At 50.2% G+C, this 230,434-nt stretch overlaps 1 protein-coding gene and 2 long non-coding RNA genes across 18 annotated transcripts; 2 read left to right on the forward strand and 1 right to left on the reverse strand.

Moving 5' to 3' along the window:
- Positions 1–18,042: 18,042 nt before the first annotated feature.
- Positions 18,043–21,027, forward strand: LOC115636538. Its single transcript, XR_003996991.1, has 3 exons — positions 18,043–18,072; positions 19,141–19,147; positions 20,909–21,027. It is a non-coding gene; the product is annotated as an uncharacterized LOC115636538 (long non-coding RNA).
- A 2,803-nt stretch (positions 21,028–23,830) lies between these two features.
- TSPOAP1 (TSPO associated protein 1) lies at positions 23,831–204,984 on the reverse strand. 15 transcript variants are annotated; one of them, XM_030536445.1, is made up of 32 exons: positions 203,977–204,984; positions 183,930–184,037; positions 179,975–180,103; positions 172,854–173,030; positions 155,049–155,318; positions 122,678–122,785; positions 120,563–120,646; positions 116,864–116,953; positions 114,353–114,475; positions 113,273–113,377; positions 112,670–112,720; positions 103,750–103,770; positions 98,015–98,216; positions 88,196–88,434; positions 80,185–80,294; positions 79,144–79,253; positions 73,736–74,548; positions 72,803–72,954; positions 66,702–67,286; positions 64,452–64,772; positions 63,951–64,142; positions 53,320–54,477; positions 52,546–52,672; positions 52,215–52,339; positions 51,831–51,999; positions 49,578–49,649; positions 49,058–49,096; positions 44,084–44,187; positions 43,278–43,349; positions 40,795–40,923; positions 36,911–36,972; positions 24,705–24,790 (listed from the first exon to the last, which is right to left on the reverse strand). In XM_030536445.1, exons 1-31 carry the CDS (start codon positions 204,343–204,345, stop codon positions 36,946–36,948), a joined length of 6,381 nt encoding a protein of 2,126 aa, XP_030392305.1. In that variant the 5' UTR covers positions 204,346–204,984; the 3' UTR covers positions 24,705–24,790; positions 36,911–36,945. The 15 variants fall into 15 exon arrangements, with proteins under 15 accessions (XP_030392303.1, XP_030392296.1, XP_030392297.1 ...); XM_030536443.1 differs by lacking the exon at positions 36,911–36,972 and having other exon boundaries at positions 23,831–24,790; positions 73,736–74,458; XM_030536436.1 differs by lacking the exon at positions 36,911–36,972 and having other exon boundaries at positions 23,831–24,790; positions 63,951–64,139.
- LOC115636404 lies at positions 54,573–77,323 on the forward strand. 2 transcript variants are annotated; one of them, XR_003996913.1, is made up of 3 exons: positions 54,573–54,659; positions 61,632–61,762; positions 75,737–77,323. It is a non-coding gene; the product is annotated as an uncharacterized LOC115636404 (long non-coding RNA). The 2 variants fall into 2 exon arrangements; XR_003996914.1 differs by lacking the exon at positions 54,573–54,659 and having other exon boundaries at positions 60,432–61,762; positions 75,737–75,899; positions 77,236–77,323.
- Positions 204,985–230,434: the final 25,450 nt, after the last annotated feature.

The following is a 230,434-nucleotide window of genomic DNA, read 5'->3' on the forward strand; positions in this document are numbered from 1 at the left end:
CATTGCACCAAACTATAACCCTGTTTATGATGGAAACCATTTCAAGACAGAGGCTGCAGCAGCACCCCCGGCACAGTAAAAGGTGGGGGTTTGGCTAGCAAGTTGTAAATAACACACACAAACTCTAGGTTAGCTCTACTAATAACTCTAGAAAGTGCTAAGATGGCCAAATAAAGGGCAAATTGCCGGTCTACACTAGAGTGTGCGAATACTTTTCTTAGCGTGTGCTCGCTAATCAGACTTCTTGGACATTTTTCATCAGTGATTTTTCAGGGACAAATAGTGTTTTAGTTGAAATCGAAATATCTAGAAAAACATCCTGATTTTGATAAAATTTCCTTTTGGAAAACAAAACAAAGTGAAGCATTTCAACATTTGCAGAATGGAATCTTTCAATTTTTTATTTAAAAATGAAATTCATTATTTTGCATATAAAAATGTTAACATTTTAAAAGGTCAAAGTTGAAACAAAAGATTTCAAATGACCTAAATCAAAAAAAATTCAGAATTTTCTTTCATGGGAAATATTGTGTGCACTCCTGCCTCCCTCAGTTGGGAGTAGAACCCAGGAGTTACTGCTTTAACCTACTAGATTCTGCACCCTGCGAGGCACTGAGAATAGTACCCAGGCATCCTGACTCCCAGCCCCACATCTCTCCCCAGACAGAAGACTGTACAACTTTTTAAAAGATCATTTCTGATTGGTCTATAACTTATGGGCTTGATGCAGAAATGATGGGTGAGGCTCTTTGGCCTGTGTTATTCACAAGGCCAGACTAGATGATCCTAATGGTCCTTTCTGTCCTTAAAAGCTGTGAATCTCTTAATCACTAGGTCCCACCTTCCCCCACCACTGAGAATAGAACACAGCTGTTCTGGTTTACAGTCTCACTGCTCTAACTCACTAGATTACATTCATTAGTCCAAGAAACTCTTGAGGATTGACACAGAAGATATAGAACTGGATTTGGATATACAAGACTAGTTCAAATTAGGCTGTTTCACAAATCATACTCGGGATCCATAGGGTCAACAGAGAAACATTCCCTATGAAGAGCTCTTGGAGAAAGAGTGCTATGATGACAAGGGGCAACTCCTGGGTAAAGCTGGCCTGCAGTGGGGGAAGGAACGGGAAAGAACATCCTATAGCAGTGCGAGGAGTTCTGAGATAGACTGGAAAGAGGAAATCTCTGCAGCAGTAGTCGGCTCAGTAGCGGATACTAGGCCAAGGTCTGCTCCACTCAATTCATGACATTTTAACCCCTGAGAAGCCTGAGGGAACTAATAAGCCAATAGTACTAAGACAGACAAAAGGATGGATGTGTGTCTACTGTGAACAGCAAGATCCTTTAGTACAAGACTGTGAGAACTTACCTAACCCCAATTTAGTGCACCAACAGCAAAGCTGCCTGCTGGAGGATTTGTGTGACGAGGACAGCCAGCAAAGCAATCATGTAGATGCACAGAGTACAAACTGAATCTCAGGAGGACAATCCTGGAGAAGAATCAGCATACCACAAGAGTTTCAAACACCAAGACCATAGCTTGGAAGGACAAATGCTCAAGATTCTATTCCCATTGATTGGAAAGTTTTGCAGTGACAAAACAGGCATATAGGACATGTGATTCACTTCCTGGAGTCTGGCCCTAGGCCCAGTCAGGGTGAGGAGGAGGAGAAGGAGAAATATAAGACCTGTCTATACGTACAAGAAAGGCCAAAGTTTTTTGTGTCCAATGAGATTTTGTACAGAAAGATTCAGAAAAGGGAAGATTTAGGATAGCTAGTGATTCCCTACACTCATTGAGACAGCATTATAAAGAATCCATGAGAAGATACGCACCACATGGGAATAGAAGAAACACTAGAGTTGGCTAGAGGTCAGTTTTATTGACCTTAAATGACCCAAGCCATAGAAAAGAAATGTCTGCAATCAGAACTCAATCCTCAGTCAGAGGAATTTGACCCAAACAAGAGGAGTCAACTTCATGAAGATCAACTGGAAGGGACACAAACCAGGGAAACCTCCCACCACAGTATCTGTAGAGAGTACTGCAGAAATACCTATTGGATCTCGCAGAACATGGAAAGATAGAAGCCAACCAGTCCAATCTGGGGACCATCCAAGGGCTGGAAAGTAAGGAACACTAGACTTTGGTTTGCTGACAGGGCAAGCGTTTGGGAAAGAATCAAGATGCTGCCGTTCTTTTTAAGCGAGGAAGGTGACACTTATTATGAAGACTGAGACCTCATCTCAGAAAGAAGATCAGAGAGCACCAGGTTTGCTCTGTGTGTGCTAAGGGGAAAAGGCTATGTTGAAAGCTTGTGTTTAAATATATGCAACAGCACCAAAGTGGGGAGGCTGTATAAGGGCTAGATTTACTACCAAATAGCTTGTATTTAAAAATTATTCAGAAGTATTCCAGATACTATTTGCAGGGTGTTTGCATGTGTGCAGTGTTAGTCCATAAGACATTGCACTGGACTTTCTTTCTGAAGTTGCCTGGAAATTGTTAACACTTCTGTTCAGGGTTTTATATCAAACAGCCCTGAGGTTTCACTCTGTGTAATCCTTTCTGAAAAGCCTGTGCTTCGGCAAAGAGCTCAGCTGCGGAGGTGCAAGAAAGAGGAGTATGTAACCAAGTTATACATTCTAGTGGTGCAGAAACTCTTATCCTGTAATGTGTCATCTTCAGCTATCACCTCCCCTCTCCTTTCTCCTGTGTGATGTCACTCCAGAGCCCCTGATGTTTCCCAGGCGATTGTAGTAAACAAGTCCCTGGAGGTTCTGCTATGCCATGTGAGTAATGGCTTCCTCAGCCCCAGGCCAGTTCAGTTACTCACCTCAGAGCCAAGGTACTGAATGGAAAATACAGGGGATGGGGTGTGGGAGGGACCCGGTCATTCCTGGAGCTGACTAAGAAGAGGGCATGGTAGAATAACACACAGGCCAGATGGTTCTCCCACTCTGAATGGAGGTGGACCATGCCCTTGTTCAAGTCAGCCAAGACCTTCTCTGCCTCCAGACCCACCCCCCATCCTACATCCCTTCTGCTGTCTCTCTGCCTTTCACCCCCATCCTCCATCCCCATCACTGCTCCTCCACTCCCTTTGCTGCTCTATGTTGGTCTCCTTTCCATAGAACACTGCCTGTTCCCTCGTTCTCCTCCCTGGTACTCTCACCTTGATGTTTTGGTTCACGTGTGCAGGCAATGGAGGGAACCCAGCAGCGCCTGCCTCAGCCAGCACCTCCAAGCCCAAAGGAGGAAGAGGAGGGAGCAGCCAACAAGAATTCCTGCTTCCCCCACCTCCCATCTTCAACCAGACAGCTCTGCCAAGCCACAACCCAGGGCTCATCTACAGCCTGATGGATGCCACAGTGTCCTTGCCCTCGGTGCTGGTCCATACCCTGCCGGGGTCCTTCCCAGACATCTATGATGGAGACACCAAGAAGTGGGAGGAGCATTTCCACAGCATCCAGAGGGCATACAAGGAATTTGGCAAGGATGATGACTTCGCCATTCGGGTGCTGACCGAGGACTTCACCCTGCCATTCCCATTCACCTGGCCAGCTAAAGGTGAGGCATCCTTGCAGCCATCCTGTGACCCCACCGACTGCTCTGGCTTTGACTTCTTCCTGCACCCAGGCAAACCCGTGCCTCGGATCTTGCAGCCGCTGCACGCCACCACCCAGGCCTTCTTCAAGAAGAGACGTTTGGAGCAGCTGGCCCTCAGCTATGCCAGCCAGGCTTCCCAGGGGCCACCTGCAAAAGCAGCCACTCCCCCGATGCGGACAGATGTTGTGATGATCACCAGCCTGCCACATGTGAGCACCTCCGCCATTCCTGGAGAACCCACCTTCCTCCTAAAGGATGGCAAAAGCCTGAGAAACATCCAGCCTGCCCCTGTGGCAGTCTCCAATCCTGCCCAACCGCAGCTAGAAAATCCTGAATTCCTTACCCCAACCATATCCCCTTTAAACCTTCAGTGATGCTCCAGATGTGTATGAACCCAAACACGGCCCATCTGAAATACTCCAGATGTTTATGACCCTCCACACATCCGGTGTGAACACTCAATAATGTTTCCACTGTTTATGAACTCCAGTGCTGCCCGTCTTAATGTTCCAGATGTTTATGAACTCCAGCGCTGACCGTAACATACACTGATGCGCTAGATGTTTTTGAAGCCCAGTGCTGCTCACCTGGCCACTCGGGGTATGTCTACAATGCAAAAAAACAACCCCATGGCATCGAGTCGCAGAGCTAAGGTAACGTTTGGGGTCATGTTGCTGGGCTAAAAATAGCAGTGTAGACATTCGCACCCAGGATGGAGCCCAAGCTCTGAGGCCCTCTCCCCTTGCTGGGTTTCCAGCCTGGCATGGAATGTCTACACTGCTATTTTCAGCCTTGTAGTGTGAGCTCCACAAGCCCAAGTCAGTTGACACAAGCTCTGAGAGTCGCTGCTGCAATGTAGACATGCCCTCAGTGATGATCCAGATGTTCGTTGCCTAGCTGGGATCGGTATGTTACAGCCTGGGTTGAAAGTTTAATAAAAATCAGCCTATCTGCTGAAGGGGGACCCTACCAGCCTACCCTGTACAAGGAGAGAGCATCCTGGGGAGAAGGTTAGTAAAATGGAATCAACTTGGACTCATCTTTGGTCTTAGAAGCTGTTTCTGCCGATTGGGCTCAGCAGACAGAACCATAGATCCTCTTCCACACCACAGCCAGGTCTCTTGCCATGGGACGTCAGAGACAAGTTGTGGGAGGCTCCGCCCCGTTACCAGCGGGACAGGTGTCAACACAACTCAGCTGCCCTTTTCACAGGCACCTTCAGCAGCATGGTCAGGGATTAAAATAGGCCCAGGAGACAGAAGCTGCTGTATCCAGATGAAGGCTGGTCAAAAACTTACCATCAAAAATGGTATGTCCCAATCCCAAAATATTTCCATTCTCAAATGCCACCAGGGTGCCTCATGGGAACTGTAGTTTGGGTGACTCATGCTTTTGGGCTATGTCCTGGTCAGACTGCCATGATACACCATGGTCATACAACTGCCATGATGAACGGCCTCCCCTTGCTAAGCAAGGAGCTGGCAGTCCATCGTGTCCAGATGGGGAGCCTGGTCCACTCAGCAGAGTATGAGGCACCATTTCAGAATGGAAATACTGTGGGGAGGGAGTTCCCAAAAAACTCCAAATTTAACCCCATTTTCCAGCTCTAATCCAGACTCTTCTTACTCTCCAACTGGCAGGTCCAGCCCCTCTCGGCCCCCTGCAAATCCATATGATGGGTGTGTCTGTGGGGAGCTGAGCTCTGAGTCATAAGGGGGGTGAAGATGAATGCGCCACACAATTCCTAAGGTCTGCCCCCCCCAGCACTGCCGAACCCCACCGTGACACTTCCCGGGGGTACCCAGGGCTGGACGGCACCCTGCTACCCTCTGCTGTTACCGTGAGACAGCTGCCTGTGCTAGCCGGGGCCACCTCCCCAACTCCACCAGCCACAGGTGACACAAGCAGTCAGACCTCAGCCTGGGCCGACCCCAAGGTCCCTCTGCAGGTTAGCGATAGGCGCACTCCAGCTCCCAAGCCTGCCAAGCATCTTCAGCATGGAGCCCCTGGGGCACCAGATACTCACTGTGTTTTCTCTCAAGGAACAGCACCGCCCACCTTGCCAGTTACGCCTCAGATCCCCACTCTCCTGAAACAGCCCTTACAGCGGCTTAGTGAGACAGCAAGCAAACGCTGAATTAACAAAGAGTAGATTTCAAAGAATAGCAAGTAGGAGTAACTGGAAACCAAATGTTACACGTAAAATAAAATCACAGCACATATCCTGGGGCCTAGACAACTAACCAAATACTGACGGTTGCTCCCCCAAGGATTCTCGAAGCAATTTCCGGCCTGCTTGGCTGTGACCTTCTGTTCATAGGCAAACACACAGCTTGCTTCCTAGGAGAAGGATCCGGCCTGTTTCTTTGCAACCCCAGATATCTCAAAACAGCCGTTTGATCTTTGTTCCTAAACTGTGTGCTCCTTCTTGTCGATTTCACGGTCTCTTGTCAATTTCACAATCTTGATTAGCTGGTGGCTGTGTAAAAAAAATAAACATACACTCTGAGATCACAGTACACAATAATCAGACAGGGAGAGAAGCACCTGCTGCCTCCTGCCTGAACAAAGCCTGTGACCTGCCTTTCACTTCAAACGCTTTAAGACATAATTTCCAGTATAAATATGTCAGTTCTTAAACATGATCCTATGTACATTTCACAAAGACGATGATGACTCCTAGCTCTCAGCAGATACCTTATCTGCCATCCTTTGGTGAATTGCTCTGCATATACTTGACCTAGGGGATCCCTGTAAAACTCTCCCCCTCTCATCCCTGTGTCTTCTGCCAGGTGGCACAAAGAGGTTTCTGTGTCACATGTCACACAAGACTTTGGGAAGTCCTGGGCCAAATATCATCCAGTGGGACCTGAGTTCTGTGACCCTAGTGCTCCCGTGACTCCTCCACCAACATGCTTCTGCTTCTCCCTCAGCAGCCGCCTCTCCCTGAGCTATCCCAATGAATCCCTTCATGTTCCTTTCTACAACTCTTATGGCAGAGTGGCACGGGAAAGTTACCGTTAATGGGGCAAGAAACAAAGCAGCTCTTCTGAGGAACTGCAGCAGCAGATTGCCCAGTATCTCCACGAGAATTCCCAGAGATCTCTGAGGGAGATTCCCATGAAGTGAGGGGGTCAATCAACAGCCTGTTCCACCACTCAGACTAGGCATGTGGTAGGAGACAAACCTGCTTTCTGCAACCCTCCTGCCCCCAACAACTCGCTTCAGCAATTCCCAAAATCAGATTCACTTACCAGGAGCCTCCTCTCCTCTTTGTGCTTCGCCAAGATCTGATTGTTGTCAGGGCCGGCTTTAGGAAGTGCGGGACCCAATTCGAACATTTTCGGCAGGGCCCTGGCAGGGATGACTTAAAAAAAACGTTAAAAAAACCTTTCATTTCTTAGCAACCATTTCTTAGTTCCCTATAAAAAGTTCTGATTTAAGGGATGTGCCACAGTATGTATTTTTTGTACCAATAGGGTTACCATACGGCTGTATTTTCCCAGATGGTAATTTAAGAACCAAAAAGCCTGACATGTCCGGGAAAATAGGGATGTATGTTAACCCTACCTAAAGTTCTTTTTTAAAAAGATGGGCCTGAATTAGAAATGAGCTCCGTTTCACATGTGTGGGTCCCCACCATTCCCTGGGGGTGTGGTGTGCAAATGTGTGGGTCCCAGCTGCTCCCTGCCCCCCACATTGAAGCAGGTGTGCAGGGTTACTGCCCTGGGAACTGCAGGACACCTGTTGACACGGGGCTGGCTGTTGGCAGGGTGGGGGTATGGGGCTGGTGTGGGCAGGGGTGCAGCAGGGGCTGGCTGTGGGCAGAGGGTGCGGGTACAGGGGGTACAGCCCACCCTGTACGGTGCCCCCTCCTCCTCCCTCCCCCACTGCGGTAGCAGCAGGAGCAGCAGCCCGGAGCTCGGGGGCTATTTAAAGGACCGGGACAGCAGAGGCAGCTGGAGCCCCCTGCTACCCCAGGGCTCTGGGACTATTTAAAGGGCCCGGGGCGTCCCTGCTTCTACTGCCCTGTCACTTTAAATAGCTGCAGGAGCCCTGAGGAAGTGGCGGGGCTCCAGTGGCTATTTAAAGGGCTGGGGCAGTAGAAGCAAGGGAAGCCCTAGACTTTTTACATAGCCCCCAGAGCCCTGCAGCCCTACCCCAGGGCTCCAGCAGTGGGGATCTGGCGGCAATTTAAAGGCCTGGGGCTCCAGTCCCTGCTGGGAGCCCCAGGCTCTTTAAATTGTCCCCTGGGGAAGCCAGACCACCCTGGTACAGCGCACCGGCTCTTGCCTGTATGCCGTACCAGGGCTTGGCACGGGGCCCAATTCAGGGGAATTGGTGGAATTGGCCTGAAGCTGGCCCTGGCTGTATTGATACGGAGTTGGCTGTCTCCACCCCAAAGCATTCAAGTGTTAAATCCTCGCTTTACTGCCATGAGAGTAGGCAGGTCGGTGTGGTCCAGCGTTGTTGTTTGAGGTGACAGCGGCTCCCAGTGACTGGGCCAATGCTAAAAAGAAAAGACAATTAAAGACTTGAAGTGTGAAGTGATTGTAATAATTCCCCTTATTGCCCTTCCCTTCGCCTGTATAAAGTCTTTGAAATGGTAAGTGCTGGGTGATGCTCTCTGGCCCAGTGAGAGGGCCTAACTGGTGTCTTCTGGCCTGAAAAGGATGAATCCATGACAATTCCTTGCTGGCCAGACTTCTGGAAGGTACCAGATGCCCTTGTTGGGAATGGGAGGAGGTCAGGTTTGGCTGGTGGCTTTTGGATAGTTGTTGCTGGACGCCGACTCTGTTATATTTCGAGACCGAACAAGATGAACTCCACACAGGAAGAAGGGAGGCATCCTAATGATCAGGCACTGCAGCTCCTCTGGCTCAGTCTCCCACTTGTTCACAGCACACAGCGTATTAGCCACTGCAGCAGACGGCAGTTAGACAACAGCTCCTAGCCTGGAACTGCATTCAAGCCGTGTGGGGCCTTTGAAGAGCGCGTCAGTGTCCCCATGGCCCTGCAGCCCCTGTGCTGCATTCCTGCCCCTGCTTGGATAGGGCCACCCGACAGGAGCTGGCTGGCGAGCTGGGGTCTCTTAACATACTGGATCGCTGCCCCCTGCTTCTGGAGAGATGGGGACCTCAGCCCTCTCTGACCCAGGCTGTGGTCTCTGTATGTGTGTGGGGAGGGCTGCAGGCCACTGCCCCCACACAGCTAAGATGGGGGTGGCAACAGTAACATCACAGATGAGTCCCCACTCAGGGAGGTGTCACAGGGGCAGGAATGGGGCAGAGGTGACAAATTTCCCTCCATCTTCCTTTCCGGTGTGCAGAACAAATGTCTTCCTGAGCTCACGCTGCACACCTGTGAGTGCAGCCGCCTCCTCGTCCCACTCCCAGCCTCCTTTCAGCTCCCACTCCGTTCATTGCCCCGCCTCCTTCTTCACCCCTGTCATGACAATGGTGTGACGGGTTCCTCTGGGTGCCAGCTGGACCTGGGATACCACTGAGCCTCTGATCCACCCTCCTGGGCTCCCTCACACACTGTTCTGCTGTGACAAGCCCCTGAGTTCTCCAAGCTTCTCTTTCGATCAGCACACACACAGGTAGGGACACGCCCGGGGACACACCCAGCACACACACAAATAGGGACACGCCTGGGGACGCACCCAGCACACACACAGGTAGGGACATTCCCGGGGACACACCCAGCACACACACAGATAGGGACACGCCCAGGGACACACCCAGCACACACACAGGTAGGGACACTCTCAGCACACACACAGGCAGGGAAATGCCCAGGGACACACCCAGCACACACACAGGTAGGGACACACCCGGGGACACACCCAGCACACACACAGGCAGGGACATGCCCGGGGACACACTCAGCACACACACCGCTACGGACATTCCCGGGGACACACCCAGCACACACACAGGTAGGAACACACCCAGGGACACACCCAGCACACACACAGATAGGGACACACCCAGGGACAGACCCAGCACACACACAGGCAGGGACATGCCTGGGGACACACCCAGCACACACACAGGCAGGGACACGAGCAGGGACACACTCAGCACACACACAGATAGGGACATGCCTAGGGACACCCAGCACACACACAGGTGGGGAAACGCCCAGGGACACACCCAGAACACACACAGGTAGGGACACACCCAGCACACACACAGGTGGGGACACGCCCGGGGACACACCCAGAACACACGCAGGTAGGGACATGCCTGTGGACACACCCAGCACACACACAGGTAGGGACACACCCAGCTGGTGTAACATGCACACAAGCTTTCTGACCAGCCCCTGCATGTCTGTTATTGATGACCAGGGAGGCTGATGTGTTCTCCAACTGGTTTTTTAATCTTATCATTCCACCAGGATTTCAACAATTTACACCCCACCATCAACCTCAGCCTGGACCAGTCCACACAAGAGATCCACTTCCTGGACACTACAGTGCAGAAATGTGATGGTCACATAAACACCACCCTATACAGGAAACCTACTGACCGCTGTACTTACCTATATGCCTCCAGGTTCCATCCAGACCACACCACACAATCCATTGTCTACAGCCAAGCTCTAAAATACAACCACATTTGCTGCAATCCCTCTGACAGAGACAAACACCTACAGGATCTCCATCAAGCATTCTTACAACTACAATACCCACCTGGGGAAGTGAAGAAACAGAGCCAGAAGGGTACCGAGAAGTCACCTACTACAGGACAGGACCAGCAGAGAAAGTAACAGAACGCCACTAGCTGTTACCTTCAGCCCCCAAGTTAAGCCGACTTAAGTTACATTGGCGATCATAAACCACTGTAATTGCATCATAGAAGATTAGGATTGGAAGGGACCTCAGGAGGTCATCTAGTCCAACTCCCTGCTCAGACAGGACCAATTCCCAAGTAAATCATCCCAACCAGGGCTGTGTCAAACCAGGCCTTAAAAACTGCTAAGGAAGGAGATTCCACCACCTCCATAGGTAACCCATTCCAATGCTTCACTACCCACCTAGTGAAATAGTGTTTCCTGATATCCAACCTAGACCTCCCTCACTGCTACTTGAGACCATTGCTCCTTGTTCTGTCATCTGCTACCACGGAGAACAGCCTAGATCCATCCTCTTTGGAACCCCCTTCAGGTAGTTGAAGGCTGCTGTCAAATCCCCCCTCACTCTTCTCTTTTGCAGACTAAATAAGCCCAGTTCCCTCAGGCTCTCCTTGTAAGTCATGGGCCCCAGCCCTCTGATAATTTCCGATGCCCTCTGCTGGACTCTCTCCAATTTGCCCACATCCTTTCTGTAGTAGGGGCCCCAAAACTGGACTCAGTACTCCAGATGTGGCCACACCAGTGCTGAATAGAGGGGAATGATCACTTCCCTCAATCTGCTAGCAATGCTCCTACTAATACATCCCAATATGCTGTTAGCCTTCTTGGCAACAAGGGAACACTGCTGACTCATATCCAGCTTCTCATCCACTGTAATCCCCAGGTCCTTTTCTGCAGAACTGCCACTTAACCAGTCGGTCCCCAGACTGTAGCACTGCATGGGATTCTTCTGTCCTAAGTGCAGGACTCTGCACTTGTCCTTGTTGAACCTCATCAGGTTTCTTTTGGCCAAATCCTCCAATTTGTCTAGGTCACTCTGTATCCTATCCCTACTCTCCAGTGTATCTACCTCTCCTCCCAGCTTAGTGTCCTCTGCAAACTTGCTGAGGATGCAATTCATCTCATTATCCAGATCATTAATGAAGATGTTGAACAAAACCATCCCCAGAACCAACCCTTGGGGCACTCCACTTGATAATGGCTGCCAGCTAGACATTGAGCCATTGATCACTACCCACTGAGCCCGACCATCTAGCCAGCTTTCTATCCACCTTATAGTCCATTCATCCAGCCCATACTTTTTTAACTTGCTGGCAAGAATACTGTGGGAGACCATATCAAAAGCTTTGCTAAAGTCAAGGAATAACACGTCCATTGCTTTCCCCTCATCCACAGAGCCAGTTATCTCATCATAGAAGGCAATTAGGTTAGTCAGGCATGACTTGCCCTTGGTGAATCCATGCTGACTGTTCCTGATCACTTTCCTCTCCTCTAAGTGCTTCAGAATTGATTGCTTGATGACCTGCCCCATGATTTTTCCATGGACTGGGGTGAGGCTGACTGGCCTGTAGTTCCCCAGATTCTCCTTCCTCCCTTTTTTAGAGATGGGCACTGCATTAGCCTTTTTCCAATCATCATTGCTTGTTCATGCAATGCTCTGTGTGTCAGCAGAGTACATCTGTACTGTTTGTCTATAAGGTGCCACAGGATTCTTTGCTGCTTTTACAGATCCAGACTAACACGGCTACCCTCTGATACTTGACATCTATGCTTGGTGCTCTAGCACCAACAGAGACAGCATTGCACCATGGGAAGCTCTCCCACTGTGCAAATTGCCCCCTTCTCCCACTATAAGATCTAGGAATAGATCACAGAGCATCCTAGGGTGGGATCACCACCCTCATGATACAATGTTCTCCATCCCATAATTCCAAGGGCTTCTGACTGTGTTCCATGACATTTTTCAACTGCCTCTGTAAACTTTGCACCTGCCATCTCTGCCTAAAAGCATGAATCCTGTGCTGCTCTCCAGTCTTGTGATGATCATTATGAACACATCGTGGCTGATCCTGCAGTATTTCACGAGCTGCAAATCTGAACAGGAATCCATGCTGCCTACCATGCTGTGTGCCATGGAAAGAAACAATTCAAGTTTGACGTTGGCATTCATGGAGCCGCTGCACAGAGTGGACTGTCACTGCTGGGTTCTGAAAATAAGCGCTGAGTGATGAGATTGGATTCTGATGCAGGTCTGGGATGGTGAGCAATGGCTGCAGAACTTTCAGATGGGCAAAGCCACCTTCCTTGAACTGTGTGCAGACCTTCCCCTGCCACGCAGCACAAAACGAGAACTGCCCTTACAGTGGAAAAGTGAGTGGCGATCGCTGTGTAGAAGCTGGCAACTCCAGACTACCGGTGAGTTCAAATCAGTTTGGAGCTGGGAAGTCCACTGTGGGGGTTGCAGTGATGCAAGTGTGCAGGGCCATTAATTGTCTCCTGCTACAAAGGACTGTGACTCTGGCAATGTGTGGAAAATAGTGGCTGGCTTTGTGGCTATGCGATTCCCTGACTGAAGTGGGGTGATAGCTGAACACATATTCCAATTTTGGCCCCAGACCATCTTGCAACAGAGTATATCAACAGAAAAGGTTACCTCTCTATGGTAGCTGATGGCTCACCAGGGTCATTTCACTGATGTTAGTGCAGGGTGGTCATGGAAGATGCATACATCTTCAGGACACTGGCCTGTATAGAAAGCTATGTAGGGACTTTTTTTCCAGACCAAAAGCTTCCAACGGGGGATTTGGAAATGTCCATAGTGATCCTGGGAGACCCAGCCTACCCCTTACTGCACCTCTTCCCCCCCCACATATTGAAGCCAGACACTAGAAACCTTGACAGCAGGCAGGAGTGCTTCAACAACAGGCTCAGCAGGTACAGAATGACCATAGAATGTGCATTGGGCAGATTAAAAGCACGCTGGTGCTGCCTTTTTTGGTGGGTTAGACCTAAATGAGTAAAATATTCCCATAGTCACAGCAGCCTGCTATGCTCTGCATAACATTTGTCAAGCCAAAGGGGAAAAGATTTCCCAGAGGCGGAGCATTGAGGTGGATCACCTGGCAGCTGCTTTTGAGCAGCCAGACACTGCCGCTGTTAGAGGGGCTCAACAGGGGGCTATTTGAATCAGGGAGGCTTTGAAACAGAACTTTGACAATGAGCTCCAGTAATGAGTCTTTCTATAATGAATTGAGCCAGGCACTGTTTCCTTGCCACCTTGAATGACCCCTACAATGATTCCTGCCTGAGCGTTAATTGTAGTCTGCAAATGTGGTGATTGCCTTTGTGTTTGAATTTCTGTTGCAACCACTGTGTGTAGGTCACAAATAAAGAATCACTGTTTTTGTGCGACTCAGTTTTTATTAAACAGTAATACACAGATTAACACGTCTTACCAGAGACATGACAGTGAGCAGCACTTGCTGATGTGAGGTTCTCACAGGTGTATGTAAATCTAGCTGTCATTATGGAAAATATCCCTGGGGAGGAGTGCAAGGGGGACTGCAATGAGCCAGGAACACAAGATGAATGTGTCTGGGGAGCTTGGGGAAGGTAAGGAAGGCAATTCTGTATGAGCCGCAAGGGTGGGAGGGAGGTGTCGAACATGCATGTGTTTTGCCTGCAGCACAGTCAGGGACCTCAGCATCTCCGTTTGGTCCTCCATGAGCTTTATTATCCACTCCTGATCATGTCTTCTCTCCCAGCCCTGTCTCCTTTCCTAGCTATCCATTTGTAGTCTCTAATTTATTGTCTCTCTCCACACTCTGTGCTCGCTATTGGCCTGATCCGATAATTGCAGCAATTCCCAAAACATGTCCTCCTTACTCCTTGTTCACCTCCTTTTCTGATGGAGGTGCTCCGCCGGTGTGTAGGAGCTGGCCCCCAAGGGCACATCTGCAGAAGCAAAAGGAACAATACAAAGAGTCAGTATTGCGTGTGCACTCACAGTGAATCATAAAAGTTACATACACCTCTTTCTCACTTTCCCTTGTCAAGCACGCAGCACAGCCAGAGCACTAAACATAATGAGTTCAGCCTGGTGCTGAAGGAGTGGTGCAGGATGAGACAGGGTCTGGGTGGTTTCAGAAGAGGATCAGCACAAATGCCTGGGGACACTATTCTGAACACTGGTACCATTTTTCACAGGCAGGGGTGATCGAAGCAGAAAGCACACTACAGAGGGTAACCGAAGATTCAAGGGTGCATCTCCTGCAAGCGTGTGGCTTCAGACCAGGTCCCTATGCTGCTCACTTGTGTGCTGATGTAGTTCCTTCAGATGTAATTGCTGATTGGCAGGGCAAAGTTTCTTACAATGGAGGAAGAAACAAAGCAGTTCTTCCAAGGAACCTTCAGCAGAGGATTGCAGAGTATCTGCAGGAAAGTTTCCCAGAGATCTCTGTGAAGAATTCCTGCGAGACCTTGGTGTGCATTAACAAACTTTTCCACAGGGCCCCCACTGCGTAGCTGCTCAGGGGAAAGCGAAGCAGATGCCAATAGTACTTAGTGTTGTTAATTTCAATCCCTTCTCCTATGTGCACCATGTAACAAAATAAAGGACACCTCTATCTCATGTAACTGTGCATTACAGAAGAAAAATGAATACTTACCGGAGCTCCCTCTCCTGCTTCAGGTATGCCAGACCTGAATTGCTGGGATTGGCTAGACCCCTCCAGAGTCAAAAAGAGGTCCTGGATTGCCACATCACCAGATGAGCCTGTCACCTGTCCCATATCATCCTCCAACTCAACCTCCTTGTCTACCACTTCATCCTCCGAGTTGACTCTGCTGGTCACTGTCTCCAGTCCCCCCGAAGTATCCATGGGGCTCTTGGCAGTGGAGGTGGGGTCACTGCTGAGGATGATGTGAAGCTCCTTGTAGAAGTGGCATGTTTTTAGCACTGTATCAGAGCAACAGTTAGCCTCCCTTGCCTTCGGGTACACCTGCCTCAGCTCCTTTCTCTTAGTATGGCACCGCTGCATGTCCCTTCTCATCCATGCCATGAGCAATCTGCTCGTAGATGTCAAAGTTCCTACAGCTGGATTGGAGCTACAACTGCACAGCCTCCTCTCCCCACAAACGCAACAGAACCAGCAACTTGTGTACTCCATGTGGGAGCCCATTTGCATGGTCAGCTGGGAAGATGCAATGTGGAGTTGGCTATGCCAAGCAAACAGGAAGTGGAATTTCCAAAATTCCCAGGGCTTTAAAGGAAGAGAGGTGCATGCCTCTGAACCTGGATGCAGGGCAGCGGAGTAGAAACTGCTTGCCAGAGCAGTCATGATGGGCATTGTGGGACACCTCCTGGAGGCTTAGGGCAACATAAACAAACGCAGAGTCTACAGTGACGAGTCACTCTAACTTCATTGCAAAAAGCTCTATGCCATGCATTGAGATGGTTTTATTATGTTGATGTAGCAGGCGAGCTAAATCAGCAGGAGGAACTTTGCAGTGTGTACACCTGCACTGGTTTGTCAACAAAACCTGACTTTTGTCGACAAAACTGTGTAGATAAGGCCTTAGAGGGGACTGTAAGAGTGATCCAGTCTAACCCCCTGACAGAGTGCAAAATTTGTGTCATTAATGATTTAGAAGTATATATAAAATCACTGCTGATAAAATTTGTGGATAACATAAAGATTGTAAAAGTGACAAATAAGAATGAAGACAGGGCAGTCATATAGAGGGACCTGAAACCCTTGGTAATCTGGGCCCATTCAAACAATGTGCTTTCAATACAGAAAAATGCAAGGCCAGGCATCTAGGAACAAGGAGTGCAGGCCAGACATACACAATGGTCTGGGGTCCCTAAACCTCTAAATGCCAGAAGCTGGGAGTGGACAACAAGGAATGATCACTCAAAATTGCCCTGTTCTGTTCATTCTCTCTGAAACATGTGGCACTGGCCCCTGTCAGGATACTGGGCTAGATGGACCATTAGGCTAACCAAGTATGGCCAGTCTTGTGAGCGTATCCTGGAAAGCAGTGACTCTAAAGGTTTTATGGGTTATAGTGGGGAACTCAACATGAACACCCAATGCGATTCTGTGGCAGAAATGGCTAATGTGATCCTTGGATGCATAAAGAGGGGAATAGTGAGTAGGAGCAGAGAGGTGTTTTCACCTTCATATATAGCACTGGAAAGACTGACACGGGAACACTGTGCCTAGTTCTGGTATCCACTTTTTTAAAAGGTTGTTGAAAAATTGGAGAGGGTGCAGAAAAGAACTACAAATATGACATGAGAGCTGGAGAAAATGCCTTGCAGTGAGAAAGGTGAAGGGCTTACTTTGTTTAGCAAAAAGACTAAGAGGTGACTTGATTACAGTTGCTTCACAGGGAGAAAATCCCCAGCATGAAAGGGTGCTTTAGCCCAGTGGAGAAAGTCAGAACAAAAACCAATGGCTGAAACAAGACAAATTCAAATGAGAAATTAGGCCCAAATTTTAACGGTGAGGCTGATTAACTACTGGAAGCAACTGGCAAGGGAAGTGGTGGATTCTCCATCTCTGGGTGTCTTTAAATCTCAGCTGGCCACGTTTCTGGAAGACACTTTAGCCAAACAAAGCTATTGGGCTCAAGTTTGAGGTTAACTGGGTGAAAGTTAATGGTGTGTGCTATACAGGATGTCAGAGTAGATGATCTTATGGTACCTTCTGGCCTTAACCTCTATGGATAAGATGACACGTGAGGGCGTGAGGTACCGGAGAGGAAGAACTTCCCTTGTGGTGGGAAGGTACCGGACTGGGCTGCCAGGAGAATGGGTTGTCAGGGGGCTTGTTTCTGGTTTGGTGATGACATCGTGTGTCTCTCCAACCCTCCCATACTGGCAGAGATGGGGACACCTTCTAAATTCCCTCTAAGCTGTGCAGCCCGGCAGCAGCCCAGCAGGCTATCAAGTGCCACACACTTCAGGTGTCTCTTCCCCCACTGCTACACTGCTCCTGCCCTCAATCCCTGGCCAGCTGCTCCCAGGAGCCTCCTGCTTGCTGTTCAAAGCTGGGGGAAAAGGGGTCACTGATGTTAGGGTGTTCCCCTCCCCCAACTCTTGTATCCAATCTCCACAGAGTGTGCGGGGAACACACGACAGGGCTCAGGATGGAGGGAACTTGCTGGCAGCTGTTGCTGTGTCTCAAGAAGCAGGGAACGGGCTTCAGACCGCTGAGTGCTGATCTACTTAAAAGGGCAGCGTACTTAAAGGGGCAGCATGCGTTAAGAAGTGGGGTTCTATTCATCTTGTTATGTTGTATGTGAGCCTATGTGAGTCTTACTGGTTTGCATGAATGTTGTTTGCGCCTCAGTTTCCCTGTGTATTACACCAGAGGCGGGAATAGGGATGTGTGACTTTTGCTGAGACACTCAGGGGCAGGTGAGGCTGCTCCAGATGCCTGCAGGGATGCTATGACAGTGCCCTTCATAACCTGAGACTCAGGAGGGGGATGTGACCAGGCCGGGAAGCGAGACAAAGACCAGGAGGAAAAGCAATGAGGGTGTCTGAGCTTGGGTTGCTGGAAGCTGGGTAGTCTGCTGTGGGGGACTGGAAGTGGGGGGAGTCCAGGGCGTCTGGCCCAGGGCTCCCCCAAGATAGAGTTGGCTGAAAGTCACAGATTTCTGTTCTACACTCCTTTCCTGTTGACTAATAAACCTTCCACTTTACACTGGCTGAGAGTCACGTCTGACTGCAGAGTTGGGGTGCAGGGCCCTCTGGCTTCCCCAGAAGCCATGCACGGGCGGACTCACCGCAGGAAGCGCACGGTGGTCAGACCCAGGAAGGTGGAAGCTGCGTAAGCTTCCTGCCCTGGAGACAGTGCGCTCAGAGAGAGGAGGCTCCCCCCAGAGTCCTGACTGGCCTCATACGGAGTAGTTCCAGAGCATCGCCCCAGTAACTCCATGACAACTGAGGTAGCAGTAGGATAATCTGCACCCCATGGACGGAGCATCCTGCAGTAAGTGACTGAGGAGCAGTAGAACGAAAGGGGATTAGCGAGAGATGAGCATGCTGAAGGCTCCAAGAGGTGCAGTTCCAGGAGGCAGAGGAGCCAGGGGCGGCTCTAGGGATTTTGCTGCCCCAAGCACGGCAGGCAGGCAGGCTGCCAAAGCAGTGGGACCAGCGGACCCTCCGCAGGCAAGCCACCGAAGGCAGCCTGCCTGCTGCCCTCACGGCAACTGGCAGAGCGCCCCCAGTGGCTTGCCACCCCAAGCACGTGCTTGGCGTGCTGGGGCCTGGAGCCACCCCTGGGAGGAGCCTACAGCTTAACCCCGAGAGTGGACCCCCGAGAAGAGCTGTCTCACTGAAGGGTTTCCTCCAGAGATCGTGGGAAGCTGAGAAAGCACAGGCCTGTGAGTCCCTGACAACTTGGGAACAGTGTGGAGATGGCCTATAACCGTCTCCTTAAGAAGGACATTGTAGAGCTGTGCAGAGGGAGAGGGCTGCTCACTGGGAAGTTCACCAAGGCACAGCCAATTGCTCAGTTGGAGGAGAATGATTGCTCTAAGGTGCCAGTTCCTGACCCAGGTGGGGGCACAAGAGAGGTTGGGAGCAGCCGGGCATTCATGAAATCAGTGTCCCTGACCAGCCGGAGGTCTCCACTGGGTTCCCCACCAGTGGATCTGAGATGGCTGGAACTGGAGCGGAGAATGAAGGAGTCAGAGGACCATAGGAGACAGGGAAGGCAGGAGGCAGAACAGCAGGAGAGACAGGGGCAGCATGAACTGGCGATGGCTGAGCTGAGAGGCAGAAGGACCCATCCAGAGGTGAGTGGGGATGGACCCTGGGGTGCCAATTCCACAGGGAACCTAGATACTAAATTGCTGCCACAGGTTAAGGAGGGGGGTGATATAGGTGCCTGTCTCGCGGCCTTCAGGAGGGCCGGCAATTGGAACCAGGTTGGTCCTGCAGAAAGACTCCGGTGTCTAGCCCCCTTCCTGGACCCCAAGGCCATAGAGCTGTTTAGCCAGATGGGCAGGGTGGCAGACTGGCTCTCACTCCTGGTCCCTCCCAACATGTATGTCTGCATGGTGTCTCCTGGGCTCAGGACCCTTGGACCCCCAGTGGGAGCAGAAGGTGGTGGTCAGTGGGGAGACCTGCCTGGGGTGGCGAGACCCTGGGACAGAGACAACTGTTGTCAGTCCCTGGGTGGTGCAGCCGTAGATGCTGAGGGGCTGTGGGACCTGGGTGAAGGTCCCACGTATGAAGCCCCTCTCCCTGCCTATGGCCCAGATCCCTGTGCAGACACAGGACAGGTCTGGCTGGCTGGTAGTTGGGGTTCTCCAAGATATCGGCTGGGAGACCCTGACGGGGGGTGACCGTGTCTCTTTTGGACAGGATTCAGGCCCCGCTCCTGTAATGGCCGAGGATTTGAATTTGAATCCAGGGAACCAATCGACTGAGACTGAAGGAGTCAGTGTAAATGCAAATGAGCCGGCTGGCGGGGGGAGGGGCTGCAGGGCTCAGGATACCTGCCCGTCTGCAACCAGAGCCCTGGGGCTGAGTGGGAGGGACAGATGCTCTCCGCCCCCCTGCACACCGGGGAGGGGACTCATGCTGGCTCTGATGCTGTGACCAAAGGAGCAAGCTCCCTGCCTGGCCCCACTGGGCCAGCAGGGGAGAAGCTGAGCCTAGGGGAATCAGAGACTCCAGCTGAGTGTGGGCAGACACAGCCGGGGGGGACAGCTGCCAACCAGGGCTGCCTTGTCCAGCGGTGCAAGAGGCCTCAGGAAAGGGGGAAGCAGATAAAAGGGTGCTGCTGGTGAAAGAGACACCTGGTCAGAGGGTGGCCAAGGCCCAGAGGGTGGGCTCTTCACCAGGAGAGCATGACTCCCTGCGCTCCTGTCTGGAGGGCTGTGACCGTAGGCAGTGAGAAACGGTTTCACTCCCCTCTCCAGCTGCTGAATTCAAAACTGAGCTGCAGGAAGATCCCTCCTTAGAGAAGCTGAGGGACCTGGCTGGCCTCAATGTGGCACAGACCATCGGGGAAGGCTGCAGGGACAGATTCCTGCGGGAGAAGAGATTCCTGTACCAGGAATGGGCTTCCTCAGGGGAAGTGGAACCATGGGGGAGCTGGGGGCAGTTGGTGGTCCCCCAGAAGTACCACCGCAGCTACTGTACCTGGCCCACGATGTCCCTCTCGCAGGGCATCAGGGAATCCGACGCAACACGCAGAGGCTGCTACAGAACTTTTATTGACCTGGGGTCTTCACTACAGTCCAACAGTACTGCCGATCCTGTGATCCCTGCCAGAGGGTAGGGAAGGCCCGGGACAAGGGAAAGCAGCCTTGAGACACCTGCCTGTCATAGAGGAGCCTTTTCAGAAGGTCCCCTGGAGGTCCTTAACAGACCAGGGGTCCAATTTCTTGTCAACCCTGCTCCAGCATTTGTGGGACAAGTGTGAGGTCCAGCACACTTGAGCCTCGGCATATCGCCCTCAGTCTAACGGGCTGGTGGAGAGGTTTAATGGGACTCTGAAGATGATGCTGAAGACTTTCATGGACCAGCATCTGCAGGACAGGGACAAGTATTTACCCCACCTGCTGGTCGCGTACAGGGAAGTGCCCCAGGAATCCATGGGGTTCTCTCCTTTGCAGTTGAAAGGAGATGCTGAATGCTCCGAGGTCAGACCCAGGAAAGTCGAAGCTGTGTAAGCATCTTGCCCTGGAAACAGTGCGCTCAGAGAAAGGAGGCTCCCCCAGAATCCTGACTGGCCTCATACGGAGTAGTTCCAGAGCATTGCCCCGGTAACTCTGCGACGTACACACACACAATGTGTCTCTGTCATACACACACACTGTCTGTCACACACACAGTCTCTCTCTCTCACACACACACACACTTTCACACTCACCTCCCAACACATACTTATATTATTATTATTGTTGTTAGTTGATATTTCTTTCAAAAGTGTGTTGTTTTAGTTTTTTGACTGGTCGATGCATTTCACAATTTTTATTTCTCTTGTACACTTAAATGTAATACTTTGAGTAGTGAGTTCTAAAATGCCTAACCTGTCCTGCTGGAGTGATTATCCCTATGGTAACTTTTAAAAAATATATTATATCTAGGTTTGTTTCTACTGGTGGTGCAGATCCAAATATTACCTCAATATGATGCACATAACAAAATTCATTCCGCACATGGATGAAAAAAAATTATAGAGAGAGAGAGAGAGAGAGAGAGAGAGAGAGAGAGAGAGAGAGAGAACGAACACTGGACACCCCCTGCCCCTACTTACAAGTCCCTGAATCCAGTGCAGACTCAAGGCATCTAGTTCATTCCTGAGTGAGCGAGCGAGTCAGTAGAAATGCAGCCCAGGGGCTCTGACTCTGAGTGAAGGTGTCCAGGGTGTGTTTTCAGATTCCATCATCTATTTGCCTGTGTCCCTCATAGCTAAGAAGGGTCCAAGTCCTCATGCTTTTTCCACAGACCTTTTAAGAGAAAGAACGACGATCCTTTCTGCCCATTCCACTACAAATCTTGCTCAGGTCCCTCCTTCTTCATCCTGATCACTGCAAGTCCCCTAACATCCACACTGCCCTGCTCCAGTTCCACCCCAAGTGCTGATGCGGACACCACCATCCTTGCCTCTTATCCTGACCTTGTCTCCTCCTTTTCAGAATTTGCCTCCCTTCCCCCCCACAGCACTGACTTTAAGCTTTGCACCCAACCCCACACCCCACCTCCCACCGCTCTACAAAAGTGCCATGTAACTGCCCCATATCGGGCCCTTATTTCTTGTCACTTCACACCCTACCCTCCAATCCATGATGCCAACCTTAGGTCCCCCGTCACCTGTGTTCACACAAACATCTTCATGCTTTCTCCACACTGACCCTATGCATGGAATGCCCGTCCCACAGCTGAACCACGAGTCCACCATCCCCTCCTCATTCAACTCCCTCCTGGAGACTCACTTCTGCTGTGACACAGACATGAACTCAGACAGCTCAGACAGCCATTAGCCAAGAAAACTAAAGAACTCCGCCCCCCCTTTCATGCCATCCCCCTGTCCATGCTGAGTGCTTCTGATTGTCATTCTCCCACCCTACCTATTGTTGTTTTAGCCGACTGCAGCATCACGTCCATCTCAGCATATCCTCTCCTCAGGGCAGGGCTAGTTGGTCTGATTTCACACTTTCTCTGAGCACCCCATTGTCTCTTGTTTGGAAGGGGAAGGCGGGGGGGGGGTTGGGCGGAAAAAATAAGCAGCAGTGAATTTACCCTTTTTTGTAGAAAAAGTGTATTTTTGTGAAAATAGATTTTATTATAATAAATTTTGATTTTAAATACAAACATACTGTATCACCAACACCCATGGCTGTGGCCTGAGTATCATTCAAATACCAAACGTAACTGCTTTGCTCAAAACAAATACCCACCTGAAACATGCAAAGGAATGAACGCTGCCATTAAAGGATAGACCTGTGTATTACAAAACTCTCCTTGGCTATAGAAAGAGATCCATTCTCAATGTCTCTTATGAAAATAGCTGCAAACTTGCTGGCGGGGTTTTGCTCCCAGCTCCACTCTCCAGACACACACACAGCCAGGATCGCACAAACATCCAAATGATCCAGTCAAAAGTTAAATAAGCAGACAGGTCAAATAAGGCGGGATCCCTGGCTGACTGCAATGACCATGCACCAACCAAACGCCAGGAATGTTAGTACAGCAGACTCCTGCTAACCCTGCCAGCAGCCCCGTGGAGATGCAAAGCTATTTAATGTATCCCCTGTGCAAAACGCTTTGGGGCACTGACTCCAGGGCTGTTGGAACCGGGGGGGTTGGAGGGACTAGTGCCCTCCCACTGGAAACACTGTGGTGGTGCCACCCCGTGTAAACTTGTGCATGCCAGGGGGCGGGGGAGGCAGAGGTGAGAGTGGGACCCAGAGGGGCAGGAATGGGCCTGGAAGCCAGCAGATGCCCCCAGTACCCTCCATCCCAGCCTGGAGATGGCTGACCTGCCCCTTCCTTGCCAAGTCTCAGTACCATCCCTTACTCCCTTTCCTATCACTCTGTCCCCCCCCAATTTTCCAGAAGCTTCTGCCCTCCCCCCAGTCTACTCCTTCCTTCTTGGTGAACTGTCGCAGTGCAGCACGGCTGAGATAGACAGGATGCTCCTAGGCACAGCTGCATATTTACAGGTTTACAGTACAAATGTCTAACTCATCAGCCCAGAGGCAGCAAAAGGGATCGACAGGGAGAGAATCAAGCGCAAACACATTTCAGGGAGCGGAGGAGTTGCCAACAGCCTAATCTGAACGGAAGAGAGAAATGCCAGGGCACACTAGTCAATGGTGTCTCAGTCTTACAGCAAAGGAGTGCTGCCGACGGGGTCGGGCCTCAGCGGGAAGAGCCGGTTAGCAAAATTACAGCCAGAATATCGTCTTTGAAATTCAAATATTTACAAGGAGTTGGTGCTGTTCACAGCTGGTTGGATCTGGGCACATTACTGCAAAGTATCTGCACCCCAGTTCCCAGGCCTCTTTCCGAGGTACCTGCACCTCAGTTCCCAGGCCCCTTTCCGAGGTACCTGCACCCCACTCCCAGGCCCCTTTCTGAGGTACCTGCATCCCAACTCCCAGGCCCCTTTCCGGGGTACCTGCACCCCAGCTCTCAGGCCCCTTTCTGAGGTACCTGCACCCGACTCCCAGGCCCCTTTCCGGGATACCTGCGCCCCAGCTCTCAGGCCCCTTTCGGAGGTACCTGCACCCGACTCCCAGGCCCCTTTCCGGGGTACCTGTGCCCCAGCTCTCAGGCCCCTTTCGGAGGTACCTGCACCCCACTCCCAGGCCCCTTTCCGAGGTACCTGCACCCCAACTCCCAGGCCCCTTTCCGAGGTACCTGCGCCCGACTCCCAGGCCCCTTTCTGAGGTACCTGCGCCCCAGCTCTCAGGCCCCTTTCTGAGGTACCTGCACCCCACTCCCAGGCCCCTTTCCGAGGTACCTGCACCCCACTCCCAGGCCCCTTTCTGAGGTACCTGCGCCCCAGCTCCCAGGCCCCTTTCAGCACTGCCCCCGCTGCAGCAGCACTACCTCTGCCCAGACACGCGTTATACTGAGCGTGCAGTCCCACAGCAGCAGGACTCTATGTGATGATGAGGTGAAGGAGGCCTAAGGTTGGAGCCATTTCAAGTCTTCAATAATCAAAGTTCACCTTCCCTTCTTCCAATACTCTGCGGTGGTCAGTTTGCTGCAGAGGACTTGTCCGAAATCTCCCTGTCTGGGCTCCGCAGAGAGGCCTACGGAGAGCAGCAACATCCTTTTCTAGTTCTTCTTACTGGGCCCTAGTTTCTTTAAGAGCTTTTTCCCCTTGCAGAAGAAGCTTCTTTTCTTTTTACTCTGAGTGGACAGGTCACTTGATTCAAGAGTCTCTAGTGATGCCTGGTCTGGACTTGGGTCACAGATGAGAGTGCAGGAAGGTGGCACTTCAGGAATGTTAGGACAGGGGTCCTTCTGTTCAGCAGGCCCATCCAAATTCATCTAGACAGGAAAAGAGTGAACAAAAGAGTGAGAAGAGTTTAGACTCGAGCAGTGACACCATTGCCACAGAAAGGCCGTACGATGAGAGAAAACCCTGACAGCCCATGTCCAGAGCTGGTCATCTCTTCCGGCAAAGACCACCTCCCCAGCAAATTCAGCCAGCCCATTTCAAGTGGCTTTAAAATGTTCCCCAGCACCGACCAAGACCATGCATGGGATCAGGTTTTGCACAGCCCTTGGTAAATTCTGGGCTACACAATGAGAGAAGGCCACAGGCTCCGAAGTGTTGGAGACAATGCAGCCATCTGCCTTTGGGTGACAGGAACAGAGGGTTGTGGGTGGCACCCTAAAGATACCACAGTAGGCTGCTTGAGGGGGTCAGCCTGTGGGCTACCCACTAAATATTCAGGCCACAGGGTGTGCCACTAAGCCTCTCCTCAAACTGGGGAGCCCAGGGCCTGATGGGGAGGGATGTATGTGGGCCTGTGCAGGGACAAATTGCTTGGCCAAGCATGTGCGATAGCTAGAACGCTCCCATAACAGCAGCTGCTGGGCCAAACCTGAGCTCTGAGCCTTTTCAGGGTCCCTCAGCACCAATCCCAGCTCAACCATGGCCAATAGTAACTATGGGAAGCAGCGAATGACCTGATGGGCAGGGAGGAGTTAATCATGGACCTGGACATAGAGGGGAACCTTGGAGCAAGTGACCATAAAGCAACTGAATTTCCAGCAGCAAGGAAGAAGCAATCAGCCAGCAATCACAAAGAGGCGCTCGACTTCATCCAAGCAAATAGTGTGTGTAGCACACAGCACAATGGGGCTCAGCCTTCTGGGCATTACTGCAATGTACAGCATCATAGCAAACATTGGGGGCAATCCTGGCTCCTGGAGCCTTTCCCTAAGAAAGAGTAAGGCCCTTCACAGGCCAAGATTCCCCTCCCTTCAAGCAGGAAACGCCAGTCCTTCATGCAAAGTCAAATTATGGAGGTAACATTTCAAAAGACTTCCATGTCTTGGCAGCCGGTGTCTCTGTCAGTCATGGACTCCAAAACCCGGACGGGTTTTTGACAATGGGATATAGGCTCCTAAGTCACTCTGCTCTAGGATCACAAAAGTACGAAGTCCCAGATTTAGGCTCCAGTCTGATTTGCAAAACTCCCGTTGACCCTGTATGTGCCTAAACTCACTTGGCGACTCTGTTTCTGAAGTAAAACGTTCCCTCAGTGCCTAGATTTCTGCTCTCAGCATACACGCTGCTGCCTTCCACTCGGTATTCGGCTGCCTAAATTACATGCAGAACTCGGCGTGTGCTTAGAGGGGGCCTAGCAGATCAGCCCCTCATGGGAGTTCACACAAACCAGTGGGATGGGGAAAGGGGAGGCCCCCACAGATATTAGCCTAGTGGTTCAGGTACTCATCTGGGCTGCGGAAAACCTCCAGTTCAGGGCCTCACCCTCCACCTGATGAGGAGGGATTTGAATCAGAATCTGCTACCTCTCACACTAGTGCTCTAACCACTGGGCTCTGGGACACTCTGATGGGGGGAAGGGTGGCCTCCCACCCTCTCGTTGAAATGGTTTCACTCTGGCTCTATAATTAAAGAGCAACTGGAGCAGTGGAAGTGGACCCTGGTCTCCCACATCCTGAAGGCGCGCACTAATCACAAGGCTAGAGTCAGTCTCATGCGTGTGCCTGCTCTCTCTCGCCCCAAGGATTCTAATGATTGAATTCACAGTGGAGCAGCTTCAGCAGAAGTGGCTGTGGGGCCCCCACATCAGAATATCCCAAAGTTTAGAGTTCGATCACTCCCCTCAGTGGTAACAAAGCCCAGTTTAAATCCCTTCTCCTTCTCAGGAGCTCTCCCAAATCCCAGGGGAGTAGCTGAATCACTGGGCTAAACATTATGAGAGGTCGTCCTTTCCCTGCCCCCACCAAGCTTCCTGCAAAAATCACCTTAGGTGCTTAACTCCCAAGTGGGGTCCCAGCTGAGAATCACTAGCAGAGACAGGTGCCTGTCTCCAGGAGAGGGAAGGGCACCGCACACACTTCTCTCACTGCATCTCCCAATGGCTAGCGTAGGCAGTTCCCTGCCTAGCATGCTGCCTTCTGTGAAGCGCGATCTGAGTATGTCCACACAGCAGCACAAGCCTAGCGGCAATGGGACTTGAGTTAGCAGACCTGGGTTTGAGACCCCAGAGCTCAAGTGGCTACGCTGATTGCCAACCCTAGGTCTTTAACCTGGAGGTGAAATCGGGGCTCTGGCATCCACACTGCAACATGCAGATCTGAGACCATCCAGCAGCATCCGACTTTCTAGCACCCGCCCAAAATGTGGCCGCTCTGGATCTTTGTTGATGGCACCCTGTGGGAAAACTTGACTGTCTACCCTGCATGTTCCAGGAAGTTGGAACCACTTACCAGCACATTCTGCCCAACTGTCATTTTCGTCTGTGCAGTCCCAGCAACATGGATGTGCTGTTTGAAGAACTTTTCTCATTTGCACTTTCACTCTAGTTTCAAGAAACATGCACAGCTTCGGTGAGACACTGGCGGATATTTCAGTGGTGTTTTCTGACCCACTGAAGGCACCGGACAGAGTTAATGATGGAGGAGGAGGAGGAGGACACAGACATGGAAGTCTCAAACTAGCTGCTGCTGCTTATAACATTCAGTACATCCACTGATATCTCTTGTATAGACTGGCACTTCTGGAGCAGGGCCACAAGGACAGACTGGTGGGATCAAATTGTCTTGCAGACCTGGGACAACCAGCAGTGGGTCCAGAACTTCTGCATGAAGGAAGCTACTTTTCTAGTGTTCGTTGAGCAGCTTGCCCCGGCTCTCCAGTGTGAAGACACATACATAAGGGCGACCATGGTGGTCCAGAAGTAGGTTGCTGGAAGCTGGTTACCCCAGACTGCTACAGGTCCATTGCAAACCCATTTGGGGTAGGAAAGTCGACTGTGGGTAAAGTGGTGGTGGAGGTCTCTGAGGCACTCAGATGTGTGGTTTACCACTAGGTGGCGGGCAGTAAAGATGTTCCTGACATAGCTGCTGCCTTTGAGAGAATGTGGTTTCCAAACTGTGCTGGGGCTGCTGATGGGACTTGTGTGCTCATAGTTTGGCGTCTTTCAAGGAGCTCATGAGTACATGAACCGCAGAGGTTCTACTCCACGGTTCTACAGGCCTGGGTGGACCACAGAGGGCAAGTTATGAGTGTCTCCACAGGCTGCACCAGGAAAGATCATGATGCCAGCGTGTTTTGCTGATTGGGAGTCCACATTCATGGACAGGCTGGGACACTATTCCCACCAAATGACATTGTCATGAAGGAAGTTGCTGTCCCCACCGGTACTCCGGGGGATCCCGTGTACCCACTTTTGCCTTGGCTTATGAATTCACACTCTGATCTTTGTGAAGCCAAAGGGGAGCCATTTCCCCTGAATGGGCCCAGGACAGCGAGGGGCTGCTGAATCAGGATGCTCATCCACAAAGTGCAGCTCTCACAGCTGGAGCTGGATGTACTGGTGTCATAAACAGATAGCTAAGGGTTAATGTCTCTTTCACCTGAAGCACCTGACCAGAGGACCAATCAGGAAACCGGATTTTTTCAACTCTGGATGGAGGGAAGTTTGTGTCTGAGTCTTTGTTTTCTGTCTGCCTGCTTTCTCTGAGCTTTGGAGAAGTATTTCTGCTTTCCACTCTTCTGTTTCCAAGTTGTGAGTACCAAAGAGTTTGTTTCTTTTGTATTTACATGAATATAGTGCTGGAGTGCTTTGATTTGTATTCTTTTTGAATAAGGCTGTTTATTCAATATTCTTTTAAGTAATGGACCCTGTATTTGTCACCTTAATGCAGAGAGACTATTTGTATGTATTTTTCTTTCTTTCTTATATAAAGCTTTCTTTTAAGACCTGTTGAAGTTTTCTTTACTGGGAAACTTCAGGGAAGTTGAGTCTGTACTCACCAGGGAATTGGTGGGAGGAAGGAGTCAAAGGGAGATCTGTGTGTGTTGGATTTGTTCGCCTGACTTTGCATACCCTCTGGGTTGGGGGGGGGGGGAGATTGACTCGGTGATTCTGGTTTCCAGGAATGGGAATGGAGAGGGGGAGTCACTCTGTTTGGATTCGCAGAGCTTGTGTCTGTGTATCTCTCCAGGAGCACCTGGAGGGGGGGGAAGGGGAAAAGGAATATTTCCCTTTGTTGTGAGACTCAAGGGATTTGGGTTTTGGGGTCCCCAGGGAAGGTTTTTCAGGGGGACCAGAGTGCCCCAAAACACACTAATTTTTTGGGTGGTGGCAGCAGTACCAACTCCAAGCTGGTAACTAATTTTGGAGGTTTTCATGCTAACCCCCATATTTTGGACGCTAAGGTCCAAATCTGGGACTAAAGTTATGACAACTGGGCACCAGAAGGCAGGGATGCTTTGTGCTCCCACACCGTGGGCTTGCCTGGCCCAAAGGAAGAGGGGGAGTGTGTGTGTGTGTGTGTGTGTGTGTGTGTGTGTGAGAGAGAGAGAGAGATTCATTTCTTGTGGACGGTTTCAGAGCTGTGGGGGCTGACTGCCATGCAATGTACTTATGAATGACCTCACTAAATAGCAAATGGGAGTAGGGGTGGGGGGTTGATGTAAGGCAGCGTTCTTCAAAGTTCGGGTCATCACCCAGTACTGGGTCGCAGCATGTCAGGCACTGTGTTGCTCTGGTCAGCACCGCTGACTGGGATGTTAAAAGTCCCGTTGGCGGTGCTGCCCAGCTATGGCAGGCTAGTGCCGACCTGTTCTGACATTGCGCTGCGTCCCGGAAGCAGACGGCAGGTCCAGCTCCTAGGCAGGGGGGCCACGGGGTTCCGCATGCTACCCCTGCCCCAAGCACCAGCTCCACACTCCCTTTGGCCGGGAACTGGCCAATGGGATCTGGGGGGGGGGGCGGCGGTGCCTGTGGGTGAGAGCTGCGCCGAGCCACTTCCACGCCTCTGCCTAGGAGCTGGACCTGCTGCTGGACGCTTCAGGTGCAGTGCAGTCCACGGTGCCAGGACAGGCAGGAAGCCTGCTGACTGGGGGCTGCTGGAGGTAAGTCCATGCTCCAACCCCATGCCTTGATCCCCTACCCCAGCCCTGAGCCCCCCACAAACCCTGAGCCTCTTCCTGTACCCCAAACCCCTCATCCCTAGCCCCACCTCAGAGCCTGCACCCCCAGTCAAGAGCCCTGGCCCCCTCATGCACCCCAACCCCCTTCCCCATCCCACAGCCCCCTCTCACACCCTGAACCCCTCATTCTCAGCCCCACCCCACAGCCTTCACCTCACCTCAACTCTCTGATCCAGCCCTGAGCCCCTCCCACACCCCAAACCCCTCATCCCCACCTCCGTTGGGTCGTGGGCATCAACAATTTTCTTCAACTGGGTCCCCAGAAAAAAAGTTTGAAAACCACTGATGTAAGGTGACTGATGCAGCTAACTGTACTGACAACGAATGTTTGGCAATTGTCCCTGATCATGTGTTACCTTTATGATGTGAAATACACACGGTGTGATGTGATGCAGTGATAGCAATAAACTTTCTTAATAAAAAACTTTACTTATAAACATGGCCCAGCTGCCATTAGCACATCAAAACACCAGCAACAACAAAACCTTTACAAAAGAGAACAAAGTGCATGAACAAATGCAAATGGTGAAACCACGTTCAGGACAGAAACCCATGACCATTGCATATCCCCTGGCTCTCCATACCCCTTCCCTTCCTTCCACAAGTGCTGCACACTTGAATCCTAGAATCTCAGGGGTGGAAGGGACCACAGGAGGTATCTAGTTCCATCCCCTGCTCAAAGCAGGACCAATCCCCAGACAGATTTTTACCCCATCCCCTAAATGGCCCCCTCAAGGATTGAACTTACAACCCGGGGTTTAGCAGGCCAATGCTCAAACCACTGAGCTCTCCCTCCCCCCAGCTTGGCGTGGGGGAGGACTGGGAGAGGCATCCACAGGCAATATGGAGGGCTGCATGTGCCACAGTTGCCCTGGCCTGCCGCTCACTGGGCCCAATTGCATGGGCCACCCAGCCATGGTGTTGTCCAAGCTGTTTCTGGACTGCTGCACGGGAACCGCCGAGGGGACTCAGGCCTTGGTGTGGGGAATGAAGCAGGAGCCTGTTAGAACTTTTTGAGTGGCTGCTGTTGCTTTCTGCTGAGCTCTGTCCTCCTCCCTTAGCTGCTGTTTATGGTCCAGGAACTACAAAGAAAGTGCCCACTCCTAAGCTGCAAACCAGTCCTCAAAGGCAGCCTGAGCCTTTCCCCTTGCCTCTCGCCACACCTTTCTTCTAGCCGCAAGTTCTTCTGCCCTTGGTGCTGGACCTGCTTGTGGGCCCTGTCCAGAACTTCAGCCATCGGTTCATCACGGAAACACTCCCTCTTGCAACGGTCTGTGGAGGTACGTTGGTCCAGGCTTCTGCTGCACTGTGGGCGAGCTGTGGAGGTGCTGCAGCCAGCAGGGGGCGAGGGGCCTGGCAGAGGACCAGACACTGAGGGTTTTCTGCTCACATGCAGGAGCACAGGAAGAATCCATGTGGAATTTCGGAACATAAAATGTTACTTTTCCAAACTGAACTTCAGTATATTACGAGAGGGATGCTACAGACCACAGAGGCTCCCTGAACACAGCCTGGTTAATCGCCGCAAAGATGTCCAGAGACAATGACAAGTTAAAAATTACAGCTGCTTTTTTCCCCCCTTAAAATTGCAGAACAACCTGAGTTAGCGGGGGAGGTCGGTGGCCATGCACTGCACAAGGTTTTCCTGTCATTTCCGGCATTCTGCATTTTGGAGGACGGAACAGTTCTTGTGGTGCCTGATTGGCAAAGAGAGGTGTTACTCCAAGCTGCCAATGGGAATCCTGCAGTGTGTGCCACTGACGGATTTAAATGTGCAGTGACTGAACAGCACATCTGCGAGTGCAGTGGGCTGGTCAGCTACTGAGGTGGCCTGGGAAAATACAACCTTCTCTATGACTACCTGCTTCATGAGGGAATCAACAGGATGCTGCATTAGCTTCCACACAGCTTAGCCTGTTATGGCTCCATGCAAGCACACAGAACACCATGGCCATCCCCGTCCCTGGAGAAAACTTCAAATCCCAGTTGTATTTGGGACAAATGATTTCAGCACCCATGGACTGCATGGACTCCCTCAAGCTGAAATGGACTAGATTTGTAAATGGAATACGTTTCCACACTCCTCCCCTTCGCGATTTTCAAGTGGCTCATTACACCCGAGTGGTTCCAGAGCAGCGTGCTTACAGGGGTAGCAACGTAAGGTTATTATTTTCTACAAACAGGAAAGCACTAGCAAAACCGTGCACCTTTCCAGTAGAAACTCACTTTTCAAGGTATTTTTTATTGTCTGCACTGTGTGGTTACCATTTTTAATTCCACATGGCAGGGCAGGGCGAGGGTTGCTGGGGACACCAAGGTGCTGACATTCAGTCTGCCATTAGCGGATACACGCTGATAGCCAGGGCTAGCGATAACTCTTGCATTAGTTCATAGAACAGAAATCCCTCCCATTCCTATGTTAATAGACATTAACATGGAGCCAAAAACTTACCAGGCTCCAGGACAGCTTCTGCCTTTTCTGCTTCAGTTGCAGGTGCCACGATGGTTCCTTCTGTGGCATCAAAAAGCTCCTCTGAGTACAGCCCAGGTTATATTGCAGCTGCTTTTGCTCCAAAGCCACCTCTGGGGCCAGTGTCAGCTTCGGTGGCCTCACTTGCTGCCTGCCACTGGCTGCCATCAGCTCCCAGGCTGGCTCCATGCCACGTGCAGTGCCCAGCACCCAGTTAAATGCCTCATAAAATGATGTCAGCGAGATGCCCATGGTGCTGTTCTGGTCCCTGGTTTCCCTGTACTCAGTCCTGAGCTGTGTAGTCTGCTCCCTGCCCTGGTCACTAGCCAGTAAATTTGCCAGCTTCTTCACTATTTGCCGCCATGCAGGGTCATTCCTGGTACATCTCCTAAATCCACTGCTTTGCTGGCCCCACAGCAGAGATATCCCAAATCTAGCAATGCTCCCAAAAGCAGCGTGCTCTGCAAAGGACTGCTTCTGGTCAGTGCCCATTTCAAACGCAGAAGGCTCTCTGAAGGTATATTTGGAGCGTGGCGGTCAGAATAAAATGGAAAGGTTAAATTCTGATTTCCTGAGCTGCTGTAATACAACAAGGGGGAGTTGCTTCCATTTCCCTGGAGTCAACTAGTAATTCTTGGGAGAGAGAAAACAAAGGAAGTTGGCCTGTGGGATTATGGAATACTCTTGGCAGACTCCCAGAACCCAAGTCTGGGGTGGCTGCATCTACACTGCAGAATGATGGGGCTTGAACCCTAGGTCCTAGCTTGACTCAAGTTTGAACCCTCCACCCTCTCAGGGTCCTAGGATCCTGGGTCTGAGCCTGAGTCCAAGACATTTGTGTCTAGATGGAGGGGGGGCTGGGGCTCAACTCTGAGTCCAAGCCCGGGGTTATGCTGCAGTGTAGACATACCCTAAGGCAGTGGTTCTCAATCTTTCCAGACTACTGTACCCCTTGTCTTGTGTACCCCAAGTTTCACCTCACTTAAAACCTACTTGCTTACAAAATCATGAAGCTTTCCAGCTCAGCCATGACCTTAGCCACCCTGGGCTGCTAATACATTGTGGACCCTAGCACAACAAAACAGTCTTTGCCCTCCTCTGCCCTTTCTATGGCTCCTGAATGGGTATTGAACATTAACACCGACTTGTCAGGTCTGAGAATCATCCTTCCAACTTCCAATTGTACTTACTACAGAATAATCACCCAAAGAGTAGCTGCAGGCAGGGGCAGAGAGGTGGGTCAGGAAAGCTTAACTACTCAGGACAGCCCCAAGTCTGAGTTTAGGTTCCATAGGAGTCAATGGGAGTTAAGCACAGGCACAAGTGGTTTCATGAACTGGGGTCTGGAAGTGTCTAGCTAACAGAATCATAGGCCATGTCTACATCTAAAATTTTGCAGCGCTGGTTGTTACAGCTGTATTAGTACAGCTGTATAGGGCCAGCGCTGCAGAGTGGCCACACTTACAGCAACCAGCGCTGCAAGTGGTGTTAGATGTGGCCACACTGCAGCGCAGTTGGGCGGCTTCAAGGGGGGTTCCAGGAACGCGAGAGCAAACCGGGAAAGGAGACCAGCTTCGCCGCTGTTTGCTCTCGCGTTCCCGGAGCCACCCAGCAAACCGCAGGGAAGGAGACCTGCTTGCTCGGGGTTCCGGGAACGCGAGAGCAAACCGGGAAAGGAGACCAGCTTCGCCGCGGTTTGCTCTCGCGTTCCCGGAGCCACCCAGCAAACCGCAGGGAAGGAGACCTGCTTGCTCGGGGTTCCGGGAACGCGAGAGCAAACCGGGAAAGGAGACCAGCTTCGCCGCGGTTTGCTCTCGCGTTCCCGGAGCCACCCAGCAAACCGCAGGGAAGGAGACCTGCTTGCTCGGGGTTCCGGGAACGAGAGAGCAAACCGGGAAAGGAGACCAGCTTTGCCGCGGTTTGCTCTCGCGTTCCCGGAGCCACCCTGCAAACCGCAGGGAAGGAGACCTGCTTGCTCGGGGTTCCGGGAACGAGAGAGCAAACCGGGAAAGGAGACCAGCTTGATTACCAGAGGCTTCCTCCTTCCACGGAGGTCAAGAAAAGCGCTGGTAAGTGTCTACATTGGATTACCAGCGCTGGATCACCAGCGCTGGATCCTCTACACCCGAGACAAAACGGGAGTATGGCCAGCGCTGCAAACAGGGAGTTGCAGCGCTGGTGATGCCCTGCAGATGTGTACACGTTCAAAGTTGCAGCGCTGTAACTCCCTCACCAGCGCTGCAACTTTCTGATGTAGACAAGCCCATAGACTCTCAGGGTTGGAAGGGATCTCAAGAGGTATCTAGTTTCCAACTCCCTGCTCAAAGCAGGACCAATCCCCAACTAAATCATCCTGCTCTGCCTGGGAAGAGTATGAGTCAGTGATCTAAGACAGCATGATGTTCTGCCTAGGGAGCGGTATTAGCAAAGAGCACAGAGGCTGTCTCTGGAGACAAGCAGAAGAAATGCAACTAGAAGGCTGTGTGAGTATAATGCTGTTGTCTAGTATCACTTGGGGACTTGGGCATGGGAATACTTTGCTACCAGGAGCTTGTTACAAAAAAAAGCCTCAGCTGCTGCATAAAAGCAGAAATGGAGGCTCATATGGCTGGCAGTCTGGAGCCTGTTTCCTGTGTCGAAATAACAGACTTAGCATCCCTGCATCACCCTACGGCTGAACTGCTCCGTGCCATTAACACAGTTAACAGGAAAAGCAGGTTGTCCGTGGTCTCTTCTTCTTTAGAGTTAAATTCACCTCTAGTTCATTCATTTCTAAGAAGAACAAATTATAAGGTGAGCTGAAACACAACTTCTAGGGAGTCAGATCTCCTGAACATCTTGTGGGGTGGGGTGTGTTATATGGAAAGAAGCCATTGTTTAGGAGAGGGTGTGACAAAAGTGGAATCAGTATTCTTGAGAAAGAGCTAAATGAACCTTTTAGAGAAATCTGGTTTGGTACTGATGCAAAATGCATATCTGCTCCCAAATCCAATGAGTTAACAGCAAGCACAGTGACTATAACATTGCTTTCCAGCATCCAAGATAACCAGGGGCTTGTTGCTGTTCACGGATTTCACAGATTTTAAGGCCACAAGGGACCATTACATTAATGTAGTGTGACCTCCTGCATAACACAAGCCAGAGAACATCTCCCTGTCAAGCCCAACACGTTTGGCTGAGCTACAGCATATTTTTTAGAAAAACAGTCAGTCTTCATGTAAAGACTCCAAATGATGGGCAATCCACCACATCCCTGGGTAACTTGACCTAATTGTTCACTGCTCTCAATGTAAACAATTGGCATCTTATTCCCAACCTGAATTTCTCTAACCTCAGCTTCCAACCATTAGATCTTGTTCTGCTCTTGGTGAAGTGCATCCAGCCAAGTGGGTATTAACCCACGAAAGCTCATGCTCCAAAATGTCTGTTAGTTTATAAGGTGCCACAGGATTCTTTGCTGCTTGTTCTGCCCTTGTCCATTAAATTATAAAATAAAGACCTTATACTGCTGGAACTCTTCTCGCCATACAGGGCTGATAGACAATTCGTTATGACAACAGTATTATTGTACTATATTTGAATAAATCAATTCAAATATCAAAACTCCATCAGTTAGGACATGACTAACTGTCCTTGTGGTCACACATCCTTCTGATTGCCATCTCTGGTGAATCTCTCTCTCACACACACAATTACATAGAGGCAGTGCACTCAACTGGTACGTAACAAATGGAAATTCAGTTCTGGATATTTCTCCAAGAAAAGAAAAGAAAAGAAAAATTACTCTGGAAAGATCTTGATAAACAGTGTTAGTGTTGAAAAAACGAACAATCATGTTAGTCTTTTCTCTTCTCTGTTACTCATGAGTCTTTTCTGAAATGATAAATCAAATGTTAAAAATCAAAAACACAATAAAGCTGCTCCCCCTGCACCCTTCAAATGGTGGAGCGCAGGAAGTCACTCCCCATAGCTGCTTGGATGCAATCCTTTCTGTGAGTGCTGTCAAACAGAACAATTATCCACCTGGGTTAATTTTAGGGACTAGCACCACTCTATTTAGTCAATTTGCTAGTCTTTGGATTGTTTACGGGAGCCCCAGGGAACATAGTGAGGAGGCATAGGAGAAAACTGAGCAAAGGAAAATGCAGGCTGAATATGGGAAACTATTGCATGCAGGCTGAGGTAGGAGCCCCATCACACGGGACAGCTACACCCAGTCTAGATAAAGCACCATAAACTACTGTGCAGAGAAGAACCTTGCCCTAGCTGGGGTCTGCATGAAGGACAAAGCAGGCCCCTTCTATTCCTTATTTCTAAGAAACCAGCATCATACCACAGTCCCCAAAACCACCAGATAATTGTTCCAAACAACTGTACTTCACAGCACGGCTTCTCTTTGGTAATGAGCCTCATGCAGCCAGCCCCTCTGCAGCAGGGGAAGGAGAGAAGTCTGGCTGCAGGGCAGGCAAAGGATTAAGGAGACCTTCTCCCATACACTTACATGGTTGCTCTCTCTCTATGTATCATTCTTATCTATCACTGGACTCTTCTTTTCCTCATTCTCTGAAGAATATAACCGCCAGGGTTGCATAATATGGGCAGAAATAAATAGATGAAATCAATTAGAATGGAATACTTTCTAAAGGTGCTTTACAAACCTCAGTCTTTGACAGAATCTGCATATTACTGATGCAAAGTACACCCATAAGAGCAATTCCTTGATAACAACAACTAATCATTGACATTACCATGGGATTTTCACTGTCGCATCCAATTTTCACCTGCTCAGGACTTCTCAGGGAGTTTGCCTTTGAGGATGAGTTTTCAGTGCTTAGCCTTCGTCCAGAAGTGACATTTGTTTGAAAGTTTAAGCAAAATCCCTTCATCTCTTTCAGTTATTGGACAGTTAAAAATATCGCCCATGTCTGCAGAATTGTATGAATTGTTTAGTCACCAATGATCCACATAACTCAGCCTCCATCCTCCTTCCTTTGTCTGGAAATTATCCTCACTGAGGGGCTGGGACTCTGCTTGGTGTGGGGGGAGGAGGGGGAGTTTAATCCAGAAAGTTATAAGCAATTGGAAAATCACTTCTGAATGAGCTCCTGCTAAGATCTGAGTAGGGCCAGCTTTTTTGTGACCTCACGTTGTCCAGTGACCCTGCCCAAGAGGGCAGAACGGCTCAGAGGCTGCAGTTAGGCAATCTGGCAGGAGGAATCTCATCCCCCATCTTCCAAAAGAGTCCAATCATGCTTTCTCGCTGCAGCTACCTCTCTATTGCTTTTTCAGCTCTGCTGACCCAGTTTTGCAGGAAACGGTCCCCAGCTGAATCAAGGTGGCAGGAAATGTGAGAACTTCACTCTCCCCAGCAACCAATCCCTCTCCCTGGTCAGGTCCAGCCTCAGCAAATAGGCTGTGTTTAAAGCCATGTCAGCTAACACTCTTTAACCAAGACGAGAGTAGGCCTGTAAAAATATGCTAGCTGGTTATGGTCAATCCTGTTCCCCCAGATGTAGTTTGGTTGATGTCAATGACTCTATATTGATTCACAACGGGTGAGGATTGAGCCCTATACCATGGCGGGGGAGGGGGGCAAGGGGCTTGGGGAGGCTATACTATGTAATAGGAGTAAGAATGCAGCTCAAGGGTCCTGGAATGAGGCTTTATTACTATATTTCTTCTGCTAATTTAGGAGTGTGTGTAAAGACTTCACTTCCAGGAGCCTCCCAGTAGTGCCCTTTCAATCCGATACCACGCTGTTTTGCAACGGACACAACCGTCAGGACACACAAATTCTGAGTTTAGTGAGAGGTGGGCACTCTGCAGAGACAATGCTAAGGGAACGCTAGGGTAGTGAGACAAACCCTGTCGCCTAACACTTCACAGCCATCAACTGCTTCTCAAAGGACAAAGCAGAGTCTGTTACTATTAATCTATCAGAGCCTCCAGCCAGACTCATGCCAAGTGTCCTCTTTCCATTGGTGAGCTTTCTAATTAGCTCCTCCTCCACTGCGGTCTCTACCATGCAAATGAAGATGAGGTCACAGCTATCTGCCTGTGACATCACTCAATGTGGCAGGCAGCCATAAGCAGCTTCAGGATTCAAGTTCTCAACCACCAAGAGTCAAACTTTTGTTATACAGGGCCTCTGTATTCATCCATGTCTCCCTCTGGTTCCTTTCATTGGAAGAGCCTGGGGCAATTCAAGTGCATTCATTAAGGTCATTCAGTTGTACCTATCTAGGCACTTATGCCATGATCAGAATTTATACCCACACCGGGGAAGCTGAGGCAAGTATAGAATTCAGTGTCCTATTTCTGGTTCCCCTCTGTAATCACTCACTCAAGCTATACAATGTGTGACAAAGATTCAAATGAGAAACACCCGGAGAACATAAACTCTTCGGGATAGGGATCATGTCTTTGTATATTTATACACAGTTCTTAGCACATGGTGCCCTGACCTTGAAACGGGTCATACTCAATGTTCATGTCAATAACCACAGCAGGGAACTGGGAAGGATGTTGGGGTAACTTTCTCAGGAATGTATGGAGCTTGATATGAAAGTGAGCTGACCTCAGCCCCTGAGGGGAACAAAGGTAAAGACTGGTCCATTTGGGAGGAATGTATATCAGGGAGGAACTGGAACGGGTAGATGTGGGAGGCATGTCCGTGTACAGCAGGCAGCCTATTATCAGTTAAATTCAATCCCTAACAATTGATTCCCCAAAATACAGCCTCCATCTACCCCAGCTTTGGAATCACATGCCAAGCCACATAGATCCAGAGCCATTAAAACAGCTGGATCTTAATTGGGATTAGTCTGCCTTGATGCACGTGAACATCTGTTTAAGAGAGCTATGCAGAGCCCTCTACTCTAATCTGTGTCCATTCACACAATGGGGAATGCAAAGACTAAGGAAAGTTGTACTGTGAATTTAAACTGATACTGTTAACTAGCGGGGCCCCCTTGTGGGCACCCTTCTTCCAGTGTCAGAGCAGGAATTTTCACTTTATCTTTTGTCACTTTGGAAGTGGTTTAAACTAAACTGAAAAAGCCACTCTTACTCTGGAATAAGAGTGTCCAAAGGGGAGTGGTATGAGTGTAAATACAGCTCTCTAACTATACCTGTAAAATTAAACTGTTACAACTGATAAAAGTTTCCCAAGCAGACAAGCCCTTCAAATCAGGGTCAAAGGAATCTGAACATCCATGACTGGCAGCTCAGGTTAGCCAGCTTTGGGCTGGCTTTAGAAGATGGGGCAATTAGCCTAACTGTATTTGACTGGTCTGCAAAGCAGGCACAGCACCTTCCCTGTATGAGGAGGAAATCAAGGCACTGGAGCAGACAGACATTACAGAACAAGAAGTCATTGGAAATGAGGGAGATGGTGCAGTAGGTGGGGAGGGAGGCTTGTGGAGACTCTAGTGTGGTTGAAGGCAAAGGCCAACGAGCACGGGGTGGCTGAGCGTGAGGGAGAGGGATGGAGGCGGTCAGGAGCTGGGAGGGCTGGTGCAGGACTAACAGGAGGCAGGAAAGCCAGGAAGGTTTTAGTTCGGGTGACACTAATAGTTCCAGCTTCTTTTAAGAGGCAGAAAATCTTAGGAACTTGGGCAGTCAGGGATATGTGCCTGTTCCCAGACTTAGGCTTGGTGCCAGACTAGGCCTGTGGCTAATGCACAGCTCTGACATCTCTGGGACTTAGTGAGTGGGGAGCTACAGAGGTAATTTCCCAAGGTAGCTGACGGAACCGAGATCCATTTGAGAATTAGGGCCCAACTAAGTGTGGCCTTCCCCTGGCAACCACTGTGGCTGGAGGCACTGCGAGGGGGTAAGGAAGCACAGAATAGGGTCCGCTTTGGGGAGAGCAGCTGGCTGTGCCAGGAAGCCGAGGAGGGAGTGGCTGACCCCAGGAAGCAGGAGAGGGAGTGGCTGACCTAGGATTTTCTGGCTGTGAGTTTCCTGGGTTTGAGAGGTGCTCTCAGAGCCTTGCATCCTTTTCACAGAGGTGCATGTGGGGATGTCCCAGTGGGTTTTCAGGTGTGTCACACTCACCATCGTGCAGCAGTGAGGGAGCAAGTCCTCAAAGCATTGTCTTGCCTAGAGGCTTCTCCCATCCTTTAACAAGTGGCTCTAATAATTCCCTCCAAACCCTTGAGCTGCTCTTGTGTGATAAAACCCACTAGGCAAAGTGCAGTGATCTGAGTGGCTGCAGGAGATGGAGTGGGTTGCACTCATGCCCTCCACTCCACACCTCTGCTCACTGTGGAGTTTTGTATCTCTCCCATTTCTCAACTACTGGACGTCTTTTTATATGGAGATGGTAACAACAGTTTCTGTCCCAAGAGTCCTCTGCATTGATCAGCTGCCATGTCACCTTACCTGACTCTCGGCATTCACTGCACACGTGTCTTGGTTTTCCAAATGAAGCCCGTCAGCCATTCCTCCATCCAGAGAGACAGCTTCCAGGAAGTTAGATGGGACAAGGCCTCTCTGTCTGTTTAACTCCCCCTGCAAGGTCAGAGGAGCAGTTCTTAGATACACCACTAAGAAAGGCTGATTTGAGAAATGAAGCAGAAACCCCACTGCACAGGGCTGGGCAGATTGCAGCCTGTAGCTAAACCTGGCTACAGTCATTAGCCTTGCTCCCACAGGCTAAAAGGATCAAGCCTGGGTTCTGCTCCTGGCTCTGGCCTGCTGGGTGACCTTAGGCAAGTCATGTCCCCTCCTGGTGCCTCAGTTTCCCCATCTCTATATTGAGGATAATGGTCCTGACCTGCATTGTAGAGTGCTTTGAGAGCTAAACTCTGGGGCTGGGACTGTCTCTTTGTTCATCAAGTGCCAGCACAATGGGCTCCTGGGAATACAAAGGTTGGGGATGATGAAAAGCACTATGTAGGAGCTGAGGATTCCTATCATTAGTATTGTGCTGGGGGTGGCGTAGGCAGATCTCATAGAATATCAGGGTTGGAAGGGACCTCAGGAGGTCATCTAGTCCAACCCCCTGCTCAAAGCAGGACCAACCCTCAGACAGTTGTTTGCTTTTTTTTTTTTTTTTTTTAAAACCGCAGTTCCCTAAGTGGCCCCCTAAGGATTGAACTTACAACCCTGGGTTTAGCAGGCCACTGCTCAAACCACTGAGCTATCCCCCCCATACCAACACCTGTTCCACTCTCACTACAAGAGCAGGAGCAAAGTAAAGGGACAAACAATGGAGCCAGATGGATAGACAGACACTGATCACCATAAACCTACAGAGCACATTGATACCTGGACGAACAGCAACTGACTTTGGAGAAACAAAGGGAAATGATTTGCCTGTTCTGGTGACTTTCTTAATCCTTCTGATTCTATTTGGCATTGGGGGTTTAACTACAGCTTCTCTGAACAACAACAGGTACAAAGATACTTTATCCAACAGGATCCCAGGAATGCAGAGCCATAGTAAATGGAGTGCAGAACTAAACTTGAAAACAGAGTCTTGTACGCAAGATGGGGATCTTGGCACAACACTGTGTAACATAAATATCCAATTCCTTGCAAACACCCTGGAAGATTCCTGGACACCTGTAATAGCCCTGGGAGAGAATTAACTGAAATGTGACTTTTATACTGGGACTTTCTTTTCTCACCAGCCAGAGAGTTTGCGTTTAGTGGAAAATGTCTGTGACATACTGTTGCTACAGTGAAACTCTGACAACATCAGGAGTGTCTGGTCATCCCCAAGTTCCTGTGTAAATGATATCATAGGCCAGTACACGGTTGTCACGTTGTATGCTTAGCTGAAATGAATGGGTTTGGTTTTGTAACAAGAACAGACTGGTAACACCTAGAGCTGTTTGAATCATAGAATATCAGGGTTGGAAGGGACCTCAGGAGGTATCTAGTCCAACCCCCTGCTCAGAGCAGGACCAACCCCAACTAAATCATCCCAGGAGGGCTTTGTCAAGCCTGCACTACCCGGATAGCTGAGCTGCTCCATGTCTGGTGGGGTGCTGGTTTGACACACTGTGTTTCTCCTCTCCCCAGAGCAGCACCTCATGGGCGGCCACCGCGCCATCTCCCCCACACTGCCAGCTCAGCTTTCTCAACTGCAGGAGCCATCTCTGTCACAGAGAGGGAGCTTAGCTTCCAGGGAACATTCAGTTCTCAGGCTCCCAGTTCAGACCACCCCTCTATGCCATTAGTGCAAAGGGGTTTCTTTGGGACGTCCCCTATCTGGGAACCGGATTGAAAGAACCAATTCATTTCACATAAGCCACTATGGAGCCTGTGGACATCACCAGCTTTCAGTCACTGCCAACCTAACTGGATCTGAACCAGGCCCCTGGGCCTCTCCTGAGCCCTCCAGGCTCCCAACAAACATATCACTTGTGATTAAACCAGGCCATGGTACGTATAAAGGAAACAAGGAACGGAGAGTGAAACAGAAATAGCCGTAACAAAATGACACTTCTTTAATTGCAACTCAGCCTGCAGCAGATGTGGGGTGCTTGCTGAGCACTGCTCATGTGCACAGTACACAGATTCCAGTTTGGCAATAGCTGTATTAGGGTTATGCCAAAAAAGAAACTAGGAGAACAAAAGGGGGGGAGGGCGCTCCCCTCCACCGGGGACTGGAGGGAGAGGGAGAGGGAGAGGGAGAGAGAGAGAATGACTTAAAGGTAAAATGCAAAAAATATACCCCAGCGGGAATGTGTCGAACTGGGATTATGTAAGAAACCAAAGGCTGGAATTCACTGTGTTTGGGACAGTCCCTGCTGACAACCCTCCATTTTGTTTCCCAGTCTCTCCTATTCTGACAGTCGATGGGGAGGAGCCCTTCAGGCTGCACGTCTCTCCGACTCTCTGGACGCAGTACTTACGTAATAGAATCCATCATCGTCCATGGACCCGAACACTGTGATAACGTCTCCAGCAGTAAATGTCAGCTCAGCCTAAAAGGAGGCACAGTAAGGACGTGGTGAGGAGAGCCCAGCTCTGGGAAGGAAATGGTTAGACACAAACAATGCTCCTGTGACCTGCCTTTCCCAAGCTTCTGAACCTCTTTACCATTTTCATTTCTATCTTAGAAATTATCTGGGAGAGAAAATATTCCGAGGCTTTGGGATTTGGGTCCTGACTCCCAAGGCCATTGTGACGGGCTTGGGAGAGTCAGACTCCCAGTGAGGGAAGGAGGATCTGTCTGGATGTGAAGATAAAAGGAAACACCAGAAACAGGTCAGCCTCCTGTCCAGAGATGTCTAAGCACAAGGAACTGTCATGAACGGAGCAACATGAACATTGGCTCACATATAAACAGTGAGGTGGCCTCTGTGTTTTTGGGCCCAATGCCTGGGAATGCTCTAGCAAAAGCGTTGGCTACCAATAGCTGTGTTTTACAGGGCCTGATTCCACACTGCAGCTGCAGTCAAAACTGAACTGAATAGATTGAACTGGGGTCTCACACTCCAATCACAGTAGGGGAAGTCCGCACAGTCAAGCATCAGACCTCGCTCTGTGGATAAAGGGAAGACTTCTGTCTCCAAGGCTATTATTCCCAGATGTTCACAAGCACTCAGAAAGAGGATGATGCAGGTCAGGCCAAAGGGATCTAGCATAAGAAGGTAAACCAGAGGGAGAGAGAGAAAGCGAAGTAAGCCTCAGGCAGGAAGCGACTGGTGCTGGTTACCTCCACATCCACATTTGGAGAGCTCTCCCTAGGGTTGTAGTCAAAAGCAGCCACCATGGTCCTAGGTGTGATCAGATCAGCCCCACGGTCCTGCCAGCTGGACCCTGTGGGACAGAAACAAAACAGACATTCCTGAGACTGAAAATCTAGGATGAAACCCCAGATTGGAACAGTTTCTCTGCTACCCCTAGAGCAGATGCAAGCACTAGGTCTCAATAGGTATCTTAAATGGGGGAAGGACATTTGTAGGGTCCAGATGGGTGGCTGGAAAGGCAACTCAGCTGAACCTGGTGAGAAGGTGCCACCTCTTCTCTCACCTCCCCCACTTCCTCATATATCCAGTATTCCCTCACCAGCTCTCTCTGTCTGTCTCCCGACCTGTCTGTATCTCTCTTCCCCACTGACCTGCTGGTGCTCACACGAATCACCCAGGCCAGCACCTGCCACTTGCAGCCAGACTGGGGAGTTGGGGAACCATAAAGCCATTTGGCTGGTGCACAGCTCCTGTTCTGCTAATGGCAGAGCACTGGGGAAAGCAGGAATCAATGAGATGAAGTTGCATGGTAGGGGGATGAGGAGGCGGCGAAGGCCCACAGAGCCTGCTGGGGAATGCACTGATCCCTCAGCCATGTCCTTCTATGATCAAAGGATTGCTGCCTTCCTTGGCTTACACAGCAAATGTGGGGCCCAGTTCACATTTGCCAAACATGCTGCCACGTACAGCCACTCAGGCTGCAATGCGTAAAAAGGGACACGAGCTAACTGTGACCCCTCCTTCCAATTCCTGCTCCTCATCTCCAAAGGGACCTGGCTGAACCAGGCCAGTCAGCTCTTTCAAACATAGACCAACTGCCCCAGTTATCATGACAGTGCATAGCTAATGGCTGAAGCAGTCCTGTGAAAGGACCTCTCTCAGTTGGGTCTAACTGACACCTTTCTCCCCCTTCTGGGATGACATTTTCCAGGGCAAGTCTCTACTCTAAGACATTTCTTTTTGCTGAAAGTTTGAGCCAGAGCAGTTCAGCCCCTCCTGGGAAGAGAGGCAGTAGCAAGGTCCAGCCCCAACTGAGAGAGCCCAGGAACTGAGTTCCTGGTTTGAGGCAGAGAGTTGAAATGTGGCCCCCTTGGCAGGCTGGAAAATGACCTTTCAGAGTCCCACTGAAATCCCATTTGGGTTGGGCCACGTCAGCACGGCACACAGTACCATCTGCGAATTGCTCGTTGACGTGCAATGGAGCAGTGACAGAGAGACACAGTCAGGGGGTAACTGGCTCCAGAACGTGCCTCCCTGACAGAGCTCCAAGCTCTGCTTAAGCCTGTCAGTGTGTAAAAGCAGAACTCGGAAGTCCAGGAGGTGCCAACTGTCCAGTCTCTAGCTGTTGGCTGCTGCGCTGTCCCCAGATCCTCATGGATCTACGCCTTCCACTATACATGTTTAACACTGGCCAGGGCTGTGGTAAGGGAGAGAAGTGGGGGGAGGTGTGGGGAGAGCAGTGTCCTAGGGAGAGGCAGCAGCTCATTCAGGAAAGTGCACACGGAATGCAAGAGGGCTCTGGGGGCATCTCCTAGCCCCTTACCAAGTGTTCAACTTCCTTCCAGCACATGCTCTTGACAGAGAGATTTTAAAATTAACTTTAGATTTTGCAAAGCATCTACGATGGTTTGTACCTACGCACTAAGACAAAAGTTAAACCAAATATTGCTAATGGCCAGACAAGATGGCCACAAAAGATCATTCATCTATAGAGAGAACTCACATGACTCCTGTCTAGCAGAAATAACAATCAAACAGCTACAATACTACATCAGAGGAAGGGATAGCTCAGTGGTTTGAGCACTGGCCTGCTAAACCCAGGGTTGTGAGTTCAATCCTTTTGGGGCAAAAATCTGTCTGGGGATTGGTCCTGTTTTGAGCAGGGGGTTGGACTAGATGACCTCCTGAGGTCCCTTCCAACCCTGGTATTCTATGATTCTATACATAGAATATTTCATCTTGTGGTATATATCACCCAGCTCAGGTTTTGCAGACTGTGGGTGAAGTCAATGGTTGTATTGCCGTAGACCTCCAATGGGACCAGGAATTCACCCCACAAGAGGAGTGAGTTTCACAGATGGAAGCTCTTCACTAAGAATACCGAAGTAAGACTTCATCTCTGGGGCCAGACAACAAGAGCATTCCCACTAAAAGTTATGTTGCAATCAGGTGGAGAGGGTGATTTGGTCTAGAGGTTAGTCTGGTCCTAAGCCCCTTTAGGGCTCTGTGGATAAGCGAATACCTTGCATTATACCTGGAAGTGCATGGGAAGCTAGTGCAGACCTTGGTGGCTGGTGTTACGTGCTCACATTTGCTTGTCCCGCTAAACAAATGGATGACCACATTCTGCGTTAGCAGAAGCTTCCGAGTGGTCATCTAGAGCAAATCAAAGTAAAATATATTTCAGCACTCCAGCCTGTAATAGAGAGAGCGAGCCTGAAGCATGGGCCTGGTGCAAGACCTGGGGCCTGAACCAAAGTCAGCAAAAGTTATGCTCTGAGCTACAGTCAGGCCCTGTTAAAAGATGCATGCCTGCAAGTCAGTGACTAGCACACAAACTCGGCACCGGTACTGCTAGTATTGATTAAACACACTGAATATGCAAACACACTGCAGCCAGCCAGTGCAAGAACACGACAAAAGTGATGAATAGTGATCTTTTGTCTAAAACATTAGAGTAAAGACAAGTGGGGAATAGGGATGTTTTGTCTGAAACATCAAGAGGAAAGTACAAGGAGAGGTAACAAACATATCATGATATGTAAGTTGTTTATCCAAGTCTATCCCTCACTTTAACCCTTCGTCTGGCCTAGGGGTCACTGGTAAGTCCCCCCCCGACTGAGCTGGTCCATTAGCACAGGCATACGTGTTAAGCGTATCCGTAACCACTGAGCTGGGGCATTAGCACCGCGCTTCGTCGGCAAAAACCAGACCGAGCGCCTTTGCTATTAACTGGGTCGGGTCATTGGGCAGTTCAGTCGGAGCCTGGTACAGCACGCAGAGAGAACACACACACACACAGCCAACAACTGACAACACTGGTGACCCTGACCACTGATCTGGTAAGTAAGTGAGTTGCCCTCTGTAGGAATTGTGATCTAACAGCGCAGAAAACTATGAGTTAGGGAGCAATGGTGCTGACAGAGGCATGTCTGATAGCGGGTTCACAAGAGAAGCGGCTGCAGCCTGTGGCCCAGCCGAACATGGCAAAGGACACTGCAAACACCTATTTTTACCTAGGTGCCCAGGCCCAGCAATGGCTCCAATATGATCTCAATAGCTTGGCCCATAAAGGCCAATGAGAAGCATACCTCCGTCCCCACCCTTCCTCCAGATGTTCCCCCATTCAGCAGCATTTCCCCTGCCTTATTTAAACTGAGCTGAACACATCCAGCTTTCACCAAAGATCTTAGCTTGGCCACTAACTGGGAAAACATGGAGCCTGCTGCTTCCAGTATGAAGAAAAATAAATGGAAATCAGGGCCGGAGGGGTAAGGAATTCAAGCAATCTGATTCTATTCCACTCTCTGCAGCAGATCTCTTGTGTGACCCTGGGCCTCTTCTCTGTGGGCACTTTGTAAAACCAGGATCACACCGCCTGACCTCACAGGGTGTAGTGCCACCCGACATCACACTTGGCACCCATCCATCTCAAAGTATTTTCCAAGGATGGGTAAGTATCATTGTCACCATTGTGCCTTTGGTTCCCCATCTGTAGAGAGGATGAGACTTACCCAAGGCCACCACCCAGCAGGTCTGTGGCAAGCTCAGGAATGGAACCTAGTTCTGTTGACTCCTGGTTCCATGCTCAATCCACTAAACCACTGCTTGTTTCAACCTTGCCCCTCTAAATGGAAACCACTAACTAACCTGCTCCCAGCACAGCCAAAACCTCCTTCAGGGAAGCCAGATCAAATGCTGCAGGTCCACCAACTCTTGCCTAGGGTGACCAGACAGCAAATGTGAAAAATCGGGACAGAGGGTGGGGGGGTAATAGGAGACTATATAAGAAAAAGACCCAAAACCCAGGACTCTCTCTATAAAATCAGGACATCTAGTCACACTCTACTCCTGCCCAACATGCGTCCCTGGAATCAGAGAGACTGTCATGGAACTAAGCAATCAGCCCAGTAAGTCATTGGAACTTCCCTCACAGCAAGATGCCCTTCACTTTCTCTAGCTGTGGCACTGTCAGCCCCTGGGGTCTATCACAAGGGGGTCCTGATCTCCGACTAGGCACCATGTCATACAAATAAATCATCACCAGATGAGTCAGACATCCTACTACTACTCAGGACAGCCACACTGGCCACCCAAAACAACCCCAAGGTCCCCCAGCCACTTCCAGATTCCCACTGTGTATCTGAAGGTCCAACAGCCATCATCCAACTACTATCCAAACAGGAGTGAGACCCTACACACACTGTAACCCCTCTGGCGTCACAACATGCTTTCCAAATGTCATAGGGTGACCATCTCTCCTGCTGCAAGAGCCATTTCTCAAACCTCACCCCTTTGTCCTCATTCCTGTCATCCCTTCGGACCATGCACACCTCCATGACAAGCAGCCCGAGTCCGACTCTTCTCTAGTGAGCCCTAGAAGCCTGCCATTCCCTATGCTCACCTCACCCACCATCCATGTCCCCAGTATCTGCCCTCGGCATACACCGCTCACTGCATAAACAGCCTGTTCCTTCTTGCCACAGCTTAGCTAGGATCTGGGTGAGACTGAACACTCCAAAACCACAAGCTGGTAGCAGGACTCTTCTTACTGGGGTCACGCTGACAAGGTTCCACATAGGGAAGAGAGATCCCTGCTCACATGGGATCTTACGAGGAAATCATGCAGCTGCTCCCTGAGATGTGTTGCTGAAAAGCATCTGTCTACTTTTATGGGCCCTTTCCCTGTAGTATCCAAGCATGGAAGGAGCAATTCTCACCTGGATGAAGCTTGTAGTTTTCCTGTTTCTCCAGCTCTGCTGTGGAAGAAAAGATTAATGAGTCTGTAATTCAGCTTTCAACAATGACAAAAACGGACACCTGACAAACAACAACAAAACGTTCCTCATGAACCGCAAAGACCAAGCCAAGGCTCAACACACACACACACACACACACACACACACACACACACACACACACACACACACACCACCACAAGCAGATCGTACATCCTGTCCATGCAGCTCAAAGTCTAGGACAGTAGCAGTGACACTGGAACATCACTGGAGACAGAGGACAAGCTCCAGAGACATAAAGAGCTATCTGCCCTGGAGAACATTTAACACCCAGGGTCCCAGCATGGAGTGATTACAAATGGTGCCAAACTGGAAGGAAAGGGTGTTCTGTCCACTTGCTGCCAGTCTGACCATTTGGAGATCCTGAAAGCAGGTAGTCAAAACTCAACCCAGTTTGCAACCCAAATGCCAAAATCAAACGCAAGCAGCAGGCGTGACAGACCTTTCTTGGCACGTCTGGGTTTCGGAGGAGGGACGGTGAGGCGGCGTGGAGGTGGAGCAAATGTACCATTTCCTTAATAAAATCCAAGAAAAAACGCAAATAGACAAAAGAACAGTAAGACAGCGAATGAAAGTGAAAAGCTTCTTGGAGAGTGAGCAAGCAACACAGCAGCATGAAGAAACTTCCACTGGGAAGCAGACTCTGCAATTTAAATACTATATACACAGGGACTCACATACTGTACAACCCACACACAGATACATATGCTCATCAAGAATGCAACAGAGCATGTCCTGCCTGTCCATCCCTCCCTGCCTGTGACTGCACATCACCTTTCAGGAATATCAGAGAAACAGTAAAACCAAACCCTAACAAGCAAATTTAAGGCTGCGCTTCTCAAACAAGTCACCCACATTAACCCTGCCCTTGTAGAAACACAGTTCCCTTATTCCTATTCTGCAGGCAGATGAATGAAAAAGATCAGGATGGGAGACTGGGAGAGAAGAGGAGATTTCAGAGGCTGGCAGGGGAGGAGATCAGGGTCTTTCTCTCCCTTCTCCTGAGGCTCTGCAGGGAGGAAGATCCCCAGTGAGCCAGGGGAGGAGGCGGTTCACCAGCCAGGCCCTCATGTGAGGCTCTCAAGGGGAAATTCTCTTTTGTGCTGACAAGGTTCCCTACTGACGGGGTGATGCTCTGAGCTCAATCTCTGCAGAGAAGAGGAACAGATGGTTTTGGTAAGTGCGAGCATCAGGCTCCTGCAGTCCCTATGCTCTCAACCAATGATCCACAGTGATTCAAATTTAAGAACTAGTAACTTTTGAAATTACATGTTAGCCTTCGTCATTGGACACTGGATCTCAGCCTGGGGAGACAGGGAAACATGCTTCCTCTCTCGCCTCATCTCCACTGTCAACTACAACATGGCAAAAGCACTGGGCAGACAGAGTCTGGTTAACTGCTCTGTCATTTGGGTGTGAAGTTGGGAGCCCTTTGTGCACGCCACTCCATATTTGGTAGGAAAGTTCTATCCCAGCCTTAGATCAAATCTTCCAGTGCTGCCGTCCACCCATGGCACTCAGAATATCTGGGATTCACTTGGAGCAGCCAGGGTGTCCGGAGAGCCTGCAAGACATGCCAGTGCTTAGATGGCAATATTCTCCCTGGAACTCTGGCTGCTGGCAGGCGCCATGCCCACAATTCCCACCCAGGTTCAGCTGAGATCTTGCAGTTCACTAAGGCCCCTGGTGGCTGTGATAATAAAGAGGGATTCTTGTCCTTCTCAGGCTCAGCTTCATGCATGTGAGACGCAGGAGGCAGAAGGACATCTGCTGTGCATAGAGCACTAAGGCCCCATGCTTCAGACACTCGCTGGCATGGACCAGAAGCCCAAGTGCCACCACCGTTTGGCTTCTCTAGGGCCATGTATGTGTACTTCACACTCAGTTACAATCTATGCAACAAGGTCGAGTCAAAGCAGCGTGGTTAATTGTAAAACTCAGCTCTTTCTCTCTCTTCCCCTCAGTCTCTCCCTCCCATCAGGCTCCCTCCTCTCAGAGTTCCCTCATCACTATTCTCCTCTGAGCCCTGGCTTTCTTCCTCACCTCCACCCACCCATCTCCTCCTCCTCCTTCCCTGTCTACACACTATGCTCTCCTAAAAGTAGTGCCTCCCCTGCCCAAGGGCTGGTCAGCTGCAGACCATAAGGCGCCCACGATGGGCTGAAGCTGAGGCACTGCTCTGCTCCCTCCTGCTGCTCCCTGCCATGTTCTTCTCATGTACTTCAACAAGGAGCAGATCCTACTTCAACTCCTCACTGCAGAGCAGCTGGCCCAGGAAAAGGAACTCCAGGGTTAGCTCTCACAAAGCACACACGTCATTCAAACCGATCCGGAGACAGCATTCTCCCTACGTGCCACTCCCTTGCATGTCCACACTCAACGCCGCACATGGGAGGCGGCTTGGAACAATGCTGCAGTTTGGAAGGGCAGGTTTTGAACTGAGATACTACAGCAGTCAGAGCCTCAGGCCAGGACACTCAGCTCACGTGCAGAGCCCTTGCTGCTCGTTACTGCAACAGCAGGGGTTCTGGGGGCTGATGCTCCTGAGGGTGGCCACAAGAACCCCCTTGGCAGGTGCAGTTGGCATGCAGCTGCAGTGCAATGCATGACAGCAGTGCTGAGCTTCCTGAATGGCAGGAAAGAAACGCATTGTCCACATGCAGAAATCGAGCAGCATGGGAGAGAGGTACAATACCTATGCTTTCCACCGATGTGGCAGCAGGAATGTAACCTTGCTTTAACAGCTCCTTCCTCACTTCCTCACTCTCCACCTGAACTTCGGACACCATGTTACAAGGGATGTAGCCTGCCCTTCCTGCACATTCACCTCTGTAAAACCCATCAGCATCTTTGTTGCCACACACCTAGAAGAGGAGAAACAGCATCTGCATCAGTTCACATTAGGGAGCGTGAGCCACGTAATGAAAGCAGGGATGCTCTGCAGGCAAAGCAGTTTAAGGAAGGTAACGACAGCCTGTTCAACTGAATTCTGCATCCAAACGTCCCAGCCATCTGTGGCTGGGATGTGGCAGCTTAGCAGCAACACAGAAGAGAAGACCTCATGTAGCACTGCTCTTACCTTCAGAATCTGCCCCTCCTTAAATGGGAGCTCTTCTTCAGCCGCATCAGGGTTAGGTGACATAGAAATGGGGTCATAGTCAAAAAGGGCCACAAATATCCTCACTGAGTTGTCTGAATCTGTGCCTGCAAGCAAGGGAAATGAGGTTAGCACTGCATTCTAGGGAGGTCATACCTCCAAATCTCCATGTTTTCAGGATAGAAGTTACTGGCTTCTCTTTCAACATTTCACAACAGATTTCTCTCGCTCCATCCCTCCGTCTGTCTCTCTCTCCCTGTGCTATGCTCCGTTTCCGATGGAAAACAGTCTCAAGGAACGCTGACAAGCTCACCTGAACCGGAGATGGAAGATTTCAAGATTCGGTTTCTTCTCAAGGTCTTGTTCCCTTTTCGGGTTGGAGTCTGCCAAGCTGGTGAGCCAAGTAACTCCTGTAACCTCAGATCTTCATTATCAGAAGCCTGCAACAGAAACCACTGGAGAGTTACTAATGGCTGTGCTTTGAACTCTGAATTAGCATGGACCCAGATCCACCCCTCACCAGCGACACTAAGCACACCACAAAAAGCAATGCATTCAAATGCAATATTCCTCTTTTGGGACGCTCCAGAGATGAGAATTACGTGGCACTGTGGAAAACTGAAGCAAGTCAACAAGGACAGGTGCTTTTCTTGGAGGCCAGTAACAGCTCCATTGTGGTTGAGAGGAGGTGTGGAAGGACACATCAAGGAAAAGCAGAAATGATCACAGATCATCATGAATTTACTAGGAATTTTCACTAAGGTCCCAAGGTCTTTGAACTTGGGCAGCATCTTGGCCTAGGGAGGAGGACCCAGTTGAGAAAAGGAATACTGCACGCATGATTCTTAGCAGCAGAGCAATGATTCTTCTCTGACTTTCCACAGTACAAGCATAAGCAGAGAATACAAGAAAAGCCTCAGAGCAGCACAGATCTACAAGCTCTAAAAGCTCTCCCAGACATACCGCTGGAGAGTCCGTTTCTGTACAGCACTAGACAAAGCAGCACACAGGCAGGCTGGGGACACGGGGCAGGGGAGGAAACTATTATCAATACAAGCTGCTTCAAAACCAGAAGAGGAAATGTCACCCAGACCCTTGCGTGCAACGCAGCACCATGTATCCCCTTCCAAGGGCGCTCCGGCATCCTCCTCCAGCCAGCTGGACTATCCTCTTGTTCCCAGCCTTGCTCCTCTGAGCTGCCTTCACTCCTCAGTGCCTCCTTCTCTGGGCAATGTAACTGTGGGTGGTGGCCTGGAGACCCAGCCCACTTCATTCCCTCCTCTTCCCCAAACTCTTGCTTAGTCAGCAGGGTTCTCTCATCAGAGTGGGCACACTCAGACTGACTGGAGCAATCACTCCACCCTTCACAGCCAGTCTGGGACCCTTCCACACTGCCATCTGGCCATTCACTGCTCCCGGGGCTGGAAGGGAAGGTCAGATCCTGATCTTCCTCAGAGTCATATTCAATATTGATCTCGAGGTTCCTTGTGTTGAAGCAGTGGGCTGTCAATGCAGCCGGCTCTGCTAGGTCTGAAGGCATTAAATTTCTGTGGGATTTTCTAAAGGTGCCTGGTTTTGCAGGACCACAGATTTCTGACCCATCCTTGCCACTAGCACTGCTTACGACATTCAGGTTCTCCCTGAGGCTATGGGCTCTGTACAAGCTGCCTCCTGCCAGGCTGCAGGTGTTCAGCAGGCGACTACAATGCTCTTTGACATCACTTCGTTTCTTCCTGCTCACCTCAAGCAGATCATGGGCCCTTTCTTGAGAATTAGCTCCTTTCTTTCTGCCCCACTGGGGGCTTGTGCCTGCAGTGGGCTTCATTCTACTCTCCTGGTAACTCCAGTTACAGCTACCCCTCTTCTGAGTCCAGCTCAGCTCCAGATAGGCAGGATTCTCATAGTCAGAGTCTTCTCTGGTCTTCTGAAGGATAAGAGCCTCTTGGGGAGCCTGCATGGGAAGATTTTGGTAGGTGTCATTACCACCTGTGTTTGGAAATGCCCGAGGGGCACTTATGGGATGGGATATCCCCTTCCTTTCTGCATGGTATGGATCTCTCTCCAGGGAGCAGTGTGGGGATTCTCTCTTCTCCAAATGTACACACTTTTCTTCCTCCTCCTCTTCATCCTCTTCCTCTGTCACTTCGGGAATGCTAAATAACTTCTTGCTGCAGTTCTGCTGATGTGAGAGCTCCAGAAGCCTCTCCAGAATTTCCTCTTCGCTATCGGTGTCGCAAGGCTCCAGCTGCAGCCCAGCCCCCAAGACAAGGCACAAAGGGGATAAGCAGAGAGAAAGAGGAAATAAACATTAACAAAGAAAGAAGGCTACTGATGCCTCCTCACAGTGTTTGAAACAGGACAATCCAATGTCAGGACGAGGACAGCACACCGTGACGGAGAGCAATTGCAGTCTGCAGAGAAGCACAGGTAGGAAGCAATGGAGGAGATGGCTCTTCGGGCTAAAGAAAACAATTAGACAACCTAGTGATGCAATGAGACAGCAAGAAAGGCCACTGGGTGGGACGGTCTTCCCCTGCCAAATCTGCACAAATGTGTCTGCGTCTGCAGCACCTTCGACTGCATCCTCTGGATGCCACAGAGGCACTCAGCTACATGAGGAAACTGGCTGGGCTGGGGTCAGGCATGCTTTCTCCAGGGCCATCCTGTGTACACAGGAATCAGCAATTCACTCCATCCATAGGGACAATGCTCCTCATATGCTGGCCCCTGCCTCCTCCTCACCAGCTTTCCTACATCCTTCTCCCTGCAGAGGAGCAGAAGGAAGGAATCCCTGTGCAACCAGAGCAACTGAGGGCAGGGGCTGTTCCTCTGAGAAGCCTGTTGCCTCTGTCACTCACAATGGTCCTATAGCAGCTGATTTGTACATGCAGCCTGCCTGCAAGCCTCACAACACTCCCTTAGCCAGAAGAGGCAATCACTTTCCTTACATCAGGGCTGCCCAGAGGAGAGCAAGTGGGGCAATTTGCCCCAGGCCCAGCGGCGGTCCGGGTCTTCGGCTGGCATTTCGGTGGCGGGGGGGGGGTGCCTTCAGTGCTGCCAAAGACGTGGAACGACTGAAGGGCCCCCCGTCGCCAAAATGCCCCGTGAGTCCTGGCCCACCGGTCGTCCGAGTCTTCGGCAGCATTTTGGCAGCGGGGGGCCCTTCAGTTGCTCCAGGTCTTTGGCAGCATTTCGGCAGCAGGGGGTCCTTCAGTGCTGCAAAAGATGCGGAGCAACTGAAGGCCCCCCCGCTGCCGAAGACCTGGACCGCCGCTGGGTGAGTACAAGCGCCGCAGCGCCCCTGCTTTGCCCCAGGCCCCCTGAATCCTCTGGGAGGCCCTGCCTTACATTAAACTGAAATGGATACACTTGGTCCTACAGAGCTGTGTTCCATTCAGACATGTATTCAAAGACATTCACATTGAACTGGTTATGCAAATGGTTGGTGAAATGTTGCATTGCTTGTAATAAAGCTGGGTTTTAACCATGGATGCTAAGGGTGGGTTATGTCTTGCCTTTTACTATTTCAGTAACAAGAAAAAATTTTCACTGGTATTAGGGGTTCATTTGCAAATAGTTTATAACGGACTACTCAACAATTAACACATTCTATAAGCATGATCTAGATATGAGCACTCTGTGCTATAGATATTATACAGACCACAAAAGAAGGTGTTCTAGATGGATCTAAACAACCTACGGACCAGGTGGACTCCATAACAACTGATCAACCATTTATCAAAACAGGAAATGCACCGTCACCCAGCCCCAGAAACTGGTTCTCCTTACGTGGCTCCCAGTGGGCTGGTTCTGTCATGGCTCAGATGACAGTGGTTCCTTGTAGGAGCTATAGCTTGACCCCAGCTGGCAGGAATGGCTGCGTGTTAGGAGAAGTCCAGCAGCCACAAGCCACAGGTGGCTGATTAGCTAATGAGAGAGAAAGTGCCTGTGCTTCCCCCAGCAAGCTCAATGTGATCAATGTGCTGTGCAGCGGCCTGGGCTGTCTGTTGATCATCAGCAAAAGGGCCATGCCTTTTATGCCACAATGTGTGATTGCTGCCTCACTGCCCCTTGGCTGAGTCTCAGCTTCTCTCTGTTGTTAGAGTAACTCAAGCCTTCAGCCAAATGAGAAACTCCCCCCCTCTGGCATAAATAAAAATCCCCAAACAAAACTGAAGTCCCCAGTCCATCCCCTTGGTGCAAATACCTTCCCCATCTGATTTCAGCAGGACCTTTATTTCTCAGCTCTTGGCGTATCTGTATACTACCTCCAGGCAGCACCACAGATTCATAGAGCTGAAGGCCAGAAGGACCTACGATAACTTCCTGCACATCACAGGCCATTAACGTTCACCCAGTTACCTCTGTATTTGCCCAGTAACTTGTGTTTGACTAAGTCTTCCAGGAAGGCATCCTGCCTAGGTCTGAAGACATTAACAGATGAAGAATCCACTACTTCCCTTGGGAGTTTGTGCCAATGATTAATCACGCTCATGGCTAGAAATCTGTTTCAGCTTCCAGACATTGGTTCTTGTTCTGTCTTTCTCCACTGGATTAAAGAGCCCTTTCACACCTGGAAGGAATGGATACACTGTGACTCAGGGTACATCTACACTACCAGACGGATTGGCGGATAGTGATCGATTGGAGATTGATTTTGTCTTGTCTACACTAGACACGATAAAATCGATCCCCAATCGCTCTGCCGTCGACTCCAGAACTCCACCAAGGCAAGAGGTGGAAGCGGAGTCGACAGGGGAGCGGCAGCGGTCGACTCACTGCCGTTCTCACAGCCAGGTAAATCAACCTAAAATATGCTGACTTTGACTACACTATTCGCCTAGCTGAAGCTGCGTAGCTGAAGGTGAAGACACCTCCCCCAGTGTAGACCAGGGCTCTGTCACCTCTCAGTCTTCTTTGGGATAAACTCAACTCTTTACGTCTCTCATTGTAAGGCATTTTTGCCAGCCCTCAACTTATTTTTTGTGGTTCTTTTCCACACCTCTCCAATTTCTCAACATCCTTTTTAAAAGGTGGACATCAGGACTGCACACACTATTCCAGTATTGTCTCAGCAGTGCCATATACAGCAGTAAAATACCCCCCTGCTCCTGCTCCCTATTTCTCTGTTTATACATCTGTGGGTCCCATCAGCCCGTTTTCCCACAGCACTGCACTGGGAGCTCATGCTGAGTTGCTTCTCCACTATGAGCCCTATATCCTTCTCAGTTTCACTGCTTTCCAGGATACAATCCCTCATCTGTACATCTGGCCCACATTCCTTCTTCCTACATGTATGGCCTTGCATTTGGCTGTATTAAAACGCATTCTGTTTGAAAGAACCCAGTTTCCCAAGCAATCCAGACCGCTGTGACTGTCCTGTCCTAATCGTTATTAATCACTGCACCAATCTTTGTGTCATCTACAAATGTTATCAGCAGTGACTTAAATTTACTTCCAGATCATTGAGGAAAATGCTGAACAGCATCAGGCCTAGTATTGGTTGCTTCAGGATCCAACTAGAAATATGCCCATTTGATAATGATTTCCCATTGACAACTATTCTTTGAGATTTGTCATTTAGCCAGTTCTTAGTCCCTTCAACATGTGTTCTGTTGCCATTGTATAATGCTACATTTTTAATCAGAATAGTGCTGAATATTAATCAGAACTAAGTCAAACGCCTTACAAAAGTCTAAGTATATTAAATCTATGCCAAGTATCAGAGGGGTAGCTGTGTTAGTCTGGATCTGTAAAAGCAGCAAAGAATCCTGTGGCACCTTAGAGACTAAGATGTTTTGGAGCATGAGCTTTCCTGTGTGAATACCCACTTTGTCAGATGCATGCTGTTACCTTTATCAACCAAACTTGTATTCTCAGCAAAGAATAAAATCAGGTTTGTTTGACATAAGCTATTTTCCATGTTTATTGGTAATAATTTTATTCCTACCCTGAATTTTTTTTTTATTGAGCTCTGTATCAGCTTTGCCATTGTTTTGCCCAAGATTCATGGCAGGTTAACCTGCCTATAGTTCCCACAGTCTCCTTTGAATATTGGCTCAACATTAGCACTCTTCCAGTCTTCTGGATTTTCCCCAGTATTCCAAGATTTATTTAAAATTAACATTAGCAGGTCAAAGATCTCCTCAGCCAACTCTTTTAGGACTCTTGGGTGCACGTTCTCTGGGCTTGCTGATTTTAAAATGTTTATACTGAGTAGGTGTTGTTTAACATTTTCATTAGTTACTAATGGACTGGAAAGTACTTCATCACCATCATGTGATACAATCACATCATCCTGCTTCTTTTTAAAACCAGAACACAAAATGTATTTAACTTCTGCTTTTTCTACATTATTATTGACAATTTGCCATCTCCATATCACAGTGGGTCTATATTATTGCTAGGATTTCTTTTGTTCCCAATATATTTTAAAAACACCTTTTATTGTCAGCCCTGTCAACAATGGAGTTTTCCCTGATGTCTTTAAGATTCCCTTATCAATTTTCTACTCTTCATAACTTCTAATTTATATTGATTACTATCTCTTTCCCCTTTATTTCTATTTGTTATATGTTGCTTTTTTTATTTCTAACTGCTGTCTTCACTTTTCCACTGAACCAGGATGTGCTTTTAGCCAAAGTTGTCATCTTTCATGATTATGGAATCATGGCTTTTTGGCCATCAAATAAACTCTTCTTAAACACTCCCCATTTTCATTCAATTTTTTCTGTCTAAATTTTTCCTCTGAATCAATTTCACTCAATTTCCCTCAGCTTTGGGAAAATAACTCTTCTGAAAGGAGAGAGAGAGAGAGTGTGTATATATAAATATATATAAATATTTAAAAACTGGCTGGGACTGTCCTCTGTTTAAATATTTAATGTAATTCGTTCATGATCAGTGGTTGCTAGGCAACCAGCAATTTTCAGTCCAGTGATTAATTTATCTTTATCAGACATAGTGCATTCCAAAACAGAAGGGGTATTCTGAATCAGAGCAATAAAGAGGTGCAGGAGCAATCTAGAGGCCAAATTATTTTTTATCTCAATCGGCTGGAGGCAAAGTAGAAATCAGTTAAGTGGAGAAAAATCCGAAGTAAATCAGAGTTACTTGTTTTAGCAGGAAGAAGTTACTCACCTTGTGCAGTAATAATGGTTCTTTGGGATGTGTGTCCCTATGGGCACTTCACTGTAGGTGTGTCTGTGCCCCCGTGCTGCTGACTGGAGAATTTCAATAGCAGCGTGTCCTGCCCGCACAGCTCCCCATTTGCCATGAGGTTAGCCAGTGTGTGCGGGAATTCAGTTCCTTCTCTATCACAGAGTTAACCACTGAAACTCCGAAAGAGAGGGGAGGAGGATGGGATGTGGAGCACCCACATGGACACACATCTCAAAGGACCATCGTTACTGCACGAGGTAAATAATTTCTTCTCTGAGTAGTGTCCCTATGGATGCTCCACTGTAGGTGACTCCTGAGCAGTACCCACTGTGACAGACCCAGGCCAGTGGGGTACAGGAGTCTGGTAGAGGGCAAATATACTGGTCACTGGATGAGAAGTTTTCTGTTCCCTGAGTGGCCAGAGCAGGGGCTGCACTAGAGTAATCTGGCACCTGCTAGAACCAATTAAGGCAGACAGGCTGATTAGAACGCCTGCAGCCAATCAAGGCAGGCTAATCAGGGCACCTGGGTTTAAAAAGGAGCTCACTCCAGTCAGGCAGGGAGAAGCCAGAGGAGAGGAAGTGTGTGTGAGGAGCTGGGAGTGAGAGGCACAAGGAGCTGAGAGTGAGAGGCTGTGCTGCTGGAGGACTAAGGAGTACAAGCGTTATCCGACACCAGGAGGAAGGTCCTGTGGTGAGGATAAAGGTGTCTGGAGGCGGCCATGGGGAAGTAGCCCAGGGAGTTGTAGCTGTCATGCAGTGTTACAGGAGGCACTATAGACAGCTGCAATCCACAGGGCCCTGGGCTGGAACCCAGAGTAGAAGGTGGGCCCGGGTTCCCCCTAAACCTCCCAACTCCTGATCAGACATAGGAGGAGCTGACCCAGACTGTGGGGAAGATCACTGAGGTGAGCAAATCTGCCATATAAGTGCAGGACCCACCAAGGTAGAGGAGGAACTTTGTCACACCACCAATGGAGACAAGGACTTCAGAGTCAAGTCTGATATGGATGACAATACTGTCACACCAAGCTTGGCATCTGAAGCCGAATCCCCCAGGATGGCATAGTGCTCTGCAAAGGTATGCACAGATGTCCAGGTAACTGTTCTGCACATTTCTGACATAGGGATACCCTTGGAGAAGGCAATGGGTGAGGAGACCAACCTCAAGGAATGCGTGCATACTGAAGGTGAGGGTGCTAACTTATGCAATTGGTAACAGAGTTTAATACAGTCAGAAACCCACTTTGAGAGCTTCTGAGCTGAGATTGCTGTACCTTTTGACCTATCTGCAATGGAGAAGAAGAGTCTTGGAGATTTTCTAAAAGTCACTGTTCTGTCCAAATAGAAGGCCAAGGCTCTACATACACTTGATGTGAGAAGGACGGTTTCCATGTTATCCTCATGAGGTTTGGGATGAAATGCTGGAAGCTGAGTAAGTTGATTCATATGAAATGCAGAAGTCACTTTAGGAATGAACTCTGGATGTGGTCTGAGTGTCACCTTGTCAAGAAAAACACAGTAAAAGGGGGATGCGCCATCAAAGCTGCTATCTTCCCTATCCTTCTGGCAGAAGTGATGGCAATGAGGAATGCAATCTTCATGGAAAGTTGAGTTAGTGAACAAGTGGCCATGGGTTCAAATAGCGGTCTAGTAAGTCCTTTTAACACTAGATTGAGGTCTCACTGGGGTGTGGGGGACTGGGTTGAGGGAAGAGGTTTGCTATGCCCTTAAAAAAGCTCTTCGTAGTTCAGAGGGAGAAGACTGAGTAGCCTTTTACCTGTTAGTGCAAGTTTGCAATTGCTGCTAGATGAACTGTCAGTGAGCTAATAGAGAGAGACAATTTCTTAAAAGGTCAACAGGTAGTCTAGGACCACCAGTAAAGTGGCTGCAGTAGGGGTGATCCCCTTGGGCTGGCACCTGATCTGGAACCTCTTCCATTTCTGAAGGTAGGTTTGATGAGTAGTGCCCTTTCTAATGTGTAATAGCGCCTCCTGTACCTCCTTGGAGCAAGATGTTTCTATGTGCTGGAACCATGAAGAAGCCACACTTTGAGTTACAGGATCCGCAGATTGGGATGGAGAGTGCATTCATTATTCTGCAACAGCAGACAAGGAGTGATTGGGAGAGTCATCAGTGGACATAATGCCAGCTGCGACAGATAAGGGTACCACGTCTGCCTGGGCCAGGTGGGGGCAATCAGAATCATATTTGCTTTTTTCCTTTTTATTTTCGACAGGACTTTCAGTAATAGAGGGAATGGGGGAAAGACGTAAAGATGTCCTTCTCCCAAGGAATGAGAAGAGCATCTCCCATGGAGTGTCATCCAACCCTTGCCCTGGAGCAGTACCGTGGACATATCTTGTTCTGGTGAGTAGCAAACAAGTCTATTACTGTTGTGTATTCCATGTAGGTAGGAAATTAATATTAGGCCATTTTGGGAGATGGACCAGTTCCATAGTTTTAGTGCTTCTACACACAAGGAATGAGATTTAGCACTTTCCTGTTGGTTTATGTAGAACATGCAGGCCATACTGTCTGTTATGACCTTCATGTGCGCGTCCTTGATCAGTGGGAGGAAGTGGTACCATGGCTGCCCACACCATGGAGGTTGAGGATTGGGTGAGCGATATGCCTGGTGCTCATGGTGAAATTGGGTCCCATATGGTGGGTAAGATGAGTAATGGGAACCCAAGTGCTCTAGCTCACTATCCGACTCCAATGAGGAGAAAGGTGGGGTGTGGCATGGAGATGTCATTGAGTCCAATGCTCTGGGAGAACTTGGCACTGGAACCCCAGTACTGAGTAGAGGTGAATCCGGTACATCGAACACCAAGAGATCTGTTGTGCACTGGAAATCCACCATGTGGATGTTGTTGTTAACGGCGGTTATCAGTGCCAAGAGGTTTGTACTGATGAAGTTGGAGATATGGACCTAGTCATACTGTCTGTCAGTGCACTGGGGTTGGTGCTGGTGCTGATTCCTGCGCCGACATAGCCTTCCCCGGGGTGGATCTTTCATGCCTCCCGCAGTACCGGTATTTCTTTGCCTGTGCCCATTGGGTCTTTGGCAGACTGACTTTCTCTGCTGACTCAGTATCACGCATGCCCTGGGTACCAACTTTAGGCAGCTTCAACACCATCGGTACTGATCACATCGATGGAGCCGGAGACCATTTCTGGCTCGACTGGGACTCGCTACAGGGACTCTCAGACCTTTTCTTAGCAGTCTTGATTAAGTGGCTCCTCTCCTTGGGATCACATAGATCTTCAACATAGAAGGTTGCAATGATAGCTCTCGCCAGGACTCTGGCAGCTGAAGGGCCGACCCCATGAGCCAGAGTTTGATCCTTAACCCTCTGTCTTTCCTGGACCTGGGTTTTAACTGCTGGCACCAACCACACTTTTGTGGAATGTGCTTTTCTCGCAGGCAGTGAACGCACTGTGAGTGTCTGTCCATCACTTGGATGGATTATTTGCAGCTAAGGCACTTCTTGAAGCCTGGATAGCCAGGCACATCCTTGTCCAGGAGGGGAGGAGAACCCTTTCTTCTTTTTTCTTCTTTTTTTTTTTTTGGCATGGCCAACAAAAAACAAACAAAGAAAAAAGCTTCAAGGGAAGCTAAAATTTTGAAAACTAAAGGGAATTAACAATCCATGGACAGCTCTTAGCTCCATCTCTAACCAGGGGTGGTTGAGAAGGAACTGAGGAGGGAATGCCCAGGCACACTGGCTAACCTCATGTTAGGCAGGGAGATGCGTGGGCAGGACTGACTGCTGTTGAAATTCTCCAATCAGCAGCACAGGGGCGCAGACATACCTACAGTGGAGCGCCCTAGGGATACCACTCAAAGAACTATTCCTTAGGCTTACACCATAAATTACTGTCAATGATCACTGCTATCTACTGTGTATTACCTATTATTTCCCAGCTTCGCCTTTGAGAGCTTACCCGTATAATCTCAGGCCACAAGCCTGAAGACCTTAGCTATATGCCCAGCAGAAGTCCAACTGTAATCATGTGCAGATAGTTATTATGTGCATAAGTGTTTGCAGGATTGGAGCTTTAATGGCACCTTCGTATGCATTCTGTATGGGCTCTATACGTATGTGAACACTACAGGTTAGCTGTATTTTTACACACATTTGAGTACTGACTTATTGAACTTTCACTGTTATTTATATATTAGGGGTCAAATCCCATCCCGTGAAGTCTATGGGAGCTTTGCCATTGATTCCAATGGGGACAGGATTTCAGCCTATAGTGTTACCTTTGCAGTACACTTTGTACTGTTCCAGTTGAATAGACCATGTTTGAACTACTTACCCATTTGACTCCAGGGTGTATTTCTCACACCCATCCCTTCCCTTCTACAACAAACGGGTATTCCTGCTAGTGAGAGAGGACACGAGCCTGTAAGACGGAGAGCTCGGAGTGTAGGAGATTAGCAAACAGCTGCTGAGAGCATCTGGGCTCAGTGAGGTGGCCCCTCTTACTCGCTAATGAATGGAATGAGTCCACTCAAACGCACCGGTAAGGTGACATTGCTGGAAGTTACCTTTCCCCCGTTCTCTCCGCTGCAGTAAGCCCTTGGGTCCCACTGCTTCTTTCCCTGCATGTCTGAACATAGGTCCTCCTCCTCCTCCTCCTCCTCCTCCTCCTCCAAAATATCTGACAGGTCAGAGCTGCGGCTGTGCTCAGCAAGCAGATTCAGCTGCCGTTTTCCTGCTTCTGCTATTTTCTCTTCCTGCTATTGAAAAGAAAAACCTCTGATGTATAACTCAGACCTCTGAGCCAGGCTCACCATTTCAGGAAGGTACCAAGCTGCACTTCCCCTTCTGCCTAAGGATAGCAATCCTAAGGATGGCAGGAGACGAGAGCAGAATGGAGACAGAGAACAACTTATGTGGGCAAAAGGAAAAATCATCCAGAGTGTCGTATCTGCGGGGGAAGAACTGGGATCCTATACATTGCACAGGACTCTGCATGATGCACTCGCAGCTCTGGGGTTCAAAACCAATGGCCACTTGGGCAGAAATTCTCCCAGGGTAACACAAACCTCTCTTTTGACTTTGGGCACCATCAGAGAAGAGTCTCCTCGGGAAGTTTCTTTCATCAGTTTCTTTCCAGGGGACACTCTTAGGAATTCCTGAACAGAGCTTCCAGTCCTATCTGAGTCTCTGCAACAGTCCACACCCAGCTCAGCCTGTTGGGTGGAGAGCTGAGGCTCTGGACTCAAGCACTGCTCATCTGCCTTCCTCTCTCTGTCAATGGTTGACTCTTTCAACTGCTCCTCCACCAAGCACACGTGGCAGGTCTCCAGGGGCATCTTCACGTCACTGCTTTCTAGCTCAGGTCCGTTGCTTACAGAGAGCTCCTCCTGAAAAAGAAACTGTTTTGATCAGGGAGATAAAGCTTCATGGTACAGGCTGCATGATTATTTCTCAGTCCCAGGCCCAAGATCACACATTACCTAACTCCGCATCTTTGCGGAACAAGGGTGATGGAGAAATGCTTTTGCAGCCATCAGGGATTGTGAGGAGGGAGACACAGACAACCTTGAGATTTCACTTTGCAGTGATTTTTGCTGCTACTAAAAGCCAGGTCCCCTGTCTATAGCCAGTCATAGTGCAGGCAGGGATTAGGGAGGCTTCCCCTACTCAGCCCTGCCAAGGCACTCTAGTCATACCCAGCTCTGGCAGTGCAATGCACCCTCGTCTTGACTTGCAGCAAAACCTGCTGCTTTAGTCCTGGGCTCCCCACACAACTCTGCCCCTCAACCCTGCTTGCCAGCCCCCATCTCTTTCCCCTCTATTTCAATCCTTTGCACCCTTCAGTGCAAACTACAGACCGCGACTAACACAGTGGTGGATTTGGGGTGTGAAACATCCATTCATGGTTAAGATGAAAGCAATCCCCCTGGATTAAACCCCTTCAGCCCATGTGGCACGTAAGTGCAGGAGCAGAGTTTAATGTGGCGCCTTTCTGCTTTGCATTGGAAACACTCCCTGCTGCAGGTAACGCTGCAGCAAGTTCCTTCCAGCTTTTTGTTACTGAGGTTGGCATTACATGGGAGGTGACCTCACCCACTGCTAGTGACTGACTGCTTCTGTTTTTAAGATGCAGGCTGACAGCAAAGGCAGAAAGCAGACTGGGCTTATGGAAGAGAAGAAACTGGGATCAGTACATAGGCCAATATTTCGATGGGCACCACTGGGCCATCCTGCTAACTACGCTTCTCAGCCTGCACTAATGCCGCAGTCTATCCCAAAGGAAAAGCCTAAAGAGTTGCCCTAAGTGTCAAAGAGACAAAGGTTCTCCTCCACAGTTGTGACTGGCACAACACAGGTTAACAGGCCTCCTCTGCCCCATGCCTGCTGCCTGAATTCCTCAGACCCCCAGCCACCATCCCTCACAGAGTGCTCTGCACCCCTGAATGGCTGATTATCACTCCTTGATAGACCTGTCCCCCCAGGGCCTGTCTACATTACAATCAGAGATGGGACTGCACCATGTGGAGACATATCTGAGCTAGCTCTGACCTAGTTAGCTCAAGTACGAATAGCAATGACAGCACGGTAGCACGGGCGGCAGCGTGGGCTGAACAAGCCTGCCCAGGACTCTAGGCATGTGGACTCAAGTCGCCAGCTGATGCTGCTGCAGCTTCACTCCTACTGTTATTCCATTTAGCTAGACCAAAGCTAGCCTCTGACTACTGTGTAGACAGATTCCCCCAGACCAGTGACTTCAGACTGCTTAGTGCTATGGGAACCCCCACTCCTGATCGGCTACCATCCCTGCAGATATTCTGCTGGCTGCCTGTACAGACTGCCTCTGTACCCTTGCCTGTCCACCCTGCCCAGCACAGCTCCCAACAACCAATCCCGCAGGATGCAGAAGCCTGCACTGATAAGAGATGGCTGGATGGTGAATGCCGTACAAACACCATCATCACCACCTATAAGAATAATGACAATGGTGCCTTTTCCATCATCCACATTTCCTATCTCCTGCCTCCTGGGTGCAGCCCTCTGATCTGCTGGTGCACATGCAGCTGAGCAATGAGGTTCATTTGTCCCCTCCTGTTCTGTGCACACACCAAAGCAGGCAAGACTCTCCTGTTATTCTGCCACCAGCGTGAGGACTACACAGTCTCAAAGACAGTGTGTCACCTGACAAGGAGAAAAAGGGCACTGTGTCATTTCCCTGTACATTCTCTCTGCTCCCCCAACGAGGTCTGTTTCCCTTCCCCTTTTTCAGTGTCTCAGAATTCACGACACTTTTCAGACGAGGATTCCCAGGCACTCACCGTCCCCTGTGCCTGGATGTCTTCACCATGGCCCTTCAATGCTGCTGCCCTCGACGGCTCCGGTTCTTCGCCCACTTCCGCAGGCTGCGGAAGGGAAGTCAGACATTGCTCATCTCTTACAGTGTCTGAAACTGGGGATGATGTGCCCATCACTTGCACCGAGGAAACCCGGGGAGAGGAGAGGTGCAGGTGTGGGAAGATCTTCCCTGGCAGACAATTCACTGAGCTGTCACAGCTGGGAGTGGTGTGGACAGTGAATTTGGCATCCGAACTGTCAGTGGAACACTTCTGTGGAGGGAAGAGCGGAGCTGTGCAGTGTGTAACTGGCATTCGCTTGGGATGAGAGCCCTTGGGTTCCCCACAGATCAGTCTGGAAGGAAGACTGGTAGAAACAACAGCCTGTGATAGTGAGGAATATCTGGAAGCTTTCAGCAACGCTGAGGGGATTTGGGCTGGCACTGAATCAGCGGATTCTCCATACAGAGACATAGTTCTCACAGAGACCTCCCGGCACACCTGGAACATCTGCAGCTGGGACAGCTCCACGAGGACACTGCCAGCAGTTGGAGATGCAACTTCCATCACCTGCAACAGAGAAACAGGAAGAGTCTCTTTTTTGTGCACAGGTAACAGCTTCCAGTAGCGTGTGGAGACATACCTGAGCTAGCTCTGACCTAGTTAGCTCAAATATCGACAGCAATGACACCATGGTAGCCTGGGCAGCAGCGTGGGCTGAAAAGCTCAGACCCTAGGCATGCTCAGACCCTAGGCATGTGGACTCAAGCAGCCAGCTTCCAACCCTACTGTCCTTCTATCACTTTTCAAAGCTCCTGGCAATTGAGCGGTAACAAGAAACTGCAACTGTCCAGCCCTTCTGCAGATGGAGATGAGGCAAGTCACAGCAGACAGAGAAAAGAGAACAAGTCACCCCAGCAAGAATCCAAGTCTCCAACTGACTGCAGCCCCACACAGGACTCCTTGGGCTGCCCCAGGACAAAGGCCCAGTCCCAAAGAAGGGGAGAAGGAGTAGATGGCTGTGGGAAGCCCTTGCTGGCAAAACCAGAATTGGGAAAATGCTCTGTTAAAAGCAGCAACGAGGCCAATGAACCCTCTCCAATTTTAGCACATCCACATGGCATTAGCTGTTAAGATTTTCTCTTTTGCCCAGATTTAGTTACCTTCAATTGCATGAGAAATGTGGATATTTTAAAAGCTAGAACTACAATCTTCCCTCTTCCCAGTCCCTCTCCCATCTGAGTCCTCAGAACCAAGTGCTGACTCTTCTTGTTTCTAATACTGGCATCATTTCCAGCTAAGCCACCTGGCTGCTGCTTCCCTCTCTCCCAAGCTCTGACAGTCTTCCAGGCTCCTTGGCTTTGGCCTAGGGAATGGAAAAGACGCCACTGCAAACAGCATTCTCTCTTTCCTATCCAAACTGTGTTGTGCTGCGCACTTTTCCTGGTTGCTGTGTTTCACCCTAAAGGGGTACAGCTACACTGCACAGACCTACCGCAATGGGACTCAGAGCCTGAGTCAACGGACGTGTGGAGCTCATGCTATGAAGCAGAAAATAGCAGCATAGTCATTCGGGCTCCTGCTGGGCTCTGAAACCCAGTGAGAGGGGAGGGTTTTGGAGCCTGGGCTCCAGCCCAATCCCGAATGTCTACACTGGTAGTTTTAGCCCTGTAGAGTGAACCCTGCAAGCCCCATTCATTAACCAGGGCTCTGAGGCTCGCTGCCACAGGTTTTCTTGCAATGTAAATGTACTTGAGACAGCTGCGTTTCCCACAGGTACAGTATGTTACAGGTCATTTTCAGCTTGTAATGCTCTAAGGGATTCTCTGCAAGCAGACATGCATCTGAGGAAGTGGGTATTCACCCACGAAAGCTCATGCTCCAAAACGTCTGTTAGTCTATAAGGTGCCACAGGATTCTTTGCTGCTTCTGCAAGCAGGTACTGGAGTGTGGAGCGTTCATACCCCACTCTCCTTTCCTGCTCCTAAGGTAGAGGGTGAGTTCCCTCACCAAGGGCTTGAAATATGCATCTGACACCTACTAGCACAAAAACTTTCAAAAGTACCTAAGTGACCTGCGTGCTTGAGGGACAGATTTCGAAAAGGACTTAGGCACCTGAAGATTCAGACAAGTGCCTAATGAGATTTTTAAAAGAGCCTATGTAGGTTCGGTGCCTAACCTGTAACCAATGGGAATTAGGAACCTAATCTGCTTAGATGGTTTGGAAAATTTGCCTATGTGCCAATCTGCATCTTTAGATGCCTAAATAGCTTTGAAAATCTGGCCCTAAATCATTTTTGGAAATGACACTTAGGCTCCTAAATCCATTAAGCTCAATTTTCAAAAGTGGCTTGGGCAATTAAGGCACTTAGAGCCAGATCCACAAAGGGACTTAGACACCTCCCTCTCTCTTTAGGCACATCAGTCCACAATGAGATGCCTCTGACATTCTCAAAACCACAGCTCAGCTGCATCCTACCCCTGTAGGCATCTACGTACCCTCAGCGGCTCCACTTTTGCTGGTCGGCATCAAGACGCCCACGCACTGACGCTGCCCCACAGTTGGTGAGCTCCTTGTACTCCTTGCTCATGCCGATGCCCAAGTAGTGCCAAAGCAGGATTTTCCAGCTAGACATTACCCCACATATGTCACCAGAAGGGTCTAATTGAGCAGGTGTGCTCAGAGCATGGATCAGATCTCACCCATTAGATGACCAGGGATGAGCAGTGCGATAATTTTTCATGGGTGTGTGTCTCCACCTAGCAGTTAGGAATGAGGGGCAACATCTACAGGAGAAGGAGTGAGACCCACCCTGTATAACCAGGGGGTCAGGGCGCGCAACAATGATGTGGAGACCTCAGTTCTAGTCCTTGTTCCAGTGAACAGTTAATTATTGATACAAAGTGGAACAACTTCAACAGGCAAAATCGAGAGCTCCCTGCCCCTGAATACCCAATAGTCCAGTGGATAGGGCTTCCCGAGTGATGTAAGAGCCCTGGATTAAAGTCTCCCCTCCACATCAGGCAGAGCAGCTCTCCCAGACCTCAGGGGACCTGGGCTATAGGCTACCATGCGGTAGGTTTCTCTGGCTTTTCATTAGTATCTCCTGCTAGAGCACGGATGACCTGGCTGAGATGCCTAACTCCAGGAGAGGGTCACTGCTGAGTCCTGAACGGAGAGATGCACCTCTTCCCTGCTCAACAGTCAGGTGCCTAGAGGCCTTATCAGTGCTAGTTAGTGCAGCCTTGCAGGAGCCCTAGACATCATTAGCAGTGTGAACCACCGGCTGTGAACAGAATCGTCAATATTTGGCAGAACAGCGACACACTAAGTGTCAGCTAACCAGGTAAGCACAGTCTTGACCGGAGAAGATGGTACAAGAACACCTAGAGTTCTCAAGTAACTACATAAACACATTTGTAAGAGGTGATACAGGACCACACCGACCCTGCATAAAGATAAGGAGGGGACGACAGATAATGGATGAGGATGTTTTGCTGGAACTAGCAGGTACAAAGAGAAGGGTGGTAACTAACTACATCCAGAGTGTAACTCATCTCTTGTTATGCTGATTGTCCTTTGTGACAGGCATCCATGGGTTAGTGTCCCTGTAGCTCCTATGGGGCATTAGGACCCTGCTTCGCTGATGACAAACCTGGCCAAGCGCCTTCACCACCGAACTGAGCCTGTGGCCTTTCTTGTGGATAACATCGAAGTCTGCTGAATCCGCATGCAGCACTGTCTGCTAGCGCAGCTGAGACAGGCGCTCCAGGAACGGCAGCACTAGCTGCATTAACAACTCTGCAGCACCAGCAACGCTCCGCGGCATGAACAACATGCCTCTGCATTTCACTCCTGGCTAGAGTACTGGCATCTGCGGCTCCCTTCCAGGACCCGTTCTGCCAGGCGCGGTGCAAACTGATACCAAAAAGATGGTTCCTGCTGCAAAGAGCTTACACTCTAGCTCTAATACAAGAGACAGACCCCCGAGAGAGCACAAGAAAATCACATCTGGCAACCTGATTGGCAGGGATCTCACAATAGCAGCTGCCCTATCTGCTGTCAAGGTTTCTTTAGGTGTCACGGCAAAGGAGAGTTTTAAGGGGGGATCTGAAAGATGACGGTCAGGTGGCTTTGTGGACGTTCACAGGAAGCTCCCTCCACAGGTGAAAGGCAGCCTGGGATAAAGCATGAAGATTTATTTGACAACATAATGAGCGAGTGACAGAGGCTGGCGTTATTGGCAGAGCGGAGGTGCGAGCTGACATCTCAGCAGTGTCTGAGTGACAATAGAGAGCATGGAGATAAGACGGGGGAGAATCTGTGAACTGGCTTGAAAGTGAAGCTGAGTCGGTTGTGTTTGACATGATGGAGAATGAAGGGGAACAGTGGAAAGATGCACAGAAAGGGGTGATGTGCTCAAAATGATGAGCTAGTTACATTTTTTTGGCAGTGGAATTTTGGATGATATGTGGAGCAAGCTGGCATTTGTCAAGGCCAGAGAAGAGGAGGGTGCATCCGTCAAGACATGAGATGATGAGACTCAGAATGAGGCCTTCATCTGCGTGGATAGAGAGGAAAGACCAGACTTTAGAGATGTTAGACTGAAGACTTGCAGCATTTAGACAAAGCCCTACCAAGAGAGCCGAGTCAAACATGGCACCCAAGTCATGAGCCTGAGTGACAGGGAAGATGGTGGTGGTGTCCATGGCGATGAAGAAAGATGGGAAGGGGGAAGGTTTTGGGGGGAAAGATGAAGAACTCGGCGTTGGCCTTAATCTGGCATCTGAACATTCACCAGGAGATGCCAGAGGCAGGCCCAGATCTTGGCCTGGACTCAAGGAGTCAGGTCTGAGGCAGAAAGTTCCTCCTGGCTGCTATTTGGCAGTGGCAGGATCTTCAATACTCCGTTCTCTACCAGGTTGTTACAATGCGTTGTGGGCATCTCACTACTCTGTTAACCCCTCCTCTATAGACAACAGTGCTGGCATCCACCATCCAGCTTCAGCAGTGTTACTGAGCATTCTCAGCACGTGTGAGCATGCTCAGTGCAAGCCAAGTGTGATGGTGCAGCTGCCCCCCACTGGCAGAGAAGGCGTTAAAAGCAGCCCTAGGTAGGCTGCACCAGAGCAGCCGATCAGAGAAGGTCTGAAAGTAGCAGCTAGTCAGAACCAAGCAGGCCCATATAAAAAGAGAGCTGCAGGGCAGAGGAAGGCAATTCTCTGCTGGGAGCCCAGGGAGGAAGGACTATGTCTTTGCAGGGATGAGAGAACTGCCAGAACCCTGGACAGAGAGTGCTCCTGGCTGGCTACTAGGGCTTGCAGGCTGAGACCCTGAGGTAAGGGCACAAGAGGGTGCTGGAGACGCATGGGAAGTGGCCTCAGGGCATTGGACTGCAGTTGCCACTGAGGGAAGTGGCTGGACAGAGATTGGACAGAGATTGCAGGTCCCCCAGAAGTGGGGGGAGGACAATGTGTGGCATGGCAGGAGGGCAGTGTTGCTGAAGGGGACACCACGGTCCTTAGAGAGACGTGGGTTCTAGAGCAGGAGTGACAGCAGTGAGGGACCACCAGAAGAGGCCGAACTACTACACAGAGCTAATTCCCAAGACAACCAACAGGAGGCGCCAGAGCAGTGAGCGCACCCCATCACACCAAGCAGCAAATCAGGAGGGGGGACGTGTCCCTCCATGTCTCGTCACCTCTGAATATGTTGTCATGGATGTGTTTGAAAACACCAAATGTGTAACTGGGAATTTTCAGCTAACTAGCTATTCCCTGCATGCGCCATACTGAATGATGTCCGTACAGAATGTCTTTTTGCAGCTGATATTTCAGCTCTAAGCTCTTTGGAGTAGAGACCTTGTCTTCCTTCGTGTTTGCACATCAGGAACATGACAGGGACTCCCTCACTTCTGATGGGGGCAACCGAGCACCATGGCAACAGCAAATTAATTGGCATCATCCATGTGACTTCACTGAACCATATGGGGCCTCTACAATAACATACCCACTCTCCCCTTCAATATCCCCATCCCACATCCCTCTGTACCCCAGTATCCAGCCTGTGACTGCATGTATATTACCTTCTGTCCATCGGCATACACAGCATAGCCAGTAACTCGGACCCCATTCGATGAGCCTTCTGCATCAATGGTGACAGGTAGCCAACTGATAACCAGAATGCCTGCTGAGGGGCCAGGCTCTGCTTGGACATCAAGTGGTGCATCAGGAGTTCCTAGGAGAGAGCAATAAAATTTTCCCTTGTATTTGTCATGAAGGGGCATAATTGCCAAACTAAATCCAAGTAAGCAGTGGAAGGAAGGAAGTGAAGCTCTCTCACCCGAAAGCTCCAAGAGCAGAAATGACTGGAGCGGTTCATCTCCAGACTTGGGGAAAAACAGGGCGAATCAGAGCAGTGAAAATGCAATGCTTTTGCTTTGTTAATTTCCCCATGTGGAAATCAGGCTTTTGCAAATGTAGATGCGGGTGAAGTGAAGTGATTCCTGCAGCACGGTGCGTGTATTTAATGACGATATATGTCACCTCTCCCCCAGGAAGGCACACTACACACTTCAGTGAAGGTGGGCATTTGCTATTTTCACTCAGCAACTTGCAGCAAGAAGAGTTTATCTTGTAAAACTAAAACAAGAAAATGTGAAAACCAAATGACAAACCAGCTTAGGTCTGTCTACACTTGGAGCTGGGGCTCTGACATACATAGGCTAGCTCTCATCAAGCTAGGGTGACAAAAATAGAGAGTAGCGGCATCAGCGTGAGCTGTGGGACGGGCTAGCCACCCTGGGTACGTAGTGCCTCTGATGGGCAGCCACTTGGGGTGGGTAGCCCTCTCACTGCTCCTGCTACATTCTGGGTTTAGCATGGGAACTCAAGGAAAGCTAGTGAGGCTAAGTCTTCTCAAACTGGGAATCACAGCCCCAGCGCCAAGTGTTACTCTTTGGAAATCAGAGAAACCACCTAGTAAAACTGCATTGTTTGTCCCTCTCCGTCCCCAGTACCTGCTAAGGGAGTAGTGAAGTGTATCGCTGCTGACTTCTGCTCACGCCTCTCCTGGGACAACTCCCAGAGCACCCTGGGGGGCTGGGCCTCCACCTTGGCAACGTACTGAGTGCTAGGGCGCAGGCTGTGGAAAGTGTACCAGTAGACACCTGGCTTTGTGGTATCACACTCTTCCTCATTGAGGTACACTGCATGAACGTAGTTGCTGTTGCATGGTAGCCAGGTAACCTCTGCTGAGGTCGCTGTCATGCTTCTGATTTTCAGCAGCGTTGGTGCTATGCAGAAATCTTGCCCTACACAAAAAGTGCACCGCAGCTTATCGGAGCTTCCTTGCTCTGTCACACTTTGCACAGAGATGCGATAGGCTTTCAGCTCCAAGTCCAGCTTCTCGATCACAGCTTTCGTTTGAGAGCCACTCTTCACATTCTGGTATAACTCTGCATCCACATATACATTATAGCTCTGTATGTCTGCACTGCCAACTGGCAAAAGTGGTGGCTCCCAGCCTACAACTATGCCACTGGTGAGCTGTTTGATCACAGTCAGCTTTCTCGGGTAAGGCACTGCTGTGTGAGTGACAGGCTCCTCCTGGTCTTCTGGTCTGCTAGGCAATGGACTGACACTGGCCTCGTCAGCAGAGTGATCACTTCTCTCTCCACTGCTAGTACTTGCACCGACAAAGCTCCTCTCATGGTGCGAGCTCTGGGTGAGATCATTTACCTCTGGAGGCAGAAAGGTCATGAGGTCATCATCTGAAACTCGTTCAACAAAATTGGAGGGGACCAGCCCTCTCCTGCCATCCATTAGCTCCCCTAAATGAGAAACAGGAAACCCGTTATCACCACACCTGCCCTTCAGGCTCCAAACCTGGCAGTGGTAGAGAGAAAAGGGAGCAGCATCCCAGGTCAATCACTATCCCAAAGTAATCAAAAGAGAGAAGCCCTCTCAGGCCCTAGCGAGCACAGCACTCTGCCGGGAAAGGACTGCCCTCCATTTCCTCGCACTTTGTCCCATCTGGTTCTAAATGTCCCACAGGATGGGGTCTCCACTACTTCCCTTGGCGAGTATTTCACAGCCTACGGACTAGGAAGGATTTCTAGATAGTTAGACTAAGCTTCCTTTCCTTTTATTCCATCTAGTCACACTCCTTTTACTACCTTAAATCATCTTCTCCAGCCTTTCCAATCCAATATCTATATCAGTTGGGGCATGGGGAGGAATCTCTGTATAAGAGGATTTGTACAAAAACCCACAGAGTAAAAGAATTCATAGCCTAGGGCAGTGCAGAAGGAGAAAAACAGTTACTAACCTTCCAGTGTAGGTGTGCACACGCCATGTGCACTGTCACCGGAAATTTTTCTTCCCAATGATATCCATCAGGTCATCTCTGGTGCCCCCTTGAGTGACGCCTACATGGTGCAATATATAGGAACCTACCACCTTCTCAGTTCTTTCTTGACAGCAACTCCAACAGAGGGGTAGGACGACGGGTTTGGGAATGGACATGAACAACACTTCTCGAACAACAGTTACAGAAAAGTTAGTAACCGTCTTTTCTTCTTGGAGTGTTTGCTCAAGTCCATTCCAATGTAGGCGATTCCCAAGCAATTGGTCAGGTGTTGGGATCAGAGTTTCACTGACAAGCAGACTAGCACCGCTTGACCAAAGCCTGCATCATCTCTAGCCTGCTGAGTGATGGCGTAGTGTGAGGCAAAATTGTGGATCAGCAGCCAGGTCGCATTCTTTAGATGTCCTGGATTGGGAGGTGTAGGCCTCCTTCTGTAGTTCTAATTCCTCCTGTGGCTATAATCTTGCCTCTACTGTGGAGGATGCTGTGGAGGATAGTGACGGCCCATAGGTTGGGGTGCATAGTGTTTCCGAGCTGGGGCTGGGGTTTTTAAAGTAGCCCTTGAGTGCTTTAGAATATGGAGCTTAGCATCAGTCTGCTCCAAGAAAAGGGAGTTCCGGGTAGGTACTAAATAGTCTGTTGAACTTCATAGGATAGTCCTGAGGACTGAAGCCAGGAGCTCCGCCTCATGACCACTGCTGAGGCCATGAATCAGGTTGCCAAGTCTGCCATGTCCAATGCAGTTTGGAGGGATGCTTTGACCACCACCTTACCCTCCTCTACGAGGGCCAAGAATTTAGTCCTGGAGTCCAAAGGTAACAGTTCCTTAAATTTTGTCATGGCCAACCACACATTAAAATCATAGTGGCCCAAGAGGGCTTGATAATTGGCTATTTTCAGCTGGAGGCCCCGTGTTGAGTATACCTTCCTGCCCAGTAAGTTCAGTTTCATGGCCCCTTTCACCTTGGACAATGGCCCTTATTGCCCCTGTTTCTCCTTTTCATTAGCTGCCAGGACAACCAGCAAGCCCAGTGGAGGGTTAGTATCCTCATATCCCATGGGGGGCACAAAATATTTCCTTTCCATCCACTTAGCTGTGGGGTGGAGGGAAGCAGGAGTCTGCCACAGAGTCTTTACAGGCTGCAAGATGGCATCATTTAAAGGGAGGGCCACCCTTGACAAACCCAAGGGCACTAGTATGTCCATCAGGGCATGGGCTGACTCAAGAGATTTCCTCAGCCTGTATTCCCAAGTTCTGGGTGACACCATGCAGAAGCTCTTGATGAGCCCTATAGTCATCTTGCGTGGGCACCATGGTCATCCCTGCCACTGCCTCATATGGGTAGAAGGACAATGAAGTTTGTACCAGAACCGGGCCTTGTACCTCCTCTGTTGCCCTGTGTCCCGGTGCCAACCTCAGCATGAGGGATCAAACCCCTTTCAGATGGGGAAGGCAGAGGCACTCTCACCTCCAAGCATCCGGAGTGGAAACCTTGGAACAGATGGATCACCCAAGGGTACCAGATTGGCATTTACCATTGTGTCGATGACTACGCTATCAGTATGTGTCCTTGTGCCATAGCTGCCAGGTGTCTATGGTCAGCTTGGTACCTGCTCCTCCAGGAGGTGTACGAGTCTGCCTCCAATTTAGAGCCCAAGGACCCACTCCTGGGTGATCACGGTGGCGTGATGCTGTGATGGGGATTGGTGCCATGATGGAGAGCAGTGCTGCGATAAAGACCAGTGCAGTGAGGGAGAGCTCAATGGATGGTGGTGCCACGCCATCATTGCCGGCTTGCCCTCTACTGGCACCTGCTTCGATGCTGAAGCATCCCATGGTGCTGGAGCTGTCATCAACAGTCCACAACCTGAGGGGGATGGTGGTACTGGGAGAGCAAAGAGGCTCCTGGCCACCTCAAAAGCCTCCAGCGTCAATTGTAAAGCCTAGGCTGTATCCCACTGATGGCTCTGTCTAGGCAGAGAGTCCACCAGTATTAAACTTGGTGGTCCCCTTCCCATGGCCAGAGTCAGTGGTGCTGCATGGTCCATAGGCACCTCAGAGTGACCTGCCACAGGTCGCACTCTTTCTGTGGCCTTATGTCCTGGGGTCAGAGAGAGCTCCTGGTCTGACTTCTTCTGTCTCTTTTTCAGCACTGGCAATGGGGAGCAGTGCCGGGAGGCTGGAGTTGGTGCTGACTTCCTGCACACCAGAGAACCATGGCGGTACTGGGGAGCAGAGTCTTTCATTGGCACCAGGGATGCGGGGTCACCGTACCTCTCTCAGGGAGGCCGGGGCACTTCTGACCGATACCAAGGTACTTGGCTGCCGATTCCACCTGTGGGTCTGAGGAGGGACGAAGTGTTACCTCCATGAGGAGGAATCTAAGTCTATTGTCCCTCTCCTTTTTTGTCCTCGGCTTAAAAGTTCTTACAGATCTGGCACCGATCTTGCACATGGGCCTCTCCCAGGCACTTCAGACAACTATCATGCAGATCAATCCCCAGCATCGGTTTGCGGCACCCCGCACACTGTTTAAAACCCTGAGATTGAGGCATACCCCAGGAGCCCAAGCTGGGCTAGCCCTGCAGGGTGGAGAGCACTTCTGTCGACACTAGGGTACTTGACTACATGCTAACTCATCAAATTCTAACTATTTACAATCTATTTACAGAACAAAAGTCTACTGAGGAGTAGCACCCCCAGAGGTAATAAGAAGGAACCGAGTGGGCAGTGGGGTGGCAGGTTCCTATATACCACACCATCAAGGTGCTGATCCAGGGGGCACATGAGCTGACTCGATGGATACCACTGGGGGGAAAAACTTTCCAGTGATGGTGCACATGGCGCACGCACACCTACAGTGGAATGGACGTGAGCTAGCACTCGACAAAGAACTAACTGAATCACTTATTCCCTTAACATTGAAAAATTCATTCAAATTGGCTTGCATGAATATACTGAAGATATAAATCTGTCTAAAACAAAGGGCAAATGTAAACACCAACATATTGACATGGAGGGGTCTAGCAGGAGCCACAATCATGGCTCACAATGGTAACACCCATTTTTTCATGTTCCGTGTGTGTGTGTGTGTGTGCGTGTGTGCGTGTGTCTTCCTTCTGTATTTTCCACTACATCCATCCAATGAAGTGGGCTGTAGCCCACGAAAGCTTATGCTCAAATAAATTTGTTAGTCTCTAAGGTGCCACAAGTACTCCTGTTCTTTTTACAGATACAGACTGACATCGCTGCTTCTCTGAAAACAATCATCACTGTTAGCATCACTCTTTGGTCTGATCTAGAAGAGGGAGCTCTCAGAACCCTGATGAAACACACACAAATAAGGATAGAGAACCCTTTAAAATGGAAATAAATTTTGTTTTGAGTCGACTGAAAATGTTTTGGTCGACTTGAAATGAATCCAAAACATGAAAAACAATTTCTAGTCAACTCAATTCATTTTTTTTTGAGTTTTCAATTCAATAAAAGAAATTAAATGTTGTCGTGATTCAAATCCAACCAGCTTTTTCTGGATGCTTTGATTCAGCCCCTAGAGCGAAGCTCTGTTCCTGAGTGCATCGAGAATGCCAGACACAACGGGGGTGGGGCTATGTCGTGCAACACCCCAGGGCTGTAACAAGTGTATTGGGAGCTACTGGCCCAGGATAAGTGCAAGGCAACATCTTAAACCCTTGGCACCAGTGGCTGCATCATGGAATTACCAGCTGTCAACTCTTTGAGAGAAAAGTGTGATGCCTACAGCTGAGGAGTCAGAAAGAGTTTGGGTGAAACACTTTCGGTGAAGTCCAGGCTCCAATGAAGCTAATGGCAAAACTCCAATTAACTTCAATGAGGCCAGGATGTCACTCTCTGGTCTTAATTCAACCCTGGTGTAAGGAAATGCATTCCCCATTACGTCACGAGAGCTGCACTTGCTTATGCTGCTCCTCACTTTGACCTTATGATCTTTTGTTTCCTTATAACTGTAAAAATCATTAAGTTCCTCTCTGTTCTTTCATGATGCCACGTTCAGCCACGTCTCATTTCATCAAACCCACCTTCAAAGAAGCCATCCTCGTCCATGTCCCCATAGATGTAAATATACTCTCCAGCAGTCAGTGGGAGCTCTGACTCCGGGTTCTCATTAGGACCATTGAAAGGATTATAGCTGAAACACATGCAACAATCAAATGTACTTTGTACAGCAACTTGCACTGGTCACATTAGATCAGCTCGCTGGTCCACTGAGGCTGGTATCCTGCCTCAGGACATAGCCAGTGCTTCCAAGGAAGACAAAAGCATAGCTGCTTCCTGGATCCTTGGACCCAAACTTTTTGAGTCCATTGGCTACCTCCTGGCCCGGGGCTCAGATCCCGCGGTACACACTGGATCCATTCATGCTGAACAAGTAATTGTCCCAGGCCATTTGCAACTAAGAGTATTTTGTGTCTTTAAAACTGTACTTGCATATCCTTAACAGTAAACGGATAGACAAGCCTGCCCATAACTGCCATGGGTGTCAGAATTAATGTTTCACAATCATTATCAGAGCTGACCAGAAAATGGTGGTTTATTCCATGGAAAATTTTGAATTTTTGCTGAAAAAAACTGAAACTGAAACTTCAGCCAAAACCAGAATATTTTTGGTCAAAAACTGGAAGTTTTAGTTTTCCAGCTACACACTTTTCAGCTTTTAGGTTTACAGGTTTTTGATGAAAATGTGACATTTTCCCCAGAAAGAAGGCACTTTCACAAAAAAATATGCATAACCAAAATCCCAATTTTCATAAACAAAACAGTTTCAAAGGAAAATTTTCAGCCGGCCCTACTGGTTATACAACTTGTGAGTTTGTAACCATTACTTTTGTTTGTATGGATCCTTAGCACTATAGGTATTCCCAAACTGTATCAGAGGCACGCTCCATCTACTCCAGTATCTTGTCTCCAACAGTGGATAGCACTAGATGCTCATAAAAAGGAGCAAAAAACCCCAGAGTGTACCATTATGGATAGCCTGATCCACAGATCAACCCTGGAGCCAAAAATCCCCTCAATTCTTCCTTCCCTTTACACAAAGGCCCTTGTGTGTAGTTCAGTACCTGTAACGAGCTAGGAAGACTTGGAGTTTTGCAGGGCCTTGGCTCTCTGATTCTGGAATCAAAGAGATGCTATCAACATCCAGTTCTTCCATTTCACTTGCAGTGTCCACCTAAGAAACACAAAAATAAGGAGAGGCTACAGCTCTGAATAAAGGAACAGTGGCAGAAAGCTCGTAACAGCAGTGGAGCAACAGAAATCTTATTTTTGAGCTGGTATGTCCAGTCTGATGACACCAGTACTATACTACACACAGAAGCACAGAATGGTTAAATGATCTGTAGGAACTGCTCTGGGGAGCTAGAATTGGTAACAGATGCACATTCTTGGCTTCATGACATAAAAATATACCTAGTAGTCAGGGGACTAAATCAACAGTCCAAGGCAGAGATGAAAGAAGAGGTGACAGAGGACCTCTTGAGAGGTCGGGGGCAAGTTCCTGGCAAGAAGCCTGAAACCTCTGCCATCCCCAGCAGCTGGGAAAGTGCCACCCCTGGATCCTGCTCCATCTTTTGTAGCCACCTCTGTATATTAAGGGTGAAATTCTGGTCCTATTTAAGTGTATAGGAGTTTTGCCACTGTCTTCACCTATTGAGCATCTCATGTCCGCCCACATCTAAAGGCCCCACACCTAGCCTAAGGGGAGGAGCTACTAAAACCAGAGCCCAGATGAGTTCAGGGGACAAATAATGAAAAACAGGGATGAGTGAGGTCATATGGTCAAAATCAGGGAGCCAGAGAGGGACGCGGAGCAGAGAACCCCAAACAGCGCCCATTGCTCCTTGAAGGCATCGAGGGAGCCCTTGGATGCAGCCCAGAGAAACTCTGCCCAGATGCTGATCGAAGGGAGGAGCAGAAACAGACCCCACAGTCACAGAGAACCTCCCCATCCAGCATTCTCCTCCTGGTATGGTGGACAGCCACCTTGGCCAGTGCCAGGAGGAGTTTGATGAGGAGGTCTCACAACTTTGTGAGGCCATAGATAGGGTGTGTATAGATCAGGAAGTGCAGGGAAAGGGGCAGCCAGAACCTGAGGAGAAGGTTCTGGAGGTGCCGGAAAAGGGGCTGCAACCTGGCACACTTGAGGTAGAGGTACACCAGGGTCTCCCTCATGCCACAGAAAGGGCAGGTATCAGGGAGAGAGTGAACCGCGCAAAGTACACGTCCATGCTCACGGCTCCATGAAGAACCTGCCAACCTAATATCCCTGGTAGGCCATGGAACCAAGGTGGAATATAGAGTGGCCCACTCTCGGCCTTTTATACCTGTGCAGCCCCCTGCCTGCTGGAAGGGTGAAGGAGCTCTCTCTTTTCTTCTTCCCTCTTGAGAATCTCCTGGATGTTGCAAGTGGGGCAGGTCCCGCCTGGTCTACCTCCCATGGCCTCCTGGAAGCAGTGAGTGGTGGGGAAGAGTTCTCTACCCCTGCCCAATCTCCATTTCTTCTGTCTGTCTAGGTGTTTATCTCACACCCAGCATCATAGACTCTAGGTCTTCCTCACCCATAAATAACTCCTATGCCTACACCTGGCTTTTGGCGACAAAACAGCAGTAGCAAACATACTGCAAGGTCACTTTTTTCGGGGAAAAAAATGCCTAGATTGGGCGACAAAAAGCTTCACTTCCCTTTACAGTTGACAAACAGCCAGTGTAGACACCACGGTTTTTTAAAACTTTTATTGGCCTCCAGGAAAGTATCCCACAATTCCCACGCTCTGGTCAGTAGTTTGAACTTCGCTGCCCTGAAGCCAACCTACCCCTCACCCTTGCAAGCCCTAGGAATTTTAAATCTCATTTCCTGCTTGCTGACTTCCCAAAGGAGCTTCCCAGGCGAGCACGGCTGCCTATCACACCAAACGCGCTCCTGCTTGGACCACTGCTGAGTTGTCGGATCCGATCAGTATATGGGGAGAGGAGTCTGTTCAGTAACAGCTGCAAGTGACCTGTAGGAATCGGGACACACATGGGTAAATTTCTCGAGGCTTGTGCGAAAAGAGCAGTGCAGAGTAAAGATCAAGGAGACAAGGCAGACGTATCGGAAGGCGTGGGAGGCGAACCATCGCTCTGGTGATGCACCTAAGACCTGCTGCTTCTATAAGGAGCTGAATGCTATCCTTGGTGGTGACCTCCATCGCCGATTGCCCCATGGATACTTCACATGCAGCTGAAAGAGGGGGTAACCTGGAGGCTGAAATTGTGGATGAAGAAGTCGAACTAGAGCTATAAGTAGGGGCATTGCCAGCAGATCGAGGGACGTGATCATCCCCCTCTATCTGACATTGGTGAGTGCTGTGTCCAGTTTTGGGCCCCACACTATAAGAAGGATGTGGAGAAATTGGAAAGAGTCCAGCAGAGGGCAAGAAAAGTGATTAGGGGGCTGGAGCACAAGATTTATGAGGAGAAGTTGAGGGAACTGGGATTGTTTAGTCTGCAGAAGAGAAGAATGAGGGGGGATTTGATAGCTGCTTTCAACTACCTGAAAGGAGGTTCCAAAGAGGATGGATCTAGACTGTTCTCAGTGGCAGATGACAGAACAAGGAGCAATGGTCTCAAGTAGCAGTGAGGGAGGTCTAGGTTGGATATCAGGAAAATCTTTTTCATTAGGAGGGTGGTGAAGCACTGGAATGGGTTCCCTAGGGAGGTGGTGGAATCTCCTTCCTTAGAGGTTTTTAATATCAGGCTTGACGAAGCCGATGACCTCCTGAGGTCCCTTCTAACCCTGATATTCCGTGATTCTAGAAGAGGATGTGGTGCTCTCAGTGGGGTCACCCAGTGGGTCAGGCAGCCAGGAAGTTTCCCCCACTCCAGAAGTGCTCAACAGGGAGCAGGAAGCAGATGAAACTCCAGATAAGTTGCTGTGGCTTGTGTAGGGAATGGAAAAGTGGGAAGCAGGTAGTGTTTTCTGTGAGCTGGACATTGCCCTGTGTAGTTAATCTGCACAGCCAAGCAGGGTGTCAACGGACATCAAGACCTGCAGGGAATCTGCCAGAGAGAGGCTCTGGAAAGTTTCCAAAAGGTACTTGTTAATCCTCTGCTGCAGATTCCAAGGGATTGCAGCCCTGTTAGTTCCCCCATTGTAGGAAACTGTCCCCTGCCATTTAGCAACCACTGAACTGGGACCAAAGCGGAACATAGTTGAGCTGCATATAGACTAGGGTGAAAGCCGCAAGCATTCAGCAGCTGAGCCATGGTTTCTCTGGTCACCCTCAGCAACGAGATGTCAGCCAGCAAGTTGGCCGCCTGTGAAAAAGTGTGGGATAATTTTAGAATGAGTTCCCTGCAAAGCTGCCCTGCAAGCCGTGACCTTTTTATCCGTACACACAACTGCCTTCCCCCACTCTGGAAACTCACCATGATTGGGGTGATCGCGGAGCTGTGTGCCTGCCTAGAGTCTCAGAGAGAAAGTGATTCTACTAGCAAAATGCCCTTTTTACTAAAATGTTTCAATCATTTGTTGGCATGCAACACTCTCTCTTCGTTTCAGCACAGACCTTGAAGAACACTTCACGCACCCCTACGGACCGGTTGCGGCAGATAAGAAAAAAACCTAGGCGCAGCAAAGAAGGCATGTTCCACAAGGTTATACAGCATGATGAGAGACAGACTAGGGAACAGAAAGAGTGCTGGGAAGACGAAAGGCAGGACAGAAAAGAGAATGCTGCTTTTGCTAGGCAAGCAACAGAGCGGATGATAAAAGTTATGGAGGATCAGACAGATGCGCAAGTCATTGATACAGCTGCAGACTGAGCAAATCCGTACTGGAGCGCCACTGCAGCAGATTCACAATTCTTTGCCAACCCCAACCCCCTCTATGCCCACACATTCCTTTTCACCCCACAGCAATCCTGAGTTGCCCCGTCACTCCACCCCCTCTCACAGTTTGCACAATGATAGTTGGAGCTACACACACTTGTGAGATTTTACACTTTTTAACAATAAATAAAGGCAAAGGTATTTAATAGTACAGCATTTTTATTCTATGTTCTACAAAAGCATATAGCAGGGTTTCTCAAACAGGGGTCACCACTTGTGTAGGGGAAGCCCCTGGCGGGATGGGACGGTGTGTTTACCTGCTCCGTCCGCAGGTCCGGCCGATCGCAGCTCTCACTGGCTGTGGATCGCTGCTCTGGGCCAATGGGAGCTGCTGGAAGCAGTGGCCAGTAAGTTCCTCGGTCTGCACCGTTTCTAGCAGCTCCCATTGCCCCAGAGCAGCGATCCGCAGCCAGTGAGAGCTGCGATCGGCCGGACCTGCGAATGGGGCAGGTAAACATACTGGCCTGGCCCGGCCCACGAGGGGCTTTCCCTACACAGGCAACACTGTTTGAGAAGCCCTGGCATATAGCAATCAATTCACTCTCGGGAACAGGCTTCTAAAGCATTGTGTTTCATGGATCTTGAGCCTCAAAATTGTACATGGATGCAACAGGGAAGCAACTCCAAAGCAGACACGTGTTAGTGCCCCTCATTGTCCAAGTGGTTCCTCAAAGCCTCTGTGATTTTAATAGCAGCCCTCTGGGCTCCTCTGACAGCCCTAGCATCTGGCTGTTCAAACTGTGCAGCCAAGTGCTCTGCCTCAGTGTTCCACACCTGAGCAAACATTTCACCCTTCGATTCACAGATTATGCAAAGTGCAGCACGCAGCTATGATGACGGGAATATTATCCTCAGTAAGGTCTAGCCTGTCATTGAGACACCTCCAGCGAGCTTTCAAACGGCCAAAGGCACAGTCCATGACCATGCGGCACCTGCTCAGCCTGTTGTTAAAACGCTCCTTGCTGATGTCCAGGTGCACTGTGTAAGGTTTCATGAGCCAGGGCCGTAAGGGGTAAGTGGGGTATCCCAGGATTACTATGGGCATTTCAACATCCTCCACTGTGATCTTGTGGTCTGGAACAGAAGTCCCGCCTGCAGCTTTCTGTACAGGCCACTGTTCCTGAAGATGCGTGCGTCATGCACCTTTCTAGACCAGCCTGCATTGATGTCTATGAAATGCCCCCAGTGATCTACAAATGCCTGCAACACCATGGAGAAGTATCCCTTCCTGTTGATGTATTCAGAGGCAAGGTGATCTGGTGCGAAAATTGGAATGTGTGTGCCATCAATGGCCTCGACACATTTAGGGAAACCCACCTCTGCAAAGCCATCCACTATGTCATGCACATTTCCCAGAGTCATGGTTCTATGCAGCAGAATGCGATTTATTGCTCTGCATACTTGGAGTAATACAGCCCCAACTGTTGACTTTCCTACTCCAAATTGATTTGTGACTGACCAGTAGCAGTCTGGATTCGCCAGCTTCCACACAGCAATTGCAACACGCTTCTCTACTGGAAGGGCAGCTCTCAATCTGGGGTCCTTGCGAAGCAGGTCAGGGGCCAGCTCAGCACATAGCTCCATGAAGGTTGCTTTACGCATCCTAAAGTTCTGTATCCACTGGTCATCATCCCACACCTGCATGACAATGCGATCTCACCAATCAGTGCTTGTTTCCCTAGCTCAAAAGCAACACTCTACCATATGCAGCTGCTCTGTGAATTCACACAGCACTGACAAGTTGCTGCCATCCATATCACACTCGGGTGCTGGCGATTCATCCTCTGCTAGCTTCGTGAGTAACCGTGCTGCCATGCATGATGTCCTCAAGACAGCCAACAGTGCCTAGGAGAGAAGTGTGAGATCCATCCTCTCTGACTGCAGATGCTGGCGCACACTACAAAAGAATGAGAGTTGGAAAAACAGCGCAAAAGGAAGCCAGAGACCTTTGGTGGGGTGGGACACAAAGCAGTGCATGACGGTACACTTTGCACATCCCAAAATGCGCCGCGCTCCATTTCCGTATTCCCACAACACTAGCAACAGATGGTGTCACCAGGCACTGTGGAATACATATCCACAGTCCATTGCTCTCGCTGTCAACAAAGGTGCCCTGAATGTGGACACGATCTGTCGACAGAGGGAGCAAATGTAGACACACTTTGGCGACTTTGCTTTTATTGATTTTTCCTTGGCAACATGAGTTTCATTAAAAAAACTTGCCAGTGTAGATAAGCCCTTAGACCTCTAAATGCCCGGGGAATGGGGGGCAATCCCCCCAGACAGGGCAGGAAATGTAAACTAAAGTTCTTTTTCTTTTTTTCCCTTTAATCCCAACAGAGTAAAAAGGAAAAACTAACTATTAAAAAGAGAAAAAAAAAAACCAAAACAACTACTACTTATGCTAATGATGCAGATGAGGAAGGGCTGACTGCTTGCTCCTTTTGAGGCCAAAGACAGTTGAGAAGGAACTGGGGTGGGGGGGTTCACCCAAGCAGTGCTAGATAGCATTGGGGCAAAAATCAGTACTTGGTCCTGCAAGTGAAGGCAGGGGGCTGGACTCGATGACCTTTCAAGGTCCCTTCCAGTTCTAGGAGATTGGCATATCTCCAATTTATTTATTTATTTATTTTTTATTGAGGCAGACCACGAGGGAGGGACAGCGCATGTGCAGGCTCAAATGGACACTGCTACCAAAAATCTCTGCTTGGAGGTGAAGGGGCACAGATATACCTTGCGTGGAGCGTCTGACGAAGTGGGTATTCGCCCACGAAAGCTCATGCTCCAGTACATCTGTTAGTCTATAAGGTGCCACAGGACTCTGTTGCTTTTTACAGATCCAGACTAACACGGCTACCCCTCTGATACTTGACACCTAGAGTGGAGCACCCATAGGGATCCTACTTGACAAAGAACTGGGTGTTCACTTGTAACTGCTGCCAATAAATACACTGTTCCCAGCCCTCAGAGAGAAAGCAATGCCCCAGGCACTAGCTGTTAGATGGACTAGCTTGCTGGAGATAACACAGTGTAAGGCAGGGAGCAGTGCAGCCTTAAAACCCCGGTCAGCAGGGAGAGAGACACAGTCTCCTCCCAAGAGAGATGACGGCTGGGAGCCAGAAACCTTAAGTGAGTGCCCTCTGGGGACCATGGAGGGGGAAAGTCAGGTGCAATCACCCTGAAACTGAGATACCGTTCATGCTCAGGGAGTCTGGGTTCCAATCCCAGCTATGACTTTGGGTACATCAGCTGATCTGTTTGTGACTCAGGCACCCTGTCAGTACAATGATATTTGTTCACCTTGTAGGAATGTTGTGAAGCTTAAAGAGGGCTTGAAGTTCAAAGGACTAAGAGAGACAGTCAGCAGGAAGGGTGAGCCTAGAACTCAGGCTCTCCTGGCTCTTAGCCCTGAACCTACTCTGCTAGGCTAAGAGAGTACATCGCAGAGTGGACATAGCATCAGAAAAAGAAAGAGGCACTCTCTTGCCAAACCCAGATTCCCATGAGCTCCCCTAGTGATCTAATGGGAACATTAAATAAGGGACGGGACAGAACTGAGCCCCACAGGAATCCATACACGGGACCTACTGGGCAGAGGGAGCAGCTGCCATCACATCTCTGAGATCTGAGAGGGAGGGGAAAGCAAAGTCAATATAACCTGTCCGCATCTGCCCTCACCAGCTCAGCAGCCCTTCATGATCTCCTGCACCAACAGCTGCTAATAAGTAACAGCGATGTTTGCACCAGTACGTGCCCCTCTTGGCTGTATGCCAAGGACAGCAGGGCATGGGCACATGCCTTAATGCTGCTAAACCACTACTACAAACTGCAGTACTCAGATATTGTGTGGCAATCCAGGGATGTAGTCACAACAGAGACTATCCAGAACTAAATACAAATTGAAAACACTCAGGAAACTTGCTATACATTTCCCAGGGCTTTTCTCAGGTTGTCTGCATTCCCCTCGGACTGCAATGATCTGTACAAATGGCCGTCACGGGGTGTTGCCAAGTGAAGAGGGAGCAAATCCCTTCAACCGTTTTCTGCAAGTTTTCTTTTATTTTTCCATGGGATTCTCTAGTTCCCAGACACAGGTTTAAGAGGTAGCTGCAAGCGGAGAAAGCAGAGCTAGTAAATACACTGATCCCAAGGTGTGCTTATCCCCCCCGGGTAATGACAAGGGTCACCAGAAACAGCACTGACCTCTGGAGTGGGGCAGAAGTTGAGACTGTTCTGCATGGATTCTGATTTCGAAGAGCTTGACTGGGACTCCAGTCTCTTGACTTGCTTCTGAGACGTGGCAGCAGCACCTGAGGCTGGAATTTTGATGACACTAGACATGGGATCAGGGATCTGAGGTAACGATTCCAGCTCTTTACTCCTTTCATCATGAATCTTCTCAGTGCACTGAAGAGCAGGACGTGCAGGGGCAACATCTGGATCTGAAACCAAACACTCCATTTGTTACTCCAAGCAGCAGCAGAGCAGAACAAGAGCTGCTGGGAGCACCAGGGTGCTTGCAGTGCAGACACACTCTGTAGCAGGGATCTACCCAGGGGCTTAGCTTTGAGTTGTGGAAACATGTTCAGCCCTGATTCTCCTTGCACGCACACCAACAGCAGTTACACTGAAGTTACCGGATGGAATTGATATAAGGGAGGGAGGATCAGGCGCTTGACATGCAATACTCAGCCCTGCATGCTGCTGTGGGCCAAATCCTCTGCTTCACTGAGGTCCACTCTGCACAGGAGGTAGGGGAGCTATTAGGGAGCTCATTAGGGCTTGCTGAACCTGTGGGCTTGTCTGCACCAGCCCCACTGTGAATTAACTTACACCACAGGGATGTTAACAGGCCACTTCACCTTGATGGTTCCTTAGAACATGAGCTGACTACTTACGCTAAACAATCTGTTCCACCTTGTGACACTCTCAGACTGAAGAAGGGCTCTGTGTAGCTTGAAAGCGCATCTCTCTCACCAGCAGAAGGTGGTCCAGTAAAAGATATTACCTCACCCACCTTGCCTCTCTAGGGCAGTGGTTCTCAACTCATGGCCCGTGGGCCACTTGCAGCCCAATCAGCACACAGCTGCAGCTCATATGAAACCCTCAGGGCCATACAGGTAGTAAAAACAGTTACTCACCTTCTCATAACTGTTGTTCTTCAAGATGTGTTGCTCACGTCCATTCCAATTAGGTGCGTACGTGCCCACATGCACAATCATCAGAAGGTTTTTCCCCTAACAGCACCTGTCAGGTCGGCTCTGGAGCCCCCTGGAGTGGTGCCTTCATGGCAGTGTATATAGGTCCCTGCCGACATGCCGCCTGTTCAGTTCCTTCTTGCTGGCTACTCCAACAGAGAGGAAGACGGCTGGGTCTTAGAATGGACATAAGCAACACATCTCGAAGAACAACAGTTACGAGAAGATGAGTAACCATTTTTTCTTCTTCGAGGGCTTGCTCATGTCGCTTTCAATTAGCTGACTCCCAAGTCCTAACCAGGAGGTGGGGTCGGAGCTCATGGAATCGCTGACTGAAGCACCACTCTGCTGAATGGAGCATCATCCCTGGCATGCTGGGTAATGGCATAATGAGAGGTGAAAGTGTGAACCGAGGATCGTGTCGCTGCCCTGCAGATCTCCTGGATTGAGACCTGGGCCAGGAACGCTGTCGAGGAGGCCTTCGCTCTAGTTGTATGAGCCATTAGTGCAGGGGCCGGAACTTGTTCTAGACACAGCATGCCTGGATACAGGACATGATCCACAATGAAATTCTCTGTGACAACACTGGAAGGCCTTTCATTCTATCCGCAACTGCCACAAACAACTGGTTCGACTTACAGAATGGCTTTATGCGTTCAATGTAAAAAGCCAGAGCTCTCCGAACGTCCAAGGAGTGTAGTCTTTGTTTCCAGCCATCCGCATGAGGCTTAGGGTAAAAGACCGGTAGAAAAATGTCCTGATTGGCATGAAATTGGGAGACACCTTTGGAAGAAAGGTTGGATGAGGCCTAAGTTGTACCTTGTCCGTATAAAAAATGGTATAAGGAAGATTGGAGGTTAGGGCTTTAAGCTCAGAAAGTCTCCTTGACGACGTAATGGCGACTAGGAAAGCCACCTTCAGTGATAGGAAGAGCAATGAACAAGTTGCTAGGAGTTCAAACGGGGGCACCATTAGCCTGGAAAGGACCACGTTAAGGTCGCACACCAGGACTGGTTGCTTAACCTGCGGGTATAGCCTGTCTAGACCTTTCAGGAAGCAACTGACCATCGGGTTGGCAAAGACTGAACAGCTGGCCGCTCCCAGGTGGAAAGCTGAAACGCTTGCCAAGTGGACCTGGAGAGATGAAATCAAGAGGCCTGCTGTTTTAAGTGTAATAGATAGTCTAAGATAAGTGGCATAGGTGCCTGCATTGGGAGAGCACAACCCTGAGAACATCAAATTGTAACCATTTTCCACTTGGCCTGGTAGGTAGCCCTGGTGGAGGGTTTTCTGCTGCCCAGCAGAAGCTCCCTAATGGGCTCCGAGCACATCAGCTCCATTGGATTTAGCCTGAAGCTTCCAAGTGGTGAGGTGACAAGACTCGAGGTTGGGATGATGAAGACAACTGTGGCCTTGGGTGATCAGATCCGGAAGCAAGGGCAACGAGACTGGAGCGTCCACCGGCAGCTCCAGGAGCATGGTATACCAGTGCTGGCAAGGCCAGGCTGGTGCTACCAGTATGACTGTAGTCTTGTCCCTGAGGATCCTGAGCATAACCTTGTGAATGAGTGAAACTACAGGAACATGTACAACAGATGGTCTGTCCAGGGAGGTGGAATACATCCGTGAGGGAGCCCAGACTGTGATTCCAGAAGGAACAGAACTGGGGACATTTTCTGTTGCTCTCCATGGTGACCAGGTCAATTTGGGGAACCCGCACCTTTGGAAAATGTTGTACACCATGTCCAGGCAGCTGGACTACTTGTGATTGTGGAATGATCTGCTGAGATAGTCTGCTAACTCGTTCTGGGAACCTGGGAGGTAGAATGCTCCCAAGTGAATGGAGTGGGCTATGCAGAAGTCCCAAAGCTTGAAGGCTTCCTGACATAGGGGAGAGGAATGAGCTCCACCCTGCTTGTTTATATAAAACATCACAGTTGTGTTGTCATCTGCGTGCATTTCCCTTGCAAGTGGGCATGGAAAGTCTGTCATGCCAAGAGGACCACTCTCAGTTCCTTGACGTTGATGTGGAGTGAGAGCTCTTTCTGTGACCAGAGACCTTGGGTCTGAAGGTCTCCCAGGTGAGCACCCCATCCCAACGCTGTGCATCTGTCACCAAGGACAGGGAGAGCTAGGGCTTTGGGAAGAGGACTCCTGCACATACCATCGGTAGGTTGAGCCACCAGTGGAAAGACTTAAGAACTGGCACTGGGAGAGTGACCACCTTGTCCAGACTGTTGAGCCCTGGCCGATAGATTTTTCCAGGCCTGGCTGGTGTCAGCCTGAGCCTCAGTCTCGCATGTATGCCACATACGTACGTGCTGCCATGTGGCTGAAGAGTTTCAAGCAGTTCCTTGCTGTGGTGGTGGGGTACCGCTTGAAGTTTTCTATGATGTCTATCATTGTCTGAAACCAAGATTCCAGCAGAGATGCCCTGGCCCTGGCCTGACCTGAGTCCAACACTGCTCCAATAAATGTTATTCTCTGCGGAGGGGATAGAGTTGATTTGCGCTCGTTGAGAAGGAGACCCAACCTGTCAAAGGTGTATCTTACCAGGCTGACCTGACCCTCCACTTGCTCCCTGGAGCAGTCCCTGAGCAGCCAGTCATCGAGGTATGGGAATATCTGCACTTGCCTCAGTCACAGGAAGGCGGCAATGACTGCCATGTATTTAGTAAACACTCGAGGGGCCGCTGACAGACCAAAGGGGAGGACCGTAAATTGGTAATGGTTGTGGTTGACCACAAACCTGAGCTGGAATTATAGCTATGTGGAAGTACACGTCCTTGGGGTCCAGGGCAGCATACCAGTCTCCCAGATCCAGAGACAGAATGTTTGCGTTTAGAGAGACCATGAGGAAGCTCAACTTTTTTATGAATTTATTGAGGACTCGCAGATCGAGGATGGGTCTAAGGCCCCCTTTGGCTTTGGGGATTAGGAAATAATGGGAATAGAACCACTTGCCCCTTGTCCCTCCTGAGGAACCTCCTCCACTGCTCCCGCAACGAGGAGAATTTGGACCTCCTGCATGAGGAGATGCTCATGAGAAGGGTCCCTGAAGAGGGATGGGAGGGAGGAGAGGAGTAGAATTGGAGAAAATATCCCACTTCTACCATGCAAAAGACCCAGTAGTCTGAAGTTATCTGGGACCAAGCATGGTAAAAGTGAGACAGATGATTCAGGAAACAGGGATAAGGATTCAGTGAATAGACTGGTGTGTCACCCTCAGGCGCACCTTCAAAAGGCCTGCTTAGAGAGCCCGATGCCTGCCTTGCCAAGCCCTGGCCTTGGCTGGGTGGAGGATGGGGAGGCCATTCCTAGTCCGCTTCCTTAAGAAGTCCTGCCTAGGCAAGGGAGGGCAGAAGCGCTGCGGGGGCTGAGGTTTAAAATGTTTTTGCCGGGTAGCAGGGGTATGCAGGCCCAACAAATTTAATGTAGCCTGCGAATCTTTTAGTCTGTGAAGCCTGGGGTCTCCGCAAAAAGACCCCTGCCATCAAAAGGCAGGTCCTGAATTGTCTGTTGAACTTCAGGAGGAAGGCCGGTCACTTCGAGCCATGAACTCTTCCTCATGGCTATGTTCGAGAACAAGGTTCGCATAGCCGAGTCTGCAGCGTCCAGTGAGACCTGTAAAGAGGTCTGTGTCACTGCCTTGCTCTCGTCCACTATGGCAGCAAACTCTGCCCTGGATTCAGATGGGACCAACTCCTTAAATTTCAACATGGAGTTCTATGAGTTGAAATGAGATCTACTCAGGAATGCCTGTTAGTTAGCAACCCTGAGCTGGAGCCCTCCGGTTGAGTAAACCTTCCAACCGAAGAAGTCCAGCTTTTTTGAGTCTTTAGACTCTGGGGTCGGCTCTTGCCTCTCTCTCATTCACCGCAGCCCCAACAAGAGAGCAGGGCTGCGGGTCAGTAAATAAGTACTCATATCCCTTAGAGGGGATGAAATACTTCCTCTCCACCTCCTTCACTGAAGGGGCAATGGAGGCAGGGGTTTGCCAGAGAGTTTTTGTAGTGGCCTGAATAGTCTTCAGGAGGTGCAAGGCCATCCTAGACAGCCCCTCCGAGGTTAGGACCCATCATGTCCTCCAATTCAACTACCTCCTCAGTCTCAAGCCCCATACTGTGAGCCACCCTACGCAGTCCTGGTGTGCTCTACTGTCAATGAGAGGAGGCCCAGAGGAGGAAGACCCCGCCACCACTTCATCCAGCGAGGACAACGACGAGGCCAGAGGAGGACCAGGCCCTCCTCGCCCTGTGGACTTGTCCCACTCGGTGCATATTCCTCATCGCTGACAGCAGGCTCAGAGCTGTGGTGAGCCCGCGATCTGGACACAGCTCCGTGCTGTGTCCCGACACTGTTTTGGAGCCCCAAGGGGTGGGATGGTCCGTGTCTGGCAGAGGCACCCAGGCTCCCAACACCACAGAGTGAGAACCCCTGGAGTGCATGCCTTGGGCCTGGTTGTAGGCCCACAGGGTCTAAAATGGCCACTGCACGGGCCCTTGACACTGCACTTACCATGGCACTAGCCTCATGTCCTGCCTATTCCTGCGGTGGTCCAATTGAGTAATAGGACTCCACCTCGGAGTCCAATGTTTGGGATCTTGAGCACGAAGCCCACAGTGGCGCTGAGCAGGACGGTGGCAGAGAGCGGTGCTGTGGGGACGGTACCGGAGAGCAGTGCTGCAGCAGAGGTGCCTGGGACTGGTGCTGCGATGACGATACCGAGGACTGGTGCCAGGGGACAAGTGCCACGGGGACAGTGCTGGAGACCAGTGCTGTGGGGAGCAGTGACATGGGGAGCGATGCCACGGAGATGGTGAGCAGTGCCTCATCATTGCCAGCTTGCCTCTGGATTGTGTCGTGCCCTGCAGCAACGGAGGTCTATCCAAGCTGATGGGGAGCAGCGGAGCCGTCCTGGCAATCAAGTCCCTCACCACCTCAAAAGTGTCTGGGGCGGAAGGGAGCTCTAGCTCATCCACCTGGCACTCTCAGTCAGGATAGTCCAACAGTACCGGACTCGACAGACCCCCTTGTGGGACCAAAGTTGATGGTGCCAGCTCTGTCCAACCCGGCTGCTCTTGGTGCGGGCGAGCAACCTGTCCACCTTCTTGTGCCACTTATGCAGCCCCGGAGAGTGCGAACAATGCCGTGCTGCCTCTACGAGCTTCGGCGCCAGGGAATGTTGGCACCGGTGATCTCTATGGCCAGAATCCTTCCTCGACACTGTTCCTCACATAGAGGCTGGAGTGCTCTGCACGGAAGTGCTTGGTGCTGGATCCTGTTGGCATGGAGCCAGCTGGGGATGAAGAGCTGCTTCCATCAGGATCTACTTCAGCCTGAAGTCCCGTTCTCTTTTAGTTCTCAGGTGGAACCCTTTACAAATCTTGCATTGTTCTGTTTGGTGCACCTCCCTCAGATACTCGGGACAAGAGTTTTGGGGGTCGCCCGTTGACATGGGCTTGACGCAGGTTCCGAACCCCAAAAGGGAGACAAATTAGGGTGGGAGAAGGACTTTCACTCCTAGAAAACAAACCAACTAAACTAACTTACTGTAAAGAATAACTATTTACAGAGCTAAATACAAACACTAGAGGGAGCACTTGCTAAGGCAAGCGACCACAGTTCCAACCACGGTCACTGGTGGTAAGAAAGAACTGAAGAAGTGGCGGGTTGGCAGGGACCTATATTCACTGCCATGAAGGCGCCACCCCAGGGGACTCCTTAGCCAAAATGGTGGGTGCTACTAGAGGGAAAACCTTCTGACAACTGTGCACGTGGCGCACACACACCTAATTGGAATCGACATGAGCAAGCACTCAAAGAAGAACATATATTGTGTGGATGCGACCCAAATAACACATGGAGAGCGGCATATGTGGCCCCCAATGGTAAACAGTGGGAGAGCCACTGCTCTAGGGACTCTGTCAGGCCTAAATAAATCAATGTACAGCAGGGGTGGGCAAACTACGGCCTGTGGGCCACATCCAGCCTGCCAGCCATTTTAATCTGACCCTCGAGCTCTAGCCAGAAAACAGGGACTGGGGCTTGCCCTGCTCCCATGCCTCAGCTAGGGAGCAGGGTCAGAGTCTGCTCCACGCATACGTGCCACAGCTCTGCGCAGCTCCCAGAAACAACAGCATGTCCCCCTCCGGCTCTTATGCGCAGGGGCTGCCAGGGGGCTCCGCATACTGCCCCTGCCCCAAGTGCTGCCCCCACAGCTCCCACTGGCCGGGAACTGCAGGCAGTGGGAGCTGCAGGGGTGGAGCCTGTGGACGGGGCAGGTCTGCCTGGCTGTGCCTCTGCGTAGTAGCGAGGAGGGGGGAGAGAGAGACATGCCGCTGCTCCCGGGAGCTGCACCCTGAACCCCTCCTGTGCCCCAAGCCCCTGCCTGAGCCCTGATCCCCCTCCTGCCCTCCAAGCCCCTCAGTCTCAGCCCAGAGCACCCTCCTACACCCTAAACCCCTCATCCCCACCCTCATCCCAGAGTCCACACACCCAGCCAGAGCCCTCACACCCTCCTGCACCCCAACCCCCCTGCCTCAGCCCTGAGCCCCCTCCCGCACTCCAAACCCCTAAGCCCGAGCCCAGAACCCCCTCCTGCACCCAAGCCCCTCATCCCCAGCCCCACCCCAGAGCCTGCATACCCAGCCAGAACCCACACCCCCTCCAGCACCCCAACCTCCAATTTCATGAGCATTCACGGCCCGTCATTCAATTTCCATACCCAGATGTGGCCCTTGGGCCAAAAAGTTTGCCCATCTCTGATGTACAGCATAGAAGATGTTGCACATACATATCTAATAAGTCTAGTTGACAAATAGGAAAATGTTTGGGAAAATTTTCACACAGAAATCAATCCCTTAAACAAAATTCTGAATTTCAAACATTTTCAAACAGCTTTAAGGGGTGATTGTTGTGAAAATGTTTGCAAACTATTATGGTCTTTATTGAAATATCAAAATTTGGAAAATGCTGATGAGATTTAGTATCTAAGTTTGTAGAAAAACTTATGAGAAAAGGTACGTAACCACGTTATTTTATATATTATATAAACACAGGGGCAGAGCTAAGGTTTTTTGGCAACTTGCTAGTTGGCATTTCTTGACTCCTGAGGTCTTTGCCTCCAACTTCACACTGACTGTGGAATGGTGCTGGAGAGTCCCACGTTTATTGTTTCTCAGTGATTCCAGAAAACTGCTTTCAGGTTCTTCAAGTAAAAAGAGTCCATTTTTAGCCACCAATCCCACAAACTCACCCTGGGCTCTGGAAGCCAAGCTAGTTTTCTTTGCACCAGTAACGCAAGCAAAATTATCAATGACACCAGGATAGTGTTATTGTCTTCTGTTGGTGTGCAAGGGAACTCAGCAGCATTAGCATGAATTTGCCCCCAGGCACAGGGGCAACACAAGGACCTATTCTAAGTAAAGCTGGGCACATTTTTGGCAAATAGTTTATTCGCAGAAAAATGCTGTTTCAGTCAACCCTAAACCAGCTGTGACTTTGTGCAGAGTTTGCTAAACCATTTCCACCCCATCGAAAAATTGAAATGTTTCAGTAATGCTGAAACATTCCAGGCTAAGACTTGCAAGGGGCACCATCACCTCCTCACTCACTCTCAGTGAAATGGTGAAACTGAAACAAAATCTTTCAAATCAGAGCAAACAAAACATTTTGTTAGACCTGACTCAAAATGTTCTTGGACTTTTTCAATTCACTACAAACTCTGAAAAAGTTCATTTTTCATTTGACCCAAAATAAAGCTTTTCTTCAATTTTTTCAGATTGCCAGCAACCAAAGAAGATTTTTTGCCCAGCTCTAATTGATGATGCCTTAAGTGTGATTTACGTGGTGCACAAGTATTGTGAAGATCCTCTGTACAAGGGTGAATTTCATCCCTCACAGAGAGAGTCCACAAGATGCACAGTGGAGGAAATTGCTTTGATGATTGCCTAAAGTGCAAAAATTCACAGATTTTCAAGGCCAGAAAGGCTCATTATGATAATCTAATTTGACCTCCTGCATGACTCCAGCCAGAAAGTGTCACCCAGAGAGCCCACAACTGCTGGTGGAACTAGAGTGTATCCTTGAGAAAGGCACCCAAGCTCAGTTTAAAGCTCCAAGGGATAGAGAATCCATCTCATTCCTTGGTAAGTTGTTTCAGTGGATGAGGACAGCATTTGATCAAGGCTTGCACCTGCAATCCTTACGAAGGGCCCAGATGCTCTCCCTCAATCCTCTTGCATGCTGCCTTGTATTTAAACACAAATATTATGGAGGCATCATTAGTGGCTCCAGAGCTAAGGCTGTGCTGAAATTTGCATTTATAGAATATCAGGGTTGGAAGGGACCTCAGGAGGTCATTTAGTCCAGCCCCCTGCTCAAAGCAGGACCAACCCCAACTAAATCCCCAAATGGCCCCCTCAAGGATTAAACTCACAACCCTTGTTTAGCAGGCCAATGCTCAAACCACTGAGCTCTCCCTCCCTTCCCCATTGTTAGCTATTGTACCCTCCTCCTCCCCAACTAACACCATTTACTGCTGGGCATAGACCTAATTATCTGGGAAATTATTCCAAGCAAATGTTTAGTAGTTCGGGGCTAGGAATTAAAGACGCCTTTTGTAAATATAAAGCGTCTGTGGAATATTTCCCTCCAACAACTGAAGTGTTAAGTATGTGTTGCTCTAAATCAGTCTCAGACATATGCTAGTGGGGTTTTAAAAGGAACTGAAGAGATGAGAGAATTATTCCCATTACTGATCCTAATTGGTTCTATCTGCACTCAAGAAAGCCAACAGACAAAGCACTCATCAGCTTCTCACAGCAGTTACCCTTCTCCCATTGGCGGCACTGGGATTGAGGGATGGAACAGCAGGGCATGAGCGGGAGCTCAGAAGTCACCAATGTTGAGGTCAGAGGGCCAGTCTTCCCTGCCTGTAGCTGGAATCGTTTGAGTTCCTGAGACAGGAGGCTGAACTGTTCGATGTGGCTGCGGCACTGATCCTCCAGATCTCTCACCTGGGCCTGGCAGGGAAGCAAAGCAAAGTGAGGCACAAACACAGGCCTGAACTGAGACAAGGCTCTGAATAGCAGCAGTCTTTGCTGTGTCCTTCCATGTAAGGGAGCTGGGATATTCAGAGGATGAAAGGATGGAGGTGCCCAAATCCCAGAGATGATCAGTAGGGGTGGCAGCTCCCAGGCCATAGGCCCTTTGAAAATCCCAGTCCCAACAGACAACTTTAGGATTGGTCCCACTCTAATCCCAAAATGAGCCATCAGTGGAAAGCTGCTTTGGGCCTGCAATTTCCCCTGCTTACACCCATACAGGAGAAAATGTAGGAGGGGCTAGAAGCGAGTCAAACAAGGCCCTCTGAGATCGGGGAGATGGGAAGGATTTTCACATCAAAGTCATATCTCCAAAACAGATTCCACCAGACTGAGCTAATCTAGGGAGCCTCCCTGGGACATGAGGCCTCCAGCAGCTTACCCACCAAACCACTGGGGACAGGAGCCCTAACATTCCCCTCCTGGGCCAAGTTCAGCCATGAGTAAGAGACTCCAGGGAGCAACAGAGCATCAAGACCCCTGAACTATCCAGGAACCTGCACACGCCCCATTGATGTCCACAACCCACCTCCAGGAATTGTTTTCCATGGGGGACCGTGGATTGCAGCAGAAGTAGGAAAGCAGAGGAGGTGACTCTCCAGAGGGAGATGTGGGGGCTACGAGGATCACTTGAGGGTCACCTGCACTCCCCTGGCTTCTGGCCCCAGAGTGCCCCTCCTTCCTGCGTGCCTGCACCCCAGAGCTGGGCTCTTGTCCCAATAGGTTTAAAAATACACATAATATCTCCAACATAGCCTACTGCAACTCCCCCACCTGACTCCCTCAATGCCTCAAGCCCACACAGCTTCCAGAAATCAACAACCACTCAGCCTTTAACATCCCTTTTAAGCCCACTCCTAACAAACAAACAAAACGTATGAGAGCCTGCCACGAATGTTCTGTCTAAATACTTTTTCAACGGAAGATGTAGTTTCCACAGGAAAAATCTCCGATTTCCCCCAAATTTTTAATTTTTCAGGTCAGTTCAGGTCACTAATCCGGGGCTGCACGAGAGGCAGTGGTGCCTCATGGGAGGAGTTGTAGTTTGGGTGCCTTACATCTATTCTTCTCTATGGACTGTGCTCCCCTGTGGGACTATGTCTCGCATGATTAAGGCTGAAAGCTGCGAGTTTGTCATGGAGGTCATGGAAGTCACAGATTTCACGACTTTCTGTGACCTCTGCAACGCCCGGTGTGCCTGGCTCAGGGATCCCGGCCAAAGGGAGCTGTGAAGCCAGTGCTCTGAGCAGAGGCAGTGTGCAGAGGTAAGCGCCACCCAGAGCCCACCTCACCCCGTCCCGTGCCCCAATCCTCTGCCCACTTCCACACCTGGACTCTGCTGCTGGGGTGGGGGAGGTGGAGTGGAACCAGGTAGGGAGCCTGCCAGCCCCACCAACCCCTCCCTGCCCAGCACCAGCAGGGGTCCCGGGACTAGCACCACGGCTCACCCCCGCTCCAGCACCAGTAGGATCCCGGGCCACACACCACCCTCCCCCCAGCACCCAGGCTGCCCTCCACCAGCATCTGCAGGGCCCCCAGACAGTCCCATCCCTCCCAAGTTTTAGTCACGGGTATTTTTAGTAAAAGTCATGGACAGGCCACGAGTTTTTGTTCACTGCCCGTGACCTGTCTGCGACTAAAACGTAGCCTTACACATGATGCACTGCAGTCTCCACTCTGAACATTTAGTTTAAATCAGAAACATCAAAATGAAAAATTTTGAATCAACATTTTTCAAAGCTTTCTGCTCCGTGAACATTTTTGATATGTCGAGCTTTCGTCACAGTTTGGAATGAAAACGACTGGAATTTTCTGTAGAAAAGAAATTCTGATTTTTGACCAACTCTAAAAACGATACATTTGAATCTCCTGTCCTTTTCCAGATGAGCACAAGACTTTTCCATTCAGTTAACAACTAACAAAATCATCCAAAGCACAGGACTTGGTGGAGATGGGGGACTTCAACTACCCAGACATCTGTTGGGAAAATAACATAGCAGGGCACAGATTATCCAACAAATTCTTGGAATGCACTGGAGACCATTTCAGAAGATGGAGACAGCTACTAGGGGGGAGGCTGTTCTAGATTTAATTTTGAAAAATAGGGAGGAACTGGTTGAGAATTTGAAAGTGGAAGGCAGCTTGGGTGAAAGTGATCATGAAATGATAGAATTCATGATTCTAAGGAACGGTAGGAGGGAAAAGAGCGAAATAAAAACAATGGATTTCAAGAAGGTAGACTTGAGCAAACTCCGGAACATGACAGGCATGATCCCATGGGACGCAAGTCTAAGAGGAAAAACAATTGAAGACAGTTGGCAGTTTTTCAGAGAGACATTATTAAAGGCACAAGAGCAAACTATCTCACTGTGTAGGAAAGATAGGAAGTATGATAAGAGACCACCCTGGCTTAACCAGGAGATCTTCAATGATCTAAAACTCACTGGATGTCTAACATTGTGAATGCCAGTGAAAACGAGGAAGGATCAGAGTCTAAAACAGGGGAAGCACAAGTCAAATATTGCTTAGACAAATTAGATGTCTTCAAATCAGCAGGCCCTGATGAAATGCATCCTAGAACAGTCAAGGAGCTGACTGAGGAGACATCTGAGCCCATTAGCAATTATCTTTGAAAAGTCATGGAAGACAGAAGACATTCCAGAAGACTGTAAAAGGGCAAATATAGTGCCCATCTATAAAAAGGAAAATAAGGATAACCCAGGGAATTACAGTCCAGTCAGCTTAACTTCTGTACCCAGAAAGATAATGAAGGAAATAATTAAGCAATCAGTTTGCAAATACCTAGAAGATAATAAGGTGATAAGTAACAGTCAGCATGGATTTGTCAAGAACAAATCGTGTCAAGTCAACCAAATAGCTTTCTTTGACAGGGTAACAAGCCTTGTGGTTGGGGGGGAAGTAGTAGATGTCATGTATCTTGACTTTAGTAAGGCTTTTGATACTATCTCACATGACCTTCTCATAAACAAACTAGGGAAATACAACCTAGATGGAGCTACTATAAGATGGGTGCAGAACTGGTTGGAAAATCGTTCCCAGAGAGCAGTCATCAGTGGTTCACAGTCATGCTGGAAGGGCATAACGAGTGGGGTCCTGTAGGGATCGGTTCTGTTCAATATCTTCATCAAGGATTTATATAATGGCATAGAGGGTATTTCTAAAGTTTGTGGATGATACCAAGCTGGGAGGGATTACAAATGCTCTGGAGGATAGCATTAAAATTCAAAATGATCTGGACAAACTGGAGAAATGGTCTGAAATAAACAGGATGAAATTCAATAAGGACAAATGCAAAGTACTTCACTTAGGAAGGAACAATCAGCTGCACACATACAAAATGGGAAATGACTACCTAGGAAGGGGAACTGTGGAAAGGGATCAGGGGGTCATAGTGGATCACAAGCTAAATATGAGTCAACAGTGTAACACTGTTGCAAAAAAAGCAAACATCATTCTGGGATGTATTAGCAGGAGTATTGTAAGCAAGACACAAGTAGTAATTCTTCCACTCTACTCCATGCTGATTAGGCCTCAACTGGAGTATTGTGTCCAGTTCTGGGTGCCACATTTCAGGAAAGATGTGGACAGATTGGAGAAAGTCCAGAAAAGAGCAACAAAAATGAATAAAGGTCTAGAAGATATGAGCTATGAGGGAAGACTGAAAAAACTGGGTTTGTTTAGTCTGGAGAAGAGAAGACTGAGGGGGGGACATAATAACAGTTTTCAAGTCCATAAAAGGTTGTTACAAGGAGGAGGGGGGAAAGTTGTTCTTCTTAACCTCCGAGGATAGGACAAGAAGCAATGGGCTTAAATTGCAGCAAGGGAGGTTTAGGTTGGACATTAGGAAAAACTTCCTGTCAGAGTGATTAAGCACTGGAATAAATTGCTTAGGGAGGCTGTGAAATCTCCATCACTAGGGATTTTTAAGAGCAGGTTGGACAAACACCTTTCAGGGATGGTCTAGATAATACTTAGCCCTGCCCTGAGTGCAGAGGACTGAACTAGATGACCTCTCGAGGTCCCTTCCCATCCTATGATTCTATGAACTCCTGACAATGTCTGCATTTTACTTTAGAAGAATTAACCGTCTGCAGCACTTGAGTCCATTCCGTTACTTGCCTCATATCACTGGATCAACAGCTTTCACACTTAATATAGTAAGCATGAGAGACCACCCCTAGGCTATTTAACATTGTTAAGACTAACAAATGACAGCTAGCCAGCTTTGCACTGAGCCAGGTGATCTGATGCCCTGCCCACCTTACGGAAGTTTTTAGATTCTAACAAACCAAAGACTGCTAACTATTCATACCTTTGCCTTTTCCCTGCTCCTCCATGCACAAAGACTGCTGATTCCACCCATTAGCTAACCCCTTACCTGTAACCGTTAAGTTATCCCACCAATTCCCCGTCTCGTCTAGGGCGTGATCTATACTTAAATCTTATGTCTATATAGTTACAGCACTCAGACAGGGAGAGCTGTGCCTGGACCCAAGAGGAGGCAGCCGGGCTCTCAGCGAGGAGCAAGGAGCCAAGACCCCAGGAGGCAGCATGGCTCCCAGCAGGGAGATCAGGTGGCAGCCCAACCCAAGAGCCTGGGTGGCAGCCCAGCTTGGACTGGAGACAAGGTAGCAGCCCATCTGGGGAGCAGAGGGGTGGCTTTCTTGTCAATTTCACAGCTCAAGTGGAGACATGAAATTGACAAGACAGCCAACAGCTGATTTAGGAAATGCAGTGATCACCCTAACTACACCCACATAAGCCCTACATCTCTTGTGGAGGTGGACGGCACTTACATCGGCGGGAGCAAGGCTGTAGTGTAGACACTGACATAGTTAGGTTGACATAAGCTGCCTTATGTCAACCTAACTCTGCATGTAAACCAAGCCAGAGAATCTGAAAAAATAGAAAACCTGGAAGAGTGCACAAAAACTGAAAAAACAACCAACCCATTGTGTAGGATTTTTTTCTGAGAAAGAAAAGGTTTTAACAGGTAAGTGCTCTGCTCTGTCAAAGCAGCAACAGTAGCACCCTTTAAATTATTTTAGATCTACCTTTTAGAGATGACACCCCACACAATAGTCAGAGGGTATGTTTTCACTACCCGCCGTATTGGCGGGTAGCAATCGATTGCTCGGGGATCGATATATCGCGTCTCATCTAGACGCGATATATCGATCCCCGAACGCGCCTATATCGATTCCGTAACTCCACCAACCCCAACAGAGTTGCAGAATCGACAGGGGGAGCCACGGACATCGATCCCACGCCATGAGGATGGTGCGTAATTCGATCTTAGATACTTCGACTTCAGCTACGTTATTGACGTAGCTGAAGTTGCGTATCTAAGATCGATTTTCCCCCGTAGTGTAGACCAGCCCAGAGTTAAGCAGCAGCAGGAGGAAAATGCCATGTTCCATTATCTCAGTACCTGCATGCAATCCAAGTTATTCTGTCAGCAAGGAAAAGAGCAAAAAGAGATTTAAAACCACATATCAGCATTTTCATTAACCAAAAATCAAGACACTGCAAAGCATAACAAAATCCTCAGTTTAGGAAACATTCTTCTCCCAATTAGTACAAAGTAAGTGTTGAGCTCCTCTGATACACCCTTCTCCCCAGCCACTAAAAGAAATTCCACAGATTGAAAGCATGAAGCGGATTGCTGCTACCTCAGAAACACACACACTCTCCAAGGGCCTCCATCAAGGGCCTTTTAATTATGAATCTCAAACCCTTTTCTCCCAACCACACTGGTGGCTGACAATTCCCTGAACTAGCTGCTCTCCTGCATCAGAGCTCCACTCAGTGCTGGAAAGACAGAGGGGTTCAGTGAGCAAGTTACAATGCCCTTATTCCTGGGAGTTGAGCCAGCCCTGACACAACTTAGAGCAGCTACCAGGCTGCTCTAAGGATATGTCTGCACCGCAGGTGAGAGATCTCATTCCTTAGTGGGGCAGACACACAAACACTAGCTCTGCCTGAACTAGCACACTACAAATTGAAGCACGGCCACAGTGGTAGTTGCTTGGGCTGGCCTCCAAGCACGACCCCAACTGAGGTAAGTCCTGAGTAGCAGCTTTACAGATCTCAATAATGGGCACATTCTTAAGGAAGGCCATAGAAAAGGCAATGGACCTTGCAGAATGAGTGGCTGAATATTTTGAGATTCATAACAAAAGTCAATGCAGGCAGATATCCACTTGATAAGCTTCTAGTTAGAGGTTGCAGACCCTTCTGCTCTATCTGCTAGCAAGACGAGCAGCCTGTGGGTCTTTCTGAAGGACTCTGTCCTATTCAGACAGAAGGTATGGACTCTACTGACGTCAAAGGTGTGCAGCAGTGCCTCCTGGTTACCTAGATGTGGTTTGGGGTGAAAGACAGCCAGGTGAATGGGCTGATTGATATGGAACTCGGAAAACACCCTGGATAAGAATTTGGAGTGGGGCCTCAGTGTGACCTCGTCCTTAAAAAATACGGTGAGAGAGGGGCATGCCACCAGGGCCCCCATTTCTCCAACCGATCATGCTGACATGATGGCTATCAGGAATGCCATTTTCACTGTCAAATGGAGCAGTGAGCTGGTAGCCCTGGGTTCAAATCGTGGCCTTGTGAGGCATTTAAGGACCAGATTGAGGTCCCATACTGGAGTAGGATGTTGGACTGGTGGATACAGGTTTCCAATCCTTTGAGGAATCTCGCTGTGGGTGGCAAAGACAGAATAATCCTCTCTTGGGGGATGGAAAGCTGTGACTGCTGCCAGGTGGACTCTCATGCAGCTCATCAATTGTCCCGAGATTCTGAGAGTTAGAAGGTAGTCCAGTATATCCGGAAGCAATGAGGTCATTAGTGAAGCATGCCTGAGGTCACAACAACTGGCAAACCTCATCCATTTCTCTGAGTACATGCTGTGAGTAGCTTGTTTCCTGCTATGTGTCAGTATTCTTTTTACGTCGTCTGAGCAGATTGCCTCTAGTCCTGTTAAGTATCAGAGGGGTAGCCGTGTTCGTCTGGATCTGTAAAAGCAGGAAAGAATCCTGTGGCCCCTTATAGACTAACAGACGTTTTGGAGCATGAGCTTTCGTGGGTGAATACCCACTTCGTCAGATGCATGTAGTGGAAATTTCCAGGGGCAGGTATATATATATATGCAGGCAAGCTAGAGATAATGAGGTAGTTCAATCAGGGAGGATGAGGCTCTGTTCTAGCAGTTGAGGTGTGAAAACCAAGGGAGGAGAAACTGGTTTTGTAATTGGCAAGCCATTCACAGTCTTTGTTTAATCCTGAGCCGATGGTGTCAAATTTGCAGATGCCAACTCTGCCCACATATCTACACCAGCGACACCATCACAGGACCTAACCAGATCAGCCACTCCATCACCGGTTCATTCACCTGCACCTCCACCAATGTAATATACGCCATCATATGCCAGCAATGCCCCTCTGCTATGTACATCGGCCAAACTGGACAGTCGCTACGGAAAAGGATAAATGGACACAAATCAGATATTAGGAATGGCAATATACAAAAACCTGTAGGAGAACACTTCAACCTCCCTGGCCACACTATAGCAGACCTTAAGGTGGCCATCCAGCAGCAAACAAACTTCAGGACCAGATTTCAAAGAGAAACTGCTGAGCTTCAGTTCATCTGCAAATTTGACACCATTAGCTCAGGATTAAACAAAGACTGTGAATGGCTTGCCAACTACAAAACCAGTTTCTCCTCCCTTGGTTTTCACACCTCAACTGCTAGAACAGGGCCTCATCCTCCCTGATTGAACTGACCTCGTTATCTCTAGCTTGCCTGCATATATATATATACACACCTGCCCCTGGAAATTTCCACTACATGCATCTGACGAAGTGAGTATTCACCCACAAAAGCTCATGCTCCAAAACGTCTGTTAGTCTATAAGGTGCCACAGGATTCTTTGCTGCTCTTCTAGTCCTGTTAGCCATCGACAAACCATGCACAGAGACCTAGCACTGCAAGACTGAAGTGAAGAATCTGCCTGCCTTCCTGGGACAGGAGATGAGGAGCAGCAGGGAGAATGATCAGCGAGCAAAATGGTCAGCTGTGTCCGGTAAGGAAACCACGTTTGCCTGAGCCAAGTCGGAACTATTAGGATGACTCTGGCTTTATTTTTCTTTATTTTGAGCATAGCTTTGGCTATTAGGGGAGTCAGCGGGAATGTGCACAGAAGAGCTGATGACCACTGAATGTGAAAAGTATCCCACAAGACCGGGAGAGTCAATCTGTCCCTCAAGCAGAAGTGTGTACATTTCTAGTTTAACTCTGTGGCAAAGGAGTCTACTGGAGGGGTGTCCCCATTGACAAAACACATGGTGCAATTTACGGGGGTCTATTTCCCACTCATGATCTTCGAAGATATGCCTGCTGAATGCATCTGCACTCACATTCTGAACCCCTGAGAGACAGGCTGCTGTGATGACAATCTGGTTGCATATGCACCAATACCAAAGTTTGACAGCCTTGGTGAAGAAGGAGGGGGATCTTGCCCCTCCTTGGCGACTGCTGTAAAATATGCATGATGTATTGTCCATCATGATCTTTGTGTGTTTGCTCTGGGCAGTGGCAGGAAATGAAGACAGGCATATCCGGCCAAAGGGGCGCACTCAGGATTGAAGGTGATTCTGGCTGACAGTGAAACAAAGGAATCGTTTGTGGGATGGGTGGATAGTGATATGGAAATACGCATCTTGAAGGTCAAGGCACAGAGAACCAATCCCCTTGCTCTAGTGACAGAATTACCACTGCAAGTGTTACCATTTTGAATCGTTGTGCCTTCACACAGGTGTTGGTACCAGGAAGTACCTATAATAAACCCCCTTCATTCTGTGCTGCATGGGGACTGGTTCTATAGCTCCCAAGTGTAACAAAGTGTCTCTTTCTTGAAGAAGTAAGCTCTTGTGAGAGGGGTCCCTGAAGAGGGACAGTGAAGGGAGGCTTGATGGAAATGTAGTAAAGTGGATAGTGTGTCCTGTGAAGATGATCACCAAAACCCACTTGTCTGTAGTGATCAACTCCCAAGTCCACATGAAGTGCTGAAGGTGGTCACCAAAGGGAGGAAGGCTGGTGAATCGGTGCAGCTGAAGAGGATGACGATGGTAATTCAAGCCCTCAACCAACCCATCAAAATCACTGCTTGGAGGCGGACAGTTGCAAGCCGGGAGGCTGAGAAGTGGACTGTTTCCTTCTCTGGAATCTCTGCCTCTTCTGGTGCAGTTCATAAGAACTCTGGGAGGATAGGAATTGGGCAGGGTGGGATCTCTGGGTCCTCTGGGACTTGTTGAGCTTTCTCTTGTAGGTGAGTGTGTAAATACCAATATAATGTAAAGTAGCTCTAGAGTCCCTTAGTATTTGCAGAGACCTTTCTGTTCTATCTGCAAACAACTTAGACCCATCAAAAGAAAGGTCCTGTACTGTATTCTGGACCTCTTTTGGGAATCCAAAGAGTTGGAGCCAGGAAGCGACTCACATAACTATCACCGTAGCAATCAAACAGGAAGCAGTATCAGAGGTGACAAGGGAGGCTTGTAGGGCTGTTCTGGCAAGTAGATGGCCCTCCACAATAACTGTCTGGAACTGCTCTCTGGGCTCTGTCAGTAGGTGATTCACAAAATATTCAGCTTGGTATAGTTCATGATTGTACTTTGCCACTAACATCTGTTTCTAAGTTAGAAGGAGGCAGAGGAATAAGATTAAGGGGCACATTTGATAACTGCTTTCAACTACCTGAAAGGGGATTCCAAAAAGGATGGATCTAGACTGTTCTCAGTGGTAGCAGATGACAAAACAAGGAAACAAGCTGAAGTGGGGGAGGTTTAGGTTGGATATTAGGAAAAACTTTTTCACTAGGAGGGTGGTGAAGCACTGGAATGGGTTCCCTAGGGAGGTGGTCGAATCTCCTTCCTTAGAGGTTTTTAAGATCAGGCTTGACAAAGCCCTCGCTGGGATGATTTAGTTGGGGATTGGTCCTGCTTTGAGCAGGGGGGTGGACTAGATGACCTCCAGAGGGCCTTTCCAACCATGATATTCTATGATTCTATGACTTATGAGGAGAGGCTGAGGGAAGTGATCTTATTTAATCTGCAGAAGAGAAGAGTGAGGGGGGATTTGATAGCAGCCTTCAGGTACCTGAAGTGGGGTTCCAAAGACGATGGAGCTCGGCTGTTCTCACTGGTGGCAGATGACAGAACAAGAAGCAATGGTCTGAAGTTGCAGTGGAGGAGGTCTAGGTTGGATATTAGGAAACACTATTTCACTTCGAGGGTGGTAAAGGGTAACAATGAAATCCTTGCTGATCTTAAATACAAAAAAGAAGCTTACAAAAAGTAGAAGATTGGACAAATGACCAGGGAGGAGTATACAAATATTGCTCAGGCATGCAGGAGTGAAATCAGGAAGGCCAAATCACACTTGGAGTTGCAGCTAGCAAGGGATGTTAAGAGTAACAAGAAGGGTTTTTTCAGGTATGTTAGCAACAAGGTGGTGGTCAAGGAAAGTGTGGGCCCCTTACTGAATGAGGGAGGCAAACTAGTAACAGAGGACATGGAAAAAGCTAATGTACTCAATGCTTTCCCGCCCCCCCCCCCCGTCTTCATGAACAAGGTCAGCTCCCAGACTACTGCACTGGGCAGCACAGTATGGGGTGGAGGTGACCAGCCCTCTGTGGAGAAAGAAGTGGTTCAGGGCTATTTAGAAAAGCTGGACGAGCACAAGTCCATGGGGCCAGATGCGCTGCATCTGAGGGTGCTAAAGGAGTTGGTGAATGTGATTGCAGAACCATTGGCCATTATCTTTGAAAACTTGTGATGATCAGGGAAGGTCCCGGAAGACTGGAAAAAGGCTAATGTAGTGCCCATCTTTAAAAAAGGGAAGGCGCAAGATCCAGGGAACTACAGGCAAATCAGCCTCACTTCAGTCCCTGGAAAAATCATGGAGCAGGTCGTCAAGGAATCAATTCTGAAGCACTTAGAGGAGAGGAAAGTGATCAGGAACAGTCAGCATGGATTCACCAAGGGAAAGTCATGCCTGACTAACCTAATTGTCTTCTATTATGAGATAACTGGCTCTGTGGATGAGGGGAAAGCAATGGACGTGTTATTCCTTGACTTTAGCAAAGATTTTGATACGGTCTCCCACAGTATTCTTGCCAGCAAGTTAAAGAAGTATGGGCTGGATGAATGGATTATAAGGCAGATAGAAAGCTGGCTAGATCATCGGGCTCAACAGGTAGTGATCAATGGCTCCATGTCTAGTTGGCAGACAGATGGAGTGCCCCAAGGGTCGGTCCTGGAGCCGGTTTTGTTCTGTATCTTCATTAACGATCTGGAGGATAGCGTGGACTGCACTCTCAGCAAGACTGCAGATGATACTAAATGGGGAAGAGTGGCAGATACGCTGGAAGGTAGGGATAGGATACAGAGGGACCTAGATAAATTAGAGGATTGGGCCAAAAGACATCTGATGAGGTTCAACAAAGACAAGTGCAGAGTCCTGCACTTAGGACAAAAGAATCCCATGCACTGCTACAGACTAGGGACCAACTGGTTAAGTTCTGCAGAAAAGGACCTTGGGATTACAGTGGATGAGAAGCTGGATATGAGTCAGCAGTGTGCCCTTGTTGCCAAGAAGGAAAACAGCGTTTTGGGCTGTATAAGTAGGAGCATTGCCAGCAGATCGAGGGACGTGATCATTCCCCTCTATTCGGCATTGGTGAGGCCTCATCTGGAGTACTGAGTCCAGTTTTGGGCCCCACACTACAAGAAGGATGTGGAAAAATTGGAGAGAGCCCAGAAAAGGGCAACAAAAATGATTACATGCATCCAACAAAGTGGGTATTCACCCACAAAAGCTCATGCTTCAATACGTATGTTAGTCTATAAGGTGCCACAGGACTTTTTGCTGCTTTTACAGATCCAGACTAACACGGCTACCCCTCTGATACTTAAAAATGATTAAGTGGCTGGAACACATGACTTATGAGGAGAGGCTGAGGGAACTTCGATTATTTAGTCTGCAGAAGAGAAGAATGAGGGGGGATTTGATAGCTGCTTTCAATTACCTGAAAGGGGGTTCCAAAAAGGATGGGTCTAGACTGTTCTTAGTGGAACCAGTGGACAGAACGAGGAGTAATGGCCTCAAGTTGCAGATGGGAAGGTTTAGGTTGGATATTAGGAAAAACATTTTCACTAGGAGGGTGGTGAAGCACTGGAATGGGTTACCAAGGGAGGTGGTCAAATCTCCTTCCTTGACAAAGTCCTGGCTGGGATGATTTAGTTGAGGTTGGTACTGCTTTGAGCAGGGAGTTGTACTGGATGACCTCCTGAGGTCCCTTCCAACCCTGATATTCTATGATTCTATGAAGCACTGGAATGAGTTACCTAGGGAGGTGGTGGAATTTCCATCCTTAGAGGTTTTTAAGGTCAGGCTTGACAAAGCCCTGGCTGGGATGATTTAGTTGGGGTTGATCCTGCTTTGAGCAGGCGGTTGGACTGGGTGGCCTCCTAGCGTCTCTTTCAACCCTAATCTTCTGATTCTATGACAAAGGATCACCAACTGTTGGAGCCTCCTGACAGGCATAACCAACATCTTAGGCGAAGAATGAATCTCCCCGTCTTCCTTCAAACATGCAATAGTCTAACCCAAACTAAAGAATGGCACCTTTGAGGTAATGGACCTAGCGAACTATTGCAAATATTAAACCTTTCTTCTCTGATCAAGCTTGTTAAGAAGCTAGCTAAATGCCAGCTTCAAACTCCTCTAGCAGAAGCCATATCCTAGACATGCCACAATCCAGATTCAGGTCAGCAAATGGTAAGGAAACAGACAGCAGCACTGGTGGTCAGTCTCTTGTGTCAATGGAACACTGATGTCCATTCTCAAACCTCTGGACTCTGCAGCATTCAACACAGTCAGCCACAAGATATTTCTGTCCCATCTAAGCAAGGTGGCAGGGGCCAATGAAAGAACTACAATAGTCTGACCACTTCCTGGAGGGAGATGCCCAAGGGTCATTACGTGAACCTGCACCTTTACCCCCAGGCTTCTTGCTTGTGGAGCTCCACAATGATCTATTCAACTCAAAATGCAGCAGCCTGCTGAACTGGTGAGACATCACAAGGTCAAATGCCAGCAAGATGCAGATGAGACATAGACCTAGCTGTCTACCCTTTACAACAAACAACAGTGCCATTGTCACCAAGCAAACCTAGATGTCCCAGAACCAAGATGAAAAAGGGTTAGTTAAAGCTCCTGGTTGGCAGAGGAGAACTCTGTGAAGGGTGCAGCATGGCACAGTCTCCATCAGTCAAAGACACATACCCATACCTGCTCAGCTGACTTCACAGTTTCTTATAGACTCCTCACTGACACCAAGGTCTCATAAGAAATGCATTTTGCCATTTCTGATTGTGTTCCATCACTGGAGAGGAAGAACAGGCTTCAACAGCACACACCTTCATTACCCTTCAACTGCACTGTAAGGAAGCAGCTCACTTGGGCTTGGAAGCTTCAGCACTGAGAAAATTACTACTAATGGAGAGTGCAGCAGCTCATGCCCTGGGCATAAAACCTGACCCTCACTCACTATACTGGATTCCCCTAAATCATCATGCCAAGTTGAAACTGCTGGTCCTTTGTCATTATGCCTCTAAACAGCCTGGGCCCAGGTTATCCAAGAGATCACCTCATGCGTAGGATCAAAACGATGGTCATCACTTCTCTCCACTGGCATAATGAAGTTGGCTGTCACAACCATAAAGCTTGTTTGGGCGGGGGGCAGAGCATTGGGGGGGACTGGCACTTTGGGAGACTGTGGCATTTGTTCCTGCTGGATGAAAGAACTACCTCAAACCTCACCACTTTCCATTCCAAGAGCTAAGCCGCATCTTTGCTGTGTCTCCTGTAATAGCAGCACAGACCACACAACATAAAAACCAACCAACCAAAAACCCACATGCAGAAAGTCATGGAGAAGGGTGCAGACATGACAGTTATGTTGTTTAATGCATCACTGGCAGATGTACAGACACCACAGTGATGGTCATTGTCTGAACCCGAACTGAGTAAACAGTCTTAGGGCAGATTTTCCAAGAGGATCAGCATGCCAGGTGTCAAGCTCTTGAAAATTCTGGCCCTAATGACTACTCAGCCTGACTGACAGATAAGTGCGCACCACACTGCAGTGAGACAGGTCTACCACTTGCAGTGTTTGCTAGGGAACATTCTGACCCAGGAACATCAGCCCACAAAGAAACGAAGTGTTAAAGCTATTAGAGACCAAGTTTGCAAACATCTGCCTGATTTTGCCTTTCCATCTTACCTCCAGTAGCTGCACTGCTCCTTCATGTTCCCTTTTTGCCTCTGCCTGGGCCTGAAGTCAAACAAGAGACAAGAAGTTACTCATCAAACACTCATCAGAAAGCTCACTTCTGCTGTCAGCATCTCAACAGGCAGCAAGATAGATTTAAAAGCCTGAATAGAACAACAGGATCAGAGACATCCTTGATCTATTGACAAAGAGCCTTTGCAGATTAGAATTGTCATGCATGAGAACAGCCCCTTGTAGTGCACAGGTATCAGAGTTGCCCCTGGCACAGACACACTTCCCTGGATTAGTTTATCTGGTAAACTCACACATACCTCCTCCCTGCACAGTCCCATCAAGGAACATAAGAACAGCCATACTGGGTCAGACCAAAGGTCCATCTAGCCCAGTATCCAGTCTAACAACAGTGGCCAATGCCAGGTGCTCCAGAGGGAATGAATCTAACCGGAAATGATCAAGTGATCTCTCTCCTGCCATCCATCTCCACCCTCTGACAAACAGAGGCTAGGGAAACAATGCAGGAGTTCCATCTCTTTCCAGGGGGGATTCAGAAAGTTAAAGTGTCCATTTTCTTATTGTCTCGCACTCGCTACGTACGTGCTGCAACCATCTGACTTCCTCTTGTTTCTCCTGCAGTGCTAGCTGGGCTTCCTTGTGTTCAGCCTCCAGATGCTGCCTTCGCTCAGCCACATCTCTCATATGCTGGAGAAGAAGTCACACACAATTTAGGGGAGGCATTGTCGAAGCGTTGCTTCTCGGAGCTCTACTGAGGGCCTCATCCTCCATGCTTTCCTGATGGCAATTAACAGACCGTGCGTTTCTCACAGACTAATTAAAAAAGGGGGAGGTTACTTTCAGGGGGCGGAGTTCTAGCACATAATGGCCAGATCCTTGGCCTCCCAAAGTGCTTTCCAAGCCACTCTAGCAATATAAATAGGATCCCTAGCGGCCTCATGCAGCTTTACACCACTAGCTTCCCCCTCAGACGCAGAGCGCATGTAGAAGAGTGGTATGCCAGGTACGCTAAGAGGGCAGGCCATCACACACAGCACTCTGGCCAGTCCTCAGCCAGCAAAGCAGTCCCTGTGGGATCACAGCAGCCAGTATAATTTAGAGTCACTCTCGACAGACAAGAGACTTGTCAAAAACCAGATATCTGAAATGAGAACCTTCTTGTAGAAGCCAGAGGAGCCCAGTTTGAGAAACTCCCAAAGTAGGGAAAGCCACCAACAGCGGTACTATACATAGGTGACCCAAACAAATCATGCAAACATACTGCAGGAAATCAACCGCTACCCCTCCAACTTGGCTGCCTTCCAACATATCGCAGCCCAGGTGGGCTGACAGTCTATTGTCTGTGGTGAGCAAGCAGCACCACGGAATCATGGTGCATCAAAAATCTCCAACTGCAATAGGAAATTATAGCAATCACTTCCCTCCCATATTACCCACAGCCAAGGAAACACATTCATAAGTCTCTCTTCTCGCTGTTTATGGCAGACCTTAGACATTGCTCTAACAGACCCTCTTGAAATAGCATTAAATTAACTAGATCACTAGCTTAGACAGACCAAATACTGTAAGAAAGGGGGAACTTCATGTCCTTTCCTGAGCAAACCAATCAAAACAGTGTTCACCATTTCAACAGCCTTTTCAAAGGCTCTGGATCTGACTAACCTTCAGCACCCGCTCTAGATTCTCCAGCTTGGTTTGGAGTCCTTGGCTCTTCTGAAGAGCAGAATCCCGTTCCTTAGTAACTAAAACAACCTGCAACTTCAGGTCGGCATTTTCAGATTCCACCTGTGGAGAGAGGACAGTGTATTAGTACAAACAGCCTCAGGCACACTTTGTATAAATAACAGAGGGCCACCATTTTTCACAGCCTGAACCACATCTTAGACTTAGAGACACCTTTCACTGGCAGGGACATGAACCTATGTCTTTTACTCTGCCGTGGGCAACCATGGCACCACATCTCCTCCCATCCCATTGGCAGTCACGTGAACCCACTCTCCTCCCATTTGTGGTCAAACACAACATTACAAAAATATTTATTTGCATCTTTCTTAATTATGACTAATGGTTAGTCACACAGCCTTCATTTGCTACTGAAGTCATATCCCGTCCCATATGTGGAGCTTTCTGAACATGATTTATGCTGGAAAGACTCTGGAGAGCCAGGCTGTACAACCTGGACACAACAAGAATAAACCCAGAGATTTGCACTTCAGGTTGGACAGAACTGTAACCTGATGTATTGTGTTCTCCTCTACATTCACCATATAAAGTGCTGATGATTAGTCTTTACATCTAATCAGAATGAACTATGACTTGGGTATTATGAGCAACTAAGATCACCAGTGTAAGGCTAATGCTCCCTTTCTGGCAGATGGCTTGTGATGATCTAGGAAGTCTTAACCATGGGGGAAATGACCAGTCTTCAGAGTGAAACTCAGTGCAAAATTTGGCTTTTTGCCTCACTTATGCCAAGAGAAGGAGCTGAGTTAAGAAACCACATCTTTGAGGCATCCTGCCCCCTGTACAAATCCTTTATCAATTCCCACGCACTTATGCACATTTAAAATCTTTCCTTTACTTGTTAGTGTGCGCCTTATGGTTACCTTAATGCCTGCAGCCAACATGATGAATTATCTTCTTTCTTTTTTCCTTGCTGCTCTGTGCATCTGTATGATTTTGATTTTCCTGTTTGTTATGACCACTGTGCACTTATTTACTGGAGGTAATGCCAGAGAGCGCAGTCACGTCTTAAAAAGCCAGTCTCCAAAGTTGGCACCATAATTACCCCACCCTGCACCCTTAGGGAGATTCACACCAGGAGTGCAGCTGGTGTTGCTGCCTCCTGTCCTGCTTCAGGGTTTCCATCAGGCAAAGGCAGCTGTAAATTGTACTTGGGTTTCTTCCCTGCTCCCTGGGGTACACTCTGCCCTCAGCCAGCTTTACCCATTTGAGGGGCACCACTGCCCCCCCCCTTATGCCCCAGCTATGGAGAAACATTTATGGCCACTTTCCTCCACTGTTACCACCCCATGGTGGACTCCACCAGCCCTCTACAAGGCCCCTCATCAAGCACTACAAAAGCAGAAATCACCATGGGGAATCACAGAATCATAAAAAGCTAGGACTGGAAGAGACTTCAAGAGGTCATCAAGTCCAGGCCCCTACGCTGTGGCAGGACCAAGTAAACCTAGACCATCGCTGACAGGTGTTTGTCCAACTTGGCCTTGAAAACTTCCAGTGACAGAGATTCCACAACCTCCCTTGGAAGCCTGTTGCAGAGCTAACTACCCTTACAGTTAGAATGTTTTTCCTATTATTGAACCTAAATCTCTCTTGCTGTAGATTAAGCCCATGACTTCTCATCCTATCTTCAGTACATATGGAGGATAATTGATCACTGTCCTCTTCAGAACAGCCCTTAACGTATTTGAGGACTGTTATCAGGTCCCCCTCTGTCTTCTTTTCTCAAGACCAACTAGGCCCAGTTGTTTTGGTCTGAACCTTTCCTCAGGTCAGGGTTTCTAAACCCTTTAACATTTGTGTTGCTCTGCTCTAGGCTCTCTCCAGTTTGTCCACATTTTTCCTAAAGTATGGTGCCCAGATCGGGACCCAGCATTCCAGCTGAGGCCATGGGCAGCGCGTGCACCCCCTGTTCAGGGAGGCTAGTCCCTTTCCCTGCTCTTCCGCCTGAGGCTATAACCCCCAGATCCTTTCTGCAGTACTATCACCTAACCAGTTATTCCCCTTTTTGTAGTTGTGCATTTGATTTTTTTCCTTCCTAAGTGTAGCACTTTGCACTTGTTTATTGAATTTGATCTTGCTGAAGTCAGACCAATTCTCCAGTTTCCCAAGGTCGCTTAGAACTCTTATCCTGTCCTCCAAAGTGCTAGCAACCCCTTCCAGTCTGGTGTCACTCTCCACTCCATTATCCAAGTCATTAATGAAAATATTACACAGTACCAGAGCCAGAGGACTGGCACCTACGGGACCCCACTAGATACACCCTCCCAGTTTCACAGCCAGCCATTGATAACTACCATTTGAATCTGGGCCACTGCTTTTTCTTAGCCCTCTGACAAGCTCTGCTTGGTAGAGGAGTTTTGCAATGTCGACATAAACATAAAATAAAAGCTAATGCTCCATTGAGGGAACAAGAGTATCCCTGGTTACCTGTCGCGCCCATTCAGCCTTCCCATTCAGTTGAGTGTTCTCCTGAGCCAGTCGTGCATTTTCACCCTGCACCACCTGCAGCTGGATTTCCTGTCCAGAGAGAATGAGCCTGTTACTACACCAAGGTTCTCTGATTAACTGCTTTCCCCAGGCAAGAGGGGACTAGGAGACTGAGCTGCACCTGGCCGATTGCAGGTTATAGTTCTGTGCCTTGATGCCCACTGTTACAGACCTAGGAGATGCAGCTCACATAATTGTGAGTGGTGATATGGGGAGACAAAGATTTTCCCCAGGCCGGGAGATCACCACAGAATTGTGAGTGGTCTCTATAGTAATGGAGGAACTTTACCAAATTTCATTCCCTCCTCCACACAAACACACATTGTGGTAGATGTCAAAAACTCCAGAGAAGGGAAACAGGCGGTTAGTGACCATCAAATATTTCCTGGACAGCCACTCAGCACAAGGCACCTCTGCAGAGAGACTTTCAATCCAATTCCTCTGCAGTCACCAAATATTCTAGGGTCAGCCAGTCCTATCATCACTGGGGGGTCAGGTTCTGACACTCTTACACACACTGAATGAACAGCATCGTATCTCACAAGCAGCTCTGCTGACTTCAGTGACTTGGTGCTATCCAACATGAGTCAGGGGACCAGAATCTTGCCCTAAATGTGTAAATCAATATGTGGGCAAGACATGATCAAATTAGACTCCATGAGGGTAACAGTGGCTCCTGCATCCCTGTTCCTAGAGGGCACTTTTCTTCACATTCCCAGCAATCACACCATTAGCAGTGCAATACACAAGGCTCTGCTGGGAGATGTGTAAGGGGGCAGTTGGCACCTTACTGAAACGTAGTGGCTTTTTGGTTGGCCCCCTCGCAATACCAAGAGAAAGGGGAAGGGCTGAAGAGGAATCAGGATCCAGGGACTGACAGATCCCCAGGGCCAATGGAGAGAGGCCAGCACTCCAAATCAGCCAGACTGTCAGGGTGGTCAAGTGGATAATGGAGCCAAGAGCTCAGGGTCCATGCTCGGCATGAGCTGGGGCTGCCAGGGCAGAGTAAGGCAGAGCCAGGGAGAGCGCAGCAGCCCAGAGCAGGGGGTTGATTTTACATTTTCTTCCAGGTCATCGATAAAATGTTAAACAGCACAGGACCACGAACCAATCCCTGCGGGACCGCGTTAAAAACACACCCATTCAACGATGATTCCCCATTTACAATTACATGTTGAGATCGATCAGTTAACCAGCTTTTAATTCATTTAATGTGTGCAATGTTAATTTTATAGAGACAATGTGGATGAGGGAATATTTTTTAATGGGCCAACTTCTGTTGGTGAGAGAGACAAGCTTTCGAGCTACACAGGGCCCTTCTACAGGTCTGGGAAAGGTCCCGCGAGTGTCACAACTAAATACAAGGAGGAACAGATTGTTTAGCAAACCAGGGCCCACCAACTCAAAGCAAAACCAGACCCTGCCAGAACAACACATGCGAAACCTGCAGACATATCTCCACTGCTACAATAATCAACATCCCCCACAACACACCTTTCATTCCATGGGTCCTACATACATCTATCACAATACAGATGTATTTCATCCAGTGCACTAAATGTCTCAACAACAACTCTGTGGGTGAAACCCACAATCACTATGCTTTTGAATGAATTCACACAGAAAAATGATAAAAGAAAAAACACCCAGTCACCTGTGGGTGAACATGTCACAAAACCATCACTCTATATCTGACCTCTCAGTTCTCATCCTCAAAGGAAAAATGAACAACACCTTCAAAAGATCTTGGGAGCTTAAATTCATAACTTTACTAGACACTAAAAATCACAGACTCAATAAAGATACTGAATTTTATGGCATATTACAACAACCTATAACCCACTAACCCCCTGTTTTGTCCTATGACTGGAGAGATGTGAATGGGCCATTTCACCATGAATGGTCTCATAGAATAGGTGTTAACTACTTATGCTAAACAATCTGTTCCACCTTGCCTTTAGCTGTGATGCTCCAAGTACCCTCTCTAGACCTGAGTAAGAGCTCTGTGCAGCTCGAAAGCTTATCACTTTCACCAGTAGAAGTTGGTCCAATAAAAGGTATTCCCTCACCCACCTTGTCTCTAATATCCTGCAACACACACAGCTACAACAACACTGCGAACAGCCTGTTAACTTTATATTTTTCTAACTTTTTTAATCAAAATGGTACGTGGTTCCAAGACAAATGCCTTACAGATGTCTACGGCCAGGTCTACACAACAGACCTATACTGGTATAACTACATCACTCACGGGTGTGAAAAAATCCACACAGCTGAGCAATGTAGTTATACTGATCTAACCCCCCCATGTAGACAGCGCTATGTTGGTGGGACATCAACATGACTACTGCCTCTCGCTGAGGTGGATTAATTACACCAATGTGAGAAGCTTTCCAGTCGGCGCAGTAGCATCTTCACTAAAGCACTACAGAGGTGCAACTGTACCAGTGTAGCTGTGCCGCTGTATTGCTGTACATGATGTTATGCACATAGGGCTTGTCTTCAACACTTTTACCTTTATCAACCAAAATAGTAATCTCATCAAAAAAGATACCAAATGCATGTAATAAACCCCTCAGTGCTACAGATATTTGTGACCACAAAACCATATCATCTGCACATCATACGACGGACACAGCGTGATTCATGATTTTAGAGGGAAAATACTGATCCCCTTTTAATGCTAACCACATCATAAAAGATAAAAAGAAAAGGGGCTACTAGACACCCCTTTCTAACTGGGATGGAATCACTTAGTCCCCCATCCAGGTTTATTCACTGTTTGTCTGTGAAGAGCTCTTAAAAGAAGAAGTAATTAAGGGTCTATTCCAGCAATCTCCAATTTGCCCCACTGATGGTCCCTAACAATCGATTCAAAGGCTGATTTTAGATCAACAAAAACTGCATACAATTTTCTCCCTTTAGGAGGCACATATCTGTAAATCAAATAAGAATATGTTTGCTACTGTCAACAGGAAGGCCTTTCAATAAATTACTCCAAAACTAACAAAATCGTCTTTTATCAGAGACTGTGGTTGCATAAATGGAGGATCGATGGACAATATACTGAACAGGCTAGCTCTTTTCCCCTATGTGGGTATCTGGGTCTCACAAAATGGTTTGTGGCATACGAATATTCAATGCTCAAACCAGGTCATATTTTTAACCAATATGGCCTTCTTCCTTGACTCTGGCTTTTTAGGCTTCTCTTAAAGAATTCTTAAACAAGTCAAATCATCATTCAAATTCTTCTGATTACATTTTTCCTTCCAGCTGATTTTTAAGGCTGGAAGGGACCTTTAATATCTTCTAACCTGACCCCCCGCATAACACAGGGGGAATTTCACCCAACAGTCCTTCAAGTGGAAGGAAATATTTTTCCCTACTACATATATTAATATTAATTTAATGCAGAAGAATCTACACATTTGGCCTACAATCAGCTGAAACACTACATGAACTAATCTTTGGACTCTAAGGGTTGGAACCCAGAACTTGTGATTTTGTTGAAATGAGAAATGAGAGCTGGAAAAGAAATTACTTTAGCTAAACGAGGAAAAAATGACATATATAAGAACGCAGCAATCTAACCATTCATCTAACATCAAACTCACAGCTGTAGAGAGAGACAATGCTTACCAATTCTTTGCATCTTTTGTGCTTTTTCCTCACTTCATGTTCAAGGTTTTCACATTTTTTACGCTTTTTCCTGAGCTCAAATTCCTACACAAAAAAAGCAAAGAAAGCTATGAAGAAACATTGGACCACACAGAGACCAGCATCCCAGATGTCTCATGGTGCATATGAAATGCAAAATAGCTTCCCCGATCTACCAACACACAAGCTTTTACTCTGCCACATGAAAATCTCTTTGTGAAAATTATTTGAAAAAAGTTAATGACAGTTCTTAAGAAGACAACAAGAAATGCGCAAACAAAACTCAGTAAGCCAACCAGCTATTTTTACAGGCCCCTTTCCTCCTCCCACCTTTTCAGTTCTGGACACAGCTCTCTTCCCACATGCATCATGCTGATGACAAGCAGTACATGGCATGACATCCAGCACAAGTGGGGAACAAGTACAAAACACAGAGCTACAGGCTAGCGTTATGCAGAAGGGTCAGCCTGAGCTGCAAAGAATGTGTTACCTCAGCTATTTGTTGTATTTCTTAGGTAACCAACGTGATCTGTACACTTATTACTTATAATCACTTAAAATCTCTCTTTCTATAGTTAACAAATCTGTTTTACATTTTACCTAACAGTGCTTTTGGCTGAAGTGCTTGGGAAATCTGCTCAGGGTGCAAGGGCTGGTGCACGACCACTTTCCTTTGCAGAAGTGGCAGTGTCATAAACAGATAAGTAAGAGTTAATAGAACAGAAGTACTTCATATCTCTTTTGCCTGTAAAGGGTTAACAAGAACAGTCAGCCTGGCTGTCACCTGACCAGAGGACCAATCAGGGGACAGGATACTTTCAAATCTTGAGGGAGGGAAGTTTGTGTGTGTGCTGTTAGTTTTTGGTTGTTGTTCTCTCTGGGTTCTGAGAGTGACCAAACATGCAACCGGGTTTCTCTCCAATCTCTCTGATCCAGGCTCTTGTATGTCCAGAATAGTAAGTGCTGGCTTGATAAGGCGAGTTAGGCTTGTGTTTGTTTTCTTTATTTGCAAATGTGTATTTGGCTGGAAGGAGTTCAAATGTGTATTTGGCTGAAAGGATTTTAATTTGTACTTGTATACTTAGACTGGGAGGGTATTCCCAGTGTTTATAGCTGTAAGACCCTGTAACATATTCCATTTAAAATTTACAAAGATAATTTTTTACTGTTTTTTTTTCCTTTCTTTAATTAAAAGCTTTTCTTGTTTAAGAACCTGATTGTTTTTTCATTCTGGTGAGACCCCAGGGAACTGGGTCTGGATCCACCAGGGAATTGGTGGGGAGAAAGGAGGGAAGGGGGAGAGAAAGGTTAATTTTCTCTCTGTGTTAGGATTACTTTCTCTCTCAGGAAGAGTCTGCAGGAGGGAGAGAAGGAGGGGGGAAGGTGAATTTTCCTCTCTGTTTTAAGATTCAAGGAGTTTGAATCACAGTAATTTTCCAGGGTAACCCAGGGAGGGGAAGTCTGGGAGAGGCAACGGTGAGGGAAAGAGTTTACTTTCCTTGTGTTAAGATCCAGAGGGTCTGGGTCTTGGGGGTCCCCGGCAAGGTTTTGGGGGGACCAGAGTGTACCAGGCACTGGAATTCCTGGTTGGTGGCAGCGCTACAGGTTCTAAGCTGGTAATTGAGCTTAGAGGAATTCATGCTGGTACCCCATCTTTTGGACGCTAAGGTTCAGAGTGGGGAGTTATACCATGACAGGCAGACTGGGTAATAAACTTACACTGTGGATGTCTGTGTAAGTGCAGTACCTGCCAGAGGTTTGTAGTTTGTCACAGCATCACAGAGTGAGAAGGAGCCCAGATTGGTGGGACAGAGGGCTCAGCAGTACCCCAGTTCCAGGTTGCAGCCCAGGAAACCCGTCACACCTTGACTACCTGTTTTGCAGCTGGTTCTTGGCACAGGCCAGTTCCCCACACCTCACTCTGAGACCAGCAAGCACCTGGGAGACTTTATCCCAAATCCCACATATGAAATCAGAGATGTAAAAACTGAAACAGTTGTAGCATTTCATCCCAAGAAAGCCTGACTTTCACTCTGAGGGAGAAAGGCCCAGAGTTGGAGTCCCCTTCTGAGCCTGTGTAAAGGGACGGCAACTCACCAATTGCTGTGTTTGCTGACTGCTCTCTGGGTCTGCTACCACACTTTTTGGAGGAAAGTTCTCATACTCCTCTGAGGCATGTCCCAAAGGTAGCACTCCTGGCTCCACCTGAAAGGGAAGAAAGTGATCCCAGAGGGATATGAGAGAGAATCAGGGTAACAGCACAACTTGCTTGTCAAGGGAATGGCAGCTTTGCTTCCAGCAGTCTAACCTACAGCCCAGAAGAATATTTTCTTTCTCTCTGAAATCAGCCAGCAGAGTGAGTCATGCTAGAGATGTCAATAAGGGAAAATAAGTGTTTCTATTATATCACATTGCACACCTCTCTGGAGCTTAGTGAGATTTCTCATGGATAATAGAGTTTCTAGGAAAATCCAGGTGTTACAGGCAGTAGTGCTGGTGATTCATTAGAAGAAGCTCTTCCTTCTGAATCAGCTGACCTCAATGCCCCAGTAAGGTGTTAGTGGATGCTGTGATGGCTGAGGAAGCCTTTCTAGTGACAGCTATGAGTCTTGGCATTTCTCACTACAAGATAAGTATGTCCTCAGCAGATTCCAATGTGGGACAGGAAAGGTGTCTGGTATTTTGCTGTCTTTAGCAAAGTTCAATATACACATTCTCCTTCCATTCATCCATTCTGTCCCAGCCAAGGTTTGACCTTTTTTCACTGAGTTACCATCACAGAAAAATCCCATATAATTTAATATGGATAAAACTAATACCGTGCTATGGAAATTGACTCTAAATAGCTACAGAATTTAATACAGAATGTGATCTCCTTTCCACTTCATTTTTAAGCCTCCTGTCACATAGCTGCATCTAAGGAGTAAGCTGTGCTTTCTCCCCTCCTGACTAGCTAAAGAGCAGGAAGCCTTGGGAAACGATTCCCCGTGTTTCAGTTGATTTGCTTTTTGTGTCAGTTTGGTGACTAATAAACAAGCCCTGAGGAAAGGGCCTTAAAGAAGTCAGGTTAGGAGCTCTATGTCTATTCCCTTGATGGCGGAACCACCACCAGCTCACACCACACTGCCAAGTATAATAGATAATTATGGAAACACCACAGAGCCACCGCATAGTTAGGGCTACATTTTAAAATGGGGCATTATGATCAGCTCTTAGCAGACATCCTGTGTAACCCAGGGAAGAGACCTTGTGATTCCTGCATCAAGCCTATAATTTGTGTCTGAGCTACCGCATATCCTTTAGAACAGCGGTCACCAACCAGTCGATCACGATCGACTGCTCGATCCTGGAGACTCTCCCAGTTGATCACGATTTCTGGTCGCTAAAAGTCCAGTGGTACAGCAGGGCAGCTGGAAACGTGGAACTGCGGCCAATGGGAGCTGCAGAGGCGGTGCTCGAAGGCAGGAGCAGCACACGGAGACCCCTGCCCACCGCCCCCCCCATGGGCTGCGGGGGCATGCTGGCCGTTTCCGGGAGTGGCATGAGGCTGGGGCAGGCAGAGAACCTCCCTTAGCCCCACTACACTGCCAACCGGGAGCCGCCCCAGGTAACTGCTGCCCTGCAGAAGCCCGCACCCCAACTCCAGCCCTGAGCCCCCTCCCGGAGCCAGCATCCCATTCACCCTCTATACCCCATACCCCCATCTGCCCCAGCCTGGAGCTCCCCCCCGAACTCCCTCCCAGAGCTTGCACCCCTCAGCCCCTCCTGCACCCCAACCCCCTGCCCCAGGCTCAACCTGAAGCCCCCTCCCACACTCCAAAGCCCTCAGTCCCAGCCCAGAGTCTGCACTCCCTCCCGAACCCCAACCCCCTGCCCCAGCCCGGTGAAAGTGAGTGAGGGTGGGGGATAGTGAGCAACGGAGGGAAGTGGGGATGGAGTGAGTGAGTCGGGGCTTCAGGGAAGGGACAGGGCAGATCCTGGATTGCTCTTAAATTCAAAGAGTGACCACGTGCGTAAAAAGGTTGGAGACCACTGCTTTAGAAAGACATCCAATTTTGATTTAAAGGCTCTAAAACACAGCGACTCCACCACATCCCTTGGTAATCTGTTCCAATGGTTAATTCTCCTCACTGTTAAAAATGTGCCCCTCAGTTCTAGTTTGAATTTGTCCACTTCAGCTTCCAAGCACTGGATCTCATTCTGCCTTTGTCTTCCAGACTAAAGCTATCTCTTATCAGAAATCTTCTGCCCATGTAGGTACTTCTACACTGTTATCCAGTCCCATCTTAACGTTCCCACAGAAACACTAAATGCACTGAATGTATTTATTGTGCGACAGGTTTTTCTAAACATTGAATCAATCTTGTATGTAAGAACACAAGAACGGCCATGCTGGGTCAGACCAGTGCAACAGCTAGTCCAGTGTACTGACGCTGACAAGGGGCCAGTACAAGATGCTTCAGATGGAATGAACAGAATGGGGCAATTCTGAGTGATTTATCCCCTGCCATCTAGCCCCAGCTTCTGGCAGATGGGAGATTTAGGGACACTTGGAGCATGAGGCTGCATCTCTGACCATTCTGGCTAATAGCCATTGATGGAGCCATCTACCATTAACTTACCCATTTCTTTTTTGAACCCAGTTATACTTTCGGCCTTCACAACATTCCATTCACAGTCATGTAACACTTACTAATCTTTCTGACTCCAAGCAGTAGCTGGGGGAGAGTGTTTGGCACACTGCAGATTCTGCACCCTCCTCCAGCTACTCTTGGAGTCTCCAGCTTACACTGTCACCTCACAGTTTGCTAATTTTCAGGTAGCCGTCTACAGCTCAACTTTGGTTTGTGTCTGGCTGGATTTCTTGAGCAACTTAGCTGAATTTCTGCTGGAGACTGTTTGCTGTCTGATGCAATGGAAGAAAACCCCAAAATAAAATAAAATCACTAAACAAATGGAACTGCGGTAACATTTAAGGGAGAAATTGGAGCTGATGTAACATTTACTCAGACAAAACACCTTCTAAGGACGTTACACGACCCCCTTTCCCGGTTAGTTTCACACGTGCTATACCTGCCTGCCCCCTGCACCACCCAAGAACACATTAGCTGAATGGCCACTAATGGCAATGGCATTCACCAATGGCTGAAATAGGGCTGAACATCTGCAGCAAGAACATCTGCTTCCGTGCAGGTCGGATCCCAGGAGAATGTTGACAAACTGAACAGGGTTCAGATAAGAGCCACTAGAATGATTAAAGGATCAGAAAGCCTGCTTTATATTGATAGGCTAAAGGAGCTCAATTGATTTAGCTTAACAAACAGAATGCTAAGGGGCAACTTAATCACAGTCTATAAATACCTACATGGGGAACAAATATTTGACACTGGGCTCTCCAGTCTAGTAAAGACAGGTCGAACACAGAATCAGGGAAGATGAGGGTTGGAAGAGACCTCAAGAGCTCATCTAGTCTAACCCCCTGCTCACAGCAGGACCAACCCCAACTAAATCATCCCAGCCAGGGCTTTGTCAAGCCTGACCTTAAAAACCTCTAAGGATGGAGATTCCACCACCTCCCTAGGGAACCCATTCCAGTGCTTCACCACCCTCCTAGTGAAATAGTGTTTCCTAATATCCAACCAAGTCCTCCCTCACTATAACTTGAGACCATTGCTCCTTGTTCTGTCATCTGCCACCACTGAGAACAGTTGAGCTCCATCCTCTTTGGAACCCGCCTTCAGGAGTTGAAGGCTGCTATCAAATCCCCCTCACTTTTCTCTTCTGCAGACTAAATAAGCCAAGTTCCCTCAGTCTCTCCTCAAAAGTCATGTGCCCCAGCCCCCTAATCATTTTCATTACCCTCCACTGTACTCTCTCCAATTTGTCCACATCCTTTTTCTGTAGTGGGAGGCGCCCAAAAATGGACGCAATACTCCAGATGTGGCCTCACCAGTGCCAAATAAAGGCGTATAATCACTTCCCTTGATCTGCTGGCAACGCTTCTACTAATGCAGCCCAATATGCGGTTAGCATTCTTGGCAACAAGGGCACACTGCTGACTCATATCCAGCTTCTCATCCCCTGTAATCCCAAGGTCCTTTTCTGCAGAACCGTCGCTTAGCCAATTGGTCCCTAGTCTGTAGCAGTGCATGGGATTCTTCCGTCCTAAGTGAAGTACTCTGCACTTGTCCTTGGTGAACCTCATCAGATTTCTTTTGGCCCAATTCTCTAATTTGTCTAGGCCACTCTAGGTCCTATCCCTACCCTCCAGCGTATCTACCTCTCCCCCCAGTTTAGTGTCATCTGCAAACTTGCTGAGGGTGCAGTCCGCGACATCCTCCAGATCATTAATGAAGATATTGAACAAAACCAGCCCCAGGACCGACCCTCGGGACACTCTGCTTGATACCGGCTGCCAAATAGACAGGGAGCCATTGATCACTATCTGTTGAGCCCGATGATCTAGCCAGCTTTCTATCCACTTTATAGTCCATTCATCCAGCCCATACTTCTTTAACTTGCTGGCAAGAATACTGTGGGAGATGTATCAAAAGCTTTGCTAAAGTCAAGGAATAACACGTCCACTGCTTTCCCCTCATCCACAGAGCCAGTTATCTCATCATAGATGGCAGTTAGGTTAGTCAGGTATGACTTGCCCTCAGTGAAACCATGCTGACAGTTCCTGATCACCATCCTCTCCTCCAAGTGCTTCAAAATGGATTCCTTGATGACCTGCTCCATGATTTTTATGGGGACTGAGGTGAGGCTGACTGGTCTATAGTTCCCTGGATTCTCCTTCTTCCCTTTTTAAAAGACGGGCACTATAGTAGCCTTATTCCAGTCATCCGGGACCAACCCTCATCATCACAAGTTTTCAAAGATAATGGTCAATGCTTCTGCAACCATATCAGCCAACGCCCTCAGCACCCCCAGAAGCATTGCATCTAGCCTGACGGACTTGTGCATGTCCAGCTTTTCTAAATAGCCCTTAACCTGTTCTTTCATCGCTGAGTGCTGCTCACTTTCTCTCCAAACTTAGGCTGACCCGATGTTCTGATTTTATAGGGACAGTCCCGATATTTGGGGCTTTGTCTTATATAGGCACCTATTACCCCCCACCCCATATCTTGATTTTTTACACTTGCTGTCTGGTCACTCTCCCCATGCAGCGCTGGTCGGTGCAGCAGTCTGGGAGCTGACCTTGCTTGTGAAGACCAAGGCAAAAAAAAGCATTGAGTACGTCCGCTTTTTCCACATATCTACATGGTCCAATGGCTGGAAGTTCGGCAAATTCAGACAGGAAATCTGGTATAAATGTTTACCAGTGAGAGGAATCAATCGCTGGAACAACTTAACAAGGGTTAATTTTTAAATCAAGATGGGATTTTTTTTTCCCTTAGAAAGTACACTAGGATTTCTGTCCAGGCAGGTCTCTGGCCTGTCCAGACAAGGAGATCCCAGTGGCCCCGGCTTGCCTGGGAATGGGTAGATCCATCCTAGCCTGGGGCCTTTAGTCCCATCAGACACAAACCTACCTGGGCCACGAGTGATGCTGGTCGGTGCAGCAGCCTGCGGGGAGGCAGCGGGCTCAGGCGGGAGGCTCTTTGGCGGCTCCCCTGGTGCAGGCACAAGGCGCCAGTGATGCCTGGCGCGGGCGGGGGGAGGCGGAACTGCCCCTCACGGGCCCCCCGCCCCGGGGAGGAGCCGGCGGCCGAGGCTGTTTCGGTACCAGGGAGCGCGGCGGCGGAGCTGAGCGCGCGGTCCGGCTGCCAGGCCCGCCGCAGCCCTACGGCAGCGGGGCCGGGCCGCGAACCACCTGCTCCAGCCCGGGCCGCCTGGAGAGGGCCCCGCCTGCCTGAGGCCGGAGCCGGCGGCGGCGGCGGGACGAGCGGACCGTACCATGGCCCGGCGGGGGGGCGCGGCCCCGCCGGCCGGCAGGTGTCGGGCGACAGCGGCCCGAGCGCGGGGGGAGCAGAGCGCGCCGGGCCTGCGGGGCAGGCAGCGACCCCCGGGGCGGGGAGGGCCAGGGCCGGCGGCAGCGCACACGCTCGGGGTAGCCTGGGAACCGCAGCCTGGAGCCCCGAACCCGGCCACACGTTCTGTGTGTGACCCCCCCAGCTCTGCCTAGCGCCCCAAACCCGGCCACACGTTCTGTATGTGACCCCCCCAGCTGTGCCTGGAACCCCGAACCCGGCCACACGTTCTGTATGTGACCCCCCCAGCTATGCCTAGAACCCCAAACCCGGCCACACGTTCTGTGTGTGACCCCCCCAGCTGTGCCTGGTGCCCCAAACCCGGCCACACGTTCTGGATGTGACCCCCCGCAGCTGTGCCTGGCGCCCCGAACCCGACCACACGTTCTGTTTGTGACCCCCCCCCAGCTGTGCCTGGCGCCCCGGACCCGGCCACTCGTTCTGGATGTGACCCCCCCAGCTCTGCCTAGCGCCCCGAACCCGGCCACACGTTCTGTATGTGACCCCCCCAGCTGTGCCTGGCGCCCCGAACCCGGCCACACGTTCTGTATGTGACCCCCCCCAGCTGTGCCTGGCGCCCCAAACCCGGCCACACGTTCTGTATGTGACCCCCCCAGCTGTGCCTGGCACCCCGAACCCGGCCACACGTTCTGGAGGTGACCCCCCCAGCTGTGCCTGGCGCCCCGAACCCAGCCACACGTTCTGGAGGTGACCCCCCCAGCTGTGCCTGGCGCCCCGAACCCGGCCACACGTTCTAGATGTGACCCCCCCAGCTGTGCCTGGCGCCCCGAACCCGGCCACTCGTTCTGGATGTGACCCCCCCAGCTCTGCCTAGCGCCCCGAACCCGGCCACACGTTCTGTATGTGACCCCCCCAGCTGTGCCTGGCACCCCGAACCCGGCCACACGTTCTGGAGGTGACCCCCCCAGCTGTGCCTGGCGCCCCGAACCCGGCCACACGTTCTGGAGGTGACCCCCCCAGCTGTGCCTGGCGCCCCGAACCCGGCCACACGTTCTGGATGTGACCCCCCCAGCTGTGCCTGGCGCCCCGAACCCGGCCACACGTTCTGTATGTGACTCCCCCCAGCTGTGCCTGGCGCCCCAAACCCGGCCACACGTTCTGGATGTGACCCCCCCAGCTGTGCCTGGCGCCCCGAACCCGGCCACACGTTCTGTATGTGACCCCCCCCAGCTTTGCCTGGCGCACCGAACCCGGCCACACGTTCTGGATGTGACCCCCCCCAGCTGTGCCTGGCGCCCCAAACCCGACCACACGTTCTGGATGTGACCCCCCCCAGCTGTGCCTGGCGCCCCGAACCCGGCCACGCGTTCTGGATGTGACCCCCCCCAGCTGTGCCTGGCGCCCCAAACCCGGCCACACGTTCTGGATGTGACCCCCCCAGCTGTGCCTGGCGCCCCGAACCCGGCCTCGCGTTCTGGGTGTGACCCCCCCAGCTGTGCCTGGCGCCCCGAACCCGGCCACACGTTCTGGATGTGACCCCCCCAGCTGTGCCTGGCGCCCCGAACCCGGCCACACGTTCTGTGTGTGACCCCCCCCAGCTGTGCCTGGCGCCGCAAACCCAGCCACACGTTCTGGATGTGACCCCCCCCAGCTGTGCCTGGAACCCCGAACCCGGCCACACGTTCTGTGTGTGACGCCCCCCAGCTGTGCCTGGCGCCCCAAACCCGGCCACACGTTCTGGATGTGACCCCCCCAGCTGTGCCTGGCGCCCCGAACCCGGCCTCGCGTTCTGGATGTGACCCCCCCCAGCTGTGCCTGGCGCCCCGAACCCCGCCACACGTTCTGTGTGTGACCCCCCCAGCTGTGCCTAGAACCCCAAACCCGGCCACACGTTCTGTGTGTGACCCCCCCCCAGCTGTGCCTGGCACCCCGAACCCCGCCACACGTTCTGTGTGTGACCCCCCCCAGCTGTGCCTGGCACCCCGAACCCCGCCACACGTTCTGTGTGTGACCCCCCCCAGCTGTGCCTGGCACCCCGAACCCGGCCACACGTTCTGTGTGTGACCCCCCCCAGCTGTGCCTGGCACCCCAAACCCGGCCACACGTTCTGGATGTGACCCCCCCCAGCTGTGCCTGGCGCCCCAAACCCGGCCACACGTTCTGGATGTGACCCCCCCAGCTGTGCCTGGCACCCCAAACCCGGCCACACGTTCTGGATGTGACCCCCCCCAGCTGTGCCTGGCGCCCCAAACCCGGCCACACGTTCTGTGTGTGACCCCCCCCAGCTGTGCCTGGCGCCCCAAACCCGGCCACACGTTCTGTATGTGACCCCCCCAGCTGTGCCTGGCGCCCCAAACCCGGCCACACGTTCTGGATGTCACCCCCCCAGCTGTGCCTGGTGCCCCAAACCCGGCCACACGTTCTGGATGTGACCCCCACCAGCTGTGCCTGGCGCCCCAAACCCGGCCACACGTTCTGGATGTGACCCCCCCCAGCTGTGCCTGGCGCCCCAAACCCGGCCACACGTTCTGTGTGTGACCCCCCCCCAGCTGTGCCTGGCGCCCCAAACCTGGCCACACGTTCTGGATGTGACCCCCCCAGCTGTGCCTGGCACCCCGAACCCGGCCACACGTTCTGTATGTGACCCCCCCAGCTGTGCCTGGCGCCCCAAACCCGGCCACACGTTCTGGATGTGACCCCCCAGCTGTGCCTGGCGCCCCAAACCCGGCCACACGTTCTGTGTGTGACCCCCCCCAGCTCTGCCTGGCGCCCCGAACCCGGCCACACGTTCTGGATGTGACCCCCCCCAGCTGTGCCTGGCGCCCCAAACCCGGCCACACGTTCTGTGTGTGACCCCCCCCAGCTCTGCCTGGCGCCCCGAACCCGGCCACACGTTCTGGATGTGACCCCCCCAGCTGTGCCTGGCGCCCCGAACCCGGCCACACGTTCTGTATGTGACCCCCCCAGCTGTGCCTGGCGCCCCGAACCCGGCCACACGTTCTGGATGTGACCCCCCCAGCTGTGCCTGGCGCCCCGAACCCGGCCACACGTTCTGGAGGTGACCCCCCCAGCTGTGCCTGGCGCCCCGAACCCGGCCACACGTTCTGGATGTGACCCCCCCAGCTGTGCCTGGCGCCCCGAACCCGGCCACACGTTCTGTATGTGACCCCCCCCAGCTGTGCCTGGCGCCCCAAACCCGGCCACACGTTCTGGATGTGACCCCCCCAGCTGTGCCTGGCGCCCCGAACCCGGCCACACGTTCTGTATGTGACCCCCCCCAGCTGTGCCTGGCGCACCGAACCCGGCCACACGTTCTGGATGTGACCCCCCCCAGCTGTGCCTGGCGCCCCAAACCCGACCACACGTTCTGGATGTGACCCCCCCCAGCTGTGCCTGGCGCCCCGAACCCGGCCACTCGTTCTGGATGTGACCCCCCCAGCTCTGCCTGGCGCCCCGAACCCGGCCACACGTTCTGGATGTGACCCCCCCCCAGCTGTGCCTGGCGCCCCAAACCCGGCCACACGTTCTGGATGTGACCCCCCCAGCTGTGCCTGGCGCCCCGAACCCGGCCTCGCGTTCTGGGTGTGACCCCCCCCAGCTGTGCCTGGCGCCCCGAACCCGGCCACACGTTCTGGATGTGACCCCCCCAGCTGTGCCTGGCGCCCCGAACCCGGCCACACGTTCTGTGTGTGACCCCCCCCAGCTGTGCCTGGCGCCGCAAACCCAGCCACATGTTCTGGATGTGACCCCCCCCAGCTGTGCCTGGAACCCCGAACCCGGCCACACGTTCTGTGTGTGACGCCCCCCAGCTGTGCCTGGCGCCCCAAACCCGGCCACACGTTCTGGATGTGACCCCCCCAGCTGTGCCTGGCGCCCCGAACCCGGCCTCGCGTTCTGGATGTGCCCCCCCCCAGCTGTGCCTGGCGCCCCGAACCCCGCCACACGTTCTGTGTGTGACCCCCCCAGCTGTGCCTAGAACCCCAAACCCGGCCACACGTTCTGTGTGTGACCCCCCCCCAGCTGTGCCTGGCACCCCGAACCCCGCCACACGTTCTGTGTGTGACCCCCCCAGCTGTGCCTGGCACCCCGAACCCCGCCACACGTTCTGTGTGTGACCCCCCCCAGCTGTGCCTGGCACCCCGAACCCGGCCACACGTTCTGTGTGTGACCCCCCCCAGCTGTGCCTGGCGCCCCGAACCCGGCCACACGTTCTGTATGTGACCCCCCCAGCTGTGCCTGGCGCCCCGAACCCGGCCACACGTTCTGTATGTGAACCCCCCAGCTGTGCCTGGCGCCCCGAACCCGGCCTCACGTTCTGGATGTGACCCCCCCCAGCTGTGCCTGGCGCCCCGAACCCGGCCACACGTTCTGTATGTGAACCCCCCAGCTGTGCCTGGCGCCCCGAACCCGGCCTCACGTTCTGGATGTGACCCCCCCCAGCTGTGCCTGGCGCCCCGAACCCGGCCACACGTTCTGTATGTGACCCCCCCAGCTGTGCCTGGCGCCCCGAACCCGGCCACACGTTCTGTGTGTGACCCCCCCAGCTGTGCCTGGCGCCCCAAACCCGGCTACACGTTCTGTATGTGACCCCCCCAGCTGTGCCTGGCGCCCCGAACCCGGCCACACGTTCTGTATGTGACCCCCCCAGCTGTGCCTGGCACCCCGAACCCAGCCACACGTTCTGGATGTGACCCCCCCAGCTGTGCCTGGCGCCCCGAACCCGGCCACACGTTCTGTATGTGACCCCCCCAGCTGTGCCTGGCACCCCGAACCCGGCCACACGTTCTGGATGTGACCCCCCCAGCTGTGCCTGGCGCCCCGAACCCGGCCACACGTTCTGTATGTGACCCCCCCAGCTGTGCCTGGCACCCCGAACCCGGCCACACGTTCTGGATGTGACCCCCCCCAGCTGTGCCTGGCGCCCCAAACCCGGCCACACGTTCTGGATGTGACCCCCCCCAGCTGTGCCTGGCGCCCCGAACCCGGCCACGCGTTCTGGATGTGACCCCCCCCCCAGCTGTGCCTGGCGCCCCAAACCCGGCCACACGTTCTGGATGTGACCCCCCCAGCTGTGCCTGGCGCCCCGAACCCGGCCTCGCGTTCTGGGTGTGTCCCCCCCCAGCTGTGCCTGGCGCCCCGAACCCGGCCACACGTTCTGGATGTGACCCCCCCAGCTGTGCCTGGCGCCCCGAACCCGGCCACACGTTCTGTGTGTGACCCCCCCCAGCTGTGCCTGGCGCCGCAAACCCAGCCACACGTTCTGGATGTGACCCCCCCCAGCTGTGCCTGGTACCCCGAACCCGGCCACACGTTCTGTGTGTGACGCCCCCCAGCTGTGCCTGGCGCCCCAAACCCGGCCACACGTTCTGGATGTGACCCCCCCAGCTGTGCCTGGCGCCCCGAACCCGGCCACGCGTTCTTTATGTGACCCCCCCAGCTGTGCCTGGCGCCCCAAACCCGGCCACACGTTCTGGATGTGACCCCCCCAGCTGTGCCTGGCGCCCCGAACCCGGCCTCGCGTTCTGGATGTGACCCCCCCCAGCTGTGCCTGGCGCCCCGAACCCGCCACACGTTCTGTGTGTGACCCCCCCAGCTGTGCCTAGAACCCCAAACCCGGCCACACGTTTCTGTGTGTGACCCCCCCCAGCTGTGCCTGGCGCCCCGAACCCGGCCACACGTTCTGTGTGTGACCCCCCCCAGCTGTGCCTGGCACCCCGAACCCCGCCACACGTTCTGTGTGTGACCCCCCCCCAGCTGTGCCTGGCACCCCGAACCCGGCCACACGTTCTGTGTGTGACCCCCCCAGCTGTGCCTGGCAGCCCCAAACCCGGCCACAGTTCTGGATGTGACCCCCCCCAGCTCTGCCTGGCGCCCCAAACCGGCCACACGTTCTGTATGTGACCCCCCCCAGCTGTGCCTGGCACCCCGAAAGCCGGCCACACGTTCTGGATGTGACCCCCCCCCCAGCTGTGCCTGGCGCCCCAACCCGGCCACACATTCTGGATGTGACCCCCCCAGCTGTGCCTGGCGCACTCAAACCCGGCCCACACGTTCTGGATGTGACCCCCCCCAGCTGTGCCTGGCGCCCCAAACCCGGCCACACGTTCTGTGTGTGACCCCCCCCAGCTGTGCCTGGCGCCCCAAACCCGGCCACACGTTCTGTATGTGACCCCCCCAGCTGTGCCTGGCGCCCCAAACCCGGCCACACGTTCTGGATGTGACCCCCCCAGCTGTGCCTGGCGCCCCAAACCCGGCCACACGTTCTGGATGTGACCCCCACCAGCTGTGCCTGGCGCCCCAAACCCGGCCACACGTTCTGGATGTGATCCTCCCCAGCTGTGCCTGGCGTTCCAAACCCGGCCACACGTTCTGTGTGTGACCCCCCCCCAGCTGTGCCTGGCGCCCCAAACCTGGCCACACGTTCTGTATGTGACTCCCCCAGCTGTGCCTGGCACCCCGAACCCGGCCACGCGTTCTTTATGTGACCCCCCCAGCTGTGCCTGGCGCCCCAAACCCGGCCACACGTTCTGGATGTGAACCCCCAGCTGTGCCTGGCGCCCCGAACCCGGCCACTCGTTCTGTGTGTGACCCCCCCCAGCTCTGCCTGGCGCCCCGAACCCGGCCACACGTTCTGGGTGTGACCCCCCCCAGCTGTGCCTGGCGCCCCAAACCCGGCCACACGTTCTGTGTGTGACCCCCCCCAGCTGTGCCTGGCGCCCCGAACCCGGCCACACGTTCTGGATGTGACCCCCCCCAGCTGTGCCTGGCGCCCCGAACCCGGCCACACGTTCTGGATGTGACCTCCCCAGCTGTGCCTGGCGCCCCGAACCCGGCCTCGCGTTCTGGATGTGACCCCCCCCAGCTGTGCCTGGCGCCCCAAACCCGGCCACACGTTCTGGATGTGACCCCCCCCAGCTGTGCCTGGCGCCTCAAACCCGGCCACACGTTCTGGATGTGACCCCCCCCAGCTGTGCCTGGCGCCCCAAACCCGGCCACACGTTCTGTGTGTGACCCCCCCCCAGCTGTGCCTGGCGCCCCAAACCCGGCCACACGTTCTGTATGTGACCCCCCCAGCTGTGCCTGGCGCCCCAAACCCGGCCACACGTTCTGGATGTGACCCCCCCCAGCTGTGCCTGGCGCCCCAAACCCGCCACACGTTCTGGATGTGACCCCCAGCAGCTGTGCCTGGCGCCCCAAACCCGGCCACACGTTCTGGATGTGACCCCCCCCAGCTGTGCCTGGCGCCCCAAACCCGGCCACACGTTCTGTATGTGACCCCCCCCAGCTGTGCCTGGCGCCCCAAACCCGGCCACACGTTCTCGATGTGGACCCCCCCCCAGCTGTGCCTGGCGCCCCAACCAGGCCACACGTTATGGATGTGACCCCCCCCAGCTGTGCCTGGCGCCCCAAACCCGGCCACACGTTCTGGATGTGACCCCCCCAGCTGTGCCTGCGCCCCCAAACCCGGCCACCCGTTCTGGATGTGACCCCCCCCAGCTGTGCCTGGCGCCCCGAACCCGGCCACACGTTCTGGATGTGACCCCCCCAGCTGTGCCTGGCGCCCCAAACCCGGCCACACGTTCTGTGTGTGACCCCCCCCAGCTCTGCCTGGCGCCCCGAACCCGGCCACACGTTCTGGATGTGACCCCCCCCAGCTGTGCCTGGCGCCCCGAACCCGGCCACACGTTCTGGATGTGACCTCCCCAGCTGTGCCTGGCGCCCCGAACCCGGCCACACGTTCTGGATGTGACCCCCCCAGCTGTGCCTGGCGCCCCGAACCCGGCCTCGCGTTCTGGGTGTGACCCCCCCAGCTGTGCCTGGCACCCCGAACCCGGCCACACGTTCTGTATGTGACCCCCCCATCTGTGCCTGGCGCCCCGAACTCGGCCACACGTTCTGTATGTGACCCCCCCAGCTGTGCCTGGCGCCCCGAACCCGGCCACACGTTCTGGATGTGACCCCCCCCAGCTGTGCCTGGCGCCCCAAACCCGGCCACACGTTCTGTATGTGACCCCCCCAGCTGTGCCTGGCGCCCCGAACCCGGCCACACGTTCTGGATGTGACCTCCCAAGCTGTGCCTGGCGCCCCAAACCCGGCCACACGTTCTGTATGTGACCCCCCCAGCTGTGCCTGGCGCCCCGAACCCAGCCTTGCGTTCTGGATGTGACCCCCCCCAGCTGTGCCTGGCGCCCCGAACCCGGCCACACGTTCTGTATGTGAACCCCCCAGCTGTGCCTGGCGCCCCGAACCCGGCCTCACGTTCTGGATGTGACCCCCCCCAGCTGTGCCTGGCGCCCCGAACCCGGCCACACGTTCTGTATGTGACCCCCCCAGCTGTGCCTGGCGCCCCGAACCCGGCCACACGTTCTGTGTGTGACCCCCCCAGCTGTGCCTGGCGCCCCAAACCCGGCTACACGTTCTGTATGTGACCCCCCCAGCTGTGCCTGGCGCCACGAACCCGGCCACACGTTCTGTATGTGACCCCCCCAGCTGTGCCTGGCACCCCGAACCCAGCCACACGTTCTGGATGTGACCCCCCCAGCTGTGCCTGGCGCCCCAAACCCGGCCACACGTTCTGTATGTGACCCCCCCCAGCTGTGCCTGGCACCCCGAACCCGGCCACACGTTCTGGATGTGACCCCCCCAGCTGTGCCTGGCGCCCCGAACCAGGCCACACGTTCTGGATGTGACCCCCCCAGCTGTGCCTGGCGCCCCAAACCCGGCCACACGTTCTGTATGTGACCCCCCCAGCTGTGCCTGGCACCCCGAACCCGGCCACACGTTCTGGATGTGACCCCCCCAGCTGTGCCTGGCGCCCCGAACCCGGCCACACGTTCTGTATGTGACCCCCCCAGCTGTGCCTGGCACCCCGAACCCGGCCACACGTTCTGGATGTGACCCCCCCCAGCTGTGCCTGGCGCCCCAAACCCGGCCACACGTTCTGGATGTGACCCCCCCCAGCTGTGCCTGGCGCCCCGAACCCGGCCACGCGTTCTGGATGTGACCCCCCCCCAGCTGTGCCTGGCGCCCCAAACCCGGCCACACGTTCTGGATGTGACCCCCCCAGCTGTGCCTGGCGCCCCGAACCCGGCCTCGCGTTCTGGGTGTGACCCCCCCCAGCTGTGCCTGGCGCCCCGAACCCGGCCACACGTTCTGGATGTGACCCCCCCAGCTGTGCCTGGCGCCCCGAACCCGGCCACACGTTCTGTGTGTGACCCCCCCCAGCTGTGCCTGGCGCCGCAAACCCAGCCACACGTTCTGGATGTGACCCCCCCCAGCTGTGCCTGGTACCCCGAACCCGGCCACACGTTCTGTGTGTGACGCCCCCCAGCTGTGCCTGGCGCCCCAAACCCGGCCACACGTTCTGGATGTGACCCCCCCAGCTGTGCCTGGCGCCCCGAACCCGGCCACGCGTTCTTTATGTGACCCCCCCAGCTGTGCCTGGCGCCCCAAACCCGGCCACACGTTCTGGATGTGACCCCCCAGCTGTGCCTGGCGCCCCGAACCCGGCCTCGCGTTCTGGATGTGACCCCCCCCAGCTGTGCATGGCGCCCCGAACCCCGCCACACGTTCTGTGTGTGACCCCCCCAGCTGTGCCTAGAACCCCAAACCCGGCCACACGTTCTGTGTGTGACCCCCCCCCAGCTGTGCCTGGCGCCCCGAACCCCGCCACACGTTCTGTGTGTGACCCCCCCCAGCTGTGCCTGGCACCCCGAACCCCGCCACACGTTCTGTGTGTGACCCCCCCCAGCTGTGCCTGGCACCCCGAACCCGGCCACACGTTCTGTGTGTGACCCCCCCAGCTGTGCCTGGCACCCCAAACCCGGCCACATGTTCTGGATGTGACCCCCCCCAGCTCTGCCTGGCGCCCCAAACCCGGCCACACGTTCTGTATGTGACCCCCCAGCTGTGCCTGGCACCCCGAAGCCGGCCACACGTTCTGGATGTGACCCCCCCCAGCTGTGCCTGGCGCCCCCAACCCGGCCACACATTCTGGATGTGACCCCCCCCAGCTGTGCCTGGCGCCTCAAACCCGGCCACACGTTCTGGATGTGACCCCCCCCAGCTGTGCCTGGCGCCCCAAACCCGGCCACACGTTCTGTGTGTGACCCCCCCCAGCTGTGCCTGGCGCCCCAAACCCGGCCACACGTTCTGTATGTGACCCCCCCAGCTGTGCCTGGCGCCCCAAACCCGGCCACACGTTCTGGATGTGACCCCCCCAGCTGTGCCTGGCGCCCCAAACCCGGCCACACGTTCTGGATGTGACCCCCACCAGCTGTGCCTGGCGCCCCAAACCCGGCCACACGTTCTGGATGTGACCCTCCCCAGCTGTGCCTGGCGTTCCAAACCCGGCCACACGTTCTGTGTGTGACCCCCCCCCAGCTGTGCCTGGCGCCCCAAACCTGGCCACACGTTCTGTATGTGACTCCCCCAGCTGTGCCTGGCACCCCGAACCCGGCCACGCGTTCTTTATGTGACCCCCCCAGCTGTGCCTGGCGCCCCAAACCCGGCCACACGTTCTGGATGTGAACCCCCAGCTGTGCCTGGCGCCCCGAACCCGGCCACTCGTTCTGTGTGTGACCCCCCCCAGCTCTGCCTGGCGCCCCGAACCCGGCCACACGTTCTGGGTGTGACCCCCCCCAGCTGTGCCTGGCGCCCCAAACCCGGCCACACGTTCTGTGTGTGACCCCCCCCAGCTCTGCCTGGCGCCCCGAACCCGGCCACACGTTCTGGATGTGACCCCCCCCAGCTGTGCCTGGCGCCCCGAACCCGGCCACACGTTCTGGATGTGACCCCCCCCAGCTGTGCCTGGCGCCCCGAACCCGGCCTCGCGTTCTGGATGTGACCCCCCCCAGCTGTGCCTGGCGCCCCAAACCCGGCCACACGTTCTGGATGTGACCCCCCCCAGCTGTGCCTGGCGCCCCGAACCCGGCCACGCGTTCTGGATGTGACCCCCCCCAGCTGTGCCTGGCGCCCCAAACCCGGCCACACGTTCTGGATGTGACCCCCCCAGCTGTGCCTGGCGCCCCGAACCCGGCCTCGTGTTCTGGGTGTGACCCCCCCAAGCTGTGCCTGGCGCCCCGAACCCGGCCACACGTTCTGTATGTGACCCCCCCAGCTGTGCCTGGCGCCCTGAACCCGGCCACACGTTCTGTGTGTGACCCCCCCCAGCTGTGCCTGGCGCCCCAAACCCGGCCACACGTTCTGTATGTGACCCCCCCCAGCTGTGCCTGGCGCCCCGAACCCAGCCTCGCGTTCTGGATGTGACCCCCCCAGCTGTGCCTGGCGCCCCGAACCCGGCCACACGTTCTGTATGTGACCCCCCAGCTGTGCCTGGCGCCCCGAACCCGGCCTCACGTTCTGGATGTGACCCCCCCCAGCTGTGCCTGGCGCCCCGAACCCGGCCACACGTTCTGTATGTGACCCCCCCCCAGCTGTGCCTGGCGCCCCAAACCCAGCCACACGTTCTGGATGTCACCCCCCCCAGCTGTGCCTGGAACCCCGAACCCGGCCACACGTTCTGTGTGTGACCCCCCCAGCTGTCCCTGGCGCCCCAAACCCGGCTACACGTTCTGTATGTGACCCCCCCAGCTGTGCCTGGCGCCCCGAACCCGGCCACACGTTCTGTATGTGACCCCCCCAGCTGTGCCTGGCACCCCGAACCCGGCCACACGTTCTGGATGTGACCCCCCCAGCTGTGCCTGGCGCCCCAAACCCGGCCACATGTTCTGTATGTGACCCCCCCCAGCTGTGCCTGGCGCCCCGAACCCGGCCACACGTTCTGTATGTGACCCCCCCCAGCTGTGCCTGGCGCCCCGAACCCGGCCACACGTTCTGTGTGTGACCCCCCCCAGCTGTGCCTGGCGCCCCAAACCCGGCCACACGTTCTGTATGTGACCCCCCCCAGCTGTGCCTGGCGCCCCGAACCCGGCCACACGTTCTGGATGTGACCCCCCCCAGCTGTGCCTGGCGCCCCGAACCCGGCCACACGTTCTGTATGTGACCTCCCCAGCTGTGCCTGGCGCCCCGAACCCGGCCTCACGTTCTGTATGTGACCCCCCCCAGCTGTGCCTGGCGCCCCGAACCCGGCCACACGTTCTGTATGTGACCCCCCCAGCTGTGCCTGGCGCCCCGAACCCGGCCACACGTTCTGTGTGTGACCCCCCCCAGCTGTGCCTGGCGCCCCAAACCCAGCCACACGTTCTGGATGTGACCCCCCCCAGCTGTGCCTGGAACCCCGAACCCGGCCACACGTTCTGTGTGTGACCCCCCCAGCTGTGCCTGGCACCCCGAACCCGGCCACACGTTCTGGATGTGACCCCCCCAGCTGTGCCTGGCGCCCCAAACCCGGCCACACGTTCTGTATGTGAGCCCCCCCAGCTGTGCCTGGCGCCCCAAACCCGGCCACACGTTCTGTATGTGACCCCCCCCAGCTGTGCCTGGCGCCCCAAACCCGGCCACACGTTCTGGATGTGACCCCCCCCAGCTGTGCCTGGCGCCCCAAACCCGGCCACACGTTCTGGATGTGACCCCCCCCAGCTGTGCCTGGCGCCCCGAACCCGGCCACACGTTCTGGATGTGACCCCCCCAGCTGTGCCTGGCGCCCCAAACCCGGCCACACGTTCTGGATGTGACCCCCCCCAGCTGTGCCTGGCGCCCCGAACCCGGCCTCGCGTTCTGGATGTGACCCCCCCCAGCTGTGCCTGGCGCCCCGAACCCGGCCACACGTTCTGTGTGTGACCCCCCCCAGCTGTGCCTGGCGCCTGGATGTGACCCCCCCCAGCTGTGCCTGGCGCCCCAAACCCGGCCACACGTTCTGTGTGTGACCCCCCCCAGCTGTGCCTGGCGCCCCAAACCCGGCCACACGTTCTGTGTGTGACCCCCCCCAGCTGTGCCTGGCGCCCCAAACCCGGCCACACGTTCTGTGTGTGACCCCCCCAGCTGTGCCTGGAACCCCGAACCCGGCCACACGTTCTGGATGTGACCCCCCCCAGCTGTGCCTGGCGCCCCGAACCCGGCCACACGTTCTGGATGTGACCCCCCGCAGCTGTGCCTGGCGCCCCGAACCCGGCCACACGTTCTGTGTGTGACCTCCCCCAGCTGTGCCTGGCGCCCCAAACCCAGCCACACGTTCTGGATGTGACCCCCCCCAGCTGTGCCTTGCGCCCCGAACCTGGCCACGCGTTCTGGATGTGACCCCCCCCAGCTGTGCCTGGCGCCCCGAACCCGGCCACACGTTCTGTGTGTGACCCCCCGCAGCTGTGCCTGGCGCCCCGAACCCGGCCACACGTTCTGGATGTGACCCCCCCCAGCTGTGCCTGGTGCCCCAAACCCGGCCACACGTTCTGTGTGTGCCCCCCCCCAGCTGTGCCTGGAGCCCCAAACTCGGCCACACGTTCTGGATGTGACCCCCCCAGCTGTGCCTGGCGCCCCGAACCCGGCCACACGTTCTGGATGTGACCCCCCGCAGCTGTGCCTGGAGCCCCAAACCCGGCCACACGTTCTGTATGTGACCCCCCCAGCTGTGCCTGGAGCCCCAAACCCGGCCACACGTTCTGGATGTGACCCCCCCAGCTGTGCCTGGTGCCCCAAACCCGGCCACACGTTCTGGATGTGCCCCCCCCCAGCTGTGCCTGGTGCCCCGAACCCAGCCACACGTTCTGGATGTGACCCCCCCCAGCTGTGCCTGGCGCCCCAAACCCGGCCACACGTTCTGGATGTTACCCCCCCAGCTGTGCCTGGCGCCCCAAACCCGGCCACTCGTTCTAGATGTGACCCCCCCCAGCTGTGCCTGGCACCCCAAACCCAGCCACGTGTTCTGGATGTGATCCCCCCAGCTGTGCCTGGCACCCCAAACCCAGCCACACGTTCTGGATGTGACCCCCCCAGCTGTGCCTTGCGCCCCGAACCCGGCCACACGTTCTGGATGTGACCCCCCCAGCTGTGCCTGGCGCCCCGAACCCGGCCACACGTTCTGTATGTGACCCCCCCAGCTGTGCCTGGCGCCCCGAACCCGGCCACACGTTCTGGATGTGACCCCCCCCAGCTGTGCCTGGAACCCCAACCCGGCCACACGTTCTGTGTGTGACCCCCCCAGCTGTGCCTGGCGCCCCGAACCCGGCCACACGTTCTGGATGTGACCCCCCCCAGCTGTGCCTGGAGCCCCAAACCCGGCCACACGTTCTGGATGTGACCCCCCCTAGCTGTGCCTGGCGCCCCAAACCCGGCCACACGTTCTGGATGTGACCCCCCCGCAGCTGTGCCTGGAGCCCCAAACCCGGCCACACGTTCTGTATGTGACCCCCCCAGCTGTGCCTGGAGCCCCAAACCCGGCCACACGTTCTGGATGTGACCCCCCCAGCTGTGCCTGGTGCCCCGAACCCGGCCACACGTTCTGGATGTGACCCCCCCCCAGCTGTGCCTGGTGCCCCGAACCCAGCCACACGTTCTGGATGTGACCCCCCCAGCTGTGCCTGGCGCCCCAAACCCGGCCACACATTCTGGATGTGACCCCCCCAGCTGTGCCTGGCGCCCCAAACCCGGCCACTCGTTCTAGATGTGACCCCCCCAGCTGTGCCTGGCACCCCAAACCCAGCCACGTGTTCTGGATGTGATCCCCCCAGCTGTGCCTGGCACCCCAAACCCAGCCACGTGTTCTGGATGTGACCCCCCCCAGCTGTGCCTGGAACCCCGAACCCGGCCACACGTTCTGGATGTGACCCCCCCCAGCTGTGCCTGGCGCCCCGAACCCGGCCACACGTTCTGGATGTGACCCCCCCCAGCTGTGCCTGACGCCCCGAACCCGGCCACACGTTCTGTGTGTGACCCCCCCCAGCTGTGCCTGGCGTCCCAAACCCGGCCACACGTTCTGTATGTGACCCCCCCCAGCTGTGCCTGGCGCCCCGAACCCGGCCACACGTTCTGTGTGTGACCCCCCCCAGCTGTGCCTGGCGCCCCGAACCCGGCCACACGTTCTGTGTGTGACCCCCCCAGCTGTGCCTGGCGCCCCAAACCCGGCCACACGTTCTGTGTGTGACCCCCCCCAGCTGTGCCTGGCGCCCCAAACCCGGCCACATGTTCTGGATGTGACCCCCCCAGCTGTGCCTGGCGCCCCAAACCCGGCCACTCGTTCTAGATGTGACCCCCCCAGCTGTGCCTGGCACCCCAAACCCAGCCACGTGTTCTGGATGTGACCCCCCCCAGCTGTGCCTGGCACCCCAAACCCAGCCACGTGTTCTGGATGTGACCCCCCCCAGCTATGCCTGGCACCCCAAACCCAGCCACGTGTTCTGGATGTGACCCCCCCAGCTGTGCCTGGCACCCCAAACCCGGCCACACGTTCTGGATGTGACCCCCCCCAGCTGTGCCTGGCACCCCAAACCCGGCCACACGTTCTGGATGTGACCCCCCCCAGCTGTGCCTAGCACCCCAAACTCAGCCATGCACTCTGAATGTGATCCTCCAGCTGTGCCTGGCACCCCAAGCCCCAGGCATGTGTTCTGGGTGTGACCCCCCCAAGCTGTGCCTGGCACCCCAAACCCGGTCACACATTCTGGATGTGACCCCCCAGCTATGCCAGGAAGCAGTGGCCTGTTCCCTCACCCCCGGCCTGGTACTGGAGAGGTGGGTCCTGTTCCACACCTAGGTCCTTCTCCAAACACAGCCAAGCTCAGGGGTCGGCTCGCTTGGGTAGGAATGGCAGAGAATGGGCTCTTGTCTCCATTTCTGCTTCTGTCAGACTCTCACTGTGGCCACACTGGCTGAGCACAAAGGACAAGGACATTGTCCCACCAATACACAAAACAAAGGGAACTTCTCAAAGGGTCCGGGGCTTACCCCCCCCCCAGCCCATTCCCCTGGCCCTGCTCCAGTTCAGTTACAGAAATGTTGTCCGTGGATTCAGCACTGCCACCCTTCCCAACAATGCCCACTCTCCCCTTCCATGGCCGGCCCACTTTGCAGTGCCACTTGCCTTATGATTGTTAACCTACTATCTTCTCTTGCACTCATGCAGTTACTGTCACACAACCCAGACTCCCACTTCAGCCACACTGTGCCACATTCCCTGGAGAGAATAACGTTTGGGACGGTTGGTTTGTGTCTGGGAAATTCTGCATCTGGAATTCATGTTGGGAGGAGTTGGGTAGGGTGGAGTGGAAAGGAAGTTTGCTGTGGAGCTGTGGGTTGGTGTCCGACGATGATCGGTTTTTAGTTAGTACTCTGTGCTCTGTACTAATTGGTACAGAAAGGCCTCAGTTGTAATGTCACAATTACAGATTTCTTTTACTTCTCACGTACATAGCACTGTGGGACGTGCTATACCAATGCCTATCCCAGTATTTCAGAACACTCAGCCTACTACCAATCATCATACACTTAATAACTGCAGTTGCCCTAACAGGAATGTGTTGCTATCTGCAACACCAAAGCCAAAGCACCAAACTACAGCACCGTATTTCAAAAACATTGTTATGCTTCAAGATAAGAGGGTGTCACATATACATATACATCCTATGCGTACATGGGCGGCAGGTATAATAGGCCAGGGGAGGCTGCCTCCCCTGGAGCTGCCATGGTTGCGACCGGACCCCCGGTTGCAGGGTTTGGGGGTCAAGTTTTTGTTTTATTTTGCCCTATGCAGGTTCCAGGGCAGCAGCGGAGTCTCATAATGCTGCCTCAGCTGCCCCGGAACCTACATGGGGCATATCAAAAGAATCTTCTAAGTAACAGAAGCTTTTCCCCTAGGTGGGCTGGGTCCAAGGAGCGGAGGCTCCTGCCAGTCAAAGGGGAGGGGCACTCGGGGCTGCAGTCAGCCCAGGGCTCCTCCAGCCTAGTAGGGGGCACACTCCAGGCTGCGGCCAGCCTGGGGCATCTCCAGCCAAGGCAGAGAGCGCTCAGGGTTCCTGTGGCTGGTGGAGGGGGGGGGGAGGGGTGTTCCGGGTGGGGGTGTTGTGGCTCTGGTCATACAGGGGACAGGGGCCATGGGGAGGGTGTGGGTGGAAGGGGCAGAGCCAGGGATTAGCCTCCCCAAAGGAGGGCTCTGCCTGCTGCCCAGGTATACATATATACCCATATACACTACAAATGTACACATCATATCCAGATTGTTCATCTGTATTCATTATCTGGTAGTGCCTCCAAGGCTCAGTCATAAAACTACGTTCCTCAAAGTCCCAGGCCTAACACTCCCAGGCCCACCATAACGGACAACACAGATTAGAAAATAAAATCTGTCCATCAGTCGTATAAGGGAATGTGCAAACTAACGGACAGATGGGGCATGAATGTGTGGATGGAACAGTAAGGTGGCCACGTAACAGTGTTTAGCCCATTGGGCGATCTTCGGTCCATGCATTATGCTTTTCTGTAAACATCCTCCCCATAAAAAAAACAAAGCAGGGGAATGTAATAGGAAGAAAGCCTGAGACATAAGCCCTTGTATCAGAGGCCTAGTGCGAGGCAGGACCTGCTCACAGACTCTGGCAAGAACAGGGCTGATATTGCAGAAATACACATTCCTAAGCAGTGCTAGTTACAGAGTGCTCATGCAAGCACATCCCGATACCCAGGGGTACCAGAACATCTCCATATCAAGGATGGTACAGAACCATTCCCCAAGGTTAACAGGAACACACTGACCCCTTCTAAAGATCAGGTCAGGATGACAGTACGTAATAGAAATGTTTTAATCAAACCAACGTGTACAAGGAGACGGGTAATAACTAGTGATGTCAGGGGACAGTAACTATGTCAGAGGGGCAGTGCTAACTTGTTTGTAGCGGGGTATAAAGATGTATCTCAGAAGGAGGATCTTTGTCCAGCCGAGGGGGAATGGAAAGTCCTGCCATTCAGTGAGCTGTGTCCATTGTCACAGGCATCCATGTCTTAGCATCCTCGTAGAGTCTGCCCGGTGCTATTACTGTGCTTTGCCGACAGTAAATCTGGCCAGGCAGCTTCACTGAAAACCGAGTCCGTGGATTTACTGGGAAGTTTAACTGAAGTTTGCTATTTCCACTACCTGTGCAGAGCTGGGACAGCACACTGAATAAACACACACAGTCAACATCTGACCACAGTGGTGAGCCATGGCCGGAGGAGTAGAGGGGTGGGGTAGCCAGGGCCGGCTCTACCATTTTTGCCGCCCCAAGAAAAAAAAAAAAGCCGCTCGGACTGCCAAAGCAAAAAAAAGGCACCTGGACTGTGCCACCCCAGGCATGTGCTTCCTCCGCTGATGCCTGGAGCCAGCCCTGGGGGTAGCTGGCAATGTCCTCTGACTTTAGTGGCTGTGGTGATAGGAAACCCAGTTCAGCAACTTTAATTTCAAGTTACCCAGTTTCTTTGTGTGGGTATTTCCATGGCTTTTTAAAATGTGTTTGGGGGAAGGTGGCAGTACTGGGAAGAGGGGAGGTGGAAGAGGTGTTTGACCTGGAAATGCACCGGGGAAAATGGAACAGCAGAGAGGACATGCAAGGCTGGAGAGGAAATGAGATCCCCGCTGCACAGGGGCACCACAGGAACATGTCCAGGAAGAGAAGCTGCCCCCTTAGCAGAGCTGCAAACTCCATTTTCCAGACAAATTTGGATGCAACTCTCCCCCATCCCACCATCTCCTAGCCCCTCATTCCAAATGTGGGCATAAAGGGAGCAAGGTAGAGAATCTTATGGAGAGTGGTAAGATGCAAATGTGAAACAGACAGACAGGTTAGCCACATAGTGAATGAATATGGGGAGACAGCCCCAGGGAGCACTACTTATGAGATAATCAGCCAGGCATATCAAAGGAATCTGAAAGACATATGTGGGCTATGATGGATAAAGACGGGTGTGTCAGGCTGAGGTGGGTGTGCTTAGCACAGAGCAGGAGAAATCTAAGGCAGTAACTTCATGGTACCAAGCCAAGGGACAGCCCCCAGCTCACTCTCACTGAGTAGCAAACTAAGGCTCCATGTCAACCACTTCCTTTGCTTCAGTCTGATTCTTTCTCTTTCTTCTACATAAATTGTTGTCCAGATTACAGAAGGTCTGCTCAACACCTAAAACGCAGCTTGATCTAGCTACACTGCTCAGAGCTGTGAAAAACGTCACGCCCTGTGTGATGTAGTTTGGTCAACCTAACCTCCACTAAAGAGGCAGTCAGGTCAACAGAAGAATTCTTCCACTGACTACTTCTCGGAGAGGGGATTGATGACAGTCCCTTCCATCACTGTAGTAAGTGTCTGCACTGTAGTAGTGTAGCAGTGGAGGGATAGCTCAGTGGTTTGAGCATTGGCCTGCTTAAACCTAGTGTTGTGAGTTCAATCCTTGAGGGGGCAATTTAGGGATCTATGGCAAAAATCTGTCAGGGGATTTATCCTGCTTTGAGCAGAGGGTTGGACTAGATGACCTCCTGAGGTCCCTTCCAACACTGATATTCTATGATCCTCTGCAGTGCAGACACAGCACAAATGGAGAGGTAGGGTGAGCTGAAGTCACTTTAGTGCATCTTGAAGAGAAGATGACCTCATTATGATAAGCATTTGGGGAGAAAACAGTACTTCTTCTGGGACACTTGGTAAAGGCAATTCCCTTAGCCTGCCTTCTGGGTCCTGGCTGCCATCACTAAGGGAATGGGGAAATAGAGTACACAGAGTGGCAAGAATAGGGATAAAGCATTCTCTAGGCTGAGGAGTTGCCCAGGGGCACTGGTGAGGCCGGGAGGCAGCTTGGGAGAACAGACACAGCTGGAGGAACTAGGCCATTTCACTGGCTTTTATTTGTTGAGCTAAATTGTCAGGCCATTACACCTCATTTGATAGTCATTTCAGCAGCTATCCATCACTGGCACAGATGGTCCCAGCACATGACAGCAACTGGCAAAAAGCCTTTATGTGAGAAGCAACCTGTCTCTGAGACATTAAGAGAGCACATGTGCGTGTGCGTACATTTGTGTGATGCTTGAAATTTTGGGGGACTGTGAGTCTACGGGGAGGCAAAACTATGTTTAGAGTCTCAGTCTTAATGTTTGCTCTGCAAAAGTTAGTCAATATTTTACTATTATAAAACATTCAGTTCTCTTCTGCAGAGCAGCCAAAAGAGGCAGGGGAGAGACACTCCATGTTAAAAATGGCATTACCTGTTTCCCAGTCACTGACAACTTGGAAACAAATGATCTTGAATGCTTATGGATCAAAGTCCTTACAAATAAAGAACAAGATGGAACAGTTGTTGATGTCTGCTACAGACCACCAAATCATACTAGAGATTAGGACAAAAATCTCCTTAAGCACCTATCTATAATGTGTAGGGGAGAAAACAGTGTTATCATGGGGGACTTCAGTCTCAGTGACATGTGCTGGAGGTCTCATGCTGACTAAAATTCAGGGCCCCAGTACGCCAAGCATGTGCTTGGGGTGGCATGCCGCAGGGGGCACTATGTCGGCCACCAGGAGGGTGGCAGGAGGCTCCGGTGGACCTCCCGTAGGCGTGCCTGTGGAGGGTCCGCTGGTCCCACGGCTCTGGTGGACCTCCCGCAGGCACCAAAGCCGCGGGTCCAGCAGACCGCGGGACCAGAGGACCCTCCGCAGGCACGCCTGCGGGAGGTCCACCGGAGCATCCTGCCACCCTCACAGCAGCCAGCATAGCACCCCCAGTGGCATGCCGCCATGCTTGGGGCAACGAAATGTCTAGAGCCGCCCCTGCTAAATTGATTAATGACTAAAAATTATAGATGACAATTTACTCAAAAAATGCTGCATCCAACATGAGGGAATTCAATATTAGACTTCATCTTGAGAGATAAAAAGAAATTGATTGCAGAATTAAAAATTAGTGAAGACTTAGGTGCAAACGATCATAACTTGATTACATTTGTTATGTGCAAACAGAATAAAGTCCAGTCTAGTTTCTGGACAGTGTCCATGTGGAGACAGCTGAGGTAGCTGTCCCATTACACAGGACTGCTGACACAGCACTGGTGGAGGAGGAGATGGCTCAGGGTGGACACTGGCAGCTGGTTACTTCTGGCAGCGGCCAGTGCTCCACCCCTGCTCCGAACCCTCCCACTGTGGTATAGGTAACCGTTATGCTCTTCTTGATACAGGAGAGAAGGAATCACCCCCTACAGTAAAGGAGAAGCCTCGTACCCCTAAGGCTAGGAGGTCTGCTGCCACCACTGCGAATAGGAAACGTAGGGTGGTGGTGGTCGGAGACTCTCTGCTGAGGGGGACGGAGGCGCCCATCTGTCGCCCTGACATTTCATCTCGGGAAGAATGCTGCCTGCCGGGAGCCTGTATCCGAAATGTTACAGAGGCATTGTCGAGGATTATCCAGCCCTCTGACTACTACCCCATGCTACTCATCCATGTGGGCACAAATGATACTGCGAGGTGTGACACTGAGTGGATCAAGAGCGACTACAGGGCTCTGGGAGTACGGGTGAAGGAGTTTGGAGCACAAGTGGTATTCTCTTCGATTCTTCCTGTCAAAGGTAGGGGCCTGGGCAGAGACAAATGCATCATGGAGGTGAATGCTTGGCTGCGAAGATGGTGTCACCGGGAGGACTTTGGCTTCCTCGACCACGGGATGCTATTCGAGGAAGGACTGCTAGGCAGAGATGGCATTCACCTTTCGAGGAGGAGAAAGACCCTATTTGCGCACAGACTGGCTAACCTAGTGAGGAGGGCTTGAAACTAGGTTCGACAGGGACAGGTGAGCAAAGTCCACAGGTTAAGTGGGGAACATGGAGACCTGGGAGATGGGTCGGAAACAAGAGGGAGTGTGGGCTATAATGGCAGAGAGAAAGGAGAGTCAGGGTAAAACTGGGAGGCAAGATCAAACCAGTATCTTAGATGCCTATATACAAATGTGAGAAGTATGGGTAATAAGCAGGAAGAACTGGAAGTGCTAATAAATAAATACAACTATGACATTGTTGGCATCACTGAAACTTGGTGGGATAATACACACGACTGGAATGTTGGTGTGGATGGGAATAGTTTGCTCAGGAAGGACAGACAGGGGAAAAAGGGAGGAGGTGTTACCTTATATATTAATAATGTGCACACTTGGACTGAGGTGGAGATGGACATAGGAGATGGAAGTGTTGAGAGTCTCTGAGTTAGGCTAAAAGGGGTAAAAAACAAGGGTGATGTCATGCTAGGAGTCTACTACAGGCCACTTAACCAGGCGGAAGAGGTGGAAGAGGCTTTTTTTAAACAACTAACAAAATCATCCAAAGTCCAAGATTTGGTGGTGATGGGGGACTTCAACTATCCAGATATATGTTGGGAAAATAATACCACGGGACACAGACTATCCAATATGTTCTTCGACTGCATTGCAAACAACTTTTTATTTCAGAAGGTTGAGAAAACTACTGGGGGGAAGCTGTTCTAGACTTGATTTTAACAAACAGGGAGGAACTCATTGAGAATTTGAAAATAGAAGGCAGCTTGGGTGAAAGTGATCATGAAATCATAGAGTTTGCAATTCTAAGGAAGGGTAGAAGGGAGTATAGCAAAATAGAGACAATGGATTTCAGTAAGGCAGATTTTGGTAAGCTCAGAGAGCTGATAGGTAAGGTCCCATGGAAATCAAGTCTGAGGGGAAAAACAACTGAGGAGAGTTGGCAGTTTTTCAAAGGGACACTGTTAAGGGCCCAAAAGCAAGCTATTCTGCTGGGTAGGAAAGATAGAAATTGTAGCAAAAGACCAGCTTGGCTTAGCCACAAGATCTTGCATGATCTAAAAAATAAAAAGGAGTCATATAAAAAATGGAAACTAGGATAGATTACAAAGGATAAGTATAGGCAAACAGCACAGGAATGCAAGGGCAAGATTAGAAAGGCAAAGGCACAAAATGAGCTCAAACTAGCTATGGGAATAAAGGGAAACAAGAAGACTTTATCAATACATTAGAAGCAAGAGGAAGACCAAGGACAGGGTAGGCCCACTGCTCAGTGAGGAGGGAGAAACAGTATCAGGAAACTTAGAAATGGCAGAGATGCTTAATGACTTCTCTGTTTCGGTCTTCACCAAGAAGTCTGAAGGAATGCCTAACATAGTGAATGCTAATGGGAAGAGGGGTAGGTTTAGAAGATAAAATAAAAAAAGAACAAATTAAAAATCACTTAGAAAAGTTAGATGCCTGCAAGTCATCAGGGCCTGATGAAATGCATCCTAGAATACTCAAGGAGCTAATAGAGGAGGTATCTGAGCCTCTAGCTATTATCTTTGGAAAATCATGGGAGACGAGAGAGATTCCAGAAGACTGGAAAAGGGCAAATATAATGCCCATCTATAAAAAGGGAAATAAAACAACCCAGGAAACTACAGACCAGTTAGTTTAACTTCTGTGCCAGGGAAGATAATAGAGCAAGTAATTAAGGAAATCATCTGCAAACACTTGGAAGGTGGTACAGTGATAGGGAATAGCCAGCATGGATTTGTAAAGAAGAAATCGTGTCAAACCAATTTGACAGCTTTCTTTGATAGGATAACGAGTCTTGTGGATAAGGGAAAAGCCATGGATGTGGTATACCTAGACTTTAGTAAGGCATTTGATACGGTCTCGCATGATGTTCTTATCGATAAACTAGGCAAATACAATTTAGATGGGGCTACTATAAGGTGGGTGCATAACTGGCTGGATAACCGTACTCAGAGAGTAGTTATTAATAGTTCCCAATCCGGCTGGAAAGGTATAACAAGTGGGGTTCCGCAGGGGTCTGTTTTGGGACGAGCTGTGTTCAATATCTTCATCAACAATTGGCATAGAAAGTACGCTTATTAAGTTTGCAGATGATACCAAACTGGGAAGGATTGCAACTGCTTTGGAGGACAGGGTCATAACTGAAAATGATCAGGACAAATTGGAGAAATGGTCTGAGGTAAACCAGATGAAGTTTAATAAAGACAAATGCAAAGTGCTCCACTTAGGAAGGAAAAATCAGTTTCACACATACAGAATGGGAAGAGACTGTCTAGGAAGGAGTATGGCAGAAAGAGATCTAGGGGTCATAGTAGACCACAAGCTAAATATGAGTCAACAGTGTGATGCTGTTGCAAAAAAAGCAAACGTGATTCTGGGATGCATTAGCAGGTTTGTTGTGAGCAAGTCATGAGAAGTCATTCTTCCGCTCTACTCTGCCCTGGTTAGGCCTCAACTGGAGTATTGTGTCCAGTTCCGGGCACCACATTTCAAGAAAGATGTGGAGAAACTGGAGAGGGTCCAGAGAAGAGCAACAAGAAAGATTAAAGGTCTTGAGAACATGACCTACGAAGGAAGGCTGAAAGAATTGGGTTTGTTTAGTTTGGGAAAGAGAAGACTGAGAGGGGACATGATAGCAGTTTTCAGGTATATAAAAGAGTGTCATCAGGAGGAGGGAGAAAACTTGTTCATCTTAGCGTCTAAGGATAGAACAAGAAGCAATGGGCTTAAACTACAGCAAGGGAGGTTTAGGTTGGACATTAGGAAAAACCTCCTAACTGTCAGGGTGGTTGGACACTGGAATAAACTGCCTAGGGAGGTTATGGAATCTCCATCTCTGGAGATATTTAAGAGTAGGTTAGATAAATGTCTTTTAGGGATGGTCTAGACAGCATTTGGTCCTGCCATGAGGGCAGGGGACTGGACTCGATGACCTCTCGAGGTTCCTTCCAGTCCTAGAGTCTACGAATCTATAATCTATGAATCTATCTATCTATCTGCTTGGTCCTTTAAAGGGCCAGTTTCACAAAGCTGAAAACAATTTTGACCAAATCCGTTGGGGAAAAGAATTTAAACAGAAAATGTGAATGATAATTGGAAATTGTTTAAGAACTTTTTACTAGATGCCACAAAAGCCACAATCCTACAATCAAGGAAGAAGGCTACACTGGCTAAAAAACACCAACCTGGTTGAGGGGAGGTAAAGGCCACTATAAAAAATAAAATAAAACACAATATATAACAAATGAAAGAAAGAGGAAGTTGCTAGTAATGAATATAAATCTGAAGCCTGGAACTATAAAGAACTGATAAGGGAAGCAAAAGGCCACAAGGTGAACTCTATGCTAGCAGTGTTAAGGATGATAAGAAGGCGTTTTTAAATTATATTTGGAACAAAAAGAATCCTAAATGTGGTATTGGTCCATTACTAGGTGGGAATGGTAGTTTTCAACAATAATTCAGAAAAGGCAGAAGTACTCCGTAAATAGTTCTGTTCTGGATTAGGGAAAAAGCCAGGTGATGTATTCACATCATATGATGATGATATACTTTCCATTCCAACAGTGACTAATGAGGATGTAAAACAGCAGCTACTAAAGTTGGCCATTTTTAAATCAGCAGATCCAGATAACTTGCATGCAAGAGTTTTCTAAGAACTGGCCAAGGAGCCTACTGGCTTTTCAATAAGTCTTGGAACACAGTGCAAGTTCCAAAGGAGTGGAAGAAAGCTAATATTGTGCCAATATTTAAACAGGATAGCCTGGGTAATTATAGGCCTGTCAGTCACACGTTAATCCTGATCAACATAACGGAACAGCTGATACAGGACTCAATAAAGAATTAAAGGAAGGCAATATAATTAATGCCAATCAACATGGTTTGATGGAAAACAGGTCTTGTCAGACTAACCTGTTTATTGTATAGCAGGTTTTCGCGTATGCGCACGCACACACAGCTGCCCTATTTCACCCAGCTTCAATACGGTTTTCAGAGGCTTCCAGAATGTGAGACGTATGTTTTGCCCAACTTCACAAATGGAAAAATGTTACATAAAATGCTGCCTTTGAATGGAAGTTTTGCAAAATCAAAGCACAAAAAGAATTGGGCTAGGCCTATCTCTACCTAACCACTGGCACCTTGCAAGGTTTAAGGATGCCATAAAACAGCGGCTCTCAGCTTTCCAGACTACTACACCTCTTCAGGAGTCTGATTTCTCTTGTGTACCCCCAAGTTTCACCTCACTTAAAAACTACTTGCTTACGAAATCAGACATAAAAATACAAAAATGGCACCGCGCGCTATTACTGAAAAATGGATTACTTTCTCATTTTACCATATACTTATAAAATAAATCAATTGCAATATAAATATTTTACTTACATTTCACTGTATGGTATATAGAGCAATATCAACAAGTCGTATGAAATTTTAGCTTGCACTGACTTTGCTAGTGCTTTTTCTGTGGCCTGTTGTAAAACTAGGCAAATATCTAGATGAGTTGATGAGCCCCCTGGAAGACCTCTGCGTACTCCTGGGGTACACGCACCCCTGGTTGAGACCTACTGCCATAGAATTCACTCTGGGATATGCTTATTGGGCTTTCTATAGCAACCAGACTTACCATCCTCTCTCTTCATTATACGACATCTGACACTTTATCATACACTCATAGATGTTTTTCAATATCTAAAAGGTCATTTTGAAAACCTGTAATATCTATTTCTAGCAGAGAGGATAATAACTATAATAATCTTAGCAATTACACAATGGTCAAAGTTCTGTAAGAACATTCATTAATTGTCTGATGAATTAGCAAAAACTTCAGATCATTGACCCAGATATCTCACCTTCCTATGTGCTTCCATTGCTAGTGTTGGCTCTCCTAATTGCACCCCCTTTGATAGAGATGAATAATTTATGCTGGTATCTAGAGTTGTCACAGATGGTCCCAAGCAATTGGCAGCAATTGACGAAGAGCTTTTTGAACCAGTTTTAGAGGACTGGAGACACTCCTTGAAATTCTTCAGTGCAATCTGTCTCTGTAACCGTAACACTTCCTTCTGAGATTCCCGCAACAAGTGATCAAAGTCTAGGAGGTTCAGGCAATGAGGGCCCTCCTAAGGAAATGCAAACACAACATGATGTAGCCCCTGTGATTGAAAGGATGGAAAATAGAAGTTGCTGGGTTTTTTTCATGAATTACCAAAGTGTTGTTCCATAGACAACAGACTGGCAACAAACAAACATACCTGCTCTGTTTGCAAACCACTAGGACCAACATGATGGAAGGAGGAAGAAAATGACTGTGACCTAGATTCACAAAGGGACTTTGATGTCATGCCTAGTTTTGGGGCACCTAGAAAATCACAAGAACGCACTGATTCAGAGAGCCTGTGTCAGATGCCCAGGCTCCCTATACAATGTATGGGGAGAGACAGGCACATAAGGATATGATCCACAAAAGCTAGCACCTGGGCAGGAAGCTGCCTAAACTAGCCAATGGGAAATTATGACTAAGTTCTACTCCTTTTTGGAGATAGATGCCTGAGTCCAGGCTGCATAGAAGTGCCTATCTCTGCTACTGAATCATAGCCAGGAATCCTCTCCTGGAGTCAGGTGGCTCAGGGGCCTAACGTACTTCTTGTTAGAATTACATAGACAGGTGCCCAACCCTACACAAAACAGCCAGAGGAGGAGGTGCAATCATGCACCTTATAATTATTAGCCTGGCACTCCTCTGAGATGGGGGAGGCTAAGGTACAAGTCCACCCTCTGCCTGAGGGCAGTACAGGACTCAAGCAAGGGGTCTTCTAACTCTCAGCATCGTGCTTTAACCAATGAGCTTTAGGATATTCTGATGTGGGGCTCTCTAAATTTTTCCTGCTGAAGCTGTTCCATTGTGGATAAATAATTTGGGTCATTGGAGCAGGAGGGCTGGGCACTAGGTCTCCCACCTGCTGGAAGGAGGGGGAGTTTGCCCTCACTACCAGCCAACAGAGTCATTCTCTCTCTCACTGTCTCTCTGACCCAATGATTCCCTCTCTCTATCTCTCCTGTTGGCACTTTTCCACTTGGGACAAATACCTAAAGAGTTATTGGGCCAAAGAGAGATTGTAGTCTGTAGTCTGGTGGTTAGCGTACCCAGCTGGGAGGAGAGAGACCCACAGTCTAGTTCCTCTCCTCCAAGGACTCTTTCATTATTTATCCACAGTGAAACAGCTTCAATGGAAGAGACTGAGGGAGCCCCACTCAGAATAGCCCATAGCCCAGTGGTTAGCACACACTCCTGAGTGGTAGGAGACCCCTGTTCAACTCTTTTCTCTGCCTTGGGAGAAACTGAACTTGGGTCTCCCACCTCTAACCACTGAGCAAGAAATTATAAGGTGGGCAACACCACCTCTTCCAGACAGATTTTGAATGGAACCTGATGCAGGAGGCAGCCTCTGAGCACACCTCCCAGCTCAGGACACAGGCAGATGAACTATCTACCCTGCAGCTCTGGGGCATAGACAGGAGATAGGTTTTAGACACCTAGAGCAAGGCAGCAGTGTGCATGTCCAGAGGCTGAAACATGGGCACCAAGGGAACTTTTACCCTGAAAATGTAGGTGCTGAGTGAGTTTAGGCACCTACAGGGATCAGCAGAATTTTGTGGATCACAGTGAAGCCTAAAACTGAGACATAGTCACCTATGTACTTTTGTGAATCTAGGCCTGTGACTCTTAGATTCGCCTGTGTCAATATGCGACAACAGCTCCCCCTAGGTAGAACACTACCACATGAAGCCATGCAGTCACCTCACTGCTGATGTGACCTTAAGGTAGTTCCTGTATCCTGCACTTATGGGAACTCCTGCATGTACGATAACACCCAGCAGGGAGCGGGTCAGGATTACATTCATTATCCTCATTTTCCCTGCAAAGCAAGGGTCTGCTTTCAATTCTGGCTGTCTGACTTACTCAATGTGAATGTTAGAAACTAAAAACATAAGAACAGTCATACTGGGTAAGGTCAATGGTCTATCTAGCCCAGGTTCCTGTCTTCCGACAGGGGCCAGTGCCAGGTGCTACAGAGGGAATGAACCGAACAGGGCAATTATCCAGTGATCCATCCCGTCATCCACTCACAGCTTCTGGCAGTGAGAGGTTTAGGGACACCCAGAGCTTGGGGTTGCCTCCCTGACCATCTTGGCTAATTGTCATTGATGGACCTATCCTTCAGGAATTTATGTAGATCATTTTTGAACCCAGATATACTTTTGGCCTTCACAACATCCCCTGGCAATGAGAGATGACTGCAGGTTGTGTGAAGAAGTACTTCCTTTTGTTTGTTTCACACCTGCTGTCTATTAATTTCATTGGGTGACCCCTAGTTCTTGTGCTATATGAAGGAGTAAATAACACTTCCTGATTTACTTTCTCCACACCAGACACAATTTTAGAGACCTCTACCATGTCCCCTCTTAGTCGTCTCTTTTCCAAGCTGAAAAGTCTCAATCTTTTTAATGTCTCATCAGACAGACACTATTCCATACCTCCAATCATTTTTGTTGCCCTTCCCTGTACTTTTTCCAATTCTAATATATCTTTTTTCAGATGGGATGACCAGAACTGCACACAGGGCATACCATGGATTTATATAGTGGCATTACAATATTTACTGTCTATCTCTTTCCTAATGGTTCCTAACATTCTGTTTGCTTTTTGACTGCGGCTGCAGATCAAGTGGATGTTTTCAGAGAACTATCCACAGTGATGCCAAGATCTCTTTCTTGAGCGGTAACAGCTCATTTAGACCCCATCATATTGTATATATAGTTGGGATGATGTTTTCCAATGTGCATTACTTTGCATTTATCAACACTGAATTTCATCTGCCATTTTGTTGCCCAGTTACGCACTTTTGTGAGATCTCTTTGTAACTCTTTGCAGTCTGTTTTGGACTTAACTATCTTGAGCAATTTTGTATCACTTACAAATTTTGCCACCTCACTGTTTACCCCTTTTTGTTAGGAAGCAGTTCTGGCTCTTGGCAGCTCTACATATGCGGATTTTAAATGCTGGGGTAGGAAAGGATCTGGAAGGAAACTTTTTAAAATTCTGTCCCAAGAGGGCTGGTTTGTTTGTTCATATTTAGAAAAAGTTAGAATCTGGTCAAACCTGGAACTCAGAAAGTGTGTTTGGCCTCAGCCCTGGCACTGGCTGGTCATCCTGTCCCTATACTCCAGATGCAAAACCTGCAGCTATCACAGCTAAACCAGGGGAAACTAGGGAGACTATCTCTCACAAAAATTCCTGTGAGATTTTTCACCAGTGTGATTCACCTAATATTGCATCCATCAAAGTTTGGGTTTTACATGAAATTTCAGGAGACCCAGAATTGTTTTGACAGGCAAAAAGACCACAAAAGGACAGATCCGTAAAAAGCTGCACTTGTGGATTTTGGAAAAGTTGCTGAAGGAGGCAATGCCCATTCCTCCAAAAAGCCCATAAACCACTGGATTAAGCAAAAAGCCAGGAGCCAGGAAATCTTGGCTCTGTGCCCACATCTGCCCCTGCAGGGCCCTGGTAGTACTCTGCACCTTATAAACATGATTGAATTATAGAGCAGGTAAATATAATTGTCCCCACGTATGATGGAATGTAAATCCTGTCAGGCACCCGAAGAGTTATGGGAGCCTGGGCGTGCTTCTATCCTGGGGAGGGTCTGGTCAGATGAGGAGGTGGCTTAAGAAAATACAGAAAGAGGGTGATGGGGACGAGACTGAGGGAAGGAAATGGTGTGTCTCAGGAAAGCAGCCTGTGAGAAGGCTGAGAAGAGCAGGTGGGCTACTCCCGGGTGAGCTGGAAGCCTGACTGGAGGTAGGAACTCCCATGAGCTGCACCCAGGGGAAGAATGTGCCAGCCCCAGCACAGTGGAGTGGTTGGAGGCTCCAGAGCCTGGGACAAGGTGTAGAGATAGACTATACTAGTCAAGGCGCCCATCCTCTACCCCACGCTTCAGAGCCTGAGCTCCAGCCCAAGCCACAATGTCCACACAACTATTTGTAGTGCACTAGCCAGAGCCCCACTAACACAGGTGGACCTGGCCTGTGAGGCCTGCTCCCAGAAGCAGTCTAGACATACCCTATAAAGTGGTCAGCCAGAGGACCTGGTCACTCCCATGGCTGGAGTAGACCAGAAGACAGTGGGGGATCCAGAGGCAGAGGTGCAGCTTCATTGCATCTTGCCACAAGGCAGTGCAGTGGAGCAGGACTTTGCTACACCATGCAACGGAGGGGGAATGTGAGGCATGACACTACAGGGACTGGCTTGAAGTCAGGATTAGAAGCCATGTCCTCCTGACTTCTGGACCCATGTTGAGTCCACTAGGGCAGTGATTGTTAGCTGGCAGGATGAGCGATGGGTCAGCTGCAGCTTTATGCAAAATCTCTCTCCCCCCTACCCAAACTCTGTAGTGGACAGTTGCTAAGGCCAGGGGGCATGGGGGATCAGGAAGGAGATGCTCAGTCCTTCTGCCTGGCCCAGCTAGGCTGTTGCTAGTGCCATTACAGCCCATTCCTGCTGCTCCCTACCTACACCACATGCAGTTCCAGGACAGCACTACTGGGAGATGCCATGACACAAGCAGCCTGGACTGCATGGCACCCCAATGCTCTCAGGGCTTAGCTATTTCCAGAACATCAACAATTCCCCAGTGCTGCACACAATGCAGGTGGAGAAGCAAGGAGCTGAAGGAGCAGCTCCACCCACAGCACTGCCCACCAAGCCCTACCCAGAGGTCCGTCCACCCAGCTCACATAGAATCATAGAAATGTAGCACTGGAAGGGACCTTGATAGGTCATCTATCCCAGTGTCCTGAACTGAGGCAGGGCTAAGCATCTTCTAGACTATCCCTGCCTGGTGTTTGTCCAACCTGTTCTTTAAAATCTCCAGTGACGGAGATTCCACAACCTTCCTAAGTAGTTTATTCCAGTGCTTAACCACTCTAACAGTTAGGAAGTTTTCCCTAATGTCCAACCTAAACCTCCCTTGCTGCAATTTAAGCCCATTTCTTCTTGTCCTGTCCTTGGTGGTTAAGAAGAACAATTTATCATCTTCCTCTTTATAACAACCTTTTACGTACTTGAAGACTGTTATTGTGTTCCCCCCTCAGGCCTCTCTTCTCCAGACTAAACAAATGCAATTTTTTCAATCTTTCCTTGTAGGTCATGTATTTTAGACCTGTTGTCACTTTTCTTACTCTCCTCTGGACCTTTTCCACATCTTTCCCAAAGTGTGGTGCCCAGAATTGGACACAATACTCCAGCTGAGGCCTTATCAGTGCTGAGTACAGAAAGTGGCAGAATTACTTCTCGTGTCTTGCTTACAACAATCCTGATAATACAGCCCAGAATGATTTTTTTTGTTTTTGCAACAATATTACATTGTTGACTAATATTTAGTCCACTATAACCCCAAGATCTTTTTCTATAGTACTCCTTCCATAGGCAATCATTGCCCATTTTGTATTTGTGCAATTGATTATCTCTTCTTAAATGTAGTACTTCACATTTGTCCTTATTGAATTTAATCCTATTTATTTCAGATCATTTCTCCAGTTTGTCAAGATCATTTTAAATTCTAATCCTGTCCTCCAAAGCACTTGCAACCCCTCCCAGCTTGGTATTGTCCACAAACTTTATAAGTGTGCTCTCTGTGCCATTATCTAAATCATTAATGAAGATATTGAACAGAACCAGACCCAGGACAGATACCTGAAAACCCCACTGGATATGCCCTTCCACCTCGATTGTGAACCTTTAATCCTCTGAGTACGGTTTTCCAGCCAGTTGTGCCGCCACCTTATTGTAGTTTCATTTAGGCTGTATTTCTCTAGTTTGTTTATGAGAAGGTCATCTGAGACCATATCAAAAGTCTTACTAAAGCTGAGGTATCACAACTACCACTTCCCCCATCCACAAGACTTGTTACCCTGTCAAAGAAGGATATTAGGTTGCTTTGACATGATGTGTTCTTGACAAATCCATGCTGACTGTTACTTAACGCCTTATTTTCTTGTAGGTGCTTACAAATTGATTGTTTGATTATTTGCTCCATTGTCTTTCCAGGTACCAAAGCTGACTGGTTTATAATTCCCTGGTTGTCTTTATTCCTCTTTTCATAGATAGGTGCTATATTTACCTTTTTCCAATCCTCGGGTATCTCTCCTGTCCTGCACCCATCATTCTTCAACACAAATCTAGCCATGCCATCTTGTTGGGACCTCAATCCCACAATCCTGTGTTATCACAAAGAATGTTGGGTTTGGCTCATGGCAAGAAACTGCAACTTGTTTTTAATTGCAGATGAAGAATGTTGGGGAGCTGCTGACCTGAACCAGGATATCTCAGGGAAATCACTTCACCCCTCAGAGCCCAACCTTGCCACTCTGCAAAATGGGGGCACTGAGAGTGATGTCTAGTCTCACAGCAGACTCCCAATGTCTCCAGCCATCAGCAGGTAACTCTTATTAGCCCCATTTCACAGATTTGGAACCCAAGGCTGTCTGCAGTAGAAAACATGCACTGGGGTAACCAAATCCATTTAAAATCTATCTAGTTACGCTGGTGCAAACCCCTAGTAAGGGTGTTATAGATGTGCTTAAACTGTAGTTAACAGACTTAGCTTAATGCAAACAAATGAGATGAATTTTTGGATTGTAATTGATTGCTTTCCTGGCAGGGACAGGGGAAGACAAGAACAATGCATTGGTGACCTTCCAGAAAACACCATCCTAGCCACCATGGATGTAGAGGCTCTCTACACAAACATCACACACACAGATGGAATACAAGCTGTCAGGAACAGTATCCCTGATGATGCCACAGCACAACTGGCTGCTGAGCTCTGTGCCTTTATCCTCACACACAACTATTTCAAATTTGATGACGGTATATATCTCCAGATCAGTGGCACTGCTATGGGCACCCGCAGGGCCCCACAATATGCCAATATTTTTATGGCCGACCTGGAACAATGCTTCCTCAGCTCTCGTCCCCTCACGCCCCTTCTCTACCTACGCTGCATTGATGACATCTTCATCATCTGGACCCATGGGAAGGAGACTTTGGAAAAATTCCACCACAATTTCAACAGCTTCCAGCCCACCATCAACCTCAGCCTGGACCAATCTACATGGGAGGTCCACTTCCTAGACACCACAGTGCAAATAAGTGATGGTCACATTAACACCACCCTATACCGAAAACCTACTGACCGCTATGCCTACCTTCATGCCTCCAGCTTCCATCCCGGGCACATCACATGATCCATTGTCTACAGCCAAGCACTGAGGTACAACCACATCTGCTCTAACCCCTCAGACAGAGACCAACATCTACAAAATCTCCACCAAGCATTCTCAAAACTACAATACTCGCACGAGGAAATAAGGAAACAGATCAACAGAGCCAGATGTGTACCCAGAAGCATCCTACTGCAAGACAAACCCAAGGAAAAAACCAACAGGACTCCACTGGCCATCACATACAGTCCCCAGCTAAAACCCCTTCAACGCATCATCAGGGATCTACAACCCATCCTGGACAATGATCCCACACTTTCACAGGCCTTGGGTAGCAGGCCAGTCCTCGCCCACAGACAACCTGCTAACCTGAAACATATTCTCACCAGTAACTGCACACCACACCATAGTAACTCTAGCTCAGGAACCAATCCATGCAACAAACCTCGATGCCAACTCTGCCCACATATCTACACCAGCGACACCATCACAGGACCTAACCGGATCAGCCACTCCATCACCGGTTCATTCACTTGCACGTCCATCAACGTAATATACGCCATCATATGCCAGCAATGCCCCTCTGTTATGTACATCGGCCAAACTGGACAGTCTCTACGGAAAAGGATAAATGCACACAAATCAGATATCAGGAATGGCAATATACAAAAACCTGTAGGAGAACACTTCAACCTCCTTGGCCACACTATAGCAGACCTTAAGGTGGCCATCCTGCAGCAAAAAAACTTCAGGACCAGACTTCAAAGAGAAACTGCTGAGCTTCAGTTCATCTGCAAATTTGACACCATCAGCTCAGGATTAAACAAAGACTGTGAATGGCTTGCCAACTACAGAACCAGTTTCTCCTCCCTTGGTTTTCACACCTCAACTGCTAGAACAGGGCCTCATCATCCTCCCTGATTGAACTACCTCATTATCTCTAGCTTGCTTGCATATATATACCTGCCCCTGGAAATTTCCACTACATGCATCTGACGAAGTGGGTATTCACCCACAAAAGCTCATGCTCCAAAACATCTGTTAGTCTATAAGGTGCCACAGGATTCTTTGCTGCTTTTACAGATCCAGACTAACACAGCTACCCCTCAGATACAAGAACAGAGGGGAAAATTTTCATCTTTATTTCTTCATTGTGGACTCACTGGAGCAGACACAACCAATATAAATTGCCAAAGTTTTCGGAAGGATGACAATTTTCATCAGCAGAAGATCTGCACTATCATCCTCTGCCAGAGGAGGTCTCTCTTACCCCAGCTGTGGAGTGCTTGTTACAACATGGCTGTGGCATTCATCAGTACTAAATCTGAATCCCTTGCTGTGGGAAAGGAGTTTTCTCTCCTAATACTTTCCAAGTCCATGAAATGGACAGAACTAATTCTGTTCCAGATATCATTCACCTGGCTGGAATCTGATGTGCAGTAAGCTATGTAATGCAGCTGATGAAACTCATACCACCATATTGAGTTCATGACAACTACTCTTTGCAGCTTTGGCAGATTGTGATGTTACAGAGGAAGACTGGAGACTTACAAATGTCACTTTGCATTTCTTCTAGTGTGGTGAAATTAGCCCCCAAATCACTCACACACAGCATTTTTTTTAATATCTGCCTCTGCAGCAAGAGGCATGGGTTGCTTGCTGGTTTGCACTAAATTAAAGGATTGATTGCCTGTCACTTGAAGTGTTTAATGCAAGATTCGAGGACTCAGGTAACTCAGCTAGAGATTCTGGGCCTAGTGCCAGAGTGGGTGGGCCCGCAATGTGCAGGTCAAACTAGGGTTGCCACCTTTCTACTTGCACAAAACCAAACATCTTTACCCAGCCTCCTGCCTGCCCCTTCTCAGAGGCCCCACCCCCAGTCATTCCATCCCCCCTCTCTCTGTTGCTCGCTCTTCACACCCTCACTTGCTCATTTTCACGGGACTGGGGCAGGAAGTTGGAGTGCAGGGGGGGGCTCTGGGCAGGGCAGAGGGATTCAGAGTATGGGAGGGGGCTCCGGGGTGGGGCGGGGGGGCTCTAGGTGGCTGAGGGGTTCAGAGTGCAGGAGGGGGCTCTGGGCTGGGGTAGGGAGTTGGGGTGCAGGGGGGGCTCTAGGTGGCTGAGGGGTTCAGAGTGCAGGAGGGGGCTCTGGGCTGGGGCAGGGGTTGGGGTGCAGGAGGGGCTCTAGGTGGCTGAGGGGTTCAGAGTGCAGGAGGGGGCTCTGGGCTGGGGTAGGGGGTTGGGGTGCAGGTGGGTGTGAGGGCTCTAGCTGAGGGTGCAGACTCTAGGATGGGGCTGGGGATGAGGGGTTTGGGAAGCAGTAGGGGGCTGGGGATGAGGGGTTTGGAGTGCAGGAGGGGGCTTCAGGCAGGGGAGCGGTTTAGGGTGTGGGCGGGTGAGGGCTTCAGATAGGGGTGCAGACACTGGGGTGGGGTTGGGGTTGAAGGGTTTGGGGTGTAGGAGGGAACTCCAGGATGAGGACAGGGGGGTTGGAGGGTGGGAGGAGGATCAGGGCTGGGGCAGGGGGTTGGGGCACAGGAGGGGGTCAAGTGTGCAGGCTCCAGGCAGCTGGAGGAGGGACATGCCGGCCGCTTCTGGGAGCCATGCAGTGCGGAGGCTAGCAGGAAGCCTGCCAGCTACGCTGCACGGTGCTGCCAACCGGACAGTCAAGGGTCCAGTCAGTGGTGCTGAACGGAGCCGCCAGAGTCCCTTTTGGACTGGGTTCCAGTCGAAAACCGTACATCTGGTCACCCTAGGTCAAACTAGATGCTCATGATGGTCCTTTCTGGCCTTTAAAGTCTACGAGTCTATGAGATAGAAGAATTAATAACTAAATATGCATTTATTAAAACATGGAATTGTCCTATTGGGTCAGATCAGTGGTCCGGCTAACCCAATACCCTAGGTTAGAAAACAGCTGCTACTAGATGATCCAGAAGATGGGGCAAGAAAACCCTAAGTTGGGAAGTATGGAATTACTTGCCTATAGGGTGCCTGCTGTTACTATGTAACAACATTGTAATATTCTTAGAATCTCTGTCCCTTTCTTGCTTCTACCTAATACCTAAAGGTGTAATTTCTAGCTCAGACAGACATACCCGTAGAACCAGAGGGTTAAAAGGGACAATAAGGTTCATCTAGTCAACCCCCCTGCCAAGATGCAGGACTTGTTGTGTCTAAACCATCCAAGACATCAGGGCCGGCTCTAGGATTTTTGCTGCCCCAAGCAAAAAAAATTTTGGCTGCTCCCCGTCCCACCCCTGGGCTCCCCCCCGCACCCCCTGCCACCCCACCCCTGGGCTCTCCCCCCCAAACCCCCTGCCGCCCCAGCTCTGGGCCTCCCCCTTCCTGCACCCCCCTGCTAACCCAGCCCTGGGCTCCCCCACACACACACACCCTGCCACCCCAGCTCTGGGCTCCCCCTTTCCCCCCCACCATTGCCCCCCCCACATCTCCTGCCGCTCCAGCCCTGGGCTCTCCCCCCCACACCACTCACTTGCACCCTCCTTCCGCCGCAGCCCTGGGTCACTGGTAACTTGCTCCCAGGGCAGGTCATTCAGCAAGAATTTTAGATGTGCACAAAACACAAACAGGATTGGTTCCCACATGGTTACAAAGCTGCAATTTCCAGCCTGTGTGATTGGAGGATGTCTGGATGTGTATTATAAGACTGTCCTCCATAAATGAGGAAAAGTTGAGGTGCCTTTATTATTATTTTGTTCCACTCTTTCTTTCTATGGGGAATTTGCCAGTGCAATATCACTGTCTTCCTTTTAAACAAACAAACAAACAAACAAAAGGCAATGGCTGTTGAAAATAGCAATTCCAATCCTGATAACCACTGGGAAGCATTTCTTGCTAATTTTATCCTACTTTTTCTACAGCAGACTACAGTGGATCAGTATATTTGATTTGGGAGAAATAAAGTAGCAGCTGCCCAAACTGAGCTCAAGCACGCCTGAATTTTGAGGTGTTCAAATCTGGAAGGCAGGTGCTGGGTGTGTGGGGGAGGGCGGCTGTGGGCTCCACTGGGGAGCACGGCAGCATGTATGCAGCAGCATGTCTGGAGCTGCGCGGAGCCAGACACTCTGGTCTGAATGGCATGGTAAGGGGGGTTGGAGAAGGGGTAGGGGGTTCTGTGGTGCGCAGTCAAGGGACAGGGAGCAGGGGGGGTTGGATGGGGTGGAGGTTCAGGGACGGCAGTCAGGGTCAGGGAGAAGGGGGGGTTAGATGGGTTGGGCAGGCAGTCAGGGGACAATAGCGGTTGGATAGACATGGGAGTCCCAGGGGTTTGTCAGGGGACGGGTAGGGGGTGGGTTCCTAGGGGGAAAGTTAGGGGGTGGTCTCAGGAGGGAGCAGTTGGGGACAAGGAGAAGGGAGGCTTAGATAGAGGGTGGAGTCCCAAGGGGCAGTTAGGGGCAGGGTTCCCAGGAGGGGACAATCAGGGGACAAGGACCAGCAGTGCTTAGATAGGGGATGGTGTCCTGGGGGGCAGTTAGGGGCAGGGGTCCCGGGAGGGGGTGATCAGGGGACAGGGAGCAGAGGATGTTGGATGGGTTGGGGTTTCTCTCGGGGGCAGCTGGAGAGAGTGGATGGTGGCAGGGTGGGCCTACCCTCCCTCCCCGTGGAGTGTACTATTTTTTGAATGCTAAAATATGGTATCACTACCCCTCACAGTGCAGCTCTCCATTCACAGCAAGCTGCAGCATGAGGTCTCAGCTACCTCACTCCCTCCCCCTCCCTTTCCTGTTCGTAGTAGCCAAGGGAATGCTGGGAAATGTAGTTCTTCCCCTGCTCCAGGGTTCACTTTATAGGCAGGGAGCTAACCAAGGAACTACAGCTCCCAGGGCCCCCTGTTGGTTCTCATCTCCCATGCTGGATCCCTGCCGCCCCTGCAAATGGGCTGCCCCAAGCATGTGCTTGCTTTGCTGGTGCCTAGAGCCGCCCTTGCAAGACAACCTCCTTTTGAAATCCTCCAGTGAAGGAGCTTCCACGACCTCCCTGGTGCAATCTGTTCCATTGTGCTACTGCTCTTACAGCTAGCAAGTTTTTTCTGAGATTTAATCTAAATCTGCTCTGCTGTAGTTTGAATCCATTGCCTCTTGTCGTGCACTCTGTGGCAAGAGAGAATAGCTTTTTTCCATCTTTTATGTGGCAGCTTTTCAAGTATTTAAAGACCACTATCATGTCCACCCTTGATCTCCTCTTTTCCAAACTAAATATACCCAGTTCCTTCAGTCTTTGCTCATATGCCCTGTGTTCCCTCCCTTTGATCATTTTTGTCGCTCACCTCTGCATCCTGTCCAGTTTCTCCACATCTTTTCTATACATTGGTGACCAAAATTGGACAAAGTACTCCAGCTGAGACCTAACCAGCCAAGTAAAGTGGTACCATCACCTCCCATGACTTGCATGCCGTGCCTCTGCTAATGCACCCTAAAATTGCACTTGCTTTTTTTGCAGGAGCATCACGTTGCTAACTCATGTTGAGGCTGTGATCTATCACAACTCTGAGATCCTTCTCAGCAGTGCTGCTGCCAAGCCAGTTCCCCTCGATTCTGTATTTGTGCATTTGGCTTTTCTTCTCTAAGTGTAGCACCTTACATTGTCTTTGCTGATTTTCATTTTGTTGTCTATAGCCCAGTTCTCCAATTTATCACTATCCCTCTGAATTTTAGCTCTTTCCTCCAAAGTGTCATCTGAAAACTTGATCAGTGTGCTCTCTATTCCTACATCTAGGTTATTAATAAAGATGTTAAACAACATCGGACCCAGAACAGATCCCTGTGGAACCCTCCTTGAGACTTCCCTCCAATCCACCATCATTCCATTCATAGTGACTTTTTGTTTGAGGTTCCTTAACCAATTACATATCGACTTACTGGTACACCTCTACCCTGATACAACATGACCCGATAGAACACAAATTCGGATATAACATGGTAAAGCAGCGCTTCGGGGGGGTAGGGCGGCAGGGCTGCACACTCCGGCAGATCAAAGCAAGTGCGATATAATACAGTTTTACCTATAACATGGTAAGATTTTTTTGGTCCTGAGGTCAGCGTTATATCGGGGTAGAGGTGTAGTTCCACTAAACTCGTATTTCTTCAGCTTACTTATCAGAATGTCATATGGGATTATGTCAAAGCCTTACTAAAGTCCAGGTATATTATGTCCACCTCATTCCCCCTATCCACCAAACCAGTTACCCTGTCAAAGAAGGAAATCAAGCTGCTTTGACATGATTTGTTCTTGGCAAATCCATGCTGCCTGCTAGTCATCACTTCTTCAGCCTCCAGGTATTCGTAAATTAAACATTTATATATTGTTCCAGTAGCTTCCCAGGTATGAAGGTCAGGCTGACTGGTCTGTAGTTCCCTGGCTACTCCTTTTTCCCCTTTTTAAAGATGAGCACCACATTAGCCCTTCTCCAGGCTTCTGAGTCCTCTCCTGTCATCCATGAGTTTGCAAATATTATTGCCTGTGGCTCCAAGATTCCTTCAATGCTCTTGGATCAACAGCATCTGGCCCTGCTGATTAATTCATTCAAACTGATCAGAATATCTCTGACATTTTCTTTAATTATCCTGATATATGTCCCTTGCCCCTTATTGTCTATGGTAACTTCACTAGTCATCCAGAAAACTGAAGCAAAGTCGGCATTGAGCAGCACTGCCTTCCTATCATCTTCCATTACCATCTCACCTTCTCCATTGAGCACCGGCCCCACACCCATGAGCACCTTACATTTGTCTTTGTTGAATTTCATGTTTTTGTCTATAGCCCAGTTCTCCCATGTTAGCATTGATCAAGCTAGCATGGTAAAAACAGAAAGATAGCCACGGCAATACATGCAGCAGCAGAGGCTAGCCACCCCGGGTACATACACTTGGTCTCAGATGGCTCATACAGGGGGCAGCTATCCACCCCCACAGCTTGTGCCACTGTGGCTACACTTCTGCTTCTAGTTCCATCAGAGGTAGCATGGGTTTGTCTCCTCGAGCTGGAAATTACACTTCTCAGTTCCAGCACAGACACACCTTTAGAGCTTAGCAATGTGAGTGAGTAGTCCAAATTATTCCATCCAATGTACATTACCTTGCATTTATCTACATAGACTTTAAACTGCCAAAGTGTTGTCCGTTCACCTTGCTTTGTTGGGTTCTTCTGCAGCTCCTCTCATCCTGCGAGCTCTGTGTTTATGTTGCCAGACACTCCCCATTATAAAAATTCTTCTGCCAGATTTTTTGAAAAGTCTAGTGTCTCTGTGGTTACAGAATAAACTTGACATTTGCCAAGGGGGGAGTCCTGAGCTAAGGGAGTTGCCTATGACTGGCATCAGGGAAATTCAAGATTTGGGCAAGTTATTCATAGATTATTTTTTTAAGGCCTGAAAGCACTTAAAGGGAGAAGGGATAGTTCAGTGGTTTGAGCATTGGCCTGCTAAACCCAGAGTTGTAAGATCAATCCTTGAGGGGGCTACTTAGGAAACTGGGATAAAAATCTGTCTGAGGAGTGGCCCTGCTTTGAGAAGGGGGGTGGACTAGATCACCTCCTGAGGTCCTTTCCAATCCTCATATTACATGACTATTACGTCATCTAGTCTGACCTCCTGTGAAACACAGGCCAGAGGATGTTACCCAGTGATTCCTGCATCAAGCCCATCACTTCTGGTCTAGAGGAGAGCTAATTTTGATCTACAGACCTCCAATGACAGAAAACCCACCACTTTCCTTAGTAAGTTGTTGCAATGGCTAACTCACCTTACTGTTAAACATTTGCAACATTTTTCCAGTCTGAATTTATCTAGCTTCAACTTCCAGCTGTTCAGTCTTGTTCTGCCTTTTTCTGCCTGACTAAATTCCATGTAGATAAGTGAAAGGTAACATGCACTGGAAGGAAAAATTGGAATTACTCATCTCCTTTTCTAGGTTCTAAATCACTGCTAAGCACTCAGGAAGGAAAGGCAGGGTATCATTCTGGCCAGCTCAACCTTAATTCTAACTTCTGAGTGCTTGACTTTGCAACCCTAATTATGGTCCTTTGGTACAGATTTTAAAAATCATTAATATATGACAGAACCCTGGATTTAGTAATGGCCCTAGCAGGGCTTAATCCTGAGAGGTGCTCAGCTCGCCGGCCCTGTTCCAACAAAGCACTGCAGCATGTGTTTAGCTTTCAGCAGTGGGCAGCACAGCTGAAGTCTCTCAGAGGAAGTGCAGTCCAGAGACTAGAGCAGTAGCCTGGGATTTGAGTCAATTCCCTGCTCTGCCCCAGACAAGACACCTAGGGCTAGATTTACAAAGATACTGAGGTGCCTCAACACCAGAATTACGTGTCTCCATCTGGGTTTAGGCCTCTAAATCCCAATTTTAGGCTTCATTGTGACTCTCAAGACTCCCACCAAAACCTTGTAGGCACCTAAATTCACATGACACCTACATTGTCAGGGTAAAAGTTCTCTCAGCACCTACTGCCTCTGGACACATGCACTGCTGCCTCCCTCTAGGTGTCCAGGCACCTGTCTCTCCCCCCCCCCACTCCCTCAAACCCCAAGATGATCCATGAACCAGAGAAGACAGGTGTTCCTCTGCCTAGCTCGTATGCAGGACACAATCCAGCAGGCACACTCAGAGGCACCCTTTTGGATAGGGTGCCATTCAAAGATGGAGGAGATGGCAGTGCTCACCTTATAACTCCCAGTACAGGGGTCAGCGCACTGGCCTAAGATGTGGGAGACCAAGGTTCACTTCCCCTCTCTGTCAGATGGAGAGAAAGGATTTAAACAGGTGCATGGTGGCTCTCCTCTGGCTGTTTTGTGTGGTGTTGGGCACCTGCCTAACTCATTCACACAAGAAACAGCTTAGGTGCCTGAGTAGTTCCTGCTTGTGAATCACTAGCAAAGATAGGTGCCTCCCTGCAATGTGCATTTAAACATCTACTGTATTGGGGTGGGCAGGGCTTAGTCACTGTCTCCCACTGGCTAGATTAGGCAACCCTCCCTCCGAGAATTCTGGCTTTTGTGGATCATATTCTCCCACGCCTGTTGCTCCCCTTGCATGGTACATGGAGCCTGGGTGCCTGACTCAGGCTCTGTTGAGGGCAGTGTGTTCCAGCGATCTCCTAGGCACCTAAAGGTGTGGCATTGTGATGATGAGCAGCATGATGCCTAAATCCCTTTGTGAATCTTGCTCCTAGTCACTTGGTATGTCAATTCTCTTTCTGTCAAATGAGGAAAATAGCCCTGCCCTGCCTCACAGGGGGGTTGTGAAGATAAATCCATTACCAACAGAGGTGTGAGTAGGGGCCAGAGCAGTAGCTGAGTTACTGTCAAGCTTCAGAGACTGCTAGTAAATCTGACAATGCTGGAATATTATTATGTGTAAAAAATGAAGTATTTGCAGTAATTAACTTGTTCTTCTACTAAAACTGATCCCTGAATATTTGGCTCGGGAAAGGAATTCACTCTGGGGCAAGCTGTCCAGAGTACTGAAACACATTCGCTGGCAGCAGCATTTGGTAAAATCACAATTTTAAGTGCTATCAAACAGTTATGCAGAATATTCATGGAAACCAAATTTAGACTCTGAAGCTGTGAGTATGCATGATGGAGACCCACTCTAGGGCTCTCCTCACCCTGTCAAAGAACACAAGCTAAGCTGTGTGTCCAAACAAAACTGCTTGACTTTTGAAAGGAAAATATTTACCACAAGCTGTTTAATTGCAAAATTAGAGGGGGTTCAGAGAAGAGCAACAAGAATGATCAAGGGCCTGGAAAACTCATCTGAAGGGGGACTGAACAGACTGGGGCTGTTTACCTTAGACAGTAGACAAATCAGAGGGGTTGTGATAAAACAGTAAATGGTCTAGAAGTTCTCCTGTCTCATAACACAAGAATGGGGGAATATCAATGAAATCTAAAGGTGAGAAATTCAAAACCAGCAATAGGAAATACTTTTTCTCTGGGCATGTAATTAGACCATGTAACTCAGTGAGATTCAAAGAGAGACTGGGCATATATATGGATGCAACATCCCAAATCCTACTAATTAATACTAACAAACATTTTGGAAGGGAAATAAACCCTCCTGCTTCAAAGCTTAAGCCAGTCTCTAAGTATAAGAGACTTTATGGGGTGCAGGTTATCAAACATCTACCCACTGCAGGGTTCTTGCACCTTCCTCTGACACATCTGGGGTTGGCCACTGTCAGAGACAGGAGACTAGGCTAGCTGGACCGTGGGTCTAAGCCAGGCTTGTAATTCCCACGTTCCTCTCTAACAAGCTACACACCAAGAATTATACTGAAGACATTTGAAAAATGAAAACTGGCCATGCCAATGAGTAAAACCCCAGAAAGACACTCACCTTCCCAGCTGTGATCTTCGCCTGTAGCTCCCGACACTCATGCTGCAAAGCTTCAATCTGTTTATCTTTTGCTAGGAGGGCACTGGCCTGTTCTGTCAGGTCCTTGGCACGCTGGTGGGCGCATGCTTTTTTACACAGCTCTAGGCTGGAGCCCTTCATAGCCACTGGAGCATTTACCTGCAACAGGGAGAGAACAGCAAGGGAGAAACCACACACATGGTGGTGGTGGTGTTAATAATTTCACAGTTAAGCAGCAGGCACAGAGCAAATGACCAGAGCAGGGGGGAATCACTGACTTTTTTGGTTTACTGGCAGCTTCGAAAAATTAAAAAAAAAATCAGTTGAATCTTCTGAAAAATGTTGGTGAATCAAAAAAGTTGACAAAAATATGCTTTGGAGCAAAGGAATCACAGAATATTAAGGTTGGAAGGGACCTCAGGAGGTCATCTAGTCCAATCCCCTGCTCAAAGCAGGACCAACCCCAACTAAATCATCCCAGCCAGGGCTGTGTTAAGCCAGGCCTTAAAAACCTCTAAGGAAGGAGATTCCACCACCTCTCTAGGTAACCCATTACAGTGCTTTACCACCCTCCTAGAGAAATAGTTTTTCCTAATATCCAACCTGCAACTTGAGACCATTGCTCCTTGCTCTATCAGCTGTCACCACTGAGAACAGCTGAGCTCCATCCTCTTTGGAACCCCCCTTCAGGAGTTGAAGGCTACTATCAAATCACCCCTCACTCTTCTTTCTGCAGACTACATAAGCCCAATTCCCTCAGCCTCTCCTCAGAAGTCATGTGCCCGAACCCCCTAATCATTTTCGTTGTCCTCCGCTGGACTCTCTCCAATTTGTCCACATCCCTTCCATAGTGCGGGGGGGCAAAACTGGATGCAATACTCCAGATGTGGTCTCACTAGTGCTGGATAGAAGGGAATAATCACTGCCCTCAATCTGCTGGCAATCCTCCTACTAATACAGCCCCACATGCCATTGGCTTTCTTGGCAAGGAGGACACATTGCTGACTCATATCCAGGCACACTGCTGACTCACATCCAAATGCTCTGTTTCATCTCCAGGCACTTTGAAAAAGAAATGCAAAGGAAATGAAGGACTTGTTTCACAAAGCAGGTGGTGCCCTTATAAGCTTTAGCCCAGGGCTCTCATCTGGGATGAGATGAAAGACCCAAGCTCAAGGCTCCCCCTCTGCCTCTTGTTTTGGATGGATTTGAATTGGTTCTCCCACATTGCATCCCGGTGAGCTATGGGTAGTCTGGGCTCAGGCTGTGCTCAGGTAGCACCTGTTCTACTGTGTGCCCACATAGTCAATCAAAATGACTCGAGGCAGGGGGCTAGACCACTCACAGGGGAGTCCCTGCCCACAGCAGGCAGCATGGGGAACTGAACCTAGCTCTCCCACAGCCCACAAGTGCCCTGAGCTAAAGGCGCCTCTTCCTCTGTCAGCCTGTGAGTGAAGGGAGAGGAGACGACTCTGGAGGGACTGAGGTGCAGATGACTGCTGGGATCCCAGAGACACCAGAGGAGCAGCTGGGCAGAGGGAGATTTGAACCCATCAGCTCTAAATGGAGGTTAATTTGCGTTTCTTGCTAAGAGGCCAAATACCATGAGCCGCAGGAGTGAACAGCAGAGAGAGAAAAAGCCCTGTGCATGAGACACAGCACACAGCAGCTCTGTCTACTCTAGGAAATGCAGCAGGAGTTAATAGCAGGTGTGGCTGGGGCACAGGTCAGCTGTAAGCACAGACAGGACCAGGCGATATCCAGCACCATGCAGAAGCCTGGCTGAACTGTGCATGCATGGCTGAACCAGTGTTGGGCACTGTCTGGCTCTGACTACACATGCATCCCCCACCCAGCTGCACCCACCACCAGAGCCCACTGTCAGCAATGGTGGCATTCCCTAGGGTAACCTTAATCACCGAGTGCTGGCAAAGCAGCCATCGGTCATGGCCAGGCTCCTTTGCTCTTCTCTGGATGCTCAACAGCCTTTACACAAGGGGCAGCCTTGGAAAATCAAAGTTCTCTGCAGAACTGCAAAATGAAGGCAGTTCCCAAGGGTCAGGATTTAATAGAAATCCGCTCGTGGGTGATGCCCTGCCTGCACAAAGCCTGGCTACTTGGGCAGGTGTGAATTTCCTCCTCAGTCAGTGCAAAGGGGATAGATAACTCAGTACAAACTCTTGTTTTCTAATACCTTTCATATATGCAAATCATCCAGCAGCAGGATGTTGGTGCTCCTGGGACCTTGTATCACAAGGCAGGCCCAGTGTGCTGCAGCATATCCGGGCACTGAAGCCAACTCTAGCAACCAAATGCTAACACCTCAGTACCTCTCCCTTTAAGTATACGCCTGCGCGGCAACCATGCACAGATGCCTCCCACACACTCCCTTATTACACAAGGCTGGTGTGTTGTAACTAGACCAGCTAGAAATCAAGTTGTCCATTATACATTTTGTTTCTCTGAGGCTAGCAGCTCAGAGTGTTCATGATTCAATACTCTGAAATCAGGTGTATGTGTTCCTGGTGCTCACTGAAACCCGTTGAGCCTTTTCTGTTCTGGAGAGATACAGAAGATTTTTGATGCAGTTTTAGGAGGAAAAGGGGGATTTTTACTGGTCCATGTTATTTTTGCATCTCAGATCCCCCACTTTATCCACAGTGCCAGGCAACAGTGCCCATGAGATGCTGTTGATTCCTTTGCCCAGTCCCTGAAAGGTGCTTGGTGCTGCACAGAGAACTTGCAAAGAAAGCTCCCATGGGAGAGCTTACAATGGACATTTCAGAAGGGGCACAACCCCACAGCAGGGAGGGCTTCAGCAACCCCAGTCACTCCACTGTACCTGCATCTCAGAGTGGTTCAACGAGGGGTTTTCAACTCTATAAATAGCAATGATCAGGCTCACTTCTCATGGGGACTGCAGAAGGAGAGCTGGCACCAAGCCCAGTAGCACCCAATTCCAGTCTCCAGACAGTGCCTGTTCTGCCTTCTGCTATTGACACTGCTGCCACCTCTTTCAGAGCTGGATTAACTATGCCAACAGCAGAGCTCTGATAACAGTTTTCAAGTACATAAAAGGTTGTTACAAGGAGGAGGGAGAAAAATTGTTCTCCTTAATGTCTGAGGAGAGGACACGAAGCAACGGGCTTAAATTGCAGCAAGGGCGGTTTAGGTTGGACATTGGGAAAAACTTTCTAACTGTCAGGCTGATTAAGCACTGAAATAAATTGCCCAGGGAGGTTGTGGAATCTCCATTATTGGAGGTTTTTAAGAGCAGTTTGGATAAACACCTGTCAGGGATGGTCTAGAATAGATAATACTTAGTCCTGTCTTGAGTGCAAGGGACTGGACTAGATGACCTTTCAAGGTCTTTTCCAGTCCTACAATTCTATGATTCTCCTCCCAAACAATGCCAAGGCTTCCTGAGTACTCAGGAGACTGACACCAGGGGAAATAACCATCTGCCAGTTGCCTGCTGCAAATGGTTGAAGAGGCCCTGACTGAGCAGGTGGGTCTGTAAGCAGCCCTCTATCAAGGCTGTTCTCCTCCTGCCTTTCAATATGAGTGCAAGTCTACACTTCAAAAGCTGCATCAGCACTGCTGCAGCTGTACCACTGTAGCACTTACGTGCAGACGATCCCATGCCAATGGGAGAGCTCTCCTGTCGGTATAGTTAATCCACCCCCACAAGAGGCGGTTGCTATGTTGACAAGAGAAGCTCTCCCGCTGGCGTAGTGCTATCTACACGGGGCAGCGTAGCTGTGTTGCTCAGGGATGTGGAATTTTTACACCCCTGAGAGATGTAGTTATATTGCTATAAGCCTGTACTGTAGACATGGTCTCAGGGTATGTCTACACTTAAACTATTACAGCTGCACCACTGCAGCACTTCCCTGTCAACACTACATACGCGAGCAGGAGGGGTTTTCCCCTCAGTGTTGGTACCCACCTCCCCAAGAGGCAGTAGCTAGATCAGCAGGAGAATTCCAGTGCTGTCTACACAAGGCATTAGGTCCGGAGAGCTAAGGCTCCCCAGGGGTGGATTTCTCCCATAACTGTACCAATGTAAGTGCCTAGTGTAGCCCAGGCTCAGACTCTTCCTCCTAATGAGAAGCCATGACCTGGCAGGGATCTCATTAGTTTTGCTTAGGGGCAGGGTTAGCACCGAACTTGCATACGATGCCTTACGTGTCACTCATTTCCTAGGGGAGATACAGGAGCCCTGAGTGGGAGCAGTGACCTGTCTCAGCCCACACAGCGCATCAGTGCGACCATCTGAATTCGGACTCGGTGCTCCTTCTCCCAGGTTTCTGCCTGCACCTCTGCCTCTGAAAGGCCCTGGCCAGGAGAGAGGGGAAGGGGAAGCCCAGTTCTGAGTGGTAGAGAAGCTTGGACATGTAGTAATACCCCTTGTGTGCTGCCTGGCAAGTGGGCAGAGCTGCAGTGCAGGTTCTCAGCAAAGGACTTTGAGTCACTAAGCTCACCGCAGCTTATACAGAGAAAGGCTCCCCCCCCCCAGCCTGCCCCAGGCATCACCAGGCTGGCAGAGGGCTAGCACACTGTGAGCAGCTGGTCCCACTTGGCTAGGCCATGGAGGAAGCACACCGCTTGCCTTTGACTGCTCAGCAGAGAAGCCACTACCCCCACTTGTGTGTGCATGTTCCAGGAAGTAAATTCAAGCTGGAGTGGACACCTAATGCCCGCACACCAAATCAATGGCTACCCCACTGGTCAGCACTGTCATCATGTCCTCTCCCATCACCTTGCGTGGGACATCTCTTCCCATTCCCGTTCCTACAGCCCCTCACTCTCTCCAGCTCCCGGCTCCCCAGCACACTGCAGACATGCTGCTTGGTCAGGGCAAGACTCTAGCCCCTGGTGCCTGGTTCTTCTCCTCCATTCAGGATCCAGCCTCTCTCTCCTCCGGCTCCAGGCAGGCTCCAGACCCTGCCCCCATGCACAGGCATTACACCTGCCTACCTCAGGCCTGTTGGTCAAAAACTCTAACTTCTTGGCCTCTTCTGGAGCTCCCCTTGCTCTAGCAAGGCCAGAGTGAACCTCTCTGGAGTCAGAGAAAAGCTTTTCCCAGCAAAAGGCCCTGGGCTGGAGAACACCCTGAGGTGGGGGCTGAATGTGCTGTAGCCTGACCATGGTCACAGGCTGGTGCAAACCACACAGGCAGCCTCAGGAAGGGAGGAAGGCATTGCCAGAGCAGGTCATGCTTGCGGCCTAGGTAGCTCAGTGGCCTCTTTCTAACAGGGGCCAGCCATAGCTGCTTCAGCAGAGGTGCAAAAAGCCCTGCAGTGGGTAGTTCTGGACTAACTTGCCCATGGGGAAGTGTAATGGCACAGAGTCCACCCTAGCATGCCCCTTGTGATCAGGTGCAGCATGGTAGGAGAGACCCTTCCTCAGATCCCTCACCCAGGGCATAAACAAGTCCAAGCAGGCTTTCCAGTACTAAAGAGCATCCTCTTCAGAGGTCTTGTTCATTTAACAGGAAAGAGCAACACAAAAGCTTCAATCAGAAGCTTTCCACCCCTGTTTTTCCCCTTTAGCCCCAATGCCAGCTTCCTGGCCTGGCAGTTTGGTGGGCATTCAGCTAGATCCCTATCTTCCCCTCAACTAAACCAGTCCCTCGTGGCTCCCCTGGAGGCTCCACACCCAGTTCACTCCTTTGGAGCACTTTCTCTCCAGGCCTGATCCTCTCTCCAGGAGCCTCTGCTCTCTAGGGAGACCCCACTGGGAATAGCTTCCTGCCCAGCTCCCCTGAGGAGTCTCTCCCTCCCCACCTTCCCCTTTTCTGGGCTCCCTGATTGAGCCCCTACAAACCTGCACAAGGCCCAGGTGCCCCTTCCTAATGAACTGCTGCCCAGCTACCTAGGCAATGAACTAGCCACGGGCAGGGGGGCTGGAACTAGGGGTACTGGGGTTGCAGTAGCACCCCCTGGCTTGAAGGGGTTCCATCACATACAGGGTTTGCAGCTTGGTTCAGTGGCTCTCAGCACCCCTGCTATACACATTGTTCCAGCACCCCTGTCCACAGGTGGAGCTGGGTTGGCTCCTTCTCCTTAGTGAGCTTGTCACAGGGAGGTTAGGTGCTTGATCCTCTCTGGGACCTGCCCTTGGGACAACGGGTCTCTTCCTACCCCTGTCAGACAGGCTGGCTGATGCCCTGAAGCAGAAGGGCTGGTCTTGCTCTGATCTCTCTCCTTTCCTTCCACGACACTGGGGATCTTCTATTACCCACAGAAATGGCCTGTCCATCTTTTTAGTCCTCCTAAGGAAAGAGGGAACAAATCCCAGCTACAGCAGCAGTTGAACTTTCAGAAGGTGAGGGCCCATTTCAAATGATCTCTTCCTAACATTATATCTGGCAGTTACATAGCCCAGTGACTGGTGCCCCGCAGTAACAACTGAACAGTCAGGCAGTTCTGACAGTGCATGTGGGAATGAGAGACAATGCCCACATGCCATGGGGATCTCACCCACCGGCATCCACCGTGACCTCACTTCCCCTCTCATTTCCCATGCTGATACCTACTCCCTCTCCAGCAGCACCTGCTCCCTCTTCCCCGGCACACCAAGGACATGCACACTGCAGACAACCCGCTGAAACCAGCCGGCCAGTGGTTACAATTACCACCAGTTCCCATGCCCCACTCTCCCATGGCCACGCTCCAGTTATCACCAAAGCAACAGGGAAGACTCTCAGGAGGAACACTCTGGTGGATGCTGGCATGTCAATGGGGATGGGGGTAGAGCCGAGTTACCCGATGCAGCAGGGCAATTTGATGGGAGAATCTCGGCCCGAGTGGAGAATTTGCTCTTTCACTGGGTTCAGTGAGAGACAGGCTTTTGTCATTCCTGGAACTGTGTCCGTGGCTCTCGCGGGAGTTCCTAAAAACCCTATCTGGGACACATGCTGTATCTTCTGTTAGCCAAAGGTATAGGAAAAATAACCTGCCAACTCTGCTCCAATGTGTGTTCTCCTCCAACTATGCAGTCATTGCTAGGAATAACTAGTGGCACTGAAGGCCTGGTGGGAGGGGATGGACAGGTAGTGCCATGCCATATGCTGCTGCTGCAAAGGGTTAAACACTTACTACTTTGAGGTTTGCTTCCTGCAGTTTTCTTGCTCTTTCCTCCAGACGCTTTGCGATCAGGGCCAGCTCTGCATTCTTTCTCTTCAAGTGCTTCACCTTCTCCTCAGTCTCGGGAAAGTAGCTCTTCCGCTAAGTAATGAGTGGAATGGTTAACGGCCCTTTTGCTCACCCCCTGCTCACAGCCCTACAGCCCCCCAAACCTCCATCTCCAATCTCACCCTGTCCAGGCAAGGCCCCCATTATAACTACACATTCAGAGAGCAAGAGCTGGCAGAGGGCCCTGGCAGTAGAAGATCCAGTCCATCCTCTGGGGCTAATGCAGGATTCTTCAATTTCTACATTTTCTAGCATTTTGTCTGCTCAAGTTTTACACATCCCAAGTATTGAGGCTTCTACCCCATTTCCCTGAGTCTCTTCCACAGCTTCCTATGCCTCACTTGTCAGTGTGTTTTTCCTGATATTCATCCTAAATATTGCCCCTTTCTTAATTTCATACCACTGACTTCGAGTTAAGCCCCTACATGACACCTACACAATTCTCCTTCTGCTGTGCTTACATCCCTTCGCCGTTTGCAGGCTCTTATGCTGTCCCCCAAAGCATCACTTAGCCAAGTCAAGATTTAGCATTTTCAGCTCCTCTCAAACAGCAATCCTTCCATTCTCCTCAACTATTTGGTTTTTCTCCTCTGAGGTCCCTGCAGTTTATCTGCAGCTTTCCAACCATATGGTGCCCAGGACTGACTGTAAGCTTCCAAGACCACATCCTTGATTTGAGCCATGGCACATTGATCTCTCATGTGCATCTACCTCTCCCCTCAGTCTCTCTAGAGATCACTGCTTTCCCAAAACTCCATCCCAATCAGTCTCCATATTTCGAATGATTTGTCTCCATATATGTTAATTCCATTTTTCCAAGTTGTATCTCATTTTATTTTCTTCCCATGTTTTTATTCTCTCTAAATCCTTTTTTATTATTTATCTGTCCTCACTGATAAACTGCAACTGCTCCCAATTTAGTGTCATCTGGCAATATCATCCACAGGCTGTTTGCTCCTCTTCTAGAAAGTGTTAAGTAAGATGAGACTTAAAACTCCTGCCATGCCCTGATTGGATGCTCCCTGGCATATCTGCTGTTTTCATTATCCTTCCTTTACAGGTCTTCAGTGACGAGATCAGAGTTAATGTCCGGAGTAAGAACTCATGAGACCTGGTTTGATAAATGCTTTACGAAAGCGCCCGTGCTCGGCATTATGGGAGAGCAGGAGTGACACCATAGTTGGGTTTGGCCAGATTCTTTATGTGCTGGGGTGATAGGGCTATCCCAAATCTGTGTATTTTGAAACATATGATTAATTTTAAATCCTTAAAGAAGATTGTAAAGTGGTTGATTTTTAAGTGCATTTTGAAGGAAAAAAAACAACCCAGGCTTAGTTATCATTGTCCCCAAGCCCATCATTTTGGATTGTGCTTTCTTCAGAACTTTTTTAAAAATACAATAAAGCAGCATAAGGGATTAAATTAATGTGAGCAAATGTTTAGTAAATGTTGTTTGGATCAATGTAAACCTTTCAGCTCATTGCAGGCCACTCCTCTGAAGGTTTGCAAAGGTTTTTTTTTTTACTGTTGAGGGTGGACAATTAACAATGCTCCAGCCATAAGAGTTTCAAGGACGGCCTTGTCTACACTACAAAGTTTTGTCGGCAAAAGTTATGCTACTTTAATTAAAGCACTGTTGCATGTCCACGCTAGCTCCTTGTGTTGGCAGAGCTCACCTGCACTAGCAGCTCTGGCCTGGACACAGAGAGCAGAGCACTGTGGGTAGCTATCCCACTGTGCAACTGGCTGCAGGGTGCTTTGGGAAGGGTTTGCAATGCCTCATGGGGCAAGTACAGCATCACATGATGTAGGTTTCTCAGTTTTATGATTCCAGGGGCATCCAAGTAGACTGTCAGCCACCTTTTTAACTGAAGTGTGTGGAGGGGAGGGAAAGGAGAGTGGTGTGTCTGGGGTTGGGGAGACAGTAGGGCTGATCAACCGATCCTCAGGCAGGGGGAGGGGGACACACACACCCCCACATCAGTTCCAGGCTCTGCTCTGCACAGCAGTCTCTCCCGAAGCAGCCCACTCTGCCTGCCTATGGTTCTGTGATTCCCTCTGAGTTCTCCCACAGCCTCCTCAGCTGCTGGGTGCAGCATCCTGAGCAGCTCTGTGAGCTTTCAGCACTGAGAAATGTCAAAGCAACACAGCAGTCCCTGTCCCCCCCACGCTCCCCGCAGCAGACAGCTGCCTGCCCCTGTGTTTCTAGTGCGGGCACAACAGGAGCATTGCAATGATTTGCTCTTTGTTCCCCCGAGGAGCAGCAGGCTCAGCTGTCAGATATTCCTGGAGTTTTGAAAGAGGAGGCGCACATGCCTGCAGGGCAGTAGAAATCAAAACAGTGAGCAGAGCGGTCATGGCAGGCATTATGGGATACTGGTGGAAGCCTGTTAAGTCAACAATACGAATAGCGGCATCTACAAACTTTGCCGCAAAAAGCTTTATGCCTCTCATTGAGGTGGTTTTATTTTGTTGGTTAAACAGCAGTTTTGCCACCAAAGTAGCTTTGTAGTGTGTAAACCTCCCCTGTTTTGTCGGCAAAAGCTGCCTTTTGCAACAAAACTTTGCAATGTAGACAAGGCCACCGTCATGTTACTGATGATACTAGGGTGACCAGACAGCAAATGTGAAAAATCGGAACTGTCCCTGTAAAATCAGGACATCTGGTCACCCTAGATGACACAGATTCTGAGGCAGGCTGTTACAGCTCGTTCCAAAGGAGAAAGGCCTGTGCACTCGTGAGGCTGGACGCTGACACACTGGATCAGACGTTGATGCTCAACTACACGTACCCGCACTAGCGATGAGAACCTAACAGGACGTCTACACTGTGGCGGGAAGCGTGCTTCCTAGCTCGGCTAGAGACACGCACTAGCTCTGCTTGAGCTGGCATGTTTAAAAAGCAGTGCAGCTTTGGGAAGCTCAGGTGGCTGCTTGGGCTAGTACACACTCAGCGGTTCCGGATGGGTTCGTACTCAGGCAGCCAGCCCGAGAGGCCACCCATTGCCACCCCTGCCAAACTGGTCTTTTTAGCACGTTTGTTCAATCAGAGAAAGCATACGTGTTTGCCTGAGCTGGGAAGCAGGCTCCAAGCTGCAGTGCAGATGTCCCTAACAACCCTCAGAAGAGGCAACTGTAACCCACAGTGGCTCTCTCTCTCCTTCTTGTGGCTGGATCACTTATAAAGGTTCATGAGTCTACTGCAGCCAGCTTAGCGGCGCTGCTCATCAGCTCAAGCATTAGCAGCTGCTGCTTTTAGAGCCTGAGGTCTTGGGTTCAGTCCTTGCAGGTGACCCCAGAGTCTTGTTATTAATGGTGCTCAGGGAGGGATTTGAACTGCTGTGGTTCTTGAAGGCTTTGGGATGAGCTTCCCTAGCCAGGAGCAATGGGGAACTAACACAGTGCAGCTCTTTGTCGTGCTCGGTAGTTAAACCACTTACAGAACTTTCTTGTGGAACTTCTCCTGGCAGTGAGATAGAGGGTGGTGGCGTGTGGAAATGAGTTACTATGAAGTTGTAGTGCTGCTGTGGCACTAATGCAGGCCCACAGTGCTGGGTTTGATGTGGCCTTTGGATCTGACCGGGTGCAAGCCTGGCTCAGGGAGCAGCTGCCTTGCTGCTATTCTTAAGCTGTGTTAGCAGACAAATCAACATTGCCTCTTCCTAACAGCTGCTTCCTCCCCGCCCCTAGTGCTGTCAGCCTGGGATTGGGTCTCAGATTGTCAGTGGGCCTGACTGGCTTCTGGAGAGGTTCACAAGAGCCATGCATCCCTTGGCCCTGCACAATGTCCTGCAGCTCATGCTCGTTCGTGCTCCCAAGCCAACACAGACTCTACCCAAGGCCCCTCTCCCATGCTCACCAGCAGGCAGTTTTCCTCCTTCAGGCCGGTGCAGCAGTGCTGTAACTCCTCCAGTGCCCGCAGGAGCTTTGTGTTCTGCATCACCAGGTAGCTGTAATCAGCACAATGCTATGGAGGAAGGGAAGGGAGAGACAAGCTAGGACATCACTGCCACTTCGCAACGAGCTCAGATGGACGCCTGCCCACCCCTACTGTCCTGCACTAGCCTCACATCATAGGAATTCCTCCTAAAGGGGGGGATGGGATGGGAGGCTGGAGGGGGAGGGGATGAGAGGCTGCAGGGGGAGTGGGATGGGAGGCTGCAGGGGGAGGGGGATGTTTAGTATGGGTTCCTAATACCCCCCCCACACCCTCTGTCCCGATTTTTCACGCTTGCTGTCTGGTCACCCTACCTGCTCCTCCTCTTCCCCCCTGGAGCCCAGCCAGGGAACCTGGGAAGTTCAGGTCTGCGCCAACTTCCCACAGCTGCCCATGCGGCTCTTCTTTCTCCGACCTGGCTCCAGCTGAGGGGTGGGGCATTGGAGCCATACTCACCATGATAAGAGCCACGTGAGCAGCTGTGGGGAGCCTGGATCCCTCTACCTGGCCTGGGCGGGGAACTTGGGGGCAGGGACACAGGCAAGGGGCTGCTTTCAGCCTGCCTGCCCCCGGTGCAGGGGCAGGCTCCCCAGACCTACTCTGGCTTCTGGCTTGGCTGGGGGTGGGGTCTTGGGGGGGCCCTGGCCCCCCCACTTTTGGGAAGGTTCTGCCACCCCTGACTTGAGAATAGAGGAACAGTTCAACCAATCTGAGCTGAGCACATTCTGGGCAGCATCCAAACCTCCCACTGACTTCCTAGCAGCCAAGCAGAGTCCTCAGCTCCACAGCAAGCTCCTTCTCCCTTCCACCATGTAACCCAGCTAGTGTCCACACAACCTGATCCCCACCCCTGAATTGTGCCATGGTAGCTTAGAGCCACCCCCAGGAGCAGTGATCTGCCAGGCAGACGGAGGGAAGGTTACACATTCCGTGTGACCCACAGATGGGCATGGGGCTCTAGTGGGGGCTGCTGGACATGGACTCTGGTGGGAAATCAGTGACTCCTGGGGGAGCAGGGTCCTGGCATGGGGAGCATGGGGGATAAGGACATGGGGGAGTAGCGATCCAGCGGAGTGGAAGGGAATGTCCTCCTGACCCCAACAGCAGCTCTGTGCCAGGTTGGGCTAAGCAGAGATTTCTATAAAGACAGTCTGAGCAGCTCCTCAGCTGGTGTCAACTGGCACAGCTCCTTTGACTTCAGTGGAGCGGCTTGACCCCAGCTGCCAATGTGACCTTTAAACGTCACTCCCATAGGAATCTGGCCTCGGGCTGTGGAGGGGGGGCTAGATGCAGTCTCAATGGATGGGAAGGAGAGCAGAAATGCTGTTGTTGGGGCAGGGGGATTGATGAGAACAGGAAAGGCTGTGTCTCGGGCCCAACAAGGCTAAGGTGTTCTAAATCCTAGTCTTTAAGGTGCCACTGGACTCCTCGTTTATTAAACAGCTCCATGTGTTTGGGGCCTGTGATTCCCTTCAGACTCCCTCCTGCCTGGCAGTCTCTGAGATGGCACAGAAGACGGTGTTAACTCTCATTGCTGGGGAAAAGTGACAGTTGGTTTAGGTTGTCGTGAGTTGCTGTGGTTGATGTCTGATCCCTTCAAACCAAAACAAGACTAATCACACACACAAAATGGGGAGCGGGGAGACAATGCTAGGCAGAAAATGTATCTTCTGTCTTTCTGTTACTCTTCTGCTTGCCACCTCACTGCCGGGAAACGACAGTCCCAGCTCATGGGTTCATTGAGAGAGCGGGCAAAGGCTTAACTTCAGCTTGGCTTCCTGGCCCCAGCCCCTGGTCATGTTGCAAAAGGTGCATGTGTCTGTGGCATGCAGTGGGGGTGAGTCCCCTTGCTCAGGCTGTAGCTGGAGGAGTCTTGAAGAAGAGAAGGAATATGTAGGAATTATTTGCAAAACAAAACTTGAATTTCAAAATGTCAAAAACGACAGCAGATCTGTGTATAGATATGATACAGATAACCCTGTGGTTTTGGCTTCCTGCTACTAAGCAGCCAGCCGCAGGCATGCCACAGACAGCAATGTCCTGAAAATGACGTCTGAGCATGCAAGCTCTCACCATGTCAGTGTTAAGCTTCTGACTGGCTACTCACTACAGCAAGCCACAGGCCCCATGAAAATCTGCCCAAAAGCTTTTACCAGCAGCACCTAGGAACTCAGAGGCAGTTCTGTGTGTTGCCTGGAATACTGGTTTGCTGCTGTTACAAAGCTAGCATCCTGCCAATCTGTATCTGGGCATTGTAGGTAATAAGCAGGGGCATCATAACTGAATGTTTCTCAGTTACTGGATAATTGGTTAAAAAATGACAGTATATCGCTGGGGTTGGCAAATGCCTGTTAAATGGTTTCATTACCCCTTGAATGGCTCTTTAACAGTTTCAATGTTGTGCTAATAGGTCAAGCAGGCTGGAAGGGTTTTTCACTTGTACATATTAGATCCCCTCTGGAGGAAGACTCACCAGGCTGCAGTAGCTAGCTGTGGTGGGAGCCTACAGGAAAGGTCAGACCAGGGATAGGAAATGCAGAAGGGTGGACACTAAGACCCAGGGGTGCCCCAAATTTTCAGGTGCCCTACGCAGCCAAAGGCCGGCCCTGGTGGGAGGCTCTAGAGGAGCGGTGCACTGGGTGGGGCTCCTACCTGCCATAGAACTTCAGGGCTGAGAGGGCCCAGCTGTATTCAGGATGGATCTGTCCCGGCCTCTTCTCAAGAGGATGTGTGTGCCCTGCCGAGACAGGAGGGACTGTCTAGCCTTCAGCTACACTTATTAAATATTCATTACTAGAATGAAATGGCTTTTATTTTATTACACACTCCATTGTTTACCACAAACAATAATGCAGCCTCGTTCCAGGCCATGCTAATATTATATTCCTAAGTGTTTATGGCACAAAGTGCTGTCCAGATTAAACTGTTCAAAGGCACCGAAGAGACTTAGGCAGCCAGAGCCTCCTTAAGGATCCTTTGAAGATCCCTGCCTCGTAAAGGAATTAAGCTGGGATTTTCAGTCTGCTATGAGAGTTAGGAGCATACATCTCAAATTCACCCTTAGTCTCAGAATTTGACAGCAAATGAAACAGGTCATCAGGGGCAGGGGAAAGAAGGAGTGCAGAATGCAGCGTGCGTTCTCAGGGAAATTCTAGGGTAACCACCAGCAATACAGGACCACAACTTCTCTCAGCCTTTGCTTCTAAAACCATAGCAAAATTGCATAAAATACAAAAGTTACACACTGCAAACTCTCCACAGCCCTCTAAGCAAATAAAAACATCACAATTATTCTGCAAAAGAGCTGGCACAGCCATGCAAGGAACAAAACCAGAAACTTCCTTTAGCAATTCAATGTACCCTGAAAAGGAGCACAGGCCTTTTCCACTCATCACAAAAGCAAGGATGCAGTTACTTTGCCATCTCTGTAGCAAACATGACCAAAAATAAAATCTCTGATTTAGTCATTAAAAAAACTCAGTTAAAGAAACATTTGCAAAATGTTGCCCAGCAAAAGCTAAAAGGATCAGCAAAAATATAAGAAGCCTATTATAGCAAGAAATGGGTCATAAAATATAGTTTAACTACAGCCACAAACCAAAAAGCCAACAAAATTTTCAATGTAATTTTAAAATCCCAACAAAATAATGTTAAAAAGCCATTTGTGGAGAGTTAGCTCAAAATCTACAAAGGATCCCAGTACCCCATCTTAGTCCCTGCTTCTGCCATGTGAAACAGCTGGGCAGAGCCCTGCAACCATATTGAGTCCCAGTAAGCTCAGCCATGCTCCAGGTAGGCAGAGATCTCTGTCACTTGCTTCACATTGTAGTAGCAGGTCCTTCCAACTGGATCCCTGTGTCTGTCCCTTATACACTGATACAAACAAACCCAGCCAACAAACCAAAAGGTGACAGTGAAATAAAGAATCATCGTTAACTCTGTTTAAAACCCCACAAAGTTCAATCAGATTTCAAACAATACAATAACCAAAACGAAAAAGCTAAACAATATGCAAATGAATCTGGAGTGTTGCAAAACGTTCAAGAACACAGCATGGTGCCTTCAAACACTAATTGTTAGAACTGGTTTTTTCTGCAGAAAATGTTGAGTGTCAGAAACTGAACGATTTGATTAAGAACTCCCAGGGTCGCAGGTAATGGGAGCTATAGTTGGGGGTGGCTAATGCTGCCATTCTCTTATCATAAGGTTGCTCATGCAACCCAAATTCAGATTCCTTGTGCAGTGTCCTAGCACAGTGCACCTGTCACAAGCACCTTCTAGCTAACTGATCAGGTCACGCTCACCACAGAAGTGAGGAAAGTCCAGTTCTGTTCAGCTGAATCAACAGGGTGAACTTCAGTCAAACCTACACTGACATTTAGCCAAGACAATGGGGTTTATGTTCCTACTTCTGCAAAAAGCAACACAAGCTGTTCTTATTCACATGTGGTCACAGGAAACATCACCTCCAGCAGCCTCCTTAGCCCATGCTGCTTTGCTGGCACCGTAAAGATGCAAAGACCCCTTGGGGAGCTGACAGGCAGACTGCTCTGCCCTCTTCTACAGATCAATGGGTCCTTTCCTGGGAGGAGCAGCAAGGCAACCTGATAGCCCCTTCCACACTGGCCTTGCCATCCTCAGGATCAGGTAGGCTGGTTCAGAGTCCAGGTAAAGGACTGAAGAGTTAATATGCCCCTAAAACTGAGGGGGAGAGACAAATAGGAAGGATTAAATGTGTGAACAAGGAGACAGGGACATCTCACCCGGAACCATGACCAATTCCAATTCACTGACGTTGGAGCAATTCCTCTCCATCCAAACACTTGAACAGCAAATCTAAAAGAAAAAGTCTTAGCAGTCAGGCAAAAAGACAGTGACACAGAAACACCTCAAGGTTGCTGTCAAAGTCAGATCAGAACTGCACAAGTATTCCCTAAAGTGTCATTTTATGTGCTGCTTCATCTCTCACAAACTGACCCAAATAGAACAATTTCAGGAGGTGACCTGAGGATCCCGAGCAGTCTCCTTTCTTCACAGGACGAGCCTGTGGTCATCCAATGCTGAGACAGAGAGTACTTTGAACACTCTTTCCAACTGCTGATTACTAGCCGAATACACACAAGTGTAACAAGTTTTCCCTAGTCCCTGAACACGAGCAGGCCTCTCTACTTGGGTGAGCTCCTCTTGGGACTTTACACAGTATACTCTGCTCTTTTGACAGGAAGCAAGATGCCTGGACTGTTAACAATAGCTCCAACACCAGGTCTTACTCAACAAGAAACTACTGACAGTGACCATTACAATCTGATACCTTCCTACTAAGCTATTCGACTGGTTTTGTTTCTTTGTCTGCTTTAATAAAAAGCACTAGAAAATTCCATTGCAAAGCCAAACACTCAAAAGTTAGGAAATGCCAGTAATAACATTGCCTGTACAATCTTAATTCCACTTCTTTGTGTGTATCCATGAGTACGTTTACACTACAGGATTATTCTGATTTTACAAAAACCGATTTTTGGAAACAGATTGTATAAAGTCTAGTGCTTGCGGCCACACTAAGCATATTAATACGGCGGTGTGTGTCCATGTACCAAGGCGAGTGTCAACTTCCGGAGCGTTGCACTGTGGGTAGCTATCCCATAGCTATCCCATAGTTCCTGCAGTCTCTCCCACCCATTGGAATTCTGGGTTGAGATCCCAATGCCTGATGGGGCCAAAAATTTGTCGCGGGTGATTATGGGTAAATGTCGTCAGTCAATCCTCCCTCCGTGAAAGCAACGGCAGACAATCATTTTGCGCCCTTTTCCCTGGATTGCCCGGGCACGTGCCATAGCACAGCAACCATGGAGCCTGTTCAGCCTTTTTTCACTGTCACCATATGTCTACTGGGTGCTGCTGACAGACGCAGTACTGCAGCACTACACAGCAGCATCCCCTTGCCTTTGCAAGTTAGCAAGGACGGTCACCAGCCCTACTGTACCATCTGCTGCTTTGCAAGTTGACAATGACGGTTACCAGTCATACTGTACCGTCTGCTGCTGTCATGGGTGCTCCTGGCCGGCCTCGGTGAGGTTGGTCAGGGGTGCATGGACAAAAATGGGAATGACTCCCCAGGTCATTCTCTTCTTTAAGTTTTGTCTAATGGAGAGTCAGTCCTGCCTAGAATATCAGGCAAGCCTACTAAAGAATCAGAGAGGCAAACAGCCGCTCTGGGTCAGAGCCCTAGACATCCCGCAGAAATGATGAGCTGCATGCCATTTTAGGGGGTGCCCCTGCAACAACCCCACCCGTTGCTTCCTTCCTCCCCCAGCCCTCCTGGGCTTCCGTGGCAGTTATCCCCCCATCTGTGTGATGAAGTAATAAAGAAGGCATGAATTTGAAACAACACTGACTTTATTGCCTCTGCAAGCAGAGATCAAAGGGGGGAGGGGAGGGCAGCCTCCAGCTGCCATGATATTCCAGGCAGGACTGAATCTCCATTAGACAAAGCTTAAAGAAGAGAATGACCTGGAGTCATTCCCATTTTTGCCCAGGCACCCCCGGCCGACCTCACCAAGGCCAGCCAGGAGCACTCATGGGACGACGATGACGGATATCAGTCCTACAGTACCGTCTGCTGTCCGGAAGGGAAGGGAATGCTGCTGTGTAGTGCTGCAGCACCACATCTGCCAGCAGCATCCAGTAAACATACGGTGACACTGAAAAAAGATGAGAAAGGATTTTTTTCCCTTTTCTTTCTTGAGGGGGCCACAACATATACCCTGAACCACCTGCAACAATATTTTTGACCCTTCAGGCTTTGCGAGCTCAGCCAAGAATTCAAATGGTTTTTGGAGAGTGCGGGAACTGTGAGATAGCTACAGTCGTCAGTCGCCCCTCCCTCTGTGAGAGTTCATTTCATTCTTTGGCTTTCTGGTATTCTTGTCTCAGCTCCTTAAGTTTCAGCACTGTGTTGAGTCCCTGTTGGGGCCTCTTTCTATCATAGCCTTGGAGATTTTTTCAAATGTTTTGGCATTTCGTCTATTGGAACAGAGTTCTGATAGAACAGATTCATCTTCCCCGTACAGAGATCCGATTCAGTATCTCCTGTACAGTCCATGCTGGAGCTCTTTTTTGATTCTGGGGCTGCATGGTCACCTGTGCTGATCAGCGCTCCACGCTGGGCCAACAGGAAATGAAATTCAAAAATTCACGGGGTTTTCCTGTCTACCTGGCCAGTGCATCCGAGTTCAGATTGCTGTCTAGAGCGGTCACAATTGTGCACTGTGGGATAGCTCCCAGAGGCCAATACCGTCGAATTGCAGCCACACTAACCCTAATTCTAAATGGCAATGTCAATTTCAGCTCTACTCCCCTCGTCGGGGTAGAGTACAGATATCGATATTAAGAACCCTTTATATCGAAATAAAGGGCTTCATTGTGTGGACGGGTGCAGGGTTAGTTCGGTTTAACACTGCTGAATTCGAGATAAACTTGTAGTATAGACCAGGCCCATTAGGAGAAACTTTGATCACAGATAGCTTTTTCCCAACAGTTCCTCTGTCCCATTCAGTGCAGAGTTGGAATGTGTGTAATGAAAGGCTGAAATCTGCTTTGGTCAAGACAGGTCTTACGCTTTAGGCAATGGAAAAATTGATTGTCCCCTGCCTCTACCACATATTTCCCATTTGATACCAGACAAGTCACTTAGCTATGAGGAGAAGTGAACCCAATTGAGATTGCTTCATTTAGAGAAGGGAAGATTAAGAGATGATGAGAGGAGTAAAGCATTTAAGTGACCTCAGGATTATTACAGCAAAGAGTCCTGTGGCACCTTATAGACTAACAGACGTATTGGAGCATGAGCTTTTGTGGGTGAATACCCACGTCGTCAGATGCATGACACCCACGAAAGCTCATGCTCCAAAATGTCTGTTAGTCTATATGGTGCCACAAGACTCTTTGCTCTGATATTTGAGGACTATTACAGTAAACACTATAATTAAGCAGGCCAAACAATTTCCTTTACAATAGTCACTTCTGACATTTTTATACATCGTGGAAACTCCTTCTGAACAGAAATTTTACATGCTTGGTTTCTGTTACAAGGTGATTTTTTTTATTTTTTTTTTTGTAAAATTTGAGCAAAATCTATCCAGTTTTTGAGTTGTGAGTGAGCGAAAAAAATTGCTTTCCCATTTTAAAACATTGTTCCAATAGGATTTTCCAGGACCAAAGGGCAGAAACAGCTGTGCCTTTAAAAGTGAGATTAATCATGGACATATTAGTGAATATCTAGTATGTGTTTTACTGCAATTCCAAGTACAGTGAATGTCTGAAAATCCAGATGGGTGCCTGGGCATTAACGTATGCCACTAAGGCACCAATCATGCAAAGAATTATCTAGATCAGTGGCACCGCTATGGGCACCGCATGGCCCCACAACATGCCAACATTTTTATGGCTGATCTGGAACAACGCTTCCTCAGCTCTCATCCACTCACGCCCTTTCTCTACCTACACTACATTGATGACACCTTCTCCATCTGGACCCATGGGAAGGAGACTCTTGAAAAATTCCACCACGATTTCAACAGCTTCCACCCCGCCATCAACCTCAGCCTGGACCGATCTACATGGGAGGTCCACTTCCTAGACACCACAGTGCAAATAAGTGACGGTCACATTAACACCACACTATACCGAAAACCTGCTGACCGCTATGCCTACCTTCATGCCTCCAACTTCCATCCTGGGCACACCACACGATCCCTTGTCTACAGCCAAGCACTGAGGTACAACCACATCTGCTCCAACCCCTCAGATAGAGACCAACACCTACAAAATCTTCACCAAGCATTCTCAAAACTACAATACCGAACGAGGAAATAAGGAAACAGATCAACAGAGCCAGACGTGTACCCAGAAGCCTTCTACTGCAAGACAAACCCAAGAAAGAAACAAACAGGACTCCACAGGCCATCACATACAGTTCTCAGATAAAACCCCTCCAACACGTCATCAGGGATCTACAATCCATCTTGGACAATGATCCCTCACTTTCACAGGCCTTGGGTGGCAGGCCAGTCCTCACCCACAGACAACCTACCAACCTGAAGCATATTCTCACCAGTAACCGCACATCTCACCATAGTAACTCTAACTCAGGAACCAATCCATGCAACAAACCTCGATGCCAACTCTGCCCACATATCTACACCAGCAGCACCATCACAGGACCTAACCAGATCAGCCACACATCACTGGTACATTCACCTGCACGTCCACCAATGTAATATATGCAGGGGCGGCTCCAGGCCCCAGCACGCGAAGCACGTGCTTGGGACAGCATGCAGCGGGGGGCGCTCTGCCGATCGCCAGGAGGGCAGCAGGCAGGTTGCCTTTGGTGGCATGCCTGAGGAGGGTCCGCTGGTCCCGCGGCTCCAGTGGACCTCCCGCAGGCGTGCCTGCAGAGGATCCGCGGCTTCTGTGGAGCTGCGGGACCAGCGGACCCTCCGCAGGCACACCTGCGGGAGGTCCACCGGAACCGCGGAACCGGTGACCAGCAGAGTGTCCCCCGCAGCATGTCACCATGCTTGGGGCGGCAAAATGTCTAGAGCCGCCCCTGAATATATGCCATCATATGCCAGCAATGCCCCTCTGCTATGTACATCGGCCAAACTGGTCAGTCCCTACAGAAAAGGATAAATGGACACAAATCAGATATTAGGAATGGCAATATACAAAAACCTGTAGGAGAACACTTCAATCTCTCTGTACACAATAGCAGATCTAAATGAAGCCATCCTGCAGCAAAAAACTTCAGGACTAGACTTCAAAGAGAAACTGCTGAGCTTCAGTTCATCTGCAAATTTGACACCATCAGCTCAGGATTAAACAAAGACTGTGAATGGCTAGCCAACTACAAAAGCAGTTTCTCCTCCCTTGGTTTTCACACCTCAACAGCTAGAAGATGGCCTCATCCTCTCTGATTGAATTAACTTTGTTATCTCTAGCCTGCTTCTTGCTTGCATATATATATACCCGCCCCTGGAAATTTCCACTACATGCATCCGACGAAGTGGGTATTCACTCACGAAAGCTCATGCTCCAATACATCTGTTAGTCTATAAGGTGCCACAGGACTCTTTGCTGCTTTTGTAGAGTTTTGTGAGTAGTTCCACTGGCTGGGATGGCACAGGCTAGCTGCCTGGGTACAATCCCACCTGACCCCATGTGCTGCCACCCTGGCCACTCTGCTATTTTTAGTATACTAGCTTGAGCAGAGCTAGCATGTGTCTGTCTACCACACCAGAAAGCACTCTCCCAGGGCAGTGTGTGAAGTATATGTATATAAGTCTTTGTGGGATCAGAGTCTTAGGTTTAAGCTATGGTAGGAACTCTGGATATGATGCACATGTGTCCTGCCAATTTAACAGGGAAATTACTAGTGCACTGAAGCCAAGACCTGACACAGTGAAGATTGCTACATTAATGTTAAATTTGGCATGTTGCACATACAGGTTGAAATCCCAGCTCCAAAGAGTCAATGGGAATTTTGCGATTGATTTCAATGGATTTCACCCACTGAATAGTTTCTATTCCTGTTTACCGTGACAAACGTGCAGTTGAGTGTAGAGATACATTTTTAATAATTTTATTTTTATTGCATTCAAGATAAATATTAAGAGGAGCCATTACAAGGAAATAAGAGTACTGAATGGTGTATCAGGTAACAAGGGGAAAGGACTGCTAAAATGCTCAGTCAATAGGAATGCTTCTTACAAATTAAAAACACTTAGGAATTAAAAATTCTAGATAATTCGCAAATGACATCCTTGTTTTTTCTTCAGATTGCATTTGTATGTAATATAAAGAGAACTTATGATCATACACTGGCTGTGTCAAAATTTAAAGACAAAGCGAGAGACAACAGAAGCTAAAAAACATAACTTAGTAGTCCTATATGTTGGCTCTGTTTTATCCGGAGATTGGCAATAATTATTGTTGAATCAGCAAAATATCTGGTTTATTATATCCTTTTTTGTTTGTTTCTTTCTGTTTTATTTTTTCATAATTAATCTAGAATAAATATAGATAACAAACTGTTCTTCACCTCCAGCTAATCTTCATTATAAACCTAATTGCTGATAATATCTTGGGCAATGGATTGATTAACTTGAGTGTAACTCAGGTGTCCCCTGAGCAGTGGTATCAAACCCGTGGTCTTTGGGCTCTGTCCAGCTCACCTGATGCATTTATATGGCCTGCTTCGTATTCTCAGAATCTCAGGTTTCATTTTAAAACAGAAGGCAACTCCTTAGTCTTCCTGGGTACAAAGAAAGTCTTCCCAAAGCAAACCAAGTGTAACCACCACAGTGACACTCCCTTAGGGTATGTTTACACTTAAAACGCTACAGTGGCATAGCTACAGTGCTGTAGCGCTTCAGTGGAGACGCTCTCTGCAGTGATGGCAGGAGCTCTCCTGCCGTTGTAGTTAATCCAACTCCCCGAGAGGCGGTATCTAGGTTAAAGGAAGAATTCTTCCAACCTAGCACTGCCTGCATAGGGGGTTAGGTTGACATAGCTGTGTATTTTTCACATCCAAGAGAGACGTAACTAGGCCGATGTCAATTTCCAGTGTAGACCAGCCCTGAGTCTGCGGACAGCCTGCAGTGGTGACTCTGAAAGATCTGATCTCCCATCCCCATTAATCTATTTGGACTGTTAACTCTAAGGCCTGATGACATTTGAATGTAACCATTAACCATTAAATTGTTAGCAGATGTAGTGGAGAAAGAGGTGGGAGTGAGGCTGAAGTCAGGTACACTACTGCTTTGAGCAGGGGGTAGGACTAGATGACCTCCTGAGGTCTCTTCCAACCCTAATCTTCTATGATTCTCTCTCGGGGATGCACAGTGTAGTTATACAGACCTAACCCCTGCGTAGACAGCTCTATGTTGGTGGGAAAGCTTCTCCCCTCAACAGAGCTACCGCCTGCCACGGAGGTGGATTATCTATGCCAACAGGGGAACCTCTCCAGCTGGTTTAGGAGCATCTTCACATAAGTGCTACAGTGATGCAGCTGCTCAGTGCAGTATTTTAAGTGTAGACCTGCCCTCATAGCACAGAGGCATTGGGAATTACTGTGAGGAAGGGAATGGAGTGGGAAGAATCGAGCAGAGACACTCAAAGACAGAGCTGAGGGAGATGAGGCTGGGAAGGAAGTGAAGCAAAGGGCAGGGGCTTTAAAGGGCAGAATATTTCCACAGGGAGTAATACTTAAAACCCCAAAGAGCTCCTTACCACACAGTAAATAATGCTTAAGGGCTGGCTGTACCTCCTTCAGTGAGGTTCTTTGCACAGTAAAGTGTTGCTCTGAAAGTTTAGTTATGACTTTTGACCCATGGACCCAGTGGGAGCTTTGCAATAGTCTGAGGACTCTTAAATGTACACCCTGCCCCATAGACCACCAATAAAAATAGCAACAAAGAGTCCTGTGGCACCTTAAAGACTAATAGATGTACTAGAGCATAAGCTTTTGTGGGTGAATACCCACTTCATCAGACGCATGTTGTCAAGGTTCCTCCCCCACTCTGAAATTTAGGGTACAGATGTGGGGACCTGCATAAACACTTCTAAGCTTAACTACCAGCTTAGATCTGGGTTTGCTGCCACCATCCAGATTCCTTAGTGTCTGGAACACCCTCTTTCCCCACAAAACCTTCCCCTCCCTGGGTAGCCTTGAGAGGCTTTGTCATCAAGTTCCTGGTGAACACCGATCCAACCCCTTGGATCTTAACACAAGGAGAATTTAACCATCCCCCCTCCTTTCCCCCACCAATTCCTGGTGAGTCCAGATCCAATCCCCTTGGATCTTAAAACAAGGAAAAATCAATCAGGTTCTTAAAAAGAAAGCTTTTAATTAAAGAAAAAAAGGTAAAAATTATCTCAGTAAAATTAGGATGAAAAATACTTTACAGGGTAATCAAATTCATATAGCCCAGAGGAATTCCCTCTAGCCTTAGGTTCAAAGTTACAGCAAACAGAGGTAAAATCCTCTCAGCAAAAAGGAACATTTACAAGTTGAGAAAACAAAAATAAAACGAGTACACCTTGCCTGGCTGTTACTTACAAGTTTGTAATATGAGAGACTGGTTCAGAAAGATTTGGAGAGCCTGTATTGATGTCTGGTCCCTCTTAGTCCCAAGAGCGAACAACCCCCATACAAAAAGCACAAACAAAAGACTTCCCCCCACCAAGTTTTGAAAGTATCTTGTCCCCTTATTGGTCATTTGGGTCAGGTGTCAGCCAGGTTTCCTGAGCTTCTTAACCCTTTACAGGTAAAAGGATTTTAGTGTCTCTGGCCATGAGGGATTTTATAGTATTGTACACATGTAATGGACATTTCCAGAGGCAGGTATAAATATGCAGTCAAGAATCAGTCTGGAGATAACAAGGTTAGTTCATTTGCAAATTTGACACCATCAGATCAGGATTAAACAAAGACTGTGAATGGCTAGCCAACTACAAAAGCAGTTTCTCCTCCCTTGGTGTTCACACCTGAACTGCTAGCAGAGGACCTCACCCTCCCTGATTAAACTAACCTCGTTATCTCCAGACTGATTCTTGCCTGCATATTTGTACCTGTCTCTGGAAATTTCCATTACATGCATCTGGTGAAATGGGTATTCACCCACGAAAGCTTGTGCTCCAATACATCTGTTAGTCTTAAAGGTGCCACAGGACTCTTTGTTGCTTTTTACAGATCCAGACTAACACGGCTACCCCTCTGATCAATAAAAATAGATTTCTCCCCCGTCTCCCCCGAGCAGGATGAATTGACATTCCCACGTAGTGCCTGGTACTCCACCAAGGAAGTCAATGAGAGTGTTGCTAGTTGCATCAGTGGGTGTAGGGTGATCCTCTGGAGCCCAGGGGCAGTCAATAGATCTATCATTTAGTAACACTCTGGGGCAAGCACATTCACTCCCCATTGTTTACCTCTTTCAGGAGTGTTGAGACAGTGTGTTGTTCTGAGCAGGCTGAGGTCAGTGTGGACTCACTGGCATTACATTCACCTGTAATATGAGACTATTGGCACAACCAGTAGGTTCGGGGTAAACCTTTTGCCCCTCCCCTCCACAGTCAATGTATTCAGTGATCTGAAGGTTGCTTCCCAGAATGCATAGTAAGGAGTCATTTACATTGTCAGCTGTCAACTTGGAATGTACGGAATGGTGCAGTGGTGCTCAAAAATCTGTACATGTAATGGCATCTCCATAACAGTGTATGAGTGACAGTGACGGAGAATCAGAATTAGAGCATCCTACATGTATATCTGCATTCATTTTGTTCAAAAGTTAAGAAAAATAGCACTGTCTATTCAGTATGTTGTGCTGCATTTGCTCACAAGTGTTGCCAACAGAGGCTTCAAAGAGTATTAAAGTGATCTCTGTCACTGATTATCTGAAAAGGGACATTAAGAATTTTATGATCTCAAGCTCAGGGTATATAACTTGGGCAACGCACATGTGAATGTTTCTCAAGGAAGAATAGGCACTTATCTGGGTTAGGCCACCAGACAAATATTACGTCTAATCAGTTCTTCCTCAGTTTTGTGGAGGGATGGGGGGAGGTGGGCGGGTGTTAGAGCCCACATGTGGGAAGTGTCTAGCATTTCAGTACATATGGAAGTCTGTAGAAGGTAGATTAGATTTAGTTTTGAGCTGTTCAAAATTCAGTAGTGTTGTATCTTGGACATAGGTGACACTAACAGTCCTTTAGTAGCTCATCTTTTAAAATGAGCAGCTTCCTGTTCTAGAGGACAGTCTGGCCCAAAGGAACCACATGAATCTAGGACAACCAATGAACTTGGCAACCTTTCTCCATGTAAATAGACTGGTTCCTATGGGAGGGTATTGTCAGATCTCCTGAGGGATCTGCTCCATAAATCAGGTTGGAAAGAAGAGCAGCCTGCTGGTGTGTCAGATGCTGTCATGTGGGGCTGTTGTTCTGAGTTTTAGTAAAATATAACCAGCTCCAAACACAGAACTACAGCTGCCCGGCTGTAGTCTCCCCACTTGGGGAGGTTAATCCCTACTCCTGTTTTCTGTCACTGGAGCTTCAGCAAGCGGATTCTTGGTCTCAGATGTTCCTCTTTATTACGTATCAGAGGGGTAGCCGTGTTAGTCTGGATCTGTAAAAGCAGCAAAGAATCCTGTGGCACCTTATAGACTAACAGACGAATTAGAGCATGAGCTTTTGTGGGTGAATCCAAAGAAGTGAGTGTTCACCCACGAAAGCTCATGCTCCAATACGTCTGTTAGTCTATAAGGTGCCACAGGACTCTTTGCTCTTTATTACACGGACTCAGTCAAACATACATGGGTGTGATTTCCTAAAGCACTCAGCTTGGGCCCAACTCTGAACATTAGTGAAAATCCTACCAGATATTGGTACGTTATTCCACCTCAGGTCTTGAAGTGAGGGATAGCAACTTGGGAGCAGATCTGGGGTTAGTTCAATTAAAACAGGGGTATTGGTCCCCACAGCAATCTCTAAGGGGACCCTCCACTTTGCAAATTAATTCAAGAGCATTGCTGGCTGGGTTCATAGGAGTATCACCACTGACGGGACCTGGTCATATTTGCTCAAGAACTACCTCCAGCGCTGAAGGCCTGTGAGACACACATCTGGAATGGAAGTATGTATTTCACCAATATAAAACAGTATGTTATCTGTCAAGAGAGCAATGTTATGTTCTTTATCATGGACTGTATTGCCCTAAATCTCTGGAGAATCTCTGATGACTATTGCAAGTAGTTAAAGAGAAAGAGGGGATGAAGTATGTCCTTCCCTGCTAGGGATAAAGGCTCTGACTCCAAGTTCAGATAAAGAGCTTCATGAGAAGAACTGCAGAAGAGTTATAAACTGGTGTCCAAAATTATATCTCTGGCACTATAAAAAGATAGTCCCAAAGAACCTTATAAAATGTTTCATCAGCGTGGGTAGATAACGACAGAGCTAAAGAGAGGTTTGCTGATATCTTATTGCCTAGATTAATAATATTGCTCCCAATATGTACAATCTTCTGGCCTTTTATCTTTTGTCAGGAGTGTGGGTATACTGGTTTTCTAACGTGAAGTGGGCAATTTTCTCTCTTTAAGGAAGTTATAGAACTTTTCAAGTACCTGAGACACTAAAAACTCCTGAACAAACGTATACAACTCACTACTAAAGCCATCTGGTGCTGGAGACTTGCCATTTGGAAAGTCTTTTACAGCATTTTCAAATTCATCTGTTGATATGTCTGCTTCAAATTGTACCTTTTTATCTTCTGATATTCAGCAATTGCAGGATTTTAGGAGACCTTAAGTGTGAATAGAGTTTTCAGTAGAATTTTTAAATGTCCAGTGGTGTAGGCTGTCCAGACTGAGAGACCTTGGTTCTGATTTTACAGCTCTGCTGAGTACCTACAGCTCCCGTTGACCTCAGCTGAAGTTGTGAGTGCTCAGCATGTCAGAAAATCAGGTCTGAGGAGTTCAGATTGGCATCCAGAAAATAAGAAATGCACACAGTGGCCAGGCCCACCCCACCAAGCACAGAAGCCATGCCAGCCACAACTGGTACCCAAACTGCAAGGTTTTCAGAACAGAATCACCTCCAGCAACAAAATATCCCAGGGTGCATTACTGGGCCATGCACTCTGATGGTGGACACCCTGCCCTGCAGAAGCACATGTTTGGTTTTCAGATGACACTGGTTACTGCTGGTGACAGCAGCCCTGTTAGAGGACAAACAATTTCTATTCCCAGAACAGGCACAGAATACAGAACCGCGTTATAAGCTTCACCTCACCATGCCCACCCACATGCCCCAGCCCTGATCTGGAAGAACCAGCCCTCAGACAGGAGAACAGCATCCTGTCTCTGCCCATTCACTCCCTAGTCTCCACTAACATTATTCTGTGACACAAGCACCTGCCTGCTAGGAACTGGTTTGAGAGACCACATTTCACACAGGCCAATCAAGTATCAGTATCTGTTATCGCTTGATAGTGAATTACGCTCCTGTGACCTAGGATGTTAAGTTGTGACTGCCACCAGGGGAGCAATCCAGGGCCAAACTTGATAAGCTTTAATCTTCTTGTGTTTGACATCAGGATGAGAAGTTTAACTCTTTCCCAGTGGGAGACACGCTAACTCTGCTGGAACTCTGACTTGCTGCACAGCAGCAGCACCCACGGCTACTGACAACCAGGGACAGGAGAGGCAACTCCCAGAATGAGAGGTGTGCATGAGAGGAGGAGAACACAGGGCATCAAAGGGGTCACTCAGCCAAGTGTCTGCAGGATCCCTAGGGGGGTACCTAGGCCAGCAGTCTGCAGAAACGTACAAGGCTAGGAGGGTTCAGGATTGTATCTGTGCAGAGACTGCTATCACTAAAGCTCCTCAGCAGCTATGACCATGAACTAATGGAACAAGTCCCCTGCTAGGAGCCAGAGCAAAGTCAGAACCTCTATAAAGCAAGCACGGAGATGGATGTGGGATACACTGAACAGCGGATTACCCAAGGCAAATCAGAACTAGTAATCTCCTCCCCACTTCACACACAGCCCTGAACCCTCATTGCACCTCTCTGCTTCCAGCCTGGGCTCCAGGACCCTGCAAAGTGGGAGGGTCACAGAGCCTGGGCTCCAGCTCGAGTCCAGAAGTCTACACAGCAATGAAACTGCCCCACAGCCCAAGCTGCACAAGCCCAAGTCATCTGGCACAGGCCAGCCATGGGTTTTTCTTTGCTGTGTAGACATACCCTTAGTTTTACTGCAAGTAAACTCACCATGGTCAGTGACCTTACCGCACAGTAAGCTAAAGCTCCTGCTCTTCTCCATGTGTCACCTCAGGATAGTTCAAGTGCATTAGCTACCCCAAGGTAAAAAATGCATCTCTTTTAGTCGTGAAGACAAGGTCTCCAATACCTTATCAGGGAGTCACGCAATTTGCATTTTCCAGATCAGGGGCTAATGAGGAACAACAGCACACCAGAGGTGCTGAACTCCAGTAAGCACAGCAACTAGGCTTCTGGCAGCAGCTTCCAAATTCCCTTTCTCCCCCTTCTGAGAATACATCTACAGCATGAACTGGGATTGTGATTCCCAGCTCGTGTTATCACACTCACACTCTCGCTCCTTCAGCTAGTGCACTAAAACCAGTAGTAAAGCTGGGGTAGCATGCACAGCAGAGAGCAGTAGCATGAGCAAGCCAGGATGGGTACAAACCTGCCTCTACCCCACGGGTACCGTGCTACACTTGTTACACTACAATTTTGAGTGTGACTCCCTAACAAAGTGAACTTTTCAAGTGTTTGCATTAAACAGGGCATTCAAAAAAAACAAACGAGTTCGGAGAACAAATGGATATAAACTGGACACTAGGAAGTTTAGACTTAAAATTAGACGAAGGTTTCTAACCAGTAAAGGAGTGAAGTTCTGGAACAGCCTTCCAAAAGACACATCTGGCTTCAAGACTAAGCTTGAGAAGTTTATGGAGGGGATGGAATGATGGGATAGCCTAATTTTGGCAATTAATTCATCTTTGATTATTAGCAGGTAAATATGCCCAGTGGTCTGTGATGGGATGTTAGATGGGGTGAGATCTGAGTTACTACAGAGAATTCTTTCCTGGGTGCTGCTTGATGAGTCTTGCCCACATGCTCAGGGTTTAACTGATCACCATATTTGGGGTCGGGAAGGAATTTTCCTCCAGGGCAGATTGGCAGAGGCCCTGGAGGTTTTTCGCCTTCCTCTGCAGCATGGGGCACGGATCACTTGCTGGAGGATTCTCTGCACCTTGAGGTCTTTAAACCATGATTTGAGGACTTCAGTAACTCAGACAAACGTTAGAGGTTTGTTACAGGAATGGATGGGTGAGACTCTGTGGCTTGCATTGCGCCAGAGGTCGGACTAGATGATCATAATGGTCCCTTCTGACCTTAAAATCTATGCGTCTATGAACTAAAGCCATGTCCCTTCACACATAATTAGTTTTCACTTGCAGTTTCTCTAATGTGCCAAACCTGCCACTTTCCAGGAATACAGGGTAGACATGTCCTGAATACCTATTGTAAACCACCCAACCCCTTTTCAGGCCTTCTCTGTCTATCACTGTAATAATGGGCCCAGGCTCCATTTTTCCCCTTTTCAGAAAGCCTGGCTGGGCCATTCCCATGTCCTGCGTGCTGCCATTGGTGGGGTTCTCACAGTAACTCCTGGATTCCCCAAGAGGACATGGAGGGAGTGTGACGTGTCCGGGAGAGGAGGGAACATACAAACTGTGGAACACTGTTGCCCTGTCCCCAGGGAGATGCTGGGTGGAGTCAGGTACAGTACTGGCTGAATGATGCCTGAGGTTACCTGCAAACCGTGATGCAAGTGCCTGGAGCCAGTAGACCCGCACCGCATCACCTCAGCAGATAAAGGATATCATGGAAGAAGCTTCCAATTAATCCCATCACACTCTCCAGTCTGAAAGCCAGAAGCAAGGAGAGGCTGCAGTGACAAAAAGATCTACCTTCCCCTTTGCACTGCACAGTGACTGCATCTGCTGAGAACCAACACCTCCCCCCCCACACACACACACAGTCAGGTAGCTCTCATCCAAGCTCCACAAACCATCCTCCAGCACTGGCCAAAGTATAGCCAATTGGAGATCCCTGCAAAAGGGCAACCAGCTAGACAGGTGCCTTCACTTTCAGTCCTCCAAGCAACACACACAGTCACTCCTCGGAACTGACCTCAAACCCACAGCAAAGCTTTACCGAGCTGTAGATGTGAGGGTTCAGTCATGGAGAGACAGCCTGTGCCTCTCTCCACACCGAGTCAGTGTTGGTGTCTCATCTCACAAGCACCCCAGCTGATACACCAGTATGAATCTCTTTCTTTAACTGAAACGCATGCGGCAGTTCCCCATGTGAAAGCAAATGGCCTTACCTTGGAGGATCCATCTGTCTGGTAGTGTCTGAGCCCCTCCACTGCACACTGAAGCCTAATGCTCTCCAGAGGTTGCATTGGCACCTCCCATTGGCCTGGGGCCCACAGGGAGCTTTCCTGGGATTGGACCAGGACTGACTGGTTTCTGACTTCTAGACCAGGCTCTGGCACCCCAGACGTCAGTTCAAGAACTACCCCATTGCCAGTATCCACTGAAGGGGTTCCACCTTCTTGCCTATCTGTCACCAAGGCTGAGTCCTGACATACAAGAGCTTCAGGGACTATGCTGCTGTGCCACGCCGGACAGCCCTGACATGCTGACAGCTGTATTAAGTCAGCATGTGACTTCATTTCTTCCTGCTTCTCCATGTCTTTCTGTGGGGCAATGTGCTTCTCTCAAACACTGATCCCACCCTGTCTATGGCTAGGAATTTTCTGCAGCCACAAAGCTCCAGAGGACAGGATAAAAACCCTGAAGGCATCACAGCCTGAGCACCGGAGAGAATCCCAGGAACATCTTGGGCTGCATTTCTTCACTGCAGGGATAAAAGGAAATGGACGAGTCTCTCTGCTAGGAAAGGGTTACCTCGCATCATCCTCATTGTGACCCGTCAAAGGTTTTGCAGACTGAAAATCCATGGTTTGAGCTCCCCCTCCTTCCTATCATACAAAGACTGCTAAATGAACTGCAGAATATCAGGGTCTGTGTTCTCAGTTGCAGATCCTCAATGCACCGGCTCTGTCATCACTCAGCAGGGTCTTCGGTTCTCATTCCCAGAGCAAACAGCATCCAGCAGGCCTGCTTATTTATTCAGGGTCTGATGCTCATCTACAGCTCTGTGCTATGGAGGCCTTGTCCGATCTAGTGCTTGCCTCATACTCACACACACTGAAGCGATGACGTAAGTGGAGGGGCTGGTAAAGTTGTCAGCCCTTAACAGCTCCAAGGAATCCTTCCGTGCTGCTTGCTAGATTTTTCCAGTGCACACTCCATTGCCAGCTGTGGAATCACCAAAATCACCAGCACAAATAGTGCAAAGTCATCAATATTAAAATGGGACATGCACCTAGTAGGACTGTTTAGCTCCTGTGAGCCCTCCAATAGGAAAAGACTTCTGGTTTCCATGGAAATCATGCTGGAATGGTGTGTTTGCTGCCTATTGATTAGAGGTTAGGGTACTGCAATACAGAGCTGTCAGATAACATGCATTTCTAATCCACAGCTACCTCTGCTGAGCCAAAATTGACAGCATGCACCCAGAATCCCTACTGGACTCAGAACCAAAGAGCCCCTCCCACCTGTCATTTCAGTCTTTAATCTCTTTCTAACTCTTTGGCTGAAGCAACTTTGCATTTTGACAGCTGGGGGATAGGTATAGGTAACCACAACTGCAGTCCAATAATACAGAGACCTCAGCTGGACCAGCAGTCACAGCACCACAGCCCAGTCTGGTAGTCTGTACAGAATGAGTCCAAGACACAGAGTCCTTAAAGAGATCACCCAGCAGGGAATGCACTGCATGACAGCAGGAGTTACTCTGTTGTCAGTAAAATGCATTCCCAGATTAGCTCCCGCATGAATGGTCAGTTCCTACAGGAGGAAGCAGTACAGCTCTGCCTTCAACTGCCTGTCCTGATAAAACTGATGAAGCTGATGGCTCTAATCCTCTAATCAGAGGGAAGATTCAGACGCTTCTCATTTTCCCCTCTGGCAAGTTAAAACTCCTGCCCACCCCATGTACTAATTATGGCAACTATAGAGCAGCACTAACCAACGCACCCTAAACCATTGTCTTCTAGGCTAGCTACACAATTCACACACATCAACCAAAGGCATGGGGTCTGCTTGAAATCCCCCTACATTAGGAAATTCAGAGGGTGAAACCTGGAAAGCTGGGGTTCTGAAGAGAGAGCTGAGGGATGCTGGACTGCAAATTAGACAGGAGCTCACAGTATAACACAAAAGTAAAATAGGTCACTGCAATTTTTGAGCACTTATTCAGAGACATCACATAGCACAGCACACAAGTATTGCAAAAGTGTAAGAAAAATGCCAGTCCCTTCGGGTCTCTGTCAGTCCCATGTACGACTCTCCAAGGATGGGGTCACACGCTGCTTTTAGCACTGATTCCCAGGGTCCACTTGTGATGAGAGCCCATTTCTAACTCAGTGGTAGATTACTCTGTAGGTTAGTTCCATCTCTGCCATCTCTCTCCATCTCCCAAGGTCACAAATGGTCTTTCCACCTCATTCCTGAACAAGGTGTCTTTTATGGCTCCTGATAGTTTGAGGAAATCTCTCTCTTGCCCTCTGTAAGGGGGTCCGCTGTCGAGGGAGGGGGCTCTTCATTCTCCGGGACCCCTGGGAGCCAGGCCGCCTCACTACACCGAGCAAGTAGTTCAGCCTGGAAAGCCCAGGCCCTGGGTTTGGGCGGGGCAGCAAACACAGCAAAGTCAAATAGGCTCAGGTCTTTAAGCAGGGCTGAGCAATCCCAGTTCTAGGCCCGGCCCTTAGGTCAGGGCGGGGCAGCAAACACAGCTATAGCAGGTTTCGGCCTCCTCAGGCCAAGGAGAGGGGGTGCCTGCCACCCCTGGAAGGGTGGCGGGGGGGACGCAGGCCCTCCCACTCCGCTGCATCCCGGCCCAGGGCCCTAGCAGAGGCGGGGAGTCACTGCTGTCAGTGGGGATCCTGACCGCAACCCACTGACATTGGTTCTGGCGGTGTTGCAGCCAGACTGGGGTCGGCTACCCCCAGGCCACTTCCACTCTCCCCCTCATCGAGTACCTGAGTCGTCATGGTGTCAGCAGAGGGGTCAACCACCATCGGCTCCTCGGGGTAAGTGTTCACGGGTGGGCAGAGCGGGTCCTCGGGGTAGCTGGTGAAAGGTAGGCTGGGCTCCTCGTCGGGGTAGCTGGAGAGGGGCGGTCTTGGCCAGGCCTCCTCCGGGTAGCGAGCACGGGGCAGGCTCGGCCAGGCCTCCTCCGGGTAGCGAGCGCAGGGCAGGCTCGGCCAGGGCTCCCCGGCAGGAGCTCGGTCGCAGACGTCCAGCCCCTCTGACGGCTGGTGCCTTACTGAGCTTGGAGGACCTGCCTTTATACTTCTGGGTCAGAGCTTGACCCTTTACGGGGCAGGCTCAGAACTCCGTAGCTCTGCCCAGTCTGGCCTCCGGCTGGGCTCTTCATTCTCCGGGGCGCCTGGGAGCCAGGCCGCCTCACTACACCGTCTCTTGTACTTGGGACCGTGGCGCAAAGGAGTCTATCCTCTCAGTCTCTCCTCCGGCATGGTGACTGCACAATCTATCCCCTTCACATTTGGACTAGGCTTTGTGTCCTCACTTTCCACCTCTAGCTTGCAGTCGCTATTCTGCATTTGGGGAGAGTCAGCCTTAGCTTTGCACATCGCTGTGGAGGGTTTCTACTAGGCAGATTGTTCTGTGCAGAGGCCTGGAGCCCTCCAGTTCACTAATGTTTCTGATTTGTTCTTCCCAATATCTTGGCATTTTACATGCTGGTCTAGCATCTTGAGCACCCTTCAGTTTTGATTGTTTGCTTCTCTGCTTGGGCATTTTTGAAAATACAACTAGGCACCTATCTGCATCTTCAGGTGCCTAAAGACCTTTGAAAAACATGGCTGAAAGTCCCTGAAAGCCACGTACCAGGAGCTGCTCTGAATGCGTCTATCAGCAAAGCATCTATCAGCAAAGCTTTCAATGGCACAGGAGTGAAACAGCTAATTGAATCCCATGGTATGGCCTCACAGCGACACTACTTGCTATTATTATTGTAAGCGGGTTTCATAGGTTTCACCATACCCCTAAGGGCAGCTAATCATCAGGAGCCCTTACTCGCTGTCCCTCTACTTTGGCTGCAGTGAGTGTCAGCAGCCTGGGTTCTTAGCTGCCAGCTGGTGGTGCCTGCACCTGATTGTTTAAGGGAATCAGGAACCCATCTTACTCCCCTATGTTGTTTCAACTATCCCTGACCCAGTACTTACCCCTGTGACTAGCCTGAAACCTCGTACATACACTCTTTTGACACCTTTGTAATGGATGAACCAGCAACAACTGTCCACTTTATTTACAAGGGAAAAATATAGAGAAAGCATCCAAAGGGAAGGGGAAGATGCATTTGGAGTGGGTACATCAGTAACACCATATAACCCCCAGCTAGCACAACACCAGCATGGATTTCCCTGGATTCACGAGTCCAGCTTACTCCACACCAGTGGGCTCTGGGATGTGGAGGAACCCATGTTTCTTGATGAGGCATTGTAGGCCCCAAGGTGCTTGGCTGTAACTAGGGTGCCAATTCGCTCAGGGGCCAACCTCTCTCCAGCAGCAACAGGCATCAGTGGGAAAAATCCCCATGGAGTAGGGGGTCTCTTTAGTGTTTCTAAGATGAGTTGCTCTTTCCCAGAATAGTTTAGCAAACCACCTTTCAGGGCAATATAGACAACAACCCAGGCTGGGAGAGACAGTCAGGGGATCGCCCGCACTCCCCTTAAGCAGGGGGGACAGTCAGGGAGTCGTCCGCACTCCCCTCAGGCAGAGGAGACAGTCGGGGGATCACCCGCACTCCCCTCAGGCAGGAGAAGAGACTGTCGGGGTCACCCACACTGCCCTCAGGCAGAGCAGACAGTCGAGGGGTCGCCTGCACTCCCCTCAGGTAGAAGAGACAGTTGGGGGATCGCCCGCACTCCCTTCAGGCAGGAGAGACAGTCGGGGAATTGCCCGCACTCCCCTCAGGTAGGGGAGACAGTCAGGGGGTTGCCCTCACTCCCCTCAGGCAGGGGAGACAGGCAGGGGGTCACTCTCACTACCCTCAGGCAGGGGAGATGGGAGTTGCCCACATTTCCCTCAGTCAGGGGAGACAGTCGGGAGGTCGCCCGCACTCCCCTCAGGCAGGAGAGACAGTCGGGGGTTCACCTGCACTTTCCTCAGACAGGGGAGACAGTCGGGGCATCGCCCGCACTCCCCTCAGGCAGGAGAGAACAGTCAGGGGATCACCCGCACTTCTCTCAGGCAGGGGAGACAGTCAGGGGGTTGCCCGCACTCCCCTCAGGCAGAGGAGACAGTCAGGGGGTCACCATCACTTCCCTCAGGCAGGGGAGACAGGTGTCGCCTACACTTCCCTCAGGCAGGGGAGACAGTTGGGGGATCACCTCCACTCCCCTCAGGCAGGAGAGACAGCTGGGGATCACCCGCACTTCCCTCAGTCAGGGGAGACAATCGGGGGATCGCCCGTATTCCCCTCAGGCAGGGGAAACAGTTGGGGGATCACCCGCACTTCCCTCAGGAAGAGGAGACAGTCAGGGGATCACCCGCACTTCCCTCAGTCAGGGGAGACAGTCAGGGGATCACCCATATTCCCCTCAGTCAGGGGAGACAGTCGGGGGATCGTCCGTATTCCCCTCAGGCAGGGAAAACAGTCGGGGAGTCGCCCGCATTCCCCTCAGGCAGGAGAGACTGTTGGGGGATTTCCCGCACTCCCCTCAGGCAGGGGAGACAGTGAGAGAGTCGCCCGTACTCCCCTCAGGCAGAGGGAGAGACTGTCAGGGGGTCGCCCGTATTCCCCTCAGTCAGGGGGTCGCCCGTATTCCCCTCAGTCAGGGGAGACAGTCGGGGGATCGTCCGTATTCCCCTCAGTCAGGGGAGACAGTCGGGGGATTGCCCGTATTCCCCTCAGGCAGGGGAAACAGTCGGGGAGTCGCCCGCAGTCCCCTCAGGCAGGAGAGACTGTTGGGGGATCGCCCGCGCTCCCCTCAGGCAGGGGAGACAGTGAGAGAGTCGCCCTCACTCCCCTCAGGCAGGGGGGACAGGGGTTGCCCGCACTTCCCTCAGTCAGGGGACACAGTTGAGGGATCACCCGCTCTCCTCTCAGGCAGGGGAAACCCTCAGGGGGTCACCCTCACTCCCCTCCGGCAGGGGAGAGAATCAGGGGGTCGCGCTCACAGTCAGGGAATCACTCACACTCGTTTAGGCACAGCTGTCCTCCTCTCATCCCCCCTCTGACTGGCTTAGTCAGCTTTCCTTCCCCCAGGGTTTGCCCAGTCACGAGGCTCAACACTCTTGGCGACATGAGCACACTGCAGTCTTCCCCATCTCTCATCTACCCGGCAACGAGTGTGGTTCCCCCTTTCATCGGACCCATTAACTTGGGTTACATTATTATTGTAGTGCCTGGGTATCTCAGCAATGGATCATGACCCCATTGTGCGAGACACTGTACAGAACAAAGAGACTGTTCTTACTTCTAAAGAGTTCACAGTATAAGAGACAAAGATGGGTTCAGACAGATGGGGGAATGCAAGGAAACAAAAAAACATATTGGTCAGCACAATGAGTTGTGGTCTCAGCGTAACAGCAGCCTAATTGTTTTCAGGTTTTTATTATTTTTATTCTAGTGATGCCCAGAGAGCCTGAGCAGGAATAGGGCCCCTGTGTCAGGCCCTGCACAGACACGTTGTAAGGCACAGGCCCTGCCCGGACAGCTTTAAGACAAGACATAACAAGTAGCTTTAACAAACAACAGCAAGAGAAGGGAGGGGATGAGAAGTGAAAGGCTGATAAGATCATGTGGTTGCAGAGACCAGTGCACAGGTTGCAGAGACTGTGTGTGTCTAGAAGCCCCTGCTCTTGCATGTTTCATTTTTCAGTTACATTGACTTGTACTGTTAATTTCCTCTTTGCCTGTTTCCTTTTGGTTTGTTTTTACTTTTATTTGCTCAGTAGACTCTGACCCTGGCTGCCATTGTTATTGCCTGTTCTTCCGGCAGCTGCCACCCAAGGCACATGCTCCCAGAGCCCTCTCCTTGGGACTGCTACCCAGTGGTCTGGGGAGAAGTTGGGAGCAGAGTGAATCCTTGCAGAATTCCTGGGCCAGTCATGCAACAGATTTTAAAAGTTCAAATTCCAAAACCAGGGGGCGCTGATGTAAGGGTCAGGGGCGGGGGGAGTGGCTGGGTTTTCCTGCTCACTTCCTTCCAGCAGCTCCCTGCTCCTAAGGATTAGCTCCACTCCTGAGAAATAGGGACTGTCCTTTCTCAGCCTCCATGGCAGGAGGGAGCATTTATAGTGGTGCACACCCTGCTGGAGTCTGGAGCTGGGGGAGCTCCTGGTAGGTTCTCCCACCTTTGCCCTGTGGCAGCAGCTCCTACACTCACAGATGGGATATATCCTGTGACTGCTGTTGGATTGTCTGAGCAAACTGGAAAAACAAGGGTTGCTTTGACCTGCAAGTCAGGAACTGGGGGTTTATCAGGTCATATAGCAAGCGAGTGAAGGGGGCCTATTGGCAGGAATGTTACAGGGGTTCCATTGTGCACAGACTCATCTTCCAAGACTGAGTTCACTACCCTGTGGGGAGACCCCTCCCCATTTCTGTGTCAGAGACAACGTCTGCGCAGTGCTGGATGATTCTGCAACAAATTGCCACATTCCCTGTGCTTTGTGTAAAACTCAACACAGCACATGGTGCTCTGGGGAAATGCAAGCCACAGGTGAGCTCTGGCTGTGGACATACTGGCCCAGGAGGTATGAGGGACTGGGCTGCCTGGAACATGGCCTGAGGAGCCAGCTGTGATATCATGAACCAAAGAGATGCACTTTGTCATAGTCTGGCGGTCTCCTGGATGTATACACAGATATACTTTCCAGCATGCTGCTTGTGAGTCTGGTGCAGGGCACAGCCTCAGTGTCCTTCCCTCACTTCCACCCATGTCCCTCACAACATTTGGCACCACCACATAAAATCCAACATCCTCCTCCCTTCCCCCATTCCTCCATCCATTTGTGTGCTCCTAACTGTGGGCAGCACCACCACAAAGTGAGCTCAGGGGGCTGAGTCTAACACCTGCTGTCTCAGGTCATCCCGCCTCACATCAGTTCCCTTGCTGCCAGCAGTTCCCAATCCTCTGATCTCTGTGCTCCCAGGCCCCAGCATCCCTCCATTGTGGCCTCAGCATCCATGGGGATGACTATGCTGGGACTGGAGGTGTAACATCCATATCAAGGAGACATGCCTGCACTAGCATTGAGCTCACTAGCCTCCTAAAAATAGCAGTGTGGCTGCGGTGTCACGAGCAGCTAGCTGCCCCAACTATGATCCTATCCGAGACCACAGGCACATACTTGGAGTGGCTAGCTGCTCCCACCTCACTTCTATTTTTAGACTACCTATTTGATCAGAGCTAGCGTGGGCCTGTCTCCTGGAGCTGGAAATTACACCTCCAGCTCCAATGTAGACATAATATTATAGGCAAGGTCTATGGGCAGTGCTGCTGCCTCAGCTACTAGGCAACATGTGAGTGTGTTAGAGAAGTCCTCCCACACCGGGCCCATCTGCTTCCCACACAGGCAGGTGCCAGCAACTGCTGTCAAATGTTCCAAACCACCATGTATAAACCGAGTGGCTTGGTGAAAGGCTGCACCATTCCACACTGCAGGGGCTGCTTGCTGCACCTCAGGCACTCGTCATATCACTGTTTCACTGCTAGGATGGTGCTGCATGTTGTTTTGCCCTTGTGGAGATGAAAGTTTGCTGCCCTGTCCCTCGAGCACTGTGCACGTAACCTCCCAAAATGCCCTATTCACCTTTTCACTTTCCCAGCTGCAGTTAGAGTTCCTGGACATGGGACTGCCAGTTGAGGGCCCTGCTGGGGACTGCGGTTTCCCCTCCGCCCATCCATGCTTGTGTGGAGTGACAGCTACCATGTTAACCAACACAGCAGGGACTGAACCAGAGCCCTTCAGAGCTGAAGACATGAGTTGCTACAGCCTGAGCTAAAAACTCCATAGAGGGGGCTGTAACAAACTCACGTTCTCTGTGAACCCTGCCAGTGCTTCCCCTGCAAGATCCAGAAGTCAGGTCTTTTCGTTCCCTGTTCACAATTCTGATGCAGCATCAAGAACATTGAGTGTCGTATTGTAGGCCAGACTTCAGGAAGCTGGCAGGGTCTTTGAAACCGAGGCTCTCACAAGAAAACTCTTGCTGGTGGCCGCTCTGACAATTTTTCCTACAATACTTAATCAATGTTGGGAAAAACAAATAAATATGCAATAGACATGTCCAAATCATTGTATTTTATTTATGTAGATTTTTACCACAGCCTCAATAATAAAATTAATGTACAGTTGTTTCTATTCTTTACTGGACCTAAACAGAAGAGAAACAAATAACGTGCTTGGCATAGTCTTGTCTTTTTTGTTGTTGTTTCTTTTGCTTTTTTGGTTGCTTTTTAAAAAAGAATTGCTAGCTAGTAAGTCTGTTTCTGTGAAAAGTGATGTTTGTTAACATGCTTTGCCTTCCTCCCAGGAAGCTATGGCCACATGAAAAGCCCCTGGTGGCCACATGCATCCACGGTGGCTGTGTTTGAGAATTGGAACACCAAACAGTTAGGTGCCCTGCTGTCTATTTGAACCCACAGCCTCCAGTTTAGGTGCCCACACAACACAAGGGGAGAGTTAGGCACTTACGAATGGGAGTCACAAAAGCCAGTGGGTTGAGCAAGGAGCTGTCTAAACTAGCCAATAGAAAATGCTGAGAAGGGTGGACATAAGCCCTGCCCCTCAAAGGGACTTTGGCACCTAAGTCTGGGTCAGAGGGAGAGGGCCAGATTCACAGCCACAAGCACACTCCTGGAGCTTAGCCCTAAGCCAGCTCAGCCCTTTCTCAAGAAAACTCCAGGTTGTTGAGGCACTGACACCCTAAAACCCAGTAGGTTAAGCCCTTGGCTAGCATGTAGGAAACCTAGGTTCAAATTTCCACTTTGCCTGAGGTTTGAACCCAGCTCTCCCATGTGTCCGCCCTAACTACTGGGCTATGGGGTGTTTGGGGGGTGGGGAATCCCTCTTGTGGAGGCCATTCCACTTTGTATAAAATACTTATGAGTCATTGGAGCAGGGAGGTGGAATTTGAATCTCCCAGGTGAGTCCCCTAACTACTGGGCTACAGTCACTCTTGCTGTCTGGCCCAATGAATTTTTAGGGGATTTTACTGCTGGAAATATAGGTGCCTACAGGGTTAGGCAACAGCTGAACTGAGGCTTTTACGATCTAAATTTTGGACTTAGGTGGCTAAAGTAACAGAAGTCTACATCCCTTTGTGGCTCTAGTCTCATGTGTCTAACACAGAGCAATCAAGACTGTATTCAAAACAGTGACAGCGGCAGAAGAGTCATTCTCCCAGGGCTCTCATCAGCAGAGCAGGCTCTCAGAATAAAGCCCAGAGAGGACAAAGCCTAGACAGTTCTTGGGGCACATCCCTAAGATTTGAAGAGTAACACACCCACAGAGTGCCCCACTCCCCCACACTCCGCTCTGGCTTCTTGGTAGAAGAGCGGCTCTGAGCAGACCGTGATAGCAGCTTCCATTCAGTATAGACCAGCCAGGGCTCCCAAAGAGCTCTAGATGTGCATGGGGGTGTACAGGTGGAGGGGGGCAGCAGGGACCTGTGAACCACTTCTTATCTCTCTCTTTCTTTCAACTCTCTTGCAAAATAGTCTGTGGAGAACACTCATTGAAGGATGTCCTCACCGAGGAGCCCATTGCCCAAGTCACTTCAAATTTGGTTAAAAATAACATTCTGCCCCAGACTTAACCTAATTAGTGCTGAGCCCAGAATCCTTTCACTGGCGACGTAGAGAAAGGGAGTAAAATCAGGCTTCTATGGAAACTCAATTGCAATTTGAACTCTAGAGTGACTGCCCACACTCAATAATAGGCAAGTAAACACTGGACCCTTTATAGTGCAAGCTGGGGCACAGTGTCTGCCTGCGTGGTAGATTGCCAAGCGTTTGTGTCTGAACTGATGCTGGTAAGTATCTTATTTGGCTTTGTGTTTTATACAAATATAGCAAAAAAGTCTACAAAAAATAATAAAACATTTTATTGATTAACCCCCTCCTATCCCAGCACTGTACATCATAATGAAACAATTCAAAACAATTCAAAAGGCACATCAAACAAGACCTTAAAGAGACCCAATCAGCTTACACACTGCGCTGGAGTCTGCAGCGTACGCCCTGAGCAGTTATACTAACACTGCAGGCTGCTGTAGCTCAGAGCAGAGGAAACACATTGCTCTGCTTTCTGTGCTTGGCAGTACATTGTGTGTTGCCTGTGTCCTGCCATTGCAGGCAGGCGTCGGTCTGTCACACTGTAATAGGGGCAAGAAAAACATTTTTCAAAGCAGGAGGATGTGGCTCTGGGCCCACAAGAGCCTGCCTGGGCTCCCTGGGAGCTGCAGCACCTATGCTCACATCTTTAAAGTCTGCCTAGATCTAACCCATCAGCAACACTTCACTCCTAGAGCCTGGTGTGTACAGGGTGCACCTCACCTTCCTCCCTACTCCATAGGGAACTGAATACCCTTCCCCTAGCACTTCCAGTGCACTCCCATCTCTGCCAGTGGCAGTAGTTGTAGCTGATCAAACTCTCCATATTTAAGGAGTGGAAGGAAAAGTGACTGTGTGGAAAGATTCAGGAGCTAAGCATGGACTCTGGGGCACTATTAACACAGGCTCCAGGCAGTGGCAGCATCACATACAGCTCAGCCCAGCAGCCCAAGTGCTCACAGGGCTTCCCAATCCATGATGGCGTGGCTGCAGCAATCCGTTCCAGCGGTGGGTGCAGGCAGTCGCGTGTCCTGGTGACTGCAGTGCTCTCTTCTCCGTAGCCCACAGTACACTCATCCATAAAGTAGGAAACACTACACCCTGCAGTGCTGTTTAGTAGTGCTTTCTACTTTATGGGTGACTGCACTGTCTCTCAATCGCCGTGCAGCTCCTCTTCACTCAATCACAGGCTCTCTTCCTCCAGCAGGTCCTTAGAAAGGCCCTGAGTGGCAGCCAGGACCCATCTCCCACTCAGACAGGAAAACAGACCCTGTGGCCATCACAGGGGCAGATTTACAGCTGCTTCCAGTTGGCAGCTGGGTTTTATAATGGAGCAACAGATCTATGAGGCTGCTGTCCCCAGGGCTAACTATTCTCCCATAGGAATCAAGATATTCTTGGTCACAGGAGACTGACCCACCCCCATCCTGGTCCCTCACTCTCCCAGTCCCAGCCAAAGGAGACTCTGCCCTGTGCCCCATCTCAGCCCATCATGTGCTGTGACTGCAAAAGGCAATTTTTGAAACCTTTTCCCACTGATGCGAACTGCAGGTCAGCTCAGCAGGTTGTGGGAACATGGGTTGGTGCCTCAGGTAAACTTGCCAGCAGCCTTTTAACCACATGGTCATCAGAGCAGCTGCCTGCTACATGGAGGGGAGGAATGAGGGGCCTTCCAAGAGACCTGGAGCCTGCCCTGCACCTACTCCCACTCTTGCTCCAACCAGGGCTCTGCCTGCATGTGAGGAAATATCCCCAGAAAAGCTAGTGTGGCTGAGGCTCCGCTGATTCACTGATGGCCTTTTCCCCAGGCAGTCCTTACTCTAGGGGGCAACAGTGGGAAATTCCTTTATTAGCAAACTGATTGATGTGGAGATAGGCCCTAGTGCACCAAACCCAGAGCCTGAAGCCAGTGAAGCAGATACAGAGTCCTCTTGGAGCAGGAGCTTTGGAAGCAAGCAGTGGGGGGAACAGCCAGCCAGCCTCCCTCCTCCGCCCCCACTCCGGGTTCCTAACGATGGGACACGCAGACAGACAGCCTCCCTCCTCCGCACCCACTCCGGGTTCCTAACGATGGGACACACAGCCAGACAGCCTCCCTCCGCCCCCACTCCGGGTTCCTAACGATGGGACACACAGCCAGACAGCCTCCCTCCTCCGCTCCCACTCCGGGTTCCTAACGATGGGACACACAGACAGACAGCCTCCCTCCTCCGCTCCCACTCCGGGTTCCTAACGATGGGACACACAGACAGACAGCCTCCCTCCTCCGCTCCCACTCCGGGTTCCTAACGATGGGACACACAGACAGACAGCCTCCCTCCTCCGCTCCCACTCCGGGTTCCTAATGATGGGACACACAGGCAGACAGCCTCCCTCCTCCCCGACTCCGGGTTCCTAACGATGGGACACACAGACAGACAGCCTCCCTCCTCCGCCTCCACTCCGGGTCCTAACGACCTGGGACAGAACTAACTTCACTACCGACTCTGCCTTGTCAATTCAGGGGAAATATCCTGCCTCCAATGAGCTTGTTACCAGGTCCCTGCTGCTGGGAAAACCCCCTCACTGAGCCTCACTCACGGATACACCTGCATTAAGAGCCCTAGGCAGGGACATGGGCACTAGCTAGCCCCAGCTGCCATCTCCGCCCTGGTTCTAGGACCCCTGTCTCCAACAGTCACTGACAGAACTCTGCACTTCTGCTTTTGACACTTCCTCCCTCGCTGCCTGCTCCCTGGGCTCATCCTCCCCTTTCCACGGTCTAAACGAGACCAAAGAAGGCACATAGGATAAGTGCAGCCAAGAGCCCCCTGAGTCCCAGCATCAAACAGGCACATGACCACGAAGCAGCCCCAGCTCCTGGCAAGCACATGGCCATCCAGGCAGTCCCCAGTGGCACACATCTACCCAGGCAGCTTCTGGTGGGCACATGGCAACCCAGGCAGGCCCCTGCTCCTGGCAGCAGCTAGGCAGGCCCCATTTGACCTGCACATAGTATTAGCTTAAATAAAGCCTTTTGGAGCTTCGGCAGGGAGCTTGCCAGCCTCTGCCTCTGGGGGGGTCTTTCTTACCTGGTCAGGTGCTGTCCAACTGCCTCACATCTGGGTCTCAGAAACTGGGCACCGAAGTGGCCTCTTTCAGGGGGAACAATTGACAGTTAAAGGGTAAGGGAGCAGACGCAACCCAGACACTTCACTTTATTGATGCTCCTCAGTCCCCACTCTCTGGTATGCTCATTCTCTCTGCAAACGCACATACACGGACACTCCTGCACACACAGACAGTCATGCACTTTACACACTCCTTACAAGGGCTATTCCCTGGACTCTGAGCAGCACCCAGAAAGGCAGACCTTCCTCTGTGAAGCTGCAGCATCACTGCCCAGGGAGTGGACAGGGTCATTAGGAGAGTTCTAAATACATTACCAAATTCCGCCTTGTGTGTGATGAGCTGTACAGGGTAAAAACCACAATACAATACAGTCAATTGTCTACCCGCTGCCTCTGCTGCTGCTGCTCAGGGTGCAGCATGTTGCACTCATGGTGTCTCAGGAGGAATGGATGCCCCCACCAAAGAGTGAGCCTGCTTTTAACCCCATCATACCCACGTGGGTTCAACCACAGGAAGAGCCGTAGCTGCTAGAAAGATAACGTGTGTAGCTGTCCCACCCAGTGACACTCCAGCAGTCTGACCGCAGAGTGTTCTCAAGCGACGACTATGCAGAACTGCTGCTACTGCAGAAAGACTCACAGGAAGCAAGAAACACTCTTGCAGTCACAGCCATTTAAGCTCTTCGGAACTTTGCCTTTCGGAGCAACAAACATGTTTTTTCCAAGCATCTGCTTTCCACAGGCCCTTGGTAACTGACTCCCTCTTCCTTCTGGGTTTGTATCCCCAACTAGTCATTCTCCTTCCTTGACCTATGAAGTCCCAACAGAATCACCAGCTGGATGACTCGCCAGAGCAGCATGGCCCATAGGTAGGTGAGCAGTGCAGATCCTACAGTGTGGCATCCAGTGACGAAGACAGCAGCAAAGCAAGCTAGAGATAAGGCCTTTTTCCACTGGTGCCTCCAGTTATCCTCATTCCCAGCCAGGAGCTGGAGTTAACTTTAGATCAGTTTGCACTTGAAGCACTAGTTCAAGCACATGCACCTGTTGCAAGTCACATGCACCTGGCACAGAGCTGAAGGAGCTGCAATGCCAGCAAGAGGGCCAGAGCACCAATCTTCCAGAACACAACTAGCAGCCTCAAAGGGGATGTTGCACCATTGCTGGTGGTCAGAATTACTCAGGGGTACAAGGAAAATGGGGCAGGTAGATTGCAATGGCATGTCACTCACTGAGGTCCCAGTCTGTCACTCACACTGGCTCCATTCTTTACTCCACTGATTTCAATGGGGTACTTCTGGAGTAAGGTATTACTCAGTATGAGTATGGGTGACAACACTGGACCCCTATTGAATGTGTCCAAAGGTACTCAGGCTACCCGAGGCAGAAGTGGACTGGAGATAAAAGGTTTAGAAACCTGACCTATGGAGAAAGGTTAAAAAAAAATTCGGCACGTTTATTCTTTAGAAAAGAATGCTGAAGTGGGGGAGGGGACCTGATAACAGCTTTCCAATATGTTAAGGAAGGTGGGGTAGCTCAGTGGTTTGAGCATTAGCCTCCTAAACTCAGGATTGTAAGTTCAATCCTTGAGGGGGCCATTTGGGGAGTGGCCCTGCTTTGAGCAGGGGGGTGGACTTGAGGTCCCTTCCAACCCTAATAATCTATGATTCTCTGAAGGGCTGCTCTAAAGAGAAAAAGGATCAATTGTTCTCCATGTCCACTGAAGATAGGACAAGAAGTAGTGCACTTACTCTTCAGCAAGGGAGATTTAAGTTAGATATTAGGAAAAACTTTCCAACTATAAAGGGAGGTTGTAGAATCTCTGTCACTGGAGGTTTTTAAGAACAGGTCAGCCAAACACCTGCCTGGGATGGTCTAGATATACGTGTTCCCACTTAATGTCCCTTCCAGCCCTACATTTCTGTGGTTCTAAGACTGACGAACAACAAAGAGTATTCCAGCACCCAAAAGGCCATGCTGGCTCCTGAATTTCTGAGCCACATGGCAGGAGTGATGTTAGGGAAGGGGGAGAAGTCTGTTGCTCTTAGTTACATGAAATACTGTAATATTCATTTAGGCAGGGAGCTGGAAGCACATCAGTAGACTTCTAGCAGCAGAATGCAAGGCCTAAATGCATTTCCTAGTGATCCAAACTGTCTGACAGAGCTTTCACCAACACAAGGAGGAAATAGAAAAACCCAGATATTCTAAAGGGATGAAATCCAGGACCCCGTAATGGCAAACAATGACCTAGGGCCAACAGTAGACAAAGCAAATTAGATATGGATTTGCAAAGGGACTTGGAAGTTGGGGACTGGAAATGGGATACAGAGCCTTCTACTTCACACTTCACAATCTGAATCCATGCAAGGCTAGAAGTGATTGAGAGCTGTCACCAATTGACAGACATATAGGGAGAGGGCCACACGACAGTTTAATAATCTCAGTTAAGATCTTAGTGGACACCCCTCATCACAAAATTGGTGCCATTTGGCAACCTTCTTGACATCTGCGGCAAAGAGGCCAAGGACTGAACGGGAGTGGAGGCTTAGCTACCCTTCCTTCCCCAGAGGAGCCTGTTTAAGTCAAGGTTGAGGCAAATCGAATATGCATTGTGGGGAAGTTTTTATTGTCATTGCCTGTGCTGTATATTAAATATGTGCTTTGCACCAGTAGCTAAAGGGTTAATTATCTTTGAGTCTGATGCACATGGGTTACTGAAGCCATAAAGTGATGGTTATGTCCCGATTGGCTATTAAAAGAGCTTGGGTATACAAAACAATGTATTGTTGCAACCAATGTACTAAAACTAGTTTGATAAAGGTAATTTTTGATATCATATGTTCAGACTTTTGTAAACACTGCATAACAAACTGATTTTTTAAAAAATCAGCCCATGCTAAATGGATTAAAAACTGGCTAACTGATAGAGCTCAAGAAGTAACTGAAAGGGGTAATAGAGGTAACTTGATGTAATATATTTAAACTTCTGTAAGGCATGTGATTGGTGCCACACGTTTTGCTTAATAAACTAGCATGATACAGAATCAATGTGGCATACATTAAATTGATTAAAAACTGGCTAATTTATAGATCTCAAAATGTAATTGTAAATAGGGAAGTGTAATCTAGCAGATGTCTTTCCAGTGGGGTTCCACATGGATCAGTTCTTGACTCTATGCAATTTAACATTTTATCAGTGACCTGGAAGGAAACATAAAAACATCACTGCTAAAGTTTGCAGGTGGCACAGAGACTGGATGAGTGGTAAATAATGATGAGGAGAGATCACTGATACATAGCAATCTCAAGTGCTTGGTAAACTGGGCACAAGCAAACAATATGCCTTTTAATACAGCCAACATCTAGCAACAAAAAATGCAGGCCATACTTACTGGATGGGGGGCTCTATCCTGGGAAGCAGGGACTCTGAAAAAGATCTGGGGGTCATGGTGGATAATCAGCTGAACATGACCTCTCGGTGTGATGCCATGGCCAAAAGGGCTAATGTGATCTTCAGATGTATAAACCAGGGAATCCTGAGTAGGAATAGGAATGTTGTTTTACCTCTGCATTTGCCACTGGCACGACCACTGCTGGAATCCTGTGTCCAGTTCTGGTGCCCACAATTCATGAAGGATGTTGATAAATTCAGAGAAGACTCACAGGAGTGATTAAAGGATTAGAAAATGTGGCTTACAGTAATATACTCAAGAAACTCAATCTATTAACTTAAAAAAAGAAGACTAAGGGGTGACTTAATCACAGTCTATAAGTATCTACTGGAGGGAACAAATATTTGATACTGGGCTCTTCAATCTCACCAACAAAGATATAACAAGCTGGAAGCTGAAGTCGGACAAATTCAGACAGGAAATAAGGTTCAAAAATTTAACAGTAATTAACCTTTAGAACAATTTACCAAGGATTGTGGTAGATTCTCCGTCACTGGCAATTTTAAAATCAAGATTGGATGTTTTTTCTAAAGATCTGCTTTATTCAAACAGGAATTCATTCAAGGGACTTTTCGGCCTATGCTATGCAGGTGGTCAGATTAGGTGATCGCTGGACCCTTCTTGCTTAATCTATTAATTGTAAATGAGAACTCATCATCCAAAGGGACATTTCTAGTGGGGTTCCATGTAACGCAGAGACGATGTCATTCAGAGACAATGAGTGCGAGCTATGTGTTCTCAACAGCATGTTAGCCCAGTAGCTAAAGAGTTAATTATCTGTATTTGTTGCACATGGCATGATACATGTTGGCACCACACATGCACCTGTGTTAAATTAACCACGGTGAGGACAGTTCTCTTAAGATGCATTTTGGGGCACTTTGAAAAACCAGCTCTTAAACAGATAGCTCTTCTCAGCCAAACTATGGAAGTCCCTCTCACTAGCCTGGCTGACCAGCTGATTCAGTCTTACTCCTTGGAGACTTTTTGTGAAAGTGAAGCATTTCCTAAGACAATCCAACTGAGAGTTTCATAATTATTCAACACACAGCCAAGTCCCGGTGTTGTGGATAAACTGTGGACTCCCTCCCCCTGCGCTTTTGCTGGTCAGAAATCCAGATGGAACATTCCAACATTTAGTTTTGAGCAGGCTCATATGCAATGTGATGTGGCAGTGCAGAAAAGCCAGGGTGACTGTTTATCACATCCCAGGGCAGGAGAGGAAAGAGCAACTCTGGTAGTGCTGCCTTGACTGCTGTTGTGTTTATTAGTTAGGTTGAATTAAAACCAGGAGTATCTGAACTGGAACAAACTATAATATCACAAATAGTATGGAGAAAGTGAATAGGGAAGTATTTACCCCTTCACATAACATGAGAACTAGGGGTCAGCCAATTAAATTAACAGGTAGAAGGTTTAAAACAAAATATTTCTTCACAGAATGCCCAGTCAACCTGTGGAACTCATTGCCAGGGGATGTTGTGAAGGCCAAAAGTAAAACTGGGTTCAGAAAAGAATTAGACAAGTTCCTAGGTGCATCAATGGCTATTAGCCAGGATGGGCAGGGATGCAACCCCATGCTTTGGGTGCCACTAAGCCTCTGACTGCCAGAAGCTGGGACTGACCAACAGGGGATGGCTCACTAGATAATTGCCCTGTTCTGTTCATTCCTGCTTAAGCACCTGGCACTGGCCCTGTCAGAAGACAGGGCACTGGGGTAGATGGACCATTGGTCTGGCCCAGTATGGCCATTCTTATGCTGGGAGTCTAGGTATAAGAACACTAACTCGCAGTGGGCTGGAGGTAGCCATTGTGGGGAAAGAGTTAAACAGAGTGACACAATGAACTGAGCGATGGAGAAATCCACACACTTGTTGTTGCTGCCGCCACCCTCCCTCTCCTGCCCTTCACTTTGATCTCTCCCAGTAGTTTTCTCTTAAAATTGCCCTGAATCCAAGCATCAGTCTCTTGGACCCGGATACAGTGACTGCTGACATGCAGCACTCAGCTTGCTACCCTCCCTAATGCCCCCAAGGCGCCTGAGTCAGCTGGAGGGAGCTGGGAATCTGGAGCAGGGGAAGAGGCCACTCCCTGGCAAAGTATCCCCAAGATGATCCAGAACAGCTCTCTTGGAGCTCAAAGAAGAGGGAGAGAGGCAGCAGCAGTCTAGGATGAGGGAAAAAACCAGGGGAGCCTGTAGTGGAGGTAGCAGGACGTGAAGCAGCCAGCCAAGGAGATGTGATGTTTTAAACTCCAGGAGAGTGGCTCTGAGCTGGCCAATATGGCAGCTGGGAAGCTAGTGAATTGCTGGAGCCTGGGGGCGGAGAAGGTGGGTGAGGCTCCAACCAGAGACAGTCAAGCACACTGGTGACATCGAAGTGATAGTGCAAAGGTGATGGCTGGCAGAGCTACTGCACAAGGAGAAGGGGATTCTGAGTCAGAAGTGATGGATAGTGCTAGCACATGGGGAGTTGGAGATGTCTTTGTTGGTGCTCCTCTTGCCCTGGAGACAAGTCCTACTGAGGTGTTCACCTGAAGGTGATGATGGCTAGAGAAGGTGGTGTCAAAGGGTCAGATGAGAGCAGAAAGGAAGGGAGAGGGAGGGATAGCAGGACTGGTCCTGCTCTGAGCATGGGGTTGGACTAGACCTCCCAAGGTCCCTTCCAAAATATTGGGGAGGGGAGGGATAGCTCAGTGGTTTGAGCATTGGCCTGCTAAACCCATGGTTGTGAGCTCAATCCTTGAGGGGGCCATTTAGGGATTGGTCCTGCTTTGAGCAGGGGGGTGGACTAGATGATCTCTTGAGGTCCCTTTCAACCCTAATAATTTATGATCCTAGGAAGGTTACTGGGGTGATGCCAGGAGGGAGAAGGTAGATCAAAAACAGCCTCACTAGAACTAAACCTGGTGGTGTAGCCAGGGGGTTGATAGGCAGGCAAAGCCACATGGCAGGAGAGCCTGGGGATGGGCAGGCTCTGCACCAAGGAGGCCCCAGGGTATCCATGACCTGGGAAAGGAGAGTGCACTGGATGGGTGTGCAGCTGGGAGCAAGGGCTACAGGGGGAGCCCTGCAAGGAGGGGCAGAAGTCTCCCTGTAGCTCAGCTGAAATGAACCAGTAGGGCAACTCCCTGGTTCCTGTGCCAAACTGGGCAATCAGTAGCAGATGCAAGTAAATCCAAACATGGCATCATTCACTACAGTTGAATGATGCCAGCAGGATAGGGCAGCATACAGCCCATCAAAGTTTTCACTGTCCCTCCATGCTGCTGCCACACAGCACTGCAGGCACTGCCAGACAGGAAGCTGGAGAGCTGAGTGCCCCAGGAGGAGACACATGGGCCTTTTTGTACTTGCAAAGATGGGGGGGAGGTGACATCTTTTACTGGACCCACTTCTTTTGGGGACAGGGATAAGCTTTGGAGCTCCACCGAGCTCTTCTCCAGGCCTGAAAGCTTGTCTCTGCCCCCAACAGAAGTGGGTCCAATAAAAGATGTTCCCTCCCCCACCTGGTCTCTCTTTTATCCTGGGACCCACTCAGCTAGAACAACACTGCAAACAGGGAGGTGGGAGTGGATTTGGATTTTCAGGAAGAAGAGAATGGGGGGAGGGCTGCCTCTCCTCTTTCCCATGCCCTAGTGGGCAGAGTTAGAGGTGATTTGAAATTTTGGGTGGGTCTTCAGCTCCTAGTTCCCCACCCCAGCAGCCCTTGACAGTGAGTCTGCCTCACTGCTCCCTTCCCAGTGTTCACCACTGCACCCAAAAGCAGCAGCTCAGGATGTTCTCAGTGGTGGCAGATGACAGAACAAGGAGCAATGGTCTCAAGTTGCAGTGGGGGAGGTCTAGATTAGCTAGTAGGAAACACTATTTCACTAGGAGGGTGATGAAGCACTGGAATGGGTTACCTACAGGAGCAGCGCCAGGGTTTTTGGCGCCCTAGGCGCAGGGCCAGCTCTAGCTATTTCGCTGCCCCAAGCACGGCGGCATGCCGCGGGGGGTGCTCTGCCGCTCACCGGTCCCGCAGCTCCGGTGGACCTCCCGCAGGCGTGCCTGCAGATGCTCCACCGGAGCCGCCTGCCACCCTCCCAGCAACCGGCAGAGCGCCCCGCTGGAGCCTGAAGCCAGCCCTGCCTAGGCGGTGGTCCTTCCCACGCTCCCGGTCAGCGGCAATTCTGCGGCGGGGGTGGGTCCTTCCGTACTTCCAGTCTTCGAGGCACTTCAGCGGTGGGTCCTGGAGAGAGTGAAGGACCCGCCGCAGAATTGCCGGCAAAGACCTGGAGCACGGAAGGACCCCCCGCCGCCGAATTGCCGCCAAGAGCGGCAAAATGCCACCCTCACAAATCCTGGTGCCCTAGGCAACTGCCTAGGTCACCTAAATGGAAGCGCCGACCCTGGTTACCTAGGGAGGTGGTGGAATCTCCATCCTTAGAGCTTTTTAAGGCCTGGTTTGACAAAGCCCTGGCTGGGATGATTTAGTTGGGGATTGGTCCTGCTTTGAGCAGGGGGTTGGACTAGATACCACCTGAGGTCCCTTCCAAACCTCATTTTCTATGATTCTCTGACAGCTAGTTGCTCAAGTATTGAAACAGTTAACAGTGTTGCCATTTACATTTAGATTCATATATTTAAGGCCAGAAAGGACCATTCTGATCATCTAGTCTGACTCTCTGCATAGCACAGGCCAGAGAATGTAACCCAGAGATTACATCAAGCCCACACATTCTGCATATCTTTTAGAAAAAGACACCCAGTCCTGACGTAAAGACTCCCATTTATAGGAACTCGACTATAGCCCTTAGTGAGCTGCTCAAAGGGATGGTTAGTCTCAAAAAAACTTAAAAAACCTGAGCTTCATTTCTAATCAGCAATCGTCTTTTTGCCTTCATGTGCTAGATTCAAGAGTCCTCTACTATCAGAAATCTTTTCCCCGTGAAGATACTTCTACACCGTGACCAAGTCACCACTTAACCTTGTCTTCAGTAAGTTAAATAGACCAAGCTTCTTAAGTGTTGCACTGTGAGGCAGGTTTTCCAGACCCCAGATCATTCTTTCGCTTGTCTCTGAACCCTTTCCAGTCATCCAATGTCCTTTTTGAAGTCTGGACACCAGAACTGGACACAGTATCCAGGTATGATCTCACTAATGCTGTCTACAGCTGCATCTCTCTACACCTACAGCCGCGTCCCGCTGGAAGCATGCATTCAGTCTCTTTCCATCTTCCCCCCAAATCCTTTTCAGTCACTGCTTTTGTGGATTCAGCATGAGCTGGGTTCTTTGTAACTTTATCCTTGTTAGAGTCCAAAATTACCAGCCCATTAAGGTGAGTGGAACAGTTCCCCGCTTTCTGCAGTATTGCTTTAGGCTTGTTGCAGACTCAGGCAAACAGGCACTGCATCAGGTCACACAGTCCCACTCAGAAGTTTTCGTCACATGCATATGGACTAGAGACAATTTTTTACATGAAATATCACGGCAGCCTCTGAACCATAGGGAACGCAGGGCATCGCTCTTAGCACATGTGACTGGGCCACAGGCCAGTCACTCTCTTCCTATGGGGTTCAGGGGGGTTGAGAGTGGCAGGGCTCGAGAAGGGCAGTGGGCAGCACAAAGCTGTTGGTGTCAATGCAGGGGCCAAAGGCTTAGTCAGCGAGGGGGAAGGGCTCTTGTCAGCCTGTGCAGACAGGTTGCCGAGAAAGCTCTGATATTTCTTATCTCTCCCTACAGCAACTTCCCCTCCTTGCCTGTGGTCACAGCTCACTCCTGCACTGGCAGGGGAAGTAGAGATCCTGGCCCAGCTGTCTCCTAGCCCAATTGTGCTCTGCTCTGTCTTAAAGAAACACTGCTCCATTTCTGTATCAGTAGCTCACTGTAGGCACTTTTATTCAGAGGTGCCTCTGCCAGCCAACTGCCCAGCTGTTTACTCATAAGAACATAAAAACAGAAGAGCGGCCATACTGGGTCAGACCAAAGGTCCATCTAGCCGAGTATCCTGTCTTCCGACAGTGGTCAGTGCCAGCTTCCCCAAAGGTAATCACCAAGTGATCCATCCCCTGTCACCAATTCCCAGCTTCTGGCAAACAGAGCCTTGGGACTATCCAAAGCCAGCTCAGCCCCTGTTGACAGTGTCCACCCATGCTCCACATCCAACGTAGTTCCAAAGCATACACCTAACCTAACCCCCAGCCTGCATACTCCAGCCACAGCCTTGTCTTTGTTCTGATCACTTGTCCCAAGCTAGTCATCCCACTGCATAAAGCACACAGCAAAAGCAGAAGAGATCAGAGACCAGTGCCGGAAATGGGGAAAGACCTGGAGAGAGGCTGTACAATGTTGTTAGAGATGAGGCAAATGCAGGGGACATGACAGGGTTGTAAAATAGTCAGTGGCATAAGGAAAGGGAATCAGTTGTTCTTATTTAGTCATTTATTTACTCTTTCAGAATACTAGAACATTAGGGTCCCCAGTTAAGGGAAATATTCTTTTATGGAATGCATGACTGACCTGTGGAACTCACTACCACAAGATGTCACTGAGTCAGAGATCTTAAAATGTATCCCAAAAGAATTAGATGTATATATGAATAATAAGAATATCATCTGTGTTACACAAGGTAGAACAAAGTATTATAAGGGGTATCAACATTCATGCATCATGACATAACCCAACTACTAACTCTGTAAACTCAGGAAGAAACTTCTTTTCATTTTCCTCTGAAGTATCTGGAAGTAGCCAGTGCTTAAGACAAGAAGTGGTTAAGATGGACCACTGGTCTGACCCCTATATTCCTGGCAATTGACTGCTGATTATACAAACATATCAGGGGAAAATCCAATTGTCAGCTCTTTGATTAGGTTGCAAAGGCAGAGCACATTCAGCAGTTCCATAATAACATCCCACTGTCCAGCTGACATCTCACCACGATGAGAGCAGCAGCCAGGGCCACTCCAGAGAGATTTTGATGGAGTTTCTGAAGCAAATGTAGATGCCAAACCCTGAGTAGGTTTCAGAATAGCAGCCGAGTTAGTCTGCATCAGCAAAAAGAACAGGAGTATTTGTGGCACCTTAGAGACTAACAAATTTATTTTAGCAAAAGCTTTCATAGGCTACAGCCCACTTCATCGGCTGCATGCAGTGGAAAATACAGTAGGAAGATCTTATAAACTCTGAGTAGTGAGCAACTGGAAACAAGACTTGACTGGTAGGCCTATGAATCTTGAAGCCCTTGTATCTCTTTCTCTGGAGGCTCTGGATGATGGCTGGGTGAGTTATGAAGGGTAGGAGAGGGCAGAAGAGAGAGACCTTTCCCCAAACAAACCTGGGAGCAGCAAATGGGAAGAGGCTGCCATTGTGTGCTCTGGAATCCCTGTGTGTATAAAAGTGTCTAGCCCTGGTGGTTGTGAAAATAACTTTCAACATCTCCCAGACGTACCCCACTGCAACAGTGTCTGCCTGAGTCTGAAGGAGATGTGCATTTGTCTACGTTACTTGCTAAATCTGAACCCTAATGACTGCATTACCATTGATTAGGAGTGAAATAGTTAACAAAGTAAGTAAGAACGGAGACAGACTTCATACCTCAAAGGTCTATTCAACCTCCTGTGAGTGACAGCTCAAGTTAGCATTATGAGTGGGTTGAGCTTGGGTTGTGGAAATGATTTTTTTCCAATTTGCCCCCTGAATAAATGGCAGGTAACTGGGATACAGAGCAGCTACCAAGAATCCAAGGGAGTCTGTCACAAGCCATGCTACTGGGGAAAAACAGAGAACTGGCCCAGGTGATTTCCTCAGAGGGCCGCCTGCTGCCAAGGGATAGCTAAGAAAAGAAGGCTGAAGGCCACCTGCTGAGAGGAGGCATTTGAACAAGCACAGCAGTGAGCAGCCTTCTGCAGTGGAAAGTGACTGCTGCTAACCTCCACTTCCGCAAGTGGGTTAAGCACTAGTAGGGCCAGCTAGGCAGGCTTAAATGTGGTGGGAAGGTGGGAGAGAAGTGAGGAAGGGATAGAAGAGCATCTACGATCATGCTGAGCTTGGCACAGGATGCTAATTGAGAGAGAGAGAGTGTGTGTTCATTCATATACATCACACCTGCTGCAAGAGAAAGCTGCAGCCTACCTGCTCAGGAGCAGTCAGTAAGGCCCGATCCAAAGGCTCCCTGAAGTCGGGGAAGACTCCCCTCTGCTCCAATGGGGGTTTTGATCAGGACTAGTGCTGAGTGCCTAATTACAGACACCTTGCAGAGGGGTCAAGCACCATTCAGAGCTGGGAGCACTGAGCACCTCTAAGAACCCAGCTCGGATTGTGTCATGGTTGGTCCCCAAAAATGGAGGCACCCAAACGCAGTGGCCATGTGTTATGCAGGGGCTAAAACTGTCAGCAGGATCCCACAGCCTGGCCTGCTTCACACAAACCTGCAGTGCTCAGCCATGCAGGCCCTGCTGGCATTTCCCTTACATTGCAATAGGGTGCCAGACTTTGGGGACAATCTATGCAGGGGATTTTGCTCTTTTCAATTCACGGTTGGTGCCAGGCACAGCAGCGCACCAGGCCGTTCGTGCTGTTCAGCTGCCAGCGCCACGTCCAAGTGCAATTAATAAACACAGCCCTCTGAATAAGTGCCTCTGATGGAAACATCTCGTGGCTGAAACCCCGCTCTGCTGCTCTTGCTCCGCTAATCACTAACTGACTTTCTCAGAGTCGCCTGTGACCCTCCCCTGAGCCAGCAGCTGCCGAGCTTAGAATTAGTCCGTTAAAAAGTGAGTCAACTAGAAACTGACAAGTGAAACACACTGGGCTTTGAAGGCAAATAAGAGCGTAAAACAAAACCTCAAAAAGCGAAGTGACAAACCCCAGCGGCAGGCCCCCATCAAGGGAGGAAAGGGTTAATACGGGAGCCCTGGCATGCCCATATATAGACAAAACTGACACACTCTCCACCAATGGTGCATCTGCCAGGCTGTGTTCGGAGCTAGCAAGGCAGACAGTGCCCAAGGTGGGGGAGGGAATGTCTGCTACTGGACCAGCTTCTGCAGGTGAGAGACAAGCTTTGGGGCCAGCCAGAGCTCTGCCTCAGGCTGGGGCAGGTGCCCCCACCCCACAGCGAATGCCAGGGGAGACAGATGGATTAGCACAGTAGTTAACATATTTCAAGGGACCCATCAAGGTGAAGTGCCCTGTTAAGACCCCTCCAGCCATAGGGAGGAAAGGCCTGGGGGCAGGGAAGCAGCTGGGGGGTGTCAGTAGGTTATAGATTGTCAGCATAAGCCATAAATCCAGTGCTGTCATTT

Source organism: Gopherus evgoodei, chromosome 17 (genome assembly GCF_007399415.2).
Source record: "Gopherus evgoodei ecotype Sinaloan lineage chromosome 17, rGopEvg1_v1.p, whole genome shotgun sequence".
Lineage (NCBI taxonomy): Eukaryota > Metazoa > Chordata > Testudines > Testudinidae > Gopherus > Gopherus evgoodei.

Excerpts from the sequence above, each read along its gene's own strand:
- TSPOAP1 (XM_030536434.1), bottom strand. The coding sequence starts at position 204,345 with ATGGAGAAGCAGGAAGAAATGAAGTCACATGCTGACTTAATACAGCTG. Across the intron at positions 184,038-203,976 it reads AGACAGATGGATCCTCCAAG|CATTGTGCTGATTACAGCTA; the intron begins GTAAGGCCATTT and ends CTTCCTCCATAG. Across the intron at positions 54,478-63,950 it reads GCGGAGAGAACGGGGGAAAG|CTGGAGCCTTGCGACACCGA; the intron begins GTAACTTCCAGC and ends GCTGGGCTGCAG.